We start from the raw sequence: 288,358 nt of genomic DNA on the forward strand, positions 1-288,358 counted from the left end.
GTGATGCCCCCATAGCATATGTTAATATAATTAGGGGTGCAAACAGTATCTGTCACTATTTGCTCTTACTGCAAATAGCATCTATCAGCCTCTGCTATAATATAATGCAGTCAACACTAACTGATGCAAATCATTTCAGGTGCATGTGCAGTGTATGTACAAAGGATGCACGGTTAGAAAAATCATGCTGCACTCATACAGCGCACGTACACTCTGCTGATAACAAAATTTACATCACTTGCCCTGTACACGTGCCTAGCATTCGTGTCAAATTGTACCGAAGAGTATTGTGGACTTAAACCTAGCCATTAGTGGAGTTAAAGTGTAATTTTGTAGTGAAGATGCAATGCAACCTTTGAGTCGCACTCACCATTGTTTAAATGAACATGAGTACTTCCTGGTTCCAACAGGACCAGAACCTGTGTCTTAGTATTTTACTTGAGCAACCTCCATCAGTAGCACTAGAGGGAAATGTGTTCAAGCTTGAAATGATGTAAAAATGTTTGATGGGGGATGGCGCTTGTTAGAAATTTTGCTGAATGGGGTTGATTACAAGGTACATTCACATTTGAAAGGAACATGTCGATTTCCTGTGTGACCATTTTGCATACTACAACTGAGATGGTGCCATATGAAACACTCCTTATCTTTACCTACTCCCATAACTAACACTAACCTCACTCTACTAATCTGTAGTACCCACTGCTTTTGTACAACACCTGATATCAGCACTGCTTGATTTGTACTTTATACAAGACTCTTCTTTATTACTTGTGGCACTTGAAGCCAAACAATTAAACTTGTATTCTCGCTACCTGCTCTAATAATTGCCACTTTAACACAACATGTGCCCTTTCCTGCAGGTCTCTTTGGTAAGAAGTAACATAAATGCACTGCAAATATAATGGTACTCTTGCAACATATTAGGTAATGTACAGTAGCACGTTACTTTCATGAAAGGAGTATCTCCAGTTTAATGCAAGCAAATGGAAAACACATTTACACCAGATATGCATTTTGCAGTTCAGTGGAGGATCATTTATTGTCTCTATGAAATGGGGAAAATATTTTTTTGCGAGATGATTGCGTATGCATTTAAATTAGACTACTGGAGATAAGTAAACACCTCTGTGCATTTCTTGTATCTCACTGGTCTGAATAATTAATTTAGCCAAGAGTGGGTGGGTTCCAGGTACTGTCAGTTTGTGCTGATGTCTGCTATTTGCTGATGTCCATTATGAAAGTGTGTTTGTGTATACATGCCTCTGAGTGAGTGGTTTGGCTGAATGCATTTGTGATTCAGACATGATGAACACTTACACCTCCCTAATGGCTCCTGATGATATTGATTACAAGGAAGCAACCATTTGAATGTGCTAATGCCTTTTTGGAGTATCCATGTTTTGAATCACGGCATGGGGCAAGTTTAATGTAGGGTAAGAGCTGTGTTGTTAACACCTAAGGCTCAAAAAAAGTGCCTGGTTAGAGTATACGATAAAGGACCATTTCTGGCACTGATAAATGGCTCTATCTCTCATTTCTGGCTGTTCTGTTTACAGTAGAGTACTTGCTATTTGGTCAAGAGCTGATAACACAGACCATCTCTAGAAATATCCTGACTAGAAATATTGTTCTTGAACAACAGCCTCACTGTTTATTGTATTGTATGCAGTGCTACTCACTATTCCTCATACTGTAATAGCCAACTTTCTACAGTATGTAACTGAGCTCAATTAACATGGTCATGTTTTTACTGTATTGATGATAGGACTTCCCTAAATCAGCAAAAAGGAAAGGCTGTACCAAGGGAGAACCAATATAATGTATAAATACTTTACAATAAAGCTGTTCAGGTTGTAGTCCAAAAACCCAGAAGAGAATTTGCATTTTCAAGCCATAGGTTCCCTCTGCATTTCCCTATTGGTTTTCTATAATGGAAGTTTTGGATTAATGAGTAATAAAAGGTTTGTGGTAAACATTACTTGCAGATACCTGGGCGTTTAGTTCTACAACATAAATTACATGCAGTCATACCCCAAACTTGAATGGTCGTGTTTTTTAAAAAAGTATTTTGCTAGCAAGTTGCTAGATAAGGACTACAACGGTTTTCCACTGTGTCAGGCGTGTTCACTCACATGCTTCTGGTATTTGTAGTCCTTGTAGTTTGAAAACACAATGGCTTCAAATTTCACATCTGGTGTATGACTGTGTGTAATGTTGTAGAACAAAATGTCTTAGTATCTTAAAATCATGTTTATCACAGTCCTAATTTTATTCTTAAATTGAAAACAGCCAAAACTCCATATGACATTCTTGAGGAAACACATGGTGAATTAGCCTTCCAGGTTGGCCTACAAACTGACCTCACAGCTCTATTATAATTTTTATTTTTTTCATGTTGCGGTAATGATATCATAATAACCATCTTTTTTTTAGTTATGTTAATGACAACTGGGGCCTAAAATGTGTGTAACTGTCATTAAAAAAAAATTGTCACAATGTAAAAAATCTTAATGACCCCCAAAATAAACTGTTTTCTAAAGGCAAAATATAATTTCTTAAGATTCAAAAAACAAAATCCGGTATGCTCCGAAGTTCTTCCAAAAATATATGAAGGTGCTCTTGAATGAGGAAATAATAATCCAAAAAGGAAAATCAAGGCACACTTCCAGATCAAAAATATAGTAAAAGCCTTTATTGTCAATGGCTATAACAATAGTTAAAAACGATGGGAAAAAGAAGGCTGTAAACCTACGCGTATCGGCAAAAATGCCTTCTTCAAGGTGCCCAATGGTTTCCTTTGATTTGGGAGTAAAATAGGACCAGGCCATTCTTTTGACAGGTTTCGCGAGACTTGTCCATTAGTGTTTATCATGAATGTATCTCCCCATTTTCTGTTCTTTGCTCAATTTCCGAACCATGTGATGCTACTGATGGCCAGATACGTTAAACATATGGGGTCTTGTTCATACTCCCAGTATCCCAACTTTGTGTGGCAAAAAGCTCTGCTGTTTTACAGTTTTTCTTTATCTTTAACTATTTCTAAAAATTCCTTTAAAGCCGTCCTATCAGACTGAATTCATTTAATTCATATTCATTTATGCTTAAATGTAAATCCTGACTCAGGTTTTCCCATTTTAATGCAGCTGTAATTCAGCAAAGTCATGAGGGAAATGTGGATATTAGAGATTACCTAATCTCAACTGGGTGTTTGTAATCTCATGACACAATTGTTTGCGTCAGCATCACTTTAGCCAATGTATTGTTGCAAAAGCATTTTCTCTCTTTTCATCTCCCATTTTAGCTCACTGATAAATACATGTTTTAAAATTGCTTGCCAGAAACTACACAGAGGGAGACACTCCACCCCCAAACTCCCACCCTCTGTTTTCCACCCTCCCTTCCTCCGATACACTCTCGCACCCAGTTGCACACATGCCAGGATCCTCACACTGTACCTGAGCACTTTACTCCACGCAGCGACCACCCACGCTGGGATCCAGTTAGCGGATAGAGAGAGAAGGAGGCTGAAGCAGTTCTGCTATCCCACTGCCGCTGCACACCTTATCCTTATTAGAGTTTCAGCTTCTTTTTCTTCCCTACCACCACCCCATCATCATATTCACCATCACCGTCTCATTCCAAGCCAATTAGATCATGAACCTGCTATTTTCTGGTTGCTAAGGAGGTGAACTCGAGCTCCGAGGAGTGGACGAGGCGGCACTTTGCTACTAAGGTAATGCACTCTTCCAGCTGTGTCGCGTGTGAGAGAAAACAAGAGTGTGTGTGTGTGTGTGGATAAGTGCTTTCAAGTCACTGTAAATTTGTACAAATGTCCGCTCAAACCGAATGGTCAATTTTAATGTACAGCGCTGGATTAGAAGTGGCACCCGAAGTGCTGGTGAGTTTGAAGTGAATCATCCTGTCATTCCCTGAGCTGTGCCGCCTCGCGCTCTCCTTTTCACGCTCCCCGCTGTTCGTGCTTATGCGCGCGTGAGTGTGTGCGAGCGCATACTGTAGCTGGCGCGTGTCTTTCCAGTGACAGGGTTTTTCTGTCTCTATATTCGGCATCGCTCTTCTTTGGAGTGCTGAGTGAACTGGGACCTCTATTCTTGTGGGGATTGCGCTCCGAAAGCAGCTGTTTGTCTTTTTCAAATAACTGCACATCTTTCCAGTGCAATGCGACGCACCGAAAGTATGCCCACGTACAAATGAATAGCATTTATACATTTGTTCGCTATTAATAACAGCTGTTGTGTGCGCGCTACTCATGTGGTCGTCGTGTAAGTGCATAGCCGAAAATATGTTCACATGATTCTAATTGGCTGAGAGCAGATAGTTGTCTATTTTCACTCTTTTTGGCGTACTCATTCAGTTGATAAACACACACGGGGCAGACAGTATAAGAGCACCCTGAAGAGAGTTTGAGGAGGTGAAGAAAATGCAGGGTCTCTCTCTCTCTCTCGTTCTAGTTAACACAGTCTAAAGCTGAAGTTAAAAAAAAAAAAAGGAAATTCTAGTACAAACCAGAACTGGTTGACCTTCATTAAGAAGCGCAAGCCTATTTCCTCACTCTTAGGTAAGTAGGCCTACGTGTGTCGACAGTGGAGAAAGATGTGTAGCCTAAATGTCAACAACATACCTGCTCCATTATCTGAAACTGAAAACTGATCTTTCTCCTCTGCTTGCACCTGTTTTGAGTGGTCAGAACGATAAACGAGTGGAGTACGGTCTTTATAACCTTTGATACAGGTGAACTTAGGTCAAAAATCCATTACAATCTGACCAAAGCTTAGTTATATTCCAAGAGCAATGTTTTCCCGCTCGATTATTGAGGAAACAATGGACTCTTGACATGCGCTGTCCTGTCCGTTAAAAAGGGCGCGAAACATCCGTCAGAGATTAGACAGGTGTGAAGAGTGTAAATGAACAAGGTATACTGCATGTGGCACAAACATATGCCCAAACAGATTCCCGAAGATATAGTTCTCTCAAAAGGGAACGCAAAAATAATAGTTGCGGTGTTCTCCCATTCACTGCTATAGTAATATACATATACGCTGTGTTGGTTTATGCTTGTTTCAAACCACTATATTTTGAGCATGTTAAATTATTTTGGACACCTCACACTCGAGGACCTCGGGTTTTAATAAATCATAAATAACAAATAATATAATAGCCAATTCAAAATGTTAACATATACCATCTACTCACTGTCCTGCAACAATAAAAACACGCAGCTTTGAAATACGTATTCTTCCTATTGAGTCAAGAGGTCAGTGTCGTTTTTATCTTCTATTGGTCACGTGTCTTTTCATAATACAAATTTAAGTTCACCAAACTTGAACTGTAGTGTGCAGTGGAATGCGAAAATTCCGCGTTTAGATGTGTTTGAATTGTAGTGAATGGAGCATGAATTGTAGTGTGAACGCAGCACAGTAGTAATCCATGTGACTACTTGTGACTGCCATATTTAAAGTCTTTTAAAGCCATATGATTACTTACTGTGAGAATCTTCCCCTTAGCTGTAGTTGTCAAATTTCATGCACACTTGCGCACATTCAAACCTGATTTACATCCTATCTGTATTCTGTTGCTGTGAAAATAGGCAACACATATGCCACACAATATGGCATATAAAAACTATTTAACCAGGTTTTAAAATAAGGCATTGCTCAGTATGTTTTCTCTCATTTGTTCCCCTATAACAGGTAGGATGTTCACTGCCTTCTGTGTGCTAACTGCCCATTCTTTGCTCCCTTTCTGACGTAATTCATTGTCTGAGTGGCACGTTGGGATCTGTTCTGTACTGATTGCTTTCCTTTTTCTTTCCCTTCCCCACAGAGACAGAAAGAAAGTGAAACAGAGAAACTAAGCATGGCTCAGGACCAAGGGGCAGTGGGCATATCCGACCCAAATGATGATTCTCCCAACATGATTGTTTACAGGAAGGTAGTGCTGCATTGCTTTTAAAACTATGAATTACAGTTTGTGTACTTAACCATAGGAGACCATTTTGGTTGACTGGGAACATTACATTCATTCTCACTGAATTGCTTTATGGTTTGGTTGCAATCTTTAAAGTCTTCCTTCTTGTCAGCAAGTTAATGCTTTAAAGCAAAATGAATTGGGTCAGCAAATATACATACAATGGTGGCAGGGCAGACACATGAAAAGGCTCAAATATTGCTCGGCACTTGATTTAAATTTGAATACGTTTGTGTCTGTGTTATCCCTTGACATTTTACTTTTTTCAGCTCCTTTGTATATAGAATTTTTTGTTCCCTCCCTGACCATCATGGTCACTGGGAGAAAAGAGAAGTAACTCAATATTCTTGACTGAAAAGTTACATTTTTGATTGGTTGTAGAAAGTTGCCCAGTAATGTACTGTATGTGTAAAAGTATATGCTTGAAAGCATATTTATAACTGTGAAGTCCTCCTCAGTGATGCAAAGCATTTAGGATTGTGCATTTAATAGCCCAACCATGACTTCAAATGGAAACCTCTGCTCCTAAATTTAAAGCCATGAACCGTTTCATATATTATTATTAAAATATGTACATATTTTGAAAACGGCTTAAATGAATAATAAGTGAAGTAAAGAAACACATTTGCCATGTCAGTTTGCTGTATTTGGATATGTGTAGCGTTTAAGATGAATTCTCATCTGCGAGGAGAAGATAACTGTCAGGGAGTGATGAATTTCTTAGGCATTCCAGTAAGAGCACAAGACGAGGTTGCAATCCCCAAAGTCTCGATGAAGCCACAGACCCACGATAACTTGATAACAATCCTTTTTTTCCTCATTTCACCAGAGCTTTCAGTTGAAACCTTGCTTATTTTGCCAATTTGCCTTTTTTTTTGCTTGGCCCGTTAGCCTGGGACCTCCCACAACCAATAAATATCTTTTATTGAAAATCAAGCGAAGCATATTTGACGCTAAATGATTTGCCTCCATCTGAGTGGAGGCAGTTGGCTCAAGGTGGCGCAAACATATTGAACCAAACTGCAGTGAGAGTTGAAGTCATTGCCAAATTGCTGTTAAGTCATTGTGCTGGAGAGTGCACCTTTGGATTATGCCAATAAGAATCAGCTTTTGTGCTAATCACTCCTTGGAGAGCGCCCTTTGAATTTGCTGTGTATATCTACAGTATATAAATTGTTAATTGTGAACAATCAACACTCCAAGACTTTGTAATCTACAGCATTGATAACATTGCAGTTAACAAAACACTGTAAAGAATAGTGATTATTATTCTGTTTTGACTATATTGCTTTATAAATCTGTTGCAGCACAGTTAATATGTTGCTGAATGGTAACAAAACAGGTTCGGACTTCAGTGATTATGTGTCCACAGCTTTAAAGCCATTTTTAGGATTTACAATGCTTTAATGTGCACCATCAATGGAAAGGAGCACTTCCTGTTATCACCCATGGGGCACTTAAGATGTGGGTGTGGTTGACAGAGAAAAAATTCTAGTTTTTAACGGTGAAGACTTGGGGTGAGATCATCAACGAGACATAGTACCATTGCAATAGTCAAGATGTTTATTAAATGATGAGAAAAATGTAGAAAGGAAAATGAAAGGGAAGAAAGGGTCAGAGAAATGGGAAGACACATAGAAATAAGAATGCAATGCAAAATGTAGCAGAGGAATTTCCTAAGCCTCCAAAATATCTCTTGCACAGAGAGAAGATATAAGAAAAGAGTCAATTTGTTACAGCTGTCAGTGCATCAATTTAGGGTAGGTATGGAACTTGAATAGAATGGAGCCCGCTGACCTGTAATGAGATGATTTCATTGGTTCTGCTGTTGTGATTGATAGTTGGCTGTTTCTAGTCTGGTCACTTACTACCACACAGGGACCGTAGATGAGCACCAGATGGCTCACAATATGCTCTAGGCACATGGAAGAAGTGCCCAGTGTCCCCAGGGCTTGAGCAAGAGTTCACAGTTAGTGGCATTCTTCTGTGTCAATATGAACCTCCAGTCAAGAGTGATGGCATGAAAGTCTTTCCTGAAAAATTAGTCCACAGTTCCCATTTCTCTCTGTCTCTCTCTCTCTCTCTCTCTCTCTCTCTCTCTCTCTCTCTCTCTCTCTCTCTCTCTCTCTGTCATGCTGTGACCCACTGTGATATCTGTCTGTGCTCTATTGCACACTGTTGTCATGGATAGAGTTTTTTATAGTCTTTGCATGCGCCTTCTCTCAGCTGTGCTCTGTTTTAGGTGGAGAAATAAGAGAGAAAGCTAAAGTGTGTGTGAATGTGTAAACAGACACAATTAACCTGGATGCGCATCGAGACAGGACTGACTTTGATGAATTTACCCATTAAGGAAAGCATGTAAAGCCCCAAGGGGTGAGCATCATTACCATGTGTGAGAGAGAGAGAGACAGAGAAATAGGGAGAGACTACAGCAGAGAGCGTTCAGTGGGCTGCGGAGACCTTTTTCTTCACAATATGCAAATCAGTCAGCCTTTCTGTAGCTCACAACAACCCCAGTGTGTTCTGTTGTGGTGCACGGACATATGCTGTGTTCTTAAGGCTTGGAAAAAGACATTATTTCCCCTGCACTGGAATAAAAGATGTATAGCCACTACCAGCAGGCTAAGATGTAAACTATTGTTACTGATTCCTGGCACAGAAAAGGCTTTGAAAGCAGCTGTATGAAAGATATTAATTGTCCTGCAGGTAAAATAAGACTAAATGCCCCTAGGTTCATCTGTTTCACTGACATCCATTGACAATTTAAAATATCTACAGAAGTAAATGAGAATCTGACATGCTTATGGAAATTTCTGTTAAGGCAGAGGAATATTGTTATGTCACTGTGCCTTCTCTGGCAACCTTTAAGGATTTATTATATGTTAATACATATAGAACAGTGAGGCTTAAAAGTCTGAGATCATATTGAAAATCTGGGATTCAAAGTCCAATTTAAACCTGCAAATAAACAGAATTTGGTAACACTTTACAATAAGGTTGTATTCGTAAACATTAGTTAACTACATAAGTTACTTTGAACTAACAGTGAACAATAATTTTTAAATCACATTCATCTTGGTTAAAGGGATACCTAGTTCACCCAAAAATGAAAATTCTCTCATCATTTACTTGTCCTCATGCCATCCAATATTTGAATGACTTTCTTTCTTCTGCTTATCACAAATTAAGATTTTTTAAAACTATCTCCACTCTGTAGGTCCATACAAAGCATATGACTCCAGTGGTTAAATCCATGTCTTCAGAAGTGATATGATAGGTGTGGGTGAGAAACAGATCAATACTTAAAGGTGCATTCAGTAAATTTTCCTCATTAACAAAGTTAATCTCCGTAACCGCCTCATTATTGGACAATTTCACTCTTGGATTAATGTAATCGTGGCTGACTGTGAATAGTGAATTTCTACGATGGCATCTGTAACTAAAAACTATTGATTTTGAATGATGCTGCATCTACACAGCTAGGTGTCACTGTAAGTCAAAAGTGACACAAACAAAAAAGTTACTGAGTGCACCTTTAAGCCCTTTTTTACTATAAATTCTCCTCCCTGCCCAGAAGGTGGCGATATGCACAAAGAATGTGATTTGCCAAGGACATTTCTAGCAAAAATGACTTAAATATTGATCTGTTTCTCACCCACACCTATCATATTGCTTCTGAAGATATGGATTTAACCACTGGAGTTGTACAGATTAATTTTATGCTGCCTTTGTGCTTTTTGGGCTTCAAAGTTCTGGCAACCATTCACTTACATTGTATGGACCTACAGAGTTGAAGTATTCTTCTGAAAATCTTAGTTTGTTTTCTAAAGAAGAAAGAAACTTTTACACACCTCTGATGGAATGAAGGTGAGTAAATGATGAGAGAATTTTAAATTTAGGGTGAACTTTACTTTCAATGTTAAAAAACTTCATTTAATGCATTATGAACTAACAATCAATAATAGTATAGAAATGGGGGCCTGGGTAGCTCAGCGAGTATTGACGCTGAATACCAACCCTGGAGTCACGAATTCAAATCCAGGGTGTGCCGAGTGACTCCAGCCTGGTTTCCTAAGCAACCAAATTGGCCTGGTTGCTAGGGAGGGTAGAGTTACATGGGGTAATCTTCTCGTGGTCGCTATAATGTGGTTTTCGCTCTCGGTGGGGCGCGTGGTGAGTTGTGCGTGGATGCCGCGGAGAATAGCTTGGGCCTCCACATGCGCTAGGTCTCTGCGGTAACGTGCTCAACAAGCCATGTGATAAGATGCACGGATTGATGGTCTCAGACGCGGAGGCAACTGAGATTCGTCCTCCGCCACCCGGATTGAGGCGAGTCACTACGCCACTATGAGGACTTAGAGTGTATTGGGAAATAGACATTCCAAATTGGGGAGAAAAGGGGTGAAAAAAAAAATAACATGGGATAACATGGATCATGAGGTTTTGTGGAGTTCATGCCAGCTCGAGTGCATGCTGTCATTCAAGCAAAAGGGGGACATACACTGATATATACAGTATATATAAATCAGTGGGGAGATACAGTACCAAATACTAAGAAATTCTTTGAAGACATTTATGTAAATCTTTAAATTCAATTTTTCACTCAAAATATTATGCTGAGCTGATAATATAATTTGTAATGTAAATAAACTGTATTAAATTTGAAAACATGCAAAATAGAAGCATTTTCACTAGTGGACTTTTGAACCCGTATTTACAATAATATCATTTTGGATATTGTTTCTTATAACATTTCCCACCGCAGCCTTATCTAGCAAGATTTATTTCTCTGCCTTTGCCAAAACTTTCCACTGCCAATGCCCACAAAAAGAGCAATTACAATGAGAAAGCAGTTTTTCCACCATAAGCCAAGGTGAAAGTCATCAAGTCAGTACGATATCTTTTTTCCCTCCAATTCTTCCTTCCCTGGCATGCACATGCTGAGCTTTCAGCACTTTTCAACTTGATTCTGTGAAAATTGTTGCTTATGATGCTCCAGGGCAATAGTTTATATAGGAGAGGGGAGAAAAACATTCTTCACCTGTTAAAGGCAGAGAAGAGAACTAGCTCTATGGGCTCGAGAAGAAGGCAGAAAGTACAATGAGGTTGGAAGTGACCTAATGAGTGAGGACGAGAAGAGAGATTCTTTTGAGTTCTGTACAGGGGAATGGTATATGCACAGCTGAATTAATCAGGAAGAGGGATGGATACAGAGAAACGTTTATTTCTCCTGTCACATCTTCTCAAGTGTCACCAGCTCAGTGCTGACCTCAGATGCCCTTTCAATCACTGTCAGTCTCTTTGTGTGCGTCCTCCTCTTCCAGTCCAGCTCTCTTTGTCTGTCATTTTATGATTGAACATGGTGTGCTTGCACCTTTAGCCTTTCTTTTATGCTCTTTTAGTTTTACAAACATTTTGTAATTTTAAAATATAAAGGCACAGCAGGTATTGACCACATCTGTCATATTGTTGTCCTGCATTGAATTGTTGATATAACCCGACCATGTGGCTGATCGCACACTCCAAAACTGTGACAACACTGTGGTCAAGAAAGAAATGGTAGTATGATAACGACAAAGAACAAAAAAAAGAAAGGATTCAAATTTAAAACATTTCTGACCGATTAAAACTAACCTGAAATTGTAAATAAAAATAATAAATTAAATAAAAATTAAACAGGTGAAATTTTGTAAATTATAATCATTCTGCTCCCAGTAAACCATATTTTCTGTTGACTGCACGATAGCCACCAGTCATCATTACAGGCTTAAAGGGGTATTTCACCCAATAATGAAAATTCTCTCTTTATTTACTCACCCTCATGCCATCCCAGATGTGTTTGACTTTCTTTCTTCTGCAGAACACAAATGAAGATTTTTTGAAGAATTTCTCAGCTCTGTAGGTCCATACAATGCAAGTGAATGGTGACCAGAAATTTTAATGTGCAAAAATCACATAAAGTCAGCATAAAAGTAATCCACAAGACTCCAGTGGTTATATGATAGGTGTGGGTGAGAAACAGATCAATATTTAAGTCCTTTTTTACTATAAATCTCCACTTTTACTTTCACTGCCACATTCCTCTTCCTTTGTTTTTTGGCCATTAGCATTCTTCATGCATATCGCCACCTACTGGTCAGGGCTGGTCAGTGGTGGAGTTTGGTCATAAATGTTGATCTGTTTCTCACCCACACTTTTTCATATCCCTTCTAAATCATGAATTTACCCACTGGAGTCGTAATAATTATTTTTATGCTGACTTCGTCATTTTTGCAGATTCAAAGTTCTGGTCACCATTCACTTGCATTGTATGGGCCTACAGAGCTGAGATATTCTTCTAAAAATCTTCATTTGTGTTCTACAGAAGAAAAAAAGTCATAAACATCCAGGATGGCATGAGTGTGAGTAAATGATGAGAGAAATTTCATTTTTGGGTGAACTATCCCTTTAAGGATTCCAGCCAGCTACCTTTAAAAGAGATTTCTCAGTCAAGCCTGCCATGAGCTAACTACATCAGAACATAACCGGCAGTGAAAGTATAAATTAGCCAGCAAAGAGTCTGTCATGCTTGGACATTTGTATCAAATGCAGTTTTACAGCAGAAGATACTGACCAATATTTTACACAAAATTAATGTCTCACTTTCATGTTTACGGCAAAAAACAGCTTAGGCAATTTCCCTGGGTGATCATCTAAAGCAAACGCAGCAGAATAGGAAACCACTGAAACCTCTGCTCATTTTGTTTATGGGGTACTGGGCCGGTGATATGCAGACAGCCACAGTTGACCTGTGTAACTGTCTGAACGAATGGAATGTACCCAAAGTGTCTTTTGGGTAAAAAGGGATATTTTGACATATACACCATTTTGTCATATACCGCATGGGTCACTTGGGTTTGCCTTTAATCAGGAATATGGTATACAGTTAGAGCCATGACCAAAGGAAATTCAAAGTGTATATTCTTATTGTTGTATGTAAATAAAATATTATTATATTTATCTCAAATGCTGCTCATATTAAACACCATGAGTATAGTTCCTAATCATAGAAAAGGTCTGTCCAACGTTCTAAATCGTTTTTTAAACAGCCTGTGTTTATGGCCATTGTACATCATAAGGTCTTCAAGTTAGGGTGTTTTCACACTAGCACTTTTGGTGTGCACCCAGGGTGGAATGACGTCAGAGTTCGGTTAGTTTGGGTGATGTGAACGCTGTTTTCCAAACTCTGGTGCGCAACCGCAAACTGCACCCGGGTCCGCTTGAAAAGGTGGTCTAGGTTACGGTTCATGTGAACTCCAGTACAGTTCGCTGCTGATATGAACACAATCATACCAAACTGCGGAAGTGAACCGCTTGTGATGACGTTAATTTGTGACTTTGCAGTATCCCGATCGCAATTATTATGGTATAATGCATTTCTCCTACCTGCTTGTGTCCAAATACACCGCCTTCAGAGAGCAGCTCACATACTTCACATCTCTTGCAACGCATCCGCGGGCTCGCGGCAGACAAATGCTAATATTCATCACATCATTGCACATTCAGTGCATCAGGGGGAGACAAACACAAGTGTTGTTCTGTGCATGGCAAGTTTTTGTGGTAAATCCAAAGAGACAAATTTTAATACTTCACTTAACACAGTTACGTCTTCTCGAGTTGTTACCTAGATACAGTGGTAAACAACTGCCACTTCTACTCACGTTGATGATGTAATCGGACCACGGTTCGGACACAGAAAACATGTAAGGAGTAATTGACAATGGACCGTTGAATTTTTGAAAAATAATGCACACCCGAGGTGGTAATGCTGTCACGACAAGCAGCGGAGTGACCGTTTCACCTCGGGTGTGCATTATTTTTCAATAATTCAACGGGCCGGAGTCAATTATTCCGCTTATACCACGGTTACCACACATTAATACATCGTTCAGGGTTTTATCTCATGACATTTTCTGGTTTTTGTCCCTAAAACGCTCTTGTGAGTGGAACTACTTTCTTCCGCCACGGATTCAGCGTCTTGCTTTGATACAGCTGAAGCCTTCGTTGTTAGTTCGAAGACGTCGCTTCAGAACTAGCAACGGAGGATAGCGCTACTTGCGCTGCTTTACTAGAGCACTTACTGGAGTAAGAAGTTTGTGTGTGTGAGAGTTTGTTTGGGTTTGTTTTTGAGGGATTGAAAGAGAGAAGCTCAGAAACTGAGAGAGATCGCCTGTGGGATTACCTTTATTTGTTGCATCTCTCATCAGAATTAACATCGCTTCAAAATCGGCAAGATGTAAGTTTAAGCACTTCTCAGCGGCAGCGAGTGGCGCCATATTTCCGATGTAAACCTTAACAATTGCTTTCAACCCTACTGAGAGGTCAGTGACTGACATGACGGCTTTGTTTTTCGCTCGCGAGTAAGTGTGTGGGTAATTTATGTGTCCATGTGTGTGAGAGAGCTTAAGAAAGGGAGAGGGGGAGTGCGAGGGTGTTCCCCACAGATATTTCAGATAATATAGAAACTGTTGCAGTAGCAGATTTAGGCGTGGGTGACGTGCAGTTGCCCAGGGCGGCATCTTGCGGGTGTTTTCAATGAAGGATTATTGATTATTTTTCAAGTATTTTTACTTGAATTTTTTTTTTACACCTGTCAAGCATTCAACAGACCCGTGGTATAAAATGTGAATAGAGACCAGCAGGGGAGGGGGGAGGAAACAAACTCTGGTTTGGTCCAAGCAATCGAACCAAGTGTGAAAGCACCCTTGGAGTGCATCTAGTTTCTAATGATTTGGCAGAAGAGCATATTTCCCTTTTAAAAGATAATGGCCCCTCCGTGATTTCACACACCAATTGTTTACATGTTTGAATGTTTAGTTTTCTTCCCTGACCAGATAGCTGAACTCTAGTAGTAGTGATGTTGTTTGAATATTATTATGGATGTACCTCAATTATTCCCTCTTTTCCCCCCTTTAATTAATTATTATTTTTTTATATAAAAAATGTGGACAGTTGCTTTGTAAATGGCGTCCTGATCTCATTAAATTAATGTGCCATCTTTTTTGCAGAATTATATTAGCATCTATTGCAGCAGTTCAAAAGTAAAATGTCCACTGTAAGGTGCTAAAAGCAAGTTACATTTATCCTGGAACAGATGAGGTTTTTAAAGTTTTATTGAGAAAACCTACTTCCCTACCCTAAACCTTTAAAGCTAGGGTGTGTAATCCAGAGAGACAAGCAGTTAGCAAGCTAGCTTTGAAAGCATAGAGCCCGCCCTCGCTTCAGAGGTGTCTCCAAAGCCACGCCTCCTCTATCACACATGAACACACACACAGAGCAGAGTCTAAGCGTTGTAGAAGTTTCTTACACAGTCTTTCTTTTCTTGTTTCCTTCTACTGGTGGTTCAGGAGGAACATAAGGTAGCTGCGGTTCACCTTCCATTCTCGCGCTCACTCTGCACAGTGTCAAGGAACCTGCGCTGATGACGTGTGATTGTCTGCGCGAACAAGTTGAGCGGCGGTATGCAAATATAGATCGACAGACCGGAAGGACACCCTATCATTACATTTGGACCGAATGCAATGATTGGTCGATCATTTTTCAGTCCTGTCCCTTCCACAGAAGATATATATATATTTATTTTACATTTAGACCACTTAAATTATTGATTGCTATCAGGATGTGAAGGGACTTTCAACCAGTATAACAAAAACATTTTCTGGAAAAGATTGCACACCCTAGCTTTAACCTAAATCTAACCGAGTGTCTTAAAATGCAAATGTGACATGAAAAACTCAATTGCTGGAGCAACCACGTCATTTTAGGGTGCTTCCATGACACTTTCGGCACACTTGTTGACTCAGGACTCCTGTCCTTTGCATTGCAAGTGTATCAATTTGATCATAATGGAACAACATTGTAAATGAAGGTTACTGGGCCTGAAATTCGGCACTGGTATTTTGCACAATATGAATCATTCCTGCATGTTCCACATCCATAATGCAGGTAATTCCTGCACACTTTTATTCACTTTAACATTTAGCTGAGAACTGGTAAACCAACCCATACAGATAAACAAATCAAATCAATAATCTTCTCTTTATATCAAACTGTAATTCCAGAATCTGTGCAAATAATCAGCTCTTCTGCATCCCTCTCTCATGCAGCTTTCAGCAGCTTGATGAGTTTGGTGTGAGCGAGTACAGTGAGAGAGTGTGCTTTGTTGCATATTTATGTTACTGATCTATAAACCTATTAATTCGACATGCGAATGCCGCTGTACAACGTCTCTGTAAGCGAGAGATGCGATAAAACTACCGCTCCTGTTTATAATCAACAAAGCTGTTAACGTTGTAAGCGCACACCTTTGGAGCGATCTACTTTGCCGCCTTTCATGTCATGGTGCTCCCTCATAAGTCATAATACAGCACCTTTGACAAAAAGGGCATAAATACACATTACACATTTTAAATTAAAATTAAAAAAATTAATTACACATTAAATGGCATTAATCAGATTGTGCTTTATTTCTAATTACCTTTCAATGAATATGATACTTGTGAACAACAAAAAAATATTTACCATTCAGTAGACACTCTTTTATCCAGTGTGACTCACAGTATGCTAATTAGAAACCTGCAGTTTCCTGCCCAGCTCAAATGATCAATGATCATAAAGCAGTGATTTTAATAACTGTCAATTTTCTGGGTCAGACCTTGTTTGGATTAAACCTGCAACCTTTAGCAAATCCATTAGACAGTAGGGTTGCGAGATGTACTGGTACTAACAAAATATAGCAATACTCAAAAAATGTAAAAGGTATCATCTTGTTGCTAATTTCGGTACCATTTTACAGTATGTTGCCATTAGCAAAATCTTATGAGATGTGAAAGTTTTGAGATGAAATCATTGACAATTTAAGAAAAAATAAAATCTCGATATGGCCAAGTGTGATAATTAAACAGCAGAAGGGTGTCATTTAAATACATAATATACAGTCCTATTCGCTGCGTGCTACAGAATGAATGACTTAACACACGCACGCATGCACGTAAACACACAAACGCAACACGCACTACTGGTGCTTGATTTTCATGCAGTGTGTTTAGTTTATAAAAGGGTGTGAACACTCAGATGTCCTTCTACGGTGCAGCTCAGAGATTTTAGATTGCGAGTTGCGACGGGAGTATTACAGCATTAATGGGAAGCTTGATATAACTAACCCCTCAAGAAAAAGGAAGAACTCAAACGTCTGTCAAAATAAAATTCCCGCTAAAATGAAAGCACTATTTATACGTGAAGACAGTTGAAGAAAGAAAAATATAACTAGTGTATAAAAATGTTATATTCAAAAAGTAGCAATAATACTCATAATAACAGTAGTATAATATTAAGTGGTTGTATTATGATTATTATGATTATTCATGAATCATCTGTAAGCAGTATCACAAAAGTATACTGAATATCAGCATGTTGTGATTCAGCCATAGCAGCCTTGTGCCTGAGATAATCAGATTTTTTTTAATTAATGTGTTCATCAATACACTAAAGCTCTGTTGTGCACAATTTTATTTGACCAAAAACTAAATGTGATTTTTTTTTTTTTTTGTTAAAAATGAATTATTATATTTTCATTTGATTAAAGCTGCTTGTATTGATCATAAGATTTAATTAAAACATTTAACATGGAAAATTTAAATGGAAAACACAGAATCTTTAAGACTTTATGCAGTTCTTTTAATCAAGTCATTTTCTGTGTAATTTCATAAAAAATCTGAGGTTTTTATTTGTTGCCCAAGTAATGATTTAGTATGGATAATGAGGTACCAGGACTGGTATCGTACCAAAGCCAAAAATGTTGTATTGGAGCAACCCTATTAGACAGTCACCATATAACATTTGCATTATGTTCATTTGCCTCTACCATGAGAGAGATTGTGACAAAAAGCAGGATGAACATTTCCGATCTATTCAAGAGGCAACATGGCAAATCGTACTCAAACAGTCTTTTTTAATTACAGGTATAAAAGATGAACAAGGTGGGCAGAAATATACTTTGAGAGGCTCTCGAACCTAATTATATCAGTCAGCCTATTATCATACCACATTCAGCTTTAATTAATTACTGTCATCTACAGTCTCCGCTACAGTAGCCATTTTTGGCTCAGAGCCCCTGAAAGAGGAACAACCAAAGTAAAAAATGTCTATCTCCGTATATTATTTGGCATGGAAATGAAGGGTGATGATAAAATGAGTTGTGTGGAGAGATGCTGAGAAGAAATGTGACTGTGAACTCTGCGTTCTTTTACTGTAGACAGATGGATGCAAAAGGAACACTTAATAGAAAACAGCAGTACAGTAGCTTGATCTGCTCCTCATTACCACTTCACACAAGCAGACAATAAAGGGCTGGTGCCCCGTTATTGCATGGTATTGTGTTTTGCTTGCGAGCAGGTTTGTCCCTGTGTGTTTTTGGGTTGACAGCTTGGTTAATTATTTCGTTCAAGCTCTGTTGGACTTATTGGGTATTTAGGCAAGTGTTTTTTTAGCATTTAATGGGCAGATTTCTTAGTTGTGTTTTTTGTACACTTAAGCAGTTTAGCCTAGAATATGACAGAAAACAGTTTGTCGTCCTTCAGATGAACACAGTATTTTGCCTGTATTTATAATTTTAGGAAAAATAAATAAATAAATAGGAAATAAATAAAAAGTTAAATAAAGCAAAATCTTAAAATATTGATTGGTGAGATACACAACCAATTCTTTTTTTCTCTCTTCGTTCTCCAGCTTAATGCTCCTAATTGGTTGTTTAGACTAGCAGGCACATTCATTAGTTCGGTATTGAATTTGTACAACATTTGTGAGTACATTTTCGCTGCTAATTAACGAAAATCAACTTACCAAAACCAAAACAATCTGACAATGCAAGAAAAACCAGTTTACACGCAGATTTGAAATAATCGGGTTATTATCTGCTTTTGATGTAAAAACGTAAACGGGCATGTGCACAACACTTGTGATAAGGCAGTAAGAACACTGGTAAAGATGTTCATATGCAGAGCGAAAGCTTGGTAATGGGCAAATATCTAGTGCATTTGGTGGTTTATTCTTAAAGGTAGTTCACCCCAAAGTGACAATTCTGTCATCATTTACTCAACCTCATGTCATCCCAGATATCAATGACTTTTGTTTTTCTGCTGAACACAAACACATTTTTTTAGAAGAATATCCTAGCTTTGTAGGTCCTCACAATGCAAGTCATCAGGGTCCAAAAATGTGAAACTGCCTTTATGTGCTTTTTGAACTTCAAAGTGTTGGACCCTGTTGACTTGCATTGTATGGACCTACAGAGCTGAAATATTCTTCTAAAAATCTTTGTTTGTGTTTAGCAGAAGAAAGAAAGTCATACATATCTGGGATGGCGTGGGGTCACCAGTGAATTTCAATTGTATATTGAAATGATGGTATGGGGTCATAAATGATAAGATAATTTTTATTTTTGGTGAACTATTCCTTTGAGCCATAAATAACTTTTCCCCGATATAGGAAAACTGTGTAAGAAATGTATATGACCTTAAATGTTGTCTGCTTACTAAGCATTATCAGTGTAAGATCATGCATGTAAACGCTCTGTGTATGGGCATTGTAGGTCCGATAGAGGTTCCCATGAAACTGTTTGGGGAGGTTCAAGAGGTTTGCTGCACTAGTTTGAACTTTTAAGTAACTGATTATACTGTACAGTTTCATTTGAGGTCAGAGGATGGTCTCATATTTCATCTTTACTGTTTTTAGGCATGTTAGCTAATGTCTTCATCCCCATGAAAGCTGTATTTCAGTGGGCCTGCTGCTCTATTGCGTTAAGGGTCACAGCAGCTCTCACAAGGTTTTTCTCACCCTTTGATTGTTTTTGTGCACACAAAAAGAGTCATTTACTTATTGATCTGCAGGGGCCTTGAAGTGCTGTCACAACATGATGATGTATCCTTGTGGAACACACTGATATGAAGGACATTCAGGAGGGGGTGGAGCACAAATCGAAATCTCTGTTTAACAATATACAGTGCATTCAGAAAGTATTCAGACCCCTTCATTTTTTTCACATTTTGTTATGTTGCAGCCTTATGCTAAAATGCTTTAAAAAATTCACATCAATCTACACTCCATTCCCCATAATGCAAAAACCAGATTTTTGATAACTTTACAAATGTATTAAAAAGAAAAAACTGAAATATCAAGTATTTTTTTTTTTTTTCAATACTTAGTTGAAGCACCTTTGGCAGTGATTACAGCCTCAAGTCTTTTTGGGTATGATGCGACAAGCTTTGCACACCTGGATTTGGGGATTTTCTGCCATTCTTCTCTGCAGATCCTCTCAAGTTCTGTCAGGTTATATGGGGACCGTTGGTAGACTAACATTTTCAGGTCTCACTAGAGATGTTCCATTGGGTTCAAGTCCGGGCTCTGGCTGGGCCACTCAAGGACATTCATAGAGTTGTCCTTAAGCCACTCTTGTATTGTCTTGACTGTGTGCTTGGGGTCATTGTCCTGTTGGAAGGTGAACCTTTGGCCCAGTCTGAGGTCCTGAGTGCTCTGGACCAGGTTTTCATTAAGGATATCTCTGTACTTTGCTGCGTTCAGCTTTCCTTCAACCCTGACCAGTCCCTCAGTACCTGCCGCTGAAAAACACCCCCACAGCATGATGCTACCCACCACCATGCCTCACCGTTGGGATGATATTGCACAGGTGATGAGTGGTGCCTGGTTTCCTCCAGATATGATGCTCGGAATTGAGGCCAAACAGTTCAATCTTCGTTTCATCAGACCAGAGAGTCTTTTAGGTGCTTTTTTGCAAATTCCAAGCAGGCTTTCATGAGTTTTGCACTGAGGAGAGGCTTCCATCTGGCCACTCTGCAATAAAGCCCAGATCGGTGGAGTTTTCAGTGATGGTTGTCCTTCTACAAGTTTCTCCCATCTCCACACATGATGTCTGGAGCTCAACCAGAGTGACCATCGGTTTCTTGGTCACCTCTCTTACCAAGGCCCTTCTCCCCCGATTGCTCAGTTTGGCCGGGTGGCCAACTCTAGGCAGGAGTGTAAAAAGTACTCAGAAATGACACTTAAGTGAAAGTATGGATACTGAGTGAAAATTTTACTCAATTAAAAGTCCAAGTATCTATCCAAAACATACTTGAGTGAAAGTAAAAAAAGTATTTACCTTAAATTGTATTTAAGTATTAAAAAAGTAAAAAGTAACTTTTGTCCTAGCTAGAATGAAATCAAGAGAGGAGATTGTGTGAGAGAGGATGTTGTTAAATTCGATTGGTTTGAAAGTCGCCTTTTTACTGTCTCTGACGACTGTCATAGTTTTCCCCCAGTGGCATTCGCAACTTGTGTTACAATAACACAATTTTTGCAAAATGATTTTTATGTGGCGTGTTGTATGTAACATGGCAATTTCCTGGTGGAATGAACACTAGAGGCACTAAAACAACGACTTTTATCCCCTTTCCCTCAAATCACGAGTAAAACAGCAGATTATCAGTACATAAACACATACTTTTGCTCTGTTCCTCACATAATGCAATCTTATGACATATAACACCTTAACTGTAGCGCATGACTCATTTTAATGTTTGCATTACATAACCAGCTACATTTACAAGTTTGTTTAAGTGTGATCAAACTGCATGGTAGCTCAGTTGATAGAGTGTTGCATGTGCAACACAAAGGACTGGGTCCTTTGGAGCACGTGAGTTGACACGTGAGCCCAAAGTGTCATAGAAGCACCACAAAATGACATGGTTGCTTCAGAAATTTAGTTTTTCATCACGCATTTGCTTTTTATGACACTATCAGTTAGGTTTAGGTTTAGGTTTAAGGTTTAGGGCACCTCCCTACCAATAGTGTCATAAAAAGCAAAAAAAAAAAAAAAAAAAGGAAAAAGCATTGTTGATTTAAATCTTGATAGAACGTTAACCTTAACCTCATCTGTTCAAGAGAACATTTCTCTCACTTTAAGCACCACACAGTGGACATTTCACTTCGGAACTGCCACGATACATGTAATGAACCACATAATTTTATTTTGCAAAAACGTTGCCACAGTCACACAGTGTTCGTTGCATGGAAGAAGGCACTCATGAATTGTGATGTCAGAACACCCAGCCCCTTGAGACATAGAGAAAGATTTAAAAAATCAAAATAACCTTTGGAGAAAGTTAGTAATCAATTATGAATAATTATAGGCCTATTTCAAAATTATGTGTTTTATAAAAACTTTTGGAAAGATTAATAATTGAACAACTGAAGCAGTTTTTGGAAACACATTTGCCTAATTTCCAGTCTGGATTTAGAAAACACAGTACTATCACTGCTGCCGTAAAAGTGACCAGTGATATTATTGAAGCCTTAGAAAGTAAAAAGACATGTACAGCCCTTTTCCTTGATCTCTCTAAGGCTTTTGACATAGTTGATCACTGTATCTTGTTAAAGAGGTTTCAGAGTATAGCGCTATCCAACAGAACTCAGTGTGTGCAGATAGATGGGTCAATTTCATCTATATTACCTGTTATCAAGGGAGTTCCTCAGGGGTCAGTTTTAGGTCCAGTTTTATTATATATATATATATATATATATATATATATATATATATATATATATATATATAAACAATATTTGTGATAATATATCAAATGCTAAGTATCATTTTATGCTGACGATACAATTATTTATTGTTGTGCATCTTCTGCTTCAGAGGCAATTCAGTATTTGCAGTCTGCTTTTAACTCAGTCCAGTCACAATTACGTAAACTCAAATTGGTACTAAATGCAGAAAAAAGCTAAATTAATGATCTTTTCAAATACAAAAGTTTTATCACCAAACCTTATAGATACTGTAACTGTTCAAGGTACCAAAATTCAACCTGTTACAAATTATAATCTGGGCATTGTACTCGATAACCAGTTGTCATTTAAGTCTCATATTGTTCACATTGTTTTGAAACTCAAACTAAAATTAGGTTTTTATTTTAGAAACAGATCTTTTTCTGTTAATGCCAGAAAGTACCTGGTGTCTGCAACATTTCTACCTTTATTAGACTATGGTGACTTACTGTACATGCATGCCCCAGTACAATATTTAAAAAAACAAACTAGACACCCTTTTTCATAGTGCCTTATGTTGTATTACTGGATGTGGTTAAAAAAACCCACCATTGTACTCTCTATGCTAAGGCTGAAGTGACGCCTCTGGATACACAAAGGTGATTTCACTGGTACTGTTTCATTTATAAATCAATATGTGGCCTGTCTCCAGTTTACTTATCTATTATATCTGTAAAACATGAACATTATAATCTTCGTTCAAAGGACATTGTACTACTTGCTGTTCCCCGTGTTAGGTCTGAGCAGGGTAAAAAAGGCTTTAAGTTTAATGCCCCAAAAACATGGAATGACTTACAGGAATATATAAAACTTACTGTACTCCCTCCACTGGCTGATTTTATTGCACTTGTTAACAACATTGTGTATAGTCAAGTTGGAAATTGACTTTGGTATATTTGACTGGAATTGATCATTGTTTTGTTCTGTCCTCTTTGGTTGATTTTGTTTTTTTTATCATTTAGTCTTTCTTTTTGACAGGGGTGAGGGTGTAAATTGTACTTTCATATTATGTTATCTGTCATTTTTGTCAGTGCTGCCTTCTTGGCCAGGTCACTATTTTAAAAGAGATTTTTATCTCAATGTGTTTTTATCCTGGTTAAATAAAGGTTACTTACCAAGTAATGTTGTTGGTTTTGTGAATTGTTTTCTGAGGTTTGCTACCAAACCTTGCTGTTGAGCAGATGGATGAAATGGATTCAATAAAATTCATATATAATATTTACTCAGATTCCATTATTTGTATTATCATTATTATCATTATCATTGCTGTTTTATAGTTATTATAATTAATAGTTGCCTAACAACAACTCAGCAAATAGGAAGTAAAAATTCATAGATATGATTTAAATATGAAGACAATTGTAGAAATAAATAACATGTACACATTTAATTACAAAAGACTTATATATATATATTTGCAATGTGAATGATCATTTTTGACTTCATAACTGTCCAATCTATAGAATAGTAGGTGTTTAGAATAAAGTTTATGACAAAAACTGTCAGTGTTTCTCACTTCGTTCTCATAGTTTTGAATGAATTCATCACATTCAGTCAGGTGGTCACATACAGTCTAGTCGCACAAATATTTCAACGTATCAGAAGCTCAAATCAGATCCGAAATTCTGCCTCTGCAGATGGTCAGAACACCACACAGCCACCATGCGACACTCTGCCGTTTGTCAATCGGTCATTTGTCAGATGCAGTGAAAAGGCAGCTTCAGTCCAGTAAGATGAAAGAAAATTATCTGCAAAAATTTAATGAGTACTTTCCAAGTTTAAATAATAATATATATATATATATATTTTTTGGAAATGTAATTAAGTAAAAGTACAAGTATTCCACTTAAATTTCACTCAAATACAAATCCCCCCCCCAAAAAAAAATATTTAAGTATTTTTACTGAATTACTTTACACCCCTGGCTCTAGGAAGAGTACTGGTTGTTCCAAACTTCTTCCATTTAAGAATTATGGAGTTCACTGTGCTCTTGGGAACCTTCAGTGCAGCCGAAATTGTCTGTAGCCTTCCCCAGATATGTGCCTCATCACAATCCTGTCTCTGAGCTCTGCAGGCAGTACCTTTGACCTCATGGCTTGGTTTTTGCTCTGATATGCATTTTCAGCTGTGAGACCTTATATAGACAGGTGTGTGCCTTTCCAAATCATGTCCAATCAATTGAATTTGTCACAGGTGACTTCATTCAAAGTGTAGAAACATCTCAAAGATGATCCAGAGAAATAGGATGCACCTGAGATAAATTTCGAGTGTCATAGCAAAGGGTCTGAATATTGTCAATGTGATATTTCAGTTTTTTCTTTTTAATAAATTTGCAAAGTTATCAACAATTAGTGTTTTGCTTTGCCATTATGGGGTATGGAGTGTAGATTGATGTGAAAAAAAAAAGTAATAATTTAAAGCATTTTAGCATAAGGCTGCTATATAAACAAATGTGAAAAAATGTAAGGGGTCTGAATACTTTCTGAAAGCCCTGTACATGAATCAAAACACTTTATACTGGCACAGACGAGCTGCATAACCGAGAGCATTACTTTTTGATTCTTCATACAGTAAGGATATTTATAGTTAGTCTGATTAATAATGGAACCATATGAAAAGAAAACTACCTCTTTGGCCTAATAGCCTAATATTTAAATTAGTATTAAAATGAGATCAGTATTGGAAACCTCAGGCTTTGGTGTTCAGACACAGAATTAGAAGAACAGATGCTGATATTGTCACAGTACACATTTTTATCTGGACAATCCACTTTTGAGTGCATTAACATACTGCTGTACGGAGTTTATTGTATGCTGAAATAATCAGATCATTTGCAGTTAAAAAGAGACAGAGCCCCACTTTCCAAGGTGTTATTTCACAAGCATAATGAGGGCGGCCATTTCAAAGGCAGCCATTCCATGAAAATGACATGAAGACCTATTCATACTGTGGGAGTGCACAGACCACTCCTTGTGAATCAGTTATGAGCCAGGCCTCACACATAAGGTGTAAAGATTTGGACCTCATAGGCTACTCAGAACAATAGATAGATACACCTGTACTTACAATGCATCTTTTAAAAGAACACCTGTATGCCTCTGCATGCATTTAATTGTTCATTGTCTAAAATGGTAGCCCACACATATTTAAAGGGGTCATGACATACTCTTTTTTTATCATTTTATTATCTTCCCTGAGGTCCACTGATAATGTTAGTAAAGGTTTTTTTACACCAAAACCATATTTTAGTAAAATATGATCATTTTCCACCATGTCTCTGGCCCTCTGACTGAAATGCTCGGTTTTGGCCTAAGCTTCTCCTTTAAACGTATGAAGTTTAAAGTTATGATTGGCTAACATCGTGCAGCGCCTCGAATACAGCCATATTTTTTAATTTTTTTTTTATTTTTTGGATTTTTTGGATTTTGGAATGCCCAATTCCCAATGCGAATACAGCCATATTTGAAACTCAGTCAGAAGAGAATTAACAAGCTCCTTTATTATAAAACGAACAACATTATATCAATGTTATAAAACTAAATTTCAGGGTTTACACAACACACATCCAACACATTGCATACGAATATATTAAACTGCTCAAGCACATCAGTTCCATAAACTATCAAACAGTCTTGACATTTGAAATATTCATGAATGAAACTGTTTACTCACGGTTTTGCGATTGGTTCAACAGTGTTTTTTAACTGGTACATCCTTCAGTAACAGTTCCTTTGCAAAGCTTGAATCGTATTATGACAGGTTCACAAGCAATCCATGCTGATATGAGCCGAAAAAACATACAGTCCATGCTGAAAAAATGCTGAAGACACCTAGAATAACCTCTTATATGTCAAAATATCAAGGAAAATGTGATTCCTCATGACATTACCCCTTTAAAGTTACCCTTTTGTGAATATCACCAAACAGCTTGTCTAGGCTGATTTTGAAATCCTCTGCATTAGCTGCGTAGAATTATTATCTTCTAGGTTATCATTTTGAATAGGGCTGTCGATTTAACGCGTCAATTTAGTGTGAGTTATACAGTACTGTGCAAAAGTTTTAGGCACTTAAGATGTTTCACAAAAACGGTTGAAAAATGGTTATTTTTATCTTCAGCTTTAGTGTGTCAATAGAAAAAATAAATTTTAGACTCCTAAACATTATGTTTGCAAATAGAAAATAATTAGAATAGAAGAACACGCACTCTGCAAGAGATGGCATTGCCCCCACAGAGCTCCCCACTGAGTCAGTCTGGGATTACATAAAGAGACAGAAGCAATTGAGACAGCCGAAATAGATAGAAGAACTGTGGTGAATTCTCCAAGAAGCTTGATACATCCTATCTGCCAACAAGCAAGAAAAACTGTGTCCAGGTGTACTTAGGAGAATTGGTTCTGTTTTAAAGGCAAAGGTGGTCACACCAAAAATTGATTTAGCTTTTTTATGTTTACTGGACTTTGTATGATGTTAATTGATAAATGAAAACTATTTATGGCATTATTTTTGAAGACATCCTCACTATGCAACATTTTTCACAAGTGCCTAAAACTTTTACACAGTACTGTATAAAAAATAATGCATTAAAAATGCAAAAACACAAGTAATTATGCCCCTGACCTTTATGTAAATTCTGTCATCAGGAATGTTCCTACAGTAACAACTTAAGCTTGACTTACCATCTTGATGTTTTTGCAATTATGTGGCAGTAGGGGGCAGTCAGCACTCCAGCAGTACAGGCAACATACCTCATCAAACCAACAAGCAGGCAGCACAGTGCAGCCTTCCACAGACACGCATTGCAGAGATAACAATGGGATCTCGGCATGTGTTTTTCAAAGTTTTAAACTACGTTTAATTTTACATAGCATCTAAAACACAGCGCTTATGACTACAAATGCGGAAATCTAGTGAGACACAACGCAACCATAGTTTGACACTAAAAAAACATGCGTCTATTACCTACTCAGGACAGAGAGCTGTTCTGGTGAATGGCTTTAGTCAAGTGACTCACGTCAGTCCATATTAATCCTGATTTTGCAGCACCACAGTGGAGAAAGATACTGTAACCGTGTCAAAGAGCCTGCATCGTTACAGAACGGCACAGTCCAGCAACAGTAAATGTTCGGCCCAATGGTGGAAATGTGCCTATGGTGATTACTTCAAACTTAATTCCACACCCAAAAATAGACAAATAATATGTTAGTATCGTTGCAAAAATTGTCCTGAGACTAAACTCTATTGTTGGGAAATCAAGAGGATTTCAGCTATTGATTGTTGTAATTGCAATACTTCCTTGGGGTTGGAGAGAGGCTGAAGAAGTCAGTGTCAGGTCAAAAGACTGTGACAGAGAGCAGGTACCATTCATAATACCATAATTAATAAATGTGAACTTTACCCAGGCAAACAAGCACACAAACACACACACAAGCTGTGAAGCTACTGCTACTCAAAGACACTAGCAGGAACTGACTGTCCTAATGGACTGGGCTCTAGTAATTGACAATGCAAAACCTTTTCACTCCTCTCTCTTATTTTCTCTTTTTTCATTCACAAGATCTTCACTTTAACCCTGCATCCCCAATCACAGATGCCAGATTCTCTTTTTCAGACTCTATTTATGATCTTTCAGTCTCCTCTTTAACCTTCCATCTTCACACATTTCTGGCCTTCTTTAGAGTTTTATACAAAAGTTTATGCAGCCAATTTTCTGACTCACCTCAATCCTTCCTTGCTGAGTTCACACTTTAGGTCAGAATTTCTTAAACTAGGATCTGTGGATCCCTGGGGGGTCCATATTAAACAACAAGATGATTTGTAGAACCTTCCAGAATTGTACAAAATTATCTCTCCACCATTCCCCAAGTATACTGTCCATTAATTTTCTCCATATGCATTTCTGGAAATTATCTTCTAAAAAAAGAGTTTAAGCCTTGAACCAAATGAAACAGTTCTGAGATTAATCACAGACTCATTACAACATTTGATTCAAAGCAAAAAGTATTTTAAAATCAGAATGAGCTATTAGGAACAGCTTTAAACTCTAAATTCAGGTGTTTCGTGGCCATTGAATGAAACACTCAGGGGATCATTGTCTTCTCCCATGAGACATGTAAGCAGATTGATGATATGTTGCAGACAATGCAGTCAATGTATTGGCAGTATCTTATCTAGTGAACCCTCCAAGCCTCAGCCATCCAAAATGTAGTACCCTTGAATATTAATGTCTCACTCGTCCTCATGCTACCTTTTAAGTGTTTCAACTGGAAGAGACAGATAAGGCTATTAGCTATTTGCACTGGTGAGCGGCAGTCAAGCCCTGGCGGGGTGCTCTATTTTTTATTGACAAAAGGTGAAATAGAGAAGAAAATTGAGGAAAGGGATTTAGGTGAAGAGCATTGATTGTGACATTTGATGTGTGTTTACTAATAGCTAGGCTATCTGAAAAGCATTTAACTCAGTATAGTATAAAAGGATTAGCATAGCAGTAATGACACCCTTGCCCTTGGCATTTTAACCATGCTCACTCAGTCGCAGCCTGTAGCTTGTTGGCATTCTGTATGCCAGAAACCCACATTCACCTGCAACCTCTCTGTTCAAAAAATCATCTGCTTAGTTCAAGAAAAGAATATCCTATGTAACTGAATTTACCTTTAGTTTTATTTCTATTGCACAGAAGTACATTAAATGACCAAAAGTATGGACAACCCATTCTAATTAACAGGTTTGTTTATTCCAGTAATTTTTGAGAGGGCATATGTTAATGTTAAACCATACAATGACATTCTAGTGAACTGAGTGCTTTCAACTTTATTGCAGCTGTCGAGGGACCACCCAACCCAGTCTCTTGACAAGTTGCAAAAATTGTATGAAGTGGCGGAATAGTAAAAAATCATACAAAAAAATTGTGCCTCTACAAAAACATACAACTTTTACTTCAATAGTTAAAAATAAATGAAACAACGAATGATTTTATTACAATTTTCCATAAGTTTGACCCCTGACCTAAACCTCAAACCTAAACCTAACCACTTCAAGCACTGCACAGAACAAAAATAAAAACAAAAAAACATCAGGGTTTGAATCGAGATGAGGGAAGCGTATTACAGGTTATTGACACATCAGTCATTTGCATTAGAGGTAGACCGAATATATCGGTTTTACCAATTTGGCGGTTATCATAAAAAAATATATGCCGATAGTTGTCGATATTTTATTTAAATTTTTTCCCCCAATTTTTTTTTTTTCCCCTTATCAATAAACCTCATCTGGTGAAATATAAACAAACAAAACTCTTCATGGTGAATCTATAGGCTATAAAAAGCTTAATTTAGTAAATACTCACATATCGAGCATTGAAACGGAGCCAAATCTCTGTAAGAGTCCCCGGTATATTTTGGGCTTGTTTAAAGGAAAATGTCCAGCGTTATACAACAAGTCTTCACTACTTCAATTATTTTGGGGATTTTGGTTGCTCAATAAACTGCTTTTGGTATTTTATTCATTTTGCAGCCTCTGTCTGTGCCCATCATTGTAAGGAAAGTATAATATATATTTTTTATAATTATATAAATTGACTTTAAAGATTATCGGCCGATTAAACGGTTATTGGCCTTTTCCACCACCTTAGTTTTCAGTATCGCAAAATCCACTATCGGTCGACCTCTAATTTGCATTGCATAAATAAATATGAAATGAGTAAACAAATTTGTTCAGAGATGACTCCTTTCTTAAAGTAAAGTGTTAGAAGGCTAGTTAAAATTTGATGCCTGTATTGTATCAATTTGAAATTCTGTTTGTTGATTGGTTGGTCTGTATGGCAAAAAGTCATACCTTTTCATGCGAGCCAAGTCATACCATATCTTACTGTCTCGTTCAAATTATTGTCATGTCATGACACTAGCATGACAATGCCCTTGTGCACAAGGCAAGCTCCACATAGAAATGGTTTACTGAGACTGGTGTGGAAGAACTTGACTGGCCTGCAGACTATTGTAACAAAGTTGGAAACACAGAATTCTGTAGAATGTCACTGTATGGTGTAGCATTAAAATTTGTTTTCACTGGAATTCCTGGAATAGCCAGACCAGTTGATTAGAATACATTTGGCAATATTGTGTAGCAACTAAAATCACTGTTATGGCTCCCTAATTCAGCTCCCTGTGTAATGGTGCATTTAATCCAGGTTGGTTCAGCACATGCAGAGCACCACTGTCTGCACAGTCTCAAATAGTCGTAATCACAGTGAAAGTGCCAGAAAGCCTGGCTGGGTGATGGATAAATAATTGAAGTGTGGGATGGCAGAATTAGAGGCTGGCATTGAAGGGCGCAGCTCTGTAAGTGTGTGTGTGCGTGAGTGTGTGCATAAATGGTTGATGAAGACAGCTGTGGGACAGTTTAAGACTCATTAAAATGCTTTTGCAGAGTCCATTGTGATGAAAGCAGAGGGTAGACAGAAGAAAATGTGCAGGAGTGAGAGCCTCCTTCAGATTTCTTTTTGTTAATTTATTTTATGATAGAAAGTGTAAAGTATTGGCTTTTCACTGAAAAGAGTGCTGCAGTACTGTATGTGTTGTGTTCATTTTACATGAGCTTTGTCTGTTTAAATGCAATTAACTGCCTAAAAAAAATATACAACTATAGTTACTTCCAGACCTCTAATCTGATTGGACAAGCAGAACTCCAAGAGTGGTATTTAGTGTAACACCACTTGGAATGCTTCAGTGTTTGTTTCACTCTGCTTGTACTGTATGTGTTTGCTGCGTTCAAGACAGGCTTTTAGTCTGTACGTTGTGGCATGCAACAGTTGATCCTCCTTTTGTTTAGTTTTTTACTCTATTTTTATTAGTATAGGAAACAACAACAAAAAAAAAAAATTGCCATATTGTATTTAAAAAGTTACTCAATATTACCTTCTTACTCTCTTGTTTATAGAATTAACAACCTGATCTCACGAAAATGATGTGACTGTGGCGACATTTTTGCCAAATTATATTAATTCCTTACACGTATCACAGCAGTTCCATGGTGAAATGTCAACCAAGTGGTTCTTAAAGCCAGTTAAATTTTCTCCCAAACAGATGAGGTTTTGAAGGTCAATGCTCTATCAATTTTTATAATAAAACCTACCTCCATAACCTAAACCTTAACCTAACCGATAGTGTCATAAAAAGCAAATGTGTCATTAAAAGATGAGGTTTTGAAGGTTAATACTCTATCGAGTTTTAAATAAAAAAAATCCTTCCTTCCTACCCTAAACCTTAAACCTAAACCTAAACCTAACTGATAGTGTCAAAAAAGCAAATGTGACATGAAAAACTAAATTTCTAAAGGAACCATATCATTTTGCAGTGCTTCTGTGATACTTTCAGTTGACGAGTGGACTTATCATTTGCATCACAAGTGCTATGCTCTGTCAGTTCATTTCACCAGGAAACTGCTGCGATATGTCCAACGAGCCACGTAAAGGAACGTGATTCTGTGAGACCAGGATGCATATCAAAGGCCTGTGCCTCAAACAGTATCTATGGCCAAATCACATTCTTGCACAGTTCAGATTGCCTAAATATCTAAAAATCTAAATGTATTCAATTTGAACATATCTGTGTTAGTCACACCTCTTCATTGCTTTGGCTACAAAGGGGGACAAGCCCAGGCTGAGCTTCTGTTCTGCACTGGGAGCATCAAACCACATGAGAGATGTCAGCATCACGTCCATATGCTTCCACTCTTCGGTGTGAATGCGAGGCATATGCCCATGCGCCTCTTAAAAAAACCAAAGCAAGACTGAGTAGATGCTCTGCCCACAGAGATAAGTATAGATTTTATAGATCTCACCCTCTCCTCCATCTGTGGGCTCTATTAAGACCTGGACACGGTGTAATCTGTCTCGTATGACAGCAACTGTTCATTAGCCCATCATACTGAAATAAATGACAGCCCTGTCCACATTTTCACTCTTTCTGCAAAATTTCAGCTGTCCACTCAATCTTCCTAAATTCGTCTGTTCTGTCTCTATATTTTCTCCTACGCACAAGCATTCACATATTCTCTCTCCTTCCATTGCTCTCAATTTTGTCACACTCATGCACAAATATTCTTTTTCTGTCTCTCTCCTTCACTAGTCTTGCTGTCCCTCTCTCTGTCTCTCTCTCACACACACACATACACACACACACACACACACCTTTGCGCTTTACACACGATTGATGCTGCTGTGATGCTTATCTCTTCCGGGAGTGTAATAATTTTTTTTTTTTTTTTTGCTGTTTAGACACACTTTCAAATTTAAACTCCACAAAGACAATGCTTTATGTGTATGTATGCAACTGCTAATTTCTTGATTCCAGAGGAGATATAGATTAATCAGCAATCAGCTTGATATGCTGGAAGGTTTTCCTGCATTGTTTAAGCTGTCCTCAGTGTGCTTGTGTTCTGCTCATTGCAAAAATTCACACCATAAATCTCTACAGCTTGTTTGTTGTCTCTCTGACTATTTCTCGTATAGACGTACAGTATGTTTCTGCTTCAATACTGTATCTCCTAATTTAAGAATTGTCTGTTCCACTAATAGCAAACTGGTTGTCCTCATGACTCACTGCTGTTTGATCCTCCTTAAGGCTCAAACATACTCTACGCAAGTACGTGAACGCAGACGCACCTTGCTACGCAAGCTCAATTTCACGCGTCCTTTAAGGAAAGACGCTGTAGGGGAGACGCTGCCCTTCCGGCCGTTCTGTCAGCCGGTGGTCCACCCTTCCTCCTGTGAACCTGGAGGAGAGACGAGGGGAGGCGTGGGGAGAGGGTATGGGTGAGCGGAGACATAAAGAGAGAGAGAGAGAGAGGAGAGAGAGAGAAGAACTTGCTCGCCGGCTCCCGAATGCGCCGTCTCCCGGTCCTCAACCGCTACTCCGCTCTCTGCCGGATGCCAGCGAGTCCTCCGTCTCTTGGTGGCCGGCAGTGACCCCTCCGTCCCCAGGCGGATGGCCGCCGCTGCTCCCCTGGCGGATGGCAGCGGCAGGGATTCCGCAACAGCGCATCCCTCCTCCCTCCCGGGTTTTGACACCACTGTAACAAATAAAGAACAGGCAAGGAGGAAGTGGGAACCGGCTAAACAGTAAACATAAAGTTTAATAAGAAACTCAACATAAAACAAACAAACAAACACAGACACACATGCAACGCGGCCGCATGCGTCTCTCTCTCTCTCTCGAATTTGTGTGGCTTTATCTCGCTCTTCTGCTGATCAGCTGATTCAGCGCCGGACGTGCATCATCACGGCCCAGCCACACCTTCCTCCTCATCACATATTCCAATGCCGATTGCGACACACATTGATATATGATGATCGACAGTATCGGGAAGTGGGATGATTGACAAAACCATGGAGCTAGGAAGTCACCAAATACATTAAGTAGTTGCTCAGGGTATGAAATGAGCACCTGTGACACGTCAAATGTGGGGTATATCATGTGTAGGGAGGTTAAACAGCTGGCTCTTCTGCAATTACATTCCCTTGCACTGTATATAACCGATTTGTATTTAGATTTGAACTACGTATGTGTATGTGTGTGTATGTATGTCTGTATATGTATGGATGTATGTATATGTATGTATATATATATATTCATATATATGTATATGTGTATATGTATGTATATATTTGTGTATGTGTGTGTATATGTATGTATATACTGTATGTATGTATGTGTGTGTGTATGTGTGTGTGTATATATATATATATATATATATATATATATATATATATATATATATATATATATATATATATATATATATATATATAGTCTATTGTGTATTCTATATATACTTTTTTCTTTTCAATATTTATCTATTTTGTATTCAATTTTAATTATTTTTTAAAAGTCTTGTTGCTGTTTTTGTATTGTTGTGTACTGGAAGCTCCTGTCACCAAGACAAATTCCTTGTATGTGTAAGCATACTTGGCAATAAAGCTCATTCCGATTCTGATAAACGTAGCCATTTCTTCATTTTTTAGAAACCTTGAAACTCTTAACCTATGCTTAAGGTGAAGTTTTCCTAACCTTAAGAAATACTTAGGAAAATGGCAGTTAAGGGGCTTTATGCAACACTTAACAGTTTCTAAGGGCACACTTAAGTAAAAAATAAATACTTGAGGGAAATCTTAAGGGATTGTGACATTTTACCTATAAAACCCCTTAAGTAACATCTAAGGGTTATTTTCTGCAACCCTTACATTTAAGGGAAAATTACAGTTAAGGTGCTTTATGCAACCGGCATTAATCTAGCTTGAAATTATCACCTGGGATTTATTTTGTGTTCCATTCAAAGTTGGATGTGGGATATTTTTATATGAAATAGTGTAGCAGGTGTTGGATTGCAAAGAATAAGTCTCCTAGCAACCAATGATAAGGATGAACAAGTATTTGTTCTACCAATGTATGAATATCAATAGAGAGTATTTTAAACACCATTTTCAGAAATGATAGCCAAACTAAATGTATTATCATGTGTAGCAACTTTGACTCATTGATGCACATTATTAACTCTGTAAATCTCCCTGGGTGCCGGCATGTTTGCTTGAGTCATGCACTTGCATCTCTGGAAAATCACTGTTTTTTTGCTGTAGATGCACAAGTTTCCAAATTGGAAGTCTGACTTCAAGTTACATTTCATTGCACTTTTCCAAGTAGGAAGTTGAAAATTGTCAATTTCCAAGTTAGAACGCAGCATTATACTGAAACCTAACGGCATCGATGCAACATCATGCAAAAGCACTAGTTTTCAGCTACCAATGCCATTGTAAAAATGCACTAATAGTGGTTTTCCATGAATAATTTATTATAAAAAAGCGGCCAACAATACCGGGGTTACCATGACAAAAGGAGTAGTAATTGCTGGTGTGATCTCAGCATGACGGCTCCCTTGAGGCAACCCAGCTCCATATAAAATAAAACAGCTTTTATTAGGCTAAAGATATGACTGGACTCTTCATCTTGTGTGAGTGTGCATGATTTAAAATACATTTTTAGAAAGTACTATTAATTTCTTTAGGGATTAAACTTTTTAATGAGGTAAAAATTACGATTGCACCTTTAACACCACTCTGATTAGTCTGTAAATTGCTATAAAATCTTGTCAAATGCTCATTGACCATACACAGGTCCTGTGTGCTGCATACTGAATTAAGCCTCTAAAAATATCAAACTAATTCAGTGTTGCAAGGAGGCTGGGTTTTTTTGTATACAGCGGGCTGTGTAATGTCTTTTTTAAGTGTATCTTCTCTCGGTTACAGATAAATGATCCTAATGCCTTCAGCAGCTGAATGCAGAATCTTCTACGGCTCTGACTCAGATTTCTTTCTCCACAGATGTGAGGGTAATGTTGAATGAAGCCTCTGCTTGTTAGTTTGTACAGGACAGTGGTGGTCATAATATTGGTAAAGTAACTAAAAAACAACACCACCCCCCTGTTCTTCGATGAATCATTGAAGATCCACTTAAGCTTGAAGCAATATATTTTATGTTTATTAATTTATGCATATAGTGAATTCAAGGTTCCAGTGCAACCAAAAACAATAGAGCCTGACAACATGCTAAAAAATAACCAATACTTTTTTTCTAGTAGTGCACTGCTCAGGAAAGTAAGCCAATCTTTGATATTTTAAACTTTGATATTTACAACCGAAACTGATCTCCAAAATGTAAGGGATAATGTACAGTCAGCCGATTGTTATCGCAAAATAAGGGTGATCAGGATCTTGTACAACCCTGCTTATTTTGCAGTAACAACCGTCTGACTGTACATTATCCTGCTAATTACACTGCTAAATAAATAGCTGGACTTAAAATATTGATTTGCGTAGAAATTATGTAATTATGCCTCCAGTTTGTGTCGGAGTTCTGTTGGTGTTTATTTTGTAAATGATGACCATCTGACTGCTCATTATCCAGCATATTACAAGAGTATTTGCCAAATAAATAAATGGACATGAAACATTAATTTGAGTTAATATAATTTTATTAGATTACTTGTAGAGATCACACAGTGATCTGAGAAGTAGGAAAGATGATTCCCCATAACCGGATGACAGGTCTAATGTGATTTATGTTTAATATTAGAACATTAGGACGAGGTCACGTGACTCCATGCGAGGTTCGGACATGTGAACGGCAAGCTCTGCGCACTTTGCTAGTTTTAACACTTTTAATGATATAAACCGGTGAGATTCAATACACTCTGTTCCATAACTGTTCTAGGAGGACAATATGTCAAAGAATTCAAAAACTCTGGAGACATTAAAAGACACTTATGTGCTCAAGCTGATCTTGCTGTAATACATCGATCGATCACTGCCATGGAGACGAAATTCACTGAGGTGGCCACAAGAGTGGGGGATGTCAAGAAACGGATCGATTATCTGGAGTCATCGAAGAGGGAACTAGCTGCTACTCCACTAGCGAGCAAGGTGAATTTGGAGCGCGTCTGGGAGAAATTGGCGGACTTAGAGAACAGTAACCGACAGAATAACGTCTGAATCATCAGATTTCCTGAAGCCGGAGAGGGTCAGGATATGGTGAAATTCCTGGACGGGCTTTTTCCGAATCTGCTTGACATAACAGGCCATTATCTGGAAATCGAACGAGCTCACCGTCTCGGCGATCTGCTGAGGGAGACAGGCCCCGATCAATTCTCTCCAAATTTCTGAGATCATCCGATAAAGATCTCCTGTTGTGTGAGGCAAGGAGTAAAGGAAGGCTTTTTTAGAAGAACCACAGCATTTTCTTGTTCCCAGACTTTGCGAATTCGACAAGAGAGAAAGGTGATCGATTCAAGGAATGCAAGAAACTCTTACATCAACTGAAGGTCACTTTTACACTGATGTTCCTAGCCAAATTGAGAATAGATGCTAAGAATGGCCGCAAAACATTTACATGTCCCCAGCAAGCGATGCCCTTCATAAAGTCAGTGGACTGAGTAAGTTATTTTGTGGTACTCACGTTGTAGCCGAATGGACCGACTCACTGAACATTCACTTGACTGTTCGAGGAACTGAGCGCCTTTTTTGTTTCTTTTTGAGCTGGTTCTGCCTAGCGGCTGGAGTTTGTTTTGTGAAGTAACACTCCTTCGGGATTGTTGAGTGGATGAATCTGCACGTTCTTTGTGCTTATGCCTCCTATTGGCTGGAGTTTGTTTCGTGGAGTATTTCTTGCAAGACATTGGAGTGATTAGGTCATTTGTTGCACTCATGTAGCAGCAGAATGGACCGGCTCACTGAATATTCGTTTGACTGTCCGAGGAAACTGAGCACCCCTTTTGTGTTTTTATTTTGTTTTGTTTTTTGTGCTGGTTCTGTCTAGCGGCTGGAGTTTGTTTTGTGGAATAATACACCTTCGGGACAGTTATGTAGATGAATCTACACATTCTTTGTGTTTATTCCGCCTGTTGGCTGCAGTTTGTTTTATAGATTATCTGTTGTTGTGTAACTCTGTCTCACAAAATTTGTATAGATACACTGGACTTGAGCAATCTGATGGCAAAGTTGTCGCGGGGGCTCTCGTAGGCGTACATGGACTGTTTGAGTTTAGAGGGATGGATGTCAGTTGGCACTGTAGTGCGCGGGGTTAATGCGCACGTTTTTCTTTTTTCTGTTTCTGTTCTGTTCTGGGGGAGGTTCAGGGTTTGATTGTTGCACTAATGTTGGAATGTGGTCTTTATAATTTTGTTTTTGACACACAATCTTTTTTTTCTCATATGTCAAAATGTCAAATGTTAATATGAGTGGATTGTCTCTCTCCACATGGAATGTGAATGGGTTGAGGCACCCTATAAAAAGAAGGAAGGTTATTTATCTTCTTAAGTAAAAGAAATATGATATAGTGTTTCTTCAAGAAATAAATTTTCCCCCACAGGAATCTGAAAAATTTGGGAAGATATGGGGTGGACATGTTTTCTTTAGTGCTGGCTCAAGTAAGAGCAGGGGAGTCATTACACTGATAAGTAAGCATCTACAATTCAAATGTCTCAAACAGATTAAAGGTAAATTAGGAAGAGTCATTATTGTTTTAGCAGAAATTCAGGGGCAAAGTCTTATTTTGACTAATATTTACGCACCTAATGATGATCAGGGCTTTTTTATAAATCTTGAAGGGATGTTGCATACCGCTGGCAGCCCTCATGATATAATATTGAGAGGAGACTTTAATCTTTTGATTGACTTAGTCCTTGATCATAGTGAAGCAAAAGTGTGTAAACCCCCTAGAGCAACATTGACGCTTCACAGGATGTGTAAAAATTTTGGTCTTACAGATATTTGGAGACTTTTGAACCCATCTGGTAGGGACTATAGTTTTTTTCATCAGTCCATAAGATTTACTCTAGATTTTTTTATTTTTATATATCTAAGTCCCTCATTTCATGTTGTTGATTGCTCAGTTAGAAACATTTTAGTCTCAGATCATGCCCTGGTGAGTTTAGAGGTGTTGCCACATATGGAGAAAAGGAAATCATATAGTTGGCGCCTTAATGTATCCCTTTTGCAAAATCCTGAACTCCAACAAATGTTAAAGGCTGAAATCAATGTTTATATGGAGACAAACTGGTCCTCAGTATCCTCTGTAGGCATGGCTTAGGAGGCACTTAAGGTGGTTCTTGGGGGCCGGATCATACAGTATGACTCATTCACCAAAAAATCCAAAGCACGAGAACTTGTGGAGTTGAAAGGGAATATTAAAAGTGCAGAGACAAAGCTGAAGCACCGAATGTCATCTGATGGCCTCAGAGAATTGAACCGTTTGAAGTACAGATATTATACTATTTTGTCGCGGAAGGTGGAGTTTTTTCTATTCAGGGCAAGACAGTCATACTTTGAGTCGGGGGACAAGGCAGGAAAACTTCTAGCTAGATATATAGAACAGAGAGAGTCTTTTTCTACCATTCCCTCAGTGAAATCTGCTGGTGGTGAAATATTTACCTCAGCCGTTGATATTAATAATGCTTTTAAAGAATTCTATCTTGATCTCTATAGTTCCACGTCTTCATCTACTGATGAAGATATTAGAAACTTTGTGAAACCATTAGAACTTCCTAAACTGACGGCTGAGCAAAAAAAAATCTCTTGATTCTGAGATAACCTTGGAGGAGCTTGGCGAGGTAATTAAGGCCTACAGGCAAGGCTCCAGGGCCAGATGGCTTTGCCACTGAGTTTTTTAGATCTTATGCTACAGAATTGGCTCCACTTTTGCCAGAAGTTTATACTGAATCATTAAAGAATGGAAAGCTTCTGCCAACCATGACACAAGCCCGGATCATTCTGATTCTTAAAAAGGACAAAGATCCAAGCGAGTGTAAGAGTTACCATCCAATTTCCCTGATCCAGCTAGACGTTAAAATATTGTCAAAAATTTTGGCTAACCGATTAATTAAAGTTATGACATCTCTTATACATATAGATCAGGTAGAGTTTATTCGGGGCCGTAGCTCTTCTGACAACATTAGACGTTTCATCAATATCATGTGGTCAGTGGCGAATGATCAGACTCCAGTTGCAGCCATCTCACTTGACGCCGAAATGGCGTTTAATATGGTAGAATGGGATTATCTTTTTAAGATTTTGGAAATATATGGGTTCGGGAATAATTTTATTGGTTGGATTATAGACACCCGGTAGTAGAGCCTGACCCATATGGGATTTTTGAGACCGATACTGATTTAGAGGGGGGAAATTAACCGATTACCGATATGGTGGCCGATATAGTACATTTTTGAGCCAGAATGAAAACAGACCTTTTCGCCAATTTTGCACCGATATGACTATGCAAAGGTACTCAGAAGGCTGCTTTCTTAAACAAATATTTTTATCAAAGAATATTTGACATTATTATTATACATTGTCAACAAATTTTAGACATGAAGAATAAATACAGTAAATAGCTTAATAAACATCAGTACTGTTTAGTATAAGTCAAATACTGACCATACAAAATAAATAATTAAAAATACAATAAATAATTAAATAAACATCAGTACTGTTTAGTGTCAGTCAATTGCTGACCATTTAAATAAAGAATAAATAAAATACAATAAATAGCTAATTAAACATTAGTACTGTTTAGTATGTCAATTGCTGACCATTAAAATAAAGAATAATTAAAAATAAAATAAATAGCTAAATATACATTAGTACTGTATGTATAGTATGTCAAATGCTGACCATTTAAATAAAGAATAAATAAAATTACAAACATCAGTAGTACTGATTAGTATCAGTCAAATGCTGACTATTTTAATACACCAGTCAATTAGGGGCAGGTTGTAAAACAGAAGCATTTACACCTGCCGAGACAAGAGATTAACAGCGGTAGCGGTGTTACACCGTATTCTGCTATGCAAGTTCAGGGGAAACTTTCAATGGGGGAAAACCAGACTTTTAAATATTACATTTTATAAATGCAATGACTGGAATTGTTTGGTTGAAGGGGGTACCAAACTGCGAATCCTAAACAAAACAGTTTGGTGAATACACGTTTACTCATTAGCTTCCAAGCTGACAAGCAATGAAAATACGTGGTTAGCTAGTTAGCTATAATAGGGTGACCATATGTCCTCTTTTTCCCGGACATGTCCTCTTTTTCGATTTCTAAATTTGCGAAAATGTCCGGGATTCGGCTTTAGTTGCATTATGATGTGCATGTGGTCTAATACTTAATTGTGTGTGCATGCATTTTTGCATTGCTTTAACCCCCCTTTGTAAGTCCCGCCTTCTCGCACACCAATTGGTCGATTATAAGAGGCTTGCAGCAACTATTGGCCAAATTCCTGCCTGTCAATCTCTCCGCGAACGTGCAAAGCGCTGTTGTGTTCGGCATCAAACAGTTGCTTGACAGTAGCAGCAAATGACAGCTGAGTGGAAACAATGCCCAAACGAAAGTACAAATTTACAGAAGATTTGCACAAACAATTCCCATGCTTTCGTCCAGTTCGAGATCCGTAGGAAGCAGAATGTATGACATGTAATGCTGGCACTTATGTGTCAGTTGCTAATAAAGGTGCAAGTGATTTAGAAGCACACATTAGCTCTGCAAAGCATAAAGGGTCAGCAAAAGGTGAAAGTTCATCAGGTAAATTAACGGACTACTTTTTGCGACCAGGTAAAATTGTTATCACATTGCTCCATTTTCCATGGCCATTCAAAATAATAGTAATAGTAAATGAAGGTACACTCATGGCATCAAATATTTTATTTTAGTACATGGACATTCAAAAGAATGTTGGAAATTTTTATGTATTTATATATATTTATGTTATGCTAATAGAGTGTCTTTTTCACTCTATTAATAGTAACACTGTTTTGAACCCTATTATTCCACCACTATTTTTGGGAGTAGCATACACCCCCCTAATGGGGCAGATACTCTGGGGGTGGTGATTACTGCTTTTGGAAAAGGTCATGAGGCATCACTGTATTACTCCCTGTTAATTCAGAGTCTGGGGGTTGGAGCTCCAACTTCTCTCAAGAGATTATGGGAGAAAGATTTATACTTGGTATTGGAGGAGGGAGAGTGGGCTAGGATTAAAAAAAATGCCAAGTCTGCATCTAGAGGTGCAAGGGTGAGCCTTGTGCAATTCAAGATTTTACATCGATTCTGCTGGACCCCCTCTAGATTGTATAGGCTTGGTCTTAAAGACACACCCACCTGCTGGCGATGCCAATCAGAAGATGGAGACACAACCCATGTTTTTTGGTGGTGTGTAAAGATCCAAGAATTTTGGTTGAAATTGGGCACTCAAATTTCATTTTGCCCCAGCCTCAGGTGATGGGGCAGTCATCAGTATTGGGAATAAACACATAAAAAATTGGGTTCTAACCAGTTTTATGATCGCCAGACAAGTCGTTTTAAGGGGGTGGAAGTTGGCTGGAGCACCCCCATTTTAGGAGTGGTACACGGAGATGGGGAGGGTGGCGGCTTTCGAGGAAGCATCATCTAGAAGACTGGGGAACTTGGATGCGTTTGTTGGGAAAAAAAAATGGGCCAAATATTTAGTGTTCTTGGAGGGCTCTCGGGTGATATATATATTTATTTATTTATTGTGTGTGTGTTTGTTGGGGGTCAGGGATTGGGAGGGGTAGTGGTGGGGGTTAAATGTTGATTCTGTGTATATACTGTAATTTTGCTTTTCTTTGTTTATTGTATGAATCAATAAAAATGTTAATCCCAAAAATATTAGACCATTAGATGGTGTCATTGGCCAATCAGAATCAAGTATTCCAGAGACACATGTAATAATTATTTTACATGTAATCCATTTCCATTTTTTCATTTAGCAGACTTTTTTCTTTTTTTCAAAGCAACTTACAAATGAGGAGAACAATAGCAGCGATTCATCCTAAGGGAGACAGTAGGGAGCAACAATTTTTAAAGAGCTCTTTTATGGAGAGCACATTTACAATCCTTATGCCGTATGCTGAAAAAAAAAAAAAGAAAGAAATGCATTACACTGTGAAATTACTGACAAAATTGTATATTATGTGAAACGTTAACATGTATTAAAATTGAGAACAGTTGAAAACATCTCATTGGTCACGATCAAAGATCACTGTGACACCCTGGATTTTTTTAAACAAGAAAATGTGGTGTCACTTCTAAATAATAGTGCAGGCAATACTGGTGTGTTCCCTTTGGAAATGATCCCATGACCTGCTACATATTAACCTACAGAAACTTGCTTAGGAATTCCAGCCTTGATTAACTAATTAGGTGGTTCAATTTACAGCGCTTTCTCCCACTGTGTATTGCAAAAATTAAAGAGGCAAGATGCTTGTTTTATTTCTGTCAGAAGGGGAGATGTCTGCAGAGCTTTCATTTCCTGACGTGCAGGCTCCTAATGATCACAAAGATTCTCTTGAATGGTTTTTTTGCCCACTTATCAAGGGCAACATCAGCACAGTGACTCTGAAGCATTCCAAATGAATGGTTTCCTTAAGAGATGAAAGTCCTCAATGTCAGATTCATGAGGCTTCAATACAATGGATGAAAGAGAGTCCTCAGGCCTCTGCATGTGAGTCAATTATCATGTGCTGTTTAGAAAATACAGAGTGCTCAGATGATTGACAAGCAGTAAAGCCTCAAACCGAAAGGCTTAAGCCACTATTTTAGTGTGCTATATTAACAGCAGCTTAGTGCAATGCCAATCTTCAAACATTAAATCCCCATATCGCCTATGTTTTCCTCTGTGTCAGAGTTGCTGAGGTGCTCAGGGTAAATAGAACTGTCTTTTCCCTTTAAAGAAACCCCAACACTCAAGGAGACTCGTGGTAATGAGCCTGTCAGTTTTCCTGGGCACCCTCAGAGAATGCCAGTGTGTCTGCCCTAATGACGGTGCTTGCACTGTTTCACCAGCCGAAGCACAAAACAGGACTTCGGCAAATGCACCTCACCACATTTAAAACCGCTTACACAGTGGTTGTGCTTAAGCACAGGGCCTGTATTTAAAAACTGCTGGTTTTGGAGCTGTTGTTGTACAATGTAAAGTTTATTTGAAGCAGATGTCCCCCATGACAGTGTTTCTCAATCCTAGTTCTGGAGGATCACAGTACTGCACATTTTGAAGGTCTCTGTTATCTTACACTTACAGTATTTGTTCATTAGGAGAGAGTTCAAAGCTGTGAATGAATTTCTGGAATTCCAGAGTATGCACTATTTTGATGAAGAACTTCTCAAACTTTAAAGAAGTACGTTCTTTAGGTATGCTGGTATGTAGTATCAGTATAAATGCATTCATGAACATTCTACATCCAGGAATGTGGGCATTTAACCTTTGACCCGTATGTTCTGGGACTTTTAATGTACAAACAACAGCTGCAAAGATAATTTACTGTACATGGGAATTGTTAAACAAATACAATTTAACTACTTTCTTGGTACCAATAACACTTACATTTGAAAATTGCAACCCAACTCATGATTTTTTACAATGTTTTTTTTTTTTTTATTCTGATGGTATAGTAAAGTGTCCAGTGGTTGCATACTTCAGAATCTCAGCAGATGCAGTTGGTTATCCGGGTATTGTTTGATTACTGTTTCATGAATACTGCATATTTATACATCCTACTAATTTTGTGCTGCTTTTTCCATACTATACAGTAGGGAAGTTCACATATTTTGATGCAGGGCAAGACTTGAAATAGTTGTTTCAGATAAGGGAAACGTTCAAAACGTTCAGTGCCGGTGTCCTCTAGGACCAGGATTGAAAAATACTGTCTTATGATGACAGCATTGACCACGGGTTTATTGTCAGCTGGTAGCTATTAGAGTTGATGAGAGTTTCCACCATCACATTACAGTGTTCTGTGAGTCAGATGTGATAAGTGAGAAGAATGCTTTTTCATGTAACTCACTCAAGGCTGTGATTAATTGCTTTGATAAGGCTCACTGACAATGTAAAATTCTCCTCTATTTCTAATAACCACAGTGATATTACTTGGTAATGTTGCGCTTGTCAGCTCTGAGCTTCTGGTTTAATGCTAGTTTTCTTCGTCTTACTGTAGACTAGGGATGGGACAATATGGTTATCTCACAATTCTGTTAGATTCATAATATGAGGTTCACGATTCGATATAATCTTGTTTCCATATAATAACACTTAAACAATTTATTACAGAGAATTGTGTTTTTTTTTTAATACAGTATGTTTGAGCAAAGTGCACATTATAATTTCTCATCAAAATAGAATCCTTTAATACACAATATAAATGCTCAAAATTTGAGTTATCAGAGTTTCTATATACGTATCTCTGTAAGAAAAGATCACAAACAACTAAAACTTTAAAGATAGCGGGCTACATTCAGGCTGATCAGGTGCAAAACAAGCAATAGAATTGAACACAATCTGTCCTGAAAAGTATGTGAAAGTGTGTATTTAATTTTTTTATAAAACATTTTTTTGTCATCATTATTATAATCACATTTTATCTTTTTAAAAATATAAAGATTCTACATTCAATTAATATTATATCATGAAATTGTATATTTAATAATGATTTGAACCGTCACTGTTTGAAATAATGTGTAAAATTTCTAAGTAATAACACTGAGTTTAAAATAATTTGTATCCACCTTTTTCCTAGGTCCCGTGATGCTTAGTGCGGAATGTGGGCGTTACTTCCATTGTCAAGTAAACACAGCTGTTGTTGCAGTGTACGTCCATTCATTCTTCCATTGCTTTGTTGGGATTTCGAGGAGAGGGTGTCTGATTTCATGATGAAATACATCAATCACTATGTCAGTGTGTTACTGAACGATAATAAACTGTAGGTCTGTGAAACTTAATGTGTTAATTTCTGCAATATTTTTTGTTTAATGCGTTAAAAAAAAAAAACTCAGTTAATGCAGTATTTTTTTTTTCTTCCTGAAACTTCACATGATAGGAGAAAGGTGTTCCGAGGCAGGTTACTCCGTCTTACATGCTAGGATTAGAGTGGGGGTGAGGTTAGGGCCTCTGCTGCTTGCCAGGATCAAACCCAGGCACTTTTGTACAATGGGCAAACTTCACCAATATTTTTCTCCACTTTTATTGGCCTATACTGTATACATTTTCAGTACTCGCTTGATTCAACTGCACTTCCTTGCACAGAAACTGATTGTGTGAAGCAGTGCACGCTTATTCATTGTGCGACGCATGTCTCGTGCATAATAAATACTGGAGCGCATTTACTGTAAGGAGAATGAAGACTTCATCTGCAAGTGGGCAAGTGATACTGGCATGCTGCTTTAACTCTTCGCATCTCGGCACTATGCTGGAAATGAAACACTATTCCATTCTGGAGACTGTTGTATTGTTATTGGTGGTGTGCCAGAAGTCTACCAACATGACAAGGCACGAACATTTTCACGAAAGTGAATAAATATCCAGCTTTAAGTAACATCTTTAGCTGTGTACTGCACACAGTCGAACAATGGCTATGTGAAATATGCAATGCGGCCATCTCGTTTCAACACCGTTCTGTACTCCACCGTGACGGTGCGGGTCGCGCTAGTCTTACGTTCAGTGGTACGAAGTCTCCTTGCCAAAGATGCGATAGAGACAGTACTAGCGTGCGACACACAGAAAGGCTCTACAGACATTATTTTTGGGTCACCAAAAAGGTCAGCAGACTGTTAGTCCATTTTGGGCCAGAGATGCTTGAATCAGAGACTTTTAAAGTCTGTGTTTAAGACAGATACTTAGAGACAGATTTAGTCTCGCATCAGTCCTCTGGGCTGGTTTGATTCAATCAACCTGAAAGATGCTTACTTCATACATATGCAAATAGCCCCTTGCCACAGGCCATTTATGAGAGTCTCCTTTGATGGGACTGCATACCAATTCAAGGTACTACACTTCGGTTTGTTCCTAGCTCCTCGCACATTCAAGAAATGTGTTGATGCGGCACTCGCTCTGCTCATGCTGAGCAGTATCCGCATGTTGAATTTCCTCAGTGACTGGTTGCTTTTAGCGAGTTTGGAGAACTAAGTATGCGAGCACAGGGACCAGTTGCTCATTTGGAGCTTCTGGGTCTATAATTCACTAGGCAAAGTGTGTTCTAGGACCTAGCTGGCAGATCTCCTTTGTAGGAATGAGACTCGACTCTGTGACTATGCCAGAATTTTTAAACGGTCAGTGCACTCAGTCTTTTCTCCAACTCTTGATGTACTCCAAGTTGGAGAGAGCAGTTCCACTGAAACAGTTTCAGATGATACTGAGATTGATGGCTGCCATCACGCTGCTAGGTTTGTTGCACATGATGCCTCTCCAGTGCTGGGTCAATGCAGGAGTGCCTAGTCATGCTTGGTGACTTGGTCGCCTATGTCTTTTAATGACATGCCACTGCTTAGCCTAGCTCCCTGGACAATGCCTGTGGTTTTCCCGAAAGGCTTTGTGTTGGGCCAAGTGGCCAGATGCAAAATATTCGCCACGGACGTGTCCAGCACAGGCTGGGTAGCCCTGTACAATGGTCGTCCAGCCTGTGGCCCATAGACAGGTGTGTGGTTGATATGGCATGTAAATACCTCAAACCGCTTGCAGTCTTTTTGGCTCTGAGCTTCCCGATTAGTCGTGCAGGGCTGTCACATGCTGATTTGGACAGACAACATAGCAATGGTGGCCTTATACATTAAGTCGCCAGGGGGGACTACAGTTGTTATTAATGCTGAGTTTGATGGGCTGAATTCTCTTATGGTGTGAGAGACTTGTCCTGTCGGTAAGTGCAATGCATGTCCTTGGTCGCAGCAGGTCAGCTTTCACGTTAGCGCTTCAACCAGGGGGACTGGTCAAACTCAGACTATTCTGAGGATTTGGAAGATGTTCAGGAAGGAACCTGTTCCTAGAAGAAGTTGGACTTGTTTGCCTCCCTGGAGACCACGCATTGCCCTCTGTGGTACTCTATGACACTTCTGGGCATGGATGCCCTGGCTCACAAGTAGCCTGCGAAACACAAGGATGAAATATGGGTTTTTTAATGGTCGATAAGATACTTAAAGACTGGGTTGGTAGATGAACAACAGGGTTCCCACAGATCCTTAAAATGTCTTAAATTCAGTTTTCCAAAATGTAAGGTCATAAAAAGTCTTAAATATCTTAAATGATATAACAAAAGTCTTAATTATCATTTAAAGAGGTCATAAATTTGGGTGCGGAAAGATGGGAATCGTGATATGACCTAATGTGATTATCAAACTTCAAAAGAATACGATTCAATTAAATAAATGCATGTGCAGCGTCTTTCAGATTTTGGTTGGTTGGTATTTTGGTTGCACCATAAAATTCATCTGGAGTTTAATTTGGGCTCTTGTAGCCTCTGTCTGGCCCTTCCCATCACTGGAAGGAAAGACTAAGAACATTTCATATAGGCTTCCAATTTTAAAAACTATTGACAGGTTAATTGACATTGTTTGGGTTTGTTTTGGTATGGGGATACAGTATTAATTTTATTTATTCAGGTCTTGAAAAAGGTCTTAAAAAGTCTTACATTTGATTTTAAAAACTCTGCAGCAACCCTGAACAATATAATTCTGGTATACATTATATTGTATATAATACAATTAAATGATAGCAAAAAAAAAAAAAATCACAAAAGTACTACATTTAAATTAACAACTAATTTAATTTATTAAAAATTCAGTACAAAACTTTGAAAACAGAAAATGTGCTCTATACATTGACAAGACTGTCGGTAGAAAATGACATTAACTGCCAGAGTTAATTGGCCAACTGGGCTTCTGTGATTGATTAAATGGTTGCTTATAAAACAACATATAGGTGTGCATTGAAGCAAACAAGCCAGCCAGTAAAAAAAAATTACATATCACCTGCTTTAAGAATAAAGAAAGTGAGAAAAACAGGTGTCAAAATGCTTGCTTCTGACACTGCCTATAATAATTGCATATGTTTTGTCTTAGCAGTGCTTTAACTGCATGTCTTGGACAATTTGTTAACATGGCTCAGCTTCACCATCCCATACTATTCTCAGTAATACCTGCTGCCTCAAGGAAACAGGGGTGTGAAAATGACAGAGACAGCATGGCAGCTTCCAAGATATGCAGTGTCATTTTCCTGCTGCTGTGTTGCACCTTATGCTGTCATTATTTTCTAATGGACTTTTAATTACACAAAATTATACTTCACAAGAGACGAGTGAGAAGGAATGGTGGGGGGTTCACTATGAATGAATACCGCCCACTGATAGTGTGGTTTATTTGCACATGCTGTCTGCATTGTTTTGGTGGGCAATACACTAAAAGGAATTATGCAAATCAGATAATAGTGCAAAAACAGCAAAAGAAATGGTTCTGAAACAATATGCATGAACAAAATCTTGGTCTTGCAGGTCAGTTCTGAATGCTTGGTTGTGGAGGAGGCAGAAGAGAATCCAGGCACCTGAAAAAATCTTTAAAATATCGAAAGGGCGCTTGACTGCACCTCACTTCTGTATATATGCCCTGTTATATCCTCCAGACTAGTAGCCCCTAATGAAGATGCAAGATTTTTTTTTTTTATTTAGAGCAAATAGTTTTCCTAAACATTTATATCCTCATATGGGGCTAGCGGGACTAAATTGTGAAATTGTAAATAATACCAAGCTATAGAAAGTCAGATTTATTGATTAAATTGTTTATTATGTTTCCAGGAATGTTGGTTATTCATGTTTTTGAGACGTTACAGACATTACAGCTGATTTTCTTTGGAACAACGTGTATTGGGAAAAGCACAAATAAAAAACTATACAAATATACTGTGCAAAAGTTTAAAATTAAACTTAAAAATATACATTTTGAATCTGTGTACTGATTACCATTGTCCCATGTTTACCAACCATATTGAGTAGTGCAACATCATCTGCAGCCTGAAACTGAACTTTTGGTCAAAAGTTTGGAGTTAATTCACTTGGCTGCATAAAAAGCTATAGGATGCTCCCTTGCTCCCTATTTAGTGAATGACTTAACCTCCAGTGTGTTGTCCGTCTGCACTGGTCTCAGAACAGTTTGAAATGCACTTTATTTTTAAACTCCATATAAAGCCTCTGAAAGCAAAATTTTTCAACTTTTGGATAAACCCATTTGATTCTCAATGTGATAATGCACAGTAAATATAGGATTTCTATGGGGAAAAAAGACCTATAGTCTTCGTAAGTAGTCAATGTGTTTAGCAGTGTGCTGTTTCACGATAAATTGCTCAAATATTAAAAACGTTTTTTTTTTTTGTTTTGTTTGTTTGTTTTTTTTGGATGAAACTAGAGACTCTAGTCTTTGGACTCAAACAGGCTTCAATGTAAAAACGTAGTTTTTATGGCGTTTATCCCAAAGACTAACTCCGCTGTGATTGGCGCCATATTGTTTTGTCACATGACAACACTTTACTGACAGCCCAGAGTTTCCTGAACTGAAATCAGCCGGTTTAAATGAAATGATCCATAGCATTTAGCAAAGATAAAACACAATGTCTGCGCAGAAGGAATTTTCTTCTCCATCATTTGATCATAATTTGATCAGTTACTTCTGCTACTATTAATAGAAAATGTACAGAAATATTGCTTTTAAATAAATTAACATTTAAAGAGTCTTGTGACTAAGGCACTATAAGGTGCTACTGTAATGAAACTCAGTACGTTTTCATGCACTTTAAAATTTTGATTTGTCACAGGACGCGTTCTTGCATTTAATCTGCGCTATTTTTGATGGTCAGTCTATGTACACATGAGTCTGAAGGATGCTTTTAGAGCATTTCACTGGTTTTTAGGATGCTGTGTCAAGTTAAATGTATTTGAAAATGTTTAACTCGCACTTCAAGATTCCTTGCATTCTGTGTGCTTAATCCAGCTGTCACGAACGCATCATATATGACTGGCTCTTTTTCTGTTGCTGCACTGCTTGTAAGGTTTGTTGAGGCGCACTGACTGCCCCTTGCCGACATAGCTCATAAAAACACGAAGTTACATGTACTTAAAATTTGAATTGCTCCAGTGGTAGGAAAAAACATAATTCGATTAAGGAATTTACTTAAGGGTTTGGTGACGATTAATTGCATAAATTATTTTAATGCGTAATTTTTTTTATATAATTAATCAAACTAAATTATATCGACAACCCTTTTAAATGCTTTAGTCCAGCTGAAATCGTACCAGCCAGATTTTTATGAAGTCAGACTTACAGACCTAGATAATGTGATTGTATCTCAGCTTTGTCCAGCATGTGAACACGTTTATCAGACCATAATTGGCCTTGCCGTTAGAAAGAAAGAAAGAGGTGACATGTGGCATGTATTTAACACTTCCTCAGGTAACGTTCTTCCTTCAAATATTCAGTTATGCATTGTGTCATATCTACTTGGACAGATAAAGAAAACCCGCTATTCCTCGATTATGATTTGTCTGAATGTAAACATGCTGAGTGACTTAATTTAGATACTAACGCGTTTATCACCTTGGCCAAACTGGATTTTGGGTGGTTAGTGTGAATAAAACTTTTGCTCTTAAAAACCGTGCTCAAAAGTGGCACAGGTATTTGCTCCTGAGTGTCAGATGCACAGAACCTGGCTTGGAATTCATGTGTTAGACACTGACTGGCTGAAGTCTGTTCCCAGCTGAGCAGTGGATGGACAGTGGCGGGGGGAATACAAAGGCTTTGTGCATGTTTTTGTATGTGTGATGGGGGTGTGAGGTCAGTTCTGGGAGAAGGCTGTGTGCCTCTGAAACTACGTCTCATAGCAGGATATCTTTAAAAAAAAAAAAAAAGAAAGAAAAGACTAACCTCTGCCCACCCTCCGGCTGTTCTGTTCTCTTTACCTGCTGTGCTGTCAGTGTGCTCTGAGAAGGATTCAACACTTGGGTCATGGACAGAATTTAGATCTTTACATATACTGTTTTATATTAGGCACTTTACTCATACTGCATTCGATGTACCACCCCCACACTCTCCCTTTGTATGTCTGAGTGTATCGCTTTTAGTTGCAGTTTTTTTTTTTTTTTTGGTCTGTAACTATTATGAAGAGTTGCCAAGGAGTATTGTTTCAGTAAAGCATTGTACCAATAAATCACATTAGTGTCCATATTGTAGTTAAACAGATCCTCTATCCAGTTATAGCTTCACCACAGGAAGACTTCGTTTTAGCTGCGCATGGGAGGAAGTCTTGCATTATTGAGCACCTTTTCAGTTCCTTATGATCCAATATCTTGCAACTGCAATTGGTGCTGGTACCTGGAGAATGAAATGTTCAATTTTTTAAAGTGACCCAGATCTGTTGCTGGTTCATTCGCTGGGTGTGTGAATGATTGTTTGTGTAAGCATGTGATTTCATGTGGCAGAATTTCTGTCACTGCTTATTTCTAGCTACTGTAAGCAAACATTTACGGCTACTCTTTTTCATATTTGTGATGTTATTAATAAATTAGGGAATCTAAATAACTTCATAATGATCAAATAACAAGTCAAGTTAAAGTCAGTTATACTGATTCTTTTCATACAAGACATTTTGTCTTCATTTACTTATTCTCATGTCTTTCAACACCCGTATGTTTTTTGTTTTTTTTCCAGAACACTTAGAATATAGCACACAAATCGTATGGACTACTTTAATGGTACTTTTATGGTGCTTTTTGGAGCGTGACAGCCCCAGCCCAAGTCACCTTTCATTTTATGAGAAAGAGCAGCTTTTAGACATTCTGCTAAACTTCTCCTTTTGTGTTCCACGAAAGAAAGAATAAACATTTGTTTGGAATGAAAATGAGGGTGAGTAAATTGTGTTGAGCTATCCTAATTATCAGTGTTGTTTTATGCGGATAAATTTAGTCTGTTTTGAGAATTAAACATTAGGAGAGATTTGACATTGACTAAATCCCTGCAGATTCCCGAGGCTTTGTACTGTCTCTAACTGCCTTGGAAACCAGAGTGAAAAAGCAATATTAGAATAATGGAGAAGAAATGTAAAAAAATAAATAAATGTGGTTGTTTATATAATAAAACACAATCAATCCATTAGTAAATGAGTTAGTATCATCAGGCAGTATCAAAGTTTGAATTAATTATTTGCGAGCAGGCTGGGAGAATATGCTGGTCGCAGAGCCTCTTGGGTAGATATGTTATTGCCGTGTCATATTAAATGCTCATTTTTGTCTGAATGTATTATAGGGTAAAGCCAGCCAAACTTACCTGGAGGAGTAAAGAGAGCCTGTGAATATGCAATTTGTAAAATTAAGTTATAACAACATGATGTAATACTTTGAGGCACCAAAAATGTGTTGATTTAGATTAACCATATGAGTCATCGACTACTGTTATTATGTTTGTCTCTGCTTATTTTGTACAGCTTATCTGTTCATACCTGCAAAGTCACAAAATGGTTGATTTAGGATTACATATAAAGGGGCCTGAAAGTCATTGCTTACTTCTTTTAAATCTTTCTTTCTTTCTTTCTTTTCCAAGTGCACCATAATGTTTTTTTTTTATTATTATTAAATACCACTAAAATGTTCTTCTGGGAAAATTCTGCAATATTTAGATGCTCTTTATTCAAATATAACCTTCTATGTAGAATAAATGGACCTCTGAGCAACCAGCTGTAACTTGCAATGTCATCATGGAGTAATATTGATGCTGCTTTTCACAACTCATTTAGCCACTGAGTGCACAGGTGAAGGGTTTCCATAAGGGCCTTTAAAGCTTTAATTGGCTTTCCGTCAACTCAACCCTTATCTTAGCACGTTAATCAAGGCAGATAGATTCACTGAACCCTTAGTGTGGCAATGCAAATATCCAGAGGGTAGTCTGGGTGGAATGTGATCAGTATTACCTTGTTGCTTAAAACCACACGTCACAGAGATGTCTCTCAGACCCCATTTCCACCTGATATTAAGATGCATCTCAGGTGATCCGATCACATGTGGTCAGGTGAGACACATTGCTGTTTACACCTGGTCGTTTAATTGCGTCTTCTATAACCACATGTGATCGGATTTGGAGGGGAGGAACTCTGTTTCATGACGACATCAATCCCTATGTCAGTGTGTTCCTGCATTGCATGTATTAACCTTAGCTGCAGATGTTCATGCTTCTCATAAGTGTCTTTGCATGTTGATATCAGACACTGAGGAAGATCTGTGAAGTTCTCATGTTTGTGTATGTATCCGCTCAGTTATTTCCTTTTAAAGCCACCCATAACCAACAAAGTTTAAACTCTTGTTTTAGCACAGCGGTTGACTGACAGGTGAGGGGTGGTGCTTCGCTGCTGCCGGGACTCATACAGGACGGATTAGCATTTACACTTCAAATGTGAATCTGATCACAAAACATTTTGGACCCCGTTTAGACCTGTATTAAACGCTGACCACATGTGATCAGATCACCAAAAAAACACATCTTAATACCAGGGGTAAATGGAGACTCATTTGTCTGATCAGAAGGACATCTTTAATTTGTTCAAACATTAGATTATAACCTTGCTGTAGAATGATTAGGCTTCAGGAAAGTATGTCATGCTGTGGACAGTTAGAACTCTCTGTGTTGGTCGTAATCTTTGGTAAAAGTTGATGCGGTGATTAAATCAAATTTATGTAAAACATGTCAATTCAGTTAGCCTTGAACACCAGTCAAAGCTTCACTATTGTTCTTAGGGTTAATGATCTGTAAAGTACACTGATTTGGATGTTAAAAGGATATGTAGCAATGAAGGATGACGAGTCTTAACAGCCTGTACATAAACTATAGATTACATGGTTTAGTGCACAAGACTATCGTCCTTAAATTATTTATAATATAATCTCATGTCAGAAAATAATCAAAATGATTAAATGTCAAATCTTTTCATACAAGTAAAAAAAAAAAAAAAAATTTGTATCATCTACAGTATTCAGATACTGTATATACAGTATGTACCTACAGTAAATATATCTACATCTACAATACTTCTAGATTATAGACAAACAGCAAGCACAGATAATGAATGGAATGTGCTAATTGGATTCTGCTGGTCTTTTTTGATATTAACATTTTATTGATCCAAAAACAGGATTGAATAAACAGAACATACACACACAGAATCAAATTATATCAAATTATATGTCTCTCTCCCTGATCTTAACACACCACCAAAAAACATGGGTTGTGTCTCCATCATCTGATTGGCATCACCAGCCGGTGGGTGTGTCTTTAAGACCAATCCTATACAATCTTGAGGGGGTCCAATAGAATCAATGGATAATCTTAAATTGCATAAGGCGCACCCTTGCATCTCTAGATGTAGACTTGATGTTTTTTAGAATCTTAGCCCACACTCCCTCCTCCAATACCAAGTTTAAATCTTTCTCCCATAATCTCTTGAGAGAAGTTGAAGCTCCGTCCCCCAGACTCTGAATTAGCAGGGAGTAATACACTGATGCCTCATGGCCTTTTCCAAAAGCAGTAATCACCACTCCCAAAGTATCTGCCACTTTAGGGGAGAGTATTCTAGTCCCAAAAATAGTACAGAGCAGGTTGCGCAGCTGTAAATACATAAAGAATTGAGACCTGGGAATCCCAAAATGTTGAACCATATTTTCAAAGGACCTCAACACTCCACTCTCATATAGGTCACCGAGCGTTTTAACCTCCATCACAATCCACTCTGTCCAGCAGAAAGGGGACTTATTAATACATAACTCTCTGGACACTTTTGTCCATACGGAGTGCAAATGCAAGATAACGGGGTGTAACTTAACTTTGGTTAATTTGATAGAAAGGCTTTGCAATGGTGAAATAGGGGCAAGAACTTCCTGTTCAATACAAAACCAGGGATGGGCTCTCTCAGGTGGAAGTGACCAATGAGCTAAATGTCTGAGACCGAATGCATAATAATAAAACAAAATCTTGGGTAGGCCTAGCCCACCTTTGTCAATCGGCCCATGCAACTTACTGAAATGTAATCTGGGACGTTTACCATTCCAAATGAAGGACTTCGCTATGCTATCAAATTTCTTGAAATAAGAGAGGGGGACATCTATAGGGAGAGACTGTAGCAGGTAGTTGAATTTTGGAATACAATTCATTTTAATAACATTAACCTTCCCAATCATCGATAAATGTAATGAAGCCCACCTACCCACATCACTCGAAAACATTTTTATTAAAGGGTCGAAATTATCTCTAACTAAATCACACAAATTTGCTGGGAATAAAATACCCAAATACTTAATGCCCTGTTTGGGCCACTAGAAGGCGCCCAGCTGAAAAGCGGATACTGGGCAGTACGCTGTCAGAGCCAAAGCTTCGGATTTAGACCAATTCACTCTGTATCCTGAAAACTTAGAAAAGGAATGAATAATTCTGTGGAGGCAAGGCATAGATCTAGTAGGGTCGGAGACAAATAATAAAATATCATCTGCGTAAAGCAAAAGCTTATGCGCTATACATCCCACCACCACCCCTGGAAAATCATCCTCCTTTCTTATCGCGGCTGCTAATGGTTCCATGGCAAGACAGAACAATAATGGGGAAAGAGGGCAACCCTGCCGGTTGCCCCTATCCAGAGTAAAATAATCTGAAATTAATCCATTTGTTTGAACCCCCGCTACCGGATGTCTATAAAGTAATTTAATCCACCCAATAAAAGTATTCCCGAACCCATACATTTCCAAAACCTTAAAAATATAATCCCATTCAACCATATCATACCTTTTCGGTGTCAAATGAGATGGCAGCGACCGGAGTCTGATCGTTTGCCACTGCCCACATGACATTAAGAAAACTCCTAATGTTATCAGAAGAGATATGGCCTTGAATAAACCCCACCTGATCTATATGTATAAGAGATGTCATAACTTTACTTAACCGGATAGCCAAAGTTTTTGACAGTATTTTAACGTCTAGCTGGATCAGGGAAATTGGACGGTAGCTCTTACACTTGCTTGGATCTTTGTCCGTTTTAAGAATCAGACTGATCCAGGCTTGTGTCATGGTTGTCGGAAGCTTTCCATTCTTTAACGATTCTGTATAAATTTCTAGCAAAAGTGGATCCAGTTCTGTAGCATAAGATCTAAAAAATTCAGCGGCAAAGCCGTCTGGCCCCGGAGACTTGCCTGTAGGCAAGGCCTTAATTACCTCACCAAGCTCTCCAATGTTATCTCAGAATCAAGAGAATTTTTTTTTTTGCTCAGTTGTAAGTTTAGGAAGTTCTAATGGTTCCACAAAGTTTCTAATATCCTCATCAGTAGACGAAAACGTGGAACTATAGAGATGAAGAAAGAATTCTTTAAATTCTTCACCACCAGCAAATTTCACTGAGGGAATGGTAGAAAAAGACTCTCTCTGTTTTATATATCTAGCCAGAGGTTTCCCTGCCTTGTCCCCCGACTCAAAGTATGACTGTCTTGCCCTGAATAGCTAAAACTCCACCTTCTGTCACAAAATAGTATTATATCTGTATTTCAATCGGGTCAGTTCCCTGAGACCATTAGACGACATTTGGCACTTCAGCTCTGCCTCGGCACGTTTAATATTCCCTTCCAATTCCACGAGTTCTTGTGCTTTGGATTTTTTGGTGAATGAGGCATACTGTATGATCCGGCCCCTAAGAACTGCCTTAAGCGCCTCCCAAGCCACACCCACAGAGGATACTGAGGACCAGTTGGTCTCCATATAGACATTGATTTCAGCCTTTGTTGGAATTCAGATTTTGCAAAAGTGATACATTAAAGCTGCAACTATATGATTTATTTTTCTCCTTATGTGACAACACCTCTAAACACACCAGGGTGTGATCTGAGACTAAAATATTTCCAATTGAGCAATCAACAACAGATGAAATGAGGAAATTAGATATAAAAAAGAAATCTATTCTAGAGTAAATCTTATGGACTGATAAAAAATTTTTTATAGTCCCTACCAGATGGGTTCAAAAGTCTCCAAATATATATAAGACCAAGATTTTTACACATCCTGTGAAGCGTCAATGTTGCTCTAGGGGGCTTGCACACCTTTGCTTCACTATGATCAAGGACTGAGTCCATCAAAAGATTAAAGTCTCCTCCCAATATTATATCATGGGGGATGCCAGCGGCTTGCAACATCCCTTCAAGATCTATAAAAAAGCCCTGATCATTAACGTTAGGTGCATAAATATTTGCCAAAATAAAACTTTGTCCCTGAATTTCAGCTAAAACAATAATGACTCTTCCTTATTTATCTTTACCCAGTTTGAGACATTTGAATTGTAAGTGTTTACTTATCAGTGTAATGACTCCCCTGCTCTTACTCGAGCCAGCACTATAAATAAAATGCCCACCCCGTATCTTTCCAAATTTTTCATCTTCCTGCGGAGAAAGGTGCGTTTCGTGAAGAAACACTATATCATGTTTCTTACGAATAAGAATAGAAAGACCACATTCCAACATTAGTGTGACCCTCAAAACCTGAACATCCTTCAGAACCAAATAAACAGATAAAGGAAAAATGTGCACATTAACCCTGCACACGACGGTGCCAACTGTCGTCCATCCCTCCAAACTCAAACAGTCCATGCATGCCTACTAGAGCCCCCACGACAACCTTGCCATCGGATTGCTCAAGTCCGGTGTTTCTGTAAAAAAAATTTGGAGACAGAATTACACAGCAAAAGATGATCAATAAAACAAACTCCAGCCAATAGGTGGAATCAGCACAAAAAAAGCCACGCAGATTCTTCAAACAATCAAGCAAATGTTCAGTGAGCCGGTCCACTTGGCTGCAAAATGAGCGCAAGCAAATTACTTACTCCAATGACTTTGCAAGAAATACTCCACAAAACAAACTTCAGCCGCTAGGCGGAACCAGCACAAAAAAAGCGTGCAGATTCCCCAAACAGTCAAGCGAATGTACAGTGAGCCGGTCCATTCGGCTACAACGTGAGTACAACAAGATAACTTACTCACTCCATTGACTTTATGAAGGACATCGCTTGCTGTGGGCATGTGAATGTTTTACGGCCATCCTTAGCATCTATTCTCAATTTGGCTGGGAATATCAGTGCAAAAGCGACCTTCTGTTGATGTCCCCTTTTTCTCCCAATTTGGAATTCCCAAAGTCCTCGTGGTCGCGTAAAGATTCGCCTCAATCCAGGTGGCAGAGGACGAATCCCAGCTGCCTCCGCGTCTGAGACCGTCAACCCGTGCATCTTATCACGTGGCTTGTTGAGCTCGTCGAGACATAGCACGTGTGGAGGCTTCACGCCATCCACCGCGGCATCCACGCTCAACTCACCACGCGCCCCACTGAGAATTAACCACATTATAGCGGCCACGAGGAGGTTACCCCATGTGACTCTACCCTCCCTAGCAACCAGGCCAATTTGGTTGCTTAGGAGACCTGGCTGGAGTCACTCAGCCGAACTAGTGAACTCCAGGGGTGGTAGCCAGCATCTTTACCACTGAGCTACCCAGGCCCCCAGTTTCTTGCATTCCTTGAATTGATCACGTTTCTCTCTTGACGAGTTCGCAAAGTCTGGGAACAAGAAAATGCTCTGGTTCTTCCAAGAAAGCCTTCCTTTACTCCTTGCGTAACACAAGATCTTTATCGGATGATCTCAGAAATGTGGCCAGAATTGATCGGGGCCTGTCTCCCTCAGCGGATTGGCGAGCAGGAACCCTGTGAGCTCGCTCAATTTCCATCTTATGGCCTGCTACGTCGAGCAGATTCAGAAAGAGCCCATCCAGGAATTTCACCATATCCTGTCCCTCTACTCCCTCTGGGGAGTATTCCCATATCCGGATGTTATTCCACTGGCTACGGTTTTCCATGTCCTCCCAACTTCTCCCAGACACACTCCAAATCTACCTTGGTTGCTAGAGGATTAGCAGATAATTCCCTCTCCGATGACTCCAGGTAATCGATCTGTTTCTCGACATCCCCCACTCTTGTAACCACATCAGTGAACTTCGCCTCCATGGCAGTGATCGATCAACACATCACAGCAAGATCCTCCAAGTCAGCAACGACCTTCGTCAACATTGCCGACATGTTCAGCATCTCTCGCTGCGTTTTCCACACCTCTCTGACCAAATCGACTCCCAGTCCCGTGGTCTGCTCGGGGGTGTCAGCTTGAGCACGTAAGTGTCTTTTAATGTCTCCAGAGCCCGAGGATTTTGAATTCTTTGACATATTGTCCTCCTAGAACAGTTATGGAACAGAGTGTATCGAATCCTCGGATTCTGCTGTTCTTAAATTAAGCAATATTTGACTCATTTCTTCCACCCCATGAAGTTAATGGTCTTTGCCTCATCTGTGTATTCTTCACAAATAGATAAGGGTCTGGCTTAAAGTGTTGACCAATAACCAGATTTTGCCAGACAGTGCTTCACAACGGCTATTCATCTTAATTTAATTTTAATGAATGTAGCCGTGTCTTCCTTGACTCTTTTTAGAACTTCAGAAGTTAGGCTTTTCACCTGTCTATCTGACCTTGAGATCTGGACTGTGATCTGGACTGCATCTGATTTGCTCAATCCTAACGATTTCTGCACAGTTTCAAAGGCAAGATATTTTTGGTAATGAAGGGGTTAATCAGTTGAAATATGTAACTTGTTGCTTGACTTTTAATTACCTTTTTGACTTAGTTATTTAAAAAAAAAAAAAAACATATCTTGGAAAAGTATGCTAATTTGCGCTCCAATCACTTAATAAAGAATGAGATATAAAGCCATCGCGAAAAATCTATTCAAAGTTTTGTCCTTTTTACCCAACTGTACATGTTTCCTAAGATACAGACCTCTAGGTGACCAGTAGGTCATGACCTGTGAAAGGAGCTATAGAATGAGTGTGTTTTGTTGTGCAGCTTTCTGGTGGAGAGGACCACAGTTCAGTGCTCTCGCTGCATCCCCATTATTAATCCCTGATCCCATATAGTCACACAGACAATTGTACTATTCACTTAGCCTGTCCAAACAGAGCTTGTGTTTGTTAACATCATGTAAACATGAGCAGAAATGCTGTTGCTTGCAGAATAGATGGGCAAATCTGTTTGCCTGCTCCTGTCAAGCATGGAGAATAATTCAAGGTCTTAGAGAAAATTAATAGCTGGCTCATGGGGGACTTCATAGAGAAGACACTCTCTGAGCTCCATCAATTTATCTGAACAGATGGGTCGATGGAGATCGTGCGGATGAGACATGGAGCCATCACAGCACAGCTCCTCTAAATAGTATTGGATGTCAGACAGGGAGAAGCTAAGGGGTCTTTCCTGCTCGAGAGTGATTGAACAGGCCAATTGAAGGAAGAGACCGTGGTCTGTTTTTGTTTTTCCAGATGTCGTATAATTTGTTAAAATACTGAAATACTTGTTTAATGTCCCCAATCAATACATTTCTTAGTTTGAATGATAATAAACAAATGAAAAATCAAGCTGAATTATTAGTATGTTCAAATCTGTATATCATATTGTGCTGTAACAGTTAACAGAAATGTTTGGTTCATTGCCATGATTCATGTTGATTCTGTCGAGCTTGAATTTTAAATAATTGATTGTCAATGGAGTCAGATGAACACTGAATCATCCAGTATTTCCTATCTCCTACAGTATATGTTCTTTAAAGACCTGATCGATTAAGTTTTCTGTCCTGTGTTGATTTCCTATTGAAACGTTCGAACGTTTTAATAGCCAGTAAGCTTTTGTTACATCACAGCCATGAACAATGATATGCTGCTTGCTGGTCAGTTGCAGCGGGAGGGACATTCTCATTCTAAAGAACATTCAACTGAACAAAAATATGTGTAGTGTAAAGTAAAAATCTGCTAAAAGTTAATTTTTTTACGTTTAGAAGTCTACACCAGCATATGTAGATGTCCTCAAAGCAAACACTCAGGGACAAGCTATAAAACTCCAATTATGATTTCATGGGATGGGATTGTTTCATTTGATGAGCCTTTTCATTAATGGTTTCCTTTTTCCTTTTTGAAAATACCAATTCCAGTACCATTCCTGGTCATCCAGGATAAAGGTAGAAAATAATCCAGATGCATTTAAAAGGAGGAAGCACTTGGGCTTTGTGGAAACATCCAGACTAATGCGTTTGTCAAACACAACTGGTGTGATCTGCTGCTGCAACACACTATCTATCGCCAAAATGAATGAGAACCCTGAGCTTTGCTGAGCCAGCAGCATTTAAGAAGAGTTGCACATCAATAATTCCCTTCCCCTCCAATGTATATGCTGCCGAGACTGTAGCCTTTTACTCTTGTTTTCTGTCTGGCATTTTCCCTACTGCAGTGACCATCAAAAGCTAGACTTTATAGCTCATGGAGCACCTGTGGAGCCCTGCAGAGGCAGTAACAAGGGACTTCATTAGTCGAGGGCTCTGGAGACAAGCTAACTGCTTCATCCAGTGACACTTATGATGTTATGGGGCCAACAAAACCAAACTGCTTGGAAATTTGTAGTCTTTGGATTGCATGGTGTGTTGATCTGGCAAATAAAGGTGAGGAGAGTGCAAGCTGTAATTGGGCCACTGAGGGATAATGTAAGCATCAGGGACCTAGGGGTGGACTCTTAAGTGACGGAAAGATCTATTCCTCTATCAGAATAATCTGGATTCGGCCTTCAACGCCCTGTGAGTTCGGGTTTCCAGGTAAACATTCCTGATTAACCATCATGTCTTAGACTTTACATTGGTTTCGGATATGTTTAGTCCAGTCTGGTGGTAATAAAACCATCAGGACTTCAAATTCAAGGTTTAATGCTTGTTTACCACCGATATTCTGGTTCTTTTGTGTTAAAATCTGTTTATTATAACAAATCATCAAAGGCAGGGCCTTGACCACATGCACGTTGCTTAACAATGGCTGCAGATGTATAACAAGCACAGAAAATGTGGATTTGTGGAATGTGGAAACAGCTACGCATGATGTTTATGTTGATGCAGGCAGATAATCAGGTGCACCTCCTTTTCAAATAATAGATGAAAGGGTTCCTATTGTTTGCCAGTGCCATCTTTTTAAATTTGTGCCAAAGCATTGCATTCTGTTCACTACACTAGACCATTGCAGTTATAACATGCTGTTAGAATGTCACACTGTGATGTATGCTTGTATAAATGTTTAACAATTTATGAAATATTCAGTAGCTGTCAGTGGGTCCTTTTTTCATACCTTTTTAAGCATTTCCTCCTTGCTGTGGGTAAATTCACCACATGTATTATTCTCAATCAGCCCCGTCCTTATATTTAGGTTTAGTTTTACCACACGTCATCCATTTCCTTCCAGTGATGAGGGCCAGATCTCAGGGGCCACAGTCCAGCTTCACCTAGTCTTGCAATCCACTAAATGGCCCTTAGCTCTGACTGAGTGGGATGTAGCCAAGCATCCTTCCCTTTTAATCCTCCCTTTATGTCTGGCACTGTCTGATCAATAAGAATGTGGAATCAGATGTTCCTGATTTGAACACTGTCCAAAGTGAACAGGGTGGAAAAGAAAGCTTTCCAGCTAACAGCAAGCACACTATACACCAGCTGTCTCATTTCATCTAGCAGAAAAACAGGAAGAGGTCAATATCAAACGTTTTGCTCTGCCCCCCTGCCCCAAAATGATATACAATAATTGATATAAGCAAAAGAAATGCAGTGATTGATATTGGCAAATGAAATATAGTCATTTATATCAACTAATAAAATACTGAATAAATCTGATTTCTTTCTTTTTTTTGTTTGTTTTTTTTTTTTTGTATGCAATTTTCAGTCAGCAGAAATGCATTTTACATGTTTCTAAAGAAGCAATCAAGTTAGGTGCCGAACTTAATGTCACAAATGAACAGGAACATTATCTCTAGTAAAAGTCTGTTTACACTGATAGCGATTAAATGATTTGAGGTCACAGTAATGTTGGTCGCTGGTAGGCTTTCCTACTCAATTACAGTCTCCAATTGTATCAGGAGGTGGATCACGTGAACTCTACTGTCTTCACTCCTATTGGTAGTCACAGTTTCGTGTCGCTGCTCATCGGCATAAACTCTGCTCAGCCTTGCCAGAATTTGTTGCCTCAATTTACCAATTCTAAATAAAAATATAAAATATCTGGTCGCTTTGTTGCTGATGCTGGAAGCTATCTTCTGCTAGACTTAGCCACTCAATTAAACCATGCCTATCCTTTCAATCACACACTAAAACAAAGCCTAGAATCAGATGTGATTTCTAAGGACATGTATTTTAGTGATATCATCTGTCAGGTAGTAGGGGTGTTTTATGCATGGTATTACTCCATTAAAATTGCTTGCATCACCTTTAGCTCTTCTGTTCCTGGGCTGCTCCTTCCTAGGAACTACTTATTCCCACTGCCCAGTTACATAATATACACTTTAAATATATTTATTTATTTTTTTACATTATGATTCTAGTCAGTGTTCACAGAGATACAAAAATCCATTATATCAGAGCTTTGGCCTAAAGGTTCTAGCCACATTGAGTCATAGTGCTCATGTGGGAGAGTCAGATTTGAGTCTATGCCTGGCCTGCATTTTGTGTTGATCCCATTTCCCCTTTCGCTCCAATTATTTCCTGTCTCTTTCCTCATCTCTGCCTATAAAAAGTGACAAAACCCCCCAAAAATAATAACTGTAAAATCATCTGCTACAGAAGAATATAATTACTCTTTCGGCCCATCTGTCATCATTAGTCATCTAATTACAGAAAAGAAAGTAATGTACTCGGTACCATGCAATTTTTTTTTAAAGTCTGCAGTTTTGCTGGTAGTACTGCTCTGTAGATGTTTATATTGTGTGATAAAATTGCCACCCTTTTGTATGCCTTAAGCTTAGCTTTTTAATTCCAAAGAAACGCTAATGTGCTCTGTTCCAAAACATAGTGAACTGCCTATATGGAAGCAGCATTTGAAGTATCAACACTGCAAAAAAATAAATAAATAAATAAATAAATTCCTTTCCAGCAAAATATCTAAACATTCAGAACAATATATATACTGTATAAAATATTAAGTCTGAAAACGAGAAAAAAATTGCCACTAGGGTAAGGAAAATGCTTTACCTTTGAATTACGCTTATTTTTCTTACCCCATTGGCACATCGTTTCGTTTTGGTTTTAAGCATAAACCTCACTAAATTTTGTTAGATTTCTCTGAAAAGACTTAAGACTTCAAAATCTTAATCAAAAGGGTAGGCATCTTAATTTTGCTGCCTTCTAAGTCACCTTGTTTGGACCAAATGTGCACATATTCTTCACAGAGAAGGCAATTCCAAAATGCAGTGTTTAGTGAAAAAAAAAAAAGATCCAAGATAAATATAAAAAATAATATTAGTTAAAAAATAGTTGTGTAAATTAAAAAATATTTTCAACCCAGTATTTGTGTGCGATGTGTTTTTCTGCTTATTAGAATATTGTACTGCATTAGCTTAGCAACATGCTAATTTCAAACTTTATTAAAATCAATTATGAGTCAGGCCTCCTGTGCATACCGCTAAAGTATATGGGTAGCCATTGCTGCCTATTTAAAGCATCCCAAATCAACCTTACTTATTTTAGTTTTTGCAATCTGTAATGAATGAAATTTTATACTGAGAGTGTTTGAATGGTCTATGTTCTTGGTCAGATTATGAGTTGAACAAAATTAATGTAGGCTAATTCAATGGATTCCTTATCTTTGTTTCTTTGTCCGATTTCAGTTATTTTCTGAATTAAGGTATTTCTCTATCTTCTATTCAAAACTCATTTTGATCTGCTTAATTTTTATTTTCTGTTTCCATGGATGCAGATCAGCAGTTAACAGGCCACCATAACTAATTTGCCAATTTTCAATCATTTTCACAGTAATTATTTGCTTTGTAAAGCAAAAATAGAAACACTTGCTTATGACAGTGATGCTGGAGTTGGTTTCAGTTGAACATCTGACCTAATGTAGGCCAACATGTCAATAAATTGGGAGGGGAAAAGGCGTGATATAGTCTCCATGTGAACTTTTTATTATTTCTATAGCTAAAACAGGTATAGCTACAGTATCAGTATCATCTGTGACAATGTTTACCTTCAAAGAGCATCACAATACCTTGATCACAGAGGTTGCAGACTCTCTGGGTAAGCTTCAAATCTCTTTGAACATGCTGCACTCTCACCAAGAGATCAGTGTAAATGATGTTTCTCATGTTCTGTTTTCAAAGCTATATTTCATATTGCTCATGTCTAGTGCATGCAAACGATCTGGGCCTGAAAGTGCTGGAGAACAAATGCAAATGTGCTAATGAGTTCTGACAAGCCAGAGTTACACATTGTTGTGCTTCAAGTAATGCGAGGGTCGGACGTGTGAACAGCGAGCTCTGCGCACTAGTTTTTTATTTTTGGGATTTTCTCCCCTTTTTCTCCCAATTTGGAATGCTCAATTCCCAGTGTGCTCTAAGTCCTCGTGGTGGCGTAGTGACTTGCCTCAATCCAGGTGGCGGAGGACGAATCTCAGCTACCTCCACGTCTGAGACCATCAATCTTCACGCCATCCACCGCAGCATCCAAGCACAACTCACCACGTGCCCCACCGAGAGCGAACCACATTATAGCGATCACAAGGAGGTTACCCCGTGTGACTCTACCCTCCCTAGCAACCAGGCCAATTTGGTTGCTTAGGAGACCCGGCTGGAGTCACTCAGCACGCCCTGGGATTCGAACTGGCGAACTCCAGGGGTGGTAGCCAGCGTCTTTACCATTGAGCTACCCAGGCCTCCACTTTGCTAGTTTTAACACTCTACATCCTGTTCCATAACTGTTCAATATGTCAAAGAATTCAAAATCCTTGGGCTCTGAAGACATTAAAAGACACTTACGTGCTCAAGCTGACGCCCCTGACAAAGCTGTGGACCAGGGGGCCGATTTGGCCAGAGAAGTGAAGGAAATTCGGCATGAATTGTTGAACGTGTTGGCAATGCTGACACGGAGGATCTTGCTGTAATACATTGATTGATCACTGCCATGGAGACGAAATTCACTGAGGTGGTTACAAGAGTAGGGGATGTCAAGAAATGGATCATCGGAGAGGGAATTAGCTGCTAACCCGCTAGCGACCAAAGTGGATTTGGAGCACGTGTTACTCAAGGCGAGGAGAAAAGGAAGGCTTTCTTGGAAAAACCACAGCATTTTCTTGTTCCCTGACTTTGCGAATTTGACGAGAGAAACGTGATCGATTCAAGGAATGCAAGAAACTCTTACATCAATGGAAGGTCGCTTTTGCACTGATGTTCCCAGCCAAATTGAGAATAGATGCTAAGGATGGCCGTAAAACATTCACATGCCCACAGCAAGCATTGTCCTTCATAAAGTCAATGGAGTGAGTAAGTTATTTTGTGGTACTCACATTGCAGCCGAGTGGGCCTGACTCACTGAACATTCACTTGACTGTTCGAGGAACTGAGCGCCTTTTTTGTTTCTTTTTGTGCTGGTAGCTGGAGTTTGTTTTGTGGAATAACACTCCTTCAGGACAGTGTTGTGGATGAATCTGCACATTCTTTGTTGAGTTTGTTTTGTGGAGTATTTCTTGCACGGCATTGGAGTGATTAGGTCATTTGTTGCACTAATGTAGCAGTCGAATGGGCCGGCTCACTGAACATTCGTTTGACTGTCTGAGGAATATGTGAGCCGCTTGAGACATTATTGTTTTAGCAGAAATTCAGGGGCAAAGGTTGATTTTGGCAAATATTTATGCAACTAATGCTGATGTTCAGGGCTTTTTTATAGGTCATGAAGGGATGTTGCACACCGCTGGCACCCCCCATGATATAATATTGGGAGGAGACTTTAATCTTTTGATGGACTCAATCCTTGATCATAGTGAAGCAAAAGTGTGTAAGCCCCTTAGAGCAACACTGACACTTCACAAGATGTGTAAAATCTTGGTCTTACAGATATTTTATAGACTTTTGAGCCCATCTTGTAGGGACTATACATTCTTTTCATCAGTTCATAAGATTTATTCTAGAATAGTTTTATATATATATATATATATATATATATATATATCTAAGTCCCTCATTTCATCTGTTGTTGATTGCTCAATTGGAAACATTTTACTCTCAGATCACACCCTGGTGAGTTTAGAGGTGTTGCCACATACAGAGAAAAAGAAATCATATAGTTGGTGCTTTAATGTATTCCTTTTGCAAAATCCTGAATTCCAACAAATGTTAAAGGCTGAAATCAATGTTTATATGGAGACAAACTGGTCCTCAGTATCCTCTATGGGTGTGGCTTGGGAGGCACTTAAGGCGGTTCTTAGGGGTCGGATCATACAGTATGCCTCATTCACCAAAAAATCCAAAGCACGAGAACTCGTGGAATTGGAAGGGAATATTAAAAGTGCTGAGGCAGAGCTGAAGTGCCGAATGTCGTCTGATGGACTCAGAGAATTGACCCAATTGAAATACAGATATAATACTATTTTGTCACGGAAGGTGGAGTTTTGACTATTCAGGCCAAGACAGTCATACTTTGAGTCGGGGGACAAAGCAGTGAAGCGTTTGGCTAGATATATAAAGCAGAGAGAGTCTTTTTCTACCATTCCCTCAGTGAAATCTGCTGGTGGTAAAATATTTACCTCAGCCATTGATATTAATAATGTTTTAAAGAATTCTATCTTGATCTCTATAGTTCCACGTCTTCATCTACTGATGAAGATATAACCAACTTCTTGAGGTATCACCCTGGGATGCTTTATAGACCGTATTGAAGGAGTTCCCATCTATGTTGGGCACTTATTGGCTGCTTTTCTTTATTATTTGGTCCTAGTCATCAATTTCAAAAACGTTTTTTTTATTTTTTATTAAATTTTAGATTTATAATGAAATAAATTAATATGGTGGCACAATTATATTATTGTCTACAAAATTAATTTCAAACATTTAAGCATACGCCTTCAGATCAAAAGATCTGTTTTTTAAGATCATGAGAAACATTTCGGTGAAGTGTTTCAAAACTTTTGACCGGTAGAGTGTGTATATATATATATATATATATATATATATATATATATATATATATATATATATATATATATATATTGTTTTTTGTTTGTTTGTTTTCTTTTTTTTTTTTTTTTTGGTGTATATACTCATGTGTGACCACAGGAATTTTTGTTGAGAGTCAGGGTGGGATTGGGGATTGGGAGGGGTAATTGTGGGGTTTAAATGTTGATTCTATGTATATATGTTCTGCATTTCTTTCTTTATTGTATGAATCAATAAAAAAATGTAATTCCAAAAAGGATAGTTCACCCAAAAATGAAAATGATCTCATAATTACTCACCCTCATGCCATCCCTGGTGTGCATGACTTCTTTACTTCAGCAGAACACATTTGAAGAAAAACAGAAAAATATCTCAGCTCAGTCGGTCCTTAAAATACAAGTGTATGGTGATCAGACATTTGAAGCTCCAAAAAGAACAGACAGTCAGCCAGCATAAACATCATCCATATGAGTCTAGCTGTTAAATTAATGTCTTCTAAAGTGACACAATCACTTTTGATGTGAAAAAGATCAGTATTTAAGTACTTTTTAATTATAAACCATTGCTTCCTGTCAGCAGCGGTATACGCTCTGAGTTCATGTGGTCTCTCGTGTGACGAATTCGCGTTAGCATGTTACAGACGTAATCTCACGTTCTTCTCTCGGTTGAGACATCCAGGATTAGCACACAAAAACACCATTGTGATTAAAGAAAGAGATACAAATACAGATCTGAACCAAAACCAACAAATGCTTCTGTACAGTGTTTTTCCTAATATTCATTTTTGTATGAACTAAAACTTTAACTTCTGTAAAGTGACATATTATAGAGTACAACAGTGAATAGCAAAAATTATGTAGGATGGGACCGAATTGAACCCATCAGGACTTGATTGGATCATGAAAAGTGGGCTGTAATATTATTGGGTATATTATCTTTCCCTGCCTACCTGGCCAAGGTTACATCGGCAAAAATGTAATTTGTGTTTCAGAGGCAGTGAAGGTATTTTTTCTTCTGTAGAATAACATGAACATATGAATTGTGCACAAAACCAGGGACATTTATTAATAAAGTAAATAAGGTCAATTGCAGTTTTATGTTGTCTTTTATATCCGAGCATTCTGAACTGCTGTCAACTTTGGCAGAGATTTCTTGGCTTTGAATCCGACAATTGTATCTAATTCATCTGTGCTATGTTCTGATATTGTTTGGTGGATTGCTTTAGGCTCTGTGTAGAATAGATGCCACTGCTGTTCAGCTCCACTGGGCCGAGTCATGAGAATCAGTGAGATTAGAGAGCAGTGAATTGTTTTATGGAAATGCTTGTGTCTTTGAATCAGTCAACAGGGAGACCTAGCAAATTTGAAAAAACACTTCTCTTTAATTTGAAGTTAAACAGCAGAAATAAGAACTGCTGGACACAGAGTGGCCACTAGCGTAAAGAGATAATGAAGTAAATGAATGAACGAATGAGTGAACGAACGTTCCCACAATCATTGAAAACTTGGAAATGTCAGGGAATTTTAAAATGGTGATTTCCAGGCCTGAAAAATTCATGGACATTAAAAACATCATACAAAGTCTTAGTAATTTCTATAGTCAGCATAACTGTTTAAAGTTTTACTAAACTCTAGAATATTTCATCTGTTCTCTATAATGATTTTATTTATTTTTTTAAAGCCATTGGTAACTGGTCAAAAAATATGGGAACCCTATAAATGAATCAATCAATAAAAAATGTGTTTAAGTGTACAGTACACCACAAACATATGTCCAAGTATACTTCCTCAGATGACTGAAATTTAGGGCTTATTAGAGCCAAGTTAGTGATTCCCATTTCAGAGGTGTGCATTACAGAGAAAGAGCGGGTCCATGATTGTTAAACCGTCTCTGGCTTCTTTTCAAATCTTGACCACTCTGTTATCATATATCTATTAAGAAATACCACTCACAGCTGCTGTCAAGCCGCATCAATCATGCATACTTGGCCTCTCTGCAAGGCAGATAGCAGTTTAGACATTGCTTCTGACCTTCAGATGTTCTAAAGGCAGACCTTTAGTGAAGGGCAATACATTCGTCTGACAATTAACAGTCAGGCTTTTTTGTGATTATAATATATATATATATATTTTTTTATTTTTTTATTTTTTTTATTATTATTATTTTTTACCTCAGTGTTGTGGATTATCCTGTGGTGTGGCAGAGCCTGCATGCAAATCTTTTCAGATTAACCAAGACCCATTTGATTGCAAATCATGGCACTCTGAAATAGAGCTGCTGTTCACATGCACTGTTGCACACTATTATATCACCAACTGACTGAGCATGGTTGTTTTAAGTCTTCAGGTAATAATTATTCATTAATTGATTTTAAGATGTACTGTATGTATTTGACCCTGGCTACCTGGCAATTCTTTCAATGCTTCTCAAAACTTGCTTCCCCTTTCTGTGCTTTCCAAATGGAATTACAAAAATAATGATTGTTTTCAAATAAAATAAATTATTTTAAAAAATTACTCAATTTTAAAATATATTATTTAAAAACTCAATAGAGCTATCCATAAAAGCATTACAAATTTTTATTTTAAAGTAAATAACATTGTCTTGATAGGGGTTCAGTGTTAATTAGCAGAAAGCTATAGAATGCATGTTTGACTGTGATTTGACATACCATTCATCGTTCTTCAAGCAGTCTCAACAATATGCTGATTTGGTGTTTTAACACATTTATGAGAATGTGAATGTGAGTTCTGGTGCCATAACCACCAGCTAGTTGGCTAAATGAATATAATCTCATTGCTCTGTGAAAGAGCGTGTCATTTTAGCTCAAATTAATTGGTGAAGCAGTTATGCACAGTGCGAAGAACATCAAAATGTAGTGTGAAAACTGCAAAATTGCAAACTCTCCATCTTTGATGGTGTATTTAAGTTCGCCTCTACAGCTTCAAGACGACAGAACATATACAGTATGTGTCAGATTGAAACATGGATCAGACAAGTAATATAATAAAAATGCATTTTTGAGGAGAAAAAATGTGAAACAGCTTGCAGCACATACAGTATGTTGTCTATTTTCATAATTCAACTTAATGATTGTAACACATGTATGCTTACCTGTTGATGTGCATGATGTGTTAATAAAAATCTCTTGTTCTGTAATTTATATTCTGTTTGCACTGTAAGTTGTTAAAGTAAATCATCATATGCATTAGTGGTCAGCCGATATGGGTTTTCAATTGCAGATGCTGATATCTAGAGAGCAGTGTGGCTAATGATCGATATAATACAGATATATACTGTATATTATATATTAAATATCAATATTTTCTTTTTACACAATTTATTGGTAGCAAATAAGATGTTAGTACTTTGGAATTGACAGTATGCAAATGACCACTTTTTTAATCGGCCAACTGGGACATTTATCAATAGATGCCGATAATCTAGAAATGGTCAAACATCAGCTTATTATGCAAAAGATATTGAAATTTACACACAACTGTTTTGTCCTTAGTTATTTAGCTGTGTACATGGGCTTCTAAGAAGAGCGAACTTCTTGAAGCATTGGATGACAGGTATTTTAGAGTATGTAAAGCATCAAATAATTACCAGAGATCTGAATTGACCTCAAAATCCTATAGAGTTTAATGAAAGAGAGAGAGAGAGAGAGAGTGAGGGAGAGGAGCAATAAATAAAGGTATAGTTTGGACAGAGTCTCTCCCTCAGGGACTTTCTCTTTAGTCTATTGACAGTTCTCTCAGCCTGCTCTCTATAGGACTTTAAATCCTGCAAACCTTGAAGTCCCAGGTGGAGAGTTTGTATTTAGACATCTGCCTTTGACGTACAAAGAACAGAGTGCTTTTTGATGACAGATGAGATCAGCAGAGATCTTCCTTCACCTGCATGCCTGCTTTTTCATGTCCCAGCTGCAAGGCCAGGTGTTTAAAACAGAAGTCAGGAAGGCTACACATTGAAAGCCAGCAGTTTGCATGTGGGACTCCTTTTAGACACAAATGAGAATGTGCAGGTGTGATGAGTCTTAAATCAAGTTCAAGTGCAACACAGACTGTGTCAGAAAGCTGAAAAATTCTGCCTTCTATCAAGAAATAAGCACTGTAGTCATTAAATATTTGCATGATTATCTCAAAAACTCGCTTGAATTTGTTGTAGATCATAAGATGATGATGAGGATGTTATGGTGCCTTGGACCCCTGTCTGAAATACAGGGTCATCATACACAAAAAGCTGCGTGTTTAGTCGTTGAATGACTGGACAGAAAGTTTTGGAAATGGCTTATGTTCTTTTTGGTGTTTTAGATTCAGTAGTCACTAGTAAGTGTAATTACTAGTAAGTGAATTAAATTCACAGTAATAGATGCTAACTGACAACTTTGGTTAACTTTGATCACTGCATAAAATTGTTTTCCAATTAGCTTCTTTATGGGCATCCTTTGACCACATTTCATAACACATTATTGTCCCACTGTGAGTCTCTGAGCTGTCATAACGCTGCTTCTGAGTATATGAAATGCTTGTCACGTCAGTGTGTTCCTTGGGGAGACATGCTTGAGTGTCATTCATCAGGACCTGGCTGTGGAAAATCAACATCATCGATTGTGCACATATCTCCTGCAGGGACTGAGCAGATGAGCCACAGGATGCTGCAAAGATATTATCATCAGGAGCGCTCCCCATGCTGTTATCAATGGCAATGCTAACCTGTCTCAGTGAACTAACTCACGCTGCGCTAGCTTTACTTTGCTACAGAGCCCAGTCTTGATGCATCTCCAAAGTGCCGTGTTTTCATTTCATGGATTTACCCAGCACAGACAAGCAAGCAGTGTTGGATAATAACAGACTACGTTATTTGGAGTACTTAAATTTAAGTACTTGTAATTAAGATGAGGTAACACAATGCTTTGATGTGAAATTGATGCCTTCTTGCCTTTGTTAATTATTAATAAATCACAATTAAAAAATAATATATAAAAAAAAATCTACTCAGAGCAATATTTTGCAGCAATAAAAACACGCATCTTTCTAATATCCTATCATCTTCTAATATCTAATATTCTATTTTCTATTGGTCACAATTCTTCTTGGCATACAAATTTGCAGGTGAAAGTTCACCTAGCTTGAACTTTGTTATGCAGCGGATTGCAAATTTTATTTTGCATCACCCACATTGCGATGTGTCCAAATGGCAGTTAATGGAGCGTGAAGTGTAGTGTGACCGCAGCTTTGGACTACATTTTAAAATATGCTTAACCAGACTACAATTACTATTTTATGGATTAAATGATTGAAATTAATTACATGAAATGGAAATTAAGTTGTTTGTTAATCATTATGTATAGTGTACTTAAAATTAATGTTTATATTTTCATCAAAACATGCAATAAGTAAAGATTCACTTTATGTCAGGCTCTGTGTTGATGATAAAGGTGTAGTTTATGGATCTTAATATCTGTCTTTTCCCTTTTAGTATTGTCAAAATAGTACAAGATTATTCTTGTGGGTGCAAATAAATAAGACTTTTTAAATGAATCCACAAGTAATCAGATGAGATTGCCTAAAAAGTGTTATCAAAAAGTTACGTTACCAGAACAGTGATGGACTGGCCATCTGGTGTACCGGGCATTTTTCCGGTGGGCCGATCAATCATTGGGCCGGTCAGTCGCCCCACTCTTATTTATTAAGCGCTGCCATTTACTGCTGTGCATTGAAAACACCAAATACTCCAAATGTGACGAAACACAACTACCACATTAAACAGCGCAGCGCTAGTGCAGAGCGGGACTGGCCCTCCATCCACTGGCCACCGCCGAGCCCGGCTCTCCTGCGCAGCGCTGACTAACCTGCTCTGTGCTCACACCACGCAGTCCCATGGTAAACACAGCGCGAGATATGAAAACCTTAAAGGCTCTGTGAGAAGCTCTTTGAAACCAGCCCTGACATTCTAAACAGCAGTGACAATGTAAACAGGAAAAAATTGTCTCATTCACAGTGGTAATTACATTCTTTTCAATCCACACCACCATTCTTATTGCATTGCAGGTAGTAACTAACTGTAGAAACTATGGTGTTTTGGCAGAAATATTGCATACATTTGAAATTTGTCACTTTAATTATAAATATATTTAATATTGTATATTAGGGGAATATGTCATTTTTATGGCAAGTTTTTTATAGTCTCTACATGGATAATGTTTTTCAAAATTTTAAATTCCATATGTCTAGTATAAGGAACATGGTTTTTCCTGTGATCACCATGTTCTTGCTAATACATGGATACTATGCAAGAACTATGGTAAATATTCATAAGGGCAAGTACAAAGGAGAATTTAACCAGAGCTTTAAAACTTAGACCCCCGTGAATTAAGGATGAAGCTATGAGTTGTCCTCCGTAAATATGTTCAGTTCTAATGAACTTTAATGGAAAAAGTTAATTCAGTAATTAATATCCTGATGAAAGCAAAATATCAGTTAAGAAGTCCTAATGTCATAGCCTTACATAAATTACTTTTTACAGATTTTATTGTTGTTAATTTCAGTAAATGCACATCTGCCTCCCAATCCAATTATGCAGTATTAATATTGATAATTGCATTTGCAATCAGTAATAATATCACTATATACAACATTATCCGGCCATGTGGGCCGCTTAGGCTGAATAGTTCCAGGGTCGATTTTTTTGTTCCAGTCCAGCCCTGGATCAGAATCAAATTAAGTTTCAGATGTAATCTACCCAACACTGTCATCAAGTGTGCTAGAAGTTACTTTTCCAGCATCTACTTTCCAAATGACCTTGCCTCTCAACCGGTTTCAATAAAGCTGGAAATCTGTCCTTGTTTTCTCTCTTCTCCTCTGCAACAGTACTATTCTCATGCCATTTTGACATGTTGTAATCAAGTTTGAAAGATGGGCTTGATTGAGAAGGGGCTCTTAAGGGTGAATCTGATATGTAACCACCACCCACATCTGCGGCTTCCTCTCATTCAGAACCCTCAGAGACAAAGCAATAAGTCATCTTCTCATCATGACCATGTTTGGATACGAATAAACGTCTTACCATGCCATTGACAAATGAATATTACATGAACATTTACTTGTTTTTGAAACTGTAACTGTCTAAGTAAAATAAACCATATTAAAGAAGACACTTATCTCAATACCAGCATTTTTTTTTAATAAACCACCTCTCAAGTGAGCCTAATAAAAATGCTGTAAACAGCAATGGTTGACATTTGCATCAAGGCTCAAGGCAACACAGAGCATTCTTTGATCACAGAAAATTGCCCTTTTGGCGCCCATTTTTCCATTTATAATGTGACAAGTGAATGTTGCTTGATCCTCACTTGACAGTTACTGTCTGGAGTCCAATCAATGCTCCTTTACAGCTGTCCCCATTCATAATCTGCAGCGGAATTATTGTAGCAGGGCTTGGCTGATCATACGGGTACCTCACTGTAGATTCTTCCAAGAAATAAGCATTTTTTTCCCAAGTGAACTTGCTAAATTATGTACAAGGGCTTATCATTTTTCTTTGTAAAATGTTGACAGACTCTTCACAAACTGGAGGCTGTTTCACCAGCTTACATTGAACAAGCGCGAACACTAATTGCTGCGTTAAGCATGTGCTGAGGAGGACGGTCCTGTGATAAACTAATAAGAACAGCACAGTGTTTTGTCAGATTATGACATATTTAAGTGCTCTTTGGGGTGGTGCCAACACAAGAGCCAATCCTAAAAAGAGCTCTCTAGTGAGTGCCGATGATTGTACGGAAATAGAGTGACATTCCGGCATGAGGCCGGGTGAAGAGCATCTCTTAGAGAGATAAGAAAATACATCCGTTTATTTAATGGACTTCACTCTTGTTAAGGAAGGATACATGGCTCCATCATGACTTGAAATTTGGTGTAAAGATGACTGAAAAGTGAATTTGCACAAATACATTCTTAAAATCAGAAACTAAAAGCAGAGAAACTTCTAAGTGTGACAAATGATAAAACAGTATATTTTTCCCAGTACAAGCTACCTTTTCTTTTGTATTTTCTTTTATATTTTTACAGCTTTAGTGTGGCTATACTTTAAAGTCAAGCATGCTAAGGCAATATACAAACGCACTCTCCTTTCATATGTAGTGCTGGAAAGTTATTTTAGTGAATTGGTTCATTTGGACAATGAACCGATGAAATAATTTCTTCTTGTTTTATAGTGAAATGTCTAATTAAATCCTGTTGATGTTTTCAACTTTTGTGGTACATTCTAGTTTTATGTAGTAGTATTAAGTGTAAATTTGTGTAATGCTGAGTCATGCTGTTCAAGTGTAATGCTATGAATGAATGCAAAAGCCCTCATTATAATTTGAATTATTGGATAGTTTGCATCCCTTTATTCAGCTACAATGTAGTTTGCTACTTTTTGTTAGTAGCTTGTAATGTAGCAATTGTAATTAAACCCTTCTTTTTTTGTGAGAAAATTCTGAACAACCATTGTGTTCGGCTCAAAAAAGATTTGGTAGATGACAGTACTGTAGATATGATGGACAGATATCACTGTGAAATCCGAAACAGTAAGTTGACTTATCTTTAGTCCCCAGTGGTAACTGTTGTTGTGCGTATTGGCACGTTTGAGTTCCATTTACCAGGTGAAATGTCCACAGAGGGGCACCAAAAGCAAGTTGTGAAGCGAGTTGTTTTCAGCTGATATACAGGAATAGGAATGTATATTTTATAAACTCTATCCCCTCTATCCAAATCATCTGATTCAGAGCAACCTCCGAACTGTACTTGTCACTGATTATGCGAACGTGATTACTTCCTGGTTTCAACAAGGGATCTGAACACGGCTCTCCCACGCTGTTGACACAAAGCACTTCCGGTCACACCACAGGGGAAGGTAGACATGCTGCATCCGATGCAATAATGTCTGATAGGAGATGGCGCTTGTCAGTGTGTTGGCATAATGTGGCCGATCCTAGTGTACCTGTCACAGTTTTTGAGGAAGGACCCAAACGCAGGAGGCAAGTGAAATGAGCTTTATTTTAAAAATAAAGAATATTAAAAAAAACTCTCACAAGGGAAGGAAACTGAAAATATGAAAACAAAACCAACAAGAAAGAAAACTAAAACAAAAACTCACAGGGGAGAACAAACAGAAATCAAAAACATAAACCTAAAGACAGGACAGAACAGGAACTGACTGACTATGGTTAACACAAAAACAATCTGGCACAAGACTGAAAATGAGAGGGGATTAAAAAGGGAAAAAGGAGATAGGAGACAGGTGCCGCCAATCTATTATCAAGCATATTAACTGCTGAGTGGCACCTGTGGGAGACACGAAGGAGAGAGAAAATACAAGCACATATACAAACATAACCAACTGGCAGAGAGTGTCATTATCCCGCCACAACAAGAATAAACTAAGACTAAAATAGGCCCCCCAAGGAACTAATAGGCGTTCCACAAACAAAACAAAACTAAACTAAACATGAGACCAACATCATGATGGGAGGGTGGGGGAAACTGGTGGGTGGCACAAAACAAAACAGACAAGAAAAACATAAGTCCAGGCAAGGAGGCAGGACCGAAGGAACAGAACTAGGCGGAGCCAGCATGACTGGCCAGGGTGGAGCCGGCAGATCCCCAGGAGACCACAGAGGATCCGGCAGACGCCAGGAGAAACAGGCATGGGCAGTGATGACCAGTCAAGTCTGAGAATGAGACTGCCACAGGGAACTGGATTGGCTTGTTGAAAGCCCCAGGGAACTGGATGGACTCGTCGACGGCCACAAAAAACAAGACAGGCTCGTCGGCAACCTCAGGGAACTGGCTCGATGACCACAGGGAACTGGACAGGCTCGTCGACAGCCACAGGGAACTGCACAGGCTCATCGACAGCCTCAGGGAATTGGACAGGCTCGTCAACAACCTCAGGGAACTGGACGGCTTCAGGGAACTGGACAGGCTCATCAACAGCCTCAGGGAACTGGACGGCTTCAGGGAACTGGACAGGCTCATCAACAGCCTCAGGGAACTGGATGGACTCGTCGACGGCCACAGGGAACTGGACAGACTTGTCGACAGCCACAAGGAACAGGACTGGCTTGTCGAAAGCCTCAGGGGACTGGATGGACTCATCGACAGCCACAGAGAACAAGACAGGCTCGTCGACAGCCTCAGGGAACTGGCTCGATGACCACAGGGAACTGGACAGGCTCATCGAAGACCACAGGGAACAGGACAGGTTCATCGGCAGTCTCAGGGAATTGGACAGACTCGATGACCACAGGGAACTGGACAGGCTCATCGATGACCACAGGGAACAGGACAGGTTCGTCGACAGCCTCCATGATCGGGAGCGCTGGCAGCGACTGGGAAACGGCCTCCTTGGCCGTGAGCGCTAGCAGCGACTGGGGCGGCCTCCTGGCTGCTGAATATAAATGTCCACCTGGCAGACAAAAAATTAGCAAAACCCTAGACTTTTATTGAAAAGGTCCCCACACATATCTACAGATCAGGATATCATAGAGAATTGGGGATGATCCCTTTTGACTTGGGCCAGTAAGCGACCATTAAGGAACCATTTAGGAATTCCCTAGCAACCACCTAGCAGTACCATAGCAAAATAACAATAATTCAAGCTTTAAATGTTGAATATTTTGTACAAACTAAGTTTAGACTTGAGGTGGAGTGTCTAAATCATGAATGAGGCTCTTGGATAGATGTCATTTTGTCCTCCAAACACCACCTAACATTTTATATGTATTGATTTGGGTGTTAAGCTCTCAGCAGACTGCTCTGTTTTGGCTTCCTTAGTTGCCGCTGGGTTTAGAGGTGGACTTCCTGGCTGGCAGTGTTGTCTACAGCCAAGAACTCTCCTGGGAGTCAGGCCAACACTCATCGACCCATTTAGAGTAGTTTGCGTCGTAGACTCATGTTTTAGCCACTGGACAGAGAGCATTAACAGAACTGAAGTGCTTTCATGGGTAGAGAGGGGGAATTAGACAGTCTCACATGGTAATGGATGGTATGATTAGAGTGATGTTTTTTTTTTTTTTTTTTTTTTTGGTGATAAGGGTGGGTTCTCATGTCAGAGCTTGTGTAATACAACTCTCCCCATGTCCAAATATGCATACATCCATACTACAGTACATAATGAATTAGTAAATGCTATAGATGCCAAGAAAGTTGTTTCTCTTGGTTAAGTAGTACTTGTTTACCAACACCTGAGTAAATTATTTTCAGGTTGATGTTAGTATACCATAGGTCCAAGAACATACAAGTCAAAGGACCATGCCTATGTGTTTATACTACACACTTATATACTACACACTTATATACTTCATCAATGGTCAAGAAAGTTTTACATCGAATTTAGTGCATACTCTGAAAGTATGTGAATTTGTAAGCAGATTGTGTGTTTTGTTTTACATGACTAATAATGTATGCGCCCCTCTCTGTACTTGAAGTGGCCGTGTTTTATTTTTGCAGTGTTGTGTTTGATAGCACTTCTCTTGGGCTTACCGGGGTCTGGGGCTGGCTTTGATTGTTTATATATAGCAATGCATTAATCGTCTCCGAAGCAACTGAGATCTCGCCTCCTACACGACACACGCACAAAAAGAGTGTCAAGCGCCACAGAGCAGTGATGACAACATGCAATCTCCCAAGCAGAAAACGTTACCTAATCTCATTACGTTCTCTCTCTCTCCATCCTGTGAACCACAAGTTGTTTTCATCAGTGCCGGGATTATTTATAGACTGTAGGTACTAGCTATTCCATCAAAGGCTTCCTCCACTGCTTAGATGCCTGCATATCCAGAAAGGAATGGAAACAGATGTTCCAGCAGAAGTAAAAGCACCAATTCTATGACTATACAAGATTTTGTAAAACAAATAAATAGATATGGTAAGAATAGCTTTGCCCCATGCTTTGTGTGATCCTGCACTCTGTTGTTACTTTGTGATGCATTTCGCCATCATGAGCTATACATGTGTAGAGTAGGTGTATGTATTTACACCTGTTATTATTGCCAGTTCGGTCAAATGTGATACTATATATCACAGGAAAAAATTGTCTGTGTAAAAATGCCACCTCGCTGGCCCAATGGCAGAATCAGCGAAGTGGTGGAGGTATCTGCGCATTTGTCTTTTACATGCGCGTATGGCTGTAGCGTCGTAACTATTTGATTTGGTTAAGACCGAATCTGACTCCATTAATAATTTAATCTGACTCCGATTATATTAGACCTCCAATTTAGAATGAGATTCTAATTATTATTGATCATCAACTGAGATCGTCTCTAGATTTGGATACTTGATTATTGTAGTTAATTCTATACTTTTACATTGCACTCATTAATTTGGATTCCTGTTAGTAGAGTCTACGCACCAGCAAAGTTATTTGTGATCATTCCACAAACTGGTCAGTTTCGGATCATTATCCAGAGGTAATTGACTATACTGTTCAGACAAGTTGCTTCCTGCATACTTTTATCAGAATAATAGTTTTGTTAAGTCCCCCTAGATCTGCATACACTTAATTAAAATAACACTACTCTCAGCCAGAGGAGTGACTTATACTATCTAGATAGGCCGACCAATGCTACCATATCCAGACTTTTAAAAAGTCTCCATAGTTTCCTATGTACCCTTGGCCGGAATAATGTTAACAGAAATCAGAGGTAATGACTACCATTATTTAGGCGAGTTGACCAACATTTTTTTGTTCTAAATAATGATTATATTTAGTCCCTACAGTCTATGTACACTTAGTTAATGCTGAATAGTTAGCCAGAAAGCTAAGGTCTCAGAAGACATGCCCAATGCTCTATCAATGCTGAGCCGTTAGTTTGCACTAACACTGATCACAGATTTGTGTCAACAAGGCTTAATATAATCTACTAAAGGCAAGAATTTCAGAATATGTCAGAATGGAATCAAGTTTAACAATTTATTAATCAGGTAAATATGTATCAAGCCATTACATAATTAATCAATTCAGAAATAATCAATACAAAACCTCTAATGCTCAAAGATGAATCTTAAGAATAACAGATGCATACCTGACTGCAGCAAAGTATGTAGTTTAAGCACCACAGGGGTTTCTGGTTACAGAAAATTTCAATGAACAATGTGCTAAATTTCCTTAAATACCCAGACCACAACCAAATGTAGTGACAATAAGAATTTGTGGATGAATAGGTTTGGAAGTCCTGGGGTCATACTTTATATGCATATAGGAGGTAATTTAGATGAAATACCAAGGAGGGAGGCGCACCCCCAAGCAGTGGCCAGAATTTCTCTACATTCTTAAAACTGTGTTACCAGATATTCTACTTTTGTGGGGATGAGACCATAGTACCAGTCACACTGAGACCTTTTAAATGATACTAAACATGTATATAGTCAGATTCATTTTGTACATGTAATAAGATACTTGTTACATACAGGGATTTAGTTGAGTTTTAGGGGACTCTGAGCTTGAAGACAGAAGAGGGAGAGAGGGGGAAGAGAGGAACAAATGGAGAGGGACAACGAGGCGATTCTTGCTCAGTTGGGTGTGAGATGGTATCTTTGCGAGAAAGTTTCTATGTTTATTTTCTCAGAGATCATAGATTTGCTCTTTGCTTCACTGGGGAATTTTATCCTTTGAACACCTTGGCACCCTGCCTTACATCTGTAAACTGTAAAATAACTCACTTGAGGTTTGAGTGCAGATTAAGCCATTTTACCTGTCCATTAATGGTGGACTGAAATAAAATATTGGAGAAAAATATCCTATTTACCTCTCTCATGTTTTACGTCAAAGACTGCAGCTATGACATCTGATAAGCCAAATGTAGTAGAAGGACTCTTTTATTCCCTCTTCCTTTAGATTGAGGATATCATCACACACCTCCAAGACGAGACTGAAGGTGTGCCTGTCAGAACGGTCAAGAGCTTCCTGTCTAAGATTCCCAGCGTTGTTACAGGTAAATTGACAGACAAATTGGTAGCATGGATTGTAACTAAAGGTTAGTGATTTGACAGATGTTGATTAGTGGTTGATCCACATCAGCTAAAATAATTTTGTAGCAACTGAGATATACATAAACACTAATTATATTTTCATGCAACATAAATGAGAAATGAATGCAAGGGAGAGTTTACGATTCTGTTAATCTGCCAAGAAATGGGGGCCTGGGTAGCTCAGTGGTCAAATACGCTGGCTACCACCCCTGGAGTTCGCTAGTTCGCTAGTTCGAATCCCAGGGCGTGCTGAGTGACTCCAGCCAGGTCTCCTAAGCAAACAAATTGGCCCGGTTGCTAGGGAGGGTAGAGTCACATGGGGTAGCCTCCTCGTGGTCGCTATAATGTGGTTTGTTCTCGGTGGGGCGCATGGTGAATTGAGCATGGTTGCCGCAGTGGATGGCGTGAAGCCTCCACATGCGCTATGTCTCCGTGGCAACGCGCTCAACAAGCCACGTGATAAGATGTGCGGGTTGACTGTCTCAGACGCGGAGGCAACTGGGATTCGTCCTCCGCCACCCGGACTGAGGCGAATCACTATGCGACCACGAGGACTTAGAGCGCATTGGGAATTGGGCATTCCAAATTGGGAGAAAAAGGGGGAAAAATCCCCCCCAAAAAAACAAAAAAAAATCTGCCAAGCAATTATAGTGACTGTCTGATGCTGATAATTTCAAAACAGCAGATATTTGCTTATTTATTGGCCTGGACGATATGATGATTACTCATGATGTTGTGTTTTTCACATTGTACTCTTATTATTTGCAGTTCCCCTTACTATTTATATGAACTTGTTAATACTTGCAAAAAAAAATAAAAAATCTTAAAAATGTATATCTCTGTCAGCGATGCTAAAATACTGTATATACAGGGAGGTGCTTGATTTAATAGATCAGAGAGTGAATCTTTTTTTTTTTAATTCACAGACATATTTCCAGCCAGACCCTGTGGTCTCCATAGATTCTACAAATAATTTTAAATTGCACAGTTTCCTGTAGTATTTGAGAATGAATGCTGGAAGAGCAGTTAATATTTCAAATAAGTTCTTATAGAAAATGAACCTGAAGATGTGGCTTGAGCAGCTCATATCGCTAAACACAATTACCACAGTGAGCGACTCTAAATGGATGCCTGCAGGCCCACATCCAGATAACTAATAGCTGATTTGGAACTAAAGTGTTGATGTTGTAGGCGGCTGAGGTGGTGTCTGGCTAATGGAAGACCTTTAAGGCTTAGCTTGACTCAATTGACACACACATTGAGAGACCATACCATGCCTTGGCACACCATGATGATTTTGGTCTCTTTATTACAAGGCTTTGAAATGAGTATGTAATTTATGCACAAATTTGCATATGAAAATTATGTGACAATGTTTCCATTTTCTAAACTTTAGGTTCAGATATTGTTCAGTGGTTAATGAAGAACCTCAACATAGAAGATCCTGGTAGGTCCTGATTTGGAGAAAGATCCACATTTTATTGATGACTGAAGTATGCAAATTTTCATTTACTATGAAATAAAATACATTATAACAAGACTGTGCATTTCTAATGGCTGTTCGTCCAGTGGAGGCCATACACATTGGCAGTCTGATCGCTGCTCAAGGCTACATCTTCCCAATCTCTGATCATGTTCTCACCCTTAAGGATGATGGCACATTTTACCGCTTTCAGGTGAGCTTATTTTCTACCATCAAGAAAAAAAATTAACTGTGGTGCTTATGCAGGGGATGTGGGTTCGAGTCAGACTTGTGGTGTTCCTGGACTGTATTACAGAAACTTCTTGTCTTGAGTGTTCAGTTAAGATCTGACAAGTTCAAGTTAGGATAACTGAAATTGCCATGGTTATTAAAAAGACAAGAAAAGATTCTAGAGTCAGGATTTTTGTGTGTCTATGTTCAGAAATGAAGTCACCAAACGTAAGTTCGGGAGAAGCAAGCCCATTTAATCTTCCAATTAATTATGAGAGTATAAAAGCAACCTCTCACCTCATCATAGTGTCAGTTTTCCTGGCATCCCACCACCTCCCCTACTCCTCTGCAGGTATTTCTCCCATTTATACCATCTCAATACTTCACTAGTCCTGGGTTGGGGGGGTTATATCTGAGCTCAGTTCGAGTCTCCTCCTTGAGCCCATCCATCGTGGACAGCAAGCCATACCATTTACGCTAAAGATTATATAGGCACTCAAACTCATGAATAGCTTATTACCATACAACTCTGACTATTTCCGCTGTGTATAGTGTATACAGTGAATAATGTATACTGTGCATTTCTGTATGCATGGAATACCTAAATGACCTACTACATTTGCCCAAATTTGCAGTATAGATCTGAGCTTACTGTGTGGAATACTGTATTGCACAATGTAATGTACTCAACTTGACCTTCCATTTCCAGTGGGATGGATGAACCGAAAGTAGTTTCAGTCACAATTTTTTAACATCTCTTTTGACACATTATTTGATTGGACTGTCAAATTTAGTAAAATTTTTAAACCAAATTAGATTAAAAGCAACCATTTTTATTTCCAAGATGATATCTGGATGCCACTCACTGAATTAAAGATGCATCTTGATGAGATGTGACAAACATAGTGAGATCATAATATTTATTGTAGAATAATGCCTACTGTTTCACATACTATAAAAAAAAGAATAGGAAGTATGTATTGCCTGTAATATGGCCCCTCATTCCAATTCCCATTATTTCCTGTGCTCTTTCGAATACTATAATAGGTCAACAAAAAAGATTGCAATTCTACTCATTCAATTAAGTATAAGCTGCCAGTTTACATTTAGCACATCTAATATTCTATAACATCACTGAATCTGCATTGTCACTGTCCAGTTGAACAATTAACAAACTGAGGACAAACTATGAACAAGCTCCATGTTTGCTGCAGCCACCACTGACCTTTACACCTCCTAAACAATCAGGATTGTGTTTGATCAGTGCTGCCTCCAGCTACCTTCTTAAGCACCACCAGCTATTAGAATTCAAAGTTTTTCACTACAGATTGTATAGGTCAGGCAATTCATCAAAGAGATTAATTCAACAAGGATGTTATTTTATTGTCTGTTGTTATGCATTGAAGATCTAAGGTGGTAATCCGAACACTTCCACTAGAAAAAGGTACATATTTATCTTGTAAAGCCTGATCCTTCATTTATCAGTGATTCAGCCGATTAGAGAAGAGATGGCCAAAGGCACTTTCACTGAGCCTATTTATCTCACATTACTCTGATGTTTTACTGGAGAAACACTGCAATCTTTTGATGGTAAAAATGTGAGAAGCCCCATAATGTAATTCAGTAATTATTTAAAATGTAAATATTAAAATATTCTCTTCTTCATGTGCAATTCTCTTAGAGTACTGTACCTTATTTAAATGACTAAAGTACCATGTTTAACCCATTTTTAAATGAAGGTCTGGTCAATATCATGTTGTACATATGTAACCAATAGAAAACCTTGCTGTAAGTTATCCATGGTTTTACAAAAGAAACAGAATTCTTAGATAATGACATTCAGCTATAATAAAGAATCAGTAAGTGAATAAAGGAATCCAAGTTTCTTTGATACGTTCATTAATTACTCAGGAGGGAATTAGTGTTTCTCTGCTGCTCTGGAGTATGGCTCATCAGCTCATTGCATGACGATAATGATCTCAGTACACCATCATTTTCTTTGTGCCACCCATAGTCTTTCAGACTGGCTCCTTGAAGGCGAGAGGGCTTTTTCAGTTGTTAGAAATGTTGTTAATGGCTTTCACATCCTGATAAAAAAGACAGTGACTACAATAATATATGCACAGAAAAGAATCATTATTTGATTTTGGCTTGTAAGCAGGTGATAAGAAATCCTTAGTTCTTTCAAACTCTCAACCAATCCAAAACAGAATGAAAGTCATTCAGTAAAGTGGGCATCAACAATACAGTGCATCCGGAAAGTATTCGAAAGTATTTCGTTTTTTATTTTTAATAAATTTGCAAAGATTTCAAACAAACTTCTTTCACGTTGTCATTATGGGGTATTGTTTGTAGAATTTTGAGGAAAATAATGAATTTAATCCATTTTGGAATAAGGCTGTAACATAACAAAATGTGGAAAAAGTGAAGCGCTGTGAATACTTTCCGGATGCACTGTATGTATTTGTAATCTCAGCATGTTTATAGACAGCCAACAGTCCATTCACTGACAGTCTGGTGCATATTGCACATAAAAGTGACAAGCACTTTCTAGATTTTGCAAGCTCTGTTCTGACTGGCTGGTTTTGCACAATTCCTGTAAGTTCGGGTGCACAGGTTTGTACAGCAGTAGTCCACCTGGAAACAAAGTCATGTTTACCAGGTACCAGGCTGTCACAAAAGCGGTGTCCATATATGCATACTTCTTCGCTATACACTACCGTTCAAAAGTTTAGGGTCACTTACTCATTCTTTCTTAATTTTTTTTTCTCCACATTTTAGAATAATAGTAAAGTCATCACATCTATGGAATAATAGATATTTTTTTATGTAATTAAATAAATTAATATGTTGGCACAATTATATTTTTGTCTACAAAACTAATTTCAAACTTTTAAGCATACACCTTCAGATCAAAAGGTTTTTAAGATCATGAGAAACATTTCAGGCAAGTGACCCCAAACTGTTGAATGGTAGTGTATAGTATGCCAAAAACAGTATGCCATTGGAGTAGAATGTTCGAATCCTCAGTATTCATAAAACAGTAGGCATGCCTCGATGGCACACTATTTCCAGTGAGATTCTGAAGTATGGATTGACTGCACACTTTATCATCCCATAATCCCACGGGAGTTTAGGAGACATTACGTCATGTATTCTTAAAGCTAGCATTGACTGGCACTGCTGTGAAATTATGTGAACACGATTTTTTTTAATGTCGGTCTGTTATTGTGATATCAACTATGATATCTCAGGTAAACCCGCCCCTAAAGGTCATGTAAAAACAAAACAAACTGTGGTTGGTCTGTTTACTTAGGTGTGTGTGAATTTCAAAAAAACATACTGTAAGATCTGTGTCATATTTCTTCCTTTCTTGTACAGGCTCCATACTTTTGGCCATCTAATTGCTGGGAGCCAGAGAACACAGACTATGGTAAGAGAAGCACCCTGCTGTGCAGTCTCCCAATGACTTTTCTCTCTCAGATGAAGAGTACACTGAGCTTTACAGGTGATGTTTTTTTCTGAGAGCTAATATAACTCACAAAGTCACCGAGTCACTGGGCGCCCCCTTTTCAGCCCCCAGTCTGCTCTCTCAGGATTATTACAGCTGTTACTCTGTTGGACAGGCTAACGGTGAGGAAGAACTCCAGAGCATCCCTGCATCTGTGGATAGTTCTGTAATACGGCTAGAGAATGTGTTGATTGTGGGCAGCTGCTCACTGATGGTCGATGGTGACTCATTCACAGTTCCTACTGTCTATAAACTGGCCAAGCAGAGATGATATATGCACAGGAAGACACAAAATCCAATCAAGGACTTACCCTGGATATGTGTGTGTGATAGCGTGGGGGATAATACATGACTGTCAAGCCTTTCATGGCCTCTTGTCTGTATCTCTCTCTCTTTCTCTCTCCAGCTTTCTATTGGTCCTGAATGTCCTTTTTGTTTTAATAGATTTTTGTTTTTCAAGAAATCTCGTATACTCGTAAATCTTAGATTAAAACCCTTGTTTAAGATTTTAAAAAGCCTTTTTAGTTAATATCACTAAATTTCAAAGCTCTGGTAAAATCAAGAGTGTAACATACAGTATGTACTGTTAAACTGTATAGCTTGAATGCAATGTAAGTCGCTTTGATTAAAAGCATTGGCCAAATACATAAATGTTAATTTTCACTTTTATAAATCTATGGAAGATCTTTAGCTTTTCAGTTGATTTGGTGTAGTGAAGGAGTTCTATGTTTTGTATTTGATGGATTTGCCATTTGCACACTTTTAGTAATTTTTAAAATGATATTTAGATTTTTCTCTAGCAATTTACAATAAGATTATGTTTAACATTTGTAATGTATTTGGTAACATTAACCAACAATTAACAAAATGTTTTTACAGTATTTATTGATCTTGGTTAATATTAATCTATAAAGATACAACTGTTCATTGTTAGTTCATGTTAGTTCATAATGCGTTAACTGATGTTAACATATACAGCTTTTAAAAAAATATATTATCTTACAATTAACATTAACCAAGATTAATAACTAAGTCCATTAAAATATTGTTCATTGTTAGTTCATGATAACTATTGTAGTTAACTTATGTAATATTAATGAATACAATCTTATTGTAAAATGTTACCAATTTTTCTTATTATTGAAAAATGTGACTTTGACTGTAAATTGGCAATGTGGTTTTATGTGTATCGTAACCAGGGACTAAAAACTAAATGTTTTTCATTTCGGTTCGTTCTGAGCAAAAACTGTATTTTTTCGTTCCGGTTTAGAATTTCCGCAGCCTCTTTTCCAATTGATAACCGGTTAGAAAAAACAAACATTTACATTTGCTCAAAACAAGCAAATACAAATCTTTATTCCTTCTCTGTCTCTCTCTCACCCTATCACAGCCATCTATCTGTGCAAGCGGACCATGCAGAACAAGACCCGGCTGGAGCTGGCAGACTATGAGGCGGTAAGTGACCCACTGCAATGACAGCAGAGCATTTAAGTTCTGATTCTCTCAGCTATTGACAGATATGTCAAATTACTGAATTACCCGAAAGCACCAATTGTTGGCCCTTGTCATTGAGCATTAAAGGTGAAGTGTGTAATTTGTATGATGTTAAAATGCTTTCTCCTAACACAACTTCATGTGCAGAGACTTTACGTATGCCATTCATACATTGATTTCCCCAAAGAGTGTAAACACTATGTAGCTCTTTCAACATTTCCTTGTTTGTTTAAGAGACTACCTATTTGTCTGTATCAAGGAGGTCTAAAATACATAGAGAGTAGCATCTCAGTCTCAGTTGGCATGTGCAACCTGGATGCTCTTTGCTTCATGAGCCGTTAATGCAATGAGTCTGATCTCTGTATATTAGAACTTTTTTTTTTTTCCTTTTCTACCAATTTGGAATGCCCAAATCCCAATGTGCTTCCAAGTCCTCGTGGTCACGTAGTGATTCGCCTCAGTCCAGGTGGCGGAGGACGAATCCCAGTTGCCTCCGCGTCTGAGACCATCAACCCGCGCAGCTTATCATGTGGCTTGTTGAGCACGTTGCCACGGAATCATAGCGCGTGTGGAGGCTTAACGCCATCCACCACAGCAACCAAGCTCAACTCACCATGCGCCCCACGGAGAACGAACCACATTATAGCGACCACGAGGAGTTTACCCCATGTGACTCTACCCTCCCTAGCAACCAGGCCAATTTGGTTGCTTAGGAGACCTGGCTGGAGTCACTCAGCACGCCCTGGGATTCGAACTAGCGAGCTAGCGAACTCCAGGAGCGGTAGCCAGCGTATTTTACCACTGAACTACCCAGGCCCATATTAGAACTTCTTAAAGCAGACAGGGAAAAATATTACAGTAATCTATTTCATTAAGAGCCCTTGGGCACTGGTGAAACATCTGCTATAATAATAAAATGCTTAGGATTTATGTGTTGCACACAAAAAAATATTATATTGTGAGAATACACCTATATTTTTGAATTGCAGTTAATGAAGAAACATGCTTTTTCACCGCATAACTGTGTAGTTATTGCATCTATCTGCCAGGCCTACCGGCTGAAGCTACTGTAAACAGCTAAGCCTGAATTATGGCATCGAGTAGGAAGTAGAGTACTTTGGAAACCTGTTTAGAAACAATCACTATTTTTGCCATTCTTTCTCTCCTTTTATTTTTTAATTTATTTATTTCCTTCCTTTCCTTTTATTTTCTTTCTTTTTTAATTTCCTTTTATTTATTTTCTTTCTTTCTTACCTTTCTTTTCTTTCTTTACTTTTTCTTTCTTTTCTTTCTTTCTTTCTTTCAGGAGAATCTAGCAAGGCTACAGAGGGCTTTTGCCAGGAAGTGGGAGTTCATCTTCATGCAGGCAGAGGCACAGGTCAAGTAAGTGCTGTTGTCAGGACAACTACATAAACACTTGCACACACTCTTACCTGCCCTCTTCTCTGTTGGAAACACATCTGTCCTTTAGAATCAACCCACACACATTCACACAAAGACATATATGCAAACACACACTCTGATTATGATGTAACATAATAATATTGGTGAGCCCATTGTTATATGTAACACATTAACATATGTGTTTGATTTGTAGTGGCCATCATTGGCTAAAGCTGTCTCTCGCTCTTCAAACACCAGCTGAAGAGCCTCACCTGATGGCAAAAGGCTGCAAACACAAGTCACCCCCTCTCTGATTTGTGATCATCGTTCTGTCTCTATCAAAATCGCAGAAACAGATTTTGGGGAGAGTGACAAAGGGAGGGAGTGAGAGGATGATAGGGCTCAAAAAGTCTCAGGGCTCAAAAACAGGATCAGTGAGAGCGAGAGAGTGATGCAGCAAATGTCAGTTACATAAGAGTGAAGTGGCAGGAATGGAAATTAATTAGCTCTGCTCGCAGGCAGGTTGCAACTTTGAAGAGCACAAGGCTTTGCTCTTTGTCTGGTTTAATGTGTGTGTGAATTGGGAATGTTTCCTTGATTTATTCAATATTAATATCTTGCAGCTTTGTGTTTCCCTTTGATTTTGTAGGATCGACAGGAAAAAAGACAAGACCGAGAGAAAGATTCTGGACAGTCAGGAGAGAGCCTTCTGGGATGTTCATCGACCTGTGGTGTGTTTGGTTGTGTGTGTGGGCGGATTTGGGTGGTTTACAAGGACATTTTTTAGGTTACAAACTGGTAATTAAAAGGGTATTATGCTATAAATGTGGTTATGAGGACATTTCTAGTGTCCCCATAATTCAAATTGCTTAAAAAACATACTAAACTATGTTTATTTGAAAATGTAAAAATGCAGGATATTTTTTGTGAGGGTTAGGTGTAGGGGTAGGGTTTGGGTTAGAGGATAGAATCTGTTGTTCGAACAGTATGTAAATCATTATGTCTATGAAGAGTCCTCATAAGGATAGCCACACCAACATGTGTGTGTGTGTGTGTGTGCGCGCGCGCGCGCGTGCGTGTGTGTAAGGGGTGGATCCAGTTTGGGATGGGCTGCTGTATTTGTGTCTTGTTTGGAGATGTTTCAGTTTAATAAGATCAAGTGGGAAATTTATTTTTCTGCACTGGTTTTTCACATTTGTGTCAAAAAGACTCACATGAGTGTTACTGTGATCCACAGCCAGGGTGTGTCAACACCACAGAGATGGACATCAGGAAGTGTCGCCGCCTGAAGAATCCTCAAAGAGTGAAAAAGGTGCTGATGCTGTATTAATGTGCATGTTTATGCATAAGACTGAGTGTCCCGGATTGTATTTGAGACCCATCTCTCTCTCTCTCTGGTTGACAGTCAGTATATGGTGTAGTGGATGACACACAGACGCAGAGTCCTGTGCACACACCTTCACAACAGAGCAACAAGGACACCAAAGAGGGCGTAGAGAAAGAGGTGTGTGTGCAAGAAAGAATCTTGACCGTCTCAGGGTCGCTATTCATATTTAGCTTGGATTACTCACATGCCCATGCTGAAATACAGTGAGTAACGGTACTCTGTCTCTTTCAGATTCTGTTCTTGAACACTCAGTTGGATCGACACTGTATGAAAATGTCCAAAGTAGCTGAGACGTAAGTACTCTTTCTCACAGAGGTTTCGAGAGTATGGGAATAACATGAGTCAGTAAAACAATAGTTTCCCTTGGCGTAAGCCCTGTCCTACAGTTCAGCCTCAAGATTCTAGCTCGAACCATCAGATCCTGCCAGAAGGCAATATGGCAGGGGAGAGGAGCTTGCCCCTAACAGTAGGACGGGACCAAAACTGTGGTTTTGGAGTGGCGGGGGTGAAAGCAATGTGGCACAATGAGCGATGAGAGACAGATGGATCATGATTGAATCAAATGCCTGAACTGAATGAATGAATGACTTAATACTTAAAACAAGTCCTCTGCCAGAAACATCGCATACGCTTTCACTTCTTGATCTGTCAATAAAACAAAAAATTGAAGGGTCATAGGGCACTTCAATTAGAATGTTTTTTTTTTTAAAATCTGTATATGTATGTCTTGTTTTCCAATAAAAATATCTAAACATCTTTAAAACAAGATACATTTACTTGAAAAGCAAAAAGCATGCAATATTAATGCTTTTTAGAGAATACACTAAAAGAGGCCATGACATGATCTTTTCACATAAAAGTGTTCATATTACTTTAAAAGCAAACTGTTAGTTTCAGAACTCAAAACATCCTCCTATCTGCAAAAAGAGCATTTGTTGAAACCAAGCTTCCAAAGCAACTCATTCTCTACTTCCTCCACATTGTGATGTCACACTGTGGTAGACATTTGCATCTGACAGCCTCCACAACTTCACATCAATGACTACTTTACCTTATCAATTCTGTAGCCCCACCCGGTTGCGGTGAGCAGTGAGATAGCACGGAGAGAGCAGATCAGTCAAGAGCAGAGAGCAAATCATAACAGTGAGCGTTTACTGTCAAGTCTTAAAGGAGAGGCAGCACCAAAACTGAGTTTTTCTTGACAGAGGGCCAGAATGAGTGTGAAAAATTATCATGTTTTACAATTTATTTATTTGTTATTTTTCAAAAATATATTTTGGGGTTTTCATTCTGACTGCTGTCTCAGAAAAAGGACAGTGATCGATGGGGCCGTACTGTATAAAAAATAAATAAAAATAAAATTATATATATAAATATAAACTGTGTTTTTGTACTTATTTGAAGAATGAAAAATTTGATTACAATCCAGGAGTTTTCTGACAATGTGTAAATGTGACTTAAAAAGAACAATGTCCTAAATGAGAGAAAAAATGATTCAGTAAATTTCAGCACAGTGAAACTCAGTAGAAAGAAATATGATACAATGTTAAACATGCTTTAACACTCACAGTATTTTACTTATTTTTAACCAGGCTTTAAGGACATGTATTGCAGTTTCAGCAATACCACTCATATTTTCACATATACGTGTATTACACTTATTCACTAAACTGGAAAACACTGGGCTATGAATCATTTAAATGAAGTATGATTAATACAAAATGTACATACCCAGTCCTCGCATGTGCACAAAACGTGGTCAAACCCCACATATGCAATCCATATGCATCCTTCAAAAATGATCCACAACAAACACTCAATTTTAACATACAACTCTTCTGAACAACTATTTAATGCAATTTATCAGAATTTTGTGTAAACTTTGATATTTACCCAATAATTCTCAACCGATGAACAAAACTGGGAGCTTTCTTGTGCAATACATGTTCTCAGGTTTCTAACCAGAACACATCTGCAGCACAAGAGAGAACTGGAAAGCAGGTGTTGCAAAACTCCGGTTCTTAAAGAGGCCACATCCAATTTATGATAAGAGTTCAATTTCATGAAATTTCTCCACTTGGTTACACAACTATAAGTGAATGACAAAGAACATAATTATATAATTAAACATTTAACTATACATAATTAAAATAATTTTAAAAAATGCATGTCATGAAACTTTTAAGTATATTTCCCTATTGCCTTTGTGTGTGTGTGTGTGTGTGTGTGTGTGTGTGTGTGTGTGTGTGTAAGCATAAATCTTACAAGCATGAAAACAAATCTAAAATTTAGTGAGGTAACACAAGAAACAACAATTTACCTTTGGGGTAGGAAAAATATACTGAAAGCTTTTGTGGATATGTCTATCTTTTTTGCTTCTCAAGTACATTTAATGTGTTTTAAGGACGTTTGGATGTTAAGGATGAACTGATTTAGAAAATAATTTTTTGCAGTGTATTTGCACAATGTGTACGTAAGTGCTTTCAGCTCAATCTCAATCAATACAATTATATATGTTACATAAAGCTCTGCAGGGAAGTGAGGTCAATTGATGTCTACTGTACACTAATGTTTTAGTGCATAGCTCCGAGACTCTGTCGTACTCAGTACTCACACATTTATCACTTCACAACACATTGCTGTGAGCGTTTAAATCCCAGGAAGTGACCTTGGTACACTCAAGTCAAGACAAGTCAAGTCATATTTATTTGTATAGCGCCTTTCACAACACACGTCGTTTCAAAGCAGCTTTACAGAAAATCATGCATTAACAGAAAATGAAACTGTAATATCTATAATGTCTTAGAGTTATCATTGTGTAGTTTGATAAAATACGATTGTGAATTGTGTATAAAACTAAGTAATTAAATAATAATTGTATTTAGAATCCCAGTGAGCAAGCCGAAGTCGACTGTGGCAAGGAACACAAAACTCCATAAGATGTTGGTTAATGGAGAAAAATAAACTTGGGAGAAACCAGACTCACTGTGGGGACCAGTTCCCCTCTGGCTAACATCATGAAAATAATGCCAATATTACTTATGTATAGTGCAAGTCATGGTTTAAAATTATGAAACTAAGTAAGTGTTAAGGGCCAGTGTTTAAACAAAGATTTTGTAAGAACTGTAAGATTAATGACTAATGTCTTTGAAGTTCATCCTGGATTAACTGCAGAAGTTCACATAGATGCATTGTCCTTTTTAGTTTGCTGATGAAGGGTTTTGTTAGCAATTAATCGATAGTCTATGTATTCCATTTTAAGAGTGTAGTCAGTCCATCATTAGACCTAGGTGATGCAGGCAGAGATCAGTGAGGTGCATCGCAGTTCAACCAGCCAGTAATTTCTGTGAGGTCTATCCTAAGTTCAAGGTTCAGGCAATGGCATATGAAGTATCCCATGTCTTATGGTTGAAGTTGGCATCAGTTCATCTTCTGAAGTCCATTGTAATAGACTGAAGTGATGATTGGCTGGCACCGGCTGCAGTTAGTCGTCATCACTCAGAGACACGTAGCAGTGGAGTCCAACACGGACCAGGAATGGAGCTGGATCCAGCCGGTTCTGGTGACTTCAGGAGTCCCGAGGTTGAGACAGGGATACAAATAGAATAATATTAGCATAGATGCCATTCAATTTATTGCAGAGTTATAGATCATGATCAGTGTTTCTGGTTTCTGGTTCTGGCAGACCTAACTAAAGCGGCCTAATTGTGAGTTGATGGATAAATTAGGTATATGCCTGGCTAAATAGATGAGTCTTTAGTCTAGACTTAAACTCAGTGAGTGTGTCGTCATCTCGAACAGTGTTAGGGATACTATTCCATAGATTAGGAGCCAAATAGGTAAAGGATCTACCTCCTTTTGTGGATTTTGATATTCTAGGAACTATTAACAGGCCAGAGTTTTGCGATCGTAATGAACGTGATGGAATATAACATGGTAGAAGGTCACTTAAGTACTGCGGAGCTAGACCATTCAAATCTTTGAACGTAGTTAACAGAATTTTAAAATTAATACGAAATTTAACAAGTAGCCAATGTAACAACGGTTCTAGTCAGCACTCCAGCAGCTGCATTTTGAACCAATTGAAGTTTATTTATTGATCTTGCTGGACATCCTCCCAGTAATGCATTATAATAATCTAGTCTTGAGGTCATGAACGCATGAATTAGTTTTTCAGCATCAGCAACAGAGAGCATGTGTCTTAATTTAGCAATATTTCTTAGGTGGAAGAATGCTGTTCTACAAACACTGATAATTTGATTTTCAAAGGACAGATTGGTATCAAATATAACACCTAAGTTCTTCGCTGTTGAAGACAATGTAACAGTACATCCATCGAGAGTCAAATTATATTTTAGCGGCTTGTTTTTAGAGGTTTTTGGTCCAGTAATTAGTACCTCTGTTTTGTCGGAATTGAGTAGAAGGACATTTCTGGCCATCCAATCTTTGATTTCATTGATACACTCTGCTAATTTGGAGAATTGTGAAATTTCATCAGGTTTTGAAGAAATATAAAGTTGGGTATTGTAACAGTGGAAACTTATTCCACGATTCCTGATAATATCTCCCAGGGGAAGCATATACAAGGAGAAAAGCAGAGGCCCTAAATCTGATCCCTGTGGCACTCCATACTTTTGTTTGATTTGACAATTTCTCGATTATACAGACAAAGTGGTAACGGTCTGCTAAATAGGACCTAAACCATGCTAATGCAAGTCCACAAATGCCAACATAATTCTCCAGCCTATTGAAGAAATGTCATGATCTATCGTGTCGAAGGCAGCACTAAGATCTAAAAGCACTAGAAGGGAAATGCAGGCATGATCAGTCGATAAGAGCAAGTCATTAGTAACTCTGATAAATGCAGTCTCTGTACTGTAACTGTAAATCCTGACTGAAATTGTTCATATATACTATTTCTCTGTAGAAATGAACATAGTTGGGAGGACACTACCTTTTCTAGTATTTTTGACATAAACGGGAGATTTGAAATCGGTCTGTAATTAGCCAGTTCTCCAGGATCAAGTTGTGGCTTCTTAATAAGCGATTTAATAGCTGCCATTTTAAAGTTTCTTGGCAGAACATCTTGACTATTTTCATTTAAAGGCATAGTTAACCCAAAAATGAAAATTTTGTCATCATTTACTCACCCTAATGTTGTTCCAAGCCCCACTTACTTTCCACCAAGAAACACCATTCACTTTCATTTTATGGAAAAAAGATGCAATAAAAGTGATGATGAAATGCAAATTTTAAAATCATAACTATCTGTTTTATAATAAGCATTATGTAACATCAGATTGTTCGTAAATGAGATTAATAAAGTTATTAAGTGTTTCCACCTGCCTGTTTTACATTAGTATGAATTAAAAACATAATTTTAACTTTAAACCTTTATCTTGCAGGTTAATGACCTACACAGAGCAGTATCTTGACTACGATCCCTTTGTGTCAATACCAGAGCCATCGAATCCCTGGATCGGTGATGACGTCACTCTCTGGGAGCTAGAGGCCAGGTATGAAAACCTAGCTTTTTAGATTCCTGTCTTCTGCCTCTTCACCAGCCCTCTTGGCAGTCTTAGGTTTCATTAGTTGAAAGGGAGAAGGCAGATCAGGGTTTTCATTTCTGCTAAGCTTAAGAGAGAGTCTTCATAACTGCTACTGAAGTCCCCACGTTAAATGGATTATGTAAGAGTCCCATTTTTATGTTATAATTTATTTAAAATTGGGTAACATGGTACCTTAAAGACAGGAATACTTGCATCACACCCTATCTTCTTAGTGGTAAATTTAATCCCAGCAGTCACATTTGTAAACAAATAAAGGGTATTAAAAGAGTTGAAGATGTATTTTACACACAACTGTCAACTATAAATATAAGTGCAGACCACCTTGTTTTCATGTGAACATTTGTACATAGGTGATGCAGATAGTCACATGACCAGAACCATTTAATTCCAGTTTGACTCTGCCTCAAAGCTCCTTGAAAGGAAGCTAGTAAAACTTGTCATAATACAGATACAACTACCATACTCGGTACATATCATATTTAAAGGGTCTCTTATTAATTTATGATTAAGATTGTTTCATCTGTTTCATGTAAATCATATTCACAAGACAGGTAAAGATGTCAATGGTTGGAGGTGTAGTTTATTTCTATCCAAGTGCTATCCAAGGAGTAAAATACTTGAGCTCACTTAGCTGGGAAAAATCTTTTAACAATGTTCTGCAATATAATTCTTGCCACTAAATTAAGCAAAAATTAGGTTCTGCTGATGTATAAGCTCGATGAATGTGCCTTAATGATTTTGTCTAATTTATTACCTTTTGTAGGAAGTAGACTTTTAAAATGATTAGCATTCCTGTGATGATTTTTTTGTTGTCAGTTGCTTAATAATTTTGTTGTCAATTACTTAAAGAGTTTTGTTGAAGTTACACAAGGGTACAAGATATTATTAGACGTGATTAAGTGTTCTCATGCTTCATCTTGTTTAACTAATTTGACAGATAGTGGTAGGCGACATCTGTGTTGTCAAAGCAGTAGCTGCTGACAGAAGATATCGCAAAGAATAATGCAAGTTAAATAAATAAAATATTCTCTCTCTCTCTCTCTTTCTCTCTCTCTTTCCCTCCATCTGTCTCAGTAAGGACCCGAGTCAACAGCGAGTAAAGAAGTGGGGTTTCTCTTTGGATGAGGCTTTAAAGGACCCAGTGGGGCGTGAGCAGTTCCTTAAATTCTTGGAGTCTGAATTCAGCTCAGAGAACCTCCTGTGAGACCAAGAGCCTTCCTCATCCGCTCTCTTCTTCTCATTATTACCATGGTCTTTTGTCCTCATTTCATTTCCACCATCATTATTATTGTTATCAAAAGCTAAAATGAAAACTAATTAAAAACATTTTTATTAAATGAAACAAAAAAACAAAAAAAAATTATAAAAAAAAAAAAAAAAAAAACTGAAACTAAATGAAAATGCAGTTGATTTCAAAACTAACTAAAATAGGTTAAATATGACCATAATATTTTTTTTGTTTACATTTTGATACAAAGTATGTTATACATTTTTAAACCTTTACAACTTGCCTTCATTAACCATGAAAATGCCACTAGATGACACTACAGCCAAGCAAAATTTTACACCATCAAATATTTTTTAATTATATCAGTTAATTAACACATTTACTTCGGCAGCCCTAAAATATAAAACTAAGGCCACATCCACATTCATCTGTTTTTGTTTAAAATCTCACATTTCCTTTTCCTAACGTAATCGTTTTCCAAAGCAAAATCCTCCTTTTTCGATCAGGGAAAATGCCATTCCCGTGTGGATGAGAGGTGTAAACTAGAGCATACTTTTGGGTGGGTGGGCCAAGAAATTATCGACTGCATGAGATCTGTAAACTTTTTATTTATTTTATTTATTTATTTAAATTATTATTATTATTATTTTATGTTATGTTTTTTATGCTAATTGTTTTCAGAGCCGTATTTAAGACATTTATCTACTAAAGGTTGTCTATATTAAAAGATCAATCAACAATATTTGTGTTTGAGTATGTTCAGACATTTTTTAGGAGGCTGAGAACAGATATTAATTATTATATGGGGATTTTGGGGATTTACCCTAGACATTTTTGAAAATGTAAAAACAGAATGGACATTTTAGCCATAGAATGGGCCAATTTTGGACCATTTTTTTTTCCCAGCACAATTTGCTGCCATGACTTTGGACGGATTAAAATGTGTATTGTCGCTAAGTCTCCGTTATGTTTTACTGTCAATAAAATTAAATTTTTTCCCTCTGATCTGATCACTGCATCACAACTCCACTCTTATTAATGTGGGTGAGAGATGACGCTGCTGCGATTGCGCGGTAAGAGAGAAAAAGCAAATGTAATCAGGTTCCAAGATAGAGAACAAATATTCTGAGCTATCTACACCTGTGACTGTTATGACATATAAAATGAATAGCAATATATTCATACATATGATATTTGGAAATAGCATTATTAACATCATAACATTTTAATTTAGTCGTATGGGGAAATAAAGAGGCTGGAGTTTAAAAGTCTTAGGAGTTTTGAGAGCATATTTTATCATCCAAAATAATTTTATTTTAGAGTAGCATTTTTATGCCGTCAGAAGCCGCTTTTGATGCAACAAATAGAAGTTATAACGAATAAAATTAATTATCAATTCATACAAATGAACATTAATTTATCTTAAAAAAAATAAAGTGGATGGAGTTTAGAGTTTTATGAGTTTTGAGAGCATTTTTAACATCCAAAGTAATTTTATTTAGCATCGTTTTGATCTGGTTTTGATGAACAGGTTAGAAGTTATTTATATTATTATTAATTATAGTTATTAGCTAATTATAGTTATTAAGATATATTTTTGTTATTAATATATAGCCTAATTAAAGAAAACGGGTAAAATAAAGTGGTTGGATCCTCTACACAATACGGGATGCCCAACAACTGAACGCCTCATCGCCACATCTGGTGTTTACAGTGTAAATAGCTTTGCTATAATGAGAGCTATCTATTTTTGTTTTTTTGAGCTGCTGTTGTCTTGAAAGCTTTGATGCGAACATTATTCAGCCCAACAGCCTCTGGCATTAGCAGTTCATGGTTCGAGGCCAGTAAGCTTTTGGGTGTTGTTGAAATAGGGGCATAAGACAATGATTGGGTGGGCCTGAATGCCTGATGGGTGGCACAGGCCCAACCAGGCTCACCCGCGGCTATGCCAGTACTGTATACGCAGTGAAATCAATGCATTTTCAAACAAAAACGTCTTAAGTGTGGACATAGCCTAAAACTGTTAAAATAAAACTTAACTGAATCTTGAAAACAGTTAAAAACAAAAGCTAAATTAATACTAACAGTCACAGAGTGAACATTAATGAGAACTAAACTGAAGGGACAAATTAAAGTCTAAATTAAAAAACTCAACACTATAATAAACCTGATCTCCACCTCTACTGATGTGAAATTTTCCCCTTCTTACTCATCCCTCTCTCTTAACCTCCCACTTGGCTGTTAATGAATAGAACAAAATGTAGTAGAACAGGACAAGGTCAGACCTCACGCTCAGAGCTCAACTCTAATATCACTGATAAGAAAGAGAGTGTGAGAGTGTGATGGTGATAATACACCGATGGTACAGTACATGATCATTATCACCTCCTAAGCCTGAGCACTGGTGCATTGTAATAAGTTACTGCAAACCTCGGGCATCATGGGGCAAATGAGGCAGCAGTGGGCCCCAGGAGATGCCTAACCAGGACAGCGAGGCCCCGAAGGTAGCTGCAGAGATAATGCAGGTCACTGGAGCCGTAAAGTGGCTGGGTGAAAGATAAAATGTTTTTTGTCTCCATGCATCTCTCATCCTTCTCTCTCTCTCATATCTCCTCATATCCCCCAGCTAAGAATCTAATAGTCTCTATGGGGGCTGTCCTATGTTTTCTAGTCTGTGAGGAGAGTGAAAGTGATGTGTCCTCTTGACTGCCTGGTTCTCCCTTGTGCCCATTAGGGCCTAAACCACTTCAGTGATGCAGGCTGGGAAGAGATCTATATACTAAGCAAGTGTGATATGAGACTTGAGGGAACTATGGGGCAAATGTTTTTCTCTATCTCTATCTGTATTATTATATTCCTCGATCTATCGTTGCAAACTTTGAGTGTGCTAACTCCCATAATTATCTTAGTGCATGTTATTCAAGAGTTTGCAAATGCCATATCCAACAGTGTTATAAGCATGGAAGTGCTGAAAAAATATTTGCAAGTTAAACTATGGGCACTGTGTCAAACTTTTACTCATTTAAAATGTGAAGTAACTGACCAAAACATTTAAGAAACATATGTTATATCCAGGACTGGCCCTACAGTAGCAGATTTTGGGGGCCCTAAGCAGATTTTCAAAATTACCTACAAGTACACCTATCCAAACACACCCAACACATAACTAAGCAAGTTTAAATTGTGTCTTTATCTTTAAAGTATCTTTATCCAAAAGCATAAAGCTTAAAAATACAGCCTCAGCTTTCTGTTTTTGGCTGACAGAAGTGGAACCCGACGTGGTCTTCTGCTGTAATAGCCCATCCGCCTCAAGGTTCAAGGTGTTGTGCATTCTGAGATGCTATTCTGCTCACTACAATTGTACAGAGCGGTTATCTGAGTTACCGTAGCTTTCTGTCAGCTCTGACCAGTCAGGCCATTCTCCGTTGACCTCTCTAATCAACGAGGCATTTCCATCCACAGAACTGCCGCTCACTGGATGTTTTTTGTTTTTGACACCATTCTGAGTAAACTTAGAGACTGTTGTGCATGAAAATCCCAGAAGATCAGCAGATACAGAAATACTCATACAAGCCTGTCTGGCACCAAAAATCATGCCACGGTCGAAATAACTGAGATCACATTTTTTACCCATTCTGATGGTTGATATTAAAAAAATTTAACTGAAGCTCCTGACCCATATCTGAACGATTTAATGCATTGCACTGCTGCCACATGATTGGCTGATTAGATAATCGCATGAATAAGTAGGTGTACAGGTGTTTCTAATAAAGTGGTTACTGGGTGCAGTTGTTTATAGACTGATCATCAACTGTCTTCTCACTCGAGTCAAGTTCTTCTTCAACAGTGGTTCTTAAGTCATTGAAATGCATTGCTTTAGGTCACAGACTCTTTGTTGTGATGACTAAAGAGACGTGTCTTCACAAGGACATATTATTGTAGTGTAGGCCAATAAAATGTTACATTGAAATGGAATGATAATAATGATGACAAAAAATAAAAAAAATAAAAAGTAAAATATGTAAAATATATAGTTTAAAGGTCTAAATGAAATGAAAGTAATGTATGGGTTTTTTTTCCTTAAAAATGTAATTTAGTAAAAGTACAAGTATTTAGTTTCAATAGGTCTTTAAGTAAGGTGCAATTGCTCAAGATTCTGTCCAACCAGACACAGTAACTAGACATTTTGTGAATTATAGATGAAATAAGATCTCTTAGACTATGATCTATTAGACGGTTTTGGATATCCTCAGATTCAGAGAAAACAGACTGAGACTATTTTATAATCCACATTCAGCTGGACTATCAAAACAACTTTGAAACCATTTTTCTCAATTTCAGAGTTGGCACAGTTACTGCGTTATGGCTTTGTAGTGCAGTATAGTAAAGTACAACTACTCAAGTACTTTACACTCCTGGTAATAAGAATAATTTGTCCAGTTTGTCAGTATGTTTCTTGCATGATGATCAGCTTCTGATTTTGAGTTTAATTTAGGTTCTTATTAAATGTGTGGTGAATATATAGACTTTGTTTTTTATTTATTTATTTAGAATTTGTAGTTATTTTTTTTATAGTAAATGCTATTGTATTTTACAAAAAGAACTATATGTTGTTCAGGTTTGTTTGATTTGTAACTTTGTCCCTGACCAGTTCTCTGGACAGCTGACATTGTTATTTTTCTCTCTTTAGGTTCTGGTTGGCCGTGCAAGATCTGAAGTCCCGCCCCCTGCTGGAAGTGGCAATTCGTGCTCAGGAGATCTGGCAGGAATTTCTTGCTGAGGGAGCTCCCAGTGCCATCAATCTGGACTCGCATAGCTATGAGCGCACCAGTCAGAATCTAAAAGACCCTGGCCGCTATAGCTTTGAAGATGCCCAGGTGGGTAACCTGTCACAGGAATTTGTGCTCAACCATTGATGGCTTTTGTTCTTTTTATGAATTTCCACACCCTTTCTGCAGTTTTGGGGGGAAATTATCCAATTACATGATCAATGTCTTCTATAATCATTGTGAAAATGGTGTCAAACTATTTTTTGGACTAAGGTGGGAATAAAGTAACTCTAAAGGATAAGTTGTGCCCAAGGCATTATCTTTTTCATTTTTGAAATGATGAAAGAGGAACATTTCACTTTTTGGCCATTCAGTGAGGGATTGATGTACAAAAATGCTGACAGATCATCTGTTCCTTGTCCTCATGAGTCTTTTAAAAAGAGTTTACATTTTGTCTGTCTGCTTTACTTATACACATTTACATAGTTAAAGACTTGACAGACATGCTCAGATCAGAAGCAGGGCCCCGTAGCAGTTATATATAAAATATACACTGGCAGCCAAAAGTTTGGAATAATGTACAGATTTTGCTCTTATGGAAAGAAATTGGTACTTTTCTTCACCAAAGTGGCTTTCAACTGATCACAATGTATAGTAGGGACATTAATAACATGAAAAATTACTATTACAATTTGAAAAAAATAAATTTTCAGAACTTAAACTATTTCAAAGAGTTCTCATCAAAAAATCCTCCATGTGCAGCAATGACAGCTTTGCAGATCCTTGGCATTCTAGCTGTCAGTTTGTCCAGATACTCGGGTGACATTTCACCCCACGCTTCCTGTAGCACTTAACATAGATGTGGCTGTCTTGTCGGGCACTTCTCACGCACCTTACAGTCTAGCTGATCCCACAAAAGCTCAATGGGGTTAAGATCCATAACACTCTTTTCCAGTTATCTGTTGTCCAATGTCTGTGTATCTTTGCCCACTCTAACCTTTTCTTTTTGTTTTTCTGTTTCAAAAGTGGCTTTTTCATTGCAATTCTTCCCATAAGGCCTGCACCCCTGAGTCTTCTCTTTACTGTTGTAAATGAAACTGGTGTTGAGCAGGTAGAATTCAATGAAGCTGTCAGCTGAGGACATGTGAGGCATCTATTTCTCAAACTAGAGACTTTGATGTACTTATCCTCTTGTTTAGTTGTACATCTGGGCCTTCCACATCTCTTTCTGTCCTTGTTAGAGCTAGTTGTCCTTTGTCTTTGAAGACTGTAGTATACACCTTTGTATGAAATCTTCAGTTTTTTGGCAATTTCAAGCATTGTATAGCCTTCATTCCTCAAAACAATGATTGATTGACGAGTTTGTAGTGAAAGCTGTTTCTTTTTTTGCCATTTTTTACCTAATATTGTCCTTAAGGCATGCATACTATTGCATACTGTGGCAACTCAAAAACAAATACACAGACAATATTAAGTTTCTTTTAACTAACCAAATGGCTTTTAACTGTGTTTGATATAATGACAAGTGATTTTCTAGTACAAAATTTAGCATGATTACTCAAGGATAAGGTGTTGGAGTGATGGCTGCTGGAAGTGGGGCCTGTCTAGATTTGTTCAAAAGTAATTTTTTCAAATAGTGATGGTGCTGTTTTTTACATCAGTAATGTCCTGACTATACATTGTGATCAGTTGAATTCCACTTTGGTGAATTAAAGGACCAATATCCTTCCGAAATAGCAAAATCTGTATATTATTCCAAAATTTTGGCCGCCAGTGTATATATATATATATATATATATATATATATATATATATATATATACACACACACACATACAGTATGGCTAAATATTGTCTGAATTGTGCTACCTTATATTGAAAAATCTGTTTTATGCCAGAAACAACTGTCATCAACTACAGTGAACTGCTTTCAGAATATTCTTTGAAAACAGAATAATTGAAGAATGTGTTACAGAATCCTTAACATTATGATGACTTTCTTTTCTCACTGTTGCTGTGAATGACAGCTGCTGCTCTGACAAAGTTTATACCAAAAGTCTCTTACAAGGAGTCTGTCAAGTGTATGCTTAATTTGAAATGTTAAATGTGTAAGAAAAAAAAAACATGCAACATCATGGCCTTAGGTTAAACTACCTACTGCTGTTTGATCTTTAGATATGCATTATTAGGTGCAGATTGTCTTTTTTCCTTGAGAGTGGTTCACCTACACATTTATTCCTGCCTGCAAATGTGATGCAATGATTGGAAGGGGACTATAACTAGAATGTGAGAACAGAAAGTTGTTTTTTAGCAGGTTATTGGCTCTTTTGTCATTACTTTGCAGTGAGATACTTTCCTTTTGCCATCTGCCTTAACCTGAGCTGCAGACTCAATGTCAGCCTTCAATGTTTTTCTCGTCCAGGACCACATCTACAAGCTGATGAAGAGTGACAGCTACCCTCGTTTCCTGCGCTCCAATGCTTACCAGGACCTCCTGATGGCTAAAAAGAAGGTTAGTCTCAATTGCAAATCTCACATAGCAGAGTGAGGGGGTTACGGAAGCCCTGAAGGGCAAGGTGAAGTGCCTTCCTGAGTCTGTGTCCTACATTATTTATGTTTTCTGCTGAAAAACACAAATAAATTCTGCATAATTTAACAGTTTTCCTTTTTTCTCACGCATAATTAAGTGCTCTGAAAGGGCAACTTATGAAAAAAAATATTGTAGCTGTTGGTTCACGAAATGTCAACTTTGGCACATTGAGTTTTTGTTTTTTTCTAATGTCGTCAGTGCTCGAAGTGAGCTGTACGCACCAGAATGCCTTTGAGCACTGATGGTTGCAAAGCCCTGAAGGATGAGTTGAAAAAAAGGTTCTGCTGGGAGCTTATTCTTAATCAGTTCTTGACAGTATTTAAATCCTTGATTTATTGACTGTAAAAAACAGTGATTTCCTCTTCTTTATCCTCAACCAGTGGCCAACTTTATTTTCAAATGAGTGTTGAATTGCACTCTTTTTAACATACTAAGCTAACAATTCGGCTAATCTTGAATTCTGCGCTTGCCACCAAATACTTATTCAACCAATTCTATTTTAAGGACTACATGAGAGCACCATTTAATCTTTACAGTTTTATTGTGCCTTGGCTCCATTGCTCTTATACCAAATTAACATTAATTGTCCGATAAATGTTTTTGTGTTAGACCTCATGCATCTTTCCCTACTAACACACGTGTTGTGCACTGTATCTTCCCCTGTTCTCTTCCAATAACTGCGGCCTCACAGCCTGAGACTGACCAAGGCCGACGCACCTCCCTGGAGAAATTCACTCGCAGTGTGGTGAGTGCCCCCTATTGTCTAAAAATCCACCTTCACTCTCCTTTTTTTATAACTTTCAAAATAAAGGGTTGTTGTTCTGGGAAGGCAGTCATATATGACCAGAAGATAATGGAATATTACTGAGAACCATGGAAAAGATTCAAAGAAATTCTGCTGCTGATTTTTTTTTTTTTTTGTTTTTTTTCATTGATTAAATAGTTATATTTATCCTGCCTAATTTCACTGAACAGCAATTGATTAGATTTACTTTAAGTGAGCATCAGTTGTCTACACATTATAAAATTATATAAGTGTTATATTTGAGGGGAAGAGGACATATCATGTAGTGTGACATGCTTCAGTATATTCAATCTAAAACTATTTTTAAACAAAGATTTGCTAATTCTTTTATAATTATTATTGCATGCAGCTTTAATGATCATATTCATTAGAGACCAAATGGAAAATGTGTTATTTATTATTGTATATTTGTAATCCAGCCACCATCACTGAACTAGTTAAAGGATTAGTTCACCCCAAAATGAAAATTCTCTCATCATTTACTCACCCTCATGCCATCCCAGATGTGCATGACTTTCTTTCTTTTTTAGAACACAAATTCATATATTCAGAAGAATATTTCAGCTCTGTAGGTCCATAAAATGCAAGTGAATGGGTACCAAATTTTTGAAGCTCCAAAAAGCACATATAGCCATCATAAAAGTAATCTGTTCGACTCCAGTGGATTAATCTCCAGTCTTCTGAAGCAAAACGATAGGTGTGTGTAAGAAATGGATCAATATTTAAAACTTTTTTACTAAAAATTCACGAGGGTCGAGGTCAAGCACGTTGGCAAGTTCACGCGAGAACTGACATGTAAAATACGAAAAAACGGAAGCACAGTGTTGTTTATACCAGATGAGCATAGAGAATCATACAGAGATGCCTCATTCAGCTGGTTTTAATAAGTCAACTGCAGCGCCATCTTGGAACAGTGAACAAGGAGAGCTGTTTGAATTGGTTTGAATGCAAGTGAGTGGAGGAGATGCCTCAGACCGAGCTCCTTGCTCAGACCGCTGCATAAACTCCTTTTGTGTCAAAAAAGTAACGCGGTCCATAGAAACAGCTGCTAATAAGGGATCTACGTATGAATATCGTCAACGTACAAACCTCAAGCTGGCCGGAAGCAAACATTTTTAGTAAAAAAGTTTTAAATATTGATCTATTTCTTACACACACCTAGTGTTTAGCTTCAGAAGACATTAATTAGACCACTGGAATTGTATGGATTATTTTTATGATGGCTATATGTACTTTTGGAGTTTCAAAAAGTTGGCTCCCATTCACTTGCATTTTATGGACCTACAGAGCTGAGATATTCTTCTAAAAATCTTAAATTCTGTTCTGCTGAAGAAAGATGGCATGAGGGTGAGTAATTGAGAGAATTTTCTGGGTGAACTAACCCCTTTAAGTGATTAAAATGATGTTAAACTTAAAAGAAATTGTGACTAGTTATAGGACCTAAGATTTACACTTTCTTTTATACATTCATATTAATTGTAATCTAAAATGTTGATGTAGATTTTTTTTTAAGTCTATGGACACATGATCAAATGGCCATATTTTTGTGAGTCAATCAATTGCTAATGTTGAAATAAAACTGGATCCAATGGAATGTATAAAAGATATTCTAAAACTACTCCTTAAAAGAAAACATTAATATTGTCTATGTCTCAGGGCAAGTCTCTGACAAGTAAACGACTGACGGGCCTCATGCAGTCCTCCTGACGAGTCCTGGGTTTTGAGAAGTCCAGTTCCCTCCAGAGAAACTGCGGTTTGTTGGGGTGGAAGCATTGTGGCTATGATGGGCCATGTGTATGGACCAGCCTCTCTCCAAAACCCACCCAAACATCACACAGCTACAGAGTCTAGATGGCAGCATGCAATAAGTCCAATTGAATCTCCAAACAGCAACAGTGTTGTCTGTGTTTATTAAATCAGTGACTACAATGACTGCATACATGAATGTCAGATTTCCCAGTACCATCTAGAGCAACATAAGTTTATTTGATACTTATACCCAGAGTGTGGCAAGGACGGAACTGATTGCTCATTGCTGGATTTCCATTTAAAATGACATCAGTTCAGCCCTCTCATTATCAGTTTTGAAAACATAATGTGTGATGAGAAGGGATGCAGTAGGCAATGTCAAGAACATGTCAACGACAAGCATTGGAAGAAGAGAGGATACGTCTCAAACCATCAGAGCATTCCAGTGGAGTTTTCAAAGGAGAAAATGAAAAAAGGGCTTGCAGTGTCTGTGTTCCCTCGATTGAGGTTTGGACAAAACTTTTAAAACTCTCTCGTCACATACTTTTTTTTTAAATGGTGGTGAAATATGGAGTATGAATGTGGAAGTGAGGGGTTCCCACACAGCTCAGTGTTATTTGAATACTTTAATGACTTCCTGCCATTTTGGAGACTGTACTCTGTTGATGGAAAATAATTTATTCTGCGTTTACAGGGCATGTTATACTCGACTATTAGCACATGATGTAAGACTTCTATCGGAGATGTGAGCAACAAGGAGAAACATCTTTTAGACTCAGTTTTATTGAGGGATTAAAGAAGTAGACACATGCTCACATATGTTTGACCAGGATAATTAATATAATTGGCAGCCACTTAAATCCAAAGCGACTTTCTGTGCATTCAAGCTATACATTTGATCAGGATGCGTGTTGCCTGGGATTCGAACCCACAACCTTATCTTAGCTAATGCTATGCTCAGTGTGTTTCAGCTTTACAGCAAATGTTTGACCAAACAAACAATCATCAAACAAAAATTTTCATTATGTATGTTTCAAACAAATGCATACAGTAGGTCCTTGTTTGTCTTGCTTGCCCGCTTTAATGAATGGTATTGTAAATCCAGCTTAGAATGTAAGCGCCTAGTCGCTTAGTGTCAGTGTTGATGATGATGGATGATCATGACGATGATGGCCCTTTGCTCTGAGCACAAAGATAAGGGGAACACAGCCCTTCACTCATCACAATTGAGTGGACAACACCGTTTTCACAAAATTCTAATCAATATGAAAGGTTTTCTCATAACCAGACATTCTGAAGAAAGCACATATTTACCAAACAACAACTCTCTCCATCACCTCTGGACATTCTCCATTGCAACCCCAGTGGAGGTTTTTTGCTGACATTATTTCCTGAAGCACCATCACTGCCAGAGATACTTAGACTTTAACAAGCTGCTGTAACTCTGAACACATGGATTGTCTCTGCTATCGTTAGCCCACAAATTTCCGCAGACGGTATGGCAGAACAGAAAAGTGTATGGTTGCTATGGTACGTCCCCTCTTCATATTTTCAGGTAGAAATGGTTTGTTGACTCGTAACTGCGTGTTAGGTTGGAATGGAATGTATAGACTCTGCAGCTGTTCTGGATATAGAAGATGCTGTGTAGAATATTGAACATTTATTATAACTTAGAGGCACAAGTGCCATATTCAGCACAAAACTATGCATGGAATATTTCTGAAGAGTTTTACTACTTTTAGTTTTTTCAATGACAAAGATGATGGTCAGTAGGTCAACATAATGGAAAGGAGGACCTGAAGTCCTGAGTCATTCAATAAACATTCAGTTTGGAGAACTCTGGAAATGCTTTCATTTTTCTCTGCATAGATATTCAAAGTCTTTTATGTGTTCTGTGTAATTAAAGCAAACATTTATTGCTTTTATAAAATGAAAGCAATAGCTCAATGATAACCCTAAGCAGTTTGGCTGGTTAGCTGGTCATCCAGGCTGGTCAGATGGCTGATTTTAGACAGGTTTTGTGCACTGGTTAGGCTAGGAGACCAGCTTAAACCAGCTATGACCAGCCAACTAGCTTATATGATAGTTTTAGCTTGCTTTTCAGCAGGGAAAAGATGCCCTTGTTCAATAAAAGGTTAAAGGTATTATTAATAATACACAAGTCATTCACAATTTTCCTGCCAAATATAGTTCACTTTCCAAACTGTTGGAGTTACCAGTTGTCAAGCAACATGCACAGTATCAGCCTGCGGTTACATGCATCGAAAACCGCACATTTAGAAATCAGAAATTAGTATTTGCTTTAAGTAGCTAGCCATCAGTTCATAATTTCACACGTAGGTTTGAGTTCAATAAAGCTGCTATTTAGGCAGTTTATTAAAAATGAACCAATATCACAGTTAAATGAATAGTTTCACCCAAAAATGGGGTCACCCTCGTCATTTACTCACCCTCATGTCATCCAAGATGTGTATGACTTTCTTTCTTCTGCTGAACCTAAACAAGGGTTTTTAGAAGAATATCTCAACTCTAGGTCCTTACAAAGCAAGTAAATGGGTATCAAAATGTTGAAGTTCCAAAAGCATATAAAGACAGCATAAAAGTAATCCATATGACTCCAGTGGTTTAATCCATGTATTCAGAAGTGATATGATTGGTGTGGGTGAGACCAGATCAATATTAAAGTCCTTTTTTACTATCAATCTCCACTTCCACTTTCATAATTTTGTTTTTGGCGATTCACATTCTTCATGCATAACGCCACCTACTGGGCAGGGAGCAGAATTTATAGTAAAACATGACTTAAATATTGATCTGTTTTACTTTTATGCTGCCTTTATGTGCTTTTTAAATCTTCAAAATGTTGGTACTCATTTACTTGCATTGAAAGGACCTAGAGCTGAAATATTCTTCTAAAAATTTTGTTTGTGTTCAGCAGAAGAAAGAAAGACATACACATCTGGGATGGCATGAAGGTGAGTATATGACGAGAGAATTTTCATTTTTGGGTGAACTATCCTTTTAAAGGGCATTATAGAGGATGGTGGTGTCCTACAGTGGCTCATCTCATTTACTGTGTAGGTACAGCCCTCTAGTGTTAAGCATGAGAGGTACTACCAATTCATTGTTTAAATTTCAAATTAGCACAGTCTTGATTTTGCATTTGTTTTTTTATTACATTTTGGATTACATAGGGGCAAAAAGAAAAAGGAATAAGAAATTAAACAAAAAAAAAAAAACAAGAACAATTACAAAATGATTCATCTGACTGCAAAGTATTCTCTAAGTGCTCAATAAGTAATGTCATAAAAGAAATGCCATTGTAACAAGCCATGACAGATGAATTCAGGTGACAATAGTTAATTTTACACTTAAATCCTTATGGTTAACTAAAAACTGTATTTATACTTTATGACTAGACATCTACTGCTTGTCTTGTAATATTCTTGTTGCTGCTCCCAAGGAAGATTTAGATGAATACAAACACTGTATCATTGCTGTCAGAGAAAAACCTTGATCTCTTTTTTGCTTTTCCTTAACAAAAATCACCCTACTGTATTCTAAAGGCTTACCTAAGAGCAAAGAATGAACTCTAAACAACAAAGACATTATCTACTTCTTGGATTTTGGAACTGCATAACACAACACATTCTTTTAAGAAAAGTCACTAATAATATTTAGTAGTTGATGTATAATTTACTCACTTGTTGCATTGGTAAAGAAATTATCCGGCAAAAAACAAAAATGGAAAAGTAATGTACACGTCCCTTGAAATAGGTAAAATGCATAGCTAAAATATTCAACAGATAGGAGAATCTGGAGGGTCTTGATGAATTGGCTCTGAAAATAGAGCCTTTAATGTATTATACAGATGAAGGAGGTGGGAATGGTATGAGAGAATGTCCAGATGGAAATAGATATGCTAATATATCAAGAGCAAAGAAATACTAAATGGAGCGAACAGATGTTTTACTCAGAGAGGTATGAAGTGCTTTTTTTTCCCTACAAACAGAGGGAGGTAACAAAAGAAGGTTCTAGGACCAACAAAACTGGAATGTTCCTGGAGCATAACCAAATCAGTCAAACACAGAGTAACATAAATTGACCAGTCTGATGCATTCACATTTCATAAATACAAAATGTAACCTAAAGGAAAAAGGTGGGCTTGACAAAGCATGCCAGTGTTGTCTAAGCACAAGGAAAAGCATAATACGTGAATATGATGCCCAACATGTAATTTCGCAACCACACAATTGTCTGCTAAAAATATATACAGTATAAAAGAACAAACAAGAACTATTTAACACGAATTATTTTCCAGTCCTGCCAAAGTTAAATCTCTGTGCTGCTTAAATACATGGAGAAACATTGCCAAAACTATTATTTTATTTTTTTCATTTAAAGATTGCATTTACAATTATTCTTGGATTCTAAGCTCTAAGCGTCTACCTGAATGATGATCCCGGTTCGAAAACTAAGCATCTACTCACAATTATCCTCTTTATAGCAAACAGTCTCTTGGTGCACGCCAAAACAGATGTCTTTGCATTAAATACATACTTCACAGACACATTAAAAACAATTCTAAGTGAAAAACAGAAAGTAAATCAAATGAAATACAAAAAGGTTCTGTTATGTACCACTGGTGTGTGTCTATGTTATAGTATGAAAGGGTTTTGTGAGTTAGTCTGTGAGTTTTTGAAAATGATCGTGGCTTACTTTTATTAAAGCTGTACAGTAGAAACCGAGCCAATAACCTGTCAACATAATATTGCTTTTTATTTTGAATTTGCCATTTCATGGCTTTGTCCATAGTACAGTAAAAGAAATAATAGCTTAGAATCATAGCTTAAGCACTTCTGTTTGTATAGGTTGTTGATTATCACTTCATTCAATTGGGATAATGTAGTGGTTGTGCTGGTGTTGCTATTTAAGACAGTATTTTTCATCTAATAGCTGCTTACAGTTCTACGTGGTTGGACTATCTGAACTTCGAGCAATCGATCCTGCCTTAGGATTCATAGCGAGCAGGATATTTGCGAGGTAGACTACCACCAATTGCGTAGACTTGGTTGAAATTGTTTGTCACAGAGTTAGAGGAAGGCTATTCCACTACTAACAGAAGAAGAACTACAGAGGAAAACAGATAAACTTCCATCCTGAGTCTGCTGTGCTTGTGTACGTGCATCTATGTGGGACTTCCTCGCAATGTTTATGGCTCTCCGATGCTAGATGTCTTTTTCTTCACAAGATTAAGACACAGATGACAACTCCAACTTCCTGTAGACAAAACACAGAGATACTAGCATTACTCCACTGGAATGGACTCATTATGTGAGTATGTGTATATGTCTGAGTGCACGGCTATTTGTGTATCAGTCTGTTTGTCCATGCTGTGTATATTAGTGTTTTGTCAATTTAGAAACTATTTAGTCTATTGATATTATTAAAGCATAAAATCACTTGAGGTTGTGACAGTTATTTTACAGTCATTCTACCATACTTAGCATTACAGTGTAATTACTGTAAAGCACAGCCTACTTGCTTTAATAAAATGGTGGCAACAGAAATATAGTAAAAGATACCAATGTTCAATTAGTTACTATATTTATTAATAATAATAATAATAATAATAATAATAATGAATACAGCTCACTAACTCTAGACTGTTTGCTGTTGCCAAGCAACAATTATACAGAATTCAACTGACATGATCACAGGTGTATATTCATAATGGCTTCGAATGGTACTCTTCCAATCTTCTTAGCGTGTGCATTGCATGCCAAGTCACTGGATTGCTTCATCAGCAGCTCTTCTCATTTAGAGCTGTTACTATCTATTTTATTATTAGTTACCCCAAGAAATGGCTTGATGAGCACATTTTTCCTTACTGTGCTGATGTATTTTCAATTGAAATAGGAAGATGTAGTTGGACATATGAAAGGACTTGTTTCTTTAATAAAATAAAAAAAAGCCAATTGCCTTGAGTTTTTACATCACAGCTCAGAACCATGATCTGAACCATGATATAGGCAGGTGGTATTAGGGGGAGGGACATTCTCATTCTTGAAAGCATTTGATTTGACAAAAATCTGTGTAGTGCAAGATGAGTCATCAATATTTTTGGACTGTTTTAATATAAGTGAAAGATGTATGTATATTTTCAATGTGTTAATACTGGTAAAAGTTAGTTTTGTCAACTTTAAGAGTACACTAGCAAATAAATGGCCTCAAAGCTGACAGGGACTTTTTATTCCGCAGATCTATCGCACTGTGAATTCGGCAACAGTAGTTCAACAGTAGTTCACTGCCCCCTAGTGGCCAAAGCTGAAAGTGTTGCTGAACAAATGGAGAAGGATATAGCTGCAGGATTTGCTCCAAAAAGGGGTGGAAGCTCCAAACCGCCATTAAAGATTTAGGGAGCCCCTTACCTAACCCTTTCCCTAACCTTAAAGTGACGCCCCCTTTTGGAGGGGGTGCAACCACCTTTTGGAGTAACCCCGCCCTATTTTGGAGATTCCAACCCCATTTGGAGGTCTCTGGCCTCAGCTATACCTTCCTGAACAAATGGGCAAATATGAGCTCCAGTTTCTAGGTGAAATGTCGGACTGTATTTTTAATTGTAAATGATGTAATACAGTCAACTGGAATGCATATTAATTAACCCTACACCCTAACTCAAACCCCAACACTAAATCTAACCATCAGTGGAGTAAATATGTAATTTTAGAGTGAAAATGCAACCTCTGAGTCCAGCTCACCATTGTTTATATGAATGCAATGACTTCCTGGTTTCCATGGGACCAGCACCCATGTCTCGGATTTTGCTCGCACAACACGCTATCAGTAGTGCTAGAGGGAAAGGTTTGAAGCTTTGAATTGATGCAAAAATGCCTGATGGGGGATGGCACTTCTCAGTAATTTGGCAGAAGTTGGTTGATCAGGGTATATGAACTTTCGGAAGAAACATGTCGATTTCCTGTGTGATCATGTTGTTTACTAAGTTGTTATTAGCTGCTTTGATGTGAACTTACCCTCAGGTGGCTGTGTCATGGGAGGCTTGAGGCAGAACATGTGATATCCTCGATCACAGTCATCACAGAACAGAAGCTGATCCTACAAACACAGAACATCACCAAACTGTTAGCTCATGCTCATACAAACTCACACTCAGCCATTTGAGGGGGTTGTCAGAGGAAGCTGCACACAGTTTGACACTTGAATATTAACAGAACGGTGTGTTAATGATGTCATATGTACACACTCTTAAAGAATCCTGAGACATGCGTTTTGAAAATCTTGTGTGAGATATGGCATAGGCCTATACAATATCATCTAAAAAGTATTTCCCTATTCTCCTCAAACACTACAGAGTTCTATACAAGGAAAGAGATGATTATATATTCCTATATTTGGATTTCAAGACTCACATCGTTCTCTGAGGTGCCACACAGACTGCAAGATTTACACTCAATACACTGCCACCGATATGTCTGCACAGCCTGCATCATGTTGTCTGTGAACTGTAGGCATGAAGGGTGGCCTGGTAAGAGAGAAAAAGAGAGGATGAAAGAAAAACAATCAGATGGAAAGAAGTGTAACTTAATTTAGTCATTAAAAACGATTACATTTTTTCCATGATGTACATCACATGTAATTTAGGTAACATTTTACAATAAGGTTGTATATGTTAACATTAGCTAACGCAACAGTCAAAGTTAAAATTGAACAATAGTTTTATGGCATTTATTAAAGGAATGTTCTGTGTTCAATACAAATTAAGTTCAATCGACAGCTTTTGTTGCATAATGGTAATCACCACAAAGAAAAATAAAATAAAAAATTTGACATCCCTTGTTTAATAAAAAAAAATCTGAGTTACAGTAAGGCACTTACATTAAAAGTGAATGGGGCCAATTGTAAATGAAAATACTCACTATTTAAAAGTATAGCCCCAAAACGTACACATTAAACATGTCAACATGATGTGATAAATCACTCACTAACCTTTTCTATGTAAAGATATATTCAAAATGACAACTTTGTTGCCATGCTGATGCAATGCTGGTAAACCCTCTAGGCGATTTTATCACTAAAATGTTTACATCTTGTGGCTATATTTTTCAAATGGTATTTAATGTTTTTTGTACTGGCCCCATTCACTACCATTGTAAGTGCCTTACTTAGACAGACAGACAGACTAAAGACGGGAACATGAACAGAAAACCCACGTAATTATGCACAATCTGTGTTGAACGAATAAACTACTTTTTCTTTAAAACACCTCCACCTTCTGCTCTCTTCTCCATACATAGAGACAGGGTCATGTGAGCACAGGTCTGGAAAATGGCAGATGGAAACACGCCTGATTTAATGTGTTCCATTTTATATGATATGAAAGGATTCTTTAAAGATTCACCCAGTCATTTTTAGTTAATATTGTACTGGCCAATATGGCTGTAGTCTTGGACATATACTGACATCTAGCAGCATGGATACATTATGATGCAAAAGCCATAGATTACAGTTACTGATGCACTGCAGAAGTGATTCTTCAGTCAGATTAATTTATTCTGTGAACAAATGTGTCCAATAACAGGGGGGTTACCAAGATAAAGTGAATCTGGCCCATGAGGTGACCCGCTGGATGTGAAATAAAACATAATTTATTAGGCTATACTGATATGACTGGACTCTTCACCTCAAGTAAGTGTGCATCATTTTAGAGATATTTTTAATGTGTAAAACATTTTAAATTATGGAAAAATTAGTTCATATATAATACATACTATAATGACCTGTTATTTATGTTGTATTTAATGCTCCTAAAGATACAATTAAACTAACTATATACAGTTGTGCTCAAAAGTTTGCATACCCTGGCAGAAATTGTGACATTTTGGTATTGATTTTGAAAATATGACTGATCATGCAAAAAAACTTTTATTTAAGGATAGTGATCATATGAAGCCATTTATTATCACATAGTTGTTTGGCTCCTTTTTAAATTATAATGATAACAGAAATCACCCAAATGGCCCTGATCAAAAGTTTATATACCCTTGAATGTTTGGTCTTGTTATAGACACACAAGGTGACATACACAGGTTTAAATGGCAATTAAAGTTTAATTTCCCACACCTGTGGCTTTTAAAATTGCAATTAGTGTCTGTGTATAAATAGTCAATGAGTTTGTTAACTCTCACGTGGATGCACTGAGCAGGCTAGATACTGAGCCATGGGGAGCAGAAAAGAACTGTCAAAAGACCTGCGTAACAAGGTAATGGAACTTTATAAAAATGGAAAAGGATATAAAAAGATATCCAAAGCCTTGAAAATGCCAGTCAGTACTGTTCAATCACTTATTAAGAAGTGGAAAATTCGGGGATCTCTTGATACCAAGCCAAGGTCAGGTAGACCTAGAAAGATTTCAGCCACAACTGCCAGAAGAATTGTTCGGGATACAAAGAAAAACCCACAGGTAACCTCAGGAGAAATACAGGCTGCTCTGGAAAAAGACGGTGTGGTTGTTTCAAGGAGCATGTATCCCGAACAATTCTTCTGGCAGTTGTGGCTGAAATCTTTCTAGGTCTACCTGACCTTGGCTTGGTATCAAGAGATCCCCGAATTTTCCACTTCTTAATAAGTGATTGAACAGTACTGACTGGCAATTTCAAGGCTTTGGATATCTTTTTATATCCTTTTCCATCTTTATAAAGTTCCATTACCTTGTTACGCAGGTCTTTTGACAGTTCTTTTCTGCTCCCCATGGCTCAGTATCTAGCCTGCTCAGTGCATCCACATGAGAGTTAACAAACTCATTGACTATTTATACACAGACACTAATTGCAATTTAAAAAGCCACAGGTGTGGGAAATTAACCTTTAATTGCCATTTAAACCTGTGTGTGTCACCTTGTGTGTCTGTAACAAGGCCAAACATTCAAGGGTATGTAAACTTTTGATCAGGGCCATTTGGGTGATTTCTGTTACCATTATGATTTAAAAAGGAGCCAAACAACTATGTGATAATAAATGGCTTCATATGATCACTATCCTTAAATAAAAGACAGTTTTTTTGCATGATCATTCATATTTTCAAAATCAATGCCAAAATTTCACAATTTCTGCCAGGGTGTGCAAACTTTTGAGCACAACTGTAATTTAATTTGTGTTCCTGTCTTCTGTCCTTAAAACAAACAAAGAGTAATTAATAAAAAGTAAAATGTTTAATGTTTTTTCAGTAACAAAGTCCAATGATATTCAGTCTGCTATTTGGAGTAACAGGACTCAGCAGCTACCACAGCATGGATGACAAGTTGCATAAGTATACATGTTCAGTGTTTGCGTGGTTTGTGCCAGGTTTACGAGGCCATAGGTCTGCATGACACAGAAGCAGTTCCAAGCATCATCTCTAATTATGTTGCACTTTGGCTCATTAAATGAGAGGCTAGATATAGACATTGGGAAAAATAGCATTAGAAGCTGTTATTGAACACCTTTTGTTAGACTCCAACAATTTGTGGGCTTATATAAATTATACAATATCTTAATAAATTATATTATTATTTTCATAAAATGAACACCCTAAAATAGAGACAAGATGAAAGCATTAATAAGTAACATTTTTCAATTTCAATTCAAAAGAGACAGAGGAGTTCACTGTGACAATAAATAGAAGAGCTTTTAAAGAGCAAATATACCTCATTTAGAACATGGACACAATGAAATACCCCCATATTAACTGGGTGATGTTACTATAAGTGATGTGTATTGTGCCTTTATTGCATGTATTCTGTTTTCTAGTTCACATTTACTGCATTTTCCCATTGAAATTAGGAAGCTTTATGCGCTTGCAATCCAGTGTATTATTTGCAGTTTAGACAGTTGAGTTGATCCTCAAAGCTTTGTCATCCTCTAACAGACATGAATGGTCCAGATGTGATTTTATGTGTAAAACGAAGTCTTCATAACCATCATATGATCATTGGAATCATTGCATATTTGCAACAGTTATGCCTGTCCTTAAAAATGAAAAAAAGCTGAAGTGTGTAATTTTTTTTTATGTTAACATACTTTCTCCATAAAACAACTATACGTAATTTATTCATAAGATAATTTTCCAGAAACGTGTCAACATTAGCTCTCTGGCGCTACCAAAACCTTGCACTGTTTGTGCATCCCGACAAGCCCAACACAACATGATTGTCTCATCAGATGGGAGGACAGTTATGAAAACCTGTTTGTAAACAATCATTCTTTTGTTTTAAATTCCGTTTGGTGGCGCTAGTGGTGCAGAAATTACACACTTCAGGTTTAAAAGGATAGTTCACCCAAAAATGAAAATGCTCTTATCATTTACTCACCATCATGCCATCCCAGATGTGTCTAACTTTCTTTCTTCAGCAGAACACAAAGATTTTTTGAAAAATATATTCAGCTATGTAGGTCCATACAATGCAAGTGAATGGTGATCAGACCTTTGTAGCTCCAAAAATCACATAAAGGAAAGAAAAGTAATTCATATGACACCAGTGGTTAAATCCATATCTTCAGAAGCAATTTAACAGGTGTGGGTGAGAAACAGAACAATATTTAAGTATTTTTTTTACTCTAAATCTCCACATTACATTTCACCACATGTGACTTTCAGATGTAAAAGTGAAAGTGGAGATTTATGGTAAAAAAAAAAAAAAAGGACTTAAGTTTTGAACTGTTTCTCACCCACACCTATATTATATTGCTTCTGAAGATATGGATTTAACCACTGGAGTCTTATGGATTACTTCTATGCTTCCTTTATGTAATTTTTGGAGCAACAAAGGTATGATCACCATTCACTTGCATTGTATGGGCCTACAATGCTGAGATATTCTACTAAAAATCTTTGTGTTCAGCAGAAGAAAGAAAGTCATAAACATCTGTGATGGTATGAGAGTGAGTAAATGATGAGAGAATTTTCATTTTTGGGTGAACTATCCCTTTAAGAGCTTCCTGAATATGATCTGAAAATAGCCAATCCTAACAATAGGTCACGCTTTTGTTTACGCAACAAAAATAGGGAGAGGCCAAGAAAAATGTATCCTCCAGCAAACTGATTTTAAATTATTATTATTATTTTTAATAGCTGTCCTAAGAATGGAGGAGAGATGGACAGTTAAATGCCTATTGGCTCTTACCTCTCTGCAAACTGTCCTCCCTTCCCTCTGGATCCAATCAGGGCCTGGCCTCAGCCCATTCTCTGCCTCTCCATTGGACTCTGAGCCAAATCTCGTGATCCCTTTCTTTGCAAATATTGTATTTATCCAGAGGTAGGAGAAGAAAAAAAAAAAACCCTCTTCACTAGCCGACCTACAGACACATGTTGAGTATTTCCTCCTTTTAAGATCTTGATGTTAAGTTTGCAATTCTTTAATTTGTACTTCTAAAGTGAATCTCCACATAGGCATTCTATCTTACAGTACATGGCGATATGTTATCATGTCCACACATTGTTAATGTCCCTGCAAATTTCCATAACGGAAAATAGTCCGACAGAAATGGCTCATCCGTCCAATAACTAACACTTCTCAGTATACAGAAGTGTGACACAATAAAAACAACATTCCTTAATTTAGAAAAGGCTGCAGCTTGTTTATGAAAACAATTCCTGAAGTTAATGTTGTGACTGAAGTTGTGAACCCATTATTCATTCTGCCACAAAAACAAAACGGAAGAAAAAAAAAAGAAAAAAACAGGCAGCAGATGTTTTTCAGTTTCAGTGCTTTTGATTTTTCCTTTGTCTATCTGCACTGAGGTGAGCCTGTGCTGTCATCGGACAGAAGCCCGTCCAGGTCATCCTCCTCAAAGCCGTGAAAGGTGGACGCCTCACTTTCGGATGTGTCGCCAAACATGTCCAGAACTCCACCCGTCCTCCTCTTGGCCCTGGTCCTGCCGACGCGATCAGCTGACATGCATGACGGACATATCAGCATCAAGGTGGAAACACACACAAGTAACACTGCAGTCAGCTAGGACTCACACTCCTCTCAGCTTGGACAACTTGCAGTACTTGCAGATATTCAATGTTTAAATTAGGGGATTACGTCTTGCGTGTCTGCATTTCCAATTGCCTGGATATGTAAATGTTAGTGAGTGTACATAAAAATTGATGCGTCTTAATACCATTTTTTATGTATCATGAAACTTTTAATCAATCTATTACTGAAGAATACATTCTTTGGTCTCTCCCTGTGCTTGCTATACCTTTCAGATATGAGCAGTCAATGGATAACACAGCCAAGAAAGAAAAAAAACAAACAATGGAAGCATGTGAGCAACATAAAATTGTCCAAGTGAACTGAGATAGCTGATGACTGATAATGCCCTAAACAGTTTAAGGGACAGTTCACTGAAAAAAAAAAAAAAAAAAAGTTTTATCATAATTTACTCTCCCGAATGTTGTCCCAAACCTGCAATATTTCTTTCTTATTTTTTCCATGGGGCATGAAGAGGGATGTTAGGCTGTATGTTAGAGACTGACAGCCTCAGTCCCCATTCACTTTCATGCATCTATTTCTCCATTCAAATGAAAATGAATGGGACCGAGGCTGTCAGTCCCTAACATTCTTGGGGTTGTGTGGGTTTTTAACGAATTTACAATTTGGGTCAAGTAACTCTTTAAGAACTTTAAGCACATTAAAATGGACAGTTCACCCCAAAATGAGAATTCTGTCATCATTTATTCTCCCTCATGCTGTTCCAAACCCATGACTTTCTTTCTGCTTCGGAATACAAAAGGAGATTTTAGGCAGAATGACAGCCTCAGTCACCGTTTCATCATTTACAAAGACAGTTCATTCTATGGTAAAAAGATGTATTGAAAGTGAATGGTGACCAATGTCAGAAAATAACTTTTCCATTAAGGGGCAACATTTGAATTTTGTACCCTGTATTGGAATCTCAGGCGCTTTTTTATTTTTATTTTTGTACTTTTCTGAGGGCATACGTTTTTTAAATAATATTAAAAAAAATACTGTGCATCAACCTTTTATGTCAGACACTTCAATTTAATCAATTTACGAACATAAATTATCAATCTGAAATCATTCGATTTTAAATTTAATGAAATAATATGTATACCTAGGCCTACAGCAGATTATTAAGAAACAATTCCTCACATTTTGAATTTGTCACTTTTGATGGCATTTTTGCCCTGAGCCCCCTTAATTTCTGACGCTGATGGTGACTGAGGCTTTCAGACCCTAACATCTCATTTTGTGTTCCATGGAAGAAAGTAAGTTTTTGAAACAACAAGAGGGTGAGTAAATGATAAGAGAATTTTTATTTTTGAGTGAATGATAATAATTTAGAGTTTGATAATAATTTAAGGAAATAAATGTGGGTCAGTTGACCTTTCCAGGACCATTTGCCAGCAAGAGCACATAAATAAGACACAAGCACTAAAAGAAATGAAGAGAGAGCAAAGCTGAAATCACCGGCCAAAAGTCTAGATATAAACTCACACTGGGAGTATGTTTACTTGCACTAATTTCTGTCCAATTTAGCAGTCCCATACAAATATTAGTTTGCATGTTCATTACATGTATTCCGAACAAAACTTCTGTGCATGCGAAGAGCGTCAGTCGCTCTTCTATTTAACAAATTATTTTAGGTCTACACCACCCTTTTCAATCAGATGGAAATTTCATTCGGATCAACTGAAGTGTTTACATGAAGGTTTTTTTTAGTCCAAATGAGCTATCAGTCTTATTATCAACTGATTATTAGGCTGCATGTAAACGTAGCTGCTAAAAGGTTTGGGTGGCACATCTACGGTACACTTACAAACACATTGCACATTATCATCTAAATGTGTGCATCAGACAAATGTGCTGTTTTCCAATGCAAATTAGATTTGATGGAAATGGAAGTGATCATAACTGCAGAAACTTAGAGCTTATCCACATCCTTTATACTCGGCAAAACTTTTCAAAAACTTAATTTAACTTAATTGTCTAAATTAGATGTTACGTTTGAAATCATCTAGGCATCAGTCTTGCACAATGCCATGACTCCATGTGTGCTTGCCTTCATAAATTATAAATGTAACCTTTGGCTGTTTTCTGTCCTTGTCGTAAACGACTAATGGGTCAATGTGTCAAGTTAAGAGTAAAAACACACCTCGCAAGCTTAAGGAATACTTGAAACAAAGTTTTGTAATCAGCACAAAACATTTAACTGTATTCCATCACAGTTATATAAAACATTATGTAATCAGATTACTATATCACTCATATGTGTGCTCCAGGAGTAATCCTGTGTAATTCCCACGGCAGATTCACTGAATTACACCTGAGGCGACCTGTTTGACGGGGAGACTATTGGATGGACTCGGATGAAAGGGCAGCCGGTGGACTTTATGGTGCCCCCCCTAGGGTATGATGCTGTGCCCATAGTAATTAACCACAGTAATGAGGAGCCATTCATAGTCTTACCTAAGCTTGTGACATTGCACTCTAAATATAAAGGCAAATTTATAAGTCTGGACCTTCAAGATTTAAGGACAAATTATGGACAAAGTTTTTCTCCTGTGCAATATATGTTCTGTTCAAAAGATGTTTGATATTAGGAAAAAATATTTTCACTAGCACAGTCCCAACTCAGTATAGTGGTCCATTCATAGATACATTCAGAACATTATAACTATTCCTACAGATATAAGCTGTTAATTAAAATAGTTCAATTTGATTTCATATAGCATCCCAAAGTAAAAAATGATGTGTTGAATTCAAGATGTTCCAGATACTTAGATGATGAAAAATAATTCATATACAATGTACTGGTAAACATGAAATGATATTAAGTAATTATGTTATATATTTATTAATTGCAATTATGTAATGAACCAGCTTCAAGCATATGAATGACTGTATACATCAGTCACCACCGAAGACCATTTTTGACCCAGGAAAGACCTGTATTACATGTGGAATAGACCTCGCTGGTTTCGTGTTTAAACCTCTGATACAGTTGCCAGCCCATCTCATTTCAATGACCACATTATTTTGTCATTCTAAGATAAAACAGAGCCATTGTCCTGGTAACATTGTTTTGTCATCAGGTTACTATTGCTTACCTTTTGTCTTTATATGCATATGTGGTAACTACAATAATCGGATTGTTACTTTTATTTTATGGTCTTCAGATGGTTACTGATTTCATTTTTCATTTGTAATTAGTAATTTGTACTGCAACTGTAAACCTTACCATCTCTGTCCACTTGTTGCTATTAAACAACATATTTCTAATTGCCAGGTTTTTAAAAAAAAAAACTAAAAAAAACACCAAGGCAGATAAAGCATATGCTCTGAACAACAGCATCAAAGCTGTGGAATTGCTCTTATCTGTTAACGACTGCTGGTTTTAAGTTCACCGATTAAGCCTTTCCCTGTTTTAAATCACATTGTTAATGGTAACTCTCCATTAAAATGCCTTTGTCCTGTGAGTTGTCCTGTGTCTGGGATCAAAGTCTGCGTTTGACATGCCTATGCCAATCTGTAACCAAGTCAACATAAACTAAATTCTATAAAAAGACCAGAGAAACAAATAAACAAACATGCTCTGGCAAAAAAACAAAACAAAACAAAAAAACACGAAAAGATGGGATATGCACAAACAAGCTGGTGAAATGTAATATTGATTCAATCATTTAAGATTTTGGGGGATTTTTTAAATACTTAATTTCTCTTGGTGGATTCATACATAATTCAGTTTATGTGCTTTTAATTTACTCAACAAAATAGGCAAATTAAAATAATTGCTATCATCATTTCTGGGAAATCAGATTGATTTAATTATTTGGCGGTTTTCTGTTGTCAAATGTGTATACAGTATTTGTGGTTGACCAACCCCCTAACTTGACCACTTTTAACCTTTTTTAAACCAAGAATGATGTGTGTGTATGCATTTCTGCCCCTTTTTATACTAACCTTTTAATACTAAGTTTGGTTTAACTTTACTACCTCAGTCACCTATGTCCTTGCAATTTGTACTCAAAAACATACAGCTGCTGTAATCTGGTCCATTTTAGAACACTATAGACATTTACATTGGTCAAAGAGAGAGAGCAGGAAATCTCTCAGTGCCACCACAACCTGTACTGTTTGTTTTTTTGTTTTATTCAATACTAGCCTCTGAAAATCTAAAAAAAAAAAAAAATGATATTCTTAATATAAACTTGATTATTAAATGGCTAAACCATAATAAACACCGTATAGGTCTCCCTCAGTGTGAGATGAAGACAAGATGAAGGTGAAAATACTATTGTTAATCTAACATGGGCAGATACTGTAACTGAGTAATAGAGAATACAGTGAAGTGGGACTCACCAGAGCGGCCACAGTCTGAGCAGGAAACCAGCTCCTCAGCTTGGCCTGTCTTCCTGTTGGAACCTGAGTCTCCCAGACAGAAGTCACAGTAGTCATTGGGAATGATTGTGCCATCAGGCCCTTTCTGTGCTGTAAAAATAGCACAGATTAAAACAAAAGGAAGAGAGCATCATAGCAGAATAATGTTATCAATGGCTCTATTCCAAACTTCTGTGAGCAGTCTACTAAGATGCATAAGCTTGCACCTGACAGGCTGTTCCAAACAGTATGTAGCAAATTTATGCTGCCTTAAGGGCCGTTCACAATGAATGGTTTTTGCGTCCGTCTGTACTGTTTTTCAATAGCTTTTCTATGTAAACATGCGATAGACAAATGTCTTTGACCGTTGCACCACGTCTTGCTGTTTTTGTAGTGTCTCACACAAAAATGCCATGTTTTTTAGATGTCCTGTCAAGTTAAAAAGCTGTTAAATTGTTGAAAAATGCATCTCGTGACACCTGCATTCTGTTCTGTTACTTGTCCCACATCTACATTCTTTTAGCGCAAGAATGTGTTTGGACATTTATCAGATAAATAATTTTGCTAAGATTTAATAGTACAATAGTACAATTTTAAATACAACCTTTTATGGGGGGTTGTCCCTCTAGATCTGCCTCGAACCCCCCCCCCCCGACTGACAGCGAAACAATCAAGGGGCACTCTGCCCCCAGGACTGACAGCAAAACGATCAACGTTGCCCTCCTAAACATACAAGTGCCCCACCAAAGATCGCATCCCACTACCCTTGATTCTGACAGCTTACTAGTATTCTTAATACACTCCATGTTCTCAGTTGGGCGAGTTGGGTATCGGAACAGGTCCCAGATATGAAACATTTGTTTTAACAATAAAAGTTATATTTCTTACGTTTGTGGTTCTCTGGGTGGACAGGAGGAGACTGGGGTATTACAGTTTCTCGCTCTTCCTCACCCTCCTCTTCAGCGAGGTGAGTATGGGCGTAGTGGTAGCTTAGTCCAGGGCGGTTTTTGTAACGCTTTCCACAAACTAAGATAAAGAACATCAGTTGAATGAGATTCAAACCACTTAACAAATTTAATTCAGTCTCAACTAATGTTAAGCCACTCTAATGATCAAACTGGGATGTTAACACATTCACAAAGTGACTAGCAGTGGAGGCAAAATGCTATCACAAAATATACACAGCATGTTTCCAGCCAGTGAGAGAGACATGGGTGTAAGAGCTGTGTTCAAGGCACAGTATTAGCACTGCAACACCACAGTGAGTCTTCAACACCTCTAAAGTATGCTAAACAGACAGAACACCTACAGGTGCTTCTAAGCATTGCTCCACACACTCTGCAATGACTGTGACGGTAAATTGCAGGTGTGATAGAAGCAGAATCTTAAACATAAAGGTAGGCTTGTCCATTACTTATATATTTAACCAGATACAGGTTCCAGATGGTCAACTATGAGATTATCAAACAGTGTCAATGTATATGGATATACTGTAGAATAATTATGGCTTGCTCTTACTAAACATCTTAGCTTAAATGGTCATATTCTGTAAACCTCAGCATAGAGCACATATCTTCTTCTCTACAGTATGCCAATGAGAGACATATGTATTATACAGGTCAAGCAAGATGGAGTAAATATGTCAAGCATCTGTAGGTTGCAGACTGCAATACTAGCATGGTACGCACAATATTTTCACTCTGAACGTAACACTAATAGATTCATACACTACAAATCTATAAATAAGGATAAACAAACAGTACCCTGAAGAAGGAATGTATATGTATCTAAAATAGATCCCTACTACAGTAGGAGGCTCTTCTTATGTCTAACTAGGATTTGTAAAAATAATAACTAAACAACTGAACTTCCCACAAGTCACAAGTTGATTTAGATTAATTTCAAAACATAGGTTTACAGTATGTCAAGGATTTTAACATATTTTCACTATACACTGGCAGCCAAAAGTTAGGAATAATGTACATATTTTGCTCTTATGCAAAGAAATTGGTACTTTTATTCATCAAAGTGGCATTCAACTGATCACGATGTATAGCCAGGACATTAATAACATGAAAAATTACTATTACAATTTGAAAGAAATGCTCAGAACTTCTTAAACTACTTCAAAGAGTTCTCATCAAAAAATCCTCCACGTGCAGCAATGACAGTTTTGCAGATCCTTGGCATTCTAGCTGTCAGTTTGTCCATATACTCAGGTGACATTTCACCCCACGCTTCCTGTAGCACTTGCCATAGATGTGGCTGTCTTGTCGGGCACTTCTCACGCACCTTACAGTCTAGCTGATCCCACAAAAGCTCAATGGGATTAAGATCCATAACACTCTTTTCCAGTTATCTGTTGTCCAATGTCTGTGTTTCTTTGCCCACTCTAACCTTTTCTTTTTGTTTTTCTGTTTTAAAAGTGGCTTTTTCTTTGCAATTCTTCCCATAAGGCCTGCACCCGAGTCTTCTCTTGAACTGAAACTGGTGTTGAGTGGGTAGAATTCAATGAAGCTGTCAGCTGAGGACATGTGAGGCGTCTATTTCTCAAACTAGAGACTTTGATGTACTTATCCTCTTGTTTAGTTGTACATCTGGGCCTTCCACATCTCTTTCTGTCCTTGTTAGAGCCAGTTGTCCTTTGTCTTTGAAGACCGTAGTATACACCTTTGTATGAAATCTTCAGTTTTTTGGCAATTTCAAGCATTGTATAGCCTTCAATCCTCAAAACAATGATTGACTGATGAGTTTCTAGAGAAAGCTGTTTCTTTTTTGCCATTTTTTACCTAATATTGACCTTAAGACATGCATACTATTGCATACTGTGGCAACTCAAAAACAAACACAAAAGACAATGTTAAGTTTCATTTAATGAACCAAATAGCTTTTAACTGTGTTTGATATAAAGGCAAGTGATTTTCTAGTACAAAATTAGCAATTTAGCATGATTACTCAAGGATAAGGTGTTGGAGTGATAGCTGCTGGAAATGGGATCTGTCTAGATTTGTTCAAAAATGACTTTTTTCAAATAGTGATGGTGCTGTTTTTTTACATCAGTAATGTCCTGACTATACTTTGTGATCAGTTGAATTCCACTTTGGTGAATAAAAGTACCAATTTCCTTCCGAAACAGCAAAATCTGTACATTATTCCAAACTTTTGGCTGCCAATATTTTTTTGATTACCTCAAAGACAACATGAAAAAGGAATCTTTTTAATTTAACTTTTTTTTTTTCTGGTGTTATTGTGAAAGTTCATTAATCTGCGTTATTTTAAAAATCTTTCATCAAAATGTAACAACTTTCTTCACCTCTGAAATGACTTTTCTATTGACGTAAACAAGAGCAAGCAAGGAAAAATAATATTAATTAAAAATATAAAAGCCTATACTTTTTCCATTTCCAGTGAATCTGATTGATCTAATCAAATAAGTCCCATCCTACATTATTCCCTGCTGAATTTTTTTTTTTTTTACACTTATAGGTTGCGGATGCAGCACCACACAAAAGCAAACGTTTTAAATGACTAATGCCATAGTTATAAACTATTTGCATGTGTATTTGTCACCCATGATTTTATCTGCAAACAAAAGTATCCAATAACTGGAATGTTACTGGGATAAAGTAAGAAGTATTTGACTGGTCATTTGATCTTTCGTTGAGGGGTGACCCAACTTTTAAGAATAAAAAAAACTTTTTGTAGACACTAATATGACCGAATTCTTCATCTCCTGTGAAAGTACATCAAGTACTATTCATTCCTTTAGGTAAAAAAAAAAAAACTTTTTAAGACGAAAACATTACTTAGTGCACCTTTAAGTAACCCCACTATCAAAGCTGAAGTGTATAATTTCTTTGGACGTTAAAATACTTTCCTATCCCAGCTAAATATGCAAAGACTTCTAAGTGTAAGCCTTTTGTCGGTTGATTTCCCTGAAAAGGGTCAACACTCTGGCACATTTTGGTACAGTCTGACACAAAAACATTATCTTAACCAATGGTGTAAGTTTGGGGTGGGACTATCTGTTTTAGACCCAATGGGAAATGTGGAGAGTAATTGGGAAGCCTTTTTGAAAACAGGTCATTGTGATGCTACTGACTATTAAAAAATACACACTTCATCTTTAAATAATATTTGATGTAACAGACCTTATTTTATATAGACTGTGCTGAATCATACATTTGGACACAGGCGTTATTAAGGCAGAAATGTAGTCAAAGGGAAAAGGGAAGCCACTGCATGCATTTGTTTCAGCAAACAGCACATCCAGAGTTAATCGTTCTAGCAGTGAAGTGGTTGGATTGCCTAGAATAGGGCCTGTATTCTAGGTGTCTAGGTGCAGCAATGAAAAGCCTATGTGTTTTAGCTTAGCTATTTTAGCATAGATAGAAAAATGCAGTGTTGTTAGCCATGCAAAATAGCTTTGGCCAAGCGGTATGCAATATCATAATTTGGTGTAACAGCAGCAACAGAGCGAAGAAGGAACCAGCTGATTAATCATAATCATCCCTCCCCGACAGAAGCATTAACTGATTAGTCTTGTCATTAGCATAGCCCACATGTCTGAGCAAGAGGAAGATGACAGCATGGCTGAATACCTGCGTCAGTAGTTTTTGAGTTATGTTTTTGTTTGTATCTTTCTGAAACAAAGAAAACACAAAGCAAAAGAGGAGACAGAAAACAAAAAACAGGAAGAAAGTTACATTCAAAGAGGCCTCTGGAACCCAAAGTAGCTGAATCTCCTCCAGAGAGATTTTCTCAGGTAACATGCTGTTGATATTATATAACAGACCACCATGCCAAGATGAGAAACACAGGCAGGTACCATATGGGACCAAAAAATAGGACGGCCAAACAGAACTACAGTCAAAATAAATTAAAACCTCATGATTAAAACACAGGCCAGAGAAAATGAAAATGCATTCCTTTATTTGCTGACAGAAAAGAGAACACTATTAAAATGTACAAGTAATTTTGTTAAAACATTTTTTTTTTTTATCCTAATTTGTTTTTCTCTTGCAATTAAACCCTAAGCATATTTAAAAAATATTATATTTGTATAGTAATATAACTTTGTAATACAAAAGGCTTAGAGTTTAAACGAATAGTTCACCCCAAAAAAAAAAAAGAAAAAAAAAGAAAAAGTGTCATTATTTATTCACCGTCATGTCGTTCCAAACCAGTATGCTGTTATTTTTTCCTGGAACACAATTGAGAATTCTGTACAAATCTTTACACAGCTCTGAGTGTAACGATTTGTCTGAAAAGCTTCAAAAAGGACAACAACAAACAAATCACCTTAAAAGTGGTCCATATGACTTACGCACTATATTCCAAGACTTCTGAAGCCATATGATAACTTTGTGTTTGTGTTTTCCTTTTATGGTGTTTTTTGACCAGTTTTAAACTTAACAGCCCATGGAGACTATGAAATATTGTTTTATGGAAAAGAGCTGCATAAAGGTTCCTCAAAAATTCTCCTTTTATGTTCCACAGGACAAAAAAAAAAACAGCATATGAGTTTGGATAAACATGATGATGAGTAAACAATAAAAGAATTTTAATTTTTGGATGAATTATCCCTTTTCTTTTTTTATTTTTATTTGGAATGCCCAATTCTCAATGTGCTTTTAAGTCCTTGTGGTCGTGTAGTGATTCGCCTCAGTCCAGGGTGGCGGAGGACGAATCCCAGTTGCCTCCGCATCTGAGACCATCAATCCGCGCATCTTATCACGTGGCTTGTTGAGCGCATTGCCACGGAGACATCCTTGGTGGCTTCATGCCATCCACCGCGGCAACCATGCTCAACTCACCATGCGCCCCACCGAGAACGAACCACATTATAGCGATCACGAGGAGGTTACCCCATGTGACTCTACCCTCCCTAGCAACCGGGACAATTTGGTTGCTTAGGAGACTTGGCTGGAGTCACTCAGCATGTCCTGGGATTTGAACTAGTGAACTCCAGGGGTGGTAGCCAGCGTCTTTACCACTGAGTTACCCAGGCCCCCGATTAATTATCCCTTTAAAGGCACACAGGTTATGTATTAATTGACAAAACTGACACTTACTGTCACACACGTAGGGCTTATCCTGATCGTCGTTGGCCACCGCTTCTGTCCGCCTCCGTCCAGAGCCTCGACTCTAATTACCATGCAAATCACATGACATAATCGCTTAATCGCTTTCCAAATATGTCCATTTTATTAAACTAATTTCAACAATTGCCAGTTTGCAAATTTTTTTTCTCTACCACAGTTTGTCTTTATCTCTGCACACACCATAAGTCAGACACGTCGTCACAGCTGTTCTGCTCTTTTATGGTATTGCCCTCTCTCTCTCTCTGTTGTCTCTCTGTCTCAATCTGTCTCTCTCTCTCTCTAGCTTCCACTTGCCATGTTTCCTTCACACGTTGATGTGTCATGTTTATCACTTACCCTGCCTTTGTTTCGATGCTTCCTCTTTGGTGTGTCCACTTCAAAATCCTCATCGTCATGGAAACCATCCCCATTTTCATCTGCCTCAAGCACCCTCTGCAGTTAATGAAGTACAGTTGAGGTAAAGGTTTAGACAACATAAAGATCAATGCCCTCCTCAAGAGAAAGCAATAGTCAACCTATCGGTCAATGGAATTCGTAGACACTCCAATCTTTCACAGCAAACAAAGACCAAAAGACATGGTACACTACAACAGTTCAGTAGATGATAGACATGGACACAATAAATATGCAGTGAATAAGGTAAGTGTGGAGCGGGATGTGTTCATGTGTCTGTCACTGGGGGAGAGAGGAAGCGGTAAGGGCCAACACCTGGTGACTAATGATACGTAACACCTGTGTCTCATTACAGTGACAACGGAGATGGGCTTGAAAAGGCCGCCGAGAACGCCAGTGAGAGAGAGAGTCCTAGTCGCACAGATCTGACATTCCGTGAAGCGAAACGCTACTGAACTTAAATATTTATGAGTTTATGTTGTCTCTTATAATTAAAGCTAAAGTGATACCTTGTTGTGAAGCTGAAGAGTAAATGCCCTGCTGTGATGCTGAAAAGCCAAAGACTGTTCGTTAGACTGGAAAAACCATTAAAGCTTGATTTACCTGGACTGCCACCCCGCTTCCCACTTCCTTATAGTTGAATCCTCTACAGTAAGTAAAGGATAATATACAGTCAGCCAGTTATTATCACAAAATAAACCCAGACAGGGTGATCAATGCAAAGCAAATATTGACTTTACCTTATCCCACTGATTACATGGCTACTTATCAATTAAATGACTAAATTAACATGAAATATTGATTATAGTTTAAATAATTTTATTATGTGAGAAGAAACAGACCGCATGCATAATGATACAAGAGACAGTTGCGAGGCACGGTGTGAAAGTTGCGAGACATTGGGCTAGCGTGAGGCGAAAGTGCGGTAACGAAGCGATAGTCTGTGTTCCGCAACTGCTACTGGGTCCTTGAATAACGTATGATGTGTGAGTAAGGGCAGCCGGTGACCCCTAGGGTAAGATGGTGCCCTACGCAGACTGCGTAATATGCGTATAGGGAGCGGCGGTACTGTGTAGAGCAGTTAGCATTCTATATCCATGCCATCAAATCACCAACCAAATTCCTTGCCACTGGAAAGTTGTCATATTGTGCCTAGTTCCGACACAGTGTATATACTGTAGCTATTTACAGATCTGCCAGAGTTCTGACAGTTTAAGAGCTCTCCACTCTCAAAGACACACAGATAGGTTGTGATACAATGCACACAATGTGCGGTGCTGTTGATGGTTTGCAGAGCCCTATTTGAGACAGACTCCTGATGTCAAAATCTGTGAATTCTCTTGTAAAGGACTATGGGATGTGCTACCTGGATTTCCAGCAATGTCTCTTCCTCTTTAGAGTTGCTGTTCCTCTTGTCCAGGAGCCCGTCACCCCTTAACAGTGCCTCCAGTGCTGTGGCCTCCGTGGGCGGGGTTTCTCTCTTGGCCATCAGCTCAGCCTCTGAGAGAGAACAAAAAAAAAAAAAAAAAGAGAGCAGAAGTAGCTTCCTTGAACCTTTCTCCCATGTATATATTTTTTTAAAAAGTACCAGTAAATTAGTTGGTTTTACTAGTAACAGTATAATCATACATTTGTCTGAACCCACTTTATGATGGCATCAGTTGGGCCACTTTTGCATGCAGTATTTTAGCACAAAAATACATGTCTTATTCACTAACCACCCACAATCCAGTTTAATGAGATGCTAAAATGTGATATAAAATAGTGCTGTGCCTTGAGTATTTAAATTAAGTCACCTCATTCTTTTCAGTGTAAACACAACTGCAGAAAGCGTGAATTTTATTTAAGAGATTTTGGTGTTTATTGTCTAGTGGTCATGGAAGCTGTAAATCATCAAATGATGGAGAAGAGCATTATAAGTCGGCATAAATCCAGATGTGTGGCACTTTCAGGATTTTAAGAGCCTGGATTTCAGTGGTAGAGTGATACTATACAGTCCCACTAAAGTGTGGTAGGGTGCAGTAATCTACTACATCCTCAACAGCCTTGCACTCAGAAAGTGCCATGCAAACTGCGTTAAGCTTTTTTGGGAGTGTTTGTGCGGTTTCCTGATAATTTCTTTAGTGAATTAGGTGCTGAAACAATGCAGACAGGGCGTAAAAATATACAGTACAGTGCTATCAACAGGCTCAATTTATTCTTAGTGAATGCTCTTCTGTATGTCTGCCAAAGTCAGTTTAGGTAGTTTTCTTCCACACACCAGCCATCAATGTATGTGACCGTTGTTTTTTGGGTAGCTTTTCAAGCCTCATATAAGGTGAAAAGGTGCTGTAGATACAGGACACATTGTAATCTTTGCCCCATATTCAGTATATACTGTATGTATATATAAACTGTATATATCAGGGGTCGGCAACCAACATTGGCACGTGGAGGGGTAATGACTGGCAAGCCAGCAATGGCGAGAGTGAAGTATACTATTTTATTTATATAAATTCCACACCTGCATTCCAGCCATTCACACGTCACGAGCCGGCAGTGCTTCACTTTTGGTTAATCACGTGAGTAAACGCACACGCTTTGCTGTGGTCAGGGCTGCGCAGATGACAACCTACATTCCGTGTTTCATTGGTTATTTTTTTCTTTGGGTTGGCACAGCCATTGACCGGGAAAATAAAAAATGGCACTCCATGTCAAAAAGGTTGCCGACCCCTGGTATACAGTATATAGTGGAATTTGAACATTTGTTCTGTACATAATAGACAAATTTATGTACTATTATTTTATATATTTTCCATTTATGGCCATAAATTACATTTCTGTATGGGGCATTGTGAAGTTACAGTACTGTGAGAGGCAGTGACTTCTGATGACCCTATTAAGTGTTCGCTGAAACAAGCCCCCACTCATTCTCTTTAACATACAAAACATTTGTTTAAGCTGCTGTATACACTTGATTGAGAATGTTTACATGAATCTCTTTCTTTGTCTTTATTCTCTTTGTTTCTGATTGAGTCGAGACACACTCTTCCCTTGGGAGAGGAGCTGAAAATAGCGCAGACTGCCAGTCAGGGGCTGATTGCAGCCACCCATCCCCCGCTTCCAGCCGTCAATCATGATTGGTGGAAACGGCAAGGAACAAGAGGCAAAGAGAGGTTGGTATCTGCTGACACAAATCATAAGGTTTAAATCACTGCACTGTAATATGGCACTGCAATATTTATGCATACCATTAAATCATGCCAATGGCTGATATTGCAGCTGAACAGGCATATTAAGAATTTAGCAGGACCACACTGAATAGTAAATTTCATATGGATTACTGTGATGCAAGAATTTCGTGTTGTCATGGGGTTTATTCATGGCGTGATTATATAGCACACAAAATAGCCTGATTGAATCAGTTTATTGAATTAGGGACTGTTCTTTGGATGGAATATTGGACACTGAACTTGTTTACAGTGGCTGAGCAGAACTCTCTGCTCACCAGAAATGTACAACACAAACACATTTCAGACAGGAAATGTAAGAACTATGTCCTGCTACTATAACAGGCCGGAATTATGCCTTACTATGGTGTAAACATCACAAATGACCCATTGCTGAGCCCCACCTTATAAGCGTTTCTGACCAATTCTAACTTAGCAACTGTTGCCATGTTCACAAGCGCTTGTTTTTTTTCCAACTAGAGTCTACGGGAGTGATGTGTGTTTGAGCTGTTTTAAGCTGAATTTTACAGAAATGATCCACAAAATGTACAAATAAAAATGTTGCCGGATCATTTGAGGTACCTAGAAAGGATACATGCAGTGTTTTTTTCTTTCTTTTAAAAAAAAAATCTTTAAATATAAATATATTGAGAAGAGCGTGCTATGGATTAAACTGTGTCCTTCCTCATTCCCAAATGAACATGTATAACATCAGCAAGAACACCTATATTTTCTCTAAAGTAAATTAAAGCCAATAACTTAACGTTAATTTATTTAAGTATTGATTCATGTCTTGGTAAGGCGATAGTAAATATACTGTTCACAGTAGAGTGTGTTTTTAGACTTTTCTGTAACAGTTCTGTAAACTTACACTAATATTATCATGTGTTTAATCGCCATGAATGATGCTTTTCTCTTTTAAAGTGACTGTGATAATCGTTTGCCACTTTGCCTCAATTCTGATTCACAGTCTCCACAGTTTACAATCAAATTACGGTGTAAGTTAACTATTTATTGTACAAAACACATCAGATAAATATGCTTCACAATATCACTCTTCATTCCAGCCCACGCAAGAATATTGTCAATTCCATTTATGAGAATATTTTACCCAAAATTGCGCCGTTCACGGCAATCTCCCATTCATTCCTATGGGAAGTTCTGCAAAGCTTGTCAGAGTGAGCAACGGTAAGCAATGGGGGCCAGAGCTTAGTGAAGGGTCAATTCCAGGACTTTAAAAATCGCATACCTTAAAACTGGACTGCAAAGCATCATCTTAAATATTCCTTATGCCAACCAGGGTGTAGATTCTGGGGGGGATGGGGGGAGGTAACCCCCTCAATAATCAGGACTAGCAAGTACAACCTTCCCCCCCCCCCAATAATCAAACCAAATCTATGCCCTTGATGCCAACATACTTCTTCTGAATAGCTCTGGAGAGCAGTCATCTTACTACAGGGTGTGGTGGTGGGGTGGTGTCATAATTGCAGTTCCAACGTTACACAAGGTAGGAGTTAAAGGAATAGTTCACCCTAAAATGTAAATTTATCAGTCATTATTTGCACAACCTCATGTTGTTTCAAACCCATATGACTTTCTTTTTCTGTGGACCACAAAAAGACAACTTTGCGCAGGTCACATCCATGATTTAACAATTGTACTGGTCGTTCTATTCCATGCAATTACAATAAATGGAGACTGAGGCTTTTAAGCTTCAAAAAGGATGCCAAAGCACCATGAAGGTACCATTAAAAGTAGTTCATATGACTTGTGATCACTGATCCCTCTAAGTTGCGTGCATGCGCGGCCATGCACTTCAGATGTTGCTCCTGTGCACACAGAAAAAAACATGAGCGTAGATAACAGACTCAAGTGTGTGGGAAAACCTAGAGATTTTCTTAAATCAGAGCTAAATGCATGCTCAGTGTTTCAACTGGAGTCCAAAGGAATATTCATTTTTACAGTATGAAGCTGAAGCTTTGAGTGAAATCTTGTGTGTAAACAAGGTGGAAATACACATTGGTGGCCCAACGTATTTACCGTGAGGCACGAGTGCTATTAGTGAATGTGGAAATGCGGCTGCGTGCCCAAACGGTTCAATGTGCTTCATGGTCAAGGCCTGTCCCGCAAGTGATTAACATAAACAGATGCTTATGTCTTACGTGAATCCAAAGATGTGCAACAAATCATCAGGTATGGGTCAGAATATCGGATCTTTGCATAAGACTTTGCAGTGTTAATGCACTAATGCAGCCTAATAGATCTGCCACTGTCTATACTGTTGACAAATATTCTGCTCAGGTGGCTGAAGGTTCTGCACAATAGAAATAGGATTTGCTCAACAAGAACAAAAGTTAGAGGGAACATTGCTTGTCATATATATTCCAAATCTTCTGAAGTCATACGACAGCTTTTTGTAATGAACAGACCAAAATTGAAGTCTAAACAATTTAAAATAACAACTTGAATTTTGATCTGTTCATCACACAAAGCCATCATATGGCTTCAGAACACTTAGAATATAATGTGCAAGTTATATGGACCACATTTTTGGTGCGTTTTTGTCATTTTAGACCTTGAAATCCCCATTTACTTTGATTAAATGTGAAAGAGTCTTCAAAAATGTTCCATGAAAGAAAGAAAGTAATATGGGTTTGGAATGATATGAGAATTATAAAAAGAATTTTCATTTCTTAGTGAACGAATTCTGTTACACTGATTTTTCTGATATCTGCATTGTTGTAAACCAGTCAGGTTACACTGATTTGAGGCCTGAATCAGAGTTGTTTTCACTGGTTTTTGCTGAACTCATGCTAGCTGAGCTCCAAGTGAAAATCAGAGGTTCTTATATTGCTCTTATATTGGTTCTTATAACTGCTATTGTATTTCCAGGGTCAGCTAAGAAAATAATAGTGTCTTTCTTGTTGACACAGACAGGCCTTTATTCGCCTTTATCGAGTTCCTCAAGCCCTTCTGTACTCCCCCACATCAGTCCCCTTGACTTACATTCTAATGCTGCATGGCCAAATGATTAAAGGGGCCCGGTCAGGGCACAGAAACAGAGAGACAGAGAAGGATAATTAGGCCCAGATGGGCCAGTTCTACAGCCTGTCAGTCTCTCGTCTCAATCAGTCAGTACCAGTGTTGAAGAAAACACCATCCAGATTTGGGACCCTCCCCGGTGACTCGCACCAGCTAGAGGTGTTGACATGCCTATAGTGGATTTACGCAACACATCCGATGACTCAAGTTTCCTAAAGTGTTGCGTTAGCACTCTTTGCCGCCCCCCCCCACAGCAATTTTCTTGAAGATGAACATTGTTGTTATACTAAGAATTGCGTTAATTTGCAAGTAATTTGATGTGTGTTTGATCTTCAAGGCGTTATCAAATCTCTGGATAACACTAAGAATGAGAAAGAAATGACCTTAGAGCAAAGAAGCAAGGACAGAGGGAGAAAAGAGAGAAAGAAAGAATTCAAAAAACAATGTGTACACTGCTACAAGCGTGAGGGAAATCACACAGTTAGCTGCTATCGTGATCTCACCGAGTCGGAGTTCACAAAGGCGAAGCTGAGGGTCAATTGGCTGGTGAAGTCGCCTCTTCTTTCTCCAACAACGTGCTGGGTAGGTGTACATCTGACCGGCTGCCAACCCTGCAAACACACAGAGAGTAGCGGGGTTTAATAGGCTCTTACACTCTTTCTTCTATTGACAGACAAAGACTCAAGAGTTATTATGTGTGCAAAGGATGCACTTGTCAACACATGTTCTTTATCTTTATTTAAGCTCCATTTTTAAGTAGGATTTAAACTGAGGTTTGAACGGATGTGTACAGCTGGATAAGTCCAACTTATCCAAATGCACTGTGGACTTTTGGGAAAATGGAAGCTCTTAAAAACAAACTTTTTACACTGAATTCGTCCACTAAAGTCCAACAGTGTAAATGCATGCTTCAGAGGACAATGCTGTCATTTTTAAAAATGTTCTCTGTAATGTCATGAACATTTACATTTTATAATATTTACACACTTTTTGCATAATTTAACAAAATTGCAGCTTGATTGGCACAAATGACGCACAATAAAAATAAAAGAGCCCCTAGCTGAAAAACATCCTTTTACAAAACTTGAATAAAAACCATCACTGGCCTTTTTTTTTTTTTCACAGGCGTCTTTGATTGGCCAGCACACAATCTGCATTAAATTTCTCATAGTTACAGCATGGTTCTGTTGCAGTTACATAGATCTATGAGCCACATGGTTTTATGCATCTTTCCAGTCTCTTAACGGTAAAAAAAAGAAATTGAGAGAGAGAGAGAGAGATAAACCTTGAATAAAACATCCAATAAACACTGGTTTACCACAAAGTGTAGGGTGTGGCTATATGGAGCTTTTACTTGCGAGACGTTGATTCTATTTGTGTCCAGTTCTCGGCAGGCATATTGTTCCCTTAAGTAGACATAATTACTGTATGTCTATTGTAGATATCGCCAGTGTTTTGGTCAGATAATAAAAAAAGGAATGCTGTGGAAAAGCTAGTGTCTTTTCTAAAAACAATATGCCAATATGCAAAACACTATGCAGTTGTATTTCAACGAATAGTGCATTACATTGTAAAACAAACATTTCATGGTTATATAATACAGGAAGGAATCTACAGTTTTGCTACTCCCTAAATAGTATAGTAGTACACTGTATTAATGTTAATCAACATCACATTGGTATTGTGCTTTCTGTACTATCTGTTTTACAAATATCTTAGTCTTTATCCTTAAACTAATCTAGATTTTAAGTGGGATTTGAATTGAGGCTTAGATGGATGTGTACAGTGCCAAAGTCCAACTTATCCAAATGCCTGTGGTGAGATCAGAAAAAAATGTGGAACGACTGGACATGATGCATTCTGCCAGTTTTTAACATTTGGTTAGTTGAACTTTCAGACAGTACAGCACTATACAAACTTCTCCATCCAATGTGTAGTTACATTTAACATATGTGAACATTAATGCAATATAACAACATGATCACACAGGAAGTCAGCATGTTGTTTCTAAGAGTTCCAGTAACCTATGTTTAGCCTCCTATCAGACATTTTTGCATCAGCTCCAGCATGTTCACCTTCCCTTGTGGCCCGACTGGAAGTACATTGTGTGAACTTGTCAGCAGCATGGTAGACCTGGGTTCGGATCCCATGTTGAAACCAGGAAGTAATCACGTTTGCATAATCAGTGATGAGCACGAATCAGAGGTTGCATTTTTCCATCAGAGGTTTAGTTTTGGTGTTTGGGTTGGGGGGTACAGTTTATTAAATATGCATCCCCCATCACTGTATTACATCCTGCATAGCTGAAATCAATTCACTTCACAACTCGCTTTTGGCGCCCCTCCGTGGACATTACATTCGGAAACATGCCCATATGCCCAACAAAATGAACTGTTTTGGCCACCGAGGGCACAGACTGATTTTAGCTAAAGAAGAGCTCTTTTCGATTTCACTGTGAGATCAGTCTGGATAAATAATGGACTAATAAAGTATTTGGAACCTTTTGGACACTTAAAGGGATAGTTCACCCAAAAATGAAAATTCTCTCATTATTTATTCACCCTAATGATATCCTAGGTGTGCATGACTTTCTTTCTTCACCAGAACAAATTGGAAGAAAAATAGAAAAATATCTTAACTCAGTAGGTGATCATATCGCTTTAGAAGACATTAATTTAACCGCTGGAGTCGTGTCCATGAAGTGTATACTGACTGTCTGTGATTTTGGAGCTTCAAAAGAGAAATCTCTATTCACTTGCATTTTAAGGACCTACTGAGCTAAGATATTTTTCTATTTTTTTTTTATACACACCTGGGATATCATGAGGGTGAGTAAATAATGAGAGAATTGTCATTTTTGGGTGAACTATCCCTTTAAGCCATTTTAACTTAAAAAAAAAAACTATTTAAACTTGCATTAGATAACCTAATATCAAACCTTTTCTCAGAACTAACTTCACTTATCTGAGCCATTTTTCTAATGTCTTTTAACCAGTTGGTCTCAAGGTGATTTTTAATGGATATTTAAAGTCCATTTACATCAAATTCACACAGGTGCCCAGTGGATGAAACCAGGTTGAACATCTGACAACCAGAAAGTGTCCAAATATTCTTTCTGTCTTAATTTTGAACAACATATTTATGGTTTTATCATTTGAAACCTAACAAACTTCTTTTTGTGAAACGCTTTGCTTGTTTCTGTGAAATAATTGCAACTTGGTGATATTTTGTTATAGAATGCAAAGACATTTATACATTCTCAAGTGTCCAAATTCTTTTTGCTGCAATTGCATGCATAATGTGACTAATTTATGCTAGCACACCCCATCTCCTCATTAATGTCATGTTAAAGGTGAGTGCAGAATTTGCTACCTGGTCCTCGGTGACGCTTCTCCATCCAGATGTAACAGTTGTTCTGAGCAACACCTGTCTGAGAGTCCAGAAATGGCATGCGTACGCTGCGCTCTGCACACAAACGGGCATTGTAGCTGCGACAGTGCTCAATGGCCTCCTTGTAGAACTGGTCTCCAATCCTGAGAGAAGGCACATTTGGTCAGGAATCCTAGTTTTAGCATAAACCATATCCATCTTATTCTATTCATAAAGACTACTAGTGTTAATTACCTGCACATTTTCATAGGCTATCCTTTGTTATCAAAAACCTCAAAACTATTCTTGTAACTAATAATTGCATGTCCCCCAAAACCACTTAAAAGTGTGGAGAAACCTTAGAATCTAACACAGTGATCTCTTATACATTAGTCAGACTATGGAAAAAGAGCCTGCTTAGGAAAAGATAGCCCAATTTTTGTTGCCAAATACCACAGTACACCAATAATGCTTCAAACCAAGCTTGTATTTTATGCTGTTAAGCCTCTGGGGTCATGGCTTCTTTTCACGATTCAGTTTTCCCACAGTCTGTGTTTGAGAGTTATGAACTACAAAATCTTCACTTGCAATAATAAGCAGTTTTTAAAGCTGAGGGGTGTAATTTCTTTGCAACAGCATAACCAAACGGAACTGCAAAAATACTGAGTGTTTCAAACAGGATTTCTGAACACTCCCCCATCTGCCATTGTCTGCCAAACAGATAGTCCCGCTCCAAACTCACACCATTGGTTGAGCCAATGTTGCGGTCTCTGGCTGTTTGGGATGCTCAAACAAACAGCAATGTCGTTTTAATAGTGCCACAGTGTTTACACTTTTTGTGCAAATCAACTTGGCTAGCTTATAGTTGACTTTGCATATTAAGCTGGTATAGGAAAAAACCACCCCATTCCCTAGTCAATCAAGAGGCTTTTATAACTGACTACCAACATCCATATTGAGAGACAGAAGAGATACAGTACTTGGGTCAGCAGGCTATTAGACGACTCTGCTAAACTGGATTTAGCCAGCCTGCATGGCTTCTCTCGCTGTAACTGCCTCCTGTTTCGATTAGATCACCCTTCTCTGGACCAGAGGATACACAGATAGTATGTGAGGAATGTTGGGCTGGACAAAGAAGAGTACTACAACCATACATAGTGACACAAAGACCTACAGTGTTTAGACTGAGAGAGTGAGGAGGAGAGAAAAAGAGCAGGCAGGTATAATAAAAAGCAAAGCTCTGAGAGAAACGTATCCAAAAAGACAAATGAGAGCACAAAAAAATTGATAGCCCATGAGAAAAAAGATTCTGAGATCAGTTGCATCTCGCATATCAACCAGTGAATTATGAATAATCTCACTGGTTCTCCTTTATGCGTTCATCTTAATAGCCTCTAAATCTACATTTCTAGGCCTACACTATTTACTTTTGCTCTGTTCTCAAACATATGGACTTTTCACACTTTAAGTGGTTTACCCAGGGTCATTATTAACCCCGGATTATCTTGTTCCATGCTTCACACAGTTAATTTTTTTTAACCTGGGTTAGTAATTCACACGCTGTATGAGTTTGGGACCACAATTTTGGGTTAGCACTAGGGATGTAGGCGGTTAACCAATTAACTGGCATTAATAATTTGTTTGACTAATACTATCGGTTAAATATTGGAAGAGAGGTTAATTAAATAAACAAAGAGGTAACTTGATGGGTTTGTCAAGTAGGCTATGTTATGTACACATGAGGGCGCTGATAACACCTACTGTAAACCACTCTACTCCTCTCAGTCTGAATGACAAGGAAATATGAAGCATGCGCTGTTAGACCATTTCGTCCGTGAAGACAACATGTTCAAATGCAAGTTATAAAACTGAACGAGTACAATGAGGTACCAAATAAAAACCAAACATCTACAAGCCTCGACATCTCAGAGCAAATGTTTACAGCCCCGCATTTCGTAGTGGGTTTCAGCCGCCGGGCTTGTCGTCAACCGGCTGCGTACCATACTGACACATGCCCATGTAAATATGTGTTGATTTTTGTAAACAAAAACGATTAGGATTGCCCAGAAGCACAATCTGTGGGTAGGCTGGCTGTTTTTATTTTTCCATTGATAAACTTCCAAAAACTATCACCATGTAGGTTAATTTGTATAGACCTTTGCCATGACTGTTGGGTCACTTGTTTGATTCATGGCTTATTGGTTAACCGGTTAATACGGGTGGTTAGTCAATTAAAAGAATTTGCCAAAATTTGCATTGCTAGTTATCACCATAAAAGCAATGCTTTTTGACATAACCCAGGGTTAAAAGTGGTGCTAACCCCATTTTATAATTGCAAATGTGAAATGTTGCTAAAGAGTTAAAAATGATGTTAACCCAGGGTTTCGCATAGTGTGAAAAGCACTTTAGTGAACTGCCTACGGAGGCAGCAAAAATGTAAAATATTTTATTCAATACTGATTATAATACCCAATCTTTGTATATGCTACAGGAATGTGTTGTTATTCTTATTAGAGTATGACAGCATTAGCTTGGCAACATGCTATCGCATATAGGAATCAATCGTGAGTTAAGTCTCCCATACAGTAAGCTATTTATGTGGCGCATGGAGTTGCTGCTTATATAGAGACTTCCAAATCAGTCACTTATGAGGTTCCATGACAGTAAGGATGCTGCCTTAAAGGCAGCTGCCTACCCTGCTGAAAAGATCAGTTTAACTAGCATGCAATTCCCATGCTGATCTAGGCTGGATAGTGCAGATTTTTTTGCTGATCTAGGAGGCTGACCAGCATAGCCATGCTGTTCTCCAGAAAAATGTGGCTAGTGAACCTGGTCAACCATTATGTTTTTTTCTAGTAATGCTGGTTTACCAAGGAAGTCTTGGTTAAGGTTGTCCAAAGGCCTTATTGGAACACCAGCACACTAGCATCCCATGTTGAGGACCAGGATTCAAAACCAACATATGCTGCTGACCAGCTATGCTGTTTTTCTTTTCAGCAGGTTATGTAGACAGTAGGCAGTGAAGCAACTCTAGGTTTTAACTAGGTTTTGCAACAGAGCTTCTGTTTCTCCTTCAGTGCTCCCCCTTTCCGGAGTTTTCCTGTGAGCATTGTTTCTCTGCATTGAAATGCCTGTGCTATCAACTGCAGACTGCAGGATTCATTATGTAAGTTGCAGTGACAGAGGCCGCATTAGTGCGCCCATAGCCTGTGAGAGAGCTATTATCGCCATAATCATCAACATGGTCCACTGGACTAAACGCCCCTGATGACTCTCAACTGAAGTTCTCCCTCAAGTGTCTATCTATAGCTACTTACAGCACCTTAAAGGAATAGTTCACCCAAAAATTAAAATTCTGTCATGTTGTTCCAAAGCAGTAGAATATTGTTTCAACTCATATGGTTTTGGGATAACATTAGGGTGAGTAAATGGTGACAGAATTTTAATTTATGGGTGAACTATTCCTTTAAACAAAATCATTTTAACAGTTCTGAGAGAAGACTAATGGTTACCAATGAACAGCTGATGACAGTGTGTATCAGCACCATCTTAAGTAAAGAGCTTATGTTAAGAGGGCACCATGCTTCATACAGCCTACCCCATACGAAAGCGGCACTATAAACATACCATGTCTTCACGGCCTCCCTTATTACACTGACTGGAGGCAAGGACTCTGGTCAGCACAGTTGAGCATTTATGTAAACAGTTAGACTTGCGTGTTGGGATACACGTATTCTCACTGCACCTTTCACTGGAGTCATGGATAAATGATATCCTGAAGGTCACTCAGATCATTAGTTTAATGGTGATTAGTTATGGATTGGGGAGTATAGAAGCTTATTAAATCTGTCACATTATTTGATTTTCACAACCCAATGGCATGAAAAAACTATAGATGATGCATGTTATACAAACACATTGTCTTCTAACTAGAAATATGGAGAGTATTAGAAAAAAAAAGAAATGTGACTTTGGTCAAGAATGAAAATTATCTCCATCTCCAAATCTTACATGGATAAAGTGAAAGCTGATTATAGTCTTCTCTCAGTTTATGTTTAGGATGGTACAAACATTCCAGAATATGAGGAATGTTTTAGAATAAACAAGCAGCTAGGTGTCATAACAGGGCATTGAGAACGTCAATTCTTGTGTAAGCTGAGAGGACACAAACCAATGCAAAAGACTTGACCACTAAAGAGAAATGCACATCGAATGGAAAAAGTAATGAAGAGGTGAACTGATACCATTTTTATGACAAATACTCGTTGTTTTTGTTTAGGCGTCCGATAACTGATAACCAATTTTTAGTCATTGCTATATTTTGGCATTTTGACACACTATTTGATAAACTTTCAGATGATTAAACCACAATTAAAATAAACAATGTTCATTATGAATATTTCAGTAATATTGTTAATAATATTGTTGCATTTGTTATTAATGCTATTAGATGTGACCTGCATGCTCCATTTTAGTTACTTGACCCTGATACACATTTTTAGTTTTATGCACTAAATTAAAAAGTAAAGTCTCAGCTTTCTAATGATATAATTATAATGATTCTGATCCAAACCCTTGCCAAGATATAATCATTTAAATGTTCAATGATATAATCATTTGATTGCTTTCCTTTTTACTTTAGTGAATAAAACTTCAAATGTGATTCTGGGTCAAAGTCAGTGTCAGGAGTTAACTTTTTCATTAAAGTTAATTATAATAACGTTAAAGGGGTTATACTGGCACCCTGCATTTGATTTTCAGGAGCATTTTTTTGTCTTTAACGAGGGCATTTTTGTAATTTTTTTTTTTTATCATGAATAAAATAAAATACTGTGCGTCAACATATGTCAAACATTTAACATTAATCAATTTACTGACATAAATTATCAATCTGAATAATCAGATCTTCTGTTTAATGCAATAATTATCATCCCATGTCTGTCTTGTGTTTTCGGTCGGTCGTGTTTCATGTCTGGAGTATGGTGTCTGGATCCTGACCCTTCTGTCTGGTTCAGTTTCGGTTTTGGTGTCGGGATCCGGACACTCACGTTCCATGTCTTGTTCTGTATTGGCGTGAGTGCATTGCGCTTGTCATCTTGGTGGCATGCACTCACATCAATAATCTATGTTTGTCTCTCACGACCACTGGCATGCGTTGTACTCGCTTTGCCCTGCACGCCCGTGTCGTGAGCTGTCTTCACATTGTGCTGAGGTTCGGTCACTTTGGTCTAAGGTTTCGGGTTTGTGTGTGGCTGAACTCTCGCACAGGTGTCCTGTATTGTTTTTGTTGCCTGTTGCGTGCATCGTGTGGCGTTTGCCTCCCGATGTACGCTCAGGTTTCGTTTAGTGTGAGAATGTGTGGCATCGCTATATTTGGCATTGCTACGCATTCTCTCATCTTGTTTGTCGGTTGGCATGGGCGTATATTGCCTTATTGTCTTGGCGATGTGCCATTCGGGTCTTTTGTTGTCTTGTGAGAGCACGTGGCTTTGTTTTGTTTCTGTATGGCTGCGTGTCTCTCAGTCTTATGTCATACCCCACCTCCTTGTTTGCACATTATTAGTTTATTAGTCACACCTACCTGGTCTTGTTAACTTGTTGATTTCTCTCCCTATTTTAGTCTCCTTGTGTTTGCTACCCAGTGCCAGTTCGTCTTGTTTCCAGTCAAGTTTTCCAGTCAGTCCTGTGTATTTGTTTGTTCATTCTAATCAGTCAGTCTGTCGGTCTAGTTTCCTGTGCTGTTCATCCCTACCCGGTCCGGTTGGTCCTGTCTCCACTGCATTCTGCCCCAGCTCTGGATAAAATTTTCTTTTTTTAGTGCAAGGAGTCGTGGGCGTACTCGACCCAGACTAAACGATCACTCCAAGAAGAAGGATTACGGGAGGCCAAACAGCGCAGGGCCTTTTCCAGCTCCTGATTCGCCCGCTCTGCTTGACCATTTGTCTGGGGATGAAACCCAGAAGATAAACTTACAGTAGTCCTCAGCTGTCGACAAAATTCTGCCCAAAAACATGACACAAATTGGGGGCCTCTGTCAGAAACCACATCAACCAGGAAGCCATGAATGCGGAAAACATGGTTAATGACTGCTACCACTGTCTCCCTTGCTGAAGGTAATTTGGGGAGGGGAGTAAAATGTGCCACCTTCGAAAACCGGCCCACTACAGTCAAAACGATTGTGTTGCCATGGGAGGGGGGGAGACCAGGTTTGAAATCCATGGCTATGTGCGATCAGGGTCTTGAAGGGACAGGCAGCAGCTGGAGGAGCCCAGCTGGGGGTTCACAGGATGTCTTATTAGTCGCACAAATGGGGAAAGTGGCTACGAATCGACATTTTGCGCTAGTGATGGCCACCAGAATCGCTGTCTAATGAGCGTCTGGATGCGAGTTGCCCCTGGATGACAAGCAATGTTGGATGAGTGACCCCATTGTAGGACGTGCATCTGGGCAGATCGCGGAAAAAATAACCGGCCCGCTGGGGGCGCGGTGTTTTGTAGCGCAGCACGGACTTTAGCCTCCACCTCCCAGGACACCATTCCCACCATGCGAGTGGCGGGTAGAATGGTATCTGGTGGGGCGGTGGAGGTCTCGACCTCAAAACATCGAGATAGCGAGTTGGGCTTGATGTTTTTAGTGCCTGGGTGATAGGACAGGACGAAATTGAATTGCGTGAAAAAAAAGTGCCCAGCGAGCCTGTCTAGAGTTGAGGCGTTTGGCACCACGAATATATTCGAGGTTCTAGAACCCTCTAACCAATGACACCACTCGCCCAAGGCCAACCGGACTGCCAATAATTCTCGGTTGCCAACGTCGTAATTCCGTTCAGCTGGTGTTAAGCGATGTGAAAAATGCACACGGATGCATCTTTCTGTCCGAGGGAGAGCGCTGCGACAAAACTGCTCCGACATCAACCTCAAATGCATCCACCTCCACCACGAACTGACATGCAGGGTCAGGAGTAACGAGGATGGGTGTGGTAGAAAACCGCTCCTTTAATTTAGAAAACACGGCCTCAGCCAAAAGTCAGAGGTGCGGCGAGATGACTGTAGTTTCTTTTAAATCTCCGGTAAAAATTAGCGAACCCCAGAAACCTCTGCAATGCCTTGCGAGAATCTGGGGTTGGCCAATCGGAGATGGCTTTAACCTTAGTTGGGTCCATGCGCACTCCTTCGGACAAAACGATGAACCCCAGGAGCAGAACCGACTGTGAATGAAAAGCGCACTTCTCCGCCTTGACGAAGAGCCGAGTCTCTAGCAGTCGCTGAAGCACCTGCCTGAGGTGCTGCACATTGTCCTGGATATTCTGGGAGAAGATCTGAATGTCATCAAGATAGACAAACACAAAATGATCGACCATGTCTCTAAGCACATCATTCACGAGCCCCTGGATGATGGCGGGGACGTTGACCAATCTGAAAGGCATAACCAAGTATTCAAATTGCCCCCTATGGGTGTTAAAAGCCATCTTCCACTCATCCCCCTTCCTAATCCGGACAAGGTGATAAGCGTTGAGTAGGTCCAACTTCGTAAAGACGGACGCTCCCTGCAAGAGTTCGAAGGCTGAGGACATCAACGGACAGCGATTCTTCACAGTGATGTCATTCAGTCCTCGATAATCTATACAGGGTCTAAGCAAGCCATCCTTCTTCTCCAAGAAGTAGAACCCCGCCCTTGCCGGCGACAAGGAAAGGCAGATGAGACCGGTTCTCAGAGAATCATTGATAAACATGTTCAGCGAATACAGCCATCCCTGAGGTGGTGAGGTGCAAGGAAGCAGTTCAATCGCACAGTACTGCGGGCAATGAGGAGGAAAGATCGTGCCGTGGGACAGGTTGAACACCCCCCTCAAGTATGTCAATGGTACTCCGGATAAGTCCACCGGTACATCCTGCAATGAAACACAAGACTGGACAGAGGAATCAGCAGAGTTAAGACAGTGCAACAAACAATATGGACTCCAAGCAAGAACAGTGTTGGTTGACCAGTCTATGTGTGGGTTGTGCGTTACCAACCAAGGATGCCCCAACACAACCGGTGCCAATGGAGATTGGATCAGGTAGATGGACAACTGCTCCATATGATTCCCAGAGACAAAAGTGACCGGCTTTGTGGATTGAGTGATGACGGACAATGGTGTGACATTAAGGGTGTAAGCGGTGATGGGTTTATCCAACTGGACCATAGGAAGTCGCCACTTAGAAGCCAATTTGAAATCCATAATGTTCCCTTCAGCTCCGGAATCAACCAAGGCAGAAACTGCGAGACAGGCAGATCCATACTGCAGCCGGGCCAGGAGAAGTGTCCGAAGTCCAGGGGTTTTGTCCAAAGGTGTGGTGCTCGCCAGTAACCCCTCTCCTACCGACGAGCGATGTCTTTTAACTAGACAGGAAGCAGAGAGATGATCAGAACAAGCACAATAAAAACATAGTCCATTAACAAGACGCTGCTGCTTCTCCCTAAGTGAGATTCAGGTTCTAGCGACTTACATCAGCTCAGTGTCGGGCCGTGATACTGGTGAGTTGGCTGAAGAAGCAGACCGAGTAGGAGGATCAGCTGCCAGGTGGGTGGAAAGTGGCGTTGATGGTAGCGACGGCGTAGGGTCAGGCGTTGATCAACTCGGCTAGCCAAATTCACCAAGTCATCGAAGCGCAGAGGCAAATCCAAAGAGTAAATCTCATCCAGAATGTCATCGGAAAGACCATGCAGAAATCGATCACACATAGCGTGGTCATTCCACTCATAAGCAGCTAGGGCGCGAAATTCAATCGCATAATTGGAGACTCGATCTCCTTGAGACAGGCCAGATGAGACCCTTGCCGCCACCCAACCTTGAGCCGAGCGATCAAACACTTGGCGGAGCTCGGTGGAAAGAGCATGATAGGAAGCACAGCAGGGATGTCTGTTGTCCCACATGGCAGTGCCCCATTTCCCAGCCCTTCCGGTGAAAAGCGTAATTACGCAGGCCACCTTCATCGTATCCGACGCGAAAGTGGAGGGCTGAGACGTGAAAAACAGGGAACATTGCAAAAGGAATGCACTGCAGGATTCAGCCTCGCCTGAATACGGGGCTGGATGGGGAATGTGGGCTTCAAAGCATCAAGGAGCCAGTGGCACCACCGGAACCAGTAAGGAAGCCTCCTGAGGGGGCCCAGCATCAGGAGATAGGCGGAGTTGCTGCACAACAGAGGTGAGCTTGGCGAGCTGCGAAGCCATCATCTCTAGGGCCCGGTTCGAAGCAGAGATCTGGTCCTGCTGATGTCCCAGCAGGGCTCCCTGCTGAGAGAGGGTGGAGCGAAGAGTAGATTCCTCCACTGGGTCCATACTGGCTAGATTGTTCTGTAATGAGTGATAGTGAGAACAAACAGACCCAAGAGCAGAGGAAACATTTATAGGATTTATTTACAACAAAAGTGCACTGTCACCGGCTGTAGCAGCGGGGAGAGATGATGAGAAGTGCACACTGTGGCCGCGCTCGGGGACAATCCGTGAAGAGTGTGTTCGTAGGATGAGTGTGTGCATTGTGGAAGTCAGGAACAGATTTGTAGAATCCTCCATTGAAGCTTAGTGAGGTGTGGAACAATGCCCAGCTGAGGTGGGCGATCTTACTACCAACAAGCGGGCAGAGACGAGGTATCCTCCGTGGAAGACCAGCTGACACGCAGCAAAACTGGAAGGCAACCACACACCCGACACACGGGCAAACAACAAATCCACGAGACAGGACCAACTAGACAGAGAGAGTGAGGTTAGTACTCAACATCAAACAACAATCTAGCAAAGATACTGAGGACATGATGGGCTTAAGAAATGCGTGAATTAGAGGAGAACAGGTGTTCCTCATCACGCTAATCAGTGGCATGATCATCATTCCCCCGGGAACAATCAATGTTCCCATGGAAACGCCAATCATGCATGCTGGCCACGCCTGCAAGATACGAGGGAGAGAAAATGACAAAACAAACAAAACAAATCAAATCTGTGAACTCATCGGCGTCGTGACAGCCTATATTCATATAAATTGGACAACAGGGGCTTCTCCTTTGTGTTTCTAAAGAACATAGCCACACTTCTTAAGGATGTAGGAGATGTCTTTCATATTCAAAATACCCCTTTAGTTTGATTTAATCTGAATGGTCTCTCTAAGGACAGGTGTCCATGAATAATCATTGGCTTAGGTAGGTGTTTCTCAGATAATCGCAGTTCGGTTTTAAATACATATGCATAACATTGTTATAATCAGCACTGCATTTAAATTAGACACATGCTTTTTAACACCAGCCCTCCAAACGTGATTAAGGTTTCATTAGTTAGGCTAATGCTGTTTTAACTAAAAAGAAGAGAAGAGGGGCAGACATAATGATTTCAAGCCTTCCTTTGGAAGTACTTCATCAGTGGAAGTAAAAAAAGAAGATTTTTCTGTTATATTACATAATAATAATAATAATTTATCACTCTTTCAAATCACCTCCTCATAGCAGGTCTGAGATTTTCAAAATCATAAATCTCACAAATGCTCCTTAAAGGGATAGTTAACCCAAAAATTTTAATTCTCTCATCATTTACTCACCCTCATGCCATCCCAGATGTGTATGACTTTCTTTCTTCTGCTGAACACAAACTTTCTTAGAAGAATATCTCAGATCTGTAGGCCTATTCAAGTGAATAGTTACCAACATTTTAAAGCTCTAAATTCCACATTAAGGCAGCATAAAAGTAATCCATAAGACTCCAGTTGTTAAATCTATATCTTCAGAAGCGATATGGTAGGTGATGGTGAGAAACAGATCAAAAAGTCATTTTTTACTATGAACTCACCTCCCTGTCAGTAGGTGGGGATATGCACGAAGAATGCGAATTGCCAAAAACAAAAGAAAAAGAATGTGAAAGTGAAAGTGGAGACTGATAAGAGAGAAAGGTTACACATTTTCTGTCACCCCCTCGGCAGCTGTATTTCAGACCCCATGGTCGCAAAGTTGACAGTAGTTGACTTTTTACATTAAAATTTACATTAATGAATCAAATAAGAAAAATATAAAAAAGCTAGCTAGATTTATGCTGCTGAATTAAGACAGAAATACGTCTTCACAGTATGTGAAAAGGGTTCGGTGTCTTATGTAGACATGTACCAGATAGACGTTTTTGGCCGTTTCATCACATATCAGAGTTCTGCAGTGTTTTGCACCATGAGCGTTGTCAAGTTAAAAGAAGTTCAATTTTCAAAAACTTGTCTAGAGACCCCTGCATTTTTTCCCATTCTGCTGCACTCCATGTCTCTGTTTTTGAATGCAAGAACGCATTCTGTGTGAATGTCTCCTTAGAAATAAAGTAAACCCTTTTTACCTATTTTATTGGTGATAGTAAGGATATTTTAGTGATCAGTGCTGCACTGGAAGGATAAGGAGGTGCTGATATGAATAGGCAGTTGCAAAAGCTGCCCTCCACAGTGAGTATAGAGAGAACCCCAAAAGAGAGAGGAAAAGAGAGAGAGAGAGAGAGAGAGAGTGATCCATCACAGTCAGGCTCCTTTCTTTGAGTCTGTGGTGAGATGAAAATGAAGCATTATGCTTGTTAATCCAATTAACTATTAATTACTGCGGGCTACATTTGCCATACCAAAAAGCATTGATTATCATCTAATGACAGAATTTATGCATTTAACAATTTAGCAAAACTCCAGTTTATAATTTAATAGAATTTGATGATCAATAGCAGGTTTACTTATTTATTTAATGGATTGTGTACCCTGTATTAAGACTAAATTTACTATGATTTTGAAGGAGAATATCAGGGCTTGCCATCATGGCCAAATCAAATTAACTCTACCACTACCATTAACAAATTATAATATCAGTCCCTATCTCTCATCATTTCCTCACCCTCATGCCATCCCCGATGTGTATGTCTTTCTTTCTTCTGTAGAACACAAACAACGATTTTTAGAAGAATATCTCAGCTCTGTAGGTCCATACTAAACATGTGAATGGTGGCCAGAATTTTGAAGCTCCAAAAAGGACATGCTTGTAAAGGCAGCATAAAAGTAATTCATACGACCCTAGTGGTTTCATTCATGTCTTTAGAAGTGATATGATAGGTGTGGGTGAGAAACTATATTATAATCTATATTTAAGTCTATTTTTACTAATAAAATCTCCACCTTTGACCATCCCCACCCATTAGGTGGCAATATGCATGAAGAATGTGAATCGCCAAAAACAAAAGAAGAATGTGAAAGTGGAGATATATAGTAAAAAAGGACTTAAATATTTATCTGTTTCTCACACCTAGCATATCACTTCTGAAGACATGGATTTGACCACTGGAGTCGTATGGATTACTTTTATGCTGCCTGTATGTGCTTTTTGGACCTTCAAAATTCTGGCCACGATTCACTTGCATTGAATAGACCAACAGAGCTGAGATATTTTTCTAAAAATCTTTGTGTTCTTCAGAAGAAAGAAATTAATCTGGGATAACATGAGGGTGAGTAAGTAATGAGAGAATTTTCACTTTTGGGTGAACTATCCCTTTAAATTGAAGTGGGAATAACCACACTTGTCCAAAGAAATTGTTTTGAAAGACAAGTATTTAGTCAACTGAAAGATCAAAATCAAGGTATAGTTACAACAGGTAAAAGACTGACTGAAAAGACAGTATCCTATCACTAACAGCCTCATTTTCAAATTTCAATTAAGTATGCTTAATTTCAGATTAAGCATACTTTTGATGCTTTATAGTATTTTGACAATGCCTTTTCTATGGTTAGTTCATACCCCAGGTTTCAACAAGCGCAAATGTCATTTTTGGATTATGTAACTGTTGTGTGACTATAATGGAAGTACTACATCTAGCCTAATTAAGCTCTGCACTCAACCTCTTTAAACAGTCTTAAAGAGTCTGAACCAAATCTAGGCTGTGAGGAAGCTAAACATAGGTACCCCATCAACTACTGTGCTTTCATGATATCACTCACATTCTGAGAAAAACCCTTCAGTGGTGAAGAAAGGGCCCCGAGCAAGGGAGAAAGGCCAGAAGAGTTTGAAGAACTCCTGGAGAGTGCAGTTGTTGGGCTTGGTAGCAAACACTTAAAGAGTCTTTATTAAAAAAAAAAAAAGAAAGGAAACAGAAAAAAAAACGAGAAAAGCAGGGTGTAGAGGTCTAGACTGTTTGCAAATGGATTAAGCAATGGAACGAATGGAACAGAGGCATGTAAAACATACTTTCCTTCAAGCTCTTTTAGTTTATTTCTTGTCCATTTCTTTCCTTTTTGCAAACCATAGACAGCTCTAGATACTTGAGATAAAGAACAGGATACTATATTGTACTCTCTATTGATAATACATTAAAGACGGATAAAAAAACACAACATATTTTTTAAGAGACACAACATACACAAAAATAAAACAAGTGCAGGTTCTACGCTGAACAGGAAACAGGTTTAGAGAAGTGGATTCTATCCAAACACAAACCCCTGTTATTCCTGGTTCCTGGACACACAAAGACACTTGGCTCCACTGGGTTTCTAGAGCAGTTCTAATGCAAAAGTAAAACACATCCAGACAGACAGAACATGGGGGAGGGAAGCGGGCTACTGCACATACACTGGCAACCCCCTTAACCTAAACCCTGCTTTTTCCGCCTCACACCGCCCCCACAATTTATGTGAAACGAAATAAACACAAACCACCTGACACTCTAGACACTAAAAAAATGCATAGGCTAAACACTGCTGAATGTGTTGTATATGACTTATCCAAATAGCCTCTGTAGAACAGAAACTTGTATTTAACAATTGTGGGACGTAATCTCATTCACGACAAACAAACGACCAAACAAGAAACCCATTATTTGCCCAGGCAACATAATGAGATCTACTGCCAGATTACTCCAAATGTGCTTTGTTAAAGGGATAGTTCACCCAAAATGAAAATTCTGTCATCATTTACTCACTCTCATGTTGTTTCAAACCCATATGACAGCCTCAGTCCCCATTCACTTTCATTGCACAGAAAAAAACGATGCAATGTATGTGAATGGTGACTGAGACTAACACACTGCCTAACATATTCTTTTATGATTCATGTAAGAAAGAATACATTTTTGGGTGAACCTAATCAAAACTTAAATTCGTCTTCCGTAAAACAAGTTACCATGCTAACTGTCTCAGAGGGAAGTGTTCAGAATAATAACAAAGTATAGGAAAGAAACATCAAAGCGTGTGCTCAGACAGGTGTACTGTATATGGCGGGGGGGGGGGGGGTTGGAGGTATGCCCCTGATATAGAGCAGATGGGGCTCCCTCTCTTGCACTGACATCTCTGTGGTACTCATCAGAACAGATGGGAACTGAGGGATCCTGGGACATTTCTAATCTGCTCCAACACATCCTTTAGAGATGGTACATCCCCCTCAGTGTACATACTTACATCGACAAATCAGCTTGAGTCTGAATGGAGATAAATCACAAGAATTACCTACAGTTTAGGCTGTATAAGTCATAAGTCATTAGATTTTTGTAGCATATTTTGACAGTTGAAATGTTTATAAGACATATAGCAAGGTCTCTATCCCATCATGAGCAGCCCCACATGGAATCTGTGGCCACAGACGTCACTGAAAGCTCTGCAGATTTCATACAGAATCGGAACATCTGTCATTGATAAAATTCTACAAATCCCCCACCCCTAGCATTTTTTTAAATTGATAATGCTTTCAGCAAGCAACCAATACAAATACAGTACTCTCAGCTCGGTTTAACTTGTTCTACCATGTTTAAATCAATTCCACAGACTTCTGCAGAAAATGTGAATAAATAAATAAATAAATAAATAAAGCAGATTATTATGCCGGAAAAGTGTAAAATAATTTAATGTGTGAAATATGAATCTCTGAATCAATACAGTCACTCTTATAAAACAGCGTTTCTTCTGCTATAATCAGATTAAATATAAAGCAGTTAAGTGCCAGTGCCATCTACAGAAAAGTGAGACAGCATTGTTTGCTTTTTTTAATGGCAAGATTAATGATTATTATATTACACTGAAACGATATCCTCCCTGTTTCCATCAAATATTTAAGTGTGAATCCTAGGTACTAGTTTCACCTGGGTACTACTCAAAGATAACCAATTGGTATTGACAAATGCCAGTTAGAACGACAAGCCCTCCTGACCTCTCCCTAAAGCTGTAATAAATGTAATCTAATAAAACTTGGAATTCTGTCATATGGGGAAAAGCAGCTTGCTTCAACAGCAATAACAAGAGCGAATTGAACAGAACTGTGAATGCCATTGTTTTCCATCACTTATCTTTTGACATAATGTTTGTTACGATGTTTTTTTATGGTTATACATCCTCACAAATAAAATAGGACGAGACAGGACGCATATTAGAACGTATATCTCATAACAAATCATTTGCAATGTATACGAGAGCTTTTCCAACCCTAAAACCAAAGGGACTGACAACTGAATGATGCATGTGTGTTTCACAGAAAAAATACAGATATTAAATATTTTAATAATCTTTCTGCACCTTGCATAGGGTTATGCCTGTCTGTCCAACAGTTCATATTTTCTTTAGGCAATAATGGGGAAATTATTTGACCTGGTCTGATTTTTTAAGAATGAAAATAAAAATCACTTTGTCCACGTACAATTTCAATATTTCAATGAACATTCTAAATTCTAAGTTGCATAGCGACGAAATGCAGTGCGCTCGTATCGCGCGAAATATGACAGTTCATCCCAATAGATTGCATTTATGGCCAAGGCATTATCTAGGTGTCCTGCAAACAAGTCAGCGGAGTATGTAACGTTACCCTCTCTAAAACATTGCTTCTGAAATAATGCTACACTAACACTGACCATCAGTGGCTGAATGCTGAGACACGCAGTGCACTTGTGCTGAATGAATGTCCGAACATAACGTTTAAAATGTATTTACAAATGTATATACATTGCGCCACCCACACAAAGAGAAAACTAAATGGATTAAACAGCTATGCATGTGGGACTGAATGCATTCAAATAAAAAAAGCATGATGCATCAATTTCTATTCCGATACTTGATTTGCACCCACATTCTAAACAATGCGAAATACAGTACATTTTAAAAAATGACCGACAAATAATTACTTACGCTTTCAGAGGATTCTGAATGACAGTCGCCATTTTGCCACACTGTAACCCAATATTCCAAATCTCTGAGTTCTTTGGGACCCTTATGAAAGAAAAACAGCCAATACGGACTTCAGTGTCCGGCAGTCTGGCCAATACAATTCTAGGATTCAGAATCTGGGCGTGGTTTCCAAGACCTGTCAAAAATCATTAAATAAATAAATAAATAAATAAATAAAATAAAAAAAACACATATATATATATATACACACACACACACACACACACACACACACACACACACACACACACACACACACACATATATATATATATATATATATATATATATATATATATATATATATATATATATATATAAAATTTAGACTACCTGGTGGCAAGTTACAGAAATAAAGTGACAGTATTCGTGCAAATTTCATGTCATTTTCTACATTCGGAGACAGAATAAGAGCCTCCTAAAGCCTCTAGCACTAATTATGTAACAGGAAATGATATAGTTTGTCTATTTTAACTAGATTTTAATTTAACTGTATATTTGCTCCAAAGCTGTCATTCTATTATTCTTTAAAAAAAAATAAAAAATAACTAAAAGTAAATTTTGTAGCAATTTAAAACACAAACAATCATAAATAACATAATTTAAACAAAAACTAAATATATAGTTTAATTCATTTATCCCTGAATATTATTATAATTACTAGTTTTACAGAATAATAATAATAATAAAAAGTTTCTAATAGCTTAATTCAAAACGTCTTATATTGTATTATATTTTTCACTCTTATCTTGATGTCAACGAGTTCAGCCTCTGATGTGATTGACAGCTCAGTATCCAATCACATTATTCCAATATTTGACATTCTGAGCTTTCCACCAATAAACAATTCGGAGGCGGGAATTTCAAGTGTCATATGAGGAAATCACAATCTTCAAACAGGAAGAAGGCTGCACAGACTATCTTATTCTGGCAAGTTTGTTTACTTCCATTTGAATTACTGTTATCAGTAAATATGTTCATGTAAATTCTAGTCTCAGAAAATTTAAAGTAAATGTTTACATAAATCAACAAGCCACTTGAATGTTTATGATACTTGAGCAGCTAGTCTTAGCATATTGGCACCCTGTGTTGTTTAGTTCCAGGACAAATGAGATCAGGGTTTCATCATTGGTCAGTTTATTTTTTAAATAATGCTTCAAAAAGTTGACTTTAATTTTTTCTACCACCACATTACCATACCATGCTTAGATTTGATTGGCATCAGTATGCAGTAAAAAGAGACCCCAGCTTTTCTCTCATAACTTGATCATAAAGACATTTCTAGCAGACATACTGGCATCATCTGCCTCATGAGTGGGAATGAAGCGAGGAAACTGGCGATCAAGAGGCAGGGATCGCCACCGACAGTACCATCAGTCAGAATGGTGGAGACACCGTTCAACCCATAATGATGACCAGGAATATTGGTAACTAATGCCTAAAGCTTGGCTCTCACCTTTTATACTGACCCTTTTTAACCAACATTTATGTTGCATTTTGAATCATTTGGTGTATTCATACCAAGTTTATTTTATGCCAGTCCAAATGTGAGTTGATGTTTATATTAGCTGTGACAACCAACAAAGATTCATTACATTAATAATTTTTCAAGTTCTGACAGCACAGCAGACACTGGTGCATCAGGTGATTCGGGTTCATCCTCTGGGGCCAGTACACCTGCACCAGGTAAACTTTGACTCTGTGTTATTCCCCTGCATCTCATTTTGTTAAAGCAGTCTGAAATGACTTGTCTGACCCAGACGTATCATTTATAGAGTTGCCAGGCTTCTACTTTAACCCAGAGAAAAAATGCTACATTCGTTTGTTGCCTGGGCACAACAACTGTAACCCTCTGGCAAAGGAGGGGTTGCAAAAGAAGGAAGAGGAGAGGAGATCGGCCCTGCTAGCAGAGGACGATGATCCTAAGATGGTGAGCTTTATAAATACTAGTAATGGACACATGTCATTTTTATGGGCATTGTCACATTCATTTATGTATTATTCAGATGCATATCTGGATGGACTCCCTAAATGCACTGTCTCCTTGTTTCTCAATATTATGTTTAGAAAGCTCCCAGGACTGGGCTGAATTCTGCATTGCTGTTACAGAAGAGACATTTGGGTCTGCTGCCCCCAAGCTTCTATTGTAGGTATGGCAAAAAAACAAACAAAAAAAATCTTTCATGGATGCATCCATCATGTACCTTGATATAATGTTGCTGATTTCTCCAATTACATTGTACATGAGGTTAAAGTGCTGGGCAAGATCTCTGTTACCCCCTTTTCCACCAAAGTGTTGTCTCTTAGACCTACATTTCCACTGACTTGAGAGAGATGAACAGTGGCATAACTAAGTTAGAAACAGGGTGCATCACACTCTTTGTTTACAAGTCTTAGTCCTGTAACAAATTTTAACACCAAAAGTAATTTAATTCAGCATTTTAATGCCATTATGAGCTGACTTTGAATTAATAGTCAGAAGTTATTTAAATATAGACCAAATAAAGTAGCAGGAGTAGCCAAGCAGTACATCAAGAATAGGAATGGGGTGTTCGTCAAATGATTGTGCGTCACACGAGTGTAGACAGCTTCATTGATAGAAACGAGAGCGATGTGGTTTTGTCAGTCTAGCCAGAATTGTTGTTCTGAAAACTTCTTGTGGTGACAACATCATCCTGACCTCTTGCGTTAGTGGTACCTGTTTCAAGACCAGCAGGTTTAAGGGGCAAGCGGGGAGGCAGTTTTCTCTCCAAGAACCTCCTTTTCTTTGGTAGAACAGGTTCCAGATCTTTTCACACCATTAATGCGAAATGTAATGTCTCTATAGGGATAGTTCACCCAAAAATGAAATTTCTCTCATTATTTACTCACCCTCATGCCATTCCAGATGTTCTTCTGCAGAACACAAATTATGATTTTAGAAGAATATTTCAGCTATATAGGTCCATATAATGCAAGTGAATGGGTGCCAAAATGTTGACGCTCCAAAAAGCACATAAAGGCATCTTAAAAGTAATGACTCAGTGTCAGTCTTTTTTTGCTTAATTCTTCTCCCTGCCCAGTAGGGGGCATTATGCATGAACAATTTGAATCATCAAAAACACAAGAAGAAGAATGTGAAAGTGATCTATTTCAAACCCACAACTATCAGATCACTTTTGAAGATATTGATTTAACTACTGGAGTCTTATGGATTACTTTCATGCTGACTTATGTGATTTATGGAGCTTCAAATTGTTGGCACCCATTCACTTCCATTGTATGGACAATGGATGGAATGGTATGGAAATTCTTCTAAAAATCTGTACGAGTTCAGCTGACAAAAGAAAGTCATCCACATCTGGGATGGCATAAGGGTGAGTAAATGATGAGAGAATTTTCATTTTTGGGTGAACTATTCCTTTAAGCCCAGAAAAAAAGATCTGAACTCAAGGCTGTTCTCACTGTTTTGCAGGCTGATCCATGAAGTGAAAGTCTGTGGCATGCAACTTCACAAGCTGGAGGTGCAGAGTGCCAACTCCACCAGCCCAAACACGGACAACTTCCATCTCATAGTTGTAAGCCTCTCATCAAGCCTTAGAAAGCAGCGGTTCTTGATGTAACTAAATATACATATTTAATATGTTATCACATGGAGCTTGGTAATATTGAAAAACATGCTGCATATCATTCTCACGTTTGGACATCTCAAGAACAGCACTTGACTAAGTTTTAAAGTGGTTGAGCCATTTGTGGTTTAATTCAGTACAAAGTTGCTGGGAAATGGGTTGCATGAGGCTTTGGCCTCCAGTTGTATGTTCTTTGGAAAATCTAGTGGAAGGATGGTTAGGTTTTGTTCAGTCGGAATGCATTTAATTTTCTGTCTGTATCTGTCTCATTAGGCAGATTCAGCTTGTGAGCGAGTTTTCACTGTGAATGATGTGTCACACGGAGGCCGCAAGTATGGCATTATGAACTTCCATGGTTGCAGAAAAGGTTCTGTCAGTGGAGATGTGTGATAACCTTTACTTTACTAACCGCAAGGTAAACTGGAGAGTTAACAATCAAATCTTTACTCTTTACAAACAAACTAAATATCATTTTGAACAAGATTTCATAGTGCTGAAGCCTTTTTACCATGTTTGTTTGTTTGTATGTTTCAGGTGAATTCTGTATGCTGGGCCTCTGTGGCACATTCTGGTTCTCATGTTCTGTATCCTTCATGCATATTGGATTTTAGGGAACTGTCTGTTTTCTGTTATGTTTTACTTTATTATTTGAAATTGTAGATTTGGTGTATAGTTGTTTTAGTAAATTATATGTAGCCCCTCACTGAATCTTAGAAAGCAGAATTTTAACATCATTCACAATTCTTAACATTTCCCAAACCTATTTTTTGTTTTTTTGCTCAATTCAAATGTATTTCGACTGAGTTTAAATAAATAAATATTTTCAGCTACCAATTAAATCCATTTCACAGATTTTAACCCCACAATCAACACAGGAAATATGGGGGGACAGTGCAGGTTCAATATGGGACTAATTTAACAGTTAAGAAATTGTTTTTTTCCTGACAAGTCTGTTCAGGTTATGTTTGGTGGGCATCTCTCAGATGCCAGGCTGTGTAAGCCTATTGCCTGCTTCTCTTTTCAGTAACTTAATCCAGGTGATTTTTATTTTTTATTTCTTTTTTGGTCCCCTACATTTTTAAGTACAAAGCTTTTTCCCCTGTTTTTCCTATATTAAGCTAGTGTGACTTCCTCCATTTTTCATTAGATCAGCCAGGGATGCTGTGCAGTTTTAAGATCTCCACAGCATGGTCATGTGCATGGTGCCTAAACCCACAGGCTGATAAAACAGTTTTTTTGAGTTTTTGTTTACAGATGTGTATATGTTTTCATGTGTGCTGTTTGAATAAAAATGTGTTTTTCTTAAATTTGTACACCTAGACCTTTCTCGACATGTGATTGTGACAGATGATGTGACTGGACACAGGGCGACAAACATTTTTTAAACAGTATTTTTTTAATATGAAAGAGGCCCAGATCAGTATATTCAGGGGACCCAGAATTTCTTGCTATGGCCCTGTACCCAATCCCATTTCAATGTAAGCCACACCACTAGAGGTCCTCAAGTTTAATTTAATTAGCATACAAGGTGCAGAGAACATAACATGATATTCATGTTTCTTATGTCTGTGTCAGTCATGTTCGGTCATCCAAACTCCATGCCTCACTGAGTCTACAATAACCTGATACTACATCATGAGTATTCTTTTGGCCAAGAAAACAATATTACGGTCCATGATCATACTAGCACATGCCAAGGGCTAAATGAGAGCAACTAATATATGATATAATGAAAATAGAGGATAGATCCAATGAATTTATGTGGAACTCTGTTGACAAAAAGTGCAAGATCAATCTTTGCAGGGCCACATCACCACACACAATTTGTGCAGTTTTAACATGGTGTTAGGGTCAGTATGCTGTTTGACCACTTTATTCGGCAACAGAGGTGGTGATTCATTAAAAGGGTCAATTTTAAACATCCTGATTGAGCGCACACTCATTCAAAAATAAATGATAAAGAACCTTTAAATTATGCTGAATAGCATCTGATATTTTAGCATGATCATGTGTGATCAGCTCAGTTATAGGCAGTAAATGATAGTGACAAAGGAGAATTAATGTAGAATCTATTCTAGGTTTCCTTTGAGGGTAAAGGAATGCAAAACAATATGGACATATTGCATTTAAAAATTAAAAAGCAAATGGACAGGGTAAAATAATATCTTCAAGGACTAACAAACTGAGCAACGCAACAGGACAGTAAACAATGCTTATATGCTAAAACTAATATTTGTGCACTTGTCTAATGTATCCTGTAGTTAGCTGCCTTTACCCACAAGTAACATATTGCATGATAAACAAATGATTGTCAAGAGTCTGACACTTTTTTTTTTTCAATGGATTTTCAATTGAACTTAAAAAAAATAAAATAAAAAAAATAGGCCATTGTATTTCTTAAACTGCAAACAGCTTATGTAAAGCTGAGGAGCATGTATGTGAATGGACAGTGCTGAATGGGACGAAAAGCAAATATGTTCCTCTTGCTTTATACAAGCAATAGGTTTTATTGTTTCGAGAGCAGCGCTTCACTTCCAACCTGGACTGAAACACTGTGGCCACATATGGGGTGTCTTATCATGTGGAGTGATGTTCAGTTCTGCTAGAGGTCTCCAGGTTTCTGGTTGCAGGTGATGCACACCCGCACAGGATGGTCCCAACCCCTGGAGGGCACGGCCCGGCGATCAGGGGAGCAGTCATTACATATGCCTTGTCCACATGCACGGCAGTGATGAATGGAAAGACGGGCGTTAAACTCGCGTTGGCACTGGTTGCAGCAATGGATGTCTTGGTCAGGGACCCAATACGCTGGGCGGGCTGCATCTTTTACCAAGCCTAGTAAGTACACACACATATGCACATTCTTGTTTCATAGTTTGTATATGCTGATATACATTATTTCATCAGGACCGAATTACATTACCATGCTTATTCCAAAGGATGATACACCCTTATCATCCTTTGACAGGTTATTATTTAAAAAAATAATAATACAGTTGAAGTCAGAAGTTTACATACACTTAGGTTGAAGTATTAAATCTCATTTTTTAACCACTCCACAGATTTAATATTAGCAAACTATAGTTTTGGCAAGTCGTTTAGAACATCTACTTTGTGCATGACACGAGTAATTTTTCCAGCAATCGTTCACAGACAGACTGTTTCACTTTTAACTGACAATATCACAATTCCAGTGGGTCAGAAGTTTACATACACTAAGTTAACTGTGCCTATAAGCAGCTTGGAAAATTCCAGAAAATGATGTCAAGCCAAGACAATTAGCTTCTGATAGGAGGTGTACTGAATTGGAGGTGTACCTGTGGATGTATGTTAAGGCCTACCTTCAAACTCAGTGCCTCTTTGCTTGACATCATGGGAAAATCAAAAGAAATCAGCCAAGACCTTAGACAAAAATGTGTGGACCTCCACAAGTCTGGTTCATCCTTGGGAGCAATTTCCAAATGCCTGAAGGTACCACGTTCATCTGTACAAACAATATTACGCAAGTATAAACACCATAGGACCACGCAGCCATCATACTGCTCAGGAAGGAGACGCATTCTGTCTCTTAGAGATGAATGTAGTTGCAAATCAATCCCAGAACAACAGCAAAGGACCTTGTGAAGATGCTGGAGGAAACCGGTAGACAAGTATCTATATCCACAGTAAAACGAGTCCTATATCGACATAACCTGAAAGGCTGCTCAGCAAGGAAGAAGCCACTGCTCCAAAACTGCCATAAAAAAGCCAGACTACAGTTTGCAAGTGCACATGGGGACAAAGATATTTTTGGAGAAATGTCCTCTGGTCTAATGAAACAAAAATTAAACTGTTCGGCCATAATGACCATCGTTATGTTTGGAGGAAAAAGGGTGAGGCTTGCAAGCTGAAGAACACCATCCCAACCGTGAAGCATGGGGATGGCAGTATCATGTTATGGGGGTGCTTTGCTGCAGGAGAGACTGGTGCACTTCACAAAATAGATGGCATCATGAGGAAGGAAAATTATTTAGATATATTGAAGCAACATCTCAAGACATCAGCCAGGAAGTTAAAGCTTGGTCGCAAATGGGTCTTCCAAATGGAAAATGACCCCAAGCATACCTTCAAAGTTGTGGCAAAATGACTTAAGGACAACAAAGTCAAGATATTGGAGTGGCCATCGCAAAGCCCTGACCTCAATCCAAAAGAAAATTTGTGGGCAGAACTGAAAAAGAGTGTGCGAGCAAGGAGGCTCAGTTACACCGGTTCTGTCTTGAGGAATGGGCCAAAATTCCAGCAACTTACAGTGAGGCTACCCAAAACATTTGACCCAAGTTAAACAATATAAAGGCAATGCTACCAAATACAAACAAAGTGTATGTAAACTTCTGACCCACTGGGAATGTGATGAAAGATATAAACGCTTAAATAAATCATTCTCTCTACTATTATTCTGACATTTCACATTCTTAAAATAAAGTAGTGATCCTAACTGACCTAAGACAGGGAATGTTTTCTACTACTAAATGTCAGGAATTGTGAAAAACTGAGTTTAAATGTATTTGGCTAAGGTATATGTAAACTTCTGACTTCAACTGTATATACATTAATATAGAAACATTACCCTTACAAAAAATCTAAACTAGCCGCAGATTTGACGCTCGTTATTTTCGCATGAAAATGAGCGTATGATTCGCCGCAAATGTTCGCCAGAAGTTTGCAGCTCTTCACTAATAGTGTTGAACGTCTGGCAAACCTTTGACAACAATGGACAATTTACTGCAAGTTTGCATGTGAAAATTATTTTGCCATGAACTCTCAATTTTTTTAAGGGTAGTAAAAGTTCCAATGGGATTTGACAGTATTAATGTACTGTATTGTCATGCTAACATTTTCATAGACTTGTAAAATTGAAATAAAGTAGAAATACTTACCAAGAGGGATGTCTATGGCAGTGACTACTGCTCCTAATGTGTTCTGAACAGCTTCTCCCACCTTCCTGGCAATCAGAGTGCCACCTTCTTCCTCTTCCAGTGCTGCATCCAACAGTTCTATGTAAGAGCATAGTATTACATTGCAAGAGCATAGAGCACATTGGTTTCTTCATTTTATTGATTAGAATAATATTACACAGTTTGATCACTTCTTTATGTCACAACATGTTTATGAAGCACTGCATCAATATCTAAATACTATGTGTGTTATTCTTTCAGTTATTCACACTTGGAAGTCAAGTATTGCTTTAAGTTTTTTTTTTTTTTTTTTTTTTACAATATTTAGCAAGGCATTATCTTAGTGATGATCTCACTGATGAAGCCATCAGATATTGTTGGATCATTTCACAAAGGATTCAAATAAAACCAGTCAAATCTTACAGAATATCACCTGAAACCTTGATTATTTTTGAATGTATTATGCACTTTTACTTTTGGGCCCAAATACTTTTTGGGGTCATTGTACAAAATACTGTGCAAAAGTCTCAGGTGCATTAGGAGTTTCACAAAAAAAAATTATAGAATATTGTACACTTTCTAAAATGCTATTGTCTAGCCTTCAAAGTGTAGTTTACCTTCAGGGATCCCTCTATTTTGAAAGCAGGAATCACAGACTCGCACTGGTGCTAGGCCCCAACCTCTCTCAGGAACCGGCCGTGTCTTAGAGGCGCAACCATCACAGAAACCTTCTCCACAGGCTCGACAGTGGTGCTTTGTGTCATTATCCTGGAATCCCTCTCCACATTTATAACATTTCTGAAAAAAATATTCTTGTTTTAGTGAAACTTTTAACATTGCATGAAGTAGACTTCTTTTCAGTGGAATGGTAAAACTGCCTAGCATTGAAACTTACAAGGATGAGAGAATTGGGCTTCCAGTAAGCAGGAGCAATCTGGTCTGTTAGCCAGGCAGTGACGGCTTTAGCAGGCTTGACACTTAGCTCCGAGACAGATTGAGCCATATAGTTCACACCATCCAGCAGCCTCTGAGCAGCGTTGTTGTTGTCCTTCAAGAATCCATCGGACTGAGACGGAAAGATGAGAGTGAATAAAGTTTGTTCTTTTTGCTATTTAAATATATGGAAGGAACATGGAAAAGTTGAAACACAAATAGGCAGACAACAGCAGAGGATTTCTCTCACCCCTGGCCAGACGTGCTGTATCTCAGTCCGGACCACTGTATCAACGGGGTCCTGGTTCCCATACCAGTATTGCCTACTCCTATAGATCACTGAGCAGTTTGGACATTCAATCACATATCTGCACAAAAACAAAATTCAGTCCCATATTGCTAAATGATTTTAAATAAATACACCTTTGTATGACTATAATAAGGGTTCCAACACTTTTTGACCAATAAATTTACATGATTTTTTTAGTTGTTTGAGCATAATGATTAATGGATTTAAAAAAATAAATAAATAATAGTTATATAATGAAAACACTAAAATATTTTAGAGCTGCGAATAATTCGAAAAATGTATATTTACTATAGACGTGATTTTTTCATGAGATTTTTCCAGGCCATAGAATCACAATTTTAAAAGTCCTGATATTTCCAAGACCATGGGAAATCTTTATAATACAATGACAGTACTCACCCGGACCAAGCATATATTGCCAATCCAAACCAAGGTGAGTCAGAGGATGCCGTTGTCTTAGGAACCACAATCACCTCCTTGCCACTCTCATAACATGCCTGGAATAGCAAGTTAATGCATAAAATGCAAGACCTGGGCAGTCACAGAGCATGTCTATTGGGTAGGGTCAGGTCATGTGTTGATTTATTTACAACCAACCTTGCAGGTGTAGATGCGATTATCATAGTGGGCGGAGTACCGGCAGCGATGTTTAGCCTCATGTGCAACGCCCTCCCGTACGTGATTCATGCTGTTTTTGCAGCCAGAACTAAAAAAACCCAAAGAATCAAAATTACTTTGGTTCCATGTGTAATTAAGAACCAGTTTTAGTAGGGTGTGTATGCAAGGAATTTGCCTTCCATATACATGACACTGTAGAGGAATTTACATACAAAGTCTGCAGGGTATCACACATACCAAAGTTTAGCCAACCGATTCGTGTATTTGTTGTGTTTGATATTAGTGATGTCCGATTCATTAACAAATCGTTTGTGTGATTTAATTCCTGTTCTTGAAGCTCAATTGTTAGAGCATGGCACTAACAATGCCAAAGTCATGGATTTATTTTCCAGGGAGAACATATATTGATAAAAATGTGTATTTTGAATGCACAGTAAGTCGCTTTAGATAAAAGCGTCTGCCAAATGTAAATATGGGGGGGGGGGGGGTTTCACTGATTCGATCAAATCGATTTGCAAAGCTTATGTAAATCACTTGACTGTAACTCTGTTTGGAAGTAAAATTATAAGCTGTGTGATGTGTTGGAGACATAACATCGACACAGTCGATATAACCTACGCAAAAAGAGTATCAAACTAAGCTTTCATTTTAAAACAAAACAGAGTTAAATGCTGCTCTGATCTGTGAATGTTTTTGAACAGTTAATTTGAAAGGAAATGTCTGTGACCCCCCCACAGTAAGCTACCAATAAGAGTATTTGTTTAACACTTTTTACCATGTTTACATTTATTATCTGCAGATTTCCCCCAAAATCAACAGAAAATGCCAAAAAAAAAAAAAAAGAAAAGTCTGGAGATTCCATCTGGGCCTCACTCAAAACTAACTGATTTGCTCTCGGATGAATGGAATTGATTTGAGAGTGAGCCCTGAGGTGTTAGGACTTACCCACAACTGAGGCAGATGCTGGAACAGGTAAAGTACTCATCTGGGAAGAAAGAGTTGCTTGCAAGATGCTCATCAGGAATCTCTCCACTAAAGCATTCACTTAAAGCCTGAAGAACAAGAGCTTGATCAGTCACATAAGACTTTAAAAAAGCATACATTGTCTTTGGCATGTCTTAAGGCCAGAGTTCTTATGTGAGGAAGCGAGCCTCCTAGTGGATTAAAAATACAATAGAAAAAAAGGTCATCTGTAGATATATGAGGAAAAGTAACAATTAAAGGAATATTCCGGGTTCAGTAAAGTTAAGCTCAATCGATAGCATTTGTGGCATAATATTGATTACCACAAAAATGAATTTTGACTGACCCCTTGTTTAATTAAAAAAATAAATAAAAAATAAAATCTGGTTTACAGTGAAGCACTTACAATGGAAGTGAATGGAGGCCAATTTTTGAATGTTAAAATACTCACTTTTTCAAAAGTATAGCCACAAGACACGGACAATATGCGTGTAAACATGATTTTAATGTGATAAAATCACTTACCTTTTCTGTGTAAAGATATAGCCAATTTTACAACTTTGTTGCCATGATGATGTAATGTCAACAAACCCCAAATGACAGTTTAAATAACTTTGCAGCTCAAATAATACATTATCAAATAATACATTAAAAGTGTTTTTATAAAATTATATATATACATATATATATATATATATATATATTTCTGCCTTTAAACCCTCTAAAAATGGGCCACATTCATTTCCATTGTAAGTGCCTCACTGTAACCTCCCTTGCAAAAAATCTAGAGTTACCGTAAAATTGCTGCAAACTTGCCACAAATTGGCCACTGATTATTTTCACATGTAAATGAGCTTGTTCTTCGCCGCAAATGTTTACCAGAAGTTTGCAGTGCTTCACTGGTAGTGGCGAACCTGCAGCAAACCTTGAAATGAAAAGTTTGCTGCAAAGCTAATTTGCATGTGAAAATTGAGTGGCGAATTTGCGGCAATTTCTTTAGACAAGGACGTACAAGTTGAAATGAATTTTTGTGGTAATCAACATTATGCCACAAATGCTGCCGATTGAGCTTAACCTCCAATGAACCCAGAATATTTATTTAATGAAGAAAACAGTTCAAACCACCACTTCTCCCACAGACACACACGAACAACACTCACTTGCAGGGCTTTATAGATGACTCCAGCAGATCGTGGAGATCGTGTAGTGTTGTTGTCTAATTGCTGCTCAATGCTACGCAGCAGACCACTGAAGTCAGTGGGAGGGTTGTGGGTACGAGTGCCCCGGTATTGAATAGAGCTGAATGCTTCAGGAAAGAGACCCAGCTTTCTGAAACGTTCCTGAAGAAGCCGCTCAGCTGATTCTGATGGTTTATCTACAGTGTGGAGAGAGAAAGAAAAAAGACGCCTTTAGGTTTCAAGGATCAATTAAACAGCTTACCTTGTCTATTACAGTGTTATGACATGATTACAATATTATAACATTGTTTCAATTTATGATTGTTGCATTAATAGGGCAGTAAAGAGGAAAATACTCCTTGCACTGACCTGACCCTAATAATTTTGTGTGGACGGTCTCATGGAAGATTATAACACCAGGACCTAGAGTGGAAAGGGGCACGTCCAAACCACAGCGGGCAGTGGTGGCTTTTAGCTCCTTAGTAAAATGCTTTAAATACGCATCTGATGCATCACCTAAAAACTTAAAAAGATCATCATGTAGCCGGTCAGCATGTGTCCGATAGATGACCAGATCGGACACGGCAAGCACCTTCAGGAGGAGGCGGGTTCGCTGTCCCTGGTGGGTTCCTGCCCCCAAGAGTCCCTCTGTATCAACAACCACCACTTTATGAATAGGGTCCAGTGCTGCCCACACCCCAACAGTGCAAGATTCCTGGGTTGGGGATGTCTTGAACACTTCACGGCCCAAGAAAAAAGTGTGATTGAGAGTGTGGGATTTGCCCTCTCCAGTGTTGCCGAAAATGGACACGACCTTCAAAAGCTCATCCGGACTGCAGCATAATTTCCTCACAAATTCCTCCTCATCATTCACCTGTTCAAGTTGAGAAAATAAACACATTGCTTAATAGACCTTAATCAGAGAAACATATTTAATTTTGGACAGAAATGAAAACGAGGCTGTGAGGGATAGAAGTAAAGACTCTTCAATGGCATGCACAGTACAAAGCTGTATAAAGATATAATTATCACAACTAATTTTGGTTCTTTTACTGTTTCGTCAGCTGTATTCCTCACAGCCTTGTTTTCATTTCCTTCAAAAATTTAAGGTGCACTCAGTAATTTTTTCCTCATTTAAAGGAATTAATGTTTTACTCAAAGAAATTAATAGTCATTTTGAAACGTGTATAAAATCATGACCACTTACATGAGATGAAGAATCCAGTAGTATCAGTAGCCTAATAAAAGCTTTTTTATTCTACATGGAGAGGGTCCCCTCATGGGGGCTGCCATGTTAGGATCACATGACCAGCCAAATACTACTCGCTTAATCTCAATAACCGCCATGTTACTGGACACTTTCACTTATTGATTAAATTAATCATGACTGATTGTGAAAAGTGAATTTCTTCAATGGCATCATTAACTGAATTCTATTATGTTTGATTGATGCTGCATCCACACCCCTAGGTGTCAGTGTAAGTCCAAGACGACTGCCAAATAGACCAGCACAGCATAAATAAATAAAAATTACTGAGTGCACCCTTAAATGTGGCTAAGGGTGTAACGGTATGACATTTTCATGGTATGATACCATCACAAAAATTACCACTGTATCACGATATTGAGGTGCATTGATGATGTTATTAGCAGTTTAATATTTGATCATGAAATATGTCTGATAAACACACAGAGGCTGTGTCTCATTTGGAAGGCTGGGTCCTCTGGAGGTCGCATATGTCATCGAGGCTGTCTCGTTTCAGAAAAGCGAGTAGGACACTTCGAATGCGACCTTCTTTCATGGGAACTCGGAGGATGCATGAGGTGTATCCTTCGTGGGCACTCACAACCCACAATTCTTTGCTTCAACGGAAATGTCTAAAAAAAATAACGCCAATTTGCCCGTAAATATGATGTTCAAACACAAGTAATATTAATTCCAAGTTGAAGTACCTCAGTAGATGGGTGCAGAGTATATAATATGTATAATTATATTAATGTATAATTAAAATAAATATTAGACTAAAAGTACACCTGTAAAATCTATTTTCTTCTCTCTTTACATCTTTGTAACTCTCCTAAAATGTACCTCATACATTCCCTTCTAAAGGGACTTTGTTACCTTCTTGTTAAAGAGTGGGGTGCTGTCATAGCAACCATGTTACGTTTAGTTTCCGTTTGTCCTACGAAGGCCATCTCGTTTATTAAACGAGATTTGTTTAAAGGAGGACACTCGGTATACTGCAGCCTTCAAAGGACGCGTCCTACCTAGCATGCAGCCCTCGAAACGAAACACAGCCAGAGAAATATTTCAGTTATAACCAATAGACCTTTTTCACAGTCTGTGATGACGCGTTTCCGCCTTATTTAGCAGCATAAATCTAGCAAACTTTTTTATATGATCTTTTTTTATTATTATTTATTTTTATATATATTTTCAGTTCAATTCAATTTTATTTATATTGCACAATTTAAAAACAACAAAAGTTGACCAATGTGCTGTACAATGTGTTCGCAAGAACTTTTTAAATACAATAAACATAATAATATATATACCCAAAAGACATTACAAAAAATTACAAACAACAGAGAACACCACAAGTTGTAAGCTAGAGAGAAAAGATGCGTTTTTAACTTAGATTTAAAAATATGTAGTATTGCAGCAGTTCTGACAGAAGTAGGTAAGCTGTTCCAAAGTTAAGGTGCTGCTCTGGCGAATGCTCGATCACCCCTAGATTTTAGCTTCGACTTAGGAACAGTTAATAAACTCTGGTTCGTGGACCAAAGAGCTCTTACTGGACGGTGTTCACACAAAAGGTCGGAGAAATATTGAGTGTAAGTTTATAACATTATGCTTTGTGTTATATTACCCTGGAATCAGTTTTAAAAACTAATTACTACAGCTGTGAGGGGGTTTCTATTGCAGCTGCTGAGAGAGTGACAGTACATTTGGCATTTTATCCCATCTGACTTAATTCACCGCTCTCTATTTTTTTTATCTCTTCTGGAAAGTCATTCAAACATAATAGAGGATTTTTTATCTTGTTCTTGGAGCAAATGGGTAAGTTAAAATAATATTTGCTGTGATCTCCCATTCACCGCTGTCGAAGTTTACCCTGCAAACATTTACTTTCGCATTCCAAAACCCCGAATGTGAAAAAGGTCTATTCTTGAACTATTTTGGATTTCTTCAATTTTAATCATTTAACTTTTGATCTTGAACATCAGGACACTCCTCTCGTGTTGCACTTCTGATGTGCTCGTGATGTGCTGCGCTCACGACACCTGCATGCAGGGTTGGGAAGGTTACTTTTGAAATGTATTCCACTTCAGATTACAGAATACATGATGTAAAATGTAATTTGTAATGTATTCCGTTAGATTCCTCAAGGTCAGTAACGTATTCTAAATACTTTGGATTACTTCTTCAGCACTGGTAGATTTTTTCACTTGTTTTGACTATAAAAACTCTGCAAGTCCAGTAAGACAAAACACACGTTAAAAATACATTCTCTAAAAAACCTAAATATCTTATGCAGTGTTGTTTCTAAAACATGATCAATCAAATTGATCTTGTTTTAAGGATTTTTTGATATTTTTACAGGAAAACAATACAAAAATTATTATCAAGAATACGATTTATGCCCTAATATCAAAGTTCTTACTAGAAGAAAAAAAAATAAAAAATTATGATCCAACGTGAATTTTCTTGATAAAAAAATATGATCGTGCCTGGTAACGTGCATGTAAAATGGCTAGAAATAGCATTTTAGCTTAGCGTAAAGCTGACAATTTACACAAGGTTTATTTCTATTTCTTCTGCTCCAAACTTACTTCAAACTTACTTCTCAGTCTGCTCATATGAATGTAACACATCATAAGAAAGTGTTTCACTGCTGTTCAAATGCACTTTGGATCGCATCATTTATATGTATAAACGTTTTCCATCTGAAAGGACTAAATATTAAATGAAACAAATGACAATAAAATGCAAAGTAATCTCTTCAGTAATCAAAATACTTTTTGAATGTAACTGTATTCTAATTACCAATGATTTAAATTGTAACTGTAGTGGAATACAGTTACTAATATTTTGTATTTTAAATACACAATCCCGTTATATGTATTCCCTTTCTCCCAAACCCTGCCTGCATGTCACCTTAAAAACTGAGCCACAGTCAAATGCAACAAGAGGAAGGCACAATTTAAAGATTTATTTAATCTTGCCAAGTTTATATGATGCTCTAAATGTCACCGATTCTGTCTTAATTAAACTGATTTTGATTTTAGAAAAGTTCTTAAATATATATATATATATATATATATATATATATATATATATATATATATATATATCATGCAATACCATCAATGAGAAGATTTCAACGGTATGATGATAACCGTCCGTTATAAAAACCGAGGTATATTGTAAAACCTTGAAACCATTACATCCCTAAAGGTGGCGCTATTCTGAATGAGTCATATAAAATGTGACTTTTTTTTTTTGTAACTGAAGTTCATATACCTGCATGTCTTCATTCTCATCCACTAGAAGAAAGCTGCAGACTTTCTCTAATTTAGCTTTCAATGCATCTAGCTGCTCGTCTCCAGTGCTGGAGTTCTCCTCCGCAGGTTTAATGGGAGGGTACGCAGTGAGTGGATGCTTCTTTTTACTGACACCGCTGTGAGTTCGTTTTTGACAGTCCAAACACAGATTGGTTTTACATCCCTGACACCGGACCACTGCTCTCAGCCGACCCCCGTTCCCTGGAAACCCGCCGTCCCCTTTGCACGAATCGCAGTACGGTACGTGGCCAGGTGCGATTCGGATCCTATCGTGGTTCCTCATGCGGTCCTGACGGTGGAGCTCCAGCTCGCAGCGGGTGCACTGCAGGCTGCCGCATTCGTCGCACTCGAAAGCGGCCTCGTCGGAGCCACCGCAGGCGTAACTCTCCTGACAAACCAGGATGCCGTTCATCCTCTTCTCCACCGACGAGCCTGGGCCGCTCATTATAAGTCTAAATTTAACAGCGAGGTAGCGAACCGAACGGAAGCAATATAATTTAAAGTGATAATGCCTCTCTGTTGATCACTTGACTAAATCAATATTATCTGGTTGGGATGCGGTAGATCTACTGAAAGCTGAACCCACAACAATAGAGACCAACCCAAATGTGCAATCAACAAGATAGACGAGTAAAGATAATCATATCTGATTATTGCATTGAGGATCTTGTTTGCCTAGAATTTCATTGGAATTCAAACTGTGATATGTCAAATTAAGACACTGGCTTAAAATCAAATATTCAATATGAACTATAAATAGATCCGTTGACATCGGTATAGCACTGGCACTAGGTCAGACTTTTCCAGCTTACACTCTGATTTAAAAGTGATCAAGCAGTCTAAAGCGTGAACAACTTAGAAACTACAAGCAATAACCACCGAAATGTATTTATTGGCAGGCAAAGAAACTCTGATATCGTCATGGGTTTTTGTTACTCAAGCTAGCTTAGATTAGCATACGTGTCTGCAAAATCTCCTATAAGGTAAAAGACTATAGATACTGGGGGTATCGAAATAGGCCGTCTGTAGCTGAATTACTAGTTGTCTAGGATCGTACAGACTGTCCTTTAAGTATGTTCACCCCACAACAACACACTGATCAGCACAGCTTTGACCGAACAAAACAAGCTGATTTCGAGCAAGAATTACACCGCAATTGTCATCAAACAAGCTGCTGAATTCCCTGAAACATCACGCACGACAACAACTCTTTGATAAACACATATTTAAAAGCCGGGTGATCCTAAGATAACTGTTTTTTCCCCACCAGCTTGTAAAATGATTGCCCTCCCCGGTAGATTTTGGTGAATGTTGTTGTCAGGTCAGATCAGCTGATCGGCTTGTTTTCACTGTACGGCGGTCAAAGGTCACCAATGGCAAAGCTTGATGGGAGATGTAGTTCATTTTCTATAAGGCTCTGGAACAAAACAATCTTCTGTTTTTAAGTGGCATTTGTTTTCTATTTATGAAACACTTGCCAGCAACGCGCACTGGTCTTCCGAAACTTGACAGTCCTCTCACTGAGTTCACAAATCTGGTCCGTCACATAATTCTTAAGTATGCAGAGTAGACTAAATGGGAAAATGTACATTAAATTTCCCCACAATGCAACGTTGCATTTTTTGAAGGAAACATTGGGCGGCAGACGGTGTCGGCTAATAGCTGTGGCAAATGAGAAACAATGGTTTCTTCCTCCAGGGGGCGTTGATCGGCCTGACAAGTCGAATCGTCAATTGGGCCGCATTCAAATTTCGAGACGCTTTTTTGTGTTTCTGGGGACATCTGTACACGACAAATTTGCTTTTAAAAAATGTGTTACTTAACAAATATTAGAACCCGAGATACAAATTGACATCCACCTTGCAATCGCTTGAATATGGTTAAATAAAACGTCCTAGCGTATAATCACAAACGACTGTGATTGGTCCATCGCTGCCAACGCTTAGAAATACAACAAGTACCACGTGACCTCGTATTTATTTACGTTTTCTTAAGGATAAATTCGTCTTCCACAAAAAGGTTTAATATAGCGTACAGTTAATAATATAATATATAAAATAATAAATGGCGTCACAGAAAAAAAGAAGCGTTGTCGTAACTGACCAATCAGAAAAATCACCCAGGCCGCCCAGTTTCATGCTAAACTGTCATCCTACAGCGTGTTATTTGTGTAAGCAAACGAGGTCACTACCATGAATGTCACTGGATAATTATACATCAGTCTTTGGAATATTTGTACCACTTCGAAACGCAAAATCCAGGATTATCCAAACACAGAACATTTTAAGACCTTACTGTAGTGACAGCATTATGTTTTGACGACGAGATAGCTGACACAGTGATCAACATGACCGAGGAAGAGTTCACAGACATAAATGGGAACTCGGTTTCTTTAAATTGCCAAAATCATTCTGCTTTCTGCAGAGAATTCACCGTTAACTCGCCGAAATTGTCTTTACGCAGGGTTATGACGTACACATGCGTTACTTGGGTATTTGCTTACGCTATATTGTTCTTCACTGAGGTAAGAATAGTTGTGCTATTTTAAGACATGTCGCGTGCACAGTTTGATCTAATACTGATATGAGGTTATCACACCGTTAATGTCTGATTTAATGTGTTAATGTCTAGAACACGGCTGTCCTCTCGAGTGCCATCGTTGTCACGCTGTTTGGGATGATGTTTCACATTCACTTCGTGAAGGTGGACCACGAGACTCTTCTCATAATCGGCTCCCTCGGTGTCCAGCTGTCTTCAACTTATGCATCTGGACGAGAAAGCACATCTTTATTGAGATGAGCAAGCTGAAAGACATCGTCATCAACGAGGCTGTTTATGTGGTAAACATCCGAAAAGTTTTCTCTAGTGTCACAGTTCTTGACTCAAATGAATAATGTTGGACATAGTGATGCTGAAATAATTAAATGCTCGTGGTCTGCTGATCACCCTTCTATGTTTGAATCTCAGCACAGCATTATATACTATCTCTGCATTCTGATCAAGGGTCCAGCAGAGCCCGACACAGTGGCCAGTGTTGTACCTCTTTTCCAGGTAAGCATTTGTATCTGATTAGACCAGGTAAGGTGTATAAATGGCTGTTGTTCTATTGCAATAACAACAAAATGCAAGACCATTGGAATCTGTTGCAGGTCAGCCACAGTCATCTCTTAAATTAACACCTTGCATTCTTCCGCCAGAGTTCTAAGCCTTGGCTGAATTGTCTAATTCAAATGTACAGAAGTTGTCAAGAGGTTCTTGCACAGACCAGATGACACAGAGGTAAAACCTCATGTTATTCTGCAAACCATATTTTTTTTTTTTTTTTTTTTTTTTTACACAATTTACATAGTTCTGTGTCTTAATCTTTTATGGCTCTATATTTCTTTTACCTTACAGAGTATTCCTTTAAAACGGCATACACAATATTGATTTGGAAGAAAACCTTGAAATGTAAACCACATGCATATTGTTGTTAGTTTTGTGTTGTCATCTGCACTGCAAAACTAAGGGTTTGCTTGATACATTTTGTGCCCATAAAATACGTTGTTACATAAATTAAATTCAAATTTATTTGAGATTAACCTGTCCTTATGTAAAAACATTGTTTTGTGATCAGCCATTTAGTATTCCTTTGTGCTTTCATTATTTGTTTATTCCTGTTATAAGCCATGAAATTAAATACACACCTAATGGTTTTAATAACAACCATTAGTAAATGTGAATATATTTATATAGTAATATGTTAGATTGTACTGTATATACTGATTAATAGTCAGGTACAACTGGTTTATTTGTTTTTCCTTCTGACCTTAAATAACCACTAGGGGGATATGTGGGCCAATTTAGGAGCTGGAACAAAAACCAAAACAAAATCAGCTTATTAAACATGTTAATGGTGATAAGATTTCTTGTTTGTTACTAATTTAACTATTTGACATTTTAATTAGTCAATTTTTATTTTAAGTAGTCACATTGAAAATGTGGAGATATAAAAATGTTATAGTTAGAATCACAATAGCAAATATTCCTATTGTGTGCCATTTACTTGACAAAAAATAATTAAACAGAGCCTTTGATTTAAAAAAAAAAAAAATAGCATAGAGTCTTGTATTCTTCATGTATTCTTTAGCTTTGAAAGCAAATCTCATTTGGTCACCATTGTTGTGGGCCACTTGAGAGATTATGCTAATCCATCTCATTCACTTTTTGGTGGGTCAGCATTTAACTGTGTTCTGCTTTTCTCAGGAAGTGTTTTCATCCAAACCAGTTAAAGTCTAAGTTGTCATACAGGCTCATTTGAACTGTAACTGGATGGCGTGACTCATGAGTTTATCTTAAGTCTCGTACTGCCCTCCCCCAAAATGCTTCTAAACTGTTTAGCTGATGAAATGTTAGATTAATTAATTGTTATTTTGGGTTTAATTAGACTATCTGGTGTCCTTATGCAATTATTATTTGAATAGTAATTCTGAAGTAAATGCATTCTCGAGGTCAGACAACTGAAGGCAAACGCTTTCTCGCAATATCAGTTTCATATTATTTCTGGGGAGCAGCTGTTGTGACATTCTATCACATGGATAACTCTGATTCTAATTCTTCCTTCCTCAGTCTCATGAAACATAAAACGAGTCTTTCTCTTGCTGTACTTGTCTTTACTTATGATTCCATCAACCTTTACATGTTCTTGGGTAGTGTTTTCCACAACACCTCTGTATTATTTAAATAGTCTGCTAGTTCCTTATTGGAACTTGCTGATGGATGCATACAAAAGGGTTAGAGTTGCCATTCAAGTTTACCTGTTTGGGAAAAGGAAAGAGAAACCGCCCGTGTTTATTTGTGCTCATGTTGTTTTTTGTTTGCACACAGCGAAATCCATGCAGCTATCAACACTGATTAAGAACCCACACAGATGCTCCTCTCACTCACTGTTTATCAACTGGTGGGTCAGGTCACAGGTCTGTTTTGATAGGGTTGCGGACAGCAGGGAAAAGACAATGCTAAATGCAAATAATTAAATATAACTAATCATAGAATTGTGCATAGTCAGGATAGCAAAATAGATAAACACTTCCCATAGGTCTTGTTGTTGACGTCAAAGACCATGTATCCAATCAAACTCTACAGTTTTTTAAACCAAACTCATCTGTAATTTCATAGAAGCTAGCCAATATGGGAATTCTGTATGAAATGCCCTCATTCTCTAAAACCATGAGCAAAACTTTGCAAGGTAAAAGATAACAACCCACTACATTAAAACCAGGTTCACTGGCAATGAGGATAAACATCGTTCACGCAGACCACCACAGTGTGTTTTGTTAATTAAATTATAGGCTTCCAAAATTATCTTTTTAATGTTTATTTTTGAACATTATATTCCTGTTCTCCCCAATTTTGGAATGCCCAATTCCCACTACTTACTAGGTCCTCGTGGTGGCGTGATTACTCACCTCAGTCCAGGTGGCAGAGGACAAGTCTCAGCTGCCTCCGCTTCTGAGACAGTCAATCCGTGCATCTTATCACGTGGTTCGCTGTGCATGACACCGCGGAGACTCACAACATGTGGAGGCTCATGTTACTCTCCGCGATCCACGCACAATTTACCACGCGCCCCATTGAGAGTTAAACCACTTACCCCATGTGACTCTACCCTCCCTATCAACCAGGCCAATTTGGTTGCTTAGGAGACCTGTCTGGAGTCACTCAGCACACCCTCGATTCAAACACGTGACTCCAGGGGTGGTAGTCAGCGTCAATACTCACTGAGCTACCCATGCCCCCTATATTCCTATTAATAATATTTTGGTAAATTGTTGTTGATACTTGATGTCCAGTTTAAAATCTGGGTCCCGAAGCAAAGCTAGTTGAGAACTACTGCTCTAACTTAAGCTTAACTCTTGGGCACGAATAGATTCAAGAGGTCAGAGTTCAGAGGCTGTGTTGTTATTCAAATCCTGTTTCCCATGTAGCATTGCTCCACTCCCTCTTCACCATTTGGAATTACTATTCCCGTGGAGGCTGTGAAAACAACTGAAGGGTTTGAAATTATCCTGTTAGGGTGCTGTGAAGATGCTCCTGACAGGATAATCAATCCCTCCCGGAGGTGTGAACCACCCAGGAACTGTGCTCGGGGGGTGTCAGTGTGGGAGTGGCTGTCCAACACCCTCCAGACACCCAACAGAATTCATAAACATGCTCTCCTCAGCACTCTTCCAAAGAATTAAACTCACTACTTCACTACAACAATAAGATATGTTTATACTTTGTCCTTCTGACCTGGTTAAATGACGAAGAAAAAAACCCCTGTTTATATCTTTGTGTATACGTAAGCACTTTGAAGGCACGTGAATTTTATGTCGCAATGTTTTTCCTTGGTACGTAAACTAAGTGATGAACATTGTAACTAAGCGTTTTCAGTTTAAGTGGGTGGAAGTTTTCTTGTGTCTTGTGGCATAATATTTTATCATAGTCTTTCCTGAGGCTGTTGAGTTCATTTTAATGTACATTAGTTAAAGTAAGGATTTAAACAGAACCCCCTCACTCACACCCCAAATTCAACGGCTACATCTGATTGCCTGAAGGATGGGCTGTTTTTTGGAGGGAAACAGTTGTGTGGGATGGGTGCTAGAACCCCACTGTGACGGGAGTTCCCCCTGCCTTTGCTCACAGCACTACTTTATCTCCCCATGGGCCTTTACTGTGTGCTAAGGTGTAACATTCACAGGCCATGAGGCAACACAAAAACACCCTGGTGATAGAATATGGACTGCTAGAGCTACTCCCTTCTCCAGCTGCAATCATTCCCATTGTCAGCAGTGTCATCAGCCGTCATCTTTTGTATGCAGTTGCTAACTCAAGGGTAGGACAAACTTAGTTGCACTTACCGGGAACAACATAAACCCTCCTTAAATTGTGTTGCAACATTAATAGTTAGACAGATAGATGGATGGATTGACGGACGGACCGATTGGCAGACAGACAGATGGATTGATGGATGGATGGATGGATAGATGGATGAATAGGCAAGCAGACAGAGATCCTCCTTAAACTGTGTTGCAGCATTAATAGTTAGATGGATGGATTGACGGACGGACCGATTGGCTGGCAGACAGATAGATAGATAGATAGATGACTATATAGTTGTGCCTCAGGAATAGACATAAGATTTCAAAAAATCCTGGAGAGAGACAATGAATTATATAGGCCACTAAGAAGCTTTAAACAAGAAGTAGACTCTTAACTGTCCTTCCTGTATTTTTGTCCAGCTGCTGGGCTGTAGGAAGCAATACTTCAAAGACTCACTGCTGTGCTTTTCGAATGCTCTCCAACCCCCATACCTCTCTGGATAACAAAACTGTTACTGGAACTTAATCCAGAAAGCCTTTAGCCCCCACTCTCCAGCCTCAAGTTTTCATTCAGATTTGGGCTCTAAACTAACTAGCAAACCAATCTGAAAAAGTGTTCAGAAACATAGAACAGGTGTGGCTGTGCATCTTTTGTCACCTGAACCGACCCAAGGGAATGTGTCTCACCAATTTACCAACTGATCTGTTAAAGTTACATGCATGTCAGCTGCAACCTATCATAAAACAGAGTCTGTTTTTTCAGCTCTGCGCAGTCAGGTACAGAAGCTCTCTCTTTCTCCCCATCCTGGTGTTGTTGGGTTTTTTGGATTTAGAAACAGTGTGGTTTCCATCTGCCTCCCTATGTACTTTCACCCAGAAATATCAACCAAATATCCTCTTAATTTAATTTCCCAAGCTGCTAAGGGCAGTTGCCCTTGAACAGAGAAGGAATGACCAACTATTTTTGTGATATTAGTTCAGATAGCAATCAGGCAAAAAGATCACACTGACAACTCATTCTTTTAAAATAGGAATGACAGGTTGTAATGACATCAAATCTAAACTCGGTATGAGTGAGTACTGTAAATAAACTGTTGGGAAAGCACTACATAGGCCAGATTTAATAGGGAAACATACAATCTGCTGAGGCACACTCAAGGTCTATTTTTATACTGTCTGCTAATGAGTATCAGGGGACATGCTTTTCAGTCTTTTAACCAACTCGTCTCAAGGTGATTTTAGTGGCCGTTTGAGTCAGTTCCCTTCAATTTCACACATAGTGTCCTAGCAGAGGAACCACAGATATAGTTCAATACATTAAATATGGACAAGAACCACTAACCGCTACGAGTCCACATTGTTTTAATTTAAAAATGTGAAACCTAAAATAACTAAAATGCTTTATTTGAAAAAGTGTTTACCTGTATTTCTTTAAATAAGTGCCACTTATTTATATATATTATTTTTCTAAATAATGCAAAGACATATACAGTATATACTTTTAAATGTGGCCTAAATGTCCAAATACTTTTTTGGGCCACTGTCGTTAAATGCTGTTCAAAACTTTGTCGTTTTCAGCTAGTCTTGTCTTGACAGAATTCTGACAACTGCAGTAAGTTTTTATTCTCCATTTCCTCCAAGGATTAAACTAAGATTAACATTTACGTATGTTCTCAGTTACTAAGTGGAATGAGAGCTATTAATCATCTAAAGATATCATTTTCTTTAGTTTGTGATAAGTGGATGTTGATGTGTTAACCCAGCACTCTGCTCACATTACCTCATCACCAGTGAGCTGATTCCAGGGCAGATGGAGTAGATGCTCTTCCAGTCGTACCGGCTCTGGTTTTTTAAGCTGAGAGGAAGGAGAGAGCTTGTAGAGCCAGTCAGGTGAGCGTTTGCTTTATTAACAGATCTCAAGCCTCGTGCAGCCTTCCTCAGCTGACTTTTTTACTCATCGGTCTTCCATTGTCAAAGACTTATGGTCAGGATTAACTTTATCCTCATTTAAAAAGCCTTAACATGAAGATACTACATAGTTTGGTTAAATCAGAAATGGTCACATTCTGTGGGCCTTGATAATGCTGGGCTCCCAATTTTATATGGCATCCATATAGTAAATAACATTAGGAATCAATAGTTGCATTAGCAAATTAATCTGCCATGAATTTAAAGTGTTCTGTAGTTGTAACTGGTAGAGCATATGGTCGCAACGCCAAGGTCTTGGGTTTGATTCCCTGAGAAAACTCACAGAAAACTGGCTAAATATATCATATGAATGCACTTTAATTTGCTTTTAATATGTCTGCCAAAATGTATTAATATAAATCAATAATTTTATTTTATTATTATTATTATTATTATCTGTATAGCCCTTTTCACCATACACATCTTTCAAAGCAGTTTACAGAAAATCATGCTGTTAGGTCTAATGTTTCAAATGTCTTATAGTCCCCATTGAGCACTTCAATTAAAAAACTCCACTGAAAATCATGCCTTGTTTGTCTTTAGGCCCCCAGTGAGCAAGCCAAAGGCGACTGTGGCAGGAAAAGAAAAACTCCATAAGGTGTTCGTTATTGGAGAAAAACAACAAATAACTTATTTTTGCATTTAATATTAAAGGAATACTGATTTAATCTCTTTGCAATTGCAAATTGGGCGTATATTCCAATAATTCATGTCAGTGTACATTTTTCAATGATTTTGACAATGAAAAGTATGTAACGTCCTTTCAAAAACGGGTCTTCTGATTTATTAAGCAAAAACCAGTTGTGTTTAAAATTTTGGTACATGTCATTGGAACTAAAAATATACAGCTGACCCACATGCCAGTCCTGCATTCATGGCATTCTGACAGTAACTCCATATTGGAGCTAGCAGGTTAATGAAAACACAGAGATTTGGAATCTCCCATATCACTTTAACAAAGGATTGTTCTTTACTATTCTTAGCTCAGTGTCAAGAACCAATCCAACTTGATAGAAATCAATGTCAGAAAACTGTTTGCTTCTTTTTTAGATTTACCCGTGTGTTGCACAAGTTTGCATTGATATTTTATAAAAGCCCTTAACCAATTTAAAGTTTTAACAGTAATGCTTTACAACAAGGTTCTATATGTTAACATTAGTGAATACATTAAGTATAAGAAACTAACACTGAACAACATAAATTTTTTTAATGACATTTATTAATTTTGGTTAATGTTAATACAAAAACAATATTGTTAATTGGCAGTACATGTTAGTTGATAATGCATTAACTAATGTTAACATATACAACTTTTAATTTAAAAAAGGTATTAGTATATGTTGTAATTAACATTAACCAAGATTAATGCTGTAAATTGTTAGTTCATGTTAGCAAATGCATTAAAGTTTCCAATCTTATTGTAAAGTGCAATCATTTTACTAAAATCAACTGAGAGATAACCAGAGATACCATCCACCAGATGTGCTGCTGCATAATAACTTGTATGGTATATTGTGTAGAATGCAGTGTGGCTATTTGAAAGAAGGCATTTTGCTTTGTGTTTGTAGAGGTAGCTTATGTGGAATTGGATTGAGGGATGGTGATGTACAGCCAATGATCTTGTCACTCAACAAGTTTCTGCAAGCTCATGAGAATTAATGCTTTTGTGACTAGATGCGCCATGGGTAAACATGTTCTGATGTCAATATGTCCTCCCCTCTGTGCTGGCTCGGGTGGTTGGGAAGTGTGGGATTCTGTTGGTTGCTGTTATCATCTTGTCTTACTTGCAGTTGCGCAACTGTTCCTGCACCCCCACCCCTACACACAAAGTGTGAGAAAGACACAACCTCCTGATTCTCAGACACCTTGATGGACCTTTCATAATGAACTTTTGTATCTTTAGATACAGTTGTGGCCAAAAATATTGGCACCCTTGGTAAATATGAGAAAAGAAGGCTGTGAAAAATATATCCTTATTGCTGGAATTTCCAATTACAGCTCATTTTAAGCTTTCTGACAGAGGCAGTCTGGTTTTTATTTTTTATCTGTTGGTATTTGATAGAGTCCATTATGCCATGTATCTGAACAAGATGTCCAGGACCTCTGGCATAAAACAGCCCCACAACATTAAAGATCCACCACCATATTTAACTGTGGGCATGAGGAACTTTTCCGTATGGCTACCTCTGTGTGCGCCAAACTCATCTCTGGTGTTTACTACAAAAACAGTTGATTGGCACTTCTTAATTATTGCCCTGATGGTGGAAATGGGTATTTTCAATGCTTTAGCTATTTTCTTTTAGCAACTTCCCATTTTGTGAAACTCAACCACCTTTTGCTGCACATCATAACTTTATTGTTTGGTCTTACCCATTGTGATAGATGACTAAGGGAATTTGGCTTGTGTGTTACTTCATATTTATACCCCTCTGAAACAGGAAGTCATGGCTGACATATTCCTTGTCACCCAGGTGTACTAAAACATTTAAAATATGAATGGGAATATACATCAGATATATTTTACTCATAAGAATTTCTGAGCCATTTCTGCCAATAATTGTGGCAAACATGTTTTGGAGAAAAATATTTATTTAATTATGAGATTTTCACCCCCTTTCAATTAGTTTACTTCAATTAAAAGTTAGATTTTTGTGAATATTTTGAATGAAAAATCAAAAGGATAAACAAAGATTGAAATAGTTTTCTTTGCTCGTATTTACCAAAGGTGCCAATATTTTTGGCCACAACTGTAGGTATATCAATATTAAAATAAAGTAATTGTATTTTAAGTGTGTTTAAGTAAACCTTTGAGTGAACTGCCTACAGTGTGCCTACATAGGCAACTGCCTTCTACAACCCCAATTCTGAAAAAGTTGGAACAGTTTGAAAAATGCTAATAAAAACTAAAAGGAGTTATTTGTAAATTATATTCACCCGTTGAAAGCACTACAACTACACATTTTATTATGTTTTTCCTTTTGAATTTCATTGTTTTTTGAAAATGTACGGTAATTTCATCTTAGATGATTGCAACACACTCCAAAAAAGTTGGGATAGTCGAGTGTTTACCACTGTGAAACATCACCATTTCTTCTAATAACACTTATTAAGCATTTGGGCACTGAAGACACGAGTTTGTCAAGTTTAGAAAGTGGAATTTTTCCCCCAATCATCCATTATTTGTCTTTAGCTGCACAGTTGTACAGGGTCTTCATTTCCAAATGGTGTGCTTCATAATGCGCCACATATTCTCATTTGGAGACAGGTCAGGACTGCAGGCAAGCCAGTCTTGCACCTGCACATTGTGCTTACACAGCCATGCACTTGAAATCTGGACAGTATGTGGTTTGAAGTTGTCCTGCTGGAAAATACAGGGACATCCCTGGAAAAGACAGTGCTGGATAGCAGTACATGTTGCTCCAAAATTTGTACATATCTGTCTGCATTCATGGTGTTGTCACTGATGTGTGAGTTACCCATGCCATGGGCGCTGACACACCCCTGGCCCATACAGGCACTGGCTTTTGGACCTGACACTAATAACAGCTTGGATGGCCCTTTTCCTCTTTGGTCCAGATAACACAACGGCTTTGTTTTTCAAAAACTTTTTGAAATGTGGACTCATCAGACCAAAAAACACAGTTCCACTGTTCTATTTTCCATCTAAGTTGAGACCGAGCCCAGAGAAGTCAGCAGCACTTCTGGACAGTGTTGATGTAGGGCTTCTGCTTTGCATAGTAAAGTCTTAACTTGCATCTGTGGATGCAGCGACGAGTGGTGTTGACTAACAAAGGTTTACTAAAGTTATCCCAAGTCCATGTTCATGATATCTATTACAGATGAATTATGTTTTATAAGACAGTGACGTCTGAGGGATCAGAGATCACACGCATTCAGAAATGGTTTTCGTCTTGCCCTTTACGCACTGAGATTTCACCAGATTCCATGAATCTTTTAACTATATTGTGCACTGTAGAGGGTGAAATGCCCCAAATCCTTTCAATTTGTCTTTGGGGAACATTTTTCTCAAAGTGCTGGATTATTTGCTGAAGCATCTGTGGGCAAATTGACAAGTCTCGAATGATCCTTGCTCTTGAAGGACTAGGCTGTTTTTGGAGGCTCCTTATATACTATGACATGATTGCCTCACCTGTTTACCATCTCCTGTTTCACATCGACTTATTTCAACTCGTCAAATAATTGCCCGTCTCAATTTTTTGGAGTGTGTTGCAATCATCTGATTTGAAATTATTGTACATTTTCAAAAAACAATGAAATTCACAAGGAAAAACATCATATAATGTGTTGTTGTAGTGCTTTCAATATAGCAAAGGGTGAATATAATTCACAATTCACTCCTTTTTGTTTTTATTCACATTTTTCATACTGTCCCATCTTTTTTGGAATTGGGGTTGAAAGATAGAATCCTAAGTTCTCGATTTGGAACACTTTGCAGCAACCTCCAAAATTGCATATTTCGGCACTATTTTACACCACTTTGTAGTGTAATATCGAGAATAGTGTGTTCACATTGAAAATGCAATGAAAAGAAGAGTACTGCAAGTACTAGTGTGATGTACACTGCTTCTTCAACTGAAATAATGGAGTGTGGTATGTTGGACACTTGGTGCACTCAGCAGTCACGGCTCACCCAACATAGTGGAAGGGGTGGGTTTAACTCGCCACAACGCTAGCCTGACAAACAATTGTAATTAATGGTGATTTGTGGTAACTAGCGAAACTTCTGTAAAGACAGAACCTTTCAAATGTAAGCTGAATGCTTTACCATCACCCCACCCTGTGTAAATATGTACATTATTTGAGATATAAGTGTTGGACCGAGGTTGGCTAACGTGCTAAAGCTAGTATCATGTGCATTTGAAACGTCATTTCCGTCAGATGAAAAAAGCAAATGCTTCTGTGTAGATAAAAACAGTTCCATTAGAGACAATACTACACTTTGAAAATTCATATACTAGATGGCCATGTGCATAGCACATAGAGTAAGTGCACAGTGTATTGTTGTGTGTGATTTGGGACACAGCTAAATTGTGCTACTCACAAGAAGTGCAAACAATTGATTTTAATAAACACAATTTGCATAAAATACTCAACTTTTATTTGAATTGAGATTGAGAGAGGACTCATTTTATCAATTCTTTTCAGTACTGAATGCATTATAAGTACATTAGGTCATGTCTAGAAGGTAAGCCCCTGTTTATTTGGTGTCCCACAGAAACCCAACACCTTCCCCTAAATCTAACCCTACCCCTTAATCTAACCCTAACCTTAACCTTAGTAACTACGAATGACCTTCTAGACACAGCCGTATATTTATAATCAACAATCTCCTCCATCTTGGATCCTGCCTACCTTTAAAAACAGTGTTCGTGATGAGAGTGTGCCTATGATGCTTTAAAATGCTGCCTACATAGGCAGCTCACCAGGTTTTGGAACAGAGATTACTACAGTTAGAGATATTTTGAAAGGAATTAATGGAAAACAAAATACAGCAAAGTGAAAGCTCAGCGTGTAACACTGTGCCATGCGACAAGATTGCATCTCTGATGCTGTGTTGGCCAAGACAGATCTTTTGTTAGTCAGCACATTGTTGCTCAATGGGATTGAAAAGGTCAAACCATTACGTGGACAAGAACAATATGTCAGTGGCATGAGAACAACGTAATTGATTCAGTTCAATGGTCAATATGATAACATTACAATGAACAGGTCAATCACGTCATCGAGAGACAACAGTATCAAAGCTTAAATCAAATATTTGAAGTCATTATCAACTCGTATCAGTTCTGCGAAAAGGTTCCAACTTCAGGATTAAGAATCAGGGTGGCATGATTCCTTTGAGGAGGGACAATCATGATGCATTGAAAGACACTTTCAAAAGTAGCCAGTTCACTTGCACACTTCACTGACGAACTGTCATTCTCTTATGAGGCAATCTATTATGGACGTGCAATCAGGCAATCAGTGTTCACATGATCACATGACTACTCGAAAGTTATTTGTCAATACACCAGTTACAGACTTTAAAGGGTACTGTCTTACAGAAGATCTGTGAGAACTGAAACCATAACAGCTTATAAGCCACACACCCGAAACTGGGAATGAATCAATTAAACATGACAGCAAGTGTGAGAGTGTGTAACGTTATTGCCTACAGGTAGTTCTGCAGACAACAGCTGTGAGACATCTCAGGGGTTCAAGTAGAATCCCTCAAGCTGTCGGTTATCACTATTTTATTTTCCTGACTGAAACTTTCCCCTCGCTTCAGGGATCTGCATCATTTCCACAACAATATTTGCTATCTAATCAGGAAGATTACATTTTAGCTCTAATAATTTAAATAATTCATCAAAACAGGAGTTTCTTAGCATGTCAATTTGTAAACCTTACAAAGCAAATTTAGTTCTGCATGCAAATATTTTTTTTAAAGGGATAGTTCATCCAAAACTAAAATTCTATCATCATTTACTCAAATCATTATGACTTTCTATCTTCCATGGAATTCAAAAGGAGATGTTTGGCAAAATGTTAGGGACTGACAGCCTCAGTCACCATTCACTTTCAATGTGTGGAAAAAAGATGTGTGATAAAATAAAACGTGAGTGGTAACTGAGACTGTCAGTATCTAACATTCAGCCTTACATCTCCTTTTGTAATTCATGAGTGGGGAAAATACATTTTCTTTTGGGGGTAAACTGTCCCTTTAGCTGCTTTGAGTTCATGAAAACACCAAAACAGGTTTATTAGCATGTCAACATGTAAAGCTAATTCCAAAACACTGTTTTGAATTTTTTTATTTTTAATCTCAACCAATTTTTAATCTTCATCATTTATAAGATGTCAAATCAAAACACAGTGTTTTGGAATATCACCTGCCACAAAAATTCACATAGGTCTACACAGCATTTTGTCTGCCAAGCAGCCTCTGACAATAACAGTAACCAGTGATTTGGGTGACCGAGAACAGGCCGGGCCTGTGAGTTTGTGCACCTGAGTGAAACTCACAGTTTGAAACTGGCACCATGCCAGAGAAGGCACTAGTCAGTTTAGTCTGAGCCTTGGGAAAGGGGGCGGGCAAGAAACCTAACAAAGGGGTGAGTAACCGTTCCTCAACCACAAAGTGAGATGAACGCTTCACCATTCATGGGAACCTAAACCTGTCAGGCCTGACCTCTGTTGCTCAACATGTGGAAAGTGGTGTCATGCTAGATTCATAAAATGCATCCTTATGGAAATGTGGGTGTGTATGAAAATGGTTGTATTTACAAGTATAGAAGATTAGTTCAATTACTTCATGTAACTGGGCCAGTTACAGACTTCTAAAACACAAACCTTTGATTTTTAAGAGGCAAATGCTAAATACAGGAAGAGGTCTTTCAAAAATCTTTCCAATGTTGACTTCCTGGTGAAACAGGATTTTGGGGTGTGACATATCAAAGGTCTCATCCCTTTATTTTTAATAGCCAATAACCTTTTGTTTATGTCACAGACATGAACATGATTTGCTACTTGCTATGGCTAGTCATTAGTAGTTGATATTTGGAGGAGGTCATTCTCATTTTATTGGACAAAATGAGTACTGTAAGAGCAGTATGAGTCATCAATATTTTGGGTCCGTATTCCCAGAAGAGAGAAATTGTTTAATGCGTATACCTGGCAAAAGCACATTTATATACATTTTTATGAGTATAATAGCATATAGATGGCCTCAAAGCTAACAGTAATGGACTAAAAGCCACAAAACTCAAAGTTTAATTTCATGGGGTCTTTAGAATCAGAATCAGCATTATTGCCAAATATGCTTACACATGCAAGGAATTTGTCTTGATGACAGGAGCTTCCAGTGTACAACAATACAAAAACAGCAGCAAGACATAGATAAAAATAAAAAATAGAAAATAGTTATACACATACGAACATACACACAAATACATACATACACACATACACATACGTAGTGCAATCTAATAAAAATCTGTTATCTGTTATGTACAGTGCAAATACAAACTATCCTTTTAAAGGGAACTATTCCCCAAAATGGAAATTCTCTCATTATTTACTCACCCTCATGATATCTCAGGTGTGTATGACTTTCTTTCTTCAGCAGAACACATTTAAAGAAAAATATCTCAGCTCAGAAGGTCCTTAAAATGCAAGTAGATGGTGATTCAACATTTGAAGCTCCAAAAATCACAGATAGTCAGCATAAACATCATCGATACGAGTCCAGCGGTTAAATTAATGTCTTCTAAAGTGATACAATTGCTTTTGGTTTGAAAAAGATCAATATTATAGTACTTTTTAACTATAATCCAACGCTTCCGAGGGTGGAGATCATGTGGTCTCTCTTGTGACGTATTTGCGTTGCCATGTTACGGACGTAATCTCACATTCTCCACTTGGTTGAGACATCCAGGATAAGCAGACAAATGCACAATTGTGAGTAAAGAAACAGATACAAATACAGATCTAAACCAAAACCAACAAAGCTTCTGTATAGCATTCGTCCTACTCACTTGTAAACAGCACTGCTCATCCATGTGTGTTGCACATGCCTCAGTTCTTGGGTGTTGCATGTGCCAACGCGATTATGCCACGCGAGCATACCGCTGCTGATTGGAAGTGATGATTTAGAGTTAAAAAAAGTACTTAAATATAGATATTTTTCGCACTAAAGGCGATCGTGTCGCTTTAGAAGACATTAATTTAACAACTGGAGTCGTATAGATGATGTTTATGCTGACTGTGTTCTTTTTGGAGCTTCAAAAGTCTGATCACCATCCACTTGCATTTTAAGGACTGACTGAGCTGAGATATTTTTCTTCAAATGTGTTTGGTGAAGAAAGAAAGTCATTCACCTGGGATATCATGAGGGTGTGTAAATGATGAGAGACTTTTCATGTTTGGGTGAACTACCCCTTTAAGAATGATTTCCTTTGTGCTCTTGGTATAGTATACTTTTTTAGTATAGCATACTAAATACATAACTAATTAATAATTAGTTGATGATAGTTAATTAGTTAATAATTAACTTTAATAATTAAATATACTTTTTTATTTTCTCATAGAATAGAGAGAAAAGTACTGTATTGTTTGGTTCCATTCTTTCTTACTCACTCTGATCAAACAAGCATTAGCACATATGGGCCATTTGATCTTTCACATTGTTAGAAGCTGTGCCACCTGTCATCATAATCCATTTGAACTCACTTCAGTGCAACATAAGAAATTAGTCACTAGTTGTGTTAATCATTTGGACAGGATAAACTGTGATCTTCATGGAGGATGACAGTAACCCTATACACAGTGAAGGAGGTGATTCATCTTTCTTGGGCAGATCAAAATCCTTGGCTTATATTTGAACAATAGCTTCTGTCATTTGTCCCACTGTCACTCTGTGAATTACATAACCATATCAGCACTGCTGTGTAAAAAAATCTTATTAAGAATGGGTTCCTTAACCCACTTCAGCGTGCTGATGGCAGACATTTAACATGGTGGTTTAATGTTTCGTGATATCTGAGTTTAAAAGTAAGCTCTCTGTCTTCTATTTACACTTTAAGTGTAATACAGTATGTTTGTAATGTCGTCTCCCAAATTCAATGTCTTGAAGGGATTTTCACAGCATGAGAGCTCAGAGCAGTGAAGTGTTAGTTCACAATGTATTCATATTCCTTTAGTACCTAGCACTTCCTTGTGTGTCTCATTTACACCCTCTGAAGATATTTGCAAAGCCGTTTACAAAAAGTATTCATGCTGTTTGAAGATGCGTATTCAGATCGCTAACACTGCTCACTGTGTAAATAATTTAGTAGCTCATAATGTACTGTGTACATATGCAAAGTAATATTTGTCCTATTACCAGATATTTGTGTTTGACTTTTAATCAACCATCAAAATGAAAAAAAGTTATTCCAACTTCTACATATACAATTACCAAAATTAAATTAGATGCTCTGGAAAGAATTTGTATATACTTAAATTATATGATCATATTTAAAGACAAACGTTAGCCTTTATAACAGTATTAATGTATGTAGAGTAATATTAAAGTGTTGGAAAAAAAAAACCCAAGTAATTAAAAGTTGATATTTGTCAACATGTTGTTCATTTATTTAATATGTAAAGAGGAACATTATAAGATAATGCAATAAACAATTTTCACATATAACACAGTTGCATCGTGAAAACACTTAAAATAATCTAGTGTTCTGGCATACCCCTGTGGCAAATTTGCCACTCATTGCATGCACTTTGCAGCAAATTGTCCATTGTTGCCAAAGGTTTGCTGCAGGTTCACCATTACTGCCTGTGCAGAAGATCTGCATTCTTCTGACGAAAATTTCAGCAACGCACAAGCGCATTTGCATGTGAAAATAACACATTTTGCACATTTGCGGCAAGTTTGCCAGAACTCACATTTTTGTCACTGGAAATGTATTTTAAGTATTTTGCCATTTTAATTACATTTTTTATTTGATTTATTTTTGGTAATGCAGAGAAACACTGTAGGAGAAGCTGTTTCAAAGTGCTGCTTCAATTTGATCACTGGAGGCAAAACTAAAATAGTAAAGACAAACAGATAAAATGATTGAGCGATACATCCTTCTTGCCTAAGGCAACAAAACAGAACAGTTAAACCTGTCTAAACAGAGCTGTTAAAAATAAACAGCTTTTTTTTTTTCTTTTTTTTTTTTTTTAAAGATTCTTCCACAAGAAGCACATTTATAACAAAGACAGCACTGTTTACTCTGTGATAAGAGCACACTGTCAATAGTAGATCAGTGAATTCTACTAAAGATAAAAAAAATAATAATTAAAAAAAAACCGCTTAACACATAGGCTCCACAAAACAAGCTGGGTGTCTATAATTTTATCTGTGTATGCCCTCTCACTGCTTTACAAACATTTTTTGAACACAAGAGGACACATAAACCGTATTTGGAAATCAGGAAAAGGCCTACCAAATTTTCCCTTGATGCAGGAAACAATTTCCACCCAAACCTAATATTCTTATCTTACGTCAGTTTGGATGGTAAACCCCAAATAAGATTTATCAGATGGACAAGCTGAAACGTAAGCGTGATGTTGGATTTATATAGTCGCAAACACTTAAGAAGGAGACAACTCACACATCAGCTTTTGTGTTGAGTGTTGCATATGAAAGAGCCTGTCTGACTAAGTAGCACCCAGCACAAAAGAAATAAGACTGATACCCCGTCCTGTCCCCACTACCATCAGAGACATCGCCACTTGAGCTCTATACAGCTTTGAATGGGCAGCTCTCCAGCTTATGCAAATTCACATCATTTACATATGGTGGGTGCTCTTTCTGAACAATCCTTGATTTTAGGAGTAGGTCTCTGGAACAATTCCTAAACTTTGCTTTGAGTTCATAATGTGTCTATGAATCTTACAATATGTATTACATATACAGATTGTGTGATAAAAATGCTCCTTAAAGGGCTAGTTCACCCCAAAATGAAAATTCACACTTGTGTTGCTCCAAACCTGCAGTATATTACTTTCTTTTATTTGTGAAACACAGGATATGTTAGGTAAAATGTTAGCCTCAGTCATTATTCACTTTCTTTATATGAAAAGAAAATGAGTGAATGGTGATAAAGACTAAACATTCTGTGTTCCACATAAGAAGGAAAGTCATATAGTGACACAAGAATGACCGAATTTTCATATCTGAGTAAACTATTCCTTTAATCCAAAGAGTTAGGAGCAACCCAGCAGCTCTCAAATGACAGTGACTCGGTTCCTGGGAAGTTCACCGCAGAGCAAACAACTCCACCCATAAAAAAAGCTAAATGACCATACAGCACTGTGGTAAAAGCACTGTCCGAAATAAATTAATCAATCATGTAAACAGTTCACATTTTGACCCACAGGGTCAGATGAAGCAGAAGAACTTCTTCCAGCTACACTTGGAAAAAGCTTTGGCTCGTCTGTCCGACAGTCTAATTTTTTTGGCCTTCCTGGCTTTGTGTTTAATAGCCGCAAATATAGCAGCATCGAAGGCCTCCTTTAGGTTTTTCTGGGTCAGGGCCGAGCACTCCACATACTCGGCAGCCCTAATCTTCTCGGCAAGGCTCCGTGCACTTGGGCTGAACACAGGTTTGACCTTGTACCTGTCCAAGTCTATGAGAACATTAACGTCCAACAGAAGGTCTGACTGCGTTCCAACTAAAATGATGGGGGACGACGGGTTGCATGCACGAATCTCAGGGATCCACTTCTTGGTTATGTTCTGGAATGATGTGGGGTTAACCACACTGAAGCAGAGGAGGAAGACATCCGTGTGTGCGTAAGACAGAGATCTGAATTCATCAAATTCTTCCTGCAATACGGACAAAGACAGAACTTAGAACACTTACGAAGCACAACTTAAGTCAGGTTTGTCCCATTCTCAGTTTACAGTATGTGATTTGATAAGGGTTTCCAACATTCTGGTATTCCCTCACACTCACTCAATTCAGATACATTAATTTACAGACTGAACAAATAGTTTAGATGAAATCATTACATTACCTGTCCAGCTGTATCCATCAGCTGAATTCGTACAGGGGTCCCATCCACCTGAACTTGCCCTGAAAAACCAGTAGTAGTAAAATTTTAACTGTGGATGATCCAACATGATCCAATTCATGATCTTATTGCTTTTACTTCAACTTAATCATAGAAGGCGCCAAAGAACAGATGCTTACCTGAGAAAACGTCAAAAGCTGTCTGCTTATAATCCGTGGGATATCCATTAGTGGTGTAGCTCACAATCATACTAGTCTTCCCAACGGCTCCATCCCCAACCATCATACAACTAATCGCAGGTTCCAGTGCGTCGTCTTGCTCCAAGCACACAGACGGACCTCTCGATTCTTGGTAAAAGTAATCCATTTGAGGTGGCATGTCCAAAAGTTAAATACAGGAAGAAACCTCTTCAGGAATTTTTTTTAAACCCCACAGTATTTGGTCGCGTCTTTAATGAGAGTGATGAGTGACTCATTACTTTCCCAACTCAAAGGCTGAATTGACTGTGCTGTGATCTTTGACGGGACCTCTGCCTTATGAATCAGCTGGCGAAATGGAGAGGCTTGACTTTGCAGAGCCACTCCCACAACCACCACTTGGGCCTGAATGGAAAGAACACAAATCCATGGTTTTGAACAGAGAGAAGCTATTTTATGATTAGTTAATTTTTTATTATTTTTGTCTGGATTTTAAAAAAAGTGAATATGATGCTTTAAATAATAATGAATAAAGCAGAATAAAAACACAAGATGTACCTCCGCGTAGGTTTATTTTATTATTAAAATATATATATAATTTTTTTTTAGCACAAGAAGCGTTCGGTGTGAAAATCGTTAAAGGGAAAGTTCACCCCAAAATAGAAATTCTCTCACGTATGACTCTCTCTCATCTGCTGAACACAAACGAAGATTTTTAGAAGAATATTTCAGCTCTGAAGGTCCTCATAATGCAAGTGAATGGGTAACAAAATTTGAAGCTCCAAAATGCCCATAAAGGCAGTGTATAGGTAATTCAAATGACTTTGTTGGTTAAATCTATATCTTCAGCTGTGGGTGTGAAACAGATCAATATTTAAGTCCTTTATTTTTTTTCTTTTTACTATAAATCTTCATCTTTGAACAGCCCCGACCAGATGGCGATGCTCATAGAATTCGGATCGCCAAAACCAAAAGAATCAGAATGTGAAAGTAAAGATTGATAGCAAAAATGACTTTTTATCTGTTTCTCACCCACATCTATCATAGCGCTTCTGAATGGAGTCGTAAGATTACTTTTATGCTGCTTCAATGTGCTTTTGGAGCATCAAAATATTTGTACTCATTCACTTGCATTTTGAGGACCTACAGAGCTGAAATTTTCTTCTAAAAATCTTAATTTGTGTCATTCACATATGAGATAGCCAGGGTTGGGGAGTAACGAAATACATGTAACGGGATTACGTATTTAAAATACAAAATATAAGTAACTGTATTCCACTACAGTTACAAATATATAATTGGTATTTAGAATACAGTTACATTCAAAAAGTCTTTTGATTACTGAAGAGATTACTTTGCATTTTATTGTCATTTGTTTAATTTAATATTTAGTCCTTTCAGATGGAAAACATTTATACATATAAATGATGCGATCCAAAGTGCATTTGAACAGAAGTGAAACACTTTCTTATGATGTGTTACATTCATACGAGCAGACAGAGCAGTAAGTTTGAAGTTTGGAGCAGAAGAAATAGAAATAAACCTTGTGTAAATTGTCAGCTTTACGTTAAGCTAAAATGCTATTTCTAGACATTTTACATACACGTTACCAGACATGATCATATTTTTTTTATCAAAGAAAATTCACGTTGGATCATAATTTCTTTTTTCTAGTAAGACATTTGATGTTAGGGCAAAAATCATATTCTTGATAATTTTTTTATTGTTTTCCTGTAAAAATATTTTTTAAAAATCCTTAAAACAAGATCAGTTTGATTTATCTTGTTTTAGAAACAACACTAGATAAGCATAAGATATTTAGGTTTTTTTAGAGAATGTATTTTTAACATGTGTAGTTTGTCTTACTGTACTGGCAGAGTTTTATAGTCAAAACAAGTGAAAAAAATCTACCAGTGCTGAAGAAGTAATCCAAAGTATTTAGAATACGTTACTGACCTTGAGTAATCTAACGGAATACGTTACAAATTTCATTTTACAGCATGTATTCTGTAATCTGTAGTGGAATACATTTTAAACTAACCCTCCCAACCCTGGAAATGGCATTATGATGAGAGAATTTTCATTTTTGGGTAAACTATCCCTTTAACGTCTTAGAATCACTTCTTGACTAAAGAGCGCCACTTCGTGGTCATGACACAGAACTACAGTAAAGTATTTGTCGTATAATCACATGATATTCATCAGCTGACCAAGATAGCACTTACTGCACATAACATAGCTCTAGCTCTGTCCATTTCCATTATTAAAGATTTATTTAAAGATCAGTTTTGCGATTTTTTGTTTGATTTTTTTTTTTACTATATCTATTGGATTTAGATTATGTTATACTCCGCACACGGCTGGGACAGTGAAATCATTTTTGAACAGAACAGCTAGTTAGCTCAAATGCTAGCGTGTTATATGTGTGGGGGTAGCTGTTAGAGATCTTTATGTGCAATGTAAACGCAGGTTCAGTATCTGTAACAAACCGTAATTTTTGTGAATACTCCGTGTGATTAGAACATTTGCAATGGCATCAATTCTTGATCAATATGAAGATTCTCAGAACATCCGTCAACACAGCCGTGTCTCTGCGGCTAACATTGGGATTACTCATTCAGGTAAAAATAAATAGTGTACTTCACAAATAATTTAGTATATTTTAAACGTTATTAACACCCTGTCAGGCCCAGTTTATTTTAGGTAGTTATGATGTCAGTTGAAATCTGACATTAGGTTTGTGCATGTTCACAGGGTTTGTGAATGTAAGACTGGAGGAAGAGAAACCCATATTCAATAAGCAACGCATCGATTTCTCCCCTCCCGAAAAAATCAACGACTTCTCAGTGTGCAACAACCAGTTATGCATGAGTCTGGGGAAGGACACCCTACTAAGGTAAAGCTGGCATTTCTCGCCTGAATAATGTTATCATCCACAGGCTTTATTGGGTGATTTTGCTGTTGATATGTTTTGCATTGATTAGTTTATTTACATACCATGAGTGATTTGTATTTTAATTATGTTTGATTAGCAATAAAGCTCATTCTGATTCTGATTACTTAGTGAAGGACCAAGGAGCGTTTGCGCGGACTATCAAAGACAATTCTTGTTGAAATGCATATGTAATTTGCTTGATAAATTCACTTGATCTGCCTTTTATTTCCGAGTGTATTTAATCAATTACGAATTCAGTGTCTTTAATTTGCATTATTTGTATCCTTGAAATAAATAGAACTATTAAGAAGGATTCACGTAAACTGGGACACTTTTTGCCCATCATTTGAATGAAAAAAGTGGCCCATTTTACCTGCATTCACCACATATTTACAGATCAGATATAAAATTGACAAGTTGCATATTATGTTATAGAATTGATCTTGGAAAACCTGATCAGCCAAATCAGATTGAATTGGGAAGAAAGGATGACAGCAAAGTGCACAAACTTTTCCTGGATCCAACAGGTAATTACGTGTCAAGGTTAACATCTTGTTGTGAGAGGATTTAAATGCATTTGAGCCTTCAAGAAACACCATTAGACACAATCAGTGGTTTGATTAGATTTCCTGTCAAATTAGTATGACATTAGCAACATCCCAAGGCATTTGACCAGGTGTGAATGGGCAATTCAACAAGGGCAACTAGTATACATGTTTTCAATTCCTAATTTTAATAGGAACCACATGCACAAGAATAATTTTGTTCACATACTTATCCATATCAAGATTTTTTTTTCCTCTTTAAACTGCTTCAGTTTGCTTGTTATTTAATACAGTCTTAAAAACATTTTTTTTTTTTCAATTGTGTTGTAGGGTCACATTTAGTCATCAGCCTAACTACAAATGAATGCGTATACTTAAATAGAAACACTCAGAAGGTTCGAAGTCTATCACGATGGAGAGGCCACCTAATAGAAAGTATAGGTTGGAACAAATTAGTAGGCTCTGAGACCAACACTGGGCCGATTCTGGTTGGCACCAGCCAGGGCATTATATTTGAAGCTGAGATATCTGCGTCAGAGGGCAGTCTCTTCAACACCAACCCAGACCAGTACTTCAGACAAGTTCACTCCCTGGAAGAGGATGGTAAGCCAGCACCAGTTTGTTGCCTTGAGGTGGAACGTGGCATGGAATCAAAGTATTTCATAGTTGCTACCACACGGAAACGCCTGTTTCAGTTTGTAGGAAAGTTGGCAGAGGGCTCTGAGCAGCAGGGGTTCAGCTCCATCTTTGCCCAGAATCAGGATCTGTTACCCAGCTTCCAGGAGTTTCCTGTCAATATGGGCTACAGTGAGATTACTTTCTACACATCGAAGCTTCGGAGTTGCCCCAAGACCTTTGCCTGGATGATGGGCAATGGGGTTTTGTATGGACAGTTGGACTATGTGCGGCCTGACTCTCTACTTAGTGATGTGCAGGTGTGGGAATACACATCAGATATTGATTTGAACTTTGTCAAGCCCATCTCTATTGTACTTACCCAGTTTCATTTCCTACTTCTGCTCTCTGACCGTGTGAGGGGTATCTGCACTTTGAATGGGCAAGTGGTGCATGAAGACGTGTTTCCAGAAAAATTTGGCCCCCTAAAAAAGATGATCAAAGATCCTATCACTGGGCTTGTGTGGATTTACACTGAAAAAGCTGTCTTTCGCTACCACATTCAGAGAGAAGCAAGGGATGTTTGGCAAATGTACATGAGCATGAACAAGTTTGATCTAGCTAAGGAGTACTGCAAGGATAGACCAGAATGTTTAGATATGGTACTAGCCAAGGAGGCAGAGCACTGCTTCCAGAACAAACGCTTCCTGGAGAGTGCTAAGTGTTATGCTCTCACTCAGAACTACTTTGAGGAGATTGCATTGAAGTTCATTGAGGCAAAGCAGGAGGATGCCTTGAAGGAATTTCTGAATAAGAAACTAACTAATCTGAAACCCAGTGAGAAGACTCAGATCACCCTGCTTGTGACTTGGTTGACTGAACTATATCTCAACCGGCTTGGTCAGCTGGAGGCAGATGACAGTAAACAACACATCTTTCAGGAAACCCGTGAAGAGTTTCGCACCTTTCTGAAAAGCCCTAAACACAAAGATTGCTTCTACAACAATCGCAGTACCATCTATGACCTGCTCGCTAGTCACGGGGACGTGGACAACATGGTCTATTTCTCGGTCATCATGCAGGACTATGAGCGTGTTATATCTCATTACTGCCAGCATGATGACTACAGTGCAGCTTTGGATGTCCTCTCCAAGCACTGTGATGAGAGGCTCTTCTACAAGTTCTCCCCGGTTCTTATGCAGCACATTCCCAAAAAGGTGGTAGATGCTTGGATTCAGATGGGAAACCGGTTGGATCCAAAGAATCTGATCCCAGCATTGGTGAACTACAGCCAGATGGGCAGTATGCAACAAATTAATGAGACTATCCGCTACATGGAGTTCTGTGTGTATGAGCTGGATGTCAAAGATGAGGCTATTCACAATTACTTACTCTCGCTTTATGCTAAGCACAAGCCAGATGCCCTGTTGTGGTACCTTGAACAAGCAGGAACGCATGCCTCAGACATTCACTACGACTTGAAATATGCCTTGCGCCTTTGTGCTGAACATGGGTATCTGCAAGCCTGTGTCTTAGTTTACAAGATTATGGAGCTGTATGAGGAAGCTGTGGATCTAGCACTACAAGTATGTGTGCCATTACATTATTTTTTTTTATATTTAAAACCATCTATATTATGATAATTATGTTGAATTGACAAAGCCAAAATACTGTTATTCTACAAACTGGTTTTGGGGTTTTCTCAAAATCCCTCAACCGAGACCATTTTAAACACTAACTCCTCCTAGAGCTTTCAAGCAGCATCCACCAAACTTGGTACAGACCTTCAGAATGTTCTGAAATAGGGTGCTATGTCTTATCTAACTGAACAAATTTTTGGTTTTTGCACAGTGGACAATCAAAAATCAGAGAAATCCAATAGACTTATTGACGGAATGTTCAGTCAGGCCAATGGAATGACAAAAATTCAAATGTAAACAAACCTACAAAAGACCTTTAACAAACCCTGTTTCTCAATCAGCTCCGTAGCTCCCTATGTCGTGAATCAGTATATCATGAACACGAATTTAGGCTCTGGTAAGGGTACTGATCCATTGAACATTGGGACACTTATGACTCAATCACCTGTGACACAATAACGAGCTCGCATGTTGAAGCGCAGCTGTTATTAATCAACACCATTGCTGAATAAATGGACACTATCCTTCATTTTCATTGAAGATATTCAAATGTATAGTGTTATTATAACAGATAAATGGCATATATAAAGAAATAAAAATATATTGGAGTGCATTTTAAACCTTCTTTTAACAACTCAAATATTTAAAAGATTGTTTCACTTTCATGGTAATTATGAATGAAAGACATTACAAACAAATCTCTTTTAAAGAGAAAATAAGGCTTGGACTTCATAGTTTTACAATTGAGCTGGTCTTCTATGGACTTGAGAGACTTCAGAAGACCTGACGACATTTCCGGTAAGGGAACATGGTGAGCAACGATGCTCCCTGGTTTTTACGGTGCACTGTGGGATTTTTTTAGGGCGCGAACGTTTCAGTACACTGGAACAATTTTGCGAATGAGACAGCCCTAAAAATGGCCGACTCACTGATCAGTGCCCTGACTAATGAACTAGGGAACTGATTGAGACGCACCCAAAGTCTTTCTAGCAAGTCAGTCCACTGTCGATCATCTATGGAACACCCTCGGGAAGCTATTTCCAGTCATGACAGTGCAGCTCCTATTTATTTGAATGGGAAAAGATTGAAATCTCCAAAACTGTTGGTCAAGATTACGATCAAAGAACATATTTAAAATCAGCAGTGAAATCTGACAAAACTGGGATAATAAATTGTGCTTCTTTACCTCAGATTACGCTACAAAACACAGTTTTCTCGGCTTGTATAGCTAATGTGCATGCGCGTTCTCAAGTTGATTGACAGGTGATGTCTGAATCTAAAAGGTGATTGGCTCTTTTACCTGTAAGGCGGGACTTCTTTTCTACATCCATTGACAGTTGGCTGCTGTTGGCGTTCCAATTTCTCCCATTCATTTTAATAGAAGTGGCCCGTCTCTGCCTTTAATCTGCTCTATCTACTGTGTCTGTCTGTCTGACTATCTACCTAGCTAGCTGGCGCTTTGTCTTCCTATAATGTCTGTATAACTATTAAACTTCAAACTTTTAAAACTAGTTTAAACTTTCAGGCAAGGTTTTGTCAAGCCAACAATAAAGTTACAACAAACTTTACCTATCTAGTTAAAAGTTGGACATTTTTTATAATGCCTGTGTTTACCCATTAGGTGGATGTAGATTTGGCCAAGTCTTGTGCTGACCTTCCTGAGGATGATGAGGAACTGAGGAAGAAGCTGTGGCTGAAGATTGCTTGTCATGTGGTTCAGGAGGAGAAAGATGTAAAGAAGGCCATGAATTGTCTGTCCAGTTGCAACCTGCTCAAGATTGAGGACATTTTACCTTTCTTTCCAGATTTTGTAACAATAGACCACTTTAAGGAGGCAATTTGCAGCTCCTTGGAGGAGTACAATAAACACATTGAGGAGCTGAAACAAGAAATGGAGGAGGCCACAGAAAGTGCCAAACGTATTCGTGAAGACATCCAAGAGATGAGAAACAAATATGGGGTGGTGGAGTCCCAGGAAAAATGTGCCACTTGTGATTTCCCCTTGCTCAATCGACCTTTCTATCTCTTCCTGTGTGGACACATGTTCCATTATGATTGTCTCTTTCAGGAAGTCATCCCTCACCTCTCTGGCTATAAGCAGAATAAACTGGAGGAGCTTCAGAAGAAGTTGGAAGCAACTACGCAAACCACCAAATCCAGGCACAAGCCTAGAGAGGAGGATACAGTCAGTCTAGGCAAGGGCCAGGGTAGCAGAGAGCAGATCAAGTCAGATATTGATGATATCGTTGCTAGTGAGTGTGTCTACTGCGGTGAGCTGATGATCAAATCTATTGACAAGCCTTTCATAGATCCACAAAAGTTTGATGAAGAGATGTCCAGCTGGCTCTAAAAGAAACACTTCTGCATGAAGAAATTGAATTTGAGGGCTGCAAATTAAATGTCAATATGGTGTAGATATGCTGCAAATTTAACCATTTGTGCTTTGTGAATGAGTTGTAGTTTTACATGTGTAATGCTGAATTTGAGTATTAACAGGATTGTTAACAGTTATGAACTATTTGAAGAAATGTATTTTTTTTTTCTTTTTTTTTTATGTATGTTTGCTGCCTTAGACCAGAGGCCACTACAAAATTTTAAATGCACTTAATTGCATTTTTGTTGCATTATAAGCCATGCCAATAAAAATGTTATTGTATGCGGCAGAATAATAAATAATTGCTTCTATTTAACTTGTCAGTGTGTACTAATTGGGATTCTTTACTGATGTAAAGCCTTTAGGAAATTATTGCCTCATGTAGAATAAAATGTCCATAGTCTCTTACGAAATTGGTGAGTAATATTTTTGACCTTATTTCTGAATCGTATTTTTTATATCAGCCAATTTTAACATGTTCAAATTTTATCTAACGTGTTATCATTTGTATATAATCGTAAGTAAATGACTTCTATGTTCAGTTGTGCTATTTAGGCATAACAAGACTGACAAATTCGACCAAGTGGTATTCACGCGATATTTTAAAGATAAGTTCGGAAAGTATTACTTCATGAGACCTTCGGCAAATTTCGGTTTTGCAAGACTCAATCAGTAGAATTCAGAAAGCCAAGATACCGTACTCTAATGACCCGTTTTAATTTGTAATGAGAAGTTCTCACTATTGGCTTCTGAAAATCAAACTGTTAATTTCTTTTTCTACAAGTAATTTACTGGGATACAGTACCTAAAAGCTTATAAGGCTGTCGCCTTCACTCTATAATAGATTCGTATGCCTGTTCACCACTCTGTCCTCGCCATGGCGCCGTGTCCCTGCTCTCTCAGTTACTGAAAGTGGCCGCCTCTCTGCTGCTACCGACTCTATGCTCACGGTCTCTCTCCTCGCTCAGAACCGCCATTTTGGAGACAGAGAGCTGAGAGTCGGCTGCAGCAGAGACAGAGCAAAAACGGCGGACACGGGGGACAAGGTGAGCTGGCGTTTATGAGGAACATGGTGGGGGAGCAATGGGGAAGATGGCCGGGAGGGAGAAAGAATAATCTGGGAATCGGAGATCTGGCCTTATCGACACCCGCAGTGCATAGTCACGAGCGGAGACATTGGGTGCTTGACCTCACGTGGAACACGGCCACAAAATATCAACATTAATTTCGACAACTATATCTACCTACGTCTCATTTGACAGCAGAGGTGGCCTTAAAGAGACAGAGCCCATTTGAATTACTCAAAATTCTCTGTAAACTTGCATAATGCTAAATGTTGGCTAAAAATCACAAATGCAAGGATAGCAGTTCAATAGCAGCCAGCTAGACGTCTATTAAAAAAATACAAATAAAGCACGTTCAGTCATTGTTTCGGGGTCGTTGCTCAAGTTTCCCGTATTATAATTGTTACCCATGTGTATCAAGGCTGTGTTGCTTACTAGTTACCTTGCATTTAGATTAGCAAACAGCACTGGCTATATACTGGCTGAGGCGCTTAGCGTCAGCGGAATTTAGCCAGCTTAGGTTGCTAGCTATCAGCTAAAGACAGAAATAAAGCACAAGTCTGTCGCTCATACTGTGTAAACTAACAGTAATGAGGAATGTAATTTTGCCCAAGTCGTGTAGTAAGTCTACCAGGTACCTTTCAACGCTATACAGTACCGCGTTGAATTATAGGATACGTTGGTATTGAGATAACCTCAGTATACTTTAGGATTGTAAACTGTCGGTTGTCTCAGATGAATATACAAGCCGCACAGAAACCAAGACTGAAGAGTTATCGGCTTTTAAGTTGAACACATGCGTGTATTGGTGGTGTAATTGTAGTACTCCAGTTATAAAAGCCAAAGGAATAGCCAAACTATTCAGTTGAGAGTAGTTTCATTAGTAGTAACTCATAACCTTAGAAACAGGCGTTATATTTTAAACAGGAAATCGTTAAATGCAGGTACTACAAAACACGAGTGGTGTCAGTGTTTTTAAGGAACTGCAAATACAACTGTATTGGATGAACTATTAGCATGTAATGCATTGCTTTAGACATGAAGTGCGATGAATTTCTCCTTTTGGGTGATTTTTCACTAAGTATAAATTGAAGTGGTGTATTTTCCATAAAATCATGCATTTATAAGGAAATAATATTTTTGATATTTTTGAGAAAAGAGTGCCCCAATTTTTAACAAGGGTCAAGGATAAAGGCTCCGCTTTTTTCTTTCTTTCTCAGAATGGGCAAGTAGTTCAAATTTGTACTTGCCTTGCAAATATGTTTACTGGCCCTACTACTGACATAATTGAACACATTTCTGAACAACAACAACAACGAAAAATATGAATAACTGTTTTTTTTTTTTTTTTTTTTTAGCAACATCATTTTATACGTCAGAAATAATAATAAAAAATAATTTCTTCACGAAAAAGATAAAACAAATAATGCAATAATATCTGGCCCAATAGGGCAAGGCAGGTGACTTCCGTCAACTGGCCCGAAAATCTCACACTGGCCCTGGAACTTTGGCACATCCATATTGTTGAGCCCTGTCTAAACACATGCAATGATAATGAAAAGCCCAGATCAAGCAATGCCACGCACAAGCTTGAAGTGACAGATCTGCTGTATCATATTGATAAGCACCTCTGTTGTCCAAAAGAGGCCACATCCTGTCGTGAAAATGAAATAAATTCAGTATTTTATTCAGTATGCCAATCAAATGTGTACAGCTCAGTCCACCTCATTATCTTTCTGTCACTGCCAGTGTCCCATGTGTACATGCTCTTTTTGTCATGTTGCAAAATGCACATGTTAATTCTTTCCATTATCACATAGTAAACTTTTGCATAACTAAAGTATTCAAAATTACCTTTCTCGTTTTCACTATGGTTAACGGAATATATAGACTCAATCTTTTTAAATATTGTAAGCTTTTTTTTTTTCCCACATTTCAATTTATTTTTCCTTAGAAGAGCAAAAGAGCCAAATTAAAACTGTGTATAGCTGGATTGTATCACTGTAAATGTGAAGTCATTATCACATCCCTTTCCATTTCAGATTTATCACTTGAAGGACACTGAACATTGAAATTGTGAGTTATGAAGTCTCACTCTCCAAAGGTAATGTTGTTTGTTGGTGTTATGTTTTAACCGCAGTACTACCATCATTGTCTAAAAACAGACAATATTTTCAATTTCCTTGGTAGACTTATGCATAGCATTCTGATGATATTTGTAACCTGACTTTTAGTTAAGTGACTTAAACACTTTCGTATCATCTTTGCAGTGATTGCTCCTTTGGGCTCTGAACCTCTACCTATGGCCTCAGAGCAGGATGGCGTGGGAGACGCCACATGCTCAAAGTTGGCCAAACCACTTCACCTGCAGTACCTTGAGCGATCCCTCCGCCTAGACACCTTTCTAAGGCAGACTGCTGCTATTTTTAACCACAACATTTCCAGGTACACATAAATCTATGGGCTTTTGTAGACCCTTTACTACGATTCAGGAAAATAGACTCCTTAGCCCCAACTGTTTTCAACTGTAAAACATGAAATTATAGTTATATATATATATATATATATATATATATATATATATATATATATATATATATATATATTATGCAGTATATTATATGTATATATCATGTAGTACTTTAAGATATCCAGGCTTGTACGAAATCCTTAGACAATTAGTCTCGATGTCTCAACCCTTTTTGTGATCCTTGGCTATTTTATTGTTTGTTTTATAATGTTTTTCTCCATTCCCAAAAATTCCCAAAGCATGGTGAATGTTTTCTTGGAAATATTGGGTCGCTGCAACTTGGGCAAAAGGCCTGTGGCGATTTATTTCAAGTCATGTTTGTTTGTGTGCTTATCTATATTCAGTGATGACAGTGATGATGGTTTGGGCGAGGGATCTTCTCTGGCCCCATCTAACCCACTACTGGCAGTGAAAGAAGATCACATCAACCCGGAGGAAGAGACCAAGGATACCTGCAGAGATGGAGAAACGGAGTGTGGACCTCTCAACGGAGCTCTGCTGCAAGGTGCAGTACCTGTTGAGCTAACCCCCCTCATTCATGTATACATTTGTTATGTAACGTGAGAAAGCATTACACCCTCTTAACCTCAACCTGTTATCCACAGACCCCAAAGCTGACAAGGCCAGTCTGTATAACTTCTCCAAGCTGAAGAAGAGCAGGAAATGGCTGAAGGTATATATGAAGTGCTGCATTGATTCTGGGACAAGCTATATCCAAATCCAGTCAATCCTCTTTAAACTAACAAGCAGCCCTGTTTACATCTGGTAGTGACATGGATTTCAAATGCTGATTTCAAGGAGAGGGTTTCTGATTTTATGACTCCATACATTACTCACTATGTCACTTGTTGCTGCATGTTGATAAAGCACAAAAAGTAATAAAAAAAATGAAAAGGTGCATTGTTTATCCCAGATATACTTGAATTTTTAATCAGAATAATTTTTTTCTCATTTATTTTAGTGGTGTTTAGTTGTATGCACTGTATAGTAATGATGTTTTAAAAAATAATGTCATGAATATTTTTTATAAATCAATTAACTTCATACAAAGTGCAGTAAACATAAAAAACTAAATCATTATTTGGTGTGGCCACCCTTTGCCTTTAAAACACTACCAATTCTCCTAGGTACACTTGCGCAGTGTGCACAGTTTTTCAAGGTTGTTCCAAACATCGTGGAGAACTTGCCACAGTTCTATGTATTTAGGCTGTCTCTACTGTTTATTTCTCTTCATGTAATCCCAGACTTGATGTTGAGAACTGGACTCTGTGGGGGTCATAACATCTGTTGCTGGTCTCCTTGTTCTACTCCTTGTTTGGAAATCTAAAATTAATATTTCCCATTGACACACTTAAAGCAGAATAGAGCTTTAAGCTAAAAGTTTTTGGAAAACATTTAATGTGCCTAAGACTTTTGCACAGTACTGTATATGTATGAACTTTTTTCTTTTCTTTTAAAGCTGCACATAACCAGCAACGTTTTAAACATAATTTTTACAATGACTGATTGACAGGTGACTAGGTAGTCCTTTAATGTTGTCTGGAACGCATAAGGAAGCATAGCATTTACTGTAGACTACAAATGCGATGTGGTCAGATGTGTTTTCAACTACCTCCGAATGTTGTTTGAGTGAACTGATAACAAAACACTTTGGACCACATTTGCACCTGTAGTTAGTGCTGTCCACTTGTGATCTGATCACCTGAGACAGATCTTAATACCAGTAATGTAAACGGGATCAAGGGGAAGGATTAATTTTCTCTTTCATGCTTATTTCTAAGCAGTCTGATGTTAGGGAGATTGTTTGTGAATTACAGGGCATCTTGCTGAGCGATGATACCACAGATTCAGACACAGACTCGGATGACTCTGGCTTCACACTGACACGGGAAGAGCTGCAGGACATGCTGCGCCTACACAAGTTCACAAAACTCCACCAGAGCAAGTTCCACTCTGACCGAGAGGTAGGACTTCTCAGAGCTTGGGAAAGCTCCTTGAATAGCTTCATGGAAATGGTTTGTAATATATATGTGTGTGTTCACAGCTGCAGCACTATCAACACTACAGCACAGGCCTCCTGTCCACACACGATCCTTTCTACGAACAGCAACGCCATCTATTGGGCCTCAAGAAAAAGAAAATCAAGGAAGAGAAGAAGTGTAAGGGTAAGCTTACAGGAGATATGAGGATTCTGTTGGCAGTGCTGGTAACAGTAAATGTTTTCTGATTATACGAAAACTCCTATATCCTTCCTCTGCTTTTATAGGCAAGTTAAAAAAGATGAAAAAGAAGAAGAAACGGGGAGAGGAATTCTCCATGGATGGTCGGCCACATGTCACTAAAATCTTTGCTAAGTTTTCCCATGACGCACCTCTTCCCATGACTAAAAAGAAGCACTTAACCATTGAGCAGCTAAATGCTCGTAGAAGAAAGGTCTGGCTCACTATTGCAAAAAAAGAAATCCCAAAGGTATAACCTTTCTTTTTTCTTTTTTTTGCATTTTCTGGACTTTTGTGGCATAGATGATAATGATTTCTGCTGTCCCTGCTTTAATCTATATTTTCATTGTCTGCTTTCAGGCATTTAAACAGAAAGTTTCAGCAAGGAACTTTGTTTTAACCAATGCCAGGAAGGTAAGAAATGTGCATTTAAATATGTTAATATTTAATATTAACTGCTATATTTATGTAAACAGTCCAAAAGGCCACTAGTGAAAAGTGTTCTATTGTACATGTTTCTAATTTAATACAAATATTTTCATAACAAATGATATTATCGCATAACAATTTGAGTGAAAAGTTTTCGTGAATTTCTACGTATTTAGTGTGTCCACCTTTTGCTTTAATGACTGTATGAACTCTGTATGCTGGCATGGACCCCACAAGTTTCTACAAATCCTGATGACCCATGTTATCCCAGCATGATTTGAATGTTCCAAAGAGCAACTTGTGTGCTTCAGTAGAAGCAAATAAATATGACAACAAAAGTTAACCTTTGTAATTTAATGGAATAGTTCACCCAAAAATGAAAATTCTCTTATTATTTACTCTTATTATTTATGTATGACTTTCTCTGCAGAACACAAGATAAGATTTTTAGAAGAATATCTCAGCTCTATAGGTCCATTCAATCTAAGTGAATAGGGACCAAAACTTTGAAGCTCCAAAAAGCACATAAAGGCAGAATAAAAGAAATACATACGACTCCAAAGGTTTAATCCATGTCTTCTAATGTCATCTAATCGATTTTGGGCAAGAATAATCCAAAATATAACTAATTTACACCTTATATCTTGCCTTTGCAATCTCTTGGCATAAACTTGATTTTAAGCTTGATTACACTTCCTAGTGATTAACTCATGTGCAGAGCACTAGATGGCGCCAGTAAGTGTAATCAAGCGTGAAATCTTTATTGCCAAGGAGACTGCTAATGTTAAGATTTAAAGTGAAAAAGGAATTACATTTTGGTCTGTTCTCACCCAAAACTGAGTGAATCGCTTCAGAAGACATGGATTAAACCATTGGAGTCAAATGGATTACTTATATGCTGCCTTTATGTCCTTTTTGGAGCTTCAAAGTTTTGGTCACCATACACTTGCATTGTGTGGATCTACAGTGCTGAGATATTCTTCTGAAAATCTTAGTTGTACACATCTGGGATGGCATAAGGGTGAGTAAATGATGAGAGAATTTTCATTTTTGGATGAACTATCCCTTTAACATTGTCACAAATGTCATAATTTGATTAATGACATAGAAATAGTGCAAAATCTTAAGTACTTCTTAATGTTTAAAAACCCTAAAACTGTTTATTTCCAGGTTAATTATGATTTTGAACCCTAGATCCCAGACTTTTGGAGCCCAGTTTAAGTTTTAGACTCTGTGGAAAATTTTGAGTGTTTGCATGTGTATTCGTACCTAGCTGGCTCATCAGTGTATGCGTGAGGTTCGGAGGGCTGCGATCCAGGCACAAAAGAACTGTAAAGAGACATTGCCACGGGCACGCCGCCTTACTAAAGAGATGCTGCTGTACTGGAAGAAGTATGAGAAGGTGGAGAAGGAGCATCGTAAGCGTGCTGAGAAAGAGGCTCTCGAGCAACGAAAACTGGACGAGGAGATGCGAGAGGTATCAGTGCAAACACTAAACATCAAAATTCACTGAAAAGGACTTATTGAAAGGTGGTCCTTACCATTCCTCCTGTGTGTCCCATCAGGCTAAGCGGCAACAGAGAAAGCTGAACTTCCTGATCACCCAAACGGAGCTGTATGCTCACTTCATGGGGGGCAAGCAGAATGCAGCAGGGGGCAATAACATGCAAGACGATATCCTACGCAAGCTTGAAGACAACACCTCCCAGCGACAGATAGATATTGGTGGAGGGGTTGTGGTCAATGTTGGTCAGGAGGACTATGGTAAGCCCTTACCCTCTATCGAATAAATGTGTCAGTTTCTTGTGTGGATCTTATGAAAATGCATTTTGCATACATATATGGGCTTTAGAATCATGTACTTTGGAATTGGTGGTCAACTTCCATGCTTTTCTCTTGCAGATAGTGAATATTATAAGTCTCAGGCCCTAAAGAATGCAAAGGAGGCATACCACATCCACCAAGCCAGGGTAAGTGGCAGTCTGAATATCTAAATCATTTACAGTATATGTTTGCTATCCTTTATTACACGTTCACTTCCAGAATTGTGACCTTAGCTGGAAATGAACTATTCAAATGCCTCTCTCTCTGTTCTGTAGACCAGACTGTTTGACGAGGAAGCAAAGGACAGTCGCTGTGCCTCTCTGCATGTGGCTAGTGTGTCCGGCTCAGGCTTTGGTGAGAGCTACAGCTTATCAAACCCATCTATTCAAGCAGGTGAAGACATTCCCCAGCCCACCATGTTTAATGGGAAACTCAAGGGCTACCAGCTCAAAGGCATGAACTGGCTGGCCAATCTGTATGAACAGGTATGTGGTGTTCAACATTATTGTAATCAAATACCGTTGCTGACTCGCATGCATGTATCAACATATATAATATCCATTTCCTCCATCATGACTGTGATCTTTCACAGTATCAAGAATAGGATAACATATGTCTCTCTGTCAAATTGTCTCTCACAGGGCATTAATGGCATTCTGGCAGATGAGATGGGACTTGGAAAGACGGTTCAGAGCATTGCTTTGCTGGCTCATCTGGCAGAGGTAAGCAATACCTTCAGAATTTTTATAAGATCTAGGACTGTGCAATATTTATGATATATTGATTAGTTTGCTGCTGATATAAAAACAACATAGTGAATATTGCTCTGATGGTAATGCACTTTTTATTTGGCCATAAAATAACCCATGAAATCAAAATAGAAGATTTGTGACTTTTGGTTTATGTCTATTAGCTTTGAACAGACTCAAAAAACAGACTCAAGTGATTGACTCTTAATTTTGCACTCAGGAGTGTATACAAATATTTGTCCACCTTTTTCCTGAACGCGAAAGTGTTCCACAATTCGACTGTTTTCAGCTTCTGGTCTCCAGTGTTTTCACTCGCATTGGCATATATTTTTAGCAGGTAATGTAATTTAAAAAGTATTACATTTGTAAAAAATTTCAAAAAACATGTGCCTCTATAGTGCCGATACTTCACAGAGTCGAGATGACTGTTTTTTTATTTTATTTATCAGAATCAGAATGAGCTTTATTGCCAAGTATGCGTACACATACAAGGAATTTGTCTTGGTGACAGAAGCTTCCAGTGCACAAACAATACTGCAATAAGACAGATTTTTTTTGACAGTGTGTAGATGTCATGAAGCGATGGTCCGAGGTTAGTTCTGTTGATATCATTAACTACTTTGAGTTGTTATGACAGCCAACAACTGCACAAGTTGAGCCTGAATTTCATTTTTACCCCCCAGAAAGTTAAGTGGTTGTTGTTCTCCATCTGGATCGCTGATTTCGGTAATTTTTACATTGTGTCTCGAGATCAGAAAATAGGCAGTTAGAATCGTGATGGCGCCACCCAGTGGTTGCTAAGGAAAACTGTAGATAATGAGGACCCCCCCCCCAATTATAAAGCCCACTTGTCTCTGAGAGCATAAAAGGAATAGTTCACCCAAAAATGAAAATTCTCTCATTTACTCACCCTCATGCCATCCCAAATGTGTATGACTTTCTTTCATCTGCTGAACTCAAGTTAAGATTTTTAGAAGAATTTTTCAGTTCTTTTGGTCCATACAATTCAGGTGAATGGGTGCCAAAATTCCAAAGCTCCAAAAAGTCAGCATAAAAATAATCCATACGACTCCAGTGATTAAATCCATATCTTCAGAAGTGATTTGATTGGTGTGGGTGAGAAATAGATCATATTTAATTCCTTTTTACTAGAAATTCTCCTCCCTGCTCAGTTAATCTCCACTTTAACTTTCCCTTTCACATACTTCGTCTTATGTTTTTGTTGATTTACATTCTTCATACATATCGTCCCCTACTGGGAAGGGAGAAGAAATTATTATTATTATTATTTTATCCCCTTTTCTCCCCAATTTTGGTATGCCCAGTTCCCACTAATTACTAGGTTCTCGTGGTGGCGCACTCACCTCAATCCGGAGGACTTAAAAAGGATTTAAATATTGATCTGTTTCTCATCCACACCTGTCACATCACTTCTAAAGGTATGGATTAAAACACTGGAGTCAAATGGATTACTGCGTAAAAGTTTTGGCACCCGTTCACTTGCATTACGAGGACCTACAGAGCTGAAATATTATTCTATCTTACTTTGTGTTCAGCAGAAGAAAGTCATTCACATCTGGGATGGCATGAGGGTGAGTAAATGATGAGAGAATTCAAATTTTTGGGTGAACTATCCCTTTAAGACAAAAATGTTTTAATGGCATCTCTGATTTCAACTTCAGTTTGAATCAGTTCAAACTAGCCTTTTCAATGGAATCAAAACTCCCTTTGTGACATTTTTTCATATATTAAAATGTTTTAGTAAAATATATTTAGCTAACATTGCTGTTTATTACTATCCATTTGTTTATTCGGTGCATATAAATGATTAGCTAAATATCTGTTTTTCATTATGTTAAAAACAGTGTGAAAAATATGCTTTTTAAAATAAACAATTTGATTGGTTGAAACGATGGCCCCTCTGATTAAAAAAATCACCTCTTTAAGCAATTTCAGAGCAAATACATCTTTATCAAGGTATTTCAAATATCGTCAAAAGGCTGGAAAACATTAAAATATAATTTTAGCTATATTGCTCAGCCTTACCATCAATATAATATGCCAATGTCACAGGGTTTACAAAACTTGCATTCTTCATCCCTAACGTATCATCTCCCAGCAAACAGGCTGCAGTTGAAAAATACTGTATTTCCCAATCACTTGACTTTCAGATCCAAAATCTGGAACAGGTTTATTTTTTTGGGAATATGACACTAGCATTATATAAACAGTTTGCTATTTTATTTTCCTGTGCTGTCTTATTTATTTCTCCAAAATAAGCCCCCGAAAATCACAAATCAGTTGTTTGGCATCAATATGCTGTCTCCGCTACCCTCCATGATTTCCAGGGCTCACAAAAAGAGGAGGATACGGATTTGGGGGAGTTTTGGTATTTGATATGAAAGCATACCACTGTGGGCCCATAGGAAGCCATGTTAGCATGTTACCTTGTTCATCAGTTGTTTCCTGTTTTGACCCCTCTCTCTGTTTTTTTACCCCCTCCATCTCTATCCCCATCCCCTTCTGCCTTCTGCACTGCACATGTGGCTTATTTTGTGTCTGTGCACTCTGGCGGGCAGAGGGAAAACATCTGGGGGCCGTTCCTGATCATATCCCCAGCTTCGACGCTCAACAACTGGCATCAGGAGTTCTCTCGCTTTGTCCCCAAATTCAAGGTGAGTGTGGCAGCTGCGCAGGGAAACACCTGCAGCCGTGGAATCCTTTACATCTCCCTCTTGCTCTCTTTCTGTCTCTCTGTCTCAAAATTTTCATAAACTCATTGAACTGGGTCTATTTTCAGAACAATGGAAAATGTGTTTTTTCTTGCCCTTTGCATGTTTTTGCTGTAAGGAAAGGCATGACAGATCGTTGCACTTCTGGTCTGATTTAAGTTATGATGCGTTAATCCTAAGGGGGCAGTGTTGTATCATTTTTAGTGCTCTCCACTAGAATCAGCAAATGTTCATTTCCTGCCAGCCAGACTTCATCCAAGTTGTGCAAATGATCTGTATCTGAAATCCCAGCCGCAATGATAGCATTATAGCAATCAATGATGCTGTGCTGTTTACAATGAGATTACGAGTATGAAATCGAATTTTCACTATTTGGCAATTTGAAAGATCTTTTTAAACTTTTATTTAATTTGATCAGGTAAAGAAGAATTATCATTGTCAGAAATCAACTTTTTTTTATTAAGGAACAATATATTATAAAAAAACAACAAAAAAAAAAACAGATAAATTCATTTAACCCCACTTTTGAAATATTTGCTGCATTTTTGTGACTTTTGGTGGCATTTTTCCCTGAGCCATGATTAATTTCATCTATTGTCTCATTCTGTCTCACAGGTGCTACCATACTGGGGAAACCCTCATGATCGTAAAGTTATTAGAAAGTTTTGGAGCCAGGTAAACATGTCACAACCATATTGCTCTAAAATATCAGATTAATTAGATGAAAACTCCTGCTTTGAGTCAACCATATTTAATAATTTTTTTACCCTCGTAGAAAACTCTGTATACCCAGAATGCACCATTTCATGTGGTGATTACGAGTTATCAGCTGGTGGTGCAGGATGTGAAGTATTTCCAGAGGGTGAAATGGCAGTATATGGTTCTGGATGAGGCCCAGGCGCTGAAAAGCAGCACCAGGTAATTAGGACTTATTCGCTGCTTTAAGTAATGTACAGTATTCCTGTTGTTTCAATATATAGGTATATCGAGCTGGCATTTGAAAACATGCTGTCTAGTTTACTACTTTGCCTTTTATATGAATAAAAAATTAACAGATATCGGATTGGCAGTGGCAAATAATGATATCTAGAGAGCAGGGTGGCCAATGATCGATGATATATTGATCTAACACTGATCTGATTTCCTAGAAACCAGAGATCATATTACATAAACCTGAGGAAGACAGGCTGCATGACACATGCTTTTTTTTTGCAGGTACCTCTCTGAAATGTAAAAATCTGGATGTTTAACTCAGCATTTGTTTACCCTCTATTTTCAACAAGTGAAATAGAGCTTAAAAGCTTTGGAGAATCTACAGTACATCTGCATCTGAGATTTTCCAGGTTTAGTGAGCCCAAAGACAGTGCAATGACACTATGTCTGGGCTGGAACCCATCAGAGACTGAGGGCCTCTCGAGCTCTGAGTGTGAGTTTGTGCCTCTCTAGAGGTGACAGCACATGTGCCAGCAGCTTCTGTTGTGGTGCAACATGATTTATTGCCCAATCACAGTCTCGACTGAGCATCAGAGCAGCTTCCACATGCTTTCAAGTCCGCATAATCAATGAAAGACTTTACGGAGTCTGAGAAAATGCTCTGAAGAGAATCCCTGTGGGATTATGAGTAGGATGAAGCACTGTTGTAATGTGGAGAGTTATATCTTACATTAAGCTCGGCTTGCTTTGGAGGTCTTAGAAACTGTGTCTGGTTCTTCTTGGCAGTGTCCGGTGGAAGATTCTTCTACAGTTCCAGTGCAGAAACCGCCTCTTGCTAACAGGGACACCAATCCAGAACACAATGGCTGAAGTGAGTGTATTCATGCGGGAGATTGTCCAAGAATACGTGTGTGTGTGTGTGTGTGTGTACAATTGAGTGCAGTACCAAATAAATATCTAACACCATTGTTCTTCCTCTCAGTTGTGGGCCCTGCTTCACTTCATCATGCCGACTCTTTTTGACTCTCATGAGGAGTTTAACGAGTGGTTCTCCAAGGATATCGAGAGCCATGCTGAGAACAAATCTGCTATTGATGAAAGTCAGTCTTCTCTTTCATTTACCTCTTATTTAAAATGAAAATTCTCTCATTATTACTCACCCTCATGCCATTCCAGGTGTGTATGAATTTATTTCTTCAGCAGAACACAAATACAGATTTTGTTGAAGAATATCTCAGCTCTGTAGGTCCATACAATGCAAGTGAATGGTGATCAGACCTTTGTAGCTCCAAAAATCACATGAAGGAAACATACAGTAGAAGTAATCCATCAGACTCCAGTGGTTAAATCCAAATCTTATGAAGCAAAATAATAGGTGTGGGTGAGAAACAGATCACATTTTTTTTTTTTTAACTCTAAATCTCCACTTTCAATTTCACATCTGAAAGTGAAAGATAAAGTGGAGATTTAGAGCTACAAAGGTCTGATCACCATTCACTTGCACTGAATGGCCCAACAGAGCTGAGAAATATTTCTAAAAATCTTCATTTGTGTTCTGCTGAAGGAAGAAAGTCATACACATCTGGGATGGAATCGGAGTAAATGAAAAGATAATTTTTTTTTTTTTTGGGTGGACTATCCCATTAAGTCATCCTTCAATGTCCATTTATTCTTCCTTTAATTTAAGAGGTTTCAATATGTATTTCTACTATTTTAATGATCACTAAAGTGTTCAATAAAATGGCAGTAGCTCACAGATTTTACTTTGGTTTGTTCTTTCAGACCAGCTTTCCAGATTGCACATGATCTTGAAACCTTTTATGCTGCGCAGGATAAAGAAGGATGTAGAGAATGAGCTCTCTGACAAGGTACTGACCTACAATCTCTTAAACAAAATGATAAATTTCATTGGATCATTGTCATGAAAAACCTGGAAATATCAAATAATTTTATAAAGTTTTGAATTCCATGTCTGGAACATGCATCGAAATGAATAAAACCTTAAAAAATTATGAAAATAAATGAAATGTTCTGTAGTTATTATACATTTTTCCAGCTAAAATATTTTTATTGGCTAAAATTGCTCTTTGTGAGTGCAGTCTCTATAAAATGACTATAAAAAGCCTTATCTAATAATTACAACAACTGGAAAAGTCATGGAAATTCTTTGGTCAAAAGGAGGTGGAACCCTGTAAACACTAAAAAAGTTAGTTTTAGTGTGTATTTGTATGATGTTGTTTATTTTTCAAACCTTCAACTTAGATTGAAATCCTGACATACTGCCAGCTGACCAGTAGGCAAAGGCTGCTGTACCAGGCTCTGAAGAACAAGATATCCATCGAGGACCTGCTGCAATCATCAATGGGCACAGCCCAGCAGGCCCACAGCACCACCAGCAGCCTCATGAACCTTGTCATGCAGTTCAGGAAGGTCAGTGGATGCACTAAAAGCAAGTTTAGTAGTATTACAGGCTGTGCGTTCTTTCATACTCTGGAGAGGTCTTGTGGTAAAGCACTGTGTGTGTTGCTCTCGTATTATTCTTGAAGGTTTGTAACCATCCAGATCTGTTTGAGCGTCAGGAGATACGCTCGCCTTTCCACATGTCCCTGAAGCCCTTCATCATGTCCAAGTTCCTGTTTCGACATGGCCTCCTCTACACTTCTGACAAAAAGACCAAGTGAGTTGATCTCCATGTAGCTCCAATGAACTCCCAGTTTAACCTCCCTTAGGATGGTTCCTCTCCATTTGGGAAGCGTTATTTCTTCTCCTTTCACAATTGTTTTAATGTATCACATTTAATAGATTTGACAGGCTTTGTAATACATACAGTACTTTTTCCTGGGTTTTATTCATGTTCTCTCTTCCCTCCTTAGATTGAAGCAGACTCTGCTTTCCCCTTTCTCTGCACACCACATTCAACAATCCTTGTTTCATAGAAAAGGTAGTGTATGTCTGTTATTATTCTTCAACTCTCATTTTGTTTTTACAAAGTTTCACTTCATCATCTCTGATGTTCACCTCTTTGATCTGTGATGATTCAGCTGACGATGAAAGCAGTAGCTTTTCTTTCTTGCGGTTCATCGATGTGTCTCCTGCTGAGATGTCCAACATCATGCTTCAAGGGACTCTTGTGAGGTCTGTTACATTAGGCTCACACCAAGAACTGATTTTATTGTAGCATACTAAATAACTTATACTTCATTATGTCTTCAACTTATTGTTACACTACCAGTCAAAAGTTTGAATACACCTTCTCCTTCTTTAATATTAAAATTTTTCACATTTTAGAAGAATAGGGAAGTCATCAAAACTATGAAATGACAAATGGAAGCATGGAAAATATGAAGTGACCAAAACTATCCTATATTTTAGCTTCCTCATAAGAGCCACCCTTTGCTTACAGCTCTGCACACTGCACTGCCGCATCCGACCCTTGAAACATATTTATGTGGCCCGCGGAATGTTGCCATCATATAAAAGTATTAAATGTTTGTGAAATTTTAGGGGTCAATTTACTCTGGCATTTTCGGTAATTTTCAGTATCGATGAATTTAAATGGGAAACGGAAGTAAAGAATGAGTTGAACAACAAAGGTGTGAATATAAATCGGAATATAGGCTACTTTATATAACATGAGTGCAGCGTCAGGCTGCTCGAGTTTCTCTTTCTCACTCGTCACTCATGGCCACAGCGCAAATCAACCTGTCTGAGCAGCTCAAAAGAAATATGCTCGTCGCAAACAGTAATAACAGTGAAAGGTTTACTCTGGTACAGTGCTTATAGCTGTACAACTGCAGACACCACTGTCCTGCAATAGTGGCTTTGAGACTTCTCTCAAATGCATCATTATTCGTGATTTGTGTTACTAACCTTAAAGGAATATTCAGAGTTCAGTACAAGTTAAGCTCAACTGACTGCGTTTGTGGCATAATGTTGATTACCACAAAAAATAATTCAGAGTGTCTATTTGCACCCTGGTGTAAGTAGCATCTGCCACACAGTGCAGCTATTTGCACCCCAATAGACCTTATTCACACTAGCGGCATCTTTGATTTTTAATGGGAATGACAACGAGGCTGTGAGGGATAGACTTACAGTCTCTTCAATGGCACGAATGGTATAAAGCTATATAAAGTTCCTAGATCGCATCTGATTTTCCACTATTCGTTCTTTGTATACTGAATGTTCTCGGACAAATATTTTATCAATGTTTTGTTCGCGGAATGATCCAAAAACACTTTAAACTGCAATACAGCCCATTGAAGAGACTGTAAGTATATCCCTCACAGCCTCATTGTCATTCCCATTAAAAATCATTAAAATCATTAAAAAGATGGTGCTAGCGTGAATTAGGTCTATAGTGTGATGGAACAAAATAAATATATGACAATAGATGTCGCTGCAGTGGAGTGAGGAGTAAACACGATGTGTGATTTTGTACTGTTGTCCTAGTGACCACGGTTCGAATCCGCGTTTTGTTACAATCTTTTTCCCATCCGATTTCCTGATTCCACTCTTAATATTTAATTTAATACTTCTTAAAATGAATATAAATGTTGTCGCGGTGATTTGGTCATGGTGAATGTCGAGTACAGTAATATGTTGTTAATATAGTAACCATGGTTAATTTAGCAATGGTTTAACCACTGTTTAAAATAGCAAGACAAGATGATGTCGCGGATGGCCGCCTCGGTGTGGAGTCCTCCAATTCTTTTGTTGTTTTTGTTTGTTTGTCCTGTGTTTAGTAATTTTTTTTCAAATCAGTTTTACCAGGGACGAACTGCTGAACATTCTGCAGTACATACCAGACAATCTTTTACTGGTTTTTGACTATTTGGATGTTGTGCTGGACATTTTATTCGGAGGCGGAGCTGTGTAGTTCAAGGAAGCTATGAGACGCAAGCGAGGGAAGCGAGCCGGCACGCTGGTCAAGCTCCAACAGCGCGGCTTTCAAACAGCACTACCGAGTATTCATCTAGCGAATCTCTGCTCTCTTCCTAACAAAACGGTCAAACTACATCTCCTCACCTGTAAAAACAAGGACTTTTCAAACTCTGTTGCCTTGTGCTTCACAGAAACCTGGTTGAGTGAAGCCATTCCGGACAGTGCTTTACATCTGCCAGGCTTCCAGCTGTTCAGAGCGGATCGCATTGCGTAGTTAACGGGGAAAACGAGAGGGAGTGGAACATGCTTTTACATCAATGAAAGTTGGTGTTCAGGTGTAACAGCGTTGAAGAAGATGTGCTGTCCTAATTTGGACGTGCTCTTTATCAACTGTAAGCCTTTCTACTCACCATGGGAGTTTTCCTCGTTTATTCTGGTGAGTGTTTACATTCTTCCACAAGCGTGTGTGAGCACAGTGCTGCAGCAGCTGGCTGATCAGATCACAGACACGGAAAAGCAATACCTGGTCTCACTTATTATTATTCTCAGCGATTTTAACAGAGCCATCTGCCAAAATACAGACAGCACATTACATGCCCCGGCAGAGACAGAAATATACTGGATCACTGCTACACAACATTAAAGGATGCATAACATTGCTATACAACATTGGGACTCTCTGATCACTGTCTGGTTCATCTTCTGACCTACAGGCAGAAACTTAAATCAGCTAAACCTGTAGTAAAGACTGTAAAGATGGACCAATGAAACATAGCTGGAACTACAAGACTTCACTGATTGGAGTGTTTTTGAAGCTGCAGACACCAATCTGGATGAGCTCACAGATACTGTAACATCATATATTAGTTTCTGTGAGGATTTGTGCATTCCTACAACAAACCATGGTTTACAGCAAAACTCAGGCAGCTTCGTCAGGCCAAAGAGGATGCTTACAGAAGTGGGGATAAAAGCTTGTACAGGTGCTGGTCATATAATTAGAATATCATCAAAAAGTTGATTTATTTCACTAATTCCATTCAAAAAGTGAAACTTGTATATTATATTCATTCATTACACACAGACTGATATATTTCAAATGTTTATTTCTTTTAATTTTGATGATTATAACTGACAACTAAGGAAAATCCCAAATTCAGTATCTCAGAAAATTAGAATATTGTGAAAAGGTTCAATATTGAAGACACCTGGTGCCACACTCTAATCAGCTAATTAACTCAAAACACCTGCAAAGACCTTTAAATGGTCTCTCAGTCTAGTTCTGTACGCTACATAATCATGGGGAAGACTGCTGACTTGACAGTTGTCCAAAAGACGACCATTGACACGTTGCACAAGGAGGGCAAGACACAAAAGGTCATTGCAAAAGAGGCTGGCTGTTCACAGAGCTCTGTGTCCAAGCACATTAATAGAGAGGCGAAGGGAAGGAAAAGATGTGGTAGAAAAAAGTGTACAAGCAATAGGGATAACCGCACCCTGGAGAGGATTGTGAAACAAAACCCATTCAAAAATGTGGGGGAGAACCACTACGCACAGACGTGGGTTTCAGCTGTCGCATTCCTTGTGTCAAGCCACTCTTGAACAACAGACAGCGTCTGAAGCGTCTCGCCTGGGCTAAAGACAAAAAGGACTGGACTGCTGCTGAGTGGTCCAAAGTTATGTTCTCTGATGAAAGTAAATTTTGCATTTCCTTTGGAAATCAGGGAATCAGAGGAAGAGAGGAGAGGCACACAATCCACGTTGCTTGAGGTCCAGTGTAAAGTTTCCACAGTCAGTGATGGTTTGGGGTGCCATGTTATCTGCTGGTGTTGGTCCACTGTGTTTTCTGAGTTCCAAGGTCAACGCAGCCGTATACCAGGAAGTTTTAGAGCACTTCATGCTTCCTGCTGCTGACCAAATTTATGGAGATGCAGATTTCATTTTCCAACAGGACTTGGCACCTGCACACAGTGCCAAAGCAACCAGTATCTGGTTTAAGGACCATGGTATCCCTGTTCTTAATTGGCCAGCAAACTCGCCTGACCTTAACCCCATAGAAAATCTATGGGGTATTGTGAAGAGGAAGATGCGATATGCCAGACCCAACAATGCAGAAGAGCTGAAGGCCACTATCAGAGCAACCTGGGCTCTCATAACACCTGAGCAGTGCCACAGACTGATCGACTCCATGCCACACCGCATTGCTGCAGTAATTCAGGCAAAAGGAGCCCCAACTAAGTATTGAGTGCTGTACATGCTCATACTTTTCATGTTCATACTTTTCAGTTGGCCAAGATTTCTAAAAATCCTTTCTTTGTATTGGTCTTAAGTAATATTCTAATTTTCTGAGATACTGAATTTGGGATTTTCCTTAGTTGTCAGTTATAATCATCAAAATTAAAAGAAATAAACATTTGAAATATATCAGTCTGTGTGTAATGAATGAATATAATATACAAGTTTCACTTTTTGAATGGAATTAGTGAAATAAATCAACTTTTTGATGATATTCTAATTATATGACCAGCACCTGTATAATCAGGCCAAAAACACACTGACAAAGGAGATTAGAGTGGCTAAAAGAAACTACTCTGAAAAGCTGAAAAACAAGTTTTCAGCTAATGACCCTGTATCAGTGTGGAGAGGCCTGAAAAACATTACTAACTTCAAGACACCATCCCCCAACACTGTAGGGAATTAACAACTTGCTGACGACCTGAATGTGTTTTACTGTAGATTTGCAAAGCACAGTCTCACACCCAACACCCGTCTGACATTCATTTCACACAAACACCAACTCCTCCTGCAACCACCCTCCTCCCCCCTTCTGCTATTCAACTTGCACTTAAAATCTGTGAAGAGGATGTGTGCCAGTCTTACGGAAACAAAATACAAGGAAAGCACAGGGCCCAGATGGTGTTTCATCCACTTGTCTAAAAGTCTGTGCCAACCAGCTGGCCCCCATCTTCACACAGATCTTCAACACATCACTGGAGCACTGTGAAGTTCCCAGCTGCTTCAATCACTCCACCATCATCCCTGTCCCAAAGAAACCCAAGATCGCAGGACTTAATGACTGCAGACCCCTCGCTCTGACGTCTATTGTCATGAAGTCATTTGAGAGACTGGTGTTTGCCCACCTGAAGGACATCACTGGACCCTTTCTTGATCCCCTTCAATTTGCTTATCGAGCAAACAGGTCTGTGGATGATGCAGTCAACATGGGATTGCAACATATCCTGCAACATCTGGACAGACCAGGGACATATGCAAGGATCCTTTTTGTAGACTTCAGTTCAGCTTTCAACACCATTATTCCAGCTATTCTCTGGACTAAATGAAACCAACTCTCTGTTCCCACCTGTATCTGTCAGTGGATCACCAGCTTTCTGACAGACAGGCAGCAGCTAGTGAGACTGGGGAAATTCACTTCCAGCACCTGTAGGATCAGCACTGACACCCCCCATGGATGTGTGCTTTCCCCACTACTCTTCTCTCTGTACACAAATGACTGCACTGTCAAGGACCCCTCTGTCAAGCTCCTGAAGTTTGCAGATGACACTACTGTCATCGGCCTCATCCAAGTTGATGACGAGTTTGCATACAGAAGAGAGGCTGAACAGCTCTGTCTGGTGCAGACAAAACAACCTGGAGCTGAACATGCTCAAAACAGTGGAGATGATTGTGGACTTCAGGAGGAACACCCTAACATTGACCCCGCTCACCATTCTGAACAGCACTATGGCAGCATAGGCTCCTGGACTCTACCAGGACCTGAAGTGGGAGACCCACATTGACTCCATTATAAAAAGGCCCAGCAGAGGTTGTACTTCCTTCACCAGTTGAGGAAGTTCAACCTGCCACAGGCGTTGCTAATCCAGTTCTACTCAGCAGTCAGTCCTCTGCACTTCAATAACTGTCTGGTTTGGTTCAACTATGAAATCGGACATCAGAAGACTACAAAGGACAGTTTGGACTGCTGAGCGGATTATTGGTTGCCCCCTGCCTTCTCTTCAAGAACTGTACACTTCCAGAGTGAGGAAAAGGGCTGGAAAAATAACTCTGGACTCCACTCACCCAGCCCACTAACTTTTTGAATTGTTGCCTTCTGGCTGGCACTACAGACCACTGAGCACCAGAACCATCAGGCACAAGAACAGTTTTTCCCTCAGGCTATCCATCTCATGAACAGTTAAAACTTCCCCATTGAGCAATAATTATGTGCAATAGACAGCTTAGTCTATTTATATTTATCTAACATCTCCTACCTCTTCTGCCATTACATTCCCTTGCACTATCTGTATATAACATATTTGTATTTGTGCATATATATATATATATATATATATGCATATTGTCTATTGTGTATTTCTATATATACTTATTTCTTTTCACTTTTTATTTTTATTCTCTTATTGTTGTATTGATTGTGCACTGGAAAATTCTGTCACCAAGACCTTGTATGTGTAAGCATACTTGGCAATAAAGCTCATTATGATTTTGTGGTTACTGTAAATTTACAAAAAATTCACCATAGTTACTGTAATAAAACCAAGGTTATTTGAAGGTAAGGTTAAGGTTAGGTTTAGGGGTAGGAGTTAATGTAGTGTGTCTGTGGGACTCGAAATAAACACAATAAACACTCTGTAGTGATACCCATACTGTATGTTAGTATTAAATATGGGTGCATACAGTTTCTGACAATATTTGCAACAGGGTGCAATTAGAATCTACCATTGTTTGTACCAGGGTTGGGGTGCAAATAATATCTGACATTATTTGCACTGGGGTGTAAATACACTATGTGTGAAATTCTGAAGGATTGAACTCTCAACTCCTATTGGATGAAATGCACGACAGAACGCGTCCCTCAACCATGATGTCACTGAGAGTATAAAACCCTGGATATTCCTCCTAAGCCTTGCTTCCAGCGACAGTATTTGCACGCGTCTAGCTGAAGCCCTGCTGCTCCCAGGTGTAGTCTCGCTGCCCAGTGGAGTAACGTATGTACCTGAACTTTGGCCATACAATCTCTATCTCGCTGGTCGAGCCGAGATTCTCCGTGTTCCACCGAGCACGCTAACGGATCCAAAGGAGATCGCCGAGCAATCCGCGTCTCACCCTTTTGCCTGTGGAAGTGAAGAAAGAAGATTTCTCTTCCTTCTTCAGCCAAGTTGACTTCGCTGATTTCTCCACCATCCCGCCGAGAATCAGCCACCGTACTACCCACTGACAGAGCGGGGAAACAGCCTCCTGTCATTACCCGAGCTTCGAGGAACCGAGTCGGAGTCAAATGACGGATGAACACATTCTACCTACGTCCTCACGTGACTCAAGTAAGAGGTTTACGTCTGGGCAGTATCAAGGTTATTGCTTGTACAGTTTACGGACTGCCGAGTCCGCTCATTGCTGCTAATAATATTCAAGGTATTACTTTAACTTACTGTTACCACGAATGAGATTTGCTGTGTTGTCGTCCAGCCACGTTGGGCTGTTTGTGCATTTCCGCCATCACAGGTGAGACTGGCACACTAAGTTTATCCATTAAAGAACCAACGACCGCGGCGGATGGATTACAAGGCGTTCACCGCGTCTCTGAGTGCTACAACTAACGGTTGCCATCTCACACACACACACACACACAACCCCTCACAAACATACCCGCACACACATTTGGTGAACAGATAACTTGGCGATAGAGCCCAGCTTTGTCCCTAAGTTATTGTACCAGCGGAGACACGTGTTAAACCGTCAGACGCAATTAACCAGACTCTCCGCCCACATTCGCGGCCACATTGTCTGGCCGGAAACCTCGTGTGACGCACTCTCCACGAGAGCCACGCCTGCTATTTTGTGCACTCCTTCTCTCTTTACACACACACACACACACACACATACATACTATGTTTTTATATCATTGTGGGGACTCTCCATAGACTTTCATGCATTTCTTGGATTTTATACAGATCTAATGATAATTTCTATCCCCTAACCCTACCCATAAACCTAACCCTCACAGAAACCTTTCTGCATTTTTACATTTTCAAAAAAACATCATTTAGTATGTTTAATAAGCCATTTCCCTCGTGGGGACCGCTGGCTGGTCCCCACAATGTAGGTGATCTCAGGTTTTACTATCCTTGTTGGGACATTTGGTCCCCACAATGTATTATAAACATGTACACACACACACACACACACACACACACCTCTACCCTCCTCTCATGTATTATAGGCTTATCTGTTACCATATCTAATCATGTTACTGTTTATTTTGTAGTTGGAAGTCGGAAGTTTATCGACTGCATTGTATTGATTATTAATTGATATTACTGCATCAATAAACTGTACTGAATGTCAATGTTCTCCGGACGTCGACTTTCCCAAGAGAACAATCCTATATTGAGACTGCTAACCTGTCTGGTTATTAGTCCCTGGTTCCAGGGTGGTGCCCCGGCAATATAAATTCTTATTAATATTCTATTGATTTTGATAATTGATAGTTATCTTTGGTGATTGTTGATTTGAAGGATTAATAAGCTAATGTTGATTCTAATCAATGTTCTTCTGATTTTAATAATGAATAATTATCTTTGATAATTATTAATTATTGCTAATAACCAAACCTGCTCCTGGAAACACCAAGCTGCCAAAACAACTCATTCTCTACTTCCTCCACATGTGATGTCACACTGTGGTAGACATTTGCATCTGACTGCCTCGACAACACATCAACACCTACTTTACCTTATTACTTCTGTAGCCCTGCCCAGTAGCGGTGAGCAGTCAGATTGCAAATAGAGAGCAGATCAGTCAAGAGCAGAGAGCCAATCATAACTGTGGGCGTTTACTGTCAAGTCTTAAAGGAGAGGCAGCACCAAAACCAAGCATTTTTGACAGAGATGATCATGTTTCACAAATATATGTGTTTTTTTGTGCAAAAACTTTACTCATATAATAAGTGAACATTGAGGAACATATTAAAATAATAAAAAAGGCATGTCATGACCCCTTTAAAAAAAAATTACCAGTTGGAACAGACTAATCTCGCTGTGAATTCGGCCACTGTAGGTCGAAGTTCTCATTTAAAATCGATCTGTGCTTTCAGTCAAGTGTGTACAAACTTTTGACTGGTAGTGTACATCTGTTTGCATCTGACGTGGACCTTTCTAAACTCAAAATTGTGTAATAAAAAGTCTTGCTGGCATGTTTTGACTGATTATTAGTGTTTGGTCATAAATGTTGTCAGATGCGTTAGAATAGAGACAGGGTAGCAAGTCAGTCTAGTGTTATAGCTATGTTTCAAAAGTAAAATGGCCTCTTTTTCTCTCTGTTCAGGTGGTTAGCTCTTTATCTGTCCTTCAAGTCAGCCTACCGGCTCCACCACCAGCGCCTGTGGGATGAGGTGGAGCAGGAGAACCAGGCTGAAGGGAGAGCCCGGTTAGACAAGCTGTGTCTTTCACACAGAGATCTCATCTTGTGGCTCAATCGACCAACATCTTTCCCAAATGTCCACAACAGTGGTGTCCTTCAGGTGAGTTCTTCTGTTCTTCTTCACAGTCACTTTGTCCTGCCTTATTAGACAGTCATTATACTGACTTTTTGGATTATTACGGAGTCCTTCCATATGCTGTAATTTGTAAACCTCCTTGTGTCAGAACCATGTCGTATTACAAAATGTAAGTATATATCTTCCTAAATTATACCAGAAATCATGACACAAGATACAACAGCTTTTCAGCCCTGATTCACAGTGTTTATAGTCTCACAGAGACAGACTTATGAGTATCGGCATAAAGCCTGGTCCACTTTGCAGTTTATTCAGGAATTGACCACCTGACTGACATGTAAAGTGACCAACTACAGTTTTGTTGGTAACACTTTACAATAAGCAGGGTTTTTCCTAGGTCAAAAATGGTCTTCGGTGGTGGCCGACGTACACATTCATCACGATGCAGTTTTTTTTGTTTTTTTTTTTACATATTTGAAAATTAATATTTAAGATAAGTTGTTGCATTTCATGTTTGTAATGAATAATATTTATAACTCAACAGAGTTTTTTGTACTACTAGGTTCTGTGGAAAATCAAACTTAACTCCTTATTTCTATAGGGCTAGTTATAATGTTCATGAGTAAACCACTTTACTGATTTGTGACTGGGCTTCTATAGTAAATATGTTTGTTTCCAATTTCATAACAGATATTGTTTTTCTTATATCAGACTCTTAATAATTTAGGAATCCAAACCAGGCTGGTTTGTTTCCTAATATCAAACATCATTAGAACATGAATTATATTACAATATTACACATGACTTTCTTCATAATTTATATTCTAATTTGTAGCCTACTTGCCCCTGTGTTTACCATAGTTAAGACCATGGATTGCTCCTCCGTGGTTAGTTAAGTAGTCTTTCTTAAAAAATAAACTGTTCATTTGTTATTAAAAATAATAGCCTAAACACATTTAAAAACTTAACTTTAATATAACTACCACAGTTGTAATGAAAAAGTTTACTATGATAAGTGTAAGTAAGGGTGTTGATGTGTAGATGTGAAAAATCTTGTAACTGATGCTGGTACTGGTGTTTTCTCTTTCCCTCATCATTGCTGTTCATGGCTTCTGTGCCCATGTTAACACACAAGTGGCATTTTTGGCTGTGTTCCAAATGGGAAAAATCAGCCTCCGAAGGGAGGGAGAAGAATCATAATAGATAGCTTCAAACTCAATTTTCAATAAAAATGGCTTAAAAAGTGAATTCCAAATTACTTATTTTGGAGCCCCACATCTTTCAGCCCTCCACTGCTGTCACAGTGTATGGTAAAGACTTTGAAGGGAATAGACAGTCAGCAGCGCATCTTACCCGGGGGCGTGGTTTAGCGTGGGGAAAAGCGAAGCCTTGTTACCATAGTTCCTCATACATTCCTATGAGGAAAAAGGGGAGAAATGTCAGACAAATTTGGCTATTTTAACAATGAAAAATATGACGAAAAGCTGTTTAGTTGTTTTTGCACTTCAAACAATGCCAAAAAGCCCAAAAATTGATTATTATTGTTCGCCAACTGACAGAAATAGAAGCCTAAAGAAGAGCACTGTGGCTGTAGTCGACCATATTATGCTGGATATGTGTTTTAATATATTTGGGAAACATCCAAGCGGATTCAAGACTAAATCAATTATCATATCATCACAACAGTGGATCCAGCAGAGACATAATGACAAGTTAACACCAGAAAACAAGACAAAATACATGAAAAAACTTGACATGATCGGAGTGGAACTCTGCTTATAGTTTTTCATGCTTTAATCAATCAAACATTTATAAGGGGATGTATTTCTGTAAGTTCGGTTTGGCAAAGTGTTTATTAAATGGGATTTCTGGAGGAACATGGACGCCATGTGAGGTTCGGATGTGTGAACGGCGAGCTCTGCGCACTTTGCTAGTTTTAAAACTATTAATGTCATAAACCGGTGAGATTCGATAGACTCTGTTCCATAACTGTTCTAGGAGGACAATATGTCAAAGAATTAAAAATCCTCGGGCTCTGGAGACATTAAAAGACACTTACGTGCTCAAGTTGACACCCCCGAGCAGCAGGCCGCGAGCCAGGGAGCCGATTTGGTCAGGGAAGTGCGGGAAATTCGGCGAGAAATGTTGAACACGTCGGCAATGCTGACGAAGGTCGTTGCTGACTTGGAGGATCTTGCTGTAATATGTCGATCGATCACTGCCATGGAGCCGAAATTCACTGAGATAGTTACAGGAGGGGATGTCGAGAAACGGATCGATTATCTGGAGTCATCGGAGAGGGAATTATCTGCTAATCCACTAGTGACTAAGGTGGATTTGGAGCGTGTCTGGGAGAAGTTGGAGGACTTGGAGAACCGTAGCCGTTGGAATAACGTCCGTATTGTTGGAATTCCTGTGGCCGAAGAAGGTCAGGATATGGTGAAATTCCTGGATGGGCTCTTTCCAAGTCTGCTCGACATAGGCCATAAGCTGGAAATCGAACAAGCTCACAGGGTTCCGGCCCCAATCAATTCTGGCCAAATTTCTGAGATCATCGATAAAGATCGCGTGTTATGCGAGGCGAGGAGTAAATGAAGACTTTCTTGGAAGAACTACAGCATTTTCTTGTTCCCAGACTTTGCGAATTCGACGAGAGAAACGTGATCGATTCAAGGAATACAAGAAACTCTTACATCAACGGAGAGTCACTTTTGCATTGATGTTCCCGGCCAAATTGAGAATACATGCTAAGGATGGCCGTATATTCACATGTCCCCAGCAAGCAATGTCCTTCATAAAGTCAGTGGAGTAAGTTATTTTGTGGTACTCACGTTGCAGCCGAGTGGACCGACACACTGAACATTCACTTGACTGACCAATGAAACTGAGCGCCTTTTTCGTTTCTTTTGTGCTGGTTCCGCCTAGCAGCTGGAGTTTGTTTTGTGGAGTAACACTCCTTCGGGACCATTGTGTGGAGGAATCTGCACGTTCTTTGTGCTTATGTCTCCTATTGGCTGGAGTTTGTTTTGTGGAATATTTCTTGCAAGTCATTGGAGTGATTAGGTCATTTGTTGCACTAATGTAGCAGCCGAATGGGCTGGCTCACTGAACATTTGTTTGACTGTCCGAGGAAACTGAGTGGCTTTTTTTTTTTTTTTTTTGTTCTGGTTCCACCTAGCGGCAGGAGTTTGTTTTGTGGAGGAACACACCTTCAGGACAGTTATGTGGATGAATCTACATGTTTTTTGTGTTTATTCCACCTATTCGCTGGAGTTTGTTTTATAGTTTATATTTTGTTGTGTAATTCTGTCTCACAGAATTTGTATAGAAACACCAGACTTGAGCAATCCAACGGCAAAGTTGTCACGGGGGCTTTCATAGGCGTACATGGACTGTTTGAGTTTAGAGGAATGGACGCCAGTTGGCGCTGTCGTCCGCAGGGTTAATGTCTTTTTTCTGTTTGTTTGGTTCGGGGGGAAGTTTGGGGTTTGATTGTTGCATTAATGTTGGAATGTGGTCTTTTGTTTTTGACACAATCGATTTTTTTCTATTATGTCAAAATGTCAAATGTTAGTATGAGTGGATTGTCTCTCTCCACGTGGATTGTGAATGGGTTGGGGAACCCCATAAAAAGAAGGAAAGTTATTTCTCTTCTTAAGCGTAAGAAATATGATATAGTGTTTCTTCAAGAAACGCATCTTTCCCCGCAGGAAGCTGAAAAATTTGGGAAGATATGGGGTAGACATGTTTTCTTTAGTGCTGGCTCAAGTAAGAGCAGGGGAGTCATTACACTGATAAGTAAGCATCTACAATTCAAATGTTTCAAACAGATTAAAGATAAATTAGGAAGAGTCATTATTGTTTTACCAGAAATTCAGGGGCAAAGTCTTATTTTGGCTAATATTTATGCACCTAATGTTGATGATCAGGGCTTTTTTATAGATCTTGAAGGGATGTTGCAAGCCGCTGGCACCCCTCATGATATAATATTGGGAGGAGATTTTAATCTTTTGATGGACTCAGTCCTTGATCATAGTGAAGCAAAAGTGTGTAAGCCCCCTAGAGCAACATTGACACTTCACAGGAACAATCTTGTTCTTACAGATATTTGGAGACTTTTGAACCCATCTGGTAGGGACTATACATTTTTTTCATCAGTCCATATGATTTATTCTAGAATAGATTTTTTTAAATTTTATATCTAAGTCCCTCATTTCATCTGTTGTTGATTGCTCAACGGGAAACATTTTAGTCTCAGATCACGCCCTTGTGAGTTTAGAGGTCTTGTCACATATTGAGAAAAGGAAATCATATAGTTGGCATTTTAATGTATCCCTTATGCAAAATCCTGAATTCCAACAAATGTTAAAGGCGGAAATCAATGTTTATATGGAGACTAACTAGTCCTCAGTACCCTCAGTGGGCGTGGCTTGGGAGGCACTTAAGGTGGTTCTTAGGGGCTCGATCATACAGTATGCCTCATTAACCAAAAAATCCAAAGCACAAGAACTTGTGGAGTTGGAAAGGAATATTAAAAGTGCCGAGGCAGAGCTGAAGTGCCGAATGTCGTCTGATGGCCCAATTGAAATACAGATATAATACTATTTTGTCACTGAAGGTGGAGTTTTGGCTATTCAGGGCAAGACAGTTATACTTTGAGTTTGGGGACAAGGCAGGAAAACTTCTGGCTAGATATATAAAACAGAGAGTCTTTTTCTACCATTCCCTCAGTGAAATCTTCTGGTGGTGAAATATTTACCTCAGCCATTGATATTAATAATGCTTTTAAAGAATTATATCTTGATCTCTATAGTTCCACGTCTTCGTCTACTGATGAGGATATTAGAAACTTTGTGAAACCATTAGAACTTCCTAAACTGACAGCTGAGCAAAAAAATTCTCTTGATTCTGAGATAAACTTAGAGGAGCTTGGTGAGGTAATTAAGGCCTTGCCTTCAGGCAAGGGTCCGGGGCCAGATGGCTTTGCCGCTGAATTTTTTAGATCTTATGCTACAGAATTGGCTCCACTTTTGCTAGAAGTTTATACAGAATTATTAAAGAATGGAAAGCTTCCAACAACCATGACGCAAGTCCGGATCAATCTGATTCTAAAAAAGGACAAAATCCAAGTGAGTGTAAGAGTTACCGTCCAATTTCCCTGATCCAGCTAGACGTTAAAATATTGTCAAATTTGGCTAACCGATTAAGTTATGACATCTCTTATAGATCAGGTGGGGTTTATTTGGGGCTGTAGCTCTTCTGATAACATTAGGCGTTTCATCAATATCATGTGGTGAATGATCAGACTCCAGTCGCTGCTATCTCACTTGACGCCGAAAAGGCGTTTGATATGGTAGAATGGGATTACTTTTATTGGTTGGATTAAGTTACTTTATAGACACCCGGTAGTGGCGGTACAAACGAATGGATTAATTTCAGATTATTTTACTCTGGATAGGGGCAGGTGGGCTTCATTACATTTATCTATGATTGGGAAGGTTAATGTTATCAAAATGAATTGTATTCCAAAATTCAACTACCTGCTACAGTCTCTCCCTATAGATGTCCCCCTCTCTTATTTCAAGCAATTTGATAGCATAGCGAAGTCCTTCATTTGGAATAGTAAACGTCCCATATTACATTTCAGTAAATTGCATAGGCCGATTGACAAAGTTGGGCTAGGACTACGCAAGATTTTGTTTTATTATTATGCATTCGGTCTCAGACATTTGGCTCATTGGTCGCTTCCACCTGAGAGGGTCCCTCCCTGGTTTTGTATTGAATAGGAAGTTCTTGCCCCTATTTTGCCATTGCAAAGCCTTTCTATCAAACTAATCAGAGAAGTTAAGTTACACCCCGTTATCTCGCATTTGCACTTGGTATGGACAAAAGTGTCCAGAGTGTTTAATTCGGACATTTATTTAAATGTTGCCTCAAGCATATGGCTGAACCCAAAATTATGTATTAATAAGTCCCCTTTCTGCTGGTCAGAGTGGATTGTGAGGGAGGTTAATACACTCGGTGACCTATATGAGAGTGGAGTGTTGAGAGATCCTTTGAAAATTTGGTTCAACATTTTGGCATTCCCAGATCTCAGTTCTTAAGGTATTTACAGCTGCGCCACCTGCTCTGTACTAATTTTTGGGAGTAGCATACACCCCCCTAAAGGGGCAGATACTCTGGGAGTGGTGATTAATGCTTTGGAAAAGGTCACGAGGCATCAGTGTATTACTCCCTGCTAATTCAGAGTCTGGGTGGTGGAGCTTTAACTTCTGTCAAGAGATTATGGGAGAAAGATTTAAACTTTGTATTGGAGGAGGGAGTGTGGGCTAGGATTCTAAAAAACATCAAGTCTGCATCTAGAGATGCAAGGTTGCGCCTTATGCAATTCAAGATTTTACATAGATTCTGTTGGACCCCCTCTAGATTGTATAGACGTGGTTTAAAAGACACACCCACCTGCTGGCAATACCATTCAGAAGATGGAGACATAACCCATGTTTTTTGGTGGTGTGTTAAGATCCAAGAATTTTGGTTGAAGGTTCAGAGTTTTATGTGTGATATATTGGGCACTCAAATTTCATTTTGCCCCAGACTCTGTATTTTAGGCGATGGGACAGTCATCAATATAGGGGATAAACACATAAAAAATTGGGTCCTAACCAGTGTTATGATTGGCAGACAAATTGTTTTAATGGGACGGAAGTCAGCTTGAGCGCCCTCATTTCAAGAATGGTGCACGGAGATGGGGAGGGTGGCGGCTTTCGTGGAAGCGTCATGTAGAAGGCTGGGGAATTGGGATTCGTTTGATGGGAATGACAGTTATACTTTGAGTCGGGGGACAAAGCAGGATATTTGATGTTTTTGGAGGGCTCTCGGGGAGGGGCAGTGGAGAGAGAAATTTAGTTTGAAATGTGTGTGATTATTATATTTGCGTGTGTGTGTGTGTGTGTGTGTGTGTGTGTGTGTGTGGGTGTCTATAATCATGTGTGACCTCAGGGATGATGTTGAGGGTCAGGGTGGGGTTGGGGATTGGGAGGGGTAATAGTGGGTGTTAAATGTTGATTCTGTGAATATTTCTTTTGCTTTTCTTTGTTATCTACACTACCGTTCAAAAGTTTGGGGTCACTTGCCTGAAACGTTTCTCATGATCTTAAAAACCTTTTGATCTGAAGGCATATGCTTAAATATTTGAAATTAGTTTTGTTGACAAAAATATAATTGTGCCAACATATTAATTTATTTAATTACAAAACGAAAATTTTATTACATTTTTTTATTTATTTTTTATTGATGACTTGGACCGAATAATTAAGAAAAGCAGCCACTAAGTACCCAGCATATAGATGGGAATTCCGTCAATACTGTTTAAATGCATCCCAGGATGATACCTCAAGAAGTTGGTTGAGAAAATGCCAAGAGTACATTTCTGCAAAATCTAGGCAAAGTGTGGCCACTTTGAAAATATAACACAGTTTTGATTTATTTTGGATTTTTTTAGTCACAACAAAATTCCCATATTTCCATTTCTATTATTCCACAGTTGTGATGACTTTACTATTATTCTAAAATGTGAAAAAATAAGTAAATAAAGAAAGAGTAAGTGACCCTAATCTTTTGAACGGTAGTGTATATGAATCAATAAAAAATGTTAATCAGACAAAATTAAATGGGATTTCTAATTGCTGTGAAATGTGACATTAGAGCTATGTACACAGTCATTTCATTAATCATCAATCAAATTAAAAGGTATAAATAAAAATGTTTTAAGATACCAATCCAATGACAAAATATTAACATGAGAGTCATAAACGTAAACTTCTGTCTTGAAGTTTCTTGGCCTGGCACTGCTAAGAAACTGCTTTATGGTTTAACAGCTTGCAACCGCAGTGCTCTTCTTTGGGCTTATATTTCTGTCAGTTGGCAGGCAATAAAAAAATCACTGTTGGGTTTTTTGGCATTGTTTGAAGTGCAAAAAAACGACACGACAGCTTTTGACATATTTTTCGTTGTTAAAATATCCAAATCTATCAGATATTTCTCCCTGTTTTCCTCATAGGAATGTATGAGTAGCTATGGTAACAGCGCTTTGCTTTCCCCCACAAGTGGGCGGGGCTTCCTTGCCGACTGTATCTATCAATATTCCTGAGTCCCATGATGCTTTGCGGGCGATGTGGGTGGAACTTCCGGTTAAGCGTAAACAATCATTATGTTATGTACTAATGCAGCATTTAAAATGACAGGAACTTGAGAACAACTGATCACAGAATTATAGCGAGGCGATATTGTTCTTCCCCACCTATCAGTTAATGATTGCGGGTTTGAGGATGATGGCCAAATATCGCAAATAGAAGCATTTTAGTTATTTTGTTGATTCTTTATCCATCGATGGAAGAACCTGAGCAAACTAACCTGAAAAGCTATGTAGCCTATTAATGCCTTCACAGCTGTAAAGTTGGACAAGTTTTGAGAACTGTAGATAATTATGGTTATTTTAAAGCATATATTGAGTCTAGTCAGAACCTGAAGAGTTTGTTGTACCGAGATTATGTACTTACTGCAGATACAGGGGAGGTCCAGACAGCAGGATGCTCATGTATTACAGGAGAATCTCCACGTTTACATGCAACCAAATAATCCATTTATAATCTGACTGATAGCGCAATCGGATTGAAAAGCCTTAATGTAAACACAGAAATTATCCAATTGAGCTGGATCCAAATGAAACTTCCATCCGATTGAAGGGGGTGGCGTAGACCTAAAATAATCAGTTTAAAAGAAAAATATTGGCCATGTAAACGTTTGAATCTGACTACATTCTCAATCGGATTCTAAAATACCTTGCGCTCATGCACAGATCTGTGGTGCGTATGTATGTTTGTACATGATTGGCTACTCTTCGCGTGAACCTAATTTATACAAAGCAATGACAAAATGCATTATTAAGGGTATGCGGGCTCGCACTGAATATTCTGCATGGCACGTATGTTCTTTAATGGCATCACATACAGCAAAACATAATGCGTGTGTCTTTCATAATAGGGACTTTAAGCAGCAGGACATGCGGCGTTCTGTGTTCCATTGCGTGTACACGACATCACTCACTTTCTGATGTCGTAACCATAATTTCAAAAGTATTTCTTCTTTGCCATAGTGACAGTCAATCTTATGTGACAGATTAGGAAAGTTAATGTTATAAAATGTTTTACAAGAGATGATGCAAAGTGAACACAGTAAATAGCTAAAGCATCCTCCTCAAAACTTATGGTAAATTGCACACGGTTATAGGCTTTAAATAAAAAAACCCTCAAAAATATCGATAGCCTATAAATAATAATATCTAGGTTTTAGACTTAGGCTATTTACACTGGCGGCCAAAAGTTTGGAATAATGTACAGATTTTGCTCTTATGGAAAGAAATTGGTATTTCTCAAACTAGAGACTCTGATGTACTTTATCCTCTTGTTTAGTTGTACATCATGCCTGCCACATCTCTTTCTATCCTTGTTAGAGCCAGTTGTTCTTTGTCTATGAAGACTGTAGTATACACCTTTGTATGAAATCTTCATTTTTTTTGGCAATTTCAAGCATTGTATAGCCTTCATTCCTCAAAACGATGATTGACTGACGAGTTTCTAGAGAAAGCTGCTTCTTTTTTGCCATTATTGACCTAATGTTGACCTTAAGACATGCCAGTCTATTGCATACTGTGGCAACTCAAAAACAAACACAATGTTAAGCTTCATTTAATGAACCAAATAGCTTTCAATTGTGTTTGATATAATGGCAAGTGATTTTCTAGAACCAATTTAGCAATTTAGCATGATTACTCAGGGAAAAGGTGTTGGAGTGATGGCTTCTGGAAATGGGGCCTGTCTAGATTTGATCAAATAGTGATGATGTTTTTTTACATCAGTAATGTCCTGACTATACTTTGTGAACAGTTGAATTAAAGTACCAATTTCCTTACGAAACAGCAAAATCGGTACATTATTCCAAACCAATCGCACTTCCGCTAGCCAACCGGAAATTCCGCCCACTTTGCGAAATACAGTGGCTCGCTGAGAATATTGTGGATAGGGCATAGGGATGTGTGGCAGGGTGAGCAAGAGACAGACACAGTGGGTGTGGCGTCAAGCCTCGGAGAGGCATTTATTTGAAACAATAATAAACGTAAAAATGTCCAAAAGGGGTAATAAAGTGTCCAAGGGGGAATAGTGTTCATAATAAAAGGGGGAATCTGGCATCCTCGTGATGAACGGGGCTCCGTGAAAGGGGAGGGGTAGTGTTGGTAGGAAAGCCCAGGCACGGGCTGGGTCAGTCGGCCGCTCACGCTCCCCTCCAAAGTCCATGGCGCGTGGGGCGGCGGCTCCCCGAGAAGAGGTGCGGTCTGCATTTTAAAGACAGCGGTGATGAAGCATTATTGTCATCAGGTGTGCTTCATTCACCGCTGACTAAACGAGGCTTATTAATTATGCACCTCTTCTCGCTCTCTCGCCCAACTCACGTCGTGAGCCTGGCTGAAGGGCGGCCCTAAGAGGCGGGGCGACGATGACGAGCCAGAGCGGTGGATCATTCCGCCACAGATGATCTCTTCTGAATAGAACGCGCTCCACCCCCTGCGTAACGTCATTAACTTTCTATGTTGTTGAACCAATGTGGTTCGAACGATGGATGTGCTACATAGATACTGCGGTTTTGGGAAACAGTCGTGACTAGCTAGTTAATTTCTCCAATGATGCATCGTACTATGGTGGTTAAGCAGTGAGTTACGTCGTTGTTCGGAAAACTCACCACAGAATGTCAGTGCTATAGCGGTTTGAAATGGATGAATTGCTCCATAGCACTTTAAAATAGAAAATTCTCATGTAGAATTCAAATGGGTCGCATGAGGTTTGTTATGCCCCATGATATCGAGGGAACCCCAGTTTAATCGCGCATGTGATCCGCTCTGCGCTATCCTGTTACCGGAGCTCGCATATCGAGGGAAGCCTGGTTGACGCCTGCGCACGTGCTCCAGCATTCTGTAGTAGGATAGAGAAGAGCACATCATTTGCGCGAGAGATTCTCGGTGGATCGCGCAACACGCAAGCGATACCAGTCTTCAATCACCCCGCGCACATCCACGTACTACATGAGAAGTAAATTTAGCGCTTATTCATCTTGCTTTCGGCACTTTGTCACAAAAATTGCTTTGGCGGCCCAAAATTTTGCTTCGGGGGGTGCCAAAAAATGTTAAATGCAGGAAAAACCTTAAATAAGTTCCATTAGTTAACATAAACTAACAATGAACAATACTTTTACAGCATTTTTTTTATCTTGGTTAATGTTAATTTCAACATATACTAATTTTTTTAATCAAAAGTTGTATGTGTTAACAGTTAATGCACTTTGAACTAATGTGAACTAACAATGAACAATTATATTTTTATTAACATGAACAAAAATTAATAAATGCTGTAAAAAATATATTGTTCATTGTTAAGTTTCTGATACTTAATGCATTTACAAATGTTAACAAATGGAACCTTATTGTAAAGTGTTACCGTTTTGTTTTTACACACCATATATTTTAATTTGTATATTTAATATATTTTATTATATTATAGATATTTTGGCACATCAGTCTTCCCGAAAGGTGGTACGTACAGAAAATGTAAAAAGTGCTGAATATTTCACAGACATAACCAAGTGTTTTGCTTGTGGACCTGAAGTTTACTTGCTATTAAAAAAAAGATGTTATTCCACATGTATCACAAAATTCCTTCACATCATATCAGTCGCATGTCTTTAAACAAGATTTTGTTTCTGGCCAGGCTGCTAAAAACTTGTGCACCCACCTTGACTCCTGGGAAGTTGCAAAGCATTATGAAAATTTGATTGGACCTGGCAATTTTCATCAGTACTTGCCAGTTTTGTGTGTAATATTCACCAGTCAGTGAACAGGCAAATCTAGACCATAAAGCTTAGAATTTATACAGTTTTGTGTGTATGTGTTTTGTGAGGGGTAAGCAAAAGTGAGGACTTTTGTGTATGAGTGAGCAGGTCTGCTCCTTCCTTGGGTTACCCCACAGAACCAGATTAAATGACCCTCATCTGTCATTAGTTGGAAGGGCTCATATTTCGGTGTATACGCACTCTGCGCCTCCTTTCTGTGGAAGCCTGCTTCCATTCACCCACAAGGCATTCAAACGATGTCATATATGAAATGCTGATGGGAATATCAAAGGTCCAAACTGATAATTGAGGAGAGGAAAAAGGACAGAGGAAGTGGTGCTGGATGTCCCAGTCAGCTTCAGATGCTACAGTGTCTTCCCCAGGGTATTTAGTCTTTCTATAGGACACAAGGCCAAACAGCGGCAGGGGTTAACCTGCTGTAAAGCACATTAGTGCGCTGGCGTGCGGCAGCTACAATCAGGGGAATTTGTGTTTCGAAGGTGCTGACTGAGGTGTAATATTATCCACTTCCCACTCCGGGTCTTAAACCACACAGCGTCTCCTAGCTCCACTGGCACGTAGACGGGGAACTCAACATCACAACAAACCACTCCCCCTTCTGGAAATGTGGACTGGCCAGTATCGAGCACTCAGAGGCCCACATTCTCATCATGCAAAGACCCCAAAGAACCTTTACCCATAGCTGCTGGATGTGTTCCTGGCAAAAGCACCTGCCTCTTTCTTAGATTTCAAAATCTTCCCCAGACTCCCTCATGTGTTCCAATTAAGAGCGGTTCAGTTTTCTCCAAATAATTAGAATATGCAGTGTGCCGTGATTTTTCAACAGCATATTGTCCCATGCTGATAGAAGACTGAGCGGTGAGGCTCAGATGGACTGGATAGTTAGAGGTTTTAAGATTTCATGTTGTAAAACAAGCTTTTATTTTTGCATTGGGAAGGTTATTGCTTAGAAGGGGATTCTCAGCGCAACTCGTTCTCAGTCTTTAAATTTAAACTTGTGTTTTTTTATTTGGAAGTATTTCTTGAGACCAAAGCTGAACCTGAACCAAAGCATCCTCATCAAAGAGGTGCTCTGTGCCAGTTTAGTTCGCCTGTGTATTGTTTTATGGAAATTAACATTTCATTTATTTTGTATCAATCAATTTATGGCCTCAGGCACCCAAAGCTATGAGAATTTGAATGGTCCAGATGCTTGCGACATGTTGGTGCCTAAATTTTGTTTGCATGGTCACTGTCATTGATATCTTGGCGAGAGTTTTCAGCCGTGTCGCCCGCAGCCTATGGTTTCTAAAACGACTGGGAGTGCAGCCGAGACAGTGACTCTCCAGACACGATAACCCCTGCTGAGTCTGCCCCACGGCTACACTTCTTCTTTTTCTTACTTGCTTTCTTGCTTGCTTGCTTTCATGCTTTCTTTAATGCTTTCTTTAGCTCTTTTTTCTTTCTTTCCCTCTTTTGCTTTTTCTTGCTTTTATTCTTTCAATCTTTCTATTGCTTTTTCTTTCTTTCTTTCTTTTTACTTTTTTGTCTTTCTTCCTTCTTGCTTTATTCTTTGTAGCTTTTTTCTTTTACTTTTTAATTAATTCTTTCTTTCATTATTGCTCTTTTATTCTTTATTTCTTGCTTTCTTGATTTTTCTTTCCTTGTTTCTTACATTCTTTCTTGCTATTACTTTTTTTCTTTAGTTCATTAGTTGTTTCATTCTCTTTCTGTCATATTTCTTTCACTCTTTCTGTCTCCTTTTGTTCTTTCTGTCACTTTCTTATGCTATTTCTTTTTTGTTCTTGCTTTATTTCTTTCTTGCTTTAATTTTCCTTGATTTATTTTCTTGCTTTCCTCCTTGCTTTTCTTTTGATCTTTCACTTGTTCTTTCACTCTTTTTTCTTTTGCTATTTCTTTTTCATTGTTGCTTGATTTCTTTCTTGCTTTCATTCCTTCTTGTTTTTTCTTGCTTGTTCCCTTTTATTTATTTTGTTCTTTCACTTATTCTTTCTTTTATTCTTGTTCTTACTTTCTTGCTTGATTTCTTGCTTTTTCTTTCTTTTGTTCTTTCATGCATTCTTTATTTTATTTTTTATTTTCTGTTCTATCACTCTTTCTTGCTTTATTTCTTGTTTTTCTTTCTTTTGCTCCTTCTTGCTTTCTCTCTCTCTCTCTGTCTCTCTCTCTCTCGCTTTCTCTCTCACCCTCCCCACATGCCCTTCACACCTCATTCATCATTAGTCCTCAGTCTCCACTAAATGAAGAGGACAGGTCTGTTTATGCATGTCATCTGTGTCAATGTTGGCAGGAAACAGGCAGATATATAGGCTGCTCCTTATGATTCATGTGGGTCATTAGAGGCGTAGTTCTGCCTGTGACCCTGTCTGGAGGTCTCTTACCACTGTGGTCTCATTTAGGGTATTACTTCAGCTATGAGCTCTTGGCTTATGACAGATGGAGCCGTTGAGATGGGAATTGGGGTTACATTTGATTAGGAGGAACTCATGGTAGACTAAAAGGAGATCACTAGGAGGTGCTGCGGGTCCATGTATGTCTATTTAACTAATTCAAATGCTGTCCTTAAAACTCCCTCCCTCTCACACACAGTTGTACGTGTTGACAATTTGACAAATCAAGATTAGGTAGAATAATATGTAATGTGCTACATTGACTTTTTTTCTTTCTGTCCTGCAGGATTTGGTGTTCACGTCTTCAAGACCAGGGATGGTCTGTCACACCGACATGCTGATCCACAGCAGCAGACGCTCCTCCACTCACATGTTCAGGCCCTGCCAACCCACTCAGCCACCCAAGTTTTTATTCACTGTCACACCCAGGGTAAACCACACACATACCCTTTCTTTAAAAAAACATCCTAGTGGAACATATTAACTGGCAGAACATTTGCTCAGTTCAGAGATTTGAACTAATCCATTGCAGCCCTGATTTCTAGATCCAGTAACTGTGTTTTCTGTATCCAGTAACTGTATTCAATTGGCAAGAGGCTGAAAGAATCAAAGTGGGTTTTCACTGGTGGTTGGTCAGCTGCTGACAGGGATCTCCTGCTGAATAAGAAACAAACTTGCTATCAAAATGAAAAGACCTGTTCTCTTGTGTGGCCCGCACTATGGGCCTGGTTTATTTATCCTCTTTGACCCCCGACAGACCTTCTTCTCAGATGATCATGACCCTGGTGTAGAGTAACCAAACAACACAAGCCCACCAGTGAGAAATCAGAGGTCCTGGTTAAGGGCTGCTTCTCTGGCTGTGGATTTGCGTCCCACCAAAACCACAGCACTTTCAAACTTTGGGATATTCTCAAGATATTTTGAATCTGCGTATTTGGTACTGGAGGGAACATGGTAGTCGAGACTTACAACATACTTTGCTAGTCCTAAAATAACATTCCTATCATAGCAAGTTGTAACAAGGTTAAAATGGGAAAGGAGGAGGTGGGAACCGGCTGAACAGTCAGAGTAATATTTAATAAAACAAAAAGACACACAACACAAATGCACACACTGCAGCTGCATGTGGCTCTCTCTCTCCCAAACTGCCGCATTCTGCTGCATTATTCCTCTCCTCGGCTGATTAGCCCGATTGGGGTGTGCGTAGTCACGGCCCGGCCCCGCCCTCCTCCTCGTCACACGAGAATTTACACTTGGTCACTTCATGCGTTTTTACTGATCTACAAATGATTGTGAAAAGACCAAGTTTTAATGCCGTTCAAGATGCATTCGAGATAGATGGCAATCCGATCACAATGCATACAAGACCCAACTCATCCAATTTTAAGTGCAACTGGTTGTTCAGGCCACATATTTGTAAACTTTAGTCCACCCAAATTGAACTACGTCAGCATATGGAAGTTTAGGAGCCCAAAAATGACAAAGAAAATGTGGCACCATAACATTGGGTTTTGTACTACAATTTTCTAATAATTTATGCCGCTTTCTGTTTTTATTTTTATAAGTGCTGAAAAAATTAGCTTCCTGGCATTTGCATCATCACAGAAGTGTTATATTTGCGAATAACACGTGAGTAGTAGAAATAAATTATATTGATTTGCAGAGACACATTTATGTGGCAAAGTGTAAATGGAATGTGCATAGCCAATTGGATAGCAATCCAATAAATAAGACGCATGAAATGACCAAGTACAAGTAGGTAAAAAAAAATGCAACCATAACCTACCCTTTAAATCAAAGGGAAATAGCTTGATAAGGATATTTTTCAAGCCCTAAAGCCTAACCGTAACCCTAACTTTAAAATCTAATTGGTTGATAGGAAGGATATTCAAGGATCCCAGAACACGTGGGTACTGTAGTAAATCACATTAGTCTAGTCAAGACATCAGTCTTTTATCTGTGTCCAATGTGGTTGTATTTAAACTTATCTACAATGGCAATGGTTCAGTCATGTATGATGAACTGTTTTCTTTTTCTTAAAACATCTGCTGTTAACTCGGCTAATGTGAGTATGAACATGATATATCTGCATTTTCCCTGTCCTGAGAGTCTGGTTGTGTCTGGCCTCATGACTGTGCTGTGAGAATTGGCACTGTGTTGGCACCAGCCCCTAGGAACTAGGGGCATATGGGCACTGTGGGAAAGTGATAAGATAGATTAGTAGCCTTTTTTTCTCTTTATTCATGAGGGACTCTTGACCTCTTTGGCTTTTTAAGGCCACATCTGCGTGTTTGTCCTCCTATTGGTCAGCTGTTCACTATAAAACTAGAAGCCCGGCCAAGCTGAGCTGTTTTTCATTAAAGATAAGAATTAAAAGGAAGATAATATCATCCGCTTGTCAGCAGGCCATACAATTATCAGTGAAACTAAAAGAGGGATAAAGAGAGCGAGAGGGAGAGATTGCGGGGAAAACAGAAACGGAGAATGGAAGGGATTGTGAGTGGTGTGAATCATACAGGAAATGGTCATCTGTTACTCAAAGGCCTGTTAGCGCTGTTAGCACCAGTGACCTCTGCCACACTTTCCTGCCAGAGCAGCAGGGTTCGAACGAAATGTCAGAAAGACAGGGTTGTGCATGTGTGTGCTTACGATAACTGCATTACAAAAAATCATTTTCTTAATCAGTTTTTTTTTATTTTATTTTATTTATTTTTTTAGAAAAATGTCTAAACATCCTTAAAACAAGATGTTTTGGTGTTGATGGTGTAGATTTATTTGAGAAGAAAAATTATATTACGTTTGGTTTTCAGAGAAATCTACCAGAATTTAGTGAGGTTTATGCTTAAAACAAGAATTTTTTTGACTTATCTTTATCAAGACTATCACAATTTTACTTTTTAAATTAAAAAATTATCATTCTCTCATCATTTACACTAATGTCATCCCCAAACTCTTAGCTCAAATGTACTTTCTTTCATGGAACACAAAAGAAAGCTATTTTAATGGAGATGTGAGGTCTTTTTGTCCATTCAATGGAAGTGAATGGAAACCAAATTTTCAAAAAAGGAAATAAAGTCAGCATAAAGTTAATCCATAAGACCCAAGTGGTTTAATATATGTATTCTTAAGCGATTTATTTGATTTTGGGTGAGAACAGACCAAAATATAACAACTTCCTTGCACTTGACGCATGTGCAGAGCCCTACATGGTGCTAGAAAGTGTAATCAAGCTTGAAATCATGATTGCCAAGGAGGTGAGATTTATAGTAAAAAGAAGTTATATTTTGGTATGTTCTCAATCAAAACCATTCGTATCTCTTCAGTACACATGGATTAAACCTCTGGAGTCTTATGGATAAACTTTTTATGCTGTCTTTATGTCCTTTTTGGAGCTTAAAAATTTGGTCACCATTAATTTGCATTTTGTGGACAAACAGATATCATATCTCTATTGAAATATCTTCGTTTGTGTTCCGTGAAAAAAAGAAAGTCAAACGAGTTTGAGATGACATAAGGGTAAGTAAATGATGACAGAATTATGCATTTTGATTAAATCTTGCCCCTTTGCAAATAATTTTTTATATTAGGACAGTTCATCCAAAAATGAAAAATCTGTCATCATTTACTCACTGATGTTGTTTCAAATCCTTATGACTTTCTTTCTTCCATGGAACACAGCAGGAGATGTTAGGCAGAATGTCAGCATCAGTCACCATTCACTTACATTACATCTTTTTTTCATACAATGAAAGTGAATGGTAATTGAGACTAAACATTCTGCTTATCATCTCCTTTTGTGTTCCATAGAAGAAAGAAAGTCATCCAGGTTTGGTACAACTTGATGGTAAGTAAATTATGACAGATTTTAAATTGTTGGGTGTCCCTTTAAATCTTGTTCTCTGACAGCAAGACTTATTATCTTATCATGTCATTTTGCTTCTAAAGTAAAAGCATGTTTTTAAAGATGTTCGGATACTTTTACTGGCACACAAGACAAATGCACTGGGCAAGAACGTGCTTTTTTGCAATGTAAAAATTACTCCACTCTCCCCTTGAGGTCTAATTTGTTCAGTGATTTCTATCAACAAAAAGAATAAATAGAGAAATACAAGCCAATTAACTGGAGGGAAGATAATATGCAGTTGCCAAGTTTGATTGTGGAAACAGCCTCAGAGGTATTGACTAAGGGATTTTCTTCTTCCCCTAGGTAACTTCAGTTCCCATGGAACGCTACTGTGTGGATCGGAGTGCCGAGTATGAATGGAGATTAATACGTGATGGTTGGAGTCTCATTGCTAAGCAGTGCTTCCTGTATGGCTCCCCTGAGCTGGCTTGTGCATGGGCTCAGCGCTCTCAGGCCTTCCTCCCTCAGAGCCCAGGGGGCGTCATGGCTCTGCAACCAAGACATGGCTGGTCCTTTATAAGGATTCCAGGTAGGTGAAGTCCTTTGTTTGCGTGTATGTACCTTGCTATAGTTTAGGGTATGAATTGTCCCCAAAGTATAACAACATCTGATCTGACTAAACTAAATCTAACAAATCTTTTGGATATATTGATCTGTTTCATGTGACGTCAATGTATGACAGCACCGCCATTTTTGTGACCACAACTCCATAAACTTCCAGTGTGCTGCGCTGTGGATACGGCAAAAGCCGGCAAAATTTTTGTTTCCAATTATAAATCTTGAAAAGGTGATACTTCTGTTTACCTATCAGAGTCAAAATATTATTTTAAGTTATTTCTTTCAAGTGACAGCTTCATTTCGCTCACAATCATTTTGCTCATTTATTCAGACGTGTCAGTTTTCTGTACACGTGTCAATTATATTTATAACATAATCGAGTCGGATACAAATAACCTGGAAATGCACATGGGTTTTTAAATTAATAACACCCAGACTATATAAGATATGTCATAATTGTTGCCTCCATGTCATAACATGCCTCCAGACTGCAATGTGAACATATTACTAATTTGCCTCAGTTGCTTTCTGTGTATTCTTCAGCTCTTCTGTGTATTCAGCAGCTCTTACATTCATACAGACAGGATCATCACAGACATTTTGTAATAAAAAATAATAAAGATGAATCGTTAATAAAATATATTTAAATGTCCGTGAAAGTCAGTTTTGGCAATATTTGTGTTGACTTCAGACCTGTATACACTGGGACCCTGGGAATTGGCATAGTTCAAAAGCAAGTTTTTGAAGTTTTTTTTATATCGTTTCACTGGTGTTTTTCCATTGCTTTCTCCCACTGATGGTCACAAATATGGCAGCTGCAAGGAAAAGTGATATCACTGAAACAGGCCAATAGGTTAACTGTGTAATATCTGCTCCACTAGTGGCACCAAACAGAATTGTAAAAATAATGTCTGTTTTCAAACTGGTTTCCCAAACATCCACCAATCTACCATTGGTCAAAAGACAGGTAGTCCCGCCCTATATTCATGGGATTGTTTGGGCCAATGTTGCTGTGTTGGGCTGTTTGGGATGCACAAAAAGCAGAGCAATGTTTTGATAGCACCACAGAGCCACAGTCTTTAAATTTTTTAGGGGGAAATCAGACTACGAACTGCTTACTTATAGTCTACTTGTTGTCTCAGCATAGTAAGTTGGGATAGGAGAAAGTATTTTAACAGAATAAATTACATACTTCACCTTCAGTTCTAAAAATGCAGAAAGATTTCTTCTAGGGTTAGGGTTTGAGTATAGTAATTATAACTAGCTTTATATACATTTATATATTTATATTTATATTGGCATTCCCACATTTAGATTGCTAAGCAAATGTGTGTGTGTGTGTGTGTGTGTGTGTGTGTGTGTGTGTGTGTGTGTGTGTGTGTGTGTGTGTGTGTATGTTTACTTGTGTGTAAAATGTAATCACTTGCGTGGTACTTCACTTTTCCAAGAACTTTGTATCCGGCTATTGTCCTTGCATAGACATTTTTATTTAAGACAAAGCATGTTCTCACCGTTCATTGATTTGTTTATAAAGGTTTTGAGTGTCTCAAGAGGAAGTCTAAATCATATTAAAATGTATAATGCCCCCACAAAGACAACTCCCTCCGTCAGATATAACACAAACCAACTTGCACACACAGAACACCGTCTCAGTTCCTTACAGCAAGACTTTAGGCCCATGGGGCCCCACGGTACCACTGCATTCCAGGGGCCAGAGAGCATTTCAATCAAAGAAAATTGAATTTGTTATATCAGCAGTAGAGGCTACCACCTTTAGCCCTGAGCAGCTAAAAAAGAGATGGAGACCCATGGGAGAGTGGTGGAGGTCATGGAAAAGGCCATTCCTGCAGTCACGTCTGAGGGCTGGTGCACCACTCAGTCACTGTCAGTGTTTTGGCACCAATGTATAGCCATTTGTCACATGGTTAGCATGGCAGTGCTGTCCCAAGGACAGAGAGATAGGAATAGAGCCAGGGGACAGTTAAAGGGATAGTATGACTTACTTTTGTCCTTGGAACACAAAAGGAGATGTTAGGCAGAATGTCCGGAACTGCCTCGGTCACCATTCACTTTCATTGTAGCATTTTATCCATACAATGAATGTGAATGGTGACTGATGCTGTCATTCTGACTAACACTTCTTTCTATGTTACATGGAAGAAAAAAAAGTCATTCAGGTGTAAAACAACATGATGGTGAGTAAATGATGACAGATTTTGAATTTTTGTGTGAACTATCCCTTTGAGACTACTTTGCAGATCAGAAGAATTGTTACATCGACCGTGCAATTATTGCAGCCTGCAACATGAATTTTGTGCAGGTATATGTTTGTATGTGCTTTCCAGCAATTGCTGGAAGCAGACTGGGTAAGAGAAAGAGGTCTGGGAGTACTTGTGAAGTTGGGAGGGGGGACAAAGAAAGGAAACTGAACTATTGGACATTGTTTCTGCACAGCGTCACAGTGTGTGTGTATGTGTGTATCGCTCTTAATGTTCATTCACAGGCTTAAGGGGTTTCAGCCTGCACTTTTCCTATTTTCTCAGAGTCATACTGTACCCAGGGAAGGAAATGACACAGGACTGGGCAAAATCATTGAAGTATGCTGGCGGTCTCACCACTGGCTAACGGAACTAAAAGCCCACACCTCTATTTAGAGACTGGTGGAGGATTTAGATGCCTTGTATGTTACGAGCAATATAAGTTACAGCAATAAAGTATAGAAATATTTTAAATAATTCATGTATTTATTTTTAATATATACCGTGTGTGTATATACAGTGCATCCGGAAAGTATTCACAGCGCTTCACTTTTTCCACATTTTGTTATGTTACAGCCTTATTCCAAAATGGATTAAATTCATTATTTTCCTCAAAATTCTACAAACAATACCCCATAATGACAACGTGAAAGAAGTTTCTTTGAAATCTTTGCAAATGTATTAAAAATAAAAAACGAAAAAAAATCACGTACATAAGTATTCACAGCCTTTGCTATGACACTCAAAATTGAGCTCAGGTGCATCCTGTTTCCACTGATCATCCTTGAGATGTTTCTACAACTTGATTGGAGTCCACCTGTGGTAAATTCAGTTGATTGGACATGATTTGGAAAGGCACACACCTGTCTATATAAGTTCCCACAGTTAACAGTGTACAGGTGCATCTCAATAAATTAGAATGTCGTGGAAAAGTTCATTTATTTCAGTAATTCAACTCAAATTGTGAAACTCGTGTATTAAATAAATTCAATGCACACAGACTGAAGTAGTTTAAGTCTTTGGTTCTTTTAATTGTGATGATTTTGGCTCACATTTAACAAAAACCCACCAATTCACTATCTCAAAAAATTAGAATATGGTGACATGCCAATCAGCTAATCAACTCAGAACACCTGCAAAGGTTTCCTGAGCCTTCAAAATGGTCTCTTAGTTTGGTTCACTAGGCTACACAATCATGGGGAAGACTGCTGATCTGACAGTTGTCCAGAAGACAATCATTGACACCCTTCACAAGGAGGGTAAGCCACAAACATTCATTGCCAAAGAAGCTGGCTGTTCACAGAGTGCTGTATCCAAGCATGTTAACAGAAAGTTGAGTGGAAGGAAAAAGTGTGGAAGAAAAAGATGCACAACCAACCGAGAGAACCGCAGCCTTATGATTGTCAAGCAAAATCGATTCAAGAATTTGGGTGAACTTCACAAGAAATGGACTGAGGCTGGGGTCAAGGCATCAAGAGCCACCACACACAGACATGTCAAGGAATTTGGCTACAGTTGTCGTATTCCTCTTGTCAAGCCACTCCTGAACCACAGACAACGTCAGAGGCGTTTTACCTGGGCTAAGGAGAAGAAGAACTGGACTGTTGCCCAGTGTTCCAAAGTCCTCTTTTCAGATGAGAGCAAGTTTTGTATTTCATTTGGAAACCAAGGTCCTAGAGTCTGGAGGAAGGGTGGAGAAGCTCATAGCCCAAGTTGCTTGAAGTCCAGTGTTAAGTTTCCACAGTCTGTGATGATTTGGGGTGCAATGTCATCTGCTGGTGTTGGTCCATTGTGTTTTTTGAAAACCAAAGTCACTGCACCCGTTTACCAAGAAATTTTGGAGCACTTCAGGCTTCCTTCTGCTGACCAGCTTTTTAAAGATGCTGATTTCATTTTCCAGCAGGATTTGGCACCTGCCCACACTGCCAAAAGCACCAAAAGTTGGTTAAATGACCATGGTGTTGGTGTGCTTGACTGGCCAGCAAACTCACCAGACCTGAACCCCATAGAGAATCTATGGGGTATTGTCAAGAGGAAAATGAGAAACAAGAGACCAAAAAATGCAGATGAGCTGAAGGCCACTGTCAAAGAAACCTGGGCTTCCATACCACCTCAGCAGTGCCACAAACTGATCACCTCCATGCCACACCGAATTGAGGCAGTAATTAAAGCAAAAGGAGCCCCTACCAAGTATCGAGTACATATACAGTAAATAAACATACTTTCCAGAAGGCCAACAATTCACTAAAAATGTTTTTTTTATTGGTCTTATGATGTATTCAAATTTTTTGAGATAGTGAATTGGTGGGTTTTTGTTAAATGTGAGCCAAAATCATCACAATTAAAAGAACCAAAGACTTAAACTACTTCAGTCTGTGTGCATTGAATTTATTTAATACATGAGTTTCACAATTTGAGTTGAATTACTGAAATAAATGAACTTTTCCACGACATTCTAATTTATTGAGATGCACCTGTATGTCAGAGCACAAACCAAGCCATGAAGTCCAAGGAATTGTCTGTAGACCTCCGAGACAGGATTGTATCGAGGCACAGATCTTGGGAAAGGTTCAGAAAAAATTCTGCAGCATTGAAGGTCCCAATGAGCACAGTGGCCTCCATCATCCGTAAATGGAAGAAGTTTGGAACCACCAGGACTCTTCCTAGAGCTGGCTGCCCGGCCAAACTGAGCGATCGGGAGAGAAGGGCCTTAGTCAGGGAGGTGACCAAGAACCCGATGGTCACTCTTGACAGAGCTCCAGCATTTCTCTGTGGAGAGAGGAGAACCTTCCAGAAGAACAACCATCTCTGCAGCACTCCACCAATCAGGCCTGAATGGTAGAGTGGCCAGACGGAAGCCACTCCTCAGTAAAAGGCACATGACAGCCCGCCTGGTGTTTGCCAAAAGGCACCTGAAGGACTCTCAGACCATGAGAAACAAAGATTGAACTCTTTGGCCTGAATAGCAAGCATCATGTCTGGAGGAAACCAGGCAGCGCTCATCACCTGGCCAATACCATCCCTACAGTGAAGCATGGTGGTGGCAGCATCATGCTGTGGGGATGTTTTTCAGCGGCAGGAACTGGGAGACTAGTCAGGATCGAGGGAAAGATGAATGCAGCAATGTACAGAGACATCCTTGATGAAAACCTGCTCCAGAGCGCTCTGGACCTCAGACTGGGGCGAAGGTTCATCTTCCAACAGGACAACAACCCTAAGCACACAGCCAAGATAACAAAGGAGTGGCTATGGGACAACTCTGTGAATGTCCTTGAGTGGCCCAGCCAGAGCCCAGACTTGAACCCGATTGAACATCTCTGGAGAGATCTGAAAATGGCTGTGCGCCGATGCTCCCCATCCAACCTGATGGAGATTGAGAGGTCCTGCAAAGAAGAATGGGAGAAACTGCCCAAAAATAGGTGTGCCAAGCTTGTAGCATCATACTCAAAAAGACTTGAGGCTGAAATTGGTGCCAATGGTGCTTCAACAAAGTATTGAGTAAAGGCTGTGAGTACTTATGTACATGTGATTTATTTATTTATTTATTTATTTATTTTTTTTTTAATACATTTGCAAAGATTTCAAACAAACTTCTTTCACGTTGTCATTATGGGGTATTGTTTGTAGAATTTTGAGGAAAATAATTAATATAATCCATTTTGGAATAAGGCTGTAACGTAACAAAATGTGGAAAAAGTGAAGCGCTGTGAATACTTTCCGGATGCACTGTGTATATATAAACAAGAGGAGTAAAATTAAGATGAATTAGAGAGACCAAAGATTAAATCCAAATTCCTTTAAAAGCTAGTTAAGGAAATGTTTGGCTTGACATGGGCTACGGTTGGTAAATGGCAAGCAGTTAGATTTAGAAAATAATCAAAATAATAGATTAAAGAGCCCTATTTTCACAAGAAACACATGTGAATTGTGTATTTAATTTTCTCCAGATATTTTAAAGAACCACAAAAGCAAATGTTGTCTTGATGCATCTATGATGGAAGCATATTCACCTCTGCCCTCTTCACAGTGTGTAAACACTTTAAGTATATTCCCATCATCACTTAATCACATGTACTTCAGCAAGATTCAATCAACACATATTTTGTGACACTGTCAATATCTGCAAGGCCACCCATACACATGGATATGTTAGCATAGTGCTGCATTACCTCTCATATGACACTAATTGGAGATCAGAGCACAGAAGGACAGAGCTTTCACTTACAATAGCTCTGTGCATTGTTTCAATGGGACTGTAGCTTTGAGCTGTTGTTTTGAAAGAGAGAGAGGCTGCAAAGCTCTGCTCACAGTCAGCCTGTGGGAAACTTTGCTTTCCCTTCCTGTTCTTTCAAAGAATCTCTGCACTCCAGCAAAATGGCCGGAAATAATTTTGGCCTTTTTGATTTTGAGTCCAAACAACAGTCACTGCATAATTGTTTGTGATCTGCTCCCTGGCCCTGCTTTTTTGGCTGTGAAAAAAACACCCAGACTTCTTCACTTAGGTGTTTCTCCTTCAATCCAGCACCGGTACTCATGCATCTGTGCTTTCAAACGTCTGTCATACCATTTTGGTTTTGCAGATTTAAAGTTTTCGATGTGTGCCAACGCATTCAGCTAAGACTATCATGTTGACACCTTTTGAGATGATGTTGACATGATGCACTTCTCCTTCTGGTCTACAGAGGGAGCATTTTGCTCTGTTTTAGCCTGCTTGTCCTCTGCCTTTTTCTGTAAGGGGGAAAATGTGATCACATATTTCACCCACTATACTCATGTGGGTTTGATCTCAGAGTCCAGGCGGAATCTGATAAGTATACACTATATACGACAGCTTAATGACAGCCTCCACTATTTGCTGGTTTCACCTTCCAACCCAGCAAAACCTGTGGATGCTTCACTGGTGTCAGGCTCTGTAAACATATAGCTTGTGGCAGATGTGTCGCTTGCCGATTCTTATCTGTAGAACATGAATGTGATGTATAAAACCATCTCATCAGCTGCTTGTCCTTGAGTTGTGTCTTGAATGTCATATTCAAATGAGCAGCACCTTCTGCAGTTAAGTTTTTGACTTAAATTGTATGTCACATTTCCGATCTGAGCTCATGTATGTCATGATTACGTAATTTCTCTGAACAACTCTGCCCTGTTTTTAAGGTGGAGTCGTCTAAATTGTCACACTTTCACTTCTGCGAGGTTTTGAGAGGTGTCATAGAGTGGCAAAACAGATATTGTTTGTGGCAAAACAGAAACTGACCTCACCCCCTGGCCCTGTGCCCATGTTTAGGTGTTGGCTACTAGTCCAGGGTGTCAGTAAACAAAGATGATCTTATAGCATGGAGGAAATCAGAGCATTGGCCAATGCATGTGTTGCCATCCACAGTCCCTTTGCCAGAAGAACCGGCCATAAAGCTGCAATCGCTTTAATGAAATTAGCAAATAGAGGAAGAGCAATTAAGTGCCTGGGTTAATTAGCTTGTCCAGGACTCTTTGGCAGATTTTTTTAATTGGGTCACTCTTGAAGGTTTGCCACCAGCAGGTGGGTTGGGTTGATAGCAGAAACCATAGTAACATCTAATGGAACAGCACTTGGTACCTTTGAGATCCCCTTGTTTGGCAATTGAGTTGGAACGTATCCTGAAAATATATCAAGCTGTCCTCTATGAACTTTCATTCTAACTTTCATTACTCTGACTTGAATTGAGCAGCTAAAACCATCCTTTATTTTCCTCTGAAAATTTATTTCTGTGGAGATTAGCTGTGCTTAATAAGCATGTCTAAGAACTGGCAAAAGGACTTGATGAAGTAATGTGCTAAATCGGAAAGAGAAAATGAAGTAATTGCACAGCTCCTCAGACTTGTGAAATAGGACGTGTGGGGGGATTTGATAAGATTGGAAAAGAAATGACAGAGGAGACTCAGTGGTGCCGGTGCCCTTGAGTTGTGGGTATGACTCAAAGCACAGAACCAATGGGTCACACCATCCCCCTAGACCACATCTCCATCCCACAGTCTTTAAGGGGCTTCATAAAGCGGGATCTGGCAGCTCTAAGCCTCGCCGTCATCCCTCTGACGCCAGACTCATTATATTAGAGCTCTTTGGGGAACAGCGTATGGCATACCCTGTTCTCTTTGTGAAGCCAGCCTTCACTCAGTCAAGAACCTAAAACCTTGCCTTTTTGCAAAAGAAACCATTGCAATTAACACTGAGGGATACGGACGTTTTAGACATGTACATGTAATTCAGCAGGAAATGTCTTGATGCAAAATGTGAGCCTTGAAGTCATCTTTAGTGGTCTGAAAGTTGTGTAGTGTAGTATATAATGTATAATCATTATGCATGATCAGTGTGGATCTGTAACCAGTTCAATTTAGTAGATTTTTATTGGTTTGCAAAATTTTTAATTCAAGGTATTAACAATTAGCATTAAGTTGAGCCTAGAACCGATTTATCAGAAGAAAATGTTTGCTAATAAAGTATTTGTGTTTCAGATAGTTGAGAAAGGTATTTACTGTAATTGAGAGGTGGATCAAACTAAAGATGACCTATTGTAATCTCATGTTTGGAACTTTGAAAGGACATTTTTAATGTCTGCTCTGTCTGAAAATAACTCATTGCTGCAGATTAAGCAGAGGGATGTGGAATTTCTTCATGATTAGTGAACGTACACTGAATCAACTCTGTTTGCAAATTATGTCTACTTTGTTTTGCCCATTATATTGCCAAATATCCCAACAAATCTCAACTTTTCAGAATTGGATGGCAATGGGTGATCAAATGTATACAGTGACATGCTTTGCTCTCAAACAGAAATGTCCTTCCTCTCTGCAAACATACCAGTTACATGTGATGGTATACCTTAGAGCAGTGGTTCCCAACCCTGTTCCTAGAGGGCCCCCAACACTGCACATTTTGTATATCTCCCTTTTCTGACACACCCAATTCAGATCTTGGAGTCTCCACTAACGTGCTGATGAGTTCAATCAGGTGTGTTTGATTAGGGAGATATCCAAAATGTGTAGTGTTGGGGGGCCTCCAGGAACAGGGTTAGGAACCACTGCCTTAGAGCATAGATTCAGTATGGAGTAAATTAGATCCATGTGGTGATTATCTTGTCAATCATCAACATGTTGGATTTGAAATTCTTGGCTGTATGGTCTAATTTAAGCCATTCTCTACCACTCAATGAAAGGTAACACATGTGACCTTCTCAGGGTCATGGGGTGTTGAGTCAGGGTTCAGCAATGGTTCACATTAGCATGGACATGATGTGGTAACAACAATATGGTCATATTGGCCATGGGTTCGACACGCTTTCTGTATGGTCTAAAGCTTGACCAGCAGGCCTCAAACTCTCTCTAGGGATCTCTAGATTGCTCTGACAGCCTGCTCACTTTGTGTGTATAATCACTTTCTGAGTGTCCATGACTGCTGGGGTCATTTAACCTCCCCATGAGTTGACCTTGGGGTCAGGGGTTGCACCAGTCAACAATGGGAAGCCCATGCTTCCTCTTTTGTAAGCATTGTTTGGCTGACAGCATTGATTGTCCATTGGCACTAAATTTTCCTATCTGTGAATGTCAGTCAAATGAGTTGAGTTCATACATAATTGATGACCAATTTAAAAATAATATTGAAAACTTTATTAGCATCTGTGACGATGTGGATTACCCCAGAAAAAAATGTCAACTCATACTAACAGCTAAAAATGTGTTTCAGGGTTCCCACACTCATTGTAAACTTATCAGAGAAGTTTAAAATTGTGATTTCCAGCTCTCAAAATGTATGAAAATTAATAAAATCCTTTAAAGTGTACTGAATACAGATTTTTATTGTTATGATTTGTTCGAATATATTTTAGCAACTTTAAATTGCTCTTTCTGTAAATTGCAATCTGTATAAAATTATATATAAACCCTTTATAAGTAAACATGAAAAAAAGTCATGGAAATTCATTGGTCAAAAGGTGTGGGAATCCTGGTGTTTAGAGTAATGCACGCACAGTGGAAACCTATTCTGTACATTACTTTGATTTAAATATTCAGTTTCATTCTGACATTATGGGATGAAGTTTGATCTTGCAAGTTTACACATTCTTTCTCATTTCTCAGTGTTTTGAAATGTTTTTCTCCTCTTTGTTCTTCAGACAAAGAGTCTCTGATCACAGAGAGTGGGAAGCTTCATACTCTAGACCTGCTGCTGACTCGACTGAAGTCTCAAGGCCATCGAGTTCTCATCTACTCTCAGATGACCCGCATGATCGACCTTTTAGAGGTGAGGACTTCCATGAACTTCTCACAGTCAGTGACTGACTGCTGTGGGGTCTATGTACAGGACGCAACTGGATTGTTACCCTACATTGTCATCGTCACATGTTTTTCTTTTTCAAACTTAAAACTTTCCTTCATGTGTTCCTGTACTGAATACTTTGTAATTATTTGGGGTCATGCTGTACATGTTTTTATTGACATCTTGGTTCTACTTTGTTTGTTTTTTTGTGAGATTAACACTCAAAGAGATGGGGAATTTGATCAACCATTGTGAAGGGAATATTTGGCATTAAATAGCTCCATATTGTTGTAGTTGGACAAAGGCCGAGAGAAGATAACTGCGAGAAACAATCACATTTTCCAAAGGCACACTGTTGTTTGCCGCATGTTCTGCAGCAAGCCAAACATGGAACTAAATCTAGAAGCCTCCAATAACATTGTCAACACAGGCAGCTTATGGTCCAACATAACAATTGTTGTTCCGTGCCCTCTTGGTTACGCCACTCGTAGTCTAGAAACACATTCAATAGAAATTCCTTCCGATTCATTTTTCCTTTTTCCATGGCAAGCTTTCTAAAGGCTGAGAGACCCTGTTCGGTTTATTTCGTAGACTTAACTTCCTTTTTTTGTGGAGTAGTAGTTGGTCTATAGGAAATGTTAATCATGGAAAAACATGGCAGCATCCTTTAGCTTTGATTGACCATTAGTTTTGGCATTGACATGTATATGTCCACATTATATTTTATCTCCACTTTAAATGAAAGTCAACATTGAAATAAAAATGGACCCTATTTACCAACTTGATACACATTCCTGGACATATTGTGAATGATTCGTCTGTGCACATCATTCCAAAGGAAAAAAATGTTTGTCTTCACAAACTTTCATCAAAATTTAATAACTTGATCTTATGCTGGCATAACCAAGATCTCTTATTTTTCCAACCCTTTCCCTTCCACCCACCTGTAATATAGAGACAACAATTCAAACAATTCCTGCTAAAATCATATTGCTATCCATTTGAATAAGCACATTCCATATCCACTTAGCTACATCAATGCGTCTCTGCCAAACGGATATAGATTCGATCTTCATTTCCCACACTATATGCAAATAAAAGGGAGTTAATTTCTGTGATTATGCTAATGCCAGCCAGTGAATTTAAAAGATGTGAGATATTATTTGATTCCAAGTGACTTTGCCTAGTGCGTCTGTGTGTCTGTGAATGTGCATTCTGTGTATTGTTCCCTTGAGGTTTTTTGTAGGTAAGATACATCATGCGTGTCAGCTGCACTTATTGTCAGTGTTTAGTTTCAGTTTCGCCAGCAATCTGCATCAAATAAATTAAGAAAATAGTCCTGTCCCTCCTATAACATGTATTCGTTTTTTTATTTGTTATTATTTACTGTGCAACGCAAGCCCAATACAAATAAATACTCGCTAGCAGCTGTTCTGTTTTGCATTTTCCTTATGCTGACGTAGCGCTGTTTGGGCAGAGTAAAGTTTACATATGTGGTTTGAACTACCAGATGTATTTACACTTGACCTAGTTTCATCCAGAATATGCCTCAAACAGAGGTGGTTTGAGTGTTCAGATATACAGTATATCCATCTTGAATCTGTCTTGGAGGCCATTTACCCCTAGTCTTTTCATTATCGTTTAGCTTTCTGATCAGTAAAACGCATGAAGTGACCAAGTGTAAATACCCCCCAGAAGAAGTATTACTGGTGTTCTTTCTCAGCTGACATATTTCCTTTAAACATTAGATTTTGCATTGTGTCATGTATACTTGAACAGACAGATGAAGGCTATAACTTGACTATGCAAAAACCCACTGTATCTTGATTATAACAGCGTATGTAAACACACTGACTGTTTGGTAATATTTTAACAATACTATTTATTATTTGCTATTTATCTCCTGTGACTGTCATATGGGAGGATCCCGTAATGTGATCATTGAATGAAGTCATGCCATGGCAAATTTTCTCTTATCTCAGTTGGCTTACCAAGTCATTAAAAGAGCCAGCTGCAGTCAATTTCAAATCTCTTTCTTAGCTTTAGTGGGGGGAAAAATATATGCTGATTGTAATCTAATGTAGTCATTAACGTCAGTTTTTTTTTTCTTTTACTTTTTTTTTTTTTTCTTCTGTTCAGTGTGTTTACTGTTCATTCTTGCATGCCATCAGAGCAGTGTAGCTTGGGAGTGGGCATTGATGTCATCATCATTATGTTGTATAACAGCAAATACTGTTTAGCTTTTTAGATGCTACAGCGTAGTATTCTGTGCAAAAACCAAGAAACTTAGATGGTCAACTTCTTTCTCCTTTGAAATTGTGTCGGTTTAAGCAGACTCCCTTGAGTGTTTTGGTCAAATGTAGTTATTTATTGTGAGTTCAATAGATCGACTCCAAGTTGAGGTTGGTTTAAATTTATTCCAGGCACAGTTCCAAAGTCTCAAGGAAATTGAGGCCTAAATCATGTTACGTTCGGCACCACTCTGCTAGCCAGGAGTTAAATTCTCAATAGTGTAATACAGTTTTAAGATGGTCCCATTTGTTACTTACAGCTGGATAGTAAGTTTGGATTTGTGATCTAATGTTACTTTAGGCTGGAACAAAGTCCTAATCAAAGGAGTTTAATACCAAAGAGAGTGCTAATGCTCATTTCATACAGTCCAGATGTGCTTTTGGGAGGCAGTCCAGTAGAGTCATAAGCTTGTATGTGGGATGAGGCTTCACTCTGGGTGGTGTAAGAGAGTGGGAGGTCAGCTGAGAAAAGGGGTTAGGGATTATTTCTTAGTCTCTGCCAGCCTTGAAATGAATCTGCACTGGTAATGAGGGTTCAAGGAGTTGTGTTAAGGTTGAAGGAGGAAATTAATGAAAACTAGCCTTGCAGATTTAGGAGGATTATGGTGAAATATACACAACCAATTCATATCATTGACTTGTTTACCTGCTTGGGTTTCCATTTTCTTCTACTTATTTTAAATATTTAATTGTTTCTGTTCCCCAGGAGTACATGGTGTACCGTAAGCATACCTACATGCGACTGGACGGTTCATCCAAAATTTCGGAAAGGCGGGACATGGTGGCTGACTTTCAGAGCCGGTGAGTTTTTAACCTGTGAGTACGAAGATGGTGGCATTCGGCTGACCAGGTTATGTGTTGAAGTTTTAGATTAGTTGTTTTGTTTTTCTTTAAATTTGTGCATTTAATTTGTGCTCATTAGTTTTCAATCCATGATTGTTGGTTTTAGTTTAGTTTTATTTTATTTTATTATATATATAATAAAATAAAATAAAACTAAACTAAAACCAACAATCATGGATTGAAAACTAATGTGTATATATATATAAATATATATGTATTTATATATATGTATATATACACAGTTGTGCTCAAAAGTTTGCATACCCTTGGAGAATTGGTAATATATGTACCATTTTTAAGGAAAACATGAGTGAGCAGGCAAAACACATTTCTTTTATTTCTTATGGGATTCATATTCAACTGTAGGTTATAACAGAATGGCACAATCATAAAACAAAACATGGCAACAAAGAAAAAAAATAAAATGACCCCTGTTCAAAAGTCTTTGCCCCCTTTAGCATCAATGACAGTGTGCAGTCTTTTGTAATAGTTGTCTATGAGGCCCCAAATTTTGCAAGAGGTATAGATGCTCATTCGTCTTGGCAAAATGCCTCCAGGTCATGCAAAGTCTTTGGTCATCTTGCATGAACCGCACGTTTGAGATCTCCCCAGAGTGGTTCGATGATATTAAGGTCAGGAGACTGTGATGGCCACTCCAGAACCTTCACCTTTTTCTGCTGTAACCACTGGAGGGTCAACTTGTCCTTGTGCTTAGGGTCATTGTCATGCTGGAAAGTCCAAGAGCGTCCCATGCGCAGCTTTCATGCAGAAGAATACAAATTGTCTGCCAATATTTTCTGATAAAATGCTGCATTTATCTTGCCATCAATTTTCACAAGATTCCCCGTGCCTTTAGAGCTCACACACCCCCAAAACATCAGTGAGCTACCACTATGCTTCACAGTGGGGATGGTATTCTTTTCACTATAGGCCTTGTTGACCCCTCTCCAAACATAGCACTTATGGTTGTGACCATAAAGCTCTATTTTGGTCTCGTCACTCCAAATTACAGAAGCCAGAAGCTGTGAGGCATTTCAAGGTGTTGTCATTTGTGGCATTGGCACAGTAAAGGCTTCTTTCTGGCAACTCGACCATGCAGCTCATTTTTGTTCAAGTATCGTCGTATTGTGCTCCTTGAAACAACCACACCATCTTTTTCCAGAGCAGCCTGTATTTCTCCTGAGGTTACCTGTGGGCTTTTCTTTGTATCCCGAACAATTCTTCTGGCAGTTGTGGCTGAAATCTTTCTTGGTCTACCTGACCTTGGCTTGGTATCAAAAAGATCCCAGAATTTTCCACTTCTTAATAAGTGATTGAACAGTACTGACTGGCATTTTCAAGGCTTTGGATATCTTTTTATTTCCTTTTCCATCTTTATATTGTTCCATTACCTTGTTACGCAGGTCTTTTGACAGTTCTTTTCTGCTCCCCATGGCTCAGTACCTAGCCTGCTTAGTGCATCCACGTGAGAGCTAACAAACTCATTGTATCAAATATATATATATATATATATATATTCATTGTTTTCTAGATTCAGTTTTGTTTTTTCAGTATATTTTGATTTTATTTTAATTTTAGTATTTTTGGAATGCCCAAAATTAATGTGTTAACTGTGATGTTATTTAAATACGTTTAGTCATTACATTTCTCTGGGTCATTTAGTGTTATTGCTATCTAGCAGCATTTTCATGTTTAACGAAGGTGGATTGTGTAGGTTTAAAAATGTTTAGTGTACTATTTATCTAAAATTAATTCATGGTCATTTATCATTTATTTTAGTTTACTTTGGATTCATGAAAATGTATTTTAGTTTAGTTTTAGATTTATCTAAAATTTCAGTTACATTTTTTTTTTTTTAGGCAGTTTCTGTTCTAGTTTACATTAAAGATAATAACACTAAAGGGGCCTGGGTAGCTCAGTGGTAAAATACGCTGGCTACCACCCCTGGAGTTCGCTAGTTCGAATCCCAGGGCGTGCTGAGTGACTCCAGCCAGGTCTCCTATGCAACCAAATTGGCCCGGTTGCTAGGGAGGGTAGAGTCACATGGGGTAACCTCCTCGTGGTCGCTATAATGTGGTTTGTTCTCGGTGGGGCGCATGGTGAGTTGTGCGTGGTTGCCGCGTGATGCCGTGGATGGCGTGAAGCCTCCACACGCACTATGTCTCCGTGGCAACGCGCTCAACAAGCCACGTGATAAGATGCGTGGGTTGACTGTCTCAGATGCGGAGGCAACTGGGATTCGTCCTCCGCCACCCGGACTGAGGCGAATAACTACGCCACCACGAGGACTTAGAGCGCATTGGGAATTGGGCATTCCAAATAGGGAGAAAAAGGGGAACCCCCCCCCCACCAAAAAAAAAAGATAATAACACTGGGTCTGACAGCCAGGATTGGGCAGGAGACGTAAGTGTCTGTAGGCGTCTGTCTCTTCTTAAGCCTAATTGGGGCTTGTTTTTACAAAATGTCACCAACCGTAAATTCCTCATCCCTGGTGGTGCTGTCAGGCGAGGAGGGTTTTACTCTCTCTCTCTTTCTCTGTCTGTCTGCTTTCTTCCCTCCTTACTCAAGGTTTCTGGTTTGCATTAGCCCAGCACTATGTGGATACAATGGTCTCTGGTTTTTATTTTGTATAGGAGTGTGCTCTATATTGGAACGTCTCTCTGTGTAAATCCTGGGTGGTTGGGCAGGCCCCTAAAAGAGCGTGATCTGCCTCTGCTTTATTTGCTTTCTCTTACTGTTCCGGTCTCTCCCCCCAACCCCCCCCCCCCCCTTGCAGGACGGATATTTTTGTCTTCCTTCTCAGTACCAGAGCTGGAGGTCTGGGGATAAACCTGACAGCTGCAGACACGGTGAGGCCACAGCCTATCAGCACACCATGCTTACCAGATCGACTTCCCCCTCAGTCCATGAGAACTGCCTCTGAAATTTTATGAACCCTAAGACATTTAGCACTCATGTTATAATAGCCGCTGAACTCTTTGACTTTAAAAGAATAGTTCACCTATCATTTACTAACCCCCATTTCGTTCCAACCCAGTATTATTTTCTTCTATGAAACACGAAATGAGATCTCAGGCAGAATGTCCGAACAGCTCTTTTCCATGCAACGAACGCAGAAAGTAAAAAACAAAACAACAAAGAACTATGAAAGTATCATAGAAGTAGTCCATTTGACTGGTACGCTATATTCCAAGCCTTCTGAACCACTATGATAGCTACAGTATGTGTGAGTAACAGGCCCAAATTGAAGTCATTGTTTACTGAGAGTATTCCCTCTGTCGTTGCTCTGTTATATGGAAAGAGCTATTCAGACCTTTTTGGCTGAACTATATCAGTTCACAGAATTTTATTAGTGTGTTTTTTTTTTTTTTTTTTAACACTGAATTTTATAAACGAATGTGTGCATAAATAAAGAAAACAATATGGATGAATAATAAATTAAAAGGAGTGTGTATGAGTGGGGCCTGGGTAGCTCAGTGGTAAAGATGCTGGCTACCACCCCTGGAGTTCGCTAGTTCGAATCCCAGGGCGTGCTGAGTGACTCCAGCCGGGTCTCCTAAGCAACCAAATTGGCCCAGTTGCTAGGGAGGGTAGAGTCACACGAGGTAACCTCCTCGTGATCGCTCGGTGGGGCGCGTGGTGAGTTGTGCGTGGATGCCGCGGTGGATGGCGTGAAGCCTCCATACGCGCTATATCTCCGCGGTAATGCGCTCAACGAGCCATGTGATAAGATGCCGGGTTGAGGCAGCTGAGATTCGTCCTCTGCCACCCGGATTGAGGTGAGTCACTACGCCACCACGAGGACGTAGAGCACATTGGGAATTGGACATTTCAAATTGGGAGAAAAAGGGGAGGAAAAAAAAAAGGAGTGTGTGTATGAGGTTATCATAAAATGTAAATAAGGTTGCCACTGCCTATCTGCTCAGGTGATCTTCTATGACAGTGATTGGAACCCCACAGTTGACCAGCAGGCAATGGATAGAGCCCACAGACTGGGGCAAACCAAACAGGTCACAGTCTATCGGCTCATTTGCAAGGGCACTATTGAGGAACGCATCCTACAGAGGGCCAAAGAAAAGAGTGAAGTAAGTGCATGGTATCGTACATGTTATAGTACAAGATACTATTCAGAATCACAGCTTGACAAAAGCCCTATTTGGTAAGTTGATTGATGTTGATTTCACATTAGAGTGGCTTCCTTGGATCAAAAGGCTATACATTTAAGTTAGAACAACTATGTTTATGTAAATGTCAAATCCCAAAAGAGTCTTTGCAGAGTCCAGATGGGTGGTTAAAGGAAAATGTAGCCTATGGTTGTAATTGTCAGGTTGCATTTATGGCTAATTACACTGTAATTACACAGTAATGAGTGCTCTGAACTGTCACATATATCTCAGCACGACTGTATCAACAACACATTATTATAGTCAGTACATGTTTCAGAGGCCTTAAGACCCTTCTCCTCTTTCTCCTTGTTTCTGATGGTATTTATGTATTCTCTATCTCAATAATTGCTCTTTTTTTATCTGCTGTGGGTTCTGTGCTTTAGATTCAGAGGATGGTAATATCAGGAGGAAACTTTAAACCTGACACCCTGAAGCCCAAAGAGGTGGTCAGCCTGCTGCTGGATGACGAGGAGCTGGAGAAAAAATGTGAGATGCCACTCCGTTTACGATCTCGTACGGATCATAAAAGCATACGTTTGTATAATGTAAAAGAGGTATTGACAGAGTGAGTTAGCAATGTTTGCAGTGCTTTGATTGGATGATTTGGTTGTGTTTCAGTGCGTTTACGGCAGGAAGAGAAGTGGCAGCTGGAGGAGAGCAGTAAGGTGAAGGAGCGGAAGAGGAAGAGGGAGAAGTATGCAGAAAGAGTAAGTTCCCCCATACAGGCATGAAGAAGTGATGAAGAATCTACTGGCAGTGCAGTGGTGTCACATTTGTACATTCATATTAGAAGTGGGTGGTATGATCAGAATCTTATATAATGGTCTGAGTAATTTGGGTGGACGCAGCTGGACGCAGCTCAATTTCGAATGCAGGGATCTCGAGACGTGTTTTTATATGTTTCAAACTACATTAAACTTGACAAAGCAACCTAAAAACGTTTTGTTTATGACGTTACGCAACCAAAGTGAGATGCTCTCTTATAATAAGTCTACCTTGGACAGTCTGATGTATTAAATTGTAAAATGGATTGCTGTGGACTTGAGTCTAATTATAGGCTTGTGTTAAGAAATATGGAAATAAGGGGGCCTGGGTAGCTCAGTGGTAAAAGACACTGGTTCGAATCTCAGGGCGTGCTGAGTGACTCCAGCCAGGTCTCCTAAGCAACCAAATTGGCATGGTTGCTAGGGAGGGTAGAGTCACATGGGGTAACCTCCTCATGGTCGCTATAATGTGGTTCGTTCTCGGTGGGACGCGTGGTGAGTTGAGCGCGGATGCCGCGGAGGATGGCGTGAAGCCTCCACCCGCGCTATGTCTCCGTGGCAACGCGCTCAACAAGCCACGTGATAAGATGCGCGGGTTGATGGTCTCAGATGCGGAGGCAACTGGGATTCATCCTCCGCCACCCGGATTGAGGCGAATCACTACGCGACCAAGAGGACTTAAAAGCGCACTGGGAATTGGGCATTCCAAAATTGGGTGAAAACGGGGAAGAAAAAAAAAGTTAATATATATATATACAGGTGCATCTCAATAAATTAGAATGTCGTGGAAAAGTTCATTTATTTCAGTAATTCAACTCAAATTGTGAAACTCGTGTATTAAATAAATTCAATCCACACAGACTGAAGTAGTTTAAGTCTTTGGTTCTTTTAATTGTGATGATTTTGGCTCACATTTAACAAAAACCCACCAATTCACTATCTCAAAAAATTAGAATACATCATAAGACCAATAAAAAAAACATTTTTAGTGAATTGTTGGCCTTCTGGAAAGTATGTTCATTTACTGTATATGTACTCAATACTTGGTAGGGGCTCCTTTTGCTTTAATTACTGCCTCAATTCGGCGTGGCATGGAGGTGATCAGTTTGTGGCACTGCTGAGGTGGTATGGAAGCCCAGGTTTCTTTGACAGTGGCCTTCAGCTCATCTGCATTTTTTGGTCTCTTGTTTCTCATTTTCCTCTTGACAATACCCCATAGATTCTCTGTGGGGTTCAGGTCTGGTGAGTTTGCTGGCCAGTCAAGCACACCAACACCATGATCATTTAACCAACTTTTGGTGCTTTTGGCAGTGTGGGCAGGTGCAAAATCCTGCTGGAAAATGAAATCAGCATCTTTAAAAAGCTGGTCAGCAGAAGGAAGCATGAAGTGCTCCAAAATTTCTTGGTAAATGGGTGCAGTGACTTTGGTTTTCAAAAAACACAATGGACCAACACCAGCAGATGACATTGCACCCCAAATCATCACAGACTGTGGAAACTTAACACTGGACTTCAAGCAACTTGGGCTATGAGCTTCTCCACCCTTCCTCCAGACTCTATGACCTTGGTTTCCAAATGAAATACAAAACTTGCTCTCATCTGAAAAGAGGACTTTGGACCACTGGGCAACAGTCCAGTTCTTCTTCTCCTTAGCCCAGGTAAGATGCCTCTGACGTTGTCTGTGGTTCAGGAGTGGCTTAACAAGAGGAATACGACAACTGTAGCCAAATTCCTTGACATGTCTGTGTCTTGATGCCTTGACCCCAGCCTCAGTCCATTCCTTGTGAAGTTCACCCAAATTCTTGAATCGATTTTGCTTGACAATCATAAGGCTGCGGTTCTCTCGGTTGGTTGTGCATCTTTTTCTTCCACACTTTTTCCTTCCACTCAACTTTCTGTTAACATGCTTGGATACAGCACTCTGTGAACAGCCAGCTTCTTTGGCAATGAATGTTTGTGGCTTACCCTCCTTGTGAAGGGTGTCAATGATTGTCTTCTGGACAACTGTCAGATCAGCAGTCTTCCCCATGATTGTGTAGCCTAGTGAACCAAACTGAGAGACCATTTTGAAGGTTCAGGAAACCTTTGCAGGTGTTTTGAGTTGATTAGCTGATTGGCATGTCACCATATTCTAATTTTTTGAGATAGTGAATTGGTGGGTTTTTGTTAAATGTGAGCCAAAATCATCACAATTAAAAGAACCAAAGACTTAAACTACTTCAGTCTGTGTACATTGAATTTATTTAATACACGAGTTTCACAATTTGAGTTGAATTACTGAAATAAATGAACTTTTCCACGACATTCTAATTTATTGAGATGCACCTGTGTATATATATATATATATATATATATATATATATATGGAAATAAACAATTTATTGACTTCTAAACCCACATTTTGTGTTGTCTTAATGCGTCACTTGTCTGCCACAGTAATGCAATGCATTTGATTTATCTGAATGATAATATTTAATATATATTTATAATTATTTAAATATAACTATTTCTGACTATTTAATCATATACTGTATTAAATGATTATTTTAAGACCATTCTCAACAAATATTTAGTGATTAATTGAAATTAATCATTTCAATTACAATGTGCTACTTTCTATTTCTGAATAATTCAGTGAATTAAATACTTAACTAATAAAAGATAGTTCTTCTCATTTGATTGTTTTCTCTTTTTATTTGAAACTTTATGGATGCAAACCAAAATATAAGATTATTCATCACAAATGATACAAAATTTACAAAAAATGTATCCACCCTGTACCAACTTTATCTCCCTATACTCCCTGCTTTTTATTTTTCAGAGGAGAAAGGATGATGATAACCCAGACATGAAAAAGAAGAAGGAGGGTGTGAATGTGGTCATCCCTTATGCTCCATCAGCAGACAACTCTAACCTGTCAGCGGATGGGGAAGACTCGTTCATCAGTGTTGACATGGACTCTGCCATGCCCAGCCCCTTCAGTGAGGTAAAAGTATGAGATTGAATAATCTCCCAATCCCCCAGAATTTTAAATAACTGTTCCATAATTTTGATGTTTATTGAATTGCAGAGGTCATTATGTCGGGAGGAATTATTATACAGTTCTGGTCCTATAATGATATATTTTAAACCAGGGGTTTCTAACCTTTTGGCAGCTGAACCCCTATGACTTGAAATTATATACTTGTGGTACCCCATGAAATTTCTGTGTTCTAACTTTTTGAAAACCATATTAAACTATTGTATAAATTGTATAAAATGAGAGCAAGGCATTTTTTGATTTTACATATTTTTTGTTAAAAATGGTACATTTTTCGTTTGCCATTGGCAAATGGCTAATTAACCCCCAAGCATTTCTATCATGAATGGTAGGGGTTCGTGAACCCACAGTTGGGAAGCCCTGCATTTGGTAATAGGATGCAGTCACAACAAAAGCATGCGAGAATGTTCACAAAGAATGTCGTTTTCAACACAGTCTCACATTTACTTACTATGCTGACCTCACATCCCTCTTCCTCGTCCATTTTTTGGTCCTACTGTCTCTCCTCCGTGGTACTGTCCCTCTGTCCCTGTCTCACCCCCAGAACTATGTGTCTCTGCAGATCTCTTTGAGCAGTGAACTCCAGCCCAGCTCCATTCCTGCAGACGAGAGTAGCAGTGACATGCTGGTAATCGTGGACGAACCCATGTCTTCTGCTCCACAGTCCCGTGCCACCAACTCTCCCGCCTCCATCGCCGGATCTGTATCCGACACGATGAACGGTGAGTTCCAGCAGTTTGGGTGTAGGAATCTTGTATCTTTTTTTTTGTTTTTTTTGTTTGTTTTTTTTTAATATAAAGTGGTCCCAGATATTTCACAGGCAAATTTCTCATGTTATAATCATAAGGGAGACTGGGGCTAGTTGTCACACTTCCACACCAGTAAATCTTTACCAGGGTGGGTTTATATGTGAAAGTCAATTTCATACTTTAAAAGCTACCCTTTGAGGATAGGGGGATTTTTTTCTGAAATAGTTTTGCATGCCCTCTCAAGTTTTGTGTGCCCTCACAAAAGTTTTGCGTTCCCTTGCAATAAATTTACCATGGTTTTACTACAGTAACCATATTTTAACCATGATATTTGTAGTGAAACCATAGTGACAATGCAGGAAAACGAAAACTGTGGAAATAAAAACCATAATGTTGTGGTTATTATGGTTTTACTATAGTAATATTGTAAATTGTAACCGTAGTTTTTGGCAGAAATTATTTTTCTGTTGTAATATTGTAGGATGTAGTAATGACTGTTGTAGGCTAACCAGGTTTTTTTTTTTCTTTTTGGTGGAAACCATGGTTTTACTATAGTAATATTGTAGTAACTATGAAAAGTAAGTTAAGCAGTGTTTCTTTTTGGTGGAAACTATGGTTTTAACACAGTATACTGTATCATTTCATTTGCATTTTTTTTTCTCCATTTATTTATTTCGGCATTTATACAATTCATGACAGTTTGATCCATCCAAATGTCCGAAAAGGAATAGGCTGAAGCCAAAGCTTATTATGCCAACCCTTTTTACCTCCTTTATTTTATATTTCAATATTTTCCTTTACCGTCCTGTTCACAGCTCATAAAAACAATGAAAGTATAAATTTATACTGCAGCAAGATGGCTATATAACATTTATAAATATAACTTCACCCTAACAAATAAATTATTTGAATTAAACTTAAGAAAATGTACTGTTTGCGTTAACTGCTTAATTTCTATATACATGACACACGTCAATTATAAACATTCTCTTAAATGTATTAATTATTTTATTAAATTTTTATTCATTTCAATCTTCAATTTCTAATGAATATCAAGGTTAAAATATGGTTACTGTTGTAAAACCATGATAAATTTATTGTAAGTGCATGCAAAACCATTGGGAGGGAATGCAAAACTGGCGCGAGGGAACTGCAATTTTTTTTTTTTTTTTAAATCCCCACACTGTACTCCTGTAAAAAGGCACATACTTTTGTATTGGCCACACAAAAAAACATTTCACCATTATTACCCACGAAAAAAGATACAGTTCATTGAACACATGTTTTCCTTTTGTGACAACTTTCCCCAATTGTGGGTCATGTTTTCACATTCTATGGGGTAAATTGTAGCAATGGAACCTGCCATTAAACCAGTGGTGTAGGTTTCATCTGAATATTGCATATAGTCCTTGTGACAATTTACCCATGTGACAACATGCCACAGTCTCCCCTACATACTTTTTCAATTTCATGCCAGTGTTTCGTGCACCACTAGTACCATGGATTTCATGCTGTAAAAAAGACAACATAATGCCAAGACAACAAATCTTTCTATTGCATGTCTTTGCTGGCTGTACTTGAAAACAAACATACTGTCCGACTTGTGTAGCCTGATGCATGAAGGAATGACTGTTATGAGCCACTTCTAATTTAATGAAATGCACAAAAAGACTAACAAACTCATTAGTCATCGCTTTTAATCAGTTTGACAAATCCTTTACTGAATGAACTCACTGAATCTGTCAGAGCATTTTCTAAATTAACGTCACTGAAGCATAATTCTTTAATTTTGACTCGAATTTATAAAAATGAAATCAGTATCATTACTGTTAGGTTGTTCATATGAAAATGTGTAGTAAACATTTGCAGTTATTAATAGAATGAAGCTTTGTTACCAGAGAACAAGTTGAAAAGTGAACTCCTATTATGGGCTTATTGGCAAAATGCTCTATTATTTGTAAAAAAAAAAAAAAAAAAAAAAAGACATTAAATCTTGTTGCACATATGGTTTTCATTGGTTTCTCCACCTAAACAGTATTTGTTAAAATTCTTATTTTTCTTTCATATTCCTATCCAGTCTATTTTGGGGGTTGTTGCTTTATTACAGTTAAAGTCCCAAATACAGGAGTCACATTAACAGAAATCTGACTACCTGCCTTCCTGCCTGCCTAGTGATGAGCGGTGTTAATAAGCAGTGTTGCTGTCTAGGTTTTAAAGCTGAGAGTGCAGAGGTTTGTGGGACTTGAGCTTGCTGGTGAAACATGAGCAGAAATGTGGCCATAAAGGAGATAGGGTTTGCATGAGTCGGGCTAGAGCCACTGTGTCCCAAACAGCCTTGGCATGCAACCTCATAGTAAAGTGAGGACAAGTGGAAGATGACACAATCTAACAGTTCAGAAAACCATCAGCAGAAACATGTTGTTTGGTTGGCACATATTACATTAAATTGTTGGTGGTTCTCTGAATTGGATCTTAAGCCCGTTATACACTAGGATTTTTACAGTCTTTTAAGATTGTTGCTTGTAAGACTTTACGATATGAATGCATTGATATTGCCATGGCACACTGTGCAACATTATGTCAGACTGTACGATAAACATCGTAGCCAACTGTGGTCCCAATCATCGCGATCAGTGAACCCAATCGTCCCGATCAGTGAACATGACTCGCGTTACGGGAGTGTTGCGACAAGCTCAAGTCCCACAAACCTCTGCACTCTCAGCTTTAAAACCTAGAAACGGTGAGATTTGCCCGCCATGGAGGAGCTTTTTTTTTCTGAAAGTCAGGACATCAGCATTTCCGTTGCTCCAATACCACTCCATCAGGAGCGTAGGCTAACATATAAAAAGATGGATTTTGTCAAATAGGCCTATAATAAGACAGCCTGATCACAAATACCAAAAAAAATTACAGATGGAGAGTGAACGCGAGTGCGGAAGGTAGCCTACAGTAATAATTAACTACCACAAGCAAATATTTATTGTGGAAATAAAAAGACTTGTGGCCCGAAAAATGACAAACTTCTCCATTCTCATAGGGGAAAACAAAAAAGGTGGGTTATAGTACATCTTTCTCCTCTAGATTAGTAACCTATAGACCAGGGGTGGGGAACGTCAGGCCTCAGGGCCGTAAAAGGCCCGCAAGACCATTTTACCCAGCCTGCGAGGCCATTTGAGAAATAACTTAAAGCAAAAAAATGGCCTTGATTCAACTTACTGAAAAAAAAAAAATACTATTAAAATAATTATTAAAAATAATTTTAAATGATAACAACTAAAAATATTGTATAATTTATTTTGTTTAGACCTTTCAGTGTTTTTCCTTGGTGCGTGAGCACGTAATGGAATGCGTACATTAATTTCAACCCACAATCAGAAATTGCAAGCAATTGAATGGCCCGCGGATAATTTAGTAAAAACTCGAATGGGCCTTAATGGGATAAAAGGTTCCCCACCCCTGCTGTAGACCAAGCAAAATTTCGAAAATTCATGTAGGCTATTAATATATTGTGCTTGCAAATTCCCTCTGGATAATGCACAAACACGACATAGATTTCTATAATTGTATCCAGTTGTATCTTCTGGTTTGGATTAAAATGTCCCATAAATATTTACCTATATATATATTTATTAATTTTTTTATATATAAAATTGGAGTGGTGTGAACCTTAACTACAGAAGTTTACAGACGTTTAAAGTAAATTTATTAAAAGTAAAATAGTAATTCAAATAAAGTTGTAAAGAAAATGCATGATAAATGTAAAGAAAAAAACGTTTTAAGAAAATGCAGTCATTTATTTATTTTTGTTTTGTAAACTATGCATTTATTTAATTCTGGGAATAATGCTTTCATATTGCTGAAGTGTTACACTTTTCTCCAAGTATTTTCTGCTTATTTATTTATTAAAACTTTTTATATAAAATGAAAAGAAGAAAAAACATTGAAAGAGCTTGAGTATAACTCAAGCAAGTAGAGCTTGAGTGATAACTGGGCACAAATGTTGCTATGGTGGTGCAAACGCGGAGCAGGTTTCTTTCCAAGTGAATTGGGGAACGAGAGAGGAGCGGAATATCTTATCTGGCCATCGTAATAACAGTCACACTATACGACTGCGATGCAAATGTTCTGACACTGCTAGAACTCCGTCGGAGGCTAAAGATCATCGCAAAGGCTATTAATCGGCTGTCGGTGAACATGTTACACTGAATGTTGAAGGATTCCCGAAATTTGTCTTAGACGGCAGAATCGTAGCCAAAATCGTACAGTGTGCACCGGGCTTTATATGGATGTTAGTCTGTTTTGTGGGCAGGCAGTTACAGTTAACTTCTATGGCTAGATTTTCCAAATGAGTTTAATACATGGTTCTCTTTCAGGTGTCTCTTCCCAAGATATGTCCAGTCCAGGCAGGGGAAGGTCTGGTCGGAGTCGAGGACGACCCAAAGGCTCTGCAGGAGCCGGGAAGTCTTCTATCAGGAAGGGCAGAGGACGAAAGACGATAACGGGGAGTGCTGCAGCCATGGCAGGGGCGATGGCAGGGGCAGCAGCTGCATCTGCAGCTGCATATGCTGCGTATGGCTACAGTGTTTCCAAAGGTAACAACATGCCATCAACTTCAAATGTACATTTGACTTGGTGAAAAAATCATAACAGTTTATCCGAACTGCTTTGAAATTATTCACCCATGTTTTGTTTTTGTGTTTGTGTAACCAATCCTCTTCCAGGTATTCCAGCAACTGGCTCCTTACAACCTACTCTCATTCATTCTTCAACCACACCTGCCTTTGTTCCAGCTGTCAACCCTTCCCCCCAGGCTAAAAGAAGCGCTATGACCACCAACTCACAGACATTAGCACATGGCAGTTCAGAAAGCCATCATAACCCTACTAAGAGAGGCAAAGGACCAAGCAACAACAGTGGCCGGTAGCAGACTGTGTAGAGTTTTTTTTTTATTGTATCATGGCCAGTACATTTTCAATCCCAGGGTGACAGTTTTCATATACATTATGTCAATCCGCTATCGAACCATAAGCCCTTTTGTCACTGTGAAACCCAACCTAATCTCAAAATGCAGATTGTATCCATTCTGGTGACATGTCCTTAAATCAAAGGTTGGGATTTCTATCCATTTGAATTCAAAACAAGTCATTTTCCCCCACTTATTTGATTGTTTTCAAAATGAATTTGAGCCATTATAAAGGTGACTGAAGAGTGTAGTTACAATGACATCTTTTCTTTGTCTTCTGATGACCAAGTAACCAAAGGGTGGCAGGGCTAAATGAGGGATCCATGAGATTCTGTTCTTCATTAATGGTTGGATATATTTTTCTTGCATTCATCATGTTTGGCATCATTATGAGCAGAGATTGAGTTTAAATGGAAAGATGTGGGGGGGTGTTGATGATAATCAAACACAGTCTTGAACAAAGTCTTTACCTTGAACATACTGTATATGAACAGATAAGACAGCTTTTGTAAGACTGCTCATATTTTTGTAGAATGGACTTGGACATTATTGTAATATCAGTTTGAACAATTTGAATACCGAATGGCCTTCTCTTTCTATGTTTATTTGCTGCAAATTCAAAGATTTTGGCTTAAATACTAATATATTTTCTCTTGGGAAGAGTAAAAGAAATCAACGTGTTTTGTAGTAAATGCAATGAAACGTAAGTGGTGAGTGCTGCTCCAAAAACACATCACTACTCCGATTGAGTCCGATGTGACTTAAAATACTTGGATGTGAACTGTATCATAGCTTAAGTTAAAACTTGGTAATTTATGATTTGTGCTAGTTGTATATTCTGTTGAAGCCGTTTTGTTTTTAAATAACATAAAACATTCATACTTTTGTTGCATCTGTGATATATGGCTGTTTTTTTTTTTTTCTCAGAAAAGGCAATTTCTGATTTATTTTGTCTTTAAGTGTGATAATAGATGTTTCACGTATGTAAATACCAAAGGGTGTTGTCCCTTTCAAAGTTCTCCATTTTCCCAAACTGCTGGTCTATTTTTATAAGTCTGTGTGAATGAGAAGAAACCCAAATGGTCCCTTTACTGATTTGGACTAAAAAAAAAAAAAAAATATATATATTTCAAAGTTTCTTTGTGGAATACTGTGATTTAAAAATGTGTAAATTTGACATTGACAATCAGCTAATGAAGCACTAGGATGGGATTAACTTTGATACAGCCTAATAATGGCAGACTAGATTTACACCGATTTCAACCTTGTTTCTTAGAAAACAACACCGAATCAGACAGATCCTTAAAAGGTTTTAATGTGCAAAAGGAGAAAATTTTAATGGCTTAACAGCATACTTTAGTGCAAATAAAATTGACAAGTGTACTGACACACTAATGAGGTTTCGTGGCCACAAAAAAAAAAAAAAAAAAAAACTTTGGCAATACATTACCACAAGCATGCATTTGTACAGTTGTACTACAGTATCATATACTTGGGGTTAAGACCACAAAACAATGAAAATTGACAGTATGCAAGATGCCACGCTACATGATTGAAACAAAACAGCTTAAGACCATGTTTCCTTTCTACAGTGACTACCTTAGTACAGTCAAATTTAATAGCATAGGTTTAGTGTGAATAGCATATCTGAACACAGCCACTAAAATCACAATCACACCAAAATTAACTTTTGATAGGACCTTTATGGTGTCTGGACTAGGTGTTGATAGCCTCAGTGCCATAGTTAAAGCGTTACAGATGATACAGGTTACTGGGCTGCTAATATGGGTCTAATGATGGCTAGGGCAGCTGCCTCGATGGAGAACAGGTGAGGGTCATCCACATCAGGGCAGCTCACTCTCATGAACTCGGCCAGGCGAAGCAAGTACTCTATGTTGTAGCCTGACTTTCCCTTGCACACAGCAATCTGAGTGGCGATTTCCTCTGTGCTGGCTGGCCCCAGGTAAATAGGGTTGTCAGAAGTGGCGATGTAAACCAAAGCCTGGACAGGTGACTGGTTCGTGCCCTGTGGGAAGAACTCAACAGCCTGGGTGGCATAGCCACCTCTCACCGCCTCCCTCACATTCAGATACTTCAGACACTCATCTATCTGAGAGCCAGTAACCTCGAATGCAACACCCCAGGTGCACGCCTGTGGACAAGAAATTGAGGTTAGTCACATATAGTGAAGTTAACAAGTGTACACAAGTTATCTGATGATCATAAAAACTGTTTAAGTTTGGCCAAAGTATAGCCCATTCATAGAGTTGGGGGCCCTTTAGACAAAACGCGTTCTTGCGCTAAAATAAAAATAGGCTAGACGTGGCACAACAAACAGAACGCATGTGTCTCGAGACACGGCAAAACGAGTTCCTTGTGAACGCCCCCCCCCCCAAAATAAGTGGGAAGTTACACTTACGTCATCCTCCTCGATGAGCGTCACCACTCTTCCGGGCTGACATGGAAAAAACCCAAAAAGATGAATGAGTACCATGCGGAACTTATCGCTAAAAGCATGTACTTATAAAAAATAAAATAAAGTTTTATATTCAAACACTCACCGTTTCATCATCTCCACGATGGAAATTATCCCCGTGCCAAAAGCGTCTCTTGTACCCCTTAATATAACCGACCTTGCTCCTCTTGTACTTGAAGTCTGGCTTCCAAACCAACGAGCCGTACCCGAAGATCCACAGGCTGGATTTCACAGCAATGATGTCTTGAGGCTTCATCTTTACAGGATGGTATGAGGACAGAGAGGGTAGTAGTGGATGGCTTTAATGTTGTAACAGCTAAATGAATGAAACGAGAGGCTAACTGGCTAGCGTTAGCTTCCTCCTGTCAAGTAGGAGAGGTATTGGTTGGCTCACGGCTATACCGCGGAGGGTATCAGAGCCCAACTGCTTGGCAGTTGTGATGGTAAAGTCCCGCAAAGCGTTTTTCTGTGCCTGTTGCATGCCTATGCCGTGCAGTTACCGCCGCATTGCATTAAAACTCCATGTTGGGCTCTCTCGGTCTGAATAAAACACTAATAGCAGCTGAAAGCTCTTGTTTACCAACAAACCTTCACCCAGCCAAATACACGACGCTTTAACCCCAGAGGAAGTGTATTTAACTGATTTATGGTGATTTCGATCGCCCTTAACCGCCGTACTGTACCTTCTACTTCGGCGAATGATGAAATGAGGGCTGCTTTGAGGCAGGCTATAAGCGCGTGCATCAATGGGCGTATCTGACCTTGCGCAAAATATTAACCAATCAGAGTGTAGATATGGCGGGGCGTCTTGTCTTCTAGCCAATCAATTTACCTTGCTGCGTCCATATATGTGCATAACTATCTGTTTGGCTCATAACCTAGGAAAAGGCGTGCGTAGCGAGCTGTCAGTCACACAATACTCAGAAGCTCATTTGTCAACTGATCACTAAATATCTCTGTTGGCTGATGCAACTCGAAACAAACGTTTCAAACACAAGTACAGTACAATACGTACTGAAACTGTTGCATCATTTCAGGCATTCTGCTACTTGAATCCGAAACACCAATGAATATAAAGAAAACTGATATAGAGATACAGATATAGAGGTAGATTTAGACTTAGTAAGCAACTCAAATTAGGGCCCCCTGAAAACAACAGAAGATGCCATTGCAAAGGATAACTATGTTTTCTTACCAATCACCTTGTGTTTCTTGTTAAATATTAATGAACGTTTCCTTGTCACCAGAAACTTCAACATCCTTCAAACACCAGCATTCATTTTTATCCTATAATGACTGCTGAGGCAGATTAGTTTCTTCCTATAAAGATAAGAGTCTTTTAAGCTATATCATCGGCTTGAATTTTAGATCTCCTTTGTCTATAATCTCCATCTATGGTGGTATGACATATTTAAAAGCATTCACAGTTATTTATTATTGGAGAGCAGAAATTAATTGTTCAGAATATTTTCATAACTTTATAAACTTTCTACAAACCCTGTGAAGTCCAATTGATTACTTGATGGAAACACATGGCCCCAATGAGAGTCTCATGCTCACTTTATTTACAAATTATGATAAAGTTATGGTCATCACTGTCACAGTCATTTATAATCATGATATATTATCATGCAACATTTTGTGCCTGGAAAGTACTTTGAGTGCATATATTTGTCCTTTGAGTTTCGTCATCTTCTAAAAACAAATATTTATTTATTAACCTGTTTTCTGTCTGAATGATTCAAATGCTGATTGCGTTAATGTTTTGTGTAATAAAGTAGAGTCATTCTTTGGTATCTGATGAGCCTGAGGATTGGAACATGACAACATCGCCAAACTATTAACGAAAAAGGTACATTGATAATAGAACAGAATCATGATGTCAATAACTCTGAAGATCCTTTGTCGGCCCTCCTAGGGACTTACGTCTGGTTGATAATTGAGTTTTATCAGCCAGTTCCTAAGTCATGAGACTAGTCATCATTACACTACTTTGCACACCCCATATTATGTATATCTGTATGGCTCACTTAATTTTCACTCGACAATGTGTATGTGGGAGTTGCCTGATTTCAACAGAAAGGAATGGCTGGAATGTAGTGTAATCTTATTTCCAACACCCTTTACAAGGTATATGAAATAAATGATTGAAATATTGCATGTGAAAGTGATGATAAGAAAAAGTTATGTTTGAATTTCAAGTTGAAGTCTTTGTCATGTCTGTTTTGCTGTCCATTTTCTTGATTCAATTGAATCCCCAACCCCCACCCAATTTTGTCCAACTTTGGTTGATAAGCAAAACACCACTCTGCCCCCCCTCCCAATTTCCTTGTGTTATAGCAGAGGTTCTTCTTTGGTTAAAATAGGATTATCTATAAATAGAGGTATTAGCTGGCATCATAAGATACAAGCACATGTAAGCTCCTTAAAAGTCTGCATGATGCACAAGCCTTTCTCTGCCTATAGCTCAGGCAGATGGGTGAGCTCCATTGACCAGACCTTTCACGGGACAGCCTGTTTACTTTCTCCAGCACAGTAACCTTTAGGCACAAACATGCTAGGTCCCCACACTGACCTTATGAATGACAAATGTAGAATGGAAAGAGGGTCATGTGAAGTGTTTTTATGTTTGTAGCTGTTGCTACTCATTTTTATGATATATTTTTAGCTGTTGCTGAAATAATTTCTCAGCATGATTGATTGAATTTTTTTCTTAATCACAGTGATTTCACTGTCAATGACACATTCAACAAAACCAGTTTATTTAAAAAATGAATGAAACAATTGAATGTACTGGTTTCACTGGCTGGCATTCAGGTTTGGCACTCTCTGGTAGTAAGCAGTTGAACTAGTTTCTGCTAGTCAAAAACATACAGCTGTCAGAGGTAAAAAACAAAACTATGTCCTATGGGGTATGTGTCTGCCTTAGGGTGGTGACCTAGGGATCTGCACCCAAAGTAAATAGACCCAGAAAATCATGAAAACACATTCCCATTCCACATGGTCTCCACATATAGTGCACTTAATTTTTTTCCCTGCCATACATGATGAAATGCAGAGAACCTTTCAGACATCTTGTTGTATTTTTTAATCATATAGATTTTTGCCACTAACTGAAAGCATGCATGTGTGTGTTTGTGTAAAAAAATAGTTCCACACATGAGAAATTATTAACTTCCATAAGATAAGAGTATGTTTAAAGAGAATTACAAATACTGGACTATTCTATGTGCTTAATGGCTAGAAAGATTTTTGATATTTAATGAAATACAGTACAACTGCAGTACAAGGGAAATGTGATCATCAACAGATTTTTAAATAAGTTTCAGCATGTCTTGAATGGAGGGCTGAATTACTCAAAATTAAATAATGAAATAAGTATTTAAATAAATAATTAAATATTAATGTTGTCAGTCCATTAAAATATTGAGCTACAATTAAATTTTTCATTGTTATTAGCAGATTTTCACATTTAGTACCCTCTTAGAAAAGAAAACAATTTGTAACAATAATATTTTATTAGCATGTTCCAAAGTATTCCACAACATAAAGACAAAAATGCACTTATATAGCACCAATCCAAGTAACATTAAATGTTTTCCAAAGAATAAGTGGGAGGTTGATTACTTAAAAGAACTCGAATATGTTGAGCACTCCTTGCTATAGGCAATAAATCTAATTCTCATCCTCCACAATATACAGTAAACTATAGCTATCCACTTTGCTACAGCAATCGTGAAGTTGCATTCACATGATTCGCACCATTTTGAACTCCACATGAACAGCACTAGCAGAGAATGTCTTGCTTTGCTTTGAGCGCTGGCACTGCTCACGTTAATGATACTTCATCCAAACTGTCCAACAAGACGGAAGCGCAACATGGCACCAGAGAAACGCTGATGCTTCACACCAACGAGTCATGTGAATGCAGCTTTTCACAGGTTCCATCTGTGTTTGTACAAAAAATATATGATTTATGAATATGGAAAATATGATTTCTCCATTACTTGCGTTAACGCGCTAATAAAGACAGTGGGTGTCACCTTTCCAAGTAGGACATCCTCCTCCATCTCTTCTCTCACAAAATCAACATCATGTCTTGCATTTTACAGTCAAACATACTGCTCAATGCTGTTAAGAATGCCAATGTTACTGTCATGTACAGCATTTATTTCGGCCAACATTTCCCTTAAATGTATCTAGATAGATTAAAATTAAGTCATTGCCAACGTTTTAATTGGCAACTTCATCTATAAGTTAACAAGCTCAGCCATTGTTGCAGTATGAAACAAAACACCTAAATTCACTGATCAGAAAGTAAAAAAAACAAAAACAAACACTCACTGGCAGTGATGTGCCGATAACCATAAACCTGAAAATGAAAATACACGAAGCTCATGCTTAATTGAAAAATCAACCCTAAGATAATGCTAAAATGAAAATGTACGTAAACTAGTGCTAACATAAAATATAAGGGACATTTATTGATTTATCTAGTGATTTAATTATTAATTTTTTATAGTTTATATAATTATATTTTTAATGACATAAATATTTATTTAATTTCGAGTAATTTGGCCCTCCATAGTCCTGAGACACAAACCGCATGAGCAATTTACTGACATCTAGTGTTGGTAAAGGAAAAATGCAGATGGGGGCCTTTGGGTTTGTTGACTCATAGTGGCTGTCCTTTGAATATGATGTGTTTTATGTTATAAATATCAGTATTGCATGTAAAGACCCTTCCAAGAGTGTATGTGCAATTTCAAGTTCAGAGAAAATTCATTTGTGATGACCTATTTTACTCTTTTCACTGCATGGTGCTGACCGTGTCAAAATCAAATGAATGTTTATCATCCTTCTATTAAGGATGTTTTCACATTCCACGGCACAGACTGCAAAACACACACTTGCAATGAAATTAATGTTCTTGATTTGATGCCCCCTATAGATTGTTATGAGCTTGTTTCCTGAAAGTTTGGGGATCCGCACAAATACAGAAAAAAAAACGAAATGCGTGAGAAAAGCGTTTGGCCAGTGCCGGCATGTTCTGCATTTTTTAATCAGACAGGAAGCAGGAAATGATGTCACTGGGTCACAAACAGGATGCAGTGATTATAACACAATGAGAATGCCTGGCCATGCGATTTAGACCCAGAGGCCAAAGATCAGAGCGCGCGCACACACACGCTCACAGTTGCAGCGGGTGGGGTTTGGGTAACAGGTTGCTGCTAGCAGAAGACTAATTGCTATGATAACATGTGTTTAACACTCCGGGCCACTGACGGAAATTCTTTTGTAACTTTGCGAAATGTGTTTTTTTTTTCTTCCTAAACATCCTTTTGACCCAAGCACAGATGCGGAGACAAGGATACTTAAATGACACAGATTAACAGAATGTGTATGATGGAGTGTGTTTGCACGGCCCAGGTTTGTTGATTACTGTAGCTGTTAAGTGCTACTTTTTGATTTGAACCTCCTGGGAAACAATTTCTGCTGTAGTACTTCAGTCACTAAAGAATGCATCTCCTGCATGGATCTCTGGTGCCTTGCATGGGGTCTCTTAATGTTGAATTTGGCCAGAATGGTGAATTATTTGTGAAGGGCTGAATCTCAGAGCTTGTCATTTGTTTGATGTAGAGTCTAGTCTAAACATCTAACCCAAATTGGCCACTCAGGATTCCTCAATATCACCTGCTCAAATTCCCAGTCACCCTCCAACAAGGCTTACAGATGGCCCCTTGCTCACCAAGACCTACAGTAGGTGATCCTGAACAACCCATTAGGGCACATACACCAGATTGCTCTAGCAGTCCAATAACATCCTTGATTAATTGAATCAGTTTTGATTAAGAGCCTTGCTTTTTTCTATTCTCTCCATGTTTGGAGAGCATAATACCAGTGGGATCTACCACTGAAACCCATCTGTGTGCACGAAGGCCATGTGCACAGTTCGTGCTAATTCTTTTGTTGGGGTTGAGATGTCTCCTTTAGCCCTAAAGGCAAGGCTGAGACCCTTGGAGCTAGAACCCGTTTGTGTCTGTAGATAAGAGTGTTTGCTGTATGGGTACTCTGCCGAGCAGCGCCATGAGCATGGTGAGAGGGGCGGCATATGCCGCTGTTTTTATGGCAGGGCAAGGTTGCACCCTGGGGCATCTGTTTCAGTTTTCTGAGGAGGGGCCGTTCCTCTGTCATTTGCGCTCTTCGTCTGTCTTTGTTTCAGAATTTCCAGCTCAAGGGGCCTGTATCCAAGGCAACGGACTTAAATTTCAAGCCAATTTACAACTGGGGAAGGAGGGGGTGGTGGGTTTTTTTTTTTTTCAGGATTGAGAGAAAATAGTTCATGGAGATGTAAAAAAGCAATTGCTTGGTTGATGTTTATGCCACATTTTTACCCTACGCGAGAGGGAAAAGTAAACAATGAATAAATGAGAACATCTCCAGCCACTATTACAAGTGTAAATGTTAGTGGAATATCCTCCGAGTAACAACAAAAATAGCTTGAAGACATGAACTTTTTTTATTCTTCAGATGTTTGGTTTCTTATAAATATGCATTATATACAAAATAATAGTATAAAACAAAAGCAGTGTGTCATTATTAAATTAACTCTGGAAATAATCACTTAAAAAAAAAATGTTCTCTCAAAACTAATTATAGGCAGTCAGTGGTGAGCAGTCTGTTTTATTTGTTTTTGTCCTTTTCTTGTCCTCATGGGCCATGTTGCATAAAATAAGTCAATTTAACTTCATGGATCAAGCTGGCAGTTCTGTTGGTTATTTGTCCTCCACATTCGTCCATTTAGATAAGATTTTCCATTTCCTTGGTCTCAAACAATCAAGACCACGGGCACAAACATAGCACTATTTAATTCTTTTAAGGCTTTTTCGTGAATTTCAGCTGCTTTACAATCTTATTGTAGAGACGAGAGCAAAAGTCCTTTTGAAGTGATTGATGTTAGCAGTTTTTCTTAGACAATCATAACATGATTCGTGTGGGTAAGCTCTGATTTGTGCTCCCCTCCTCATTCTTGCATAGCTGGCAATGCTGGTTGAAGGTTTGGAAGTCCCTGGCACCTTCCATTCATAACTTGGTGGACAATGTGTCATGATTACTGTGAGAGGATCTTTTGCAATTTGACTTTCTTGCAATGCAGAAGTCCCTTTTCATTTCAGCCCATGGGGGAAAACATACCGTCGCAGAAGAGTTCAGAAATCATCCAGTACTGTACACGTTTGTACAAACACTTCAACAAAACTAAACTATTGCATTCAGTGAGCAGGACTCCGCTCTCTCCAGTTTCTCAAGTTTCTCAGTGCAGCAGTGGACATTGATATAAAATCTCCAGTCTCTAAGTATTTTTGTAAACAATCCAGAAAACAATTTTTGCTTTGATTGTGTTTTTTCCCTCCTCCCTTAATATACATCTGCCTGTAATTTATACCTGTGGAAAGAGCAAAAAATAAATAGGAGGCTTAGATTAAGAATGAAGCACCAATAAGAACAGCAGGAATTCACAAACATGTCATTTGTCATCACCAAAATTACAATTTAATTGAAATCTAATGAACCCTTCATTTTGTGAATTTTACAGCATGCAATAGCCACAAACTATTGTAGCATTGTGTTTATTATTCCAATGTAAATTACATTTGAAATGTTACTTAAGCACAAGTTTAACAATGGCCCTTATGGCCCAAATGCCACATTTATCACTTTCTCATTAAGCCAGCCTCTGTTCAGTAGGCTTCATTAGTAGACAATGACAGAATGATAAACAATGAACATGGCTAGCAGAATCCTGTTTGAAACATGCAGACATGTTAAGAAATTAAATGATCCTCCTTACCTCAGTTGCTATGACACATTCACTCCTCTCCTCTGCTATTACAAACACAGACTGGTACATGGAGTCCCTTGGGGAACATATCGTTGATATCCTACACTCTGGCTTTTCCCTGTACACACAAATCACGCTTCATGTTAACACAAAGTAAAAGCACATGGGGCAGCTATTTATTGTGCAGAGATGGGGGTGAGCGCGTACAAGGGGCTCATTTTTATAGCTTTTCATTCTTTTGCTCGGTTTACAGAGGCTGATGCAAGTTGTTGTGCAGCCCAAAATCAATAAATATATTTTAACATTGCAAAAAAGCATTCTTGCTGTCAATGCCTTTGGGTCCGTGTGTTAAATCGGTTATGGGTGTGGAAATGTGCGGTTGCAGATATTTAGGCTTTAATTCTCTTGGCTAGTATTGACATTCATATTACTGTCATCAAGAGAGTGCTAGGTGCAAAGATTAAAATACTGGGATCCTAATGGAGCCAAGCTAATGGACCATGACCTCAGCATAACAAAATAAATTCAAACTATCCAAACACCTCCATCAATCACACTGACATAAATGGAAGCAAAATCCATTTCTTACCTGTACATTCTACTCAACTGTATTGTGTCTTCTAAACACTTTTCATATTTAAGACTTTTGTCCTCTTGAGATACAATGTCCTTGAACTCTTTTGATGAATTGTAGTCCAAGTGGCAGTTTTTGTGTATGTAATTTGATTTCTCAGGTGCACAGTCCACCTCTAAGCAGACCTGCTTATTAGTGTTCTTCAGCTGGGAGGTGGGGATCAAGTTGTCTCTTTGTGATTCTGACATGTTGTTCATTGCCTCGCCTCGAGTCCTTTCTCCAGATTGCTGCCAGTAAATGTGCCGCAGGGCAATGACCACCATGCAGAGGAGAACCACGAGAGCCACCAAACCCACAGCCAGAGAAATCGCAGCCCACTGGAAGCGGTCTTCAGTTCCTCCTGTAATCACAGGAGCGGTGACTGCACAGAATTCACAGTGGGGTCCGGTAAAGCCACTGGGGCAGAAGCAGGCAGGTGGATTTCCGGGGATGCCAACACAAGAGCCCCCGTTGAGGCAGGGTCTGGATGAGCAAGCATTAGAGGGCCGGTCGCAATTGTGGCCTTCGTAGCCTGGAGCACAGGAGCAGACGTAGTAGTTGATGCGGTCGTAGCATGTGCCACCATTAGCGCAGGGGTTGGTTGCGCAGTCGTTGATGTTGATCTCGCAGCGCTGGCCTGTGTAG

General features: G+C 38.5%; 8 protein-coding genes and 2 pseudogenes across 17 annotated transcripts in view; 5 read left to right on the top strand and 5 right to left on the bottom strand.

The window, feature by feature from the left end:
- The first annotated feature begins 3,349 nt into the window (after positions 1–3,349).
- Positions 3,350–111,118, top strand: LOC127416465 (regulator of G-protein signaling 6-like). Of its 2 annotated transcripts, XM_051655848.1 has the most exons (18): positions 3,350–3,736; positions 5,845–5,952; positions 82,969–83,065; positions 84,499–84,549; positions 84,672–84,778; positions 88,177–88,228; positions 89,697–89,761; positions 91,107–91,183; positions 91,833–91,914; positions 92,421–92,495; positions 92,589–92,687; positions 92,802–92,863; positions 97,976–98,086; positions 99,215–99,340; positions 104,059–104,245; positions 106,560–106,649; positions 107,419–107,472; positions 109,189–111,118. In XM_051655848.1, the coding sequence occupies exons 2-18, from the start codon at positions 5,878–5,880 to the stop codon at positions 109,237–109,239; spliced, it is 1,461 nt and encodes a 486-aa protein (XP_051511808.1). In that variant the 5' UTR covers positions 3,350–3,736; positions 5,845–5,877; the 3' UTR covers positions 109,240–111,118. The 2 variants fall into 2 exon arrangements, with proteins under 2 accessions (XP_051511808.1, XP_051511809.1); XM_051655849.1 differs by lacking the exon at positions 107,419–107,472.
- A 2,531-nt stretch (positions 111,119–113,649) lies between these two features.
- Positions 113,650–159,160, bottom strand: LOC127416467 (zinc finger protein DPF3-like). 8 transcript variants are annotated; one of them, XM_051655855.1, is made up of 13 exons: positions 158,920–159,151; positions 157,095–157,226; positions 142,788–142,948; positions 139,919–140,026; positions 134,531–134,664; positions 133,108–133,203; positions 132,742–132,814; positions 131,269–131,310; positions 127,556–127,693; positions 126,650–126,778; positions 116,712–116,824; positions 116,316–116,397; positions 113,650–114,561 (listed from the first exon to the last, which is right to left on the bottom strand). In XM_051655855.1, the coding sequence occupies exons 2-13, from the start codon at positions 157,109–157,111 to the stop codon at positions 114,494–114,496; spliced, it is 1,161 nt and encodes a 386-aa protein (XP_051511815.1). In that variant the 5' UTR covers positions 157,112–157,226; positions 158,920–159,151; the 3' UTR covers positions 113,650–114,493. The 8 variants fall into 8 exon arrangements, 5 of the variants coding, with proteins under 5 accessions (XP_051511815.1, XP_051511813.1, XP_051511814.1 ...); XM_051655853.1 differs by lacking the exon at positions 157,095–157,226; XM_051655854.1 differs by having other exon boundaries at positions 157,095–159,151.
- Positions 159,161–159,285: 125 nt separating this feature from the next.
- LOC127416469 (DDB1- and CUL4-associated factor 4-like) lies at positions 159,286–163,868 on the top strand (annotated as a pseudogene).
- A 753-nt stretch (positions 163,869–164,621) lies between these two features.
- LOC127416461 (zinc finger FYVE domain-containing protein 1-like) lies at positions 164,622–177,394 on the bottom strand. Of its 2 annotated transcripts, none has more exons than XM_051655841.1 (11): positions 176,028–177,394; positions 171,872–172,376; positions 171,485–171,699; positions 170,307–170,413; positions 169,341–169,449; positions 169,143–169,240; positions 168,684–168,801; positions 168,396–168,566; positions 168,118–168,298; positions 167,483–167,584; positions 164,622–165,401 (listed from the first exon to the last, which is right to left on the bottom strand). In XM_051655841.1, exons 1-11 carry the CDS (start codon positions 176,511–176,513, stop codon positions 165,169–165,171), a joined length of 2,325 nt encoding a protein of 774 aa, XP_051511801.1. In that variant the 5' UTR covers positions 176,514–177,394; the 3' UTR covers positions 164,622–165,168. The 2 variants fall into 2 exon arrangements, with proteins under 2 accessions (XP_051511801.1, XP_051511800.1); XM_051655840.1 differs by having other exon boundaries at positions 167,483–167,599.
- A 716-nt stretch (positions 177,395–178,110) lies between these two features.
- Positions 178,111–180,928, top strand: LOC127416476 (phosphatidylinositol N-acetylglucosaminyltransferase subunit H-like; annotated as a pseudogene).
- Positions 180,929–194,984: 14,056 nt separating this feature from the next.
- LOC127416471 (rho-related GTP-binding protein RhoV-like) lies at positions 194,985–197,988 on the bottom strand. The gene is made up of 3 exons (XM_051655860.1): positions 197,616–197,988; positions 197,440–197,498; positions 194,985–197,248 (listed from the first exon to the last, which is right to left on the bottom strand). Exons 1-3 carry the CDS (start codon positions 197,812–197,814, stop codon positions 196,802–196,804), a joined length of 705 nt encoding a protein of 234 aa, XP_051511820.1. The 5' UTR covers positions 197,815–197,988; the 3' UTR covers positions 194,985–196,801.
- Positions 197,989–199,841: 1,853 nt separating this feature from the next.
- Positions 199,842–206,053, top strand: LOC127416459 (vacuolar protein sorting-associated protein 18 homolog). The gene is made up of 5 exons (XM_051655839.1): positions 199,842–200,254; positions 200,388–200,529; positions 201,004–201,095; positions 201,444–203,314; positions 204,990–206,053. The coding sequence occupies exons 1-5, from the start codon at positions 200,164–200,166 to the stop codon at positions 205,716–205,718; spliced, it is 2,925 nt and encodes a 974-aa protein (XP_051511799.1). The 5' UTR covers positions 199,842–200,163; the 3' UTR covers positions 205,719–206,053.
- A 603-nt stretch (positions 206,054–206,656) lies between these two features.
- On the top strand, positions 206,657–278,269 carry LOC127416458 (chromatin-remodeling ATPase INO80-like). Its single transcript, XM_051655838.1, has 37 exons — positions 206,657–206,788; positions 208,849–208,910; positions 209,077–209,251; positions 209,681–209,841; positions 209,942–210,009; positions 211,154–211,300; positions 211,381–211,501; positions 211,603–211,805; positions 211,916–211,969; positions 213,258–213,461; positions 213,550–213,748; positions 213,887–213,954; positions 214,084–214,293; positions 214,450–214,530; positions 217,137–217,232; positions 217,905–217,964; positions 218,065–218,207; positions 219,009–219,093; positions 219,205–219,322; positions 220,005–220,090; positions 220,485–220,652; positions 220,769–220,899; positions 221,096–221,163; positions 221,264–221,357; positions 230,442–230,637; positions 245,248–245,391; positions 249,169–249,394; positions 259,826–259,953; positions 262,966–263,060; positions 265,879–265,951; positions 267,029–267,187; positions 267,652–267,754; positions 267,887–267,975; positions 270,854–271,018; positions 271,635–271,794; positions 276,195–276,413; positions 276,543–278,269. The coding sequence occupies exons 3-37, from the start codon at positions 209,109–209,111 to the stop codon at positions 276,743–276,745; spliced, it is 4,668 nt and encodes a 1,555-aa protein (XP_051511798.1). The 5' UTR covers positions 206,657–206,788; positions 208,849–208,910; positions 209,077–209,108; the 3' UTR covers positions 276,746–278,269.
- LOC127416475 (glutathione-specific gamma-glutamylcyclotransferase 1-like) lies at positions 278,082–279,970 on the bottom strand. Its single transcript, XM_051655865.1, has 3 exons — positions 279,346–279,970; positions 279,204–279,239; positions 278,082–278,936 (listed from the first exon to the last, which is right to left on the bottom strand). Exons 1-3 carry the CDS (start codon positions 279,514–279,516, stop codon positions 278,553–278,555), a joined length of 591 nt encoding a protein of 196 aa, XP_051511825.1. The 5' UTR covers positions 279,517–279,970; the 3' UTR covers positions 278,082–278,552.
- Positions 279,971–285,761: 5,791 nt separating this feature from the next.
- LOC127416463 (delta-like protein 4) overlaps positions 285,762–288,358 on the bottom strand; it is a 12,591-nt gene continuing 9,994 nt past the window's right edge. The window contains exons 9-11 of the mRNA XM_051655846.1: positions 287,690–288,358; positions 287,110–287,218; positions 285,762–286,704 (exon numbers count right to left, since the gene is read on the bottom strand). The exon at positions 287,690–288,358 is cut by the window's right edge and continues 52 nt beyond it. Coding sequence (XP_051511806.1) covers positions 286,699–286,704; positions 287,110–287,218; positions 287,690–288,358 — 784 coding nt within the window. The 3' untranslated portion in view covers positions 285,762–286,698. The remainder of the gene's footprint in view (positions 286,705–287,109; positions 287,219–287,689) is intronic.

This window comes from Myxocyprinus asiaticus, chromosome 25, assembly GCF_019703515.2.
Source record: "Myxocyprinus asiaticus isolate MX2 ecotype Aquarium Trade chromosome 25, UBuf_Myxa_2, whole genome shotgun sequence".
NCBI classification, from domain to species: Eukaryota; Metazoa; Chordata; class Actinopteri; order Cypriniformes; family Catostomidae; genus Myxocyprinus; species Myxocyprinus asiaticus.

What these genes read in the sequence shown, in the direction of transcription:
- LOC127416465 (XM_051655848.1), top strand. Translation starts at nt 5,878, where the DNA reads ATGGCTCAGGACCAAGGGGCAGTGGGCATATCCGACCCAAATGATGAT. An exon ending in ACATGATTGTTTACAGGAAG is followed by an intron (nt 5,953 to 82,968) that starts GTAGTGCTGCAT and finishes CTCTTCCTTTAG; the next exon opens with ATTGAGGATATCATCACACA. An exon ending in ATAGCTTTGAAGATGCCCAG is followed by an intron (nt 104,246 to 106,559) that starts GTGGGTAACCTG and finishes TTTCTCGTCCAG; the next exon opens with GACCACATCTACAAGCTGAT.
- LOC127416467 (XM_051655853.1), bottom strand. Translation starts at nt 158,951, where the DNA reads ATGGCGACTGTCATTCAGAATCCTCTGAAAGC. An exon ending in CCTTTGTGAACTCCGACTCG is followed by an intron (nt 134,665 to 139,918) that starts GTGAGATCACGA and finishes GTTCTCTCTCAG; the next exon opens with AGGCTGAGCTGATGGCCAAG. An exon ending in CTCAGACTGTGGCCGCTCTG is followed by an intron (nt 116,825 to 126,649) that starts GTGAGTCCCACT and finishes CTCTCTTACCAG; the next exon opens with GCCACCCTTCATGCCTACAG.
- LOC127416461 (XM_051655840.1), bottom strand. Translation starts at nt 176,513, where the DNA reads ATGAGCGGCCCAGGCTCGTCGGTGGAGAAGAGGATGAACGGCATCCTG. An exon ending in AGCATCTGCCTCAGTTGTGG is followed by an intron (nt 169,450 to 170,306) that starts GTAAGTCCTAAC and finishes GGGTTTTTTTAG; the next exon opens with TTCTGGCTGCAAAAACAGCA. An exon ending in TACAGCACGTCTGGCCAGGG is followed by an intron (nt 168,567 to 168,683) that starts GTGAGAGAAATC and finishes TTTCCGTCTCAG; the next exon opens with TCCGATGGATTCTTGAAGGA.
- LOC127416471 (XM_051655860.1), bottom strand. Translation starts at nt 197,814, where the DNA reads ATGCCACCTCAAATGGATTACTTTTACCAAGAATCGAGAGGTCCGTCT. An exon ending in AGCTTTTGACGTTTTCTCAG is followed by an intron (nt 197,499 to 197,615) that starts GTAAGCATCTGT and finishes CTGGTTTTTCAG; the next exon opens with GGCAAGTTCAGGTGGATGGG. An exon ending in TGATGGATACAGCTGGACAG is followed by an intron (nt 197,249 to 197,439) that starts GTAATGTAATGA and finishes TCCGTATTGCAG; the next exon opens with GAAGAATTTGATGAATTCAG.
- LOC127416459 (XM_051655839.1), top strand. Translation starts at nt 200,164, where the DNA reads ATGGCATCAATTCTTGATCAATATGAAGATTCTCAGAACATCCGTCAA. An exon ending in CATTGGGATTACTCATTCAG is followed by an intron (nt 200,255 to 200,387) that starts GTAAAAATAAAT and finishes GCATGTTCACAG; the next exon opens with GGTTTGTGAATGTAAGACTG. An exon ending in CTGTGGATCTAGCACTACAA is followed by an intron (nt 203,315 to 204,989) that starts GTATGTGTGCCA and finishes TTTACCCATTAG; the next exon opens with GTGGATGTAGATTTGGCCAA.
- LOC127416458 (XM_051655838.1), top strand. Translation starts at nt 209,109, where the DNA reads ATGGCCTCAGAGCAGGATGGCGTGGGAGACGCCACATGCTCAAAGTTG. An exon ending in TTTTAACCAATGCCAGGAAG is followed by an intron (nt 211,970 to 213,257) that starts GTAAGAAATGTG and finishes ATTCGTACCTAG; the next exon opens with CTGGCTCATCAGTGTATGCG. An exon ending in ACCACATCCACCAAGCCAGG is followed by an intron (nt 213,955 to 214,083) that starts GTAAGTGGCAGT and finishes TCTGTTCTGTAG; the next exon opens with ACCAGACTGTTTGACGAGGA.
- LOC127416475 (XM_051655865.1), bottom strand. Translation starts at nt 279,516, where the DNA reads ATGAAGCCTCAAGACATCATTGCTGTGAAATCCAGCCTGTGGATCTTC. An exon ending in ATCGTGGAGATGATGAAACG is followed by an intron (nt 279,240 to 279,345) that starts GTGAGTGTTTGA and finishes TTTCCATGTCAG; the next exon opens with CCCGGAAGAGTGGTGACGCT. An exon ending in CGCTCATCGAGGAGGATGAC is followed by an intron (nt 278,937 to 279,203) that starts GTAAGTGTAACT and finishes TCTTGTCCACAG; the next exon opens with GCGTGCACCTGGGGTGTTGC.